Source organism: Chlamydotis macqueenii, chromosome 8, assembly GCF_036417535.1.
Source record: "Chlamydotis macqueenii isolate bChlMac1 chromosome 8, bChlMac1.mat, whole genome shotgun sequence".
Classification (NCBI taxonomy): domain Eukaryota; kingdom Metazoa; phylum Chordata; class Aves; order Otidiformes; family Otididae; genus Chlamydotis; species Chlamydotis macqueenii.
Window position 1 is genome coordinate 23641123 of NC_141563.1, and position 288358 is coordinate 23929480.

Below are 288358 nucleotides of genomic sequence, written 5' to 3' on the forward strand. Positions count from 1 at the left end.
TAGCCTGCAATGTCTCCAATTCACTGGCACACCAATTCTACCCCTCCCCCCTACACCCTCCCAGTTTCATATCTGTCTTGATTTCACATGAGTAGAACAGTTTTTGGAGTTAATTTATGCTGCTTTAAATTTGGCTATATGGGTCACCACTGAATGATGTGGACAATGCGTTTCTGCTTTTTTTAGCACTTCCAGCTCTTTGTGGTCACATATCATGATGAACCCTAAATTAACTTACAGTCTCTCCCACAAAACATTGCGGTAAACTACTCTGTCATAACTCAGAAACCACTTCATGAAAAGGAACAAATTCTGAGGCAGTAAGTTACACTACTTGAACTCAGAATTACAGAGATTACTCATACTGACACTCGTGAGTACAAAATGGGCACATACATTTGTGCAAGTGAGATGGAATAAGGCATAGGAAAGATATAAACAGGATATGATCTGCTTTTAGCATACATCCTGCTAGTAACTGCTTTATTGGTCCTACTCCTCTCAGTAATGTTCAACACCAGTAGGTCAAATTCAATAGCAATGTTTCAATTATATGCTAGTAAATGATCCTGTGATAAATCTTAGGGACTCCTCTGGAAGAAAGTTAAAAATCAAATCAACTAAGAACTCCTTCTAAATGTATTTAGACCCATTCCTGAATTTGATGTCATCTGTTCATATCAATATAGATCACGGTGGATTATTTTACTGCAGAATGCATTACTCTGAAATAAAGTTATCTCATGTTCACTGAGTGGTATCAGAGTGGTCTTTACTCTGCTTTGCTGCAATTAGATGGTGGTGATGGTGTGATGATGGACATCAACACAGTGACAGAAAAAAAAGGGACACCTAAGTCATCCTGAGTGTAATAAATGCTTGAGAAGTTGACAATAACAATTTGAGAGTCAACAGGGAAGCTTGGTACGATGAAGTGCGGTGAATCAGGATGATCAAATGATTTTATTAGTTTGTTTTTATTAGTCAGATCTATTTCCATTTTTTTTTAATATGACCAGGGAAAAAAGAAGTAATTGTAATCAGTTTATCAAACACAACCCTAGGAGAGAGGATGCCACTGGTAACTTGATTTTGTTCTAACTGAACACACTATGTTTTGAGTGATCTTCAGCATCCGAGATCATTCCTCCCAAAATGTCAGGAAGATGAGTCAGAATAATAGTTTGTTTGTTTTGTTTTGGTGTTTTATTTAAAATAATCTTGAAATATGTTTCAGAGCTGGCCTCGTTGTTTCTGACAGACATGGGACAGATGAAGCTCAAAAAACTGAAAAACGTCTCCATTTATCTTCAGACCAAAGACTGAGAATCTACCATGGGCAGTCACAGTAAGCTTTGCCAGTGTCCCTGCCCTCTCCCCCTATGTCGTGAACTTCACCTAAAATAATCATGTACTCAGTGGGAGAGAAGGGATTCTGTAACTGAGATAGCTAATGCCCAAGGCTCCCCCAAGCAAGGATGAACAATTATTATAAACTATTTCAAATTATAGACAGTAGGTACTGTGATGGAGACTTTTGTAGACTGGACTGAGACAATTACCAAATGAAGGAAAATATTATTATTTTAGGAAATGTAACATTTTAATACATTGTGAAAAACGATGAGGGAATAATAAATGGAGGGCATTAAAAGAGCTAATAATAAAAAGAAGCTTGGTGAGAAATCCTGCTGTCATATTTGCATTTACCCTGAAACTAATGCCGTGCACATTTTTGAATGCAAATAATTCACAAGAGGAAGCAAAATGAGGATGTTAATAATCATTTTTCCCTTAATGAGAAGCTGTACTTTGATTGAAAGGAGCTTTAAGGTGGCCTAAACTTGGCCTAACAAAGGAGCTTTTCTTTTGGGGGGAGACTTTAAAGGAATGAGTTAGAATAATATTCTGTCACTTAAAATCCCCAGCATTAACATTGTTATCACAAATCTTATTTCAAATTAAAAAAGATGTGTTAGGAAAATTATTCATTCCATATGGGATTTTCTTTTTCACTTTGGCTATTAACTTAAAATGCTTTTTCTTTTGGGAACAGCTTAAGTTTTTAGGCTTCTTTTTTTTTAAAAAATAATCTCATTCATAAAATAGATTGTTGTATCAGCTTCTTCACAACTTCCACACCAAGGCTCTAGGTCGCCTTCCTCATTCTTTTGTCTAGTGAAGGCTTGTTAGTCCCAGATCGCTTAAATGGAAACTGGCCTCCTGAATTGATTGGAGCATCCATCTTCTTCCTGCTGCTTAGAAATGCTCATGTATTTCATATTAAATACTTTAATGAATTAAAACTAGGTTAATTCAGGTTTGAAAACACCATTTCCAAACACTAAAAATGTGGAAATTACATTGGATTAGACTGGAGACACTTTGGCAGTGTTGGCCAGCACCTTTTTATCTGCTCGAGGCAAATCCTAAGTGGATATAATTCTGTTAAATTGTACACACCTTCTATTAAAAGGAGGTGAACCAGACTGATTTGTCACTGTATGGCCCAAATCCTATCACTCTCCTCAACAGAGGAGTACAGTATAATCCTCTATGAGTCATCAAGACATTGCAGAGCTAATTAAACATCCTTCATTTTCATACCACGTATGCCGGAAGACTGGTCGTTTTCTGTGAGGAATTCCAGCAAATGGGGTTTGACTTGTTTTCATGTATTTTTTTACTGGGTATTTTGAAAACAGGCTATGGGTTATGTACGCTCTGCACTGCCTGTGGTGTGTGGCTGATCACTGATGTGTACGCGATGCACTTTCTCTTTGATTGCACCTGTTTTAAACAGAAAAGTATAAAGTAAACATGATGAAGCAAAAAATATATAGGATTAGTATAAGGACCCTCGTCTTCAAATTGAGATGTGAGAAGTGCCCCGCCTCCTGTAGGCAGTCACATGAGCTGCCTGCCCCAGAAGCCCTGCCCCTTTTCTGGTCACGTGGTATAAGGACTCAGAAGTCCCTCCCCACTGCGTACATGGGGCAGCCATTTTCTTTTGGCCACCATTTTGTGGCAGGGAGCCTTATGCGCTGTTGTCAATCTACACATTTTCAAGTATAAAATTCCTGATGCACCTCTGTGAGCTAAAACAATTAATTTAAATGTTTTGATGGACTCTAAGAGGGTAAATACAATTTGATTGAACAGTGGTTCACAAAATCAGAATAAGTTGCCACTAGTAATAATTTTTTTTTCTGCACTGACCATCGAGCTGTAGTGTATACTCACAGGGCATAATTAATATTGCCTGCATTAAAATGCACCATCTTTCTTATTTTGTCCTTAATAACTTTGGTTTGATGCTCCTCATTACTCATGAGCTGGTAATGGCAAGGCAGAATAGATGCATTTTTAAAAGCAAATGGTGATTTCAAGATTGTTGTTAGGATTCTAGAGAATTTGTTTGTGAACTGAGCAAGGTCTTGGCCTCTGCAAGACTGAAACTAAGCAGGAACAAAGTTCAGTAAATAAGATCCATTTTGTTCTCTATGCCAACTTTACACACTTAAGTAATTTTCTGTTCTGTGTTTATAGGTTTTTAAGACGTTATGACACCTCCAATATTGGCTTGGTTGATTCCCCTAAACAATGCATGAAAATAACTTGATGATAATAATGACTAAAGATTTTAACATTTTTTTTTTAATTAAAAAAACATTCTTTGATTCTTTCCAATGAGGTTTTTTTCAGGCTTCTCATTAATGTTGCAGCATGATTCGACCTTCAGGTTGATCAACCAAAAATTGTCATCTCTAATGGTGCAATGCTACCATTTTTCTCATGTTGCATAGCATTTACTCCACAAGTAATCAATTCAAATGCACTCAGTTGGACTACTCAATTAAATCTTAGCCACACTGAGGATGGCTGAGTATGAGTCTCAGGAACAGCTTCCCAATCATCTGAGCAAGCAGTTACTTAGGATCTGATCCTGTAACAGCTAATCTGTCTTGAACTACATGTGTGAGATTTATCCATGAGATTTTTTGTGTGCATAAACATGTGCATAAATCTTGCTTGATGAAGGCCTTACATAGTGTAACTGATGAAATGAAATCATTTGTCCTCTCTTAGGATCATGGGTATTTATTTCTCTTAACAAGTATGTGTGATTTTTATGGGTTAGTTTCTGATTATGTGTTAGACTTAGAAAAATATTATTTCATGTGGCTCTGAAACTGTGCTCAGTAACTCTTTTCAGTTTTATTTTCTTAATGATGGTATAAGAGCTCTCATATTTGGGGAATGGCTTCCCCAGCATTTGACAAATTTTAGCTCAAGTTTAACAGGTTACAAGTTTAATAGTTTAATTAAATTTTCTAATGTGTGTTCACAGCGCTGCTTATATATATACTGAGATATTAATGCAAAAGTATAAAAGCTATCATTTTACATAACAAAGGATATTCTTTAAGTATATATATAGATCAATTTGGAAATTATTCTGCCTGCAGAGACTATCATATGCAATACCTGGATTTCATTTTGAGGCAAAAATGCATGTAGACACTATTTGCCTTTTCTGAACATAATTAATTGTAGAAGATACACTTCAATAATGACAAGAATAGAATTTTATACATATATTTGCATATTTTCAAATGTATGTATGTTTTATTAATTTAATTGAAATACTGGTGTTATAAAATGTACCACAGGATTCTATATTGGTTAACGTTATTTAAATCAAAGTTTTTTAAAAGAGGCTAAAATAGGCATTGGATTCCTACTAAACAAAAATTGAAATTAATTTGAACCTCGATAAGTTGCAAATAAAAGAATTACAAGAACTTGGCAAGTACTATGTATGTATGTGTTCAATGTTTTGTTATCAGTGATGATTCACTGTCTGTGGCATTGATGTTTACTCTCATATTAATATATTGGCTTGTCTGTTTCTATGCATGCATGTGTGCACTTATTTTCAAAACTTTTTTCAGTGGTAATTTCAATGGAAATATGCCTAGGAATCTATCATACTTGGTACTTGTGTTTAGATTCTACTTTATGCCCTTTTCAACAACTTGTGACCTTTTATCCAGGCTATTTTTCTCTCTCGCACCCCCTGAGCTTTGTCCCCATAAGACTTTTGAAGTTTTATACCTTCAGATCTCCAGCAAAGAATAACAGGGGAGACAGAAACAATTGGATAAAATGTCACAGATAGAATCTAGTTCCACAGAAGAACTCTAATTTGTGTTTACTTAGTCTTTAGTTTTCAAGTATATATATATGACTGTTTACATCTCTTCCTTTACCTTCAGCAAATGCTGAATTGATCTATACCACATTTGCTAATTGCAAATGTTGATGCGGGTTTTGTCATCTGATAACTGGTGGGAGCTTTATATTCTGAGCCAAAAACAAATGGACATAACAACCACAGGCACACGTGGTATTGCTATAAGCTGGTATTTGCAATCACCCTCTGTTATTCCTCCCTTACATTGGCTGAAGAGTAGCTATCCTGTATTCTCTAAGAATACTATGTATTTATTTATGTAGTTGTAGAACATGACAGTATTTTTCTCTGGAAACTGGGATTTAATAAATCGTTCTGTGAACCATGTTGTCTGTCTTATATGTATGTATATAAATACATACGTATACACACACACACAAATCTGGTTTCTGTTCAAATAATATATAGCTATATTTTAAGTAATGTTAGATCTAAAATTCTTTCAGGCTAAAAATACCAAGAATATATTTAAAAACGTAAACTTAATCACCAAGTATTCCTAAGGCAGTCTCCTGGCTCATAATAATTGGTTTTATGGCTGTAAAAGCCAACAAAAACTGTCCTGACATCCCTAAGATTAAAGTTTTTGTCGAGGAAGGAAAACTTTTAATGTATAAAAAAGGCTCATTGTCCTGTTTCAGGCTAGGACAAAATTCATTTTCACCTGGGCTGGTAGAGGAGCTGGAGCTGGTGGCCCCTGTGGCTGGGGACACAGCTGGGATGGGTTACTAATTAGCCAGCAGCTGGGATCATTTACCCAAATGAGCCCAAGGGCTGTTCCACACCATGTGACACCATCCTCAGTGGATAAAGTGGGGCTGGTGCTGAGGGGCAGCTTTTGCTACCTGGGAGGGGCCTGGGTGGGACCTGGGCATCAGGTTCCACTGCGAGCCATGGTACTGTGAATTATGTGCTTCAGTATTTTCTGTTATTGTTTTTGTTTTCCATCTTGTTTTCTCAGCCTCTGCTGTTCTGGTAAACTGTTTTTATCACAACCCAGGAGTTTTGCCTTCTTTTCTTTCCTGATTCTCCTCCCCATCCCACTGGGGGGGACAGTGAGAGGGGGAGTGAGTCACTGTGTAGTATTTTAGCTGCTGAGTGGAGCTAAACCATGACACTGGTGTATTTTATTGTGCTACATAAAGCTACAATGGTTTAGCGTATATTCTACACTGCATTTTAATTCTTGAATAGGATTTCCCATCTAGACAACCTTTTATCAGATGATATTAGGATTTTTGTTTTCCCCTTGATGGCTGTTGTTAGTAGTGAAGTCACTGGTCTCATCAAGCAAGTGACAAAAGAAGAGACCATACAGCTACAGTTTTACTCAAGAACAGGAAATGGTATTACGTGCATTAGTTGTACTAGGAATATTTTTCTTCCAGCATTGGAGGCTGGAGACTGAATTTAGATAGGTAGTGATGCAGCTTCTAGATCTTGATTTCTCCCTGTGAGACATCATGCTGAATACTTTGCACTGGAACCCCGTTGGGAGTGGCAGAAATCATACCTTTCATGCTGCTTATGGCAGCTGCAAGATAATGACTCAGGAAGAGTCCCTGATATGGTATGGGGAGCTTTGGTGATTTTCTTATTGTTCTTTGCACAGCAGGCATTAGGGTAAATGTTTATCAGGAAAAAAAACCTGAGGGTTAAACAGAACTAAAGAGAAATTCAAGCATGTTTAAACAGTTTTCTCCCAGGTGTTGTTCCAATTTTTGATTTGCATGCCTCTACCAAAGCTAAACGGTGTTTTAAACCTAGCAGTCTTTTGTATCTCTTATTTAATCCTTAACTCCTGAGTTGAGAATTATTAATAACATTAGTCTTACAGTGTTAGCTGACTAGCAAATGGAAAAGATGTCTAAGAAGCCTTATTACTACCCTTAACTGGAATCACTTCAGACTGTTAAAAGGTACAAAAGACATGCTAATATTAGAATCCTGCTAGTGGAGCTACCCAATGAAGAATAAGAATATTCAATATAATACAAATTAAAATGAGATGTAAAAAGGGATCTAATACTAATTGGCTTTATCTCTAAATTACTGAATAGTTATAGTCTAGAGAAAGAAGAATCCTATTATTCCTAATTTATTCTGTAACAGATAACTGAATGGTTTAGAGCTAGACAGAGGAATTCAGTTTTAGGATTGGTAAATCCTTGCTGGCATTTTGGATTAGCTAACAGTTAGGAAATTCAGAAATGCAAGTGACTTAACCTAACAGAATTAAAGATGTTTACCTTAAATAATGGGATGAATGTCAGCGGTTTTTGCTTGTTAGACCTCTCTATAAAGTGTGTTTTGGAACAGATAAATTAATATCTGAGATGACAAATTAAAAGAAATTCAATTTATTTGTTCATTCAAGTTTATATTCTTTCCAGACTGCACAACAGACAGTATAATATGTATTTGGAGTGATTTGTTACTGCTTCAAGTTCTAGTATTGTTCTCAAAATCTGATTTGTTGATTATAAAAACTGATAAAATCTAATCTCTTTGCAGATCTTTTGCCAATAGTATCTCACCAATGATAGTGAAACCAAATTGCAGAAACAATGGTGGTTTTTTTCATGACACTATATTGCAGCTTCATTTTTGTCTTTAGTAGTTTACTAGCTTAGGAGGAATAAGGTAAAAATGTATAAATGCAAAATTAACATCTCATTTCAGAGAGGAGTGTATTTAGCACTTGCAGATTTCCTTTATCTCTTTTTCTTTCCTGGCACAGTGACGGACCTTTTTCAGGGATTTGGGAAGTCGATCCTTCATTAATGTTACATAATATATTGGAAACATCTCATTTTATGAGCATGCAGTCTGCTAGCATATGTGCAACAGTGCTGTAGTACTTCAGACCCAGAATGTTTGGGCTTTATTGACAGATTTCTCTGAATCTTATAACTTAATTAAATTTATGAGGTAAAGCTTTTCTTGAATAATGAGTTATACATCTGTTTCAAATTAATCCAAGCCACACCTAATGCCTTTGCCCAAGTCCAAACATAAACGAACATCAATCACCAAGTTGTCTCTTAAGTTTTTCTAAAGCTGATTCTTCACTTTGTTTGTAAAGGAAACTGGAAAAACAGTTCCCTTGTTACTAAATAATATAAATATTTTATATTGAAAGATTAATGTAACAGTAAGCAGGTATTTTATGGTCATTAGATTCTCTGCTCATGGAAAAAATATCTGACTATTTTTATAATAATAATAATGTCAGAGAAGGTTGCAAACCATTTTCAAGAGGCAGCTAATCCACTAGCATTATGAATTCCCAGCCTGCCAGGACAACTCTGTGGTGAGAGCCATGAGCTCTTGGTGCTCTAGTACAGGCATAAACCACAGTGACCACCACGTTTTTTCCTAGATATTTAAAAGTATGCTAGTCAGTCTGTTCTTACAACGAAATGACAAATAGTTCCATAAGTTCCCACACAAATTAACTGTAGTTTTCTATGAATTTGTGTATTCTAGTTGTTTGACAGTCACGTTTACAAAAGTACAAGATTAAGTTGAAGTGTTGCTCGCTGATGAGCTTTCATAAGGCTTTCTTCCATCTGGTGTCATTTGTGACCATGCTGTAACTTTTATAGATGCTCCTTTACTATTTGGCCTGGCTGTTTTCATAAAATTTGAGTGCAGTTAATGATCTTTAACAACTCCGTCCTTCTGTGAAATTTGGTAAAGAAATTAAAAACCTTTTGGTGGACCCATGCAGAAGCAAACAGCATTTATGTGCAAGTTTGTTTGCATAAGAAAGAAATACTCTGGGGAAAATAAAGCTTTACTGACTATTCTTGCCCAAATAGTGGCATTCCTTCCTCATTTTCCCCTTTCCCCTCATGGGAGGAAGCAGGTCTTGTATCTCTTTGGAGGGGGAAAAAAAAAAGGAAGAAAAAAAAAAAAGCCTTCTCTTTAACTGTGCACTAATTGCAGTTTATTGCCCTGTGTCTTTTACAGTTCTGGGTTTCTCTAGAGCAGAAAAACATGGAGAAACACAGTTAACAAATGTGTATTTTCAGCCTTATGTTCCAGCTGGCAACGTACTAGCTTCCGATTTGAAAACCATGAGCTTTGTTCCAGTTCAGTTCTTAATTAATGGCGTGTCCTGAGGTTAGCTGTCTCTAATTTCATTCATATCTTCTTATACAGTGGAAGGACATTTCTGATAGCACTAAATTTGGAGCTAGATCTCTTACAGTTCTATTTCTGAATTCTACCTGAATTTAAAGTAGGATTACTTTTTTTAATGAGAATTATATTTATATAAAGTAAGATTATAATTTTTTTTTTGGTCTTGCCATGAAGAATTTTCTAAGTGCTAAGTGTATATAATTACTCATTAAGAAACTGGAAAGATGCCATTTGTGTTGTGAATTGGAATTCCAGCTGATCTTGGGTTTAGTACAATAGGTATGTTTGATGTCTGTGTATCTGCATGTGTCTTCACCAAAGAAGCCAAGGTTTGCCTTGTGGAAGTCCATTGACAGGAAGTCAGCAGGAGTCTTGGTTATGTCCTTCAGTACCTGGCTGTCCTAAAATGACTCCTTTGTCTTTCATAGATGTAAGCAATTAATTTACAGCTCCACACAACTCTGTTGATATTTTAAAGAAATGTGTATTTTTACCTGATAATTTTAAAATAGTTCCAAATGTAAACATTTAGAGAATATTATCTCAAAAGTCTGCCAAGGCAAAGCAGCCTTGCATTTTCTGCTGTGTAAGGAGGTGACTGCATGAATTAAACTTGCCACAGTGCTCTAATTCGCACAGCTCACGTCTGAGATATTTTCCCAATTTAAAATCAATCTGAAATTATATTTTTTACTTTTTGAGGATTTTATAATGTAGTCATTTATGCTTACTCCAAATGCAATTTTTTTTTTCCTTAAAAATTTGACCTTTTGGAATTAATCTTGGAAGTTTTCCAGGAATGTTTTTAACAGCTATAATTGGTTCAAGATCAAATCACTCTTTATATTGCACCTTGGAGGTTGTTACGAATTTCTGCATTTCTGTTAAATGATCCTATATTTTCTTCAGTAAATGCTATTTAACTATTCCAGTAATTAATAAAACCAAAGAATGGTTCCTACTGTGAGTCTTGCTTACATGCTTTTAAGTCTGTGTATCATAGGTGAGGATATGCTTCTAAAGTCTGACATCTAATTATGTTGTTTTGATCTTTTGTTCTCCTTTTTGCACATATTAATAATTATACCTATGAAGTCTAATTCAATTGTTTGATATGTGTTGATGTTTTCATAATATAACAAGGCTTTGTTTCTTGTATACTAGAGTTATTGTGTAACTGTGATCACAAGATACCCAGAGCTTTGTAACTTAGAAAAAAAATAAGCTCATGACCCAAGTTTACAATACTGATTATTTTCCTTCTAGGGTAAATGTCAGTAATCTGAATGTTTGGATTTATTTCCTTTTTACTGGCTACATTTGATATAATGGTACTAAGTTCAAAGCTTAGAGAAGGAAACACTTTTAAAAGCAAGAAAGGGGTAAGCCCTCCATTCTACTGTATATGATTTTTAACAATGAGTTTGCCCAGGTCATTTCAGCAGGATTCAGTGGAGCTCATACATGAATATGGTCATTTGAAAGATATGTCCATATTCTTCTATAAATAAATCTGCATCTGAAACCTCTTTCCTTAAAAGAAATTTCATATGCTGAGTGCAATTGTAATTTGAATCTCCTGGTAGGTCTCTCTTGTCTTCCCCCCCGGCCCCCACCCCGGCCCCCCTTCCACCACTTCCCTAGGCTAGACCTGATCCCTCCCTACCAGCTGTTAGTGAACCTGTTTGGAATGAATGACAGCAAATAGTATAAAGACCTTATTCTGACAGATGTCTCTGAAAGGGAATACAGAGAGGAAGTCTCTTATGCAATAGGAAATTTTATCCAAATTGCTTGAAGAAAAATACTGCCATATTAAGCAGTGATTACTCTGAATTTAAAAACCAATTCTTACTTCATTGAACCAGCCACTGTTCAAAATCATTGGATGTTTTGCTGAACACTTTGTAAGATGGAACCTTCTTTTGGTTGACTTTTGTTGGCATTTAACAGTCTATACTATGGACTAGCTAGGAAAGTACAGCAACAGGTCATAATTAATCCTGTGGGAGACAAATGAATATGAATTGAATAAATGATTTGAGATTTTTTCTTAAATTTTGATCCATATTAACTCTTTAATACCATGCAGGTTCACAATTATGTGTGTATATTCTCATCTGTATGTGCACAGTTCTGACCTTATTTCCTAAAGCTGAAGGAGAGGACACAGGAAGGTACACAACTGATCTGAAATGCCTGTAAACCTCAAGTCCAAAGTTTAAAGCTCTGTCTAGCCTCCAAGGAGTTTATTCTGTTTCTTTCACAATGTCTGACCTATAAAACCAAAGAATTTGCTTTTGTCATCATCCACTATAGCAGTTAGCTGCTCATATCACTCAGTATGAAACAACATCCTTTTACCTTTGCTTTGTGTGTGTTACTTAGTGAGTGATGCACTGGGAATGAAAGTCATTATATGTACTATTATTTTAGATAAAATAGCTGGTTAAATTCTTCCTGATCCAAAGGCATGTTAGGTGTATTTCAAAGTGACTAAGAGAATATATATTTTTTTTTTCCGAAGTTTTAGTAGGTCCTAGATGGTAGGAGCTTCTCCATTGTTTAGGACATTTATTTATATAATCTGTAGAATGAATGGTTTTGATGAGATAAAATTTTGGTTATACAATTCACTTGCTTTGATATTTAAAAACATTTTTGTAGTCAGACAAAGCAGTCAGTTGTGCTGCTAGGATCCCCTGGTTGTTCTAGTAAATTCCCTGGTTATTCTAGTAAACTACCCTAAGCTTTTTCAAATTTTGCAAGGAATATATTTTCCAGAAAATACCTTTAAAAGTCATCCTTGTGAATTTTTTGCAGACTTCAAAATATTGAGGTTTATAAACTTCGTTAGAGTTATTTTACTTGAAGAGTTCACAATACCCAAAAGATCTCTAGACCTTCATAGGTATCCCAAAAAATTCCCTGAGAAAATAAATCTGAGTGGAAATCTCCATGTTCTTGACAATATATCCTGTGTATATGTAGTGTTGCTGCTGTTAAGTATGGTGCTGATAAGTATGCTTCAGATAAGTGCCATAGAGCAGGCAGGGGATATTTTTCCATTATTTAGGTAAAAATTTCTGCTAAGAAGGATTATTGTCTTGCTAACTTCATTAGAGTTTTAGATAATAGTTTGCTAATGAGTAGGCTTATCCTTTTTTGTTGATGATATTATGCAGGCATGCCTTCAATCAAAACTCTTCTGGAAGGCATTGTACATGCCAGTGTCTTTATATATGATATCTTGCTCCCTTGTATGCATACAGGCAGCAAAAAACCACTGTAAAAGCTCAATGGAAAACCTTTCTGGGAGGCAATAATTGGGAATACAGTTCTACAGAGGCAGATGTCCATTCCTAATACCTTCATCGACTGTGCCTCAGATATAGAATGGATAAAGATATAAAGTCTTTGATTAGAAATATATTTGCCTTTGTTTTTTTCTATTAATGAGGTTTCATATCACTTGCCTGGCAAATAATTATGACACTGTGAGTATTGAGAAAGTAAGTAGTCATCTAGACAAGTGATAATTGTTATTTTTATCGTGGGGAAAAAAAAAGTGAAAGAATAACAAAAGACTTGTCACCAAAAATACAGTCACGAGGTAATTTTTCAGTATTGAAAATATGATCTAATCCAAGTCACAAAAGCTAAATTCCAATGCAATGAGCAATGGTTAGGCAATTTTTCATAATGGAAAAACAAATTTTAAAAACAAAGAAAGGAATGACCTGCAAATTCATCCTGTATGCATGAATCAATCATGAAAATGTTAAACTCAGAATCTTGATTATAAGGTAATAAAGATTAGTTATTCAGCTACATAAAACTAAACTGGAATTCATCTTTGGATATGCAAAGCTACACAGTGACGCTTTATTAATATTTAAAAATCACCATAGACAATGTTCAGATTTTGATATAATCTCTTAAAACCATGTCTCACCTATCTAGAGAGTCCTTGTTAACATAATCCAGTGGATTTTCATGCCACTAAGACTACTTAATTTTTACTTCTCTAATTCCACTTACTATGATATACTTACTGTACAATGATACTACTTACTACATACCCCTATTCATACAATAGCTGTGGGAGAATGATTGAGGAACATTACTGCAAGTTTAAACATGAAACGTGAATAAATGTTATAATTTAATACATTTTGTAACACTTTAAGACAACAAAAAATAACCTTGTATTTTGTATAAAGGCACAATTGTTCTGGAAGGTTTCCAGATGGTCTCCACCTCTCATCTACCAGCACAAGTGAGCATGGCACACACTCCCACATCATCTGAAATGATTGCAATTGCCTGCATTTTTTTCCCCATCCATTTCAATCAGAAATCTGCTTCAGAGTACGAGCCAACCATGGTGTTTCTATGAGATCTGCAGCAGCTGTATCTGACACCCATCACTGTGCTTCTGTAGCTGAGCTCTGTGGTGCTTCTGATAAATCTGTTTCCCTCAGATTGGCTGTAGCTGTTCCATTCGGTGTGCCTGCAGACTCTTTTCATTATAAAGAGTAGGGCTGTGAGGGGGAAGAGAATAAAGAAGAAACAAGTAGATTGATATGAGTGATTTGAGGAGGGAGAAAAAATCTGCACAGCAGAGAATTTTTAAGCTTATGTTATCACAAATTTGTGTTCCCTCTTTGTCAAGAGGGAAGCATCACAATTTAATGACACAACAGGCTTACAGAAAGGGAAGACAGGATTTGTTTGCTTTCTCCTGAGCAGGTGTAAGCAGGCATTTGTCCACGCTGGTCAGTCAGTACCTGAGCAAAGGCCGGGGATGGAAGTGAAACAATGTACCTGTGGCAGAGAATAAATGAAGCAGACCATGGAATTAAGGGAAGATTTGAACGCAACTCAGCATATTAAACAAATTATATCTGTCAAGACTGCCATCAAAACTTCCTAATGATAAGAAAAAGCTGCATATGGTGGTGTCTTAGAAAAAACTCAACAAACATTGAATATGTTCTTTTTGGACAAAGACATAGAGAAGGTAATTGTGAATTAAATCCAGCTGTGCAGAGAAGGTAAATGAGAATCAACTCCAGCTGTGCCTGATTTCCATAAATATCTGAGATTGCAGTTTAGGCTACAGGCCTAGATATAGGATTTACTGGATGCTTCTTATTGCCCATGACAAAAAAAAAATAAAAAGAAAAGACAAAAAAAAAAAAGCCCACAAAAAAAGCCCACAAAACTCAAAAAACCAGCTTCATTTATGCTGATATCACCTCAACAATATGTTATTGGCATGCTTACACAGTGTGGCAGAGCTAAGCTAATCACATGCAAAATATTAAGATAGATGCTAAACAAATGTGTGTGCTGCCCAAAACTTAATGACTGTATGATGTTTTAAGTGGGTCTGATTGTGTTGCTATTAAGGTTGCTTTACATTTTCCAGTATACTGTGTTCTGTTGTCATATCCTTGCCAAACTATAACTCTTTCATTAAGACAAACACAGTCATAGGATACCTAGTCCAACCAAGTAATATTATATAATTTCCATCATAAGGGTGTGTACATAGTTCAGTGCTGTCATAATCATTCCATCAGTGTCTCTAACAGTTAAAATTGCAAATACATATATCTTCTTATTATAGTGTCATTTACATATACCCCCCTACTCATTAATGGTATTTATGTTTTCAATTAATGCATTTCTTCTAACTAAAATGCTATATTATGACTAAAGCTGGAAGGATGGGGAAAAAAAAAAAAAACAACCTATGAGTGGAACAAAATGAGACCTTTTGTGAGTAAAGAGCCTTGGAATGCCAGAGGATCCGAAATGCCTATTGTCTGGGGAAGAAAGTGATTTATAATATATGTTGAATGAATTCAGGGTTTGAAAATGTGCAAGAGTATGAGGTTGATGATTGTTCCAGGACTGCTTTTATTAAGAAATCTAGCATTGTGCTGTACATAAGTTCTCTATTTTCATCTAACTGGCATAGTCCTGCAATGCCAGTGTTTTGATGAAATAGTGGCAGCTGAGGAGTAACAGACAGATATTTGTCATCTAGATCAAATGCTCCACCACAGATTTTTATTTACGTTTAACCAGACATGGAAAAGATATTTTTTGCTAGTGAAATTAGGTGCATAAACTAATGTAATGCAACAATAACACTTTGTTATTATTGTTTTTTTTTTTTTAAAGCTACTTTTGTCATTTCTTTCTTATGGAAAAAAAATACAGTCACACCAACTGTTAAGCTGAAACCATCTGTTGCATGAGGAGGGCTAGATTTAGGTTCTAATAGGTAAGTTAAATATAAACCATAACCATCCAAAAGTGGTTTTGCTCAGGAGCTAAGTTTTAGGTGTCTAATCTCTTCTACATTACCTAACTAGAACATGGTGGAATTATGACCTAGAAAAAGTTATATAAACACCTGTGGGGTAAGTAGAGGCATGTTAAACTTTGTGGTAAGATATGTTTCAAGAAATCTGTTTTAAGGTCTGGCTCTGTCTAAAGCTGAGTTGCCTGGTCTAGGTTTTAAGGTTGCACTCTGCCTGCTTGGGATCTCTGGTCCCAAAACTCCCCAGGTTAAACATCTAGAGTTATTATTTGAAGACCAGAACAACATCAGCAGTTTTCTTTTCAAATGCATCTGTGGAGAAGAAACCTCATGGTTAAGTATGGGGATTTTTTTCTGAGACATGTGTGTGTAAACCCTCTCAGGATGAAGAAGGAATTTATCAAATATCCTATTTGTAGTGAGTGCTCTCCCTTCTAGGCTATTACATCATCCTTTTCTTGCATTTATTATGAAAGTATATTTAGCTATACTTTCACTGAGTGCAAATTCTGTTTGTACATTTTGTGTATTTTCCACTACCCCCTGTGGATCGCACCCTTCAGGATTTAAGGAATCCTCTGCATAATTTTTGGATTCCTATCAGACTTAAGACAAACTAAATGAACTGCTAAAACTGGAAGAGTTTTGAACATGCTCTGAAACAGACTCCTAGATCCTAGAGGAATTAGACTAAGTCAAACAATTAAATGCCTCTGTGGATAGGTAGCAGTGAGGCTCGAGCTTTTTGAATCACAATTTTAGACTTTTCCTCAACTACAGTTGAATTCAGGTGAGAAAGGATTTTTTAATTATTATTATTTATTATTTTTTTTTTTTTTCTTAATCTAATGTTAGTGTTTTTCAACACCCAAAAAGTTGAGACGTGCAACTTGATAGAGAGACAGAACTCTTGACTGTGAAGACATTGGTGTTAGAAAAGATGGATCAAGAACCTGAAGCATATCGTATTTACCCAGAAAGAAAATAAAAACCAGATTGTGTTTTTTCTCTTGGAGACTATCTGCCCCCCTTTCCACTCCTGAAAAATAACCAGTTTTAGCTGTTTCTGTTCTCCTATTTATCTCAAAAGTATTAGAGGGAGAAAGGCAGAATACATCTTCTTTTGTCAAGGAAATTACAGATAACAGTTTCAGTCTTGGAGTAATCTTTCAAAATTGTCCATGGTCAAATTCAACAATGCAGCCCAGCCCAGCCAAGTACTTCAGTATGCACATAATTTTATTCACTTACTTAAATCCTTCTGACTTGAAGAGGATTTAAGCAGTGCTTAAATGCTTTGCTGCAACAGTGCCTTAAATTGGTAAATGGCAAATTTCAGACAGAGAAAGGAAGGCCATGGTTTTTGTAGTCTCTGCTGGTAGGTGCCTAAAAAAAAATGGTTTGACGATTTCTTTTTTAGATCCTGTAATTCCTCCAACTGTATTTTATTCTTTTGGTGCTTTTTTATAGAGCTATTTTGGGATTTGGTTTTTTTGGGGGGCGGTTGTTTTGTTTTGTTTTTTTAGGATTCTCGGTTATGCATCACTCCCAGCCTCATTCCAAAGCTAAAAGAAGAGATGTTCGGGTCTGGGTTGGGCAAGCAACGTTTTGGCAATTGCATACAACAGAATTTCAAGGCACATCAGACATATACTAAATCAAAATGGATGGATCTTGCAGGAACACACTTCCAACACTTAACAAGGTAAATAGGGACAATTTCTAATGGCTTATTTCAAAACCAGTTAGATACTAACCTTAGTAAAAGTAAGTTATAACTTTGAAAGTGTCACATTTTATGTTTGTTTCCTTTTTGTTTGGTTGGGGGTTTTTTGTGGTTTTTTTTTTGTTTTTTTAGTTTGCATAGATTGTATCTTCTTCATGTGATGACTGATCTTTAATATGATCAGTTGTCATTCCACTTTACTGGCAAAAAGATTGCAAAGTGTTATGATGATTAATGTAACTGTCAGGTAAAATATTCATAAATTTAACTGACCTACTTCACGTACAAAGAGATAATACATATATTATGTGCTTCACTCACTTTGCAAAACACAGCCTCTGACTCGCATAGATGTGTGATAAATTCTAAATATGAAGAGAAAAGAGAAAAAAATACACTTTTTAAAAGCTTTTTTTTTTTCCAAATCAATCTTTAGAAAGAGATTCTTTTACCATATGTTCACACAAAACATAGCCCTCACCCTGACTTGTAATTTTGGAGTGCACAGAAGTAATTAATTAAAAAGTTAATAATTAATAGTGGTTTCCATGATGTCGTAGTTCAGCCCCGATTGGGACCAGACTACACAGTCTCTCTCTCACTCCCCCCCCCCCCCCCCCAAGAGAATAGGGAGAGAAAATATAAGAAAAAATGGCTCGAGGTTTGAGATAAGGACAGGGAGAAAATCCTTAAAGTTACCGTTACAGGCAAAACAGACTTGACTTGGGGAAAACTATTCATTTATTACTAAAAACAGCAGGATAATGAGACAGAGAACAAGATAACCTCCCTCCACCCCTCCCTCTTCCCAAGCTTAACAACATTATCTCTACTACCTTCCCCCCCACCCCGAGCGGCACAGAGGGGCAGAGGGAATTGGGGGTTGCGGTTAGTTCATCACACGTTGTTTTATGCTGCTGCTTCATAGTTGGGGGAAGAACTCCTCACATTCCTCCCCTGCTCAATTGTGGGGTCCCACCCATGGGCCACAGTCCTTCATGAAACTGCTCCGGCGTGGGTCATCTCTTCCATGGGGTGCAGTCGCTCCAGAATGGCTGTCCCAGCAGGCCCTCCATGGGCCACAGCCACCTTCAGGCCTCCACCTGCTCTGGTGTGGGGTCCTCCACGGGCTGCAGGTGAATCTCTGCTCCTCCATGGACCTCCATGGGCTGCAGGGGGACAACATGCTCCATCATGGTCACCACCACAGGCTGCAGGGGAATCTTGGCCAGGAGCCACATTACTCCTCCCCCTCCTTCTTCACTGACCTTGGCATCTGCAGCTGTTTCTCTCATAAGAAAAGTTCTTCACAAGAGGCTGGCAGATGCCTCAGAATCTCTTCACATCATCCATCTCATCTCCTCTTCACCTCTTGCAGCTGGGCCAGGCTGAGTTGGGCAAAGCTAGAGGCCAGAGGGTGAGGCCTGCAAGGCCCATGAGGCCAGTGCCTCCCCCTCTGGGCCTCTGCTTCTGCTCAGCTTCTTCACATGTTCTCTTTTTTTTTATTTATTTATTTTTTTCTGTTTTCCCCTTCTTAAATACATTATCGCAGAGGCGTTATCATAGAACATTCTGCTACCAATTGGCTTGGCCTTGGCCAGCAGCGGGTCCGCCCTAGGCCCAGCTGAGTCCACTGAACAAAGGGGAGCAACTTCTAGCAGTTTCCTACAGGAGCTACCACCTTAGGCCCCCCATCACTAAACAAAACCACAATACATGAAGAGAAAACCCATGGATCAGAAGAGAATGAGAGGTCATATGCAATGTCCTGTAAGCAAACCAAAGTTTTGTGCTGTTGCTCTTTTCCCCATTGAACAGATGAACTTTCAGCACAAAACCTGAATCTGTTGCTCCAGTAAGAAATGGAGTGAGTGTAGCAGGCAGTTGGTGTGGGTTCACTGCTGGCCAAACGCTGCCTGTTGGAACCTGTCCTCAGCAATATCTTCTGGGAGAGCAACATTTCTCTTCAAAAGAAACACTTTGGTGTGCATTAAGCAGGTGGAGGACTCACTAGCTATATCAAGAAAATAAACACTGCATTTCATGTGGGACTTGTTTTGCAAAATATTTTTTTCAAGTAAGTTAGGAGCATAAACAGGAAAAAATCAGCTCTTTAAGTACAGTGTCACACGGCATATCTGCACTCAGTGTTGCCTTAAACACTGTGACTTGAGTCTGTGCTGCATACCAGCCTACATATTCACAACCCTCTTTCAGATGATCTACCATGCAAATATGATAGATAAGGGATAATTGTTATTATGAATGGCATCATTTCTGTTTTTCCTGTTTTCCCCCACATACTGCTGACTCATCCACTTATTGCAGCTAGTTAATGAGCAGCAGAGTAACTTTGCGCATTTCATACAATTTTAATTGTTTAGGCAGCCTGCTGTGTGAATGTGTAAAATCTTTCAAGAATGTATCCAAAGAATACTTTGGAAATACTTTTTTCTTTTCTTTATGATGCTTCTTTGAATGTTACTTATAGTGTGGAACAGTTCTAAACACTTGTTTGAGTGGTATGATAGAGCTTTTTGTTTCCAATATAAACTGGTGGAGATAAACACTTTTTTGACACTCCTAGCACCAAGTGCTTATAAAGTGTTTATATCTATAATTGTGTCAAATTATGTTAATTAAGTGCTGAAAGACACTAGTAAGTTGAAGTGCTCAAAAAGTGCATTACTCTGAGTGTCACCCAGGGGCTCTTCACATCAGATACTTGGGGGACAATTTTTTTCCTTCCAAGCACCTTTAGAGCTTTATGTCTTAAAGTGTCTTTCTAGCATTAATTAAATTTAAAAAGCAAGTGCTAGTTAAGTGCACGTGATTTACTTAATCTTTTGAAATGCAAATGTATTTTAGACTAAAATGCCCTTCCCTTTTTTTACAATTCACTATTTTTCTACTCAATTGTCCCCTACACCTTTTTCTTATTGAGTGTTCAACTGCTAAAAACCATTGGAAAGGCTCAGAATTAACTAGTTATGAATGATCAGGCAGAAAATAGAACTGTTCAAAGGATCAAATACCCATATTAGGGTATCTAATACCCTTATGAGTAAAAATCATACTAGCTTAAGAGAAATGTTGTGTAGACCTGGGCCACTCTGAGTTTGTTCTTATGCCTGCCCTTACCCCTCTGGGTTACTAATGAAATTTATGCTGCGGGTTTCTAGAGTGGCTGCAGCAAAGAGCTATGGTTTTCTTCCAGTGAACTTAAATAATTTGCTGGTCATTAGCCATGTGTTAGAGTGGTGTACATGAGCTCCCAAAGACTAAATGGTTTGGCCAAGATGATCTAGTAAAATGGAAGCTTATGCCCCACATTAGATGGTTGATCTTCACTGCTGTTGTAAGATTGAAGACCTTTGTATGGCACTATAGATATTTAGTGTGAGGACAGAAGAAAAAAAAATACAGTTTCTGAAGAACAGTTTGAAGATAGAGACAACAGCACAAGGACACCAAAATTTAATACATGTTTCCCTGAAGAGTAAACAACAAAAAAAAAGACCCAACCCATTCTGAAGTCCGACCAAAAATAAGCAGGCACTTTTAGGAATGTTATTATTGAATATCCTACTTCAAGGGCTATTCTGTTTTGTGACAGAATATTCTTCTTTTAGGTATGAGGATAACAATCCTTTCACTACCTAATTCTGACTGTACTCCATTAAAATGATTTTTCCACTTTTCTGAGAAACTGTATTTAATCTATGTCAATGTGCTGAGAAAGATAGTAAAGATATATCTGAACTTTAAACATCTTTAATCTTTCTCTTCAGCTTTCACTCTTGTTGCACAGCCTCAGCAATCAGATTTGAACACTCCATTCCTCAGAAAAACTTACAGATTTAGAAACCATAGTGAGATAAGATTCTCCTTTGACCTAAAGACACATGCTGCTACATCTTTGGAAGGTCTTTTAAATAGCAACATCTATTGAAAATTTCTAAACAGATAGAATTTCATTTGGTAATAATTAGAAAGTATCAGGCAGGTGGCAGGAGTCCATGGGAGTGTAGAGGTTAGTTGTGCACTCTAGCTAAAGAGACATCCCAGTCAGTCCGCACTGGAAGCATTATCTGAAAGGTCCTTTTTAGCCTAGAGTTTGTAAACTGAGTTGTTCTTAACTTCTTTCCCTGGGGAAAGATATCCATTTCACAAGTGTCACTCTCAATGTAGCAGGAGTGAAGAAGCCAAGAACTGGGTAAACACTGAGCTTGTTTTACCAGTTCAGTGTAAAATATATCGTCAGAGCATTTGAAGCCTTTCTCGACAGTTGCTTACGCTGTGTATGTATTGGAGCGGCTTTCACTGCTGTATAAAGCAGAGGGCTTTACGCTCTGCAGATCCCAATCCAGCTCTTACCTGCAGGCTGATCCAGTTATTGGTGAAATCAATTACCAAGGGACTGATTTAGAGTGAGCTGAATAAAGTCTCTAGAGTATCAATTAAATGTAGAAAAGAAAATTTGAATCGTGATTAGTTTGAACTGTTATTGTCTGCTGTTTGGAAGGAAAGGAATCAGTGCTCTGATTGTCTTCTGTAAGGTTACCTATTATACACCGTATCGCTCTTCTCTGTCCTTCTAGCTACTTGATTGCCTGTTTATTTGCAATAGTCTTTGGAGGTAATGAAGAGATTAAATTTAGATAGAGGGCTCAGATTCACTGTTGGCACAGCTCTGCTGAAATAAGTGGAATTAGCCAGGAGAGTCAAAATACCTTGTGTTCAGCAACCATAAGCTATCTGGCCTGTTGATGACTTTTAAAATCCCTCCAGCGGATGCTAGGGTATGGTTGTACAATGTAATTTTAAAGGGCAATACATACGGGTCTGAAAACCAAAAGGCATTGAAGTATAGAATGTATTACCTAGATGAAATAATTGTCAGAATGAGTAAAACTAAGCATTTGGAGGAGGGACCAGCAAGAGAGTTATTTTTGCTTTTGGTCAATGTTTTATTTGGTTAGGAACTTTTATTATTATTATTTAAATCTTGAGTGAAAGAAAACTGGACTGATTTGGATCCAGGTCTTTTTATTATGAGGTACATACCATCCACCAAATATTGTGAGTAGTTAGACAAATGGTATTTGTTACTGTTATATAAAAATGACTTTGTAATCAAAGCATCAGACTACAGATAGATTCCCGCATTGTTGTTGCATATGCTGCCAGCGTTCACTAATTCTGGGGTGCAACAGGTCTTGACGATCTCATATCACCTGGCAGACCTTAGGACTGCTTGTCTTTTTAGGAGAAGACAGACTGGTGAGTGTACAAAATCAGAGGATCATTAAGGTCCAGATTTAAAGCCACAGCCTTGTAAAGAGCAGGACAGAAAGGGGCACTAACACAGTGAAGTTAAAAGGCTAAGCTTATAGGCAGTGGGAAAAAAAGAAAATCTTGGGAGTAAAAAGAATGAACAGTTAACTGAGAACACATGCCATGATATTCTGGCAGGGCGTGCCACTTTTTACTACTGGCTGTGAGGTTTCTGGGGTATGGCTGTACAAAGCTGTGGTGTACCAGAAGTGCCACTAAGTTTTCAGACCTTCAGCTCAGGAAAGCAGAAAAGTTGAGTCTCTACTTTTTATTTTCCAATGTCCCATTTGCATGAGGGAATGAAAATGTAGCCTTCAATAAAAATGTCTTATTTCATTAATAGCTTACGCTACAAATTTTTTTAATAAAATGTTCATACGTGACATACTTGGCAATTATTTTCCATTGCTCTAAACTTGTGTATATCTTCCTTATGTAGTCACTTAGCACATAACTCCAATGATGTGTTTTTCCCTCTACACCTACAGTAAGTTAGTTTTCATAAAGCTGAGAAAGTGCCTCCTGAGACAACACATTGCTGAGAAGAATTAGAAGACCAAAGGTAATAGATCTTTTAATTTAAAATAGAGCCACTTGCCATTTCTGTTCCTTTAAAAAGCAGTCAATTCTAATTATAGAGATTTATCTTGGATTAAGGAAGAAAAATACTAAAGTAAGCACTGCTTCTTCTACTATAACTCTAGGGTTAAGGCATTTCTAAATGGGAATTATGTGTAGTGGGGATAGTAAAGTGACTGCCATCAAATTCTGAATTAACTCTTTGTATGATGGAAATTTTGTTGCTCTGAAAATATTTTCCTTTTAACTTTACATTTAAAAAGTGGGAAAAAATAGGCATTGCTGGCAATTACCAGTGTTGGGGAAGAAAAAAAAAAGAAGTAAGGGAGATGCTTTTTCAAAGGAGGAAAGCATTTCTAATAGCTCTTGTAAAGTAATATTCAATTTCATTCAGAGAATATCAGAATTCCAATGGAAGTAAAGACTTGTGATCCATCTTAACTAGAATATTTTCAGAGTCCAGTGCAAATAGTGAAGGTGTCAGTAAAAGCTACAGACACCATGGCTGAAAAAGATTAACATGGAAAGAATCACTTTCAGTGCAGTTTCAAAGACAAGCGTTGCATTTCCTCATCTTCTCCTTTTCTCTCAAGTCCCTGAAATGTTTTTGATTTTATATCTTTCTTTTTTTTTTTTTATATAGCATTTGTTTTCCACATGGAAATTCTTTAGTACTCATCAAGATATCTGGTATCCTTCCCTGAGATATCATTTATCACTGCTTATCGCTTTCCTTATCTGGGCCACAGATGTGCTGGCCTATATTAGGAGCTGTCAAAAAATCTATGGAGAGGAATGAGACAACAAAGACCAAACCACTTCCAACAAACAAGGATTCATCATCTTTGGAACATTAAAAATATTCAACTCCTCTTTTGTCCTTGTCACCCTCTTAGTGTAGGAAATGTGATCTGACTTTATTTGGTGCAGTAAAAGATCAACATTGTGCCAAACTTTTTGGTATTTCATTGTTACCCACATGGAGAGAGTGGTAGAAATGCTGTGCTACCTCTCTCAAAAGTCTTGTTATTGATATTGCACAGCCTGTGCTATTTAGCCCTCAGTCTATTTTTGAGGCAGAACTAAGGAACCAGAGTATGTTTTCAGTATGTTTTATTATGGGTATCTGTAATCTTACCCTGAAAACTACAAGCCTCTCTTAAAGCATATATTCATAAAAGATGAAGCTGGAGAAGACTTCTAACATGCTCTGTTATAGGTAACAAACCCCTCTATATACTCCTATCATGAGTATTTTCTGTAAGCAAATTTGGTAGAAGATTAACACGTGGCCAATACAAGAATTTGTAGTTGAAATAAATATCAAGAACTGAACAATATCCATTTTTTTTCATGTTTTATTAACTTAGTGTTCTCAAACTTATGTACTACTGGATGATTAGAAGTTGTGTTCTTCCAACTGCATTATACTTGTTTACTCATCATCCTATTCTTGTATTTCTTAATACAAATATGCCTGGAGTTACATTTTCTTAAGAAAATAGCCAGAAGAGGAGAAGTGAGAGTGAGGAGAACTGTGTCCAGTTCTGGAGCCCCCAGCAAAAGAAGGACATGGACCAGTTGGAGAAGGTCCAGAGGAGGACCACAAAGATGATAAAAGGGCTGGAGCACCTCTCTTATGAGGACAGGCTGAGAGAGTTGGGGCTGTTCAGCCTGGAGAAGAGAAGGCTCCGGGGAGACCTGATAGTGGTCTTCCAGTACCTCAAGGAGGCCTACAAGAAAGATGGGGAAAGGCTGTTTAGTAGGGCCTGTTGCAATAGGACGAGGGGTAATGGTTTTAAAATAGAGGGGGGTAGATTTAGATTAGAAATTAGGAAAAAGTTTTTTACGATGCGAGTTCTAGAACACTGGAACAGGTTGCCCAGAAAGGTGGTGGAGGCCCCATCCCTGGAAACGTTCAAGGCCAGGCTGGATGAGGCTCTGAGCAACCTGACCTAGTCAGGGATGTCCCTGCTCCTTGCAGGGGGGTTGGACTAGATGACCTTTGAAGGTCCCTTCCAACTCTAACCATTCTATGATTCTATGATTCTATAAGTTATCAAGGAGGAACTCTTGAAGGATATTTACATGCACTAAATGAAGTGATAAAATATATATCAAAGATCAGTGTAAAATTATAAGAATTATCACAATACCATCTAAATCAACTTCAGTAGAAAATGTGACTAGGTTTACTTGCAGTGGTTATTTGATGTAGTTTGCTGAGTATAGATGACAGCTGAAAATCTGTTCATATATTGATGAACTGCAAGAAGAGACTGAACAAACAAAACAAATAAGCCCTGTGACAAGTGCAAACATCCATTTGAGTTTTGACTATTGGGCTTTTGGTGCCTTGTTTTTCTGAGTAATGAAGGAAGGCATATGCTCTACTCCAACTTGGCCATGCGTGGCCCGGAGGATGCACTAAGGACATAAACAAGAGCTTAGAGCCTTTGCCTAATTACAGAAATACATGTTCAGTAGACTGGACTCTACTGTTCTATTAAGCCTCCTGTGAAGCATAAGGACAGGGATGAGAAAAGAGACTTGGCAGCATGGTGGGAAGTAGTGAGAAGTCTGCAGGAAACTTCAGGATCTAAATGAGCTGTGCTGAGATCTCCCTTTCTTCAGCACCAACAGATTGGATGAGCGCCTGGATTTATTTTGCAGCTGTAGCAGGGACCGTGTCTCTGTGGACACCCCAGGAGACACCTACCCAGCACCACAAAAACCCCTCACAGTACCTATAGAAGTGCTGAGGCCCTACACAGAGATAACATTTCAGCTAGAGAGATCACCCAGACCGGTGAGAAGTCTGTCCAAACGTGTTTGGGGCACTACCAACAATCAGTTGTTCTAGACCCCACTTGGGGGTATATTTTACTTACTTTTTAAACTGTTTCACACACTATTGCTCTACTTTCCCTAACTAATGCTGTGTTCTACTTCCATTTAATGAAAGTATCTCTTTTGTACACAAAACTTTTAGTTGCAAGTGGGAATCTATTGTTCAGTGAGTGATCCCAGGGAAATATTTGTTTCTCCTGTTTTTGTGTGGGAGTATTGAGCTGTTTTTACTTCCATTTTTTTAAGAACTCTTAATTCTGAACTTGGCATTTGCTGCTATTGAAAACTCCTGACAGAACACTCAAAATACTGTATATGCTAGGAAAAAAAAATATCTCCAGTAAATAGAGTGGTATAACTCAATATTGTAGTCATTAGTAATGTAATTAGTAATCATTAGAAATCCAAAAGAGTAAGTTTTTAGTAAACCTGAAGAAGGCTTCTGGAGTTAATGAATTATTCAATCCATAACTGGCCTGAAAGAAGAGTATTGAATAAATTTGTTTAAGATATGAGTACCAGGCTTTGGCCAGGAGGAAAATCTGATAGATATTCTGTGTTTAACTTTTAAGTGTCGCTAAAACAAGTCTATGTGGAGTATGAAGCTTCTGCTAGCACTTGTGTGATCCCTTTTACCATTTGCAGTTGAATGCTACTTTTACATATGGCTAAACATTTCTGAATTTGGGGGAATTTTTATAATCAGAATGTTTTCCTCACAGCATAATTAACTGGTTTAAGTTTCAGGCTTGAAATTTGGTCATACTTCATCAGAGACAGGTCTGTTAGTTGCTTCTTACATAGTATAAATGAAAAACTTTCACAGTTCTGGTGTAAAAATTAATAAAAACCTGAGCAGATCCATGGGTTTATCCAGTTATTAAAATGAAACTTCAGTAGTGGTGTATTTTCAGCTGGACTTATGACATGCTTCTTTAAAAGAGCTTAAATTTTCTTTGCAAATGAAATAACTGAAGGATCTGTAGCAAGCATCCAATATTCTGTTATTCATCTGTAGCAATGCCAAGAGCAAAATGGGAGGAACTGTTATTTAAAAGTCTGTGGAGACGGCACTTGGTTATTTTCTTTAACTCAGTGATGAATCTGCTTTTAATATATGTGGAGAACAAAGCAGTTCAGACCATTACACTTTCTAAACAGAATGTATGAAGAGAGCAGTTCCTCACGCTTTTGAATGAGGTGCTTGTAGGCAATACTTGTCTAGCACACAAGCTCTTCGACTTGCAATCCCTGCATTGTAAATGGCTCCAAATATCGACCATACTGAACAACTGTTTCATCATCAGTGAGGAGATGACAGGTTATTCAGTTTTTGTTGTTTGGGGTTTTTTTTTTTAAATAAAAGCCTTCATAAATTAAGCAGGTAGTGAGTTAATCACAATGGAAAATAAATGAGATTTAAAAAGAGTCACAAAGGCTTCTCAGAGTGCATAGTTTTCTCTTTTGCCCATTTAAAACCCTAATCTAGCCGTGCTTGAGTGATGTAGTGTGCTGAGGTGAGCATGGGTGGTGCATGATTCCTCCTGCTCTGCATTCTCCTGGTTGGGGCAATGGCATTTTTAAAAATGCTCATCAGAAAGTGAGGGGAGGTAGTCCTTCTACAGCAAATTCACCTGCATGGTTTGATAGCTTCTCTTCCAGCCTGGCATGTCATGATAGCGCTAATCTTCAGGACCCATGGGTAAGTTATGTCTGTGCTCCATGACCAGATTCAGTAGTTTAGATACGACTTCAAATAATATTTTTTGTATGCTTTGGCCTACAATGCTAGGCATTTTTTTCCCTTGTTTTCCCAGAAGTGTCAAAGACATTAGGCAATCCCAGTCTGCACTTCAGGCTGGGTTGCACCCATCTAGAAGGTGCCTGAATTTATCTGATCTCACAGCGGTGCTGAGAGCCCAGTGGGAATGTGGGAGTCCTGCCTTCATTTTCTTTCTGTGCTTGACCATTGAATCCACATTCTCTGGTGGCTAAGAGGTATTAGGATGGAGATATTCCAAATATTAATTGGATGCAGAAACTGGAAGCCGGAATGCCCTTCCCCCAGGTGAATGCTGAATGAAGTTAGGTTCTGGAGTGATATTTGTTCTTATTTTCTGCTTTTTGTCTATGGCTTCGTAGTTAGGATGTAACAGTGAATTATATGCGTGTGATTTGTCCATTTATTCGAGGAAACAAATAGTTTCACTTCAGTGGAAAAATTTTATGCTGATTTTCACTGAATCGACCAATGCTGGGTTTTTTATTGGGCTTTTCACTATCTACAAAAATGTTACCAGCTCCCGTCACAAGAGCGCTGCAGTGTTTCACGTCTTTATGGTTTGACAGAGCACTTTAAGAGAGAAGGGACTCTACCTTGTGTTTTTTTTCTTTTTTTCCTCTTCCACAAAATGCAGTCTGCAAAATACAGCTGTCTTAGGAATCTATGTCTCTTAGGAATATATTCAAAAGAGATTACATCAGTAGCTAAGATGGCATGGTTTAAAAAACATTTAAGCTGAATATTTCTTTTTAGTTTGTTGGTTTTTTTTTTTTTTCTGTAACAAGCAAATTCCTACTTTTGGTCATTGTTTCATAAATGCTGACTAAACATAAGCACGTCTTTACCTTTTTGGAATACTCCAGTATTGCTATTTACTTTGAATTCTTTTACCAGTTTACTGTTCAATATTAGACAGCAATACTGATAGTTTTATATATATATGTGTATTTGCCATTCAGAGCTGGTGAATAAATTATTTCACAAATGTGGTGACGTTTATATTTCCAGAAGTAAGGGATACAAATAAGTAAAAAGTAAGAGGTATATTATGGAATTGAAATTGCGAGAATTTTTTAGGCAGTTATACTGCAATTATTCAAGTTGTAATTTGATATTAGCATCTGTGTTGCGTCTTATGTTCATTTTCAACTTCCTAACAGGAATTTTGCCTTGATTAAATGCAGTACACAGTGCAAATAAACTCTCTACTAGAACTATCAAAGTAAATAGGCATAATCCACAGGCTCAGCATCTCAGGGGCATTCTATAATCTTTGTCTGTTAAACAGAGTTAACGTTCACCCTGTGCATGCTCCCTCACATATAATAAGGACCCATTCTCATCTTTATTGGTAGCATTTTAATGTCAAAATTTTGTATACTATTTGTGTTGCTAGAATAAAATGGATTTATTTCTTATAGCAAATTAGGACAATAGTTTCCAAGCATCTCAGCCTTATAAGTGTGTTGCTCTGTCTCACTTTAGGAAAGCTCCCTTCAGTTCACAGGCTGGGCAGAGAATGGATCGAGAACAGCCCTGAGGAGAAGGACTTGGGAGTGCTGGTGGACAAGAAGGTCAATGTGAGCCAGCCATGTAAATAATCTTTAGATAAACAGGTTAGTTATCTGAAATGTCAGGTTTTCTAATACTTGTTAGGACATTTTAGAGTAGTTCCAATCCAAAATTGACGAGAAGCTCAACATGAGCTGGCAATGCGCCTTTGCGGCCCAGAAGGCCAACCGCATCCTGGGCTGCATCAAGAGGAGCGTGGCCAGCAGGTCGAGGGAGGTGATTCTTGCCCTCTACTCTGCCCTGGTGAGACCCCACCTGGAGTACCATGTCCAGTTCTGGAGTCCCCAACATAAGAAGAACATGGACCAGTTGGAGAAGGTATAGAGGAGGGCCACGAAGATGATAAAAGGGCTGGAGCACCTTTCCTATGAGGACAGGAAAGAGAGAGTTGGGGCTGTTCAGCCTGGAGAAGAGGAGGCTCCAGGGAGACCTGATAGCGGTCTTCCAGTACCTCAAGGGGGCCTACAAGAAAGATGGGGAGAGACTGTTCAGTAGGGCCTGTTGTGATAGGACGAGGGGTAATGGTTTTAAAATAGAGGGAGGCAGATTTAGATTGGATATTAGGAAAAAAATTTTTACAATGCAAGTTGTAGAACAGTGGAGCAGGTTACCCAGAGAGGTGGTAGATGCCCCATCCCTGGAAACGTTCAAGGCCAGGCTGGATGAGGCTCTGAGCAACCTGATAGAGTCGGGGATGTCCCTGCTCCTTGCAGGGGGGTTGGACTAGATGACCTTTGAAGGTCCCTTCCAACTCTAACCATTCTATGATTCTATGATTGGCAGTGAAATCGCAGGGACTCACAGATAGATTTGAATAAACTCATTTTATGAAGACATAAGAAAGAAATGATCAGAAGTTCAAAGGTCAGAGCTCCCTGTTTAATTTTGTAATGATTTGCAATTGTTGCTGAGGTTCACAATATCAACATTCTGCTCAGCTATTTGCCCAGCAGTCATGCTATTCATATTTGATATGGGATAATTAGCAACTGGCCTTGAGAAGTGCAACCCTTTCTACCATGTGCACAATCGATATTAGAAAGTGTTCTCCTTCCTAAGGACAGCCATGTATTTTCTGAACAGCTCTTGATTTATTGAAAGGGATGTAATGATCATGAAAAGTGTTAAACTTACAGCTTTCTATTGACAGTGGTTCTGTTTAGCTTCATTAGATGTGATGCTAACATCTGTCTGGTGAGATGAAAGCCACCTGCTCATTTTACGTAAGGTCTAATTGTCATAAGTTGCTAAAGGGGTCTTTAGCAGTGCCAATGATAAAAATGAAAGTATTTGTAGTTCCTTATCAGACTTCTAATTTGATCTTTTATTGCAATTATTGTGTTACAGCTCTCTATAATCCTTTGAAAGCAGGCAAGAGTAACAGGTCTTTGTCCTCTCAAGCTGGCAATTTAAGTCTCACTGAGATACCAGCCTGAGATGGCGGTGCTAGTTTCACTGGTTGATGTGATGACTAGAGAAGGCACAAGCTGTAAATTATCAGATTGGTAAATGGTTTGTAAACACTGGAGAAATAAGAACATTCTCCAGCGTGGCTTGCCAATAGTAACAGGTGACATTAACTTGAATTTACAATGAATACTTATAATAATAAAGCCATTTTTCGCTGATCAGTGATATATAAAATGATGCCTTATTCCTTCTTTCACTTAAAAATAACCAATAGAGTCTAAACTCCCCTGTTCACAGCAACTTATGTCATATTTTATTAGCCAGTAGTATGGTATTTTTAAAAACATTCTTTCATGTATGTTAAAACCCTTTTCCTTTCTTTTAAGGGAGCTTATTCTATGACAAATAAAAGGAGAGCGATAAATGGTATTAAAGATACGTCAACCACAGCTAAACAAATAACTTTATGAAAAAGATAGACCATTTCTGAAATCTTAAAGGGATACTTTCAAGGCAACTCTAACAAAGTCCTAGAAAACCCTCCTACTATTAAATTAGTATGTGTGTTCAGCATGCATGCATACCAAATGGAAATTTATGCTGTTAGACAATAATGCCCTTATACAATTTTTAGCTTAATAGAAACAATGATCTTAATAAGCATATTAAATTGGAAGACACTATCTGATGATGTACATTTTATTTCACTACTAACAAACTGAATTACATGCTAAAGGTTTGCTGTCAAATTGAAACCTAGTCAGTCCATAAAAATGATTTAATAACAGGTTCCTGTAGTGCGGTATTCCTGCATCTCCCTTTAACTACTGTAGTTTTAAATTCAATTTTTTCTCATCTCATTTATGAAAATGTTTCTCTCTCTTTTGAGCATGATGAAGAGTGAAAGGGAGTACAAGCCTGTAGCAGAGACGGTGAAACCTGCCACGTATGATGTTGTTAAAGCTGGCCATACTAAAGTCAATAGGAAAACATGAGCAAGCAGGAATTCTCACAAACAGTACAGTCACATACAATAAAGACATTGAAAACAGGCAAAAACATTGTTACTACTGTATATCTCCCAAACTGAACGAATTAAGCATTTTCAGAGGGAATGAGATGTCTTTTAAAATAGATGGTTAATCTTTGGTTATTTTTTTTTAAAGTGTTTTATTATCAGTTAAAATTTATTGAAGCAAGGGGGATCGTTTACTATGGGGAAGCTCTGAAAAAGAAAAATGTTACTTTTAAACTTTTTATCCTGCATTGCATGATTTTTCCTTGTATTTAATCATTGTATTGTGTGATTCCTGCTCTACCTTTCCTGCTCTTGGTCCGTGTTGGGCCCGGCCCTGTTCAACATCTTTGTCGGCAACATGGACAGTGGGATAGAGTGCACCCTCAGCAAGTTCGCCGATGACACCAAGCTGTGTGGTGCCGTCGACTCGCTGGAAGGGAGGGATGCCATCCAGAGGGACCTGGACAGGCTGGAGAGGTGGGCCCGTGCCAACCTCATGAAGTTCAACCAGGCCAAGTGCAAGGTCCTGCATCTGGGTCGTGGCAATCCCAAGCACAAATACAGGCTGGGCGGGGATTGGATCAAGAGCAGCCCTGAGGAGAAAGACCTGGGAGTGTTGGTAGACGAGAGGTTCAACATGAGTGGGCAATGCGCCCTTGCGGCCCAGAAGGCCAACCGCATCCTGGGCTGCATCAAGAGGAGCGTGGCCAGCAGGTCGAGGGAGGTGATTCTGCCCCTCTACTCTGCCCTGGTGAGACCCCACCTGGAGTACCATGTCCAGTTCTGGAGTCCCCAACACAAGAAAGACATGGACCAGTTGGAGAAGGTCCAGAGGAGGGCCACAAAGATGATCAGAGGGCTGGAGCACCTCTCCTATGAGGACAGGCTGAGAGAGTTGGGGCTGTTCAGCCTGGAGAAGAGGAGGCTCCGGGGAGACCTGATAGCGGTCTTCCAATACCTCAAGGGGGCCTACAGGAAAGATGGGGAGAAGCTGTTCAGTAGGGCCTGTTGTGATAGAACAAGGGGTAATGGGTTTAAATTAGAAGGAGGTAGGTTTAGATTAGATATGAGAAAAAAATTTTTTACAATGAGAGTTGTAGAGCACTGGAACAGGTTGCCCAGAGAGGTGGTGGATGCCCCATCCCTGGAATCGTTCAAGGCCAGGCTGGATGAGGCTCTGAGCAACCTGATCTAGTCAGGGATGTCCCTGCTTCTTGCAGGGGGGTTGGACTAGATGACCGTTGAAGGTCCCTTCCAACTCTAACTATTCTATGATTCTATGATTCTATGAAATATAATCTTGGAACCCAACTCCATAGTTTCTATATGCATTTAATTTTACGTAGTTGATGAATCCAGTATGCAATGGTAAACAGCAGGGAGGGGCTCAGAGGAAACTCATTTGTTAGTTTTCCCACTTGGAGGCTGTTATTTTTATAAATTACTGATATTGGACACTGTAGGAGTGCCCTTTTTCATATACACTGAAGTACTTCACTGGCCCCAGGAGTCACTAAGGCTAGTGGATTTTAATAGTTATAGATCTTAAATGGAGGGTTAGAAATTGTTTCTTTTCATTACAATTACAACAAGGAATTAACCCCAAGGGTATCCACTTAATTTCATAATATATAGACTGGAACGCTAATAATGTGGCTCTTCTAAAATGTAATAAAGAAGCAACTGCCCCTTGGCTCCCTGGGGTAGGTTTTTGTAAAATGTATTGCAAAAAAAAAAATGTAACACAAAGAAGATTTTATGTTAACAAGGTTTATAATATCACTAGCACCCGTGCTCAACGTGCTCCGAAGCTCATAGACGCCAAGTATTGGCACTGGTTTTACAGCAGGAATTTAGTACCAGCACTTTAGTATCGCTTCACTGGTACAAGGGAAAACTAAAACAGTGATAGAAGGAGTGGAGGGTAATTTACAATTAAGCACATAAAGAAGTGAAAGAGCAGAGGGAGGAAGAGGGAGTACAGTAGTACAAAGTAATTACTTCCTTCAGGGTCCGCTTGGACCTATCCCCCAGCCAAGTTTCCTGTGTTATTTTAATCTTCCATGCCCTATTGCAAAACAAGCCTTGGCCTTGCAGTTGGCAGCAAGTGAGCTCCAGTGCATTTGCTGTTCTGCTTGCACTTGTGAGTAGCAAAGTAGCCTCTGACTTCTCAGTCATTATGGATGGTGACTGTGGAGCAAATTCCTGGCCAAAATCTTAAATAGTGGATCAGGCTGTGGTTTTAAATCTAAGTTAAAGACATTTCTATTTACTGATGATTTTAATGGGGCCTGACTAGATACAGCATTCTGGGAAAGCTTTGTAGTAAAGGCAGCAAGAAAAGTAGTACACTAGCTGTGCCTAGTCTATACTGAAAAAAAAAATGCAGTTAGAAGAAAAATCCATTTTGTTTTGGTTTGATTTTTAATGGTAATACTTCCAAGCATTTCTAACAAAGGTTCTGAGATTGTTGCTTCTTATGGAAAATTCATTAGGGAAGAAACCTTTGACCAATGTTTTTCAATTATACATGATATGCCCAGAATTCTATGCACCTACTTATGTTGCAAATATTCTGTTTGTAGCAGCAAATTTAAATAATTTGCCTGACTAACCACGGGTATGTGCAAATGCTCAGCTGATATGTTTGTACCCATCCCTTAAATCAGATTCCCCCAGAGTTACTTGAGTGAGAATTTTACCTATAATTTGTGGCTTGTACGCATTTATTGGACTCCTACTCTCAAATGCTGGGAATCCAAAATATGATCTCCAAACTAACTTTTCTAGATAAACTGATAGTTTCCATTTAATTTATGCAAAATTTTCTATAAAGATGCATAAGCACCTGTCTTTAACAAAAGTTACTATTGCTAACTGTCAGAGTTATGCCAAGGCAAGAGAGAATAGATGTCTAGAAGGCTGCCAAGAAAAAGAATGGAAACAGAAAGAGTGAGATAGATAGCACTTTGTTCACCAAGACAGTACATGGTAATATATTCAGCAGTATGTTACAAGCAGAGATAGGAATGCTAAGCACCACATTTTCCTAGGATTTCCGCTATACAGATTGAGCAGGGGAAGGCATCACAGGGACTATTTGAAAGGCTGGGAGATCAGATCAGAAAGATTATAGAATCACAGAATGGTGGAGGAGGTCATCTTGTCTAACCCCCGTGCTCAGTTGCCCAGGTCCTTGTCCAGATGGCTTTTGGATATCTCCAAGGAGGGATACTCCACAACCTCCCTGGGCAACCTGTGCTCAGTCACCCTCACAATAAAAAAGTGTTTCCTGATGTTCAGATGGCATGTGTTTCTGTTTGTGCCCATTGCTTCTTGTCCCATCACTGGACACTAGTGAGAGAGAAATGTCTGTGCACCCTCTGTTTAGATATTTACACATATTGATCAGATCTCTCTTGAGTCTTCGCCAGGCTGAGCAGTACCAGCTCTCTCAGCCTTTCCTTGTAGAAGAGAAGCTCTAGTTACTTAATCATCTTCATGGCCCTTCTCTCCAGTATGTCCATCTCTCACTCATACTGGAATGCCCAGAGCTGGACACAGTTCTCCAGGTATGACCTTACAAGTGCTGAGTAGAGGGGAAAAAAAAAAAAAAAAAAAAAAACCAAAAGAGCTGGCCATTTTCAACTCACAGTTGAAATACAGTGGGTGGCTTCCTACTGAGGTGCCTTTGTGCAGTTTCAAGCCTTCTCTCACTTTTTTTTTTTCTTTTCTTTTTCCATTCCTCTTTTCCATGAATAGGCACCTCAAAATTTTGACTGATAAACTCCATCTTAAAAAAAAAAAAAAAAAAAAAATCACTAAGTGAACTGGGAGAAAATCTGAATCCATGATTCCTGCCAGCTGGTTTCAGTTAATTTTATTTTAGTGGTATTAAATTTGGCATTTCTGGACCCCTTTTTTCTTTATTGGCATTAAATTAAAATGGGGGGAAAGATTTACATAAGAGAATTTACATTTTAACAACTTTCATCACCCTCTCCAGGTTGAAATGTTAATATTCTTAAATGTATCCTGAAGCCAGTTTACTCAATAAGAACAACAACAAGAATAAAATTGTCAGGGAGGAACAGAAGAGGCAGACTAGAAGTTCAGCATGTAACTGAGTTAGAAGCCGAAGGCTGAAATAGTCTCTGAAGAGAAAAGTTTCAGGATTAAAGGAAATGCTTGCAGCCATTTCTCCCACTCGTGAGTAATTACTCATGCAATTGAGTAATAATCGCAATTGAAATCATATGAGTGATTTCAGCACTCAGCATTATGATCATGGATCATAATCTGGATTTTAATCAAGGACAAATTAAAAAATAAAATGCTGTGGATCTCTTCAAGTACTATTTTTGTAAATGACAAGTCAGAGTTGTTTCACTAGATGAAGTCAAGTTGAAATGTATGTATGTTAGGAATTAAATTGGAGATCTTAGCATAAGAGCATCCATTTCTTGTCTTCATGTGAAGGCACCCATACTGTGTTTCTTCCATTTCTTCCATCTATTCACAAGTGATACAAGAGCAAGTCCTTTCAAGGGAAATCCGTGTTATAGCAAGATAATAAATGTGATGTACTTTCCAAACCGTGTTATAATCTCCTTCAACCAGATACAAACATAGATACTCTAGGTTAGGTGCCAATTTGTTTCACACAAATGATATGCTGTAAATCACTCCTGCTGTATTGCCATGTATCTAGTCGTATTGTACCCAGCCTCTGCAACACTAGAATAGATTCATTTGTAATGTAAGAGATGTGTGGTAAAACATATGCTGTAAAAAATAGAAGTACCTTACTTGAGAGCTGGAAGCAGAAATCTGAAGCACCAACTATTCCTTTTTCACAGTTATTGTAATTTTTGCCCTTTTTGTACTGCCTCCGTCTAGTGATAGATAAGTATGTACTTTGTTTTCCAGTAAGGGTGATTTCTGTGATAGGCACCACATGTCTTCTGTAGCCTTTATTCTAAAACTCCCATTCTTTTTAAATAAAATGGGGATGCATACCCTTTATTACAGCATGAAAATATGTTACTTGTCCATTTGATAGAATTTTGAAAAGGCATCAAAAAAACCCAAGTCATCATAACTACTAAGGTCAAATTTATGTAAAGAATTGTTTTTGAGAAACTGGCTGTAAAGTGTTTTATTTTTTGAAAGAATAATACTGATTGTGCATAGTCCTAATTGTACTGGATCTCTCTGTGTTGTGGCGAGTATGAGACAGCTATAGACTCCTGCCTGCAGAAAACCAATATACAGATCATGAAAAACAAAACTGATTTGGACTCCTAAGACAGGCAAGGAAGGGAAGAATAGTTAGAATACTAGATCTCTGTGATGCTTTCCAACAGGTTAAGTCTTGAAAATGCCACATCATAAACTCCCATAGGGGGCCCACGTTAAAGTAAGAGAATAAAATCCCACAGCGCTTATAGTCAACTGGGGGGTAAGGCTGAATGTGCAGCTAGAGGTGTGACACACAGGCTGAAGGCATGGGGTTGTAAAAGCATATTTGAGATGCTGAAATGACCTTTCGCTTTGACAGAGGACTGGGCTAGGCAAACTGATTGCAATTAGTAATTTGGCAGTGCTTCACTTATTTAAATTCTAGATCTTTCAAGACCCTATTGCCCCACCTTCTTTCTTTTATTTTATTTTTTTTTGCAATACGTGAAGAGTTCATGCTGGAAACATGGCCTCTCCACCTTCTGTGCATCTAGACAATCACTTCTGGAGGATTAGAAGGAAAACTTTTTTGCATTTTTCAATGTAATAGAGTTGAAAGTAGTTAAGATGCAGCAAGTTTAATATTAGAAAACATGAGCATGTTATTTCATAATAACTTCTGGCTGATATTTGCTGTAGGCAAAGGCTGAAAAGATCAGTTTCAAGGTAGTACATGAGAACACAGATTCTACTAATGGACTTCAAGTTCTCAGGAGAAGAAAAACCTTGGAATCATCTCAGCTGAGGCCTTTGAAAATATCTATTGTCCCTGATCGAAAGTATAGCAGATAAAGGAAGCTTAGAAGTGGATAAAGTCTTAGAGGTAGGCTCTGGAAATTCTACCCTAGGTCACTTTTTTTATGACCTAAAGAGCACTTCAGACTTGCACTGAATTCAGTTAAAAGCCTGGAGTGTGAATATCAGATACATGCCTGGTATGTATATAAATATATATATGTAGAGCAGAGCCTTCCAGTTTTAAGCGAATGAAGTTGTGTGATCTTCTATGTAAACCATTTATCTACCTGCTTATCCAGATCAAAGCTCTATGCAAAGTCATAGGTAATCAAAGAACTGAGCTCCATTTTCATCTCTGTATAATTATTAAAGGAAGTTTCTACCTAGCTTGTTGTTAGGAATATAATCCATGACACTGTAGTTTAAAATCAATAGTTCTTTGGTTAGGACTGAAAAAATGTAACAGGACATTTGAACAGCACTGAAAATTACTGAATCCTTATGCAGTACTTCACCAGTTGAAACTACTGTTCAGCCATGGTGTTTCAACTGTGGTATGTTTATGCCTGAAATCTCAAGAAGATGCCACAGAAGGTAGTAAAGGCCTAACTTTTTAATATCCAGTATCTCAAAGAAATGGACAAAAAAATTATTTTTCCAGAAATAGTATTCTAGGTCTTATTCTAAACATGGATGTACTAGCACAATGCTTATCTGTCCTTGATTTCACAGGATAAGACCAATATCTGAGCATTAAATTAATTTCTGGATAGGAGAAAATTCATGGGACCCTTGATTATTTGTCTGAAAACAAGAATGCCACTTAATCAGCTGTTAGAATAGCGAAAGTTCTCAAGCTGTCATCGGAGAACATAAGCAATCTATTGGCAACTGCCTCAAAAACAATGGAAAGTAATTGGTGAACTAGCCAGACCTCAGAAGCGTATCCAGTAAACACCATTGTCAGAACACTTTTTTTAGCTTCCACGTAAACTGTTGTCTGAACTGACGACTAACGCTGATCTGCTGTCCAAGTCTGCCTGTATCCTACCACTCTAGCAGGGGAAAACCATGTGAGGTTTTGCATGGGGGAAATTCCTCAGTGCCTTTCACCATTAGGTGTTCAGGGAGTCTTGCGTAAAAAGCAACATGGTTTTAATTTCTAAATGTCTAAATGATTTATGACTTTCTGAGTCAGTAGGAAGACTACAGTAATTGGTTTAAGGTACTGTTGGACTGGATCTGGTTGTTTCCAGTGACTAGCAAATAACAGAAGTTGTTTAATTCTCCACCCTTCTGCATTAAGTGTACCTCTGTTGTAACCTGTAGTCTAAAACCCTTTCTGAACATGCCCCATTCACACCTACTGCAAAGCATTATGTGTGTGAGTCCAGAGTGACTGCTGCTTATCTGCAAGACTAGCCAAACAGTGAGGTATGTACTTGTACTCAGGAACAGAGATCTAAAACAGTGGCTGTGGATGATATTGCAAACTGTGGGTCTCAAAATGCTCCCTAGCCTTAAAAAACAAGTGTTTGCAGACATAGTAGAGAAAACGGAAGCCAGCAAAACTGATCTAGCCAGGCTTTCTTTGCTGAATGGGTGTGAGGACTGGCAGGAAGGAGGATCTTAAACTCCTATTTACTTAAGGACAACTTTAAGCAAGTAAATAATTTGTTATCCTTGATGTAGAAGGTTTTATGCAGCATGTGGTTGAGTGGAGACTTAAATCAGACTCTGTTTCGGGAGTTTGTCTGTCAAGATGTAATAACTAATACTCAGCAGGTCTGCTAGAAAGGACTGTCGAAATACTTGAAATGGTCTTTTCATAAAGTTTTTTTTAAAGTTGATTCAATTTATGAATCTGAAAAAATCTTCTGTGTCTAGTGGTTATAAATGTCAAGGCACCAAAAGAATGTTGTGCACTTTGTAACTAATCTTCTAGCTGCACCAAGCTATTATTACTGCGGAGCGGCACGTGTTGAGAATGGGAACAGCTTTTGAGAAGTGAGGGAAGTATTTCTATTTTTAAAATGGAGCATGCTGTCTTATTCATCTATGACTGTTTCAAATGTGTTACATTCTTTTATTAAATCATACTCCTTTTATTAAGAAAATACAAGTGGGTGCTTCTTGCTTTCACAATACCTGTAGAATACACTGAAGTTCATTTGAGGGAAAAAAAAATCATTCTGCTTTCATCCCAAAGTGCACCTTATTGAGAGCTGTAAATAGACTACACTCTCATATTCAAACTTGGAAAGCAAGGTTTGTGCCACTTTTCCTAGTAAAAGGCAATGTGCAGTGCAATTGTAATGTCTTTGGGGAAATATAATTGTCCAGAAGAACAGGTACACTGTGGTCTAGGATGTAAGTAGGTACCACATTCATTCTGATCTAAGCAACTTGATTGTGACTTGATTTTGGTGGAATCAGTAAAGTTTGTGCAGAGCATACTTTTTTATAATTAGGAGAGAAGTAATTTGATTACAGCCAAGACATTTTTCATGGTCTTTTTGACTTGCCTTGAGCAAAGACTGATGAATAGCAGCAGAGACAGATGTGGTTAGAGCCAGAGGTTGTGGCACTCAGCCTCACTTTGTGGCTGTACAAAAGCAGAGCTTACTACTTGAAATTTCCAGCCAAACAGCTTTTCTACACTCTATCTGTTATAAAGCATAATTTTCTGCACCAAATAAACCCTTTTACTTGAAGAAATTCACCACAGGAAGTGGTAATGCCATGTCTGTTTAAACTTGCACGTAATTCATTTCCAGATGTGTATGAAGATACCAGCTAAAAGACTTGCAGAATGCCTGGTGTCCATGTTGTTTGCTTTATTGTTGTTCACTTTATTGTTGTTCAAGACCCTAGAGAAACCATACGTAGGTGTAGCTAAACTAAGGTCAGTAATAACCCTAAGTTTCTGTAGTTATTTGGGAGCAGATGGTGAATCAGGACACTTAAAAGCTGTGCAACTGGTGTGAGTAGTATATGTGAAAGACAGAAAAGTAGCAGCACGGTCCTGCTTATTGGATGGATTTTTCAAGGAACATCCAAATTCAGATGATACAGGAAATTACTGTGCCATTCAGTCATTGAGGCTGTCTGAGATGACACATGTTGTCATGTCTTTGAAGTGTTGTGATCCTAAATCTCTTCTCAGGACAGTGGAATGGAGGCTGACACCATGGTACCCTGTGACATAGTTTTTGTGCAGCCAGAGCAGTCAGCTGGCATGTGGCAAACTGGATACAGTCCTCTCCTCATCTTCTGTGGATTTCAGCCCTTCTCTGAAGTGTGCTAGCCACCATGGGTGGTAGAGATGGGACCGCAATCAGTTTTTAAGAGGCAAAGGTCAGATGTGCTATTGCTATTGTTCATGTAGTTGCTTGCACTCTTCTTTTGTAAAACACTTTAAACAAGACTTAAGTAGCTCTTTTCGTCCACCTCATGACTTTGTAAATAGGAAGGTGGAAGGCTGGACATGTGAGCTTAAGTTCCTCTAAGGTAGATAATTGTGTCCAGGTTTTATGTCATAAATGAGCACTCCTGTTTTGTGAGAAGCCTAGTCTATTTGATTATATTTACTAGACAGACCTAGAAGACGAGAAGATTGGACAATTTTCTAATTTATGGATCCAGACTGGACTTGATGGGGGGGCTTGGCACCTATTTAATTCACAGTTATTTGGATGTGTGATACATGAACAAATTGCTATGTACAAAGAAGTGAAATTAATGCGTCAGCTGCAGTCTCTTATGTGCTGTACATGCAAATGATCTTATCCCATCTTTCACTATTGGAGGAGGTATTGTTGATAAATGTTTTAAAATATTCAAAATCATAAAAGCATGTTCAAAATCATAAAGTAATACAAGAAGTTTATTGTTTTTATGTCCTGGACTTAGAAGCAATAGATAAAGACATTTTCTGGTGGAAAAATTAAATGTGTGTGGCATCCAACTGCTTTTCAAAGCTAGAGAGCTATTGAGTTGGGTAGATGGATTGCAGTTTTTACATGAAAGGGTCTGTGGGACTTCAGCAGTCATTACTGTGCTGTCACAATTGATAATCGGACCTTTTCTGCTAATGAACCTTTTCTGCTTCCAATAATTAAACTATCTAATATCCTCTACTGCAACACATAATGTACATGCACTTGAATATTTTTGTATCTAGTTCTGTATACCTACCTCTTACTAATAACTAGAAAACTCTCTTTGAAGTTTAGACATTTAAATACCTTAAATTACCTGACTATCAATGAATCAAAACCAGATGTAATTGAAGACATTACACAGGAGGCATGTTTATGGTAAACAAGCTAATATTTCCATTGTGTGTGAACAGGGGACCAACATCATAACATGTTGACTGTGGTACTAAATGTGCTCCCCAACCTTTTTGTGTCTGAGTTCAGTAGTCCACAAAATTATGATGATAGTACCTATTATATACAGGTGTTGAAAGAATTAATTCATTAATGTTTGCAAAGAACTTTGAGATCCTCTAGCAGAAAGTGCTACACAATTGCTAAGTGTTAATTTATTATTCTTTATTATCAAATTCAATAGGACATGTAGTATAAATCTTTAAAAAAGCAAACAAAAAAGCTAATCAGGAGTCTCTTATTCACACTGTCAAAGCTGGTAATGACCAAATAGTCTTGTTTGTGGAAGTACAAAAAAAAACCAAAACATGCTACTTGGTATGTTGAAGCAGCAATTAGCACACATTGTAGGGAGAAGAAGTGGAGCTAGACCAGAAATGAGCCTTGATGAGCCTAATTGCCTTTAATTATCCCTAAACATTTTCTTGTTGTCTGTTTTATGAAGGCAGAAGAAACCCTGTAGCTCTAAAAGGAAATAAGGTTTGGTTTTGTTTTTGTCTTTTAAAGAGGGACATAATAGCCACCATGGAAACATGTTCTTAATCAACAACATTAAACTCCTGGCTGCTCTGCTTCTCTTGAAATTGCCTAGCTTCATTATTATTGGGGCAAGGAGGAGGGGAAGGGATTTAATCACTATTTAGCTTTTCTTAGCAAACTAAAATATTAATTACAATACACATTATTTTATCTTTGCTTAAGCTATTTGTAAGTATTGGTGAATGAGAGCTCACTTCATGTTGGAGTAATTTATTCTCAAACTATTCAGACTTACTTTTTCAATTCCTTTTAAAAAATCATTGGAGCATGAAATGTTGTCTTCTGAGAGCCAAGAAAACCTATCTTTTTTTTCTGGTCTTGAAGATAACTGTATAATTAAAGGTACGTTTTCTAAAAACTAAAATGTGATTACTTCAGCACAGTCAAATGCTACGGGAAGCTGAGCAATGAAAGCCCAGACACCCCCAGACTACTGGACGGATGTTTCTCTTTTGTTCGTATTTACATGATGCAATGCAGTAATTAACTTGATTTTTTTTTTTTAGTTCACAGAATAATGAAAAAGAGAGGAGGAGGCTTTTAGTAAAAGGAACTGTCATAAGAAATCCATGGCCTCTGAAAATCTGCCCCTCTCAAAGACTAAGTAATATCAGCGATGTTAGTTTGGTTGACAGAATACAGAAATACAATGGGATTAGAAAACTGATTTATAAAATGAGCAAGATCAGCACTATTATGCATCTTTTGTGAGCATCATACACCTTTTTTGGTGTGTCCATACCACTTTTCGTTTTTCACTGTGTACATTCTGCTGTTATTCTTCACAGGGAAGAAAATTTGCGGAAAGGGAACAAATTAAACAATGTCTCTGCATCAAATTGTAACTCAGTAAACTTTTTTTTTTAGTTAAAGTGTATGCTGACATAAATCAGTATAGTTCTATTAACTGTAATGAAGCTATGTTGATTTATACCAACTGCAGAGATAATTAATTCATCTGTTGAAGTAGTTCATGTAAAATTATATGGAAGGCTGTAGGAAACACAGAGCACTACGTCAGAGACTTAGTCCTACATGCATTGATGGCATTGCTGTAGGTCACCGGACAATAGACAGAGAAAACCAAAAGCATATTACTGTTTTTCACTAAGCAGTAATCTATAACTTCTGCTTTCCTTATTGTTGTCTCTCAAAGTTTGTGGATGTTGCAGGAAAAAGTAGAGCATGACCATAAGTAGCATTTAGCCTCTATCTAGAGAGCCCTACTAGTCACTGGATGTGCATCTGCATTCTGAACATTTGGAGTTGTTTAAGTTTAAGAGGTATGTAGGCTGATTTAATTAAATCAAATTACCAAAATAAATCTATTGATAAACAGAGGGGAAAAGACAATATTAATCCGTCCTTGAAAGTTTTGGGTTTTTTTTCAGACAGTCAAGTTAGCAATTAAGATAAAAAAGTGAAGTGAAATTTGCCAGCGGCGACTGCCATTTTAGTTCAGTTCGGTTCTAGATCTGACCTCTTTTACCATCATGGTCTGTTCCTTTCACCTTAAAGAACAAACACTTTAAAGGCTCAGGATGTGTGTGCAGAGAGGGTCAACCAACCCAAACAATATTTTAATTGTAGCCATGGGATATTCATCTCAGAAGACATGCCATGAGGTCAAAGGATTTTCTTTTCTTAATTATAGAAACCTTACGCAGACTTACTCCTAGATATTCTTGCTGACCTACATTATTGATGTGGTCTGACTCACTGATCCTTATTCATTTTGTATGGCACCTCATTCTCCTGCCCAATTGCCATGTTTTCTGAGTCTTTGCTAGTTGTTCTCTTTATTGTTGCTGTCGTTCTTATGCTACAAGTGAAGCTGAGAAAAATACATTATGAAGCCTGGCTACAGCACCTATTATGACAGTGGAAACAAAGAATATAACCATTTCTCATTCTTTCTCTCCTACATAAGCACAGACAAAGACAGCATTTGATTAATCCTGTAGGCCTCTATATATACTACCTCTCACAAAAAAAAATACAGTTTTGTTTTTTCGTATGTGGTTGCTCTTGGTCTACATGTGACAGGAAGAATTTCTTCCCTGGACCCAGAAGATTGCAATGCCATCCTTTACTTGCAACTTTCTAATAAACTTGTAAACCAGGAGATGAAACTGGGTCTGTAATCCAAGAAAGTGATTATTCAGAGTGGTGGAATGCTAAATATTGCCCATCTTAGAGTCTTTGAGGGTTTGCCCCATTCTGTAGGGCTATTAAGCCACTTCCTGAGTTATTTTCTCTTCCCATGTTCATATTAATTTTCCTTACAGTAAATAAGTAAGAAAATTTCACAAGATTTTTCACTCTGCCAAACGGCTCAGTTTATTTTTCATAGAGCATGTCTACTAACAGCAGTATCATGTAGACTTGGTCTACTCTTCCCTGTACTTGCGTTGCCACTTTAAAGAGTTCATTGTGTTACAGCTGTGCATAGACCAGATGCTCTTTGTCATAGTTGCTTTCCTCTAGCATTTAGTATGTCTAGATTTCTGTGGAGCTCTACAGAAGTGGTTTAAATGCAGGAAACTTCTGCTATTGCCTTTAAAATTCCCTTCTTCTGCTAGGTTTCCTGGAGTAATTCATGTAAAATCCTAGCTGAACTAAGAAATTATATCCTTAATAGTAAAATATCTGTATTATCTGCTTGACGATGATGAATTGGTGGTTTTGTATAGGATTATGTACATCTTGTGTACAGATGTTTGACCTTTCCTTTAGTCATGTGTTACTTAAGTATTTAGTGAGGAATGAGGCTGGCTTTCCAGCAAGAGGTTGGATCAGGCCCTGTGAAGGATTTGTTTATGCTTCTCTGTGGCACAATCAATGCAAGAGGGCAAATGGTTGCTGTTATTTGCCCCTTTACCTGTGTCAGCACAATTCCCTACAAGCTGAGAGGAATCCAGGAATTAGAAGGCTTTTTGGAGGTAGACGGGAGATAATTTAATAGGAACCATATTAATACAGCTGCTAGATGTGTAACGTTTTTTTTTTGCGCTGTGATCTTTGCTTGCTGTATATGAGGCAGCAGATGAAGGGAGCGTTTAGTCCTGAAATCAGGTTTTGTTCAGTTTGTAGTCAAAGACAGAGGCAGCTGTTTTTACAAAGGTGTTGTAGTTGAGCCCCACTTCGGACCAAACTACACAGCCTTTCACTCAGTCTCCCCACCCTACGAGGGAGTGGAGAAGAGATAATACAACAAAAAAGCTCCATGTTTGAGATAAGGACAGGGAGAGATCATTGAAGTTGCCATTACGGGCAAAACAGACTCAACTTGGGGAAAACTATTTCAATAATTTATTAACAATAAGACCAAAGAAGGATAATGAGAGAGAACAAAAACAACTTCCCCCTACCCCTCCCCTCTTCCAAGGTACAACTTTAACTTCCTGAGGATCTTGACTTTGATGGGTGGGAGGGTTGTTGTGATCCCCAAGTCAGGGGAGACTTGGGTCTCCCAGCTCCTTGTAAGCTTAAAGTGAGCCTGACCTAGGATCCAGTAGCCTGTTCTAGAAACGCAGAAATGTGAAGAAAGCAGCAGCTTCTGCTGGGTTCCTGATGATCCTCTTGGTGTAGATTTTGGGGTTTTTTTAAATGACAATGAGGGCTATATTCAAAATTAAAATTACTTGCAATTTACTTTGAGCCTAGATACCCTACAAAAGGATAAAGAGAGACTTAAATAGTCATCTTATACTGCCATCAATACTTTACTACATTCTTCTGTGATAGTTATTTTACTAGTTGCATCTCTGCTGCTTAAAAATTGCCCTTTCTGGTATTACTGTAAGGGGAGGCATGCTGACAATAAAGCAGCCTCATAGACTGACAGTGCAAGGTCAACCACAATGGAGTCTGGCACTGACCTCTAAATTTGATCAAAGAAAAGCCCTTGACTTTTACTTGTGTGTGCTTTTCTCTTTAGTTTTGGAAAAGTTCATGTCCAGCAGCTACTTTAAAATAAAAATCAGGAAATACACTTCTGTCTTGTTCAAGACAAAGAGAAGATAAGGGTCTCATAGCTTCCTACTGACTTTAACTGAATGCAGTGTTACAACATTTAGGGACACCAAAACAATTATTTTATTTGGCATGGCTGTGATAACACAGTCTTCAGACTGACCCTCACAAAGTTTAGAGCATCTAAGGAGTTGGAGGAGTACTTCTGGTGGGCATTTAATTTCTTTTTGTCCTAACAACAAATCTTTCCATGTATAGTAAAGATGAGAAAGACCGAGAATACTTTTTTTGAGTGGATATATTTATTAATATTCCTCATTTATTAATTACTTGCAGTATGTGGATGGACAAAATATATCCCTGTCTACTCTCTTTGTCTGTTAGAAAGCTCAGCGCTATTCTCATATAAAAACATACTTTGTTTCTCCTGTGAGTATTTTCATGGTGAATTGGTAGTTCTGGCAAACAGTTTTAAAAACTGATTTACACTTTATCGCAATAAATTTCAGATAGACATTGTGACGTTTGGAAAGCAATGCTACCCTTTGCCATTCCATAATCACACAAACATAGTTGTGTTGCAGTGTGAGGCGGTAAAAAGATAACTAAGATGGTATAAGAGATAGTACAATGTTTGTGGAGTGGTCCTTTGCCAAAATAAATATGTTGTGTTCCTCATCGGAGTAGCTAAACCCCTCTAAGTGCCCAGTGGTATGACTATACAGCTCCCAGCAAACAACTATTTAATTCAGAGGTAGCAATTATTCACTGAAATACAGTGTGCAAGTTACACTTATTCATTCTCTGCCTCACATGGTAGAGTTATGTTACTCATTTTAGTTCCTTTAGAGTCTGCAACAGTGGAGAACCTGTGATGGTGCCTTTTAAGAATAAGTATGGAGAAAGAATGGAAAATCTTCTAGGATGCAAATAGTTAAATTGAGAGTGTTCAAGGAAGCCCGACTCAAAACAAAGCTGTGGTATATGAGAGTGAATCTTTTCCACTAATATAATTTTTCAAAGTTTTAATTTGCATTTTCAGTGCTACCAACCATAGAAGTTTCTGTTTCAGGCAGGATCAAATTGGAAACTGTAATGCTCAGCCAAACAACAGCTCAGTAGTGAAAGCAGAAGCCTTGACTCTGGAGACTATTGAGCTGATATCTTAAAGTGTAAAATTGTATTTTTGAAACTGCAAATAAACCACCACCCCTGGTCTACAAAGGGCAATTTTGTCTTGTATATTATGTTATATTTTTGCTTATATTAATTAGAACTGACCTCATTTCTGATCTTTGCTGTACTTTCTTCCTTCACCTCTTTCATTACTCAGCAGCAAGCTTGTATTTTATGTGCAGAATAAACGTTAGGCCTGTGTAAACAGTCTACATGCAGCTTATGTGCCACTGAATTTCACTTAATTATATTGAACTGAAGGTGACATGAAAGCTGCCTACGCTTATATCAGCTATCAGCATGGATGGATGTCACCTCTTAGGCAATGCTGTAAGGCCTGTTGTGGCTAAGAATCACAGTGTACCACTGTTATGAAAAGGATTCGCAGACCATAGGATTTTCTGCCATAGCAACTGCTGACAAGCTGACATCACCAAAGTCATTTGGAAACTCATGAACTTTGGAACTGAAAGTTATCTTCTCCTGTTGGATGGACGGACGGACACGCACATGCACAGATACCTCTGATAATTCAGCAGAACTCAGTAAAAGATAAATCAGACATGTTTTGATGTATTTCTTAAAGCATCATATAAAACACAGAAAACACAGTTCCTATCACGGAATGATTGTAGCATGAATGGACACATTCCTTCAAAAGTGGAGTAGCCCTTTTGAAAAATCTTCCTGGAGATTTAAGTCCAGTCTTCTGTTTTCTCATTGGCAATGATTTTTTAGTTCCTATCACTTGTAAAACTGAAGGATCAGCTTTTATCTGGCTGCGCAGTTACCTGGAAAAAAAAAAAAGGAATCTTCAATTACAGTTGAAAGGAGATTTATTTCTAGCATTTGACATAGGTTCAAGAAGTCCAGTGGCAATGCAATGTCAATATAGTCCAACCCATTCTCTTACAGTTATATTTGACATTGCAGAAATTTATTTTATTTTTAATAACCTTAGTAACAATGTTTTCTAGATAGTTTTTCATCTGCCTCACCTATTTGACCCTGTCAGCAATGAATGCCAAGTAATCAATAGTCCTGACATAGGATTTATTTTGCAGCCCAAGATTGGCTTTAAAATTCATCAGGTCATATTTTTCCCAATTTTTTTTTCCCCCCACACTGTAATGGGAAAAATTGTAGGATAGAAAAGGAAGAGGGAGATGAAAACAGAGACTCTCAAGGTATCATCAGAATTAAAGTCCATCTTCTTCCATTTCATTACTAAATATAGCGAAAGGTGGCAATAGCACACCCGGCTAATCTTTCCCAGAGGAACTCCCTGCTTCATGCTGAAGAACCAAGCTTGAGACCAACCCAATACTTCCAGCTTGCTGTCTTAGCAACAGGAGAAGTAGTTGCCATGCCATAGTTTCCAGGTGCTAGAAAGCAGGCACTTAGGTCTTGATATAATCTTCCAAATTCATATTTTTAGAGTGGGAAATTGGAATAGAAAACTGTACCCCCAAATGCTTGTGTGTGATTGAGGACGACTCAGTTGACACTTAAAAGTAACCTAAGTCTGTATGAAAAATCAGGCAAACTTAGGAAGACACAGTTTGCAAGAAGAGGAACAAGTCTATTTTCCTCCCCAGCTGCTCCTGAACTCCAGAAGTAGAGGCAATCACCATCACAGAGGATTAGGTTTCATCTCCAAACTCTGTAAATGAAAAAGTTTATTACCAGACTGGAATGATCTGGGTCTTTTTTTTTTGAGCAGATAAATGATAAGATTTTTGAGTGACTCTAAAACACCCATTTTCCATTTCTACCTGGACTTTAGAAAGTAATCATTCCTTTCGTACCACTTTTTACACCTTTGTAATCACCCTTCAAGTCCCCATTTCTGTGTGTACCAGACCTTTTGCAGATGGCAGTCGTTGAGGATATGGACATTAAAAGAGTCAGAGACATTTTGAGAATAAAGCCTAGGACTTTAAAAGAGATACGAGACATGTATCTATATGTTGTATTTAGTCTTGACACTGGACTGTAATATGTTTTTAACATTGCACAGCACTTGTTTGGTGTGGTATGGCATGGTAACTATTTTATGCCTTTAAGAATACATATGTTGTTGAAACAAAGATAAAGACTCATGATTCAAAATATTTCCAATTTAAACTGCAGAATTAAATACAAACATAAAAGGATTTTTATTCTACCAAGCAAGGAAATAATCATAACAATGAATTTTAATATAAACCAGCAAAGTTTGTAATATCTCACCTTTTTTTCTGCTCAATCTCTCCATAAGATTGTGCGTTTCTAACAGTAAAAATGTCTGAAAGGCAAGAACTTCTAAGATGAGGTTAAATGAATGAAAGTCTTGTGGATTTCCTGAAGATTGTGAGCTTCACAAATACTGTTACTTTTTTTTTTATTAAAACCATCAAATCAGCAGAAGTACAAGTCCTCACCTTTGCATATAATTTTGCTGTGATTACTGTTAAACATTGTGTGATGTTTTAAGAAGGATCATGGCCTCAATAATAAAAATGGAAACATTGTAAACTTCTGTTTTCTGTTTAAAGGAATTAGCTATTTAACAGCAATTGCTCTGTCTCTTAGAATGGTCCCCTAAAGTCCAATCTGGGATGCTCTCTGGGCAGATGTCTTTGCTCAGTGTCTAAAATGACACTAGAGACCATGTAGACACAGAATGATTCTCATTGTTTATTGCTTGGCTACTCCTTGTGTCTTACAGGGGGAGAGAAATCTCAAATGTAATTAGCACTGGAGATTTGCCCTATGAGTGCAGATCTAAGTTGTAGCTTTTCCCAGCTGTTCCTGAAGCCAAAACTTGCAAAGGACCTGGTGGAAAGCAGGTTTTTTTAAAATAATGTTTTAAAAGGAGCCTGCACCAGAGGACTCTTCCTCAGTTTGGTATTGGTGCTTATATTGGTCCATCCTCTTTGTGCAAGAGGACTTTGCCCCATAGCCTTTGATCTAGAACAGGTTGCAAGAGACTTGCTTGTCTGATTCTTCCTTCAGTCAAATTGCGCCAGGGAAGAGAACATGCACAGTTAAACAAAACAAACATTACTAACAGTGTCTGTCTCGTAATTCTGGAAAAGAATTTAAAATAAAAATCTCGAGGGAAATTTTTCTTGTATATGAGCACTGTGTTGTCCCAAGTGTCTTAACTTCTAAATTACACCACCGAGGGCACATGAAATTTATCTGTAGTCTGTGGACTAATACAGCAGAATAATTGTGATTTTTGAACTTACTCACAAGCTTGAAGTAGTATATGAAAAGAGAGTCTGGCTCATATCTCAATAAAGACAGGTAAAAAAAAAAAATAATTCAAAATTGAGTTCAGAAGTGAAAACACAATTGCAGCTCTGCTGTATTCATTCTGTTTTGAACAGGAATGCCAGAATTGAGACATTTTCCAGCAGAGAAAAAGTACACTGCATTAAAGGCACTTGCTTCAGTTATAATTTACTTATTTTTTTATTGAAATAATAATTAAAAAACTCTACAATGCTGATGTTAGATAGTTGTCTGACTATCTTCTTGTATCTGAGCCAAGTTATTATAATTTCTAATTAATACTGCCACAATATTGTAGCAGGACTGTTATGACGACTCAGGCAGGAATTTGGCCAATAGGTTTTCATTGCTCTAAGTATTTTAAAGATATTTAGCTATCTAAACGCACCTTTTACAACTTACTTGCATTTTGGCATTCTACAGAAACTCAGAGAGATGCTTTTGCAGCCTGTCAGAAGGTCACAAATTCAGTTTATTTTAGAATAAAGAACAGTTAGACAAGCTTGGTGTTATTCTTTAGGTATAGAAGGACAATTTACAGGAGACTTTAAAAGTTTTCCAGGGAAGGACATGGTTTGTAGTTAGCATTGTCAGGAGTATAGTTCTAACATACTTTAGAAATCTGTATATTAATTGTGCAACTTCATTTTACAAGTATTAATCTCAGAAGGGTATATGGATATTAGTTTCATACAGCTGCTGTGAAACCTCATCTCAACATCAATAAACAAATGTTTCTACACTGTCTCTTTTCAAATTTGAACTAGAATTCAGATTCACAAAAGTAAAGAGGAGTTTTTGTGATATTGATGCTAATGGACTAATTTTATTAGAATTTTGGCAGGATTGGTTTATTTTAAAATATGCCAAATTAGCTAGAGTAAAGATTTCCACCAGCTCTTTGTTCTTCACATCAGAGAAGGAAGATCTATTTCCAATTCCTCCTTCAGTGCTATTATGACTTCATGCGTAAATCTTTCACTGGAGAAATATTTATGCTTATTTTAGTGCATCATTAAAATTCCTACCCTCCTTAGCCAACACACTCCAATTCTTTTTTGTTTCTTGGTTTGGGGTTGTTTTTCAAATTTTTGTTTCTCTTTCTTCTGCAATTTTTGTTTCCCTGTTGCCATCCTGCTTCCCTTTGGTCAATTTTTATTTTCCAGGAGCTCATATTATGTTTAGTGTGTTCACTTGCCTTTCCTCATGTAATGTTGCAGACACGGTGAGGCAGTTGCAGCACCTTAAAGGACAGGCCTCAGATTCCTGTCCTTTCCTTAGCTTAATTTTAAGCTATTCTGGGAAAAAAAAAATGGCATCTGTTGGTTTTACTTTTTGTTTTCTCCTAAGTACAGGTGACCCATTGTAAGAGAAAGCGATGAGCCATGCTCTGTTACTGAGTGCTGCAGAAGTCAGTGTATGAAAATGAACAAAATTATTCTCTGTCCTTCACTATGATTTGTAGTATCATCTCACTCTTTATTGAATTAAATGTGTTAATAAAGGACTTATGTAGCAGCTAAGAAGGAGTTGGCTGCCATTTATCAATTAATTACCCATGAAAATTGATGTTACATGGTAGTAGTAATCATACCCATGGTGTTAGGCATATGCTACATAAAAATGCAGTCACCTTGAAATAATATGGGAAAATCAGCTTGTAACCTACAGAATAATATTAATAATGTAGTCCTAAATACTGCAGGCCTGAAATTTGTCTCCAAGTTGTCTATGTATTGTTGTGGAATATTTTATTTTGGGTTCGAGTTTTGGGTGATCAAATCTGTTGATCTACCTTTGATTCTGAAATCAGAGATTTCTCTCTTACCAGATCTTACATGCATGGAGTAAATTTAATACTTCTTTGGGGAGGGCAGGGAGGCAAGGGTTTGTGGCAGACGGGTGGTAGAAAACCAAGTTGTAATGGAAGTTAAAGATACATTGGTAGAACTTATATTGACTTCAACGACTAATTCCTACACCAGGAGAAAGATGACACTGATATGATACTGATTCTTATTGCTATCTTCTTTTAAAACCAGGCTAATACAAGGTCAGCTGCAGCCATTTTATTGCTAGGGGAGAGAAGGGTGTATGCAGCTGCTAGGTTACAAGTGGTGTTATGTGCTTCAAGTCATTTGTGCTGCATTAGACACTGCTGCTGCAGGAGCTTAGAGAGAAAATGGTACAAACCAGAAGTACATTTCTGCCTGGTAACACTTACCTGAGTTTACTCTTGGCTCTGGAATGAATGAGATAACTTGGAAAGAAAGCAGTTATGGTATACAAGTACAGCAATCCAGCTTAGAGGTTGTACAAAATACGCTGATATGCCTGCCCTCTTACAGTCCTGATTACTGAAAGTATTCTTGAATCCCCACTACACTAATGTCACTTAGCCTTCTTGCAGTGCTGCAAGACACCAGACCGTTGGCTCTTTTTGGCAAAGTAATTGACTCAATGAACTTTTCCTGTTATGAGGACTGGAGCAGATGGAGTGTCAGACAATGAATCCAAATGATAGGACATCACTTTTTGTGTTTAGGTTGTTAATGTCTATTGTCTTTTCTCTTCTACAGAAAAAGGTGTGGTCATTTCCCAGGAAGCTTACAGTCAACACTTGTAGATGAGGTATAAAGAGTGAGTAGCAAATAAGAACACAAAGTGGTTGAAGTAGTAATAGCAATGTGATGACCTAAAGCCTGTTTGAATCAAAAGCAATATGCTCATTAACTGCAATTGTCTTTGGAGTCTAGAAAGATGATGCAAGAAAAAAAAGCATATGACACTTCTGGGTTTTTTAATATCAACTTAGCTAATCTTTCAATAGGCTTCAAGCAGAAAATACAGTGAGTGACATGGGAAAGCAGTTGACTTCTGTTTTGGTTTAGTTAGATTTCTATGCATCTATTCATCCTGGTGTCTGACATTCGTAAGTAAAAGGTTTTCATTATCGCTCCCTATACACACTCCCAGTAAAAAAAAAAACAACCAAAAAAACCCCAAACAACTTAATCTGAATGTAATAGTATAAGCTACAATATATTTGTAGTTTTAAATGTTCCTCTCTCCAGCTTTAACCTATGGCTTAATAAATGAAAAATAATACACGTCAAATTGCAAAAATTAGGCACAGGCATTCATTTCAGAGTCAGAGCTATTTGGATGCAGCTACAAATGTATCATTTGTGCCAATAACTAAACAATAAATCTACTGTATTGTTGGAGCATTTTACACTTCAAGTATATTATATGCTTCTGATCATATTCTGTGCACTGTGCACTCTTAGTAATTATGGCAATCTGACTCGTTGCCAAGGTTGAAGAAGGTAACTGCCACTAGAAATCTGGAAAAGTGAATTAATTAATACATTTTGTTATGTAAGAGAGCACTGTCAAAGTTCCCATTTTAAGTCGAGTTCAGAGATATGCTAAAATGCTGCCTTTGAAAAAAAATGTTCTTATTTCAGTTACATTGACAAAGATGTAGCTGAAATAATAAGATTTTAACTTCAGATTTTATTTCAAAGTCATATGGGTATCTCACATCAAAATCTAGGCTGTAAATGGTGACACCTCTGTGCAGCAGAACAGATGTTAGTGGCCTCTGGAAGCAAATCAGCATAAGGAGAAATGAGGTTAGGGCAAGGTAAAGATGTTGTCTGGAATGTGAAACAAGACACTGTCATCCTTTTTTTTGACTAAGCTGTAGCAGGTAAGTTCTCAGATAGGATATATGTTGCATAAAACTCCAAAGTTGGGGCACTAGATAAAGGAAACATCTCTGTTGTGAGACCCATTCCCAAATGAGCCATTCTGGTGGTCAGTTTGTGTCAGGGCCCAGCAGCGGGAGCACTGGCAGTATGTACTGGGAACCTAGTGTTGCTGTAATTGGCTTATTCTTCCTTGAGCTGAGGGATCCATTGTTAAATCCTTTCTAGCTGATTCAAAGCAAGGACTTCAACCTCGGGGTTCTACAAGGGTGACTGCCTTAATTTTCCTGTTGTATTTCCATCTCAGTAAGAAGCTTTCAGTTCAACTGGAGGAAGTGAACAACTGCTTTTTTGCTCCAGATACTGCTTTAAGAATACAGGTTTTAAGTCCCTACTGACAGTGAACATGGCTTATCTGTTTTTCAGACAGCCGGACAGAAGCACAAGCTCCTCTAAAGATAAATGGTGTGTCAGTAGTCAACTGCAGGAAAGATAAAGGATTCCAAAAGCTGTGAATATTGCAGTCACCTATCCAGGGCTTATTTAATATCCTTATATTCCAACTTCTTTCATCACTCTAATCTTTGCTAGTCAGAATATAAGTGGTTCAGTTGAATACATTCACAGAAATATGATGCAATAACTTCTGCCTGATTCCAATATAGAATGGATTACCTATATGTCTTACTTGCCCTTCTACTCTTCTTCTGTTTCTAGAAAACAAGTCTCCCAGTCAGTTTTTCCCCTTTCCTATTTTGATCATCTTCTTGTCTCCTTTAAGCTACTGTGAACAGGAACTGAAGATAAAATGTGTGTTTATAGGTAGCATTTTAAAACAGCTGCAATTTCAGTGTTGGACCAACCCTCTGATTAGACAAGTGGAAAAGCTGTGATGTATACTCTATAATAAATGTCAGAGTGAAGAAGAAAAAAAACATCCTATTAGGGGCAAGCAATAGCCAGGAAGTAAAAGAATATCCTGTGTGAAAAAAAAAAATATTCAAAAGCAGAACAGAAGTTCAAGCATGACAAAGAAAAGGATCACAGCCCTTTTGGTGAGTAAATACTTTTAGACAGGCATTGATCTAGTAGGGGAAAAACAGCATACGCTCTCCATTGCGAAATAGCACTTACTGGGGGTGATGCACGCAGGAACAAGGTTACCAGTAGTGAAGAGAAACAAAGCATTTTTCCATCGTTGGAAAGCATTTTGAAATATTTTGGTCTTTTTTTTTTGTCTTTATTTTTAACATCCCGTACCCAAGTCTAAGAATCAACAAACTGAAATATGAAAAGATCCTCTTAATCATTCAGAAGACAAATAATGATCTCAGTGAAGTCAGCAAAAACTTTTGCCATTGATTTAACTAGGGCCAGGGCTTCACTAGAGGCTTTACTGTTATGAACAGTAATCTGGTGCTGATGGCAGAACAAAACATGGCAACAAGAAATATGCTGCAAAAGTTCCTGTCTTCTCTTCACTTTTCTTCCTGTTGAAAATGTTACTGTGGCCCAATGCTGGGCTTGGAGTATGTGGTACCTGTTATTTTCTACCAACTAGAGTAGCTGACCTGGGTTCCTTTACTCAAAGAGTCATTTGGTTAATGGAAGAAGTTGAATATGCATGAATATAAATGGGTGAGTTGTCTTGTTTCCTAATAGAAATAATGCACTAAATCTTGTCATTCCCCACTCCCAACTGTTCAATTATTCCTCACCTGTTGAGAGAAAAGTGATTAAGTACTGAGCATTAAATTTACCAGTGATGCTACAAGAAGGAGAGCATGGATGTGGAACAGCACTGGCTCTGCGATAAGGTAATAAAACAGAGGGGATGAGCAACAGAGAGAAATGGCAGGAAATAGATGGTACCAGACAGCAAACCTCACTCTGTTCCCGTTAACTGGTGCAGGTCTGGAATAATCTCACAGACCTCAATCAAAATGTGCTAATTTCATATTGTCATAAAGTGAGTCTAAATTTATTTGGGCAGATGCTGCATGCTCTGTCCCTCCCTGTTGTAGCAGAACGCCTGCTTGTGTACTGCCTCATAACTACAATTAAATGATTGTGATAATCTTTCAGTAGTTCAGGAAAAATATCCACAGAAAACTGTATGAGGAGGCCACAGTATTTTGCCATAATTCACCACAGCCAACCACATATCCTCATGATCTCTCAAACGGAGGAGTTACAGAATTAAATTTCATTCCTTATCCTGACTTTTTCAACTGGACACTTACAGTAAGTCTTGCTGCCTCTAGCACCCAGGACTCACAAATTTCAGTATACTGAGCAGATTTACAGCTGTTGAGCCATTGTTTGTCTGGAGCTACCACTTTTTTCTCACTGAGACTATAACCTATTGTACTTCATTCTGAGGCACATAGCAGACAGCAGCACACTGATTGACTGCTTCACATGGAGATAATTCAGATCATTCCTTTGTCATGTTTTGAAGGATAACCAAATAATAAATATATAACCCTTCCCCTTGCCTGCTTAAGGGTAATGACCATTGGGAGAAATGCAACTTTTCTGGAAGCAAGTTTGAAGGAATTTGAAGATACATAGATTTGCTAGGCTGAATGCAACTTCGTACTATCCGCGGAGTAAATAAGTCAATGAGAAAAGATCCTTTTCATTTCAGCGTTTGCTAACAGATACCTTCTTAACCCTGTTCCCTGCTGGTGTTGCTGACTCTTACCAAAGGTACACAGGCTGGTATGCTGACCCTTTCAAGAGAAGCCTGTCTGTATCTTTGTAGTGAACAGAGACCTTGAAAGCTATTCTATTCCTGATATATTTAATCAGAAAAATGTGAAACAAATACAATTTTCTGTATCACATGATGAAAAGGGATTTTGTTTTATCGGAAGGAAAAGTTTATCTAAATAATGGGTTGGCAAGCTTTTAGAACCCCACTAATTGCAACTAGTTGCTGGAAGACTCCTTTCAAATTACTGACACTTGTAAATCAGTGTGTAAAGAAGCAAATCAAACAAAGTTACTGTTATTTGAACAATTTTCCAGATCTTAATTCTTCTGCTCCAAAGAAATATATTTTATGTTTCCTTTTCCTGACAAATGCAAATCAAATATTAACTGATTACATTGCAATGTAATCATCATATTCTAGGGAAGGTTTGAGGAGCAGACAGAAAGAAAAAGAGGAGTTGTTGGTTTTTACCAGGGCAACCAAAAGCTTTTCTATGTGTATGTTTAATGAATAAATCAGCCTACTTTAGCACACAATTGCTTAGATTGATAATTATTCAAGAAACAATACTGCCTTGGGAAAATCTATAGTGATAAAAAAGAAACCTGGATGGGCTGAATAACCTTTTCAGGCAGATATTTATCTCCAAATGAAACTGTTTTTTTTAAGTTTCTATTCTTTAGAAAATGCATTATTGGATGGTTAAAAAATAATCAGATTGTTAGAGTTTAGAGTCTGGAGTTCAGGGTGGCAGTGAAACAAAGCATTAATGGATGGTGTTCTCAGATGTATGGCCGGGAAGATTGTTTAAGTTTTAAGTATAAAGTCAAAGTGGCAATATGACCAGAATCTATGCATCTGTACTGTAGTGACAACTGTTACCATTACCAACATGAACAGATAGCAGGTTCTAATTAAAGTCACAAACTAGAGGGAATAGGCATTAAGAAAGAAAAAATAATTCTGTGAATAAATTGCACTTGATTTACTAGTTCACAGAAAAGGTCTAAAAATTAGTACCTGAAATTACTTTAAATACAGCCTCTATCAAACCACAGAACAATAATCCAGTCAACCTTATTAGAACACTTTTATAACTGTAAGCAGCATGTAAAATGTTCTTATCTTGACATGGAGAGACCAAGTAGTCCCGTAAGTGCCAGTTAATCTACAACAAACTTTTGCTGAGACCTAGAGAAGATAGCCCCTGCAGCAGCTACCTGCTTACTTTAGATGTCAGACTACCCAGAACGTAGCTACTTGTACTCTCTGTATCTGCATTAAGAGCAACTTCATGTGTTGTCACGGTTTAGCCCCTCTCAGCAGCTAAAATACCACACAGTCACTCACTCACTCCCCTTCAACTGCCCCCTCAGTGGGATGAGGAGGAGAATAAGGAAAGAAAAGAATGCAAAACTCCTGAGTTGAGATAAAAACAGTTTAAGAGAACAACCAAAGAAAAGAAAACAGAGATAGTAAACCAGAACAATAACCAAATATACTTAAGCATGTAATTAACAGTACAACAGCTCACAGTGGATCCTGATGCCCAGCTCCCTCCCAGGTAGCAAAAGCTGCCCCTCAGCACCATCCCAAATTTATCCACTGAGCATGATGTCACATGGGACAGCCCTTGGGCTAATCTGGGTAAATGATCCCAGGTGTGTCCCCAGCCACACAGGAGCTCCGGCTCCTCTCCCAGCCCAGGTGAAAATGAACTCTGTCCTAGCTAGAACCAGGATGGTGCGCATCATGAGTTGGATCATGAAAGGTCCTCAGCAAATTACACAGCACTTTGTAGGAGCAGTATTGTTCATAAATGTAGGTTAGCCTTCTTTATGTATAGGTGTCACTTTTACTTACACTTTTGCTTACTTACTCCTAGTGTTCATTCAGGCCAGCAATCCTTTAAATATGACACAAGCACTGTCTCTGCAGAAGCATAGCTTTTAAGAGTGGATGTAGCGGTAATACTGTGCCTATTACCAGCATCTCTGGATAGGTCACACTGCCCTGCTGATCCTTACCAGTCCTGTTCTCAGGGAAGGGAGTATTTAGAGCTTTAGAAAACCGGGCTAGATAATTTATGGGAAGCGTGTGCTAAGGCAAGTGTCTAACCAACTTTCTCTTGCTAGGTGTATTGACAATTTCCAGTGTTTTTGTGAGCGGTAGAGTTTTAGTCCATTGAAATAAGTTGTTTTGGTTAAATTCAGTTTTGAAAGTGTGCTTTGAAAAATTCAAGACATGCTTGGAATGACAAATTTCTAGATTGCTTTCTGTATGCATATTGTAATCTGGCAATGCTAGGCCATAAACATGAATTAACAAGTTTGAAGAATTAGAAGTACTTCATTAAACTGAAGTATTTTGTCAAATTACCCAGCCGGATGGACACTAGTAAGATTTTTCTCTCTTGCCTTGAAGGGGCAGCAGCTAGTGCTGCTGGAAAGGAGAGAAATGAGAAAAGGCAAAATTAATTCTGCACCGCATTTGATTCATATTATCCTTTTATTTTCTTCTCCATCTGTCTGTATTCCCTTCCCTGCCCCAGCTTTTAAAAAAAAAAAAAAAAAAAACAAGAGGCTCACCCTCTTCCAGAAGCTTCTAATGGGCTTGGAAACCTTCACTGTTTCATATAAATTTGCATGTGTTTGTGTTTTGTCAGGGAGACAACCCTGTCACCAGCCATTTCAGCCACAGTTGATGCTCTCATCAGGAAGTTTTTAGCAGTAGCTTTACATTGAGCTACTCCTGCCTGAGAGAAAGCAAGCTGAGTGCCCAGGCCAGCATTCACAGTAGCATGGCTGTAACTCAGCACAGCGACTGAAAGAAGTAGGTCACTGGGAGCAGGTCTTCAGTGGCATGCTGAGGGGCTAGCTGCCCTGGCCAGCCCAATTTTGACTCCGAGTTTCTTAGCTAGAAGCTGTGTGTGGGAACCGGAGGGCCCCAAGTGCACCTAGGTGTCATGGTGCTTCTGCCGCAGAGCATCTACCCACTACTCTGCAGGACCCGTGGCATGGCCGGCACCGCAAACGTGGTGCTACGTGGCCTTTTCACAGCTTTACGCAGCCCCTCATGTGTCATGTACGTTACGTCAAAACCCGCAGAGTTTTTGGATCTGTACAGGCAGGATCTGTGACTGTTTCGCAACACAAACAGCAAACCCGGCGTGGTCAGAGCCTTCAGCTGCCATGTGATGAGAATGAAGAGCTGGGAGAAATTGTACAGCCTGTTTTCCATGGCAGAGCTACACATGGGCTCACGGGGATTTGGAAAGATTTGCAAATGGAGCTTTTGCTGCAATGGGACAGCTGAAGTAGGGGCAGCTCAGCGGGTGCTGCAGAGCTTTGATGGTGGCATTTACACCACAAAGTTACAGAGATTCAGAGGGCTTATCTCTAATCTCCAGACAAATTGTAATTGTTTTCAGGAGAGTAGCTTCAGCAGGGGAGGGAAGGCACCCGTTTGTAACCTAATTTCTGGATTATGGCGTTCAGAGGCTGCACTGGCACCATGAGGAGGCAGTGACGCTGCTTGCAGTGCCTGGCTTGCCTTGGCGCCATGTCGCTGTGACGATGTGGCAACACTCACAGTAACCGACCCTGGGATGGCAAAACGTCTTCAGTGACCAAAATGCATGTGTCTATAAGGTTAGAATTAACCCACCCCTGAAGTAATGTCTGTTGTACCTGTGGATGATGTACCTTGGGGATTCAGTGCCCAAATTCCACCTAAGTTTCACTTTGAACAGTTAAGTATTTTTTGGGTCTGACATCTCACAGCTCCACGTATAAACACGTAGTGCAGAGCAAACACTGCTGGAAAAGATATAACTGCTTAGGGCAAGAAAATTGTGCCTCTCTGACATACTAAAGTCAATAGTCCAGATGCTGAGAGTTGATGTAATTTATTTGGATTAAAAATAATAATAAAGAAATCCTTGTAAAAATATCCCTACCAAGAAGCCATTAAAGCAAACTAGTATTGAGGAACTGAGAGCTAAAGTAGTTGTACATTAGAAATTAAGAGGTAGAGCAGGATTAAATGGTCAATTTTTTTATCATGTCAAAAGGCTAATGGTATAGTGCCCCAGCACTCTGTATTCAAACTGGTGCTATGTAAAAAAAAGGGGATGAACCTGCTATCTGAAAGGTGGCAGTGTTTCCTGATACCAGAGAATTATTTTGGTTAATCAGAACTAGGGAAGATTGTGAATGACCTGGGTTAACAAAGTGAATAAATGGGCAGTGGGATGCAGCCGAAATGCAATGCTGACAAATACAAGATTGGGCACATATCAGGGGAATAATTGGGAGTATTTGTAGGCTTTGCAGGGCTCTAAATGAACCATAACTATTTAGGTCATTACCTGCTATGATCAGCTTACTGGAAAAAAATTTGTTGTGAAAGGATACTATGAAACAAAAGATGATGTGAGATCATGGGGGGGGGGGGGAACACAGAATAGAAAATACAATTCCATCCATAAATCAACAATAACAATTTACCCGTAATTATTTTGTTCTTGCCGCATATCTTAAAGCATACTGACAAAAAGTAGTTCTGCAGACTGGCAACTAAATGATTAGAGGAATGGAGGAGGCCAAAACCAAGGATTTGTTTAGAAAGGAGTCAAGTAACAGGAGATGGAGGGGAAGTATTTAAAACAATAAAGAATATAAGCTAAGAAGTTTCTATTTATCCTCCTAATGAAAAAAAAAAAAAAAAGCAGCAGCAAAGTGGTATATTTAAAGTGAATGAAAATGAATTATTTTCATGAAAACCTCGTTAACCTTTGGGACTCATTCTCTTAAGCAATCATGGAGGCTGAAAGTTCAGCAGCATTATGCTATTTTAAAGCAATTCTTGTGCTAGAAGAGGACTGGAGCAGTTATTCCAGGCAGCTATTCAATGCTGTTTATTCAGAGATCCTGCTTCTCCATTAGAAAAGCCCATACAGACACTTCCCTATTTGTGAATCGGATCTCTCAGTGTGCAAAGATGTTTCTGTGCTCAGCTTTGCTGTCTCTAAACCGGTTGGCAGCACAGAATCTACATTGTGCCAGGGCTCCTACTCCAACACGCAGGAGATGTGCACCCAAGGAAGAAATGGTTAATAATTATATAAACTTTGCTGTAGAAGAATTTTCTTGATAAAACTGTCTATTCTGGATGTTATTTCTGCAGCTGTGACTTCCCCCTTCTGGGATCCTGGACTGACAACTTCAGCAGCTGGTGCATTACATGGAACGGTCCTTTAAAAGCTCCTTGCTGCCGAGTTGAGGCTTGCATGATTTTCAGTAGCATTTATAACCACTCAGGCTGCACCATGGTGTGATCCATTTCACGTGCCAGGAACTTTGATGGGGAGCGGTTGAGATTAATGATGACATAATACAGTAAGAAGAGATATTAATGCTCTTAGGCATGAATTAATGAAATACCATTGAGAATTTATCCTGCATGAATAAAAGGATTTGGAAGTTGTCGTTCTAAAAACCACATGAAGGATTTTACTGAAAAAAAACCCCAAACGCTCCATTGAAATAGAAAGGATCCTAATGAACCTTTACTCCAGATTTTTGTCAGAGCTGGATGATTTAGCTCGACCCGTTCATTGAGTTCCTACTAATTTCCAAAGTGTTTATAGGAGAGGCACAGATCTCTTGCTCCCAGGGCTGTGGTGGTGCTGATTTTTGTCCTTAACTCAGTGTAAAGCTGGATTCAACCTGTGGTGCAGTTGTGGAGCAGAGACCCAGCATGCCAGTGACATTCATAAATTTGGAGTCCTTATAGTGCAGCCATACAAGACCTTTGCTTACTGAAATGGTAGCAATGCTCTTCATAAATGTGGAGGGTGACTGTCACCATTTATTAAAAAAAAAAAATAAAATCTAAGGTATGCTTTACTGTGACCTCCCTTATGTGTCTTTGCAGAGCTACAGCTGAGGTGGAGCTGAAGAATTGCTGCTGGGTCTCATCACTTTTCATGCTCCCGTGGTCACCTAGAATTAGTGAGTTAAAACCCCAGATGTTGTATATATATATAATTATCTACCTGTAGCTTCTCTTGATTTAAAAAATAATTTTATTCAGAGATAAAACTTTACACTAGCATACGTTGTCATATAATCAAGTCTAAAAGACAAGTTTTGTTAGTTTTGAGGCAAAGTGGGATAACAGTACACAAGGACTGTTTACTTTTTTGTTGTTCTCTTAATGTCTGAGTAGCTAAAAAAAATATTTCCTTTAAAATTAGGACATAAAATATGACACATATTTTATCGATAACTTACGTCAATTTGAAACACCTTTTATTGCCTACATAAGTGAATATATGTAAACTTTATTAGTAATTTCACTTCAAATTTAAAAGAAGCAAAAGTGTATTGTAGAATTCACAGATAAAGGTTAATTTTAACTATAAAGGTATTACCAGTGTTGCATTTCTTCATGTTATGGTTCACTTATGTAGAATTGAGATGTATTTGATATTAAACAATGCATAGCACCATTATACAACAGTTCACTAAATGCACATCCCATTTAATCTTTTGTAGGAATTAATATAACTGGACTGAAGTTACAAGGAAGAATTGAACTGAGCCAGTAGGGTTAACACTGATACTAACAGGAGATTACTAGCCATAAGAAAATTACAGCTCTTCTGAAAGACAGTGCCTAAAATAGCAGCATATCCTTGGCACCATCATAGGAACTGGTTAACTGATGACCCTGAAGAAACACTTGTTTCCATTAATTCTGCTGTCATTGTTTTGCTATTCTCGAACTCTTCCTCTGAATTCTTCTGTCCTTCTGATCCCAAGACAAGATGGCAGGAACGTGAGAAGAGAACATAAAGAAATTACAATAAGCTGTCGGCTATATAATTATACTGTAACCTACTACACTGAGAAGTTACACCAACAGAAGTTTGGCAAGGTATCGGCTGCTAGCTGCTAGCTAAACACAGGACACTCACTAGCATAACATTAAAAAAACCAGGCTCACTAAAAAGCAACATCTACATTACAAAGAAGCTAACAAAAGAATTCCCTTTATGATACTTAGGTTCAGCTGGTTCATCTTAGGTTCATCAGCTACATTTTCTTGTTTTATGAATACTTGTTACATTTGCAATTGAATATATATTTAAGATCACACTGCTACAAACCTTTTTCCAGCATGTAGTTTTGCCACCTTTAGTTAGACACAAAGGAGTACTCGCTCGAACTAGGGTTGAAGATTCTGCTGAAAGTTGGTGACGTTATTAGGTCATGTGTACTGTAATTACTTGAGCACCACAATTCTTAAATCCCTAAGACATGATTTCCTAGGTAGAAGGCAGTAAGTATGCTTTTAAGTTGCCAGACAGACCAAGGGAATCATTTTTGCTCCAAAGAGTCTGCTGTATATCCTGAATCAGAACTAATTCTTATTTCATAGAGACTTCAGATTTTTAAAGCATCTCTACTAAACATAAGTAAACAGTTTCTGATTAAATTTTAAAATGTTCCAGTGACTCTACTGCAAACATACGAACACTCAAGTGTTAAGGAACACACTGGCAAGCGTTACCAGTAGGGTTGATGGTGAAGATGCCTTTTACTTCAAGAACAATTGCTACAGTGTCACAGTCCTGATTACAGATATATTGAGATTACATGAACCCCATGGTTCCATCTCAACCTAGATTTTATTTTTTTTTAATAGAGTTTAAATTGTCTCAACAGCAGGAAGTCTTGCCCAAAATATTCTTCTGAAATCCAAACTTTTTCAAAATGCATTGATTTATTTTTCAAATTGACTTTATTTATTCCAATGCATTGCAAGGTAGCAGAACTGATACAGCTTTCAGATGGATTTTTGCTGTTATCATACATATAGTCACAGTGACCACACGTGAAGCTGTGCCCTCTGTGATGATGGAGCATTAGTTTTACATTTATTTGGAAGAATACAATTTTGGAAGTGGTGACAAATGAAGTCCTTGGTGTTATCTTTGAGAGGTCCTGGCTGAGAGGGACAAAAGAGGCTTTGGAATCAAGACAACAAAGACTTCAGACTTCCAATTTTGCCATCAATTTGCAGGTAACATCTTGGGCATCAGCTGCCTCCTGCAGTTCTCTAGTCTGATAAAAACAGGGACAGTCATGCTTATTTATCTAACTCAAAACAGTGCCGTGATGGATTCATTATTTAGATAGCACTCTGAGTGCTATCCAAATGCTGCTTATTCATGTTTTCCCCACTGCAACAATATATCTTCATCACTAATAATTAACTGCTAATTACTGTTGCCGAGAACATGATAGTGGTGTTTACCACCTTATTTTTAATTTCAGTACAGATGCCTACTTAAAAGTTATGTAAATATATGAAATTACAGTACATTTTCCTAATGACCCTGCTATGTCTGAGTTTGATCCTACTCAATTGTGACTAGAGCAATGAATAGTGAAGATGACCTCTCTTCTGTAGAGCTATACAGACAGTTTCTATTGTAATTCTCAACACTTAAATCATGAAATGTAAAGAAGCCATTCTAAGCAGGATACAGCTGGGTCGAAGGACTGCTGATGCCAATTATGCTTCGTACATAATAATGCACATTTTACCTATTTGGAAAAAAATTCACATTTATTTACTGTCAAACAGGTGTTAAACTTTACACTGGATATTAGTGATGGGCTCATTATTAACAGGTTTACACAAAAGGATGAAAAAAAGCAGAATTTTGTTGAAACAATTTACATTTCATTAGATTTTTATCATAAAATAAATTAATTACTAAATATAGGCAGAAGGAATATGGAAGAGTAATAGTTACGTTTTATTTATTTTTTTAAAGGACAGGCACCTTTCATTCACGAGCAAGCTTGTGAGAAGTGTCCGGTGTCCCCTTTACCCCTTACCACCCAACCCTGATTAAAGAATGAACAGGGAATTGAGTTACAATCTTTGTTAGCTATACCAAATTTGTGCAAGGCCTGGCATAATTGGCTTCTAAAACAATTTTCTTCCCAAAGTAGTTTTTTTGGCAATAAAAATTCAAAACATAAGAATAAAAACTAACTTGTCAAAGCAGAACACTGTTTACAGTGAAAAAGAAGTGAAAATGGGTAGAACCTCCATTTTAAACATACTACTGTACTATGAACAGAGTGTAAGAAAAACAGCTTATAACGTATGTGCAACCAAGAGCTTGTCACAATATTTTCTTCGAACTCTTTAAAATTATTTTTTAATGACAATTATATTTCAGTTGGACACAAATGTATTTATTTTACCCTAGCAATAGAACAAAATATAATTTCTTTAGCCATTTTTGTCATGAGAACGGTTCATTGTACAGTTGAGGAAATATATGAAATAAGGCCTGTGGCTTGATTGCTAGTGGTTAGACATGTATTCAATCTTTGCCCTAATGGAAAAGATTTGCAGTGAACTGCAAACTGACGCAGAATATCTCTCCTGCTTTTGCAAGTCTTGTCAGGAATAGTAAGGTACAGTAAATTTGTCCCACAGGATTTTAGAGCCTACGCCTTGTATATAATACAATGTAGGCCTAGAAAAAAAAAATGGTGCAGCCATATTTACAAATTTAGTTCACAAACTGCTGCAGTAAAATGGCTGGAAAGTGTTTATTTCTCTTTTTTTTTCCCACAATTTTGTTAAATTCAGCAGCAGAAGATATCTTAAAATACCTTGTTGGTATTTCTTTTCTTTGTAACAAATAATTCATTTTAGTATACTCTGTGTATATACAAAGTTTTTGTTTTATAAAAATTCACAGAACTGCGAGGTCCAGTCATCCCCGTTACTGGAGAACCACAGGGTCAACAGAATTGTCTCTTCAAGCAGATATGAGGAAGCCTGCATGGGGCCAATTAAGTCTTTTTAATACTTGTACATGGCCTTTAATATTTCTTTGCTACACTATTAAAGGCTTGTCACTAGTTGCATTTGTCCTTCTCTAACATCTCCTTCTGGAATACATCCTTCCTTGTTAATGGGAATTATATAGCCATCGCTATTACCCCTGCTGATTTGATAGTACATCTGAAGCTGATGGCCAGCTCCTAGGTTTGGCATGCTCTTGTAGTAAATGTCCTCATTTTCACTCCTCCTGGAGGGAGAGAGATCTTCTTCAACTTCAGGGCTGCTCTCTGGATATGGAGAGTCTCTGAGATTGGGCATGCTCGTGTAAAGAGAGTCTCTGTTGGGGGACTGGAGGTGGTCGTCAGCCTCGGCTGTCAGCTGTGAGACGTAGCTGTCGGTTCCCTCGGTCTTCACTTTCTTCTGGGGCTGGTACAGAAGGGAGTGAGTCCGCTGAGGAATGAGTGGGGCCTCAAGCTCTTTGTGGTGGAGCTCCAGCCCGGGGGTGTCGCTGTGCATCAAAGATGAGGCATCTGCCACGATGGCGTCATCTTCGCTACTGCTCCCGCCGATCACAGCTTTGGCTGGTAGCGTGCGCTCCAGGTTGTGGTTCTTGCTGCTGCCCCGCAGGTTGTTGTGCACTAATTCTGAAATGATCATTTTCTCAAAAGCAGTATCATTCAGGCTTAGTCCACAGTCTACAACTTGCACACTGTCGTTATAGTCTCCATTGCGCAACGAGTAGCTGTTGTTGAAATTACCATTTAGCGGTAGAGTATCCATGGCACTTGTATCCCTGGCATTGTTCAGTGAATGTCCTGAAATGGAAAAGGACAGCTCTGGTTATTGCCCAATGTACTTTTTATCACTTAATTATTTTTTTTTTAAACAAAATTCTTTAATGTAGTTCAGGACAAAGTTGTACTTGGAAGCAAGACTTGAGAAAAGTTAGGTTATTGAACATTCCCAAATGTAGACAGTTGCACACCTTATAGGAAAGATGCATTTTAAAAACAGTAACGTGTATTTCCTGTGGGGAATAGTGGCATTTTAATTTCTTAATTTAGTGTCAATTCTGTGAGTCTTCCACAAGGAACTGTTCACTCCATGCCCTTGCATATATAATGCAAAGCAATTCATTTGGCAACATCTATGTTTTGAAGTACACCACCATGATTTAGAAAAAGAAAATTAACAGAATTTGTCCTAAACGACACTAAATTAAAAAGGAATTAGATCACAGACATAACTGAAGGTAAATGTACAACATAAACCCACATAATTGGCAAGCAACTACTTTAACAACATTTCTAACATTTTTTCCTTTTTTTTTTTTTGAGATGAAGTAAAGAAAAGAATGGAAAAAATGGATAAATACAAAGAATTTATGTTAAACAAAGACAGCCATCTTTCACACTACAGGGACCAGGGCCCACAAGCACCATCCAACAACACGACAGACAGCAGGTGGAATGACTCACTTTGGACAACTCACATCATGTCTGTCTGCTCAGGCTATCTGGCCTAAGAGTAGCTGATATATAAAAGAAAGTAAAATGATTTATTGTAACATGATGAAGAATTACTGAGCTTCTCAGCAACTTAGTCAGAGCAAGGGTTCAGCAAATTAGATTACTAAGCAATACCAGCTTTTCTTTTCCCACTTAATGTAATTTTTTTGCATTAATATTCTGTCTGCCAACAACGGCCCCAGGCTTCTAAAGGTCAAAGTTTGCCTGCAGTCTGCATCAGTCACAGTGACAGCGCTGAATGAACCAGAATAGTTAATTAAGAGTTAGGCCCACAGTTACCATGGGCATGGAAGTCAAATGCAGAAATGTTAGGAATTTCTGTAAGTATGGGTCACAGAAATTAAACCAAAGAATAAATATTAGTGGAAATATTGTGGAATGGGAAGAGGAAATCAGCCATGGCTGATACCTCATAGCTGCTTGAGGAATGACAGATTGGGTAAGTCTGCTGGAAACATGAAAAGAAGTTTAAGGGGGGAAAAATGAAGTCTTATGATGATTAAGGTCTTTATGCTTTTGGGTTTGGCTTTTTTTTTTTCTTTTTTGGTAACACGATAAAGAAAAGGTTTTCCTATAGACACAAACACATGTAAACTATGATAGCACAGTGCTTTCCAAGCAAAGGAAAAAGAAAAACAAACAAACAAACAAACAAACTTTGAAAGAAATTAAACAGTCTGAACCATGGAAAGTCAGATGGTTAGAGCATTCCTAAAAAATCACTTTATCTACAGATATGTCTGGAAGTAAAGAAAGAATGGGGTGACTTTACTGAAATGAGACTGACCACTGTGAGGCTGCTGCATTATATGCAAGGCTTGGAGGAGTATAAGAAAAAAGTTGTTTTGGAAAAGATTTTCCCATTTTGTTTTTTTTTTTCATCATTAAAGCTGCAGCTTATCCTAGAAAATTCAATCTTCTCTGGAAATATTGTTTTCAATTAAAAAGTAATTGCATTTTCTCATGAAAAGACTTTGGTCTTCAACTTTAAAAAATAAGAATAATAATTTCCAAATAAATTCTGAGTAATTTGCAAATCATCTTGTATTTGTGTTATTGTTAACTTCTCTCCATGTGTACTGATTTAAACAGTGATGAGGGTTGTTTGAAAGGTCTCTTTAAAGCTTTGATTAAACAACTTCATAGTTTTGCAATTTCATGTATGTTCCAAGACTTTTCTTGCAATGGAATTAGCTGTGCAGAACATATGGCATTTATAAAAGTAGACAACACATGGACCACATGCTGGCATTCATTTCCCTCATGAAAGTGATTTAATTCTATAATTTTAATTCTCTTTTCTTCTGCTAAACAGATACCAAAATATATCTGATAATCCAAAATGAGTTTTCTATGATATACTGCAGAGTTAAGCATGCTAGAATATATTCAAATTGGTTTGATGAGGCAAATTTTGTTGCCCATGATCAGGTAATTCATTTGAAATCTTTCCATAGCCTGTAGCAAGATTACTGTGGGAATATAAAAATATAAGAAAATTGTTAAGCATTTCGCTTGACACTGTTTTGGTTTTAAACAGCAAATTATTTCAGCATTGCACAATTTCTGTTACCAACAGGGTTTGCTACAGACCTCATGTTCTTTCCCAAAAAGCAGTATGCAAGTACTTTTTGAATGTGGAAACATTTCATTTGCAAATTGTGAACCACTTGCCCGCTGAGTCTACTTCATGACCGCTAGTTATGTTTTAATTGTGCCCATTAAAAATCATGCTGAAAAAATTTACATTTGATAGGCAAAGTTAAGTTTTACTCCCATACTTGTCTCTCTGTAGGTTGCTAGAGGAAAGCATAAGGAAAGTAAGAAAACAAGAGAATGAAAATAGAAACTACAGTTCAGTTAAAAAGGAAACTTGAAATAAAAACTGGAAACTAGGTGTTATGAGCTCTTTATCAAAGATTTATCGTTCCAGTTATACTAAAGTGATTTTATGACTCATCAAACAGTAACTGCTAGGTATTTACTGATGAATTGCACTGTAGTTAAAAAAAGCAACTAGATAATGCAACAACAAAATGTTAGGTAAGTGATGACACCCTTTATTCCTACAGAACTAAACTGTGCTAACTGTTAATCTCAAGATTTTCCTATAGGAAAATAATCTACCATAAAGCTGCACTATACTATAGTTTAGATCTGTTTGATGCTGGATACAATTTTCTACACTGGGGTATCCAAAGGTGTCAAGATGCCTTGCGCTGCTTTAGTATCTAATCCATTCCATAAGCAGGTTTTTCTCAGCAAGCTTTAGAGTCAACCTTATATTGCATAGACATGATACCTCTAAGTGATATATATCTTGAAGATGGGTTCTCGGACCATGTGGTGTCAGTCCTGTAATAGTATATTAAGATTTATGCCACCTGTGTTGAAAACATGGATAATTATTGGTAAATACTGTTATGGCAAAGGCATTACTATAATATAGTGCAGTTTTACACGCTGACATTGGCAATACTGTATTTCTCAAACTGACAGAAATTCAGCATGTATGGCTAGGGTATTGCATCTTGAGTTTCTATCTAGGGAAAAAAGGGATTTGGAGCGAGCCAAGAAAAGCAGTTTTATTCAGGAAGCACACCTGGTGAGTTAAACACAGGAGCTGAAGGGGCATTACATACAACTGTTTCAGCGAGCAATGTGTTATAGGGGTTGTTAGTGCCGTGTGGTCGAAGAAGAGGGTTTGTTAGTAGGTAATTGCCAGTCATTCCTAAAGCAAAAGAAACAGAAAAAAATGTCAGTTCTTTAATTTTAGGCTGACAGTTTCAATAAAGAGTATTTTTTTATTCATCATGAATCATGTAGGACTTGTCAAATGTAATTCAGCTGGAAATTTCTGAATGTATTTGAGCTATGTATTTGAAATGGGAGTAGGAAAATACTGTTAGATTCCAGTAATTCACAGGTGCTGTCCAAATCCCCAAAGTAAACATCTGGTGAGAGTGACATTTACTAATGTATACAAAATCACTGTTACAGAAGAATAGCAATTAAATGTGTAGAGATCAAGGTACTACATAAAGCTATTATAACTTTAAACATGATCGTATGGAACGCTTCTGTCCAGAATTGAGAGAACTGAATTTCTCAGATTGAAAGGTATTGAAAAATCTCTTATGACAGGATCAGAGCTGTTATTCACTTTATTAAAAACACACGGATAGTGGAAGGGAATTGCTGTTTTCAAACAGAGAGTGGATGACAAACTGCAAGAAGTGTATCTTAGTATATGCAAAAGTATGCATGCTGAGGGGAAAGCAAAATATTTGCTCTAAGAAATCAGAGCATTCACATTTTCTCCTGGGACATTCATGCTGCAAATATATCTGCCAGGTTTTAAAAAATAATTCCTCGAATGACAGATTTTCTTTAAACAATGAGTTTACACACAATGTAAGACAAAGCAAAATACTACATTAACAGACTTTTAAAACCCATTTTCATGTTAATGCAACACAATTTAAACAACTCTTGGAATAACTAGGGAAAAAAAAGCGTTTTTTGAGAAATTATTAAAAATTAAATTAATCTCTGATTTCTAGCTACAAGAAGAAAAATTAGTTGGAGTAATAAAAAAAAAAAACAAAACCCTACACAAAATGCTGCTATTTAAAACTTACTTTAAACATTTCTTTAAGGTAAAATTCCATTTCCTTTTCTCTTGCATTGCACAGCAGTATATCAGGATCAGAGTATTACAAACCCAAGGACAACTAAAGAGCCAGCTATATTTTTATAGCATGGATATTTTTATTTGGCAAGGAAAAGATAGCATATTTTCCAAATATTAATGCTTTTATACTACCATAGATACTTGGTAGCAGAAATGAGCAGAAAATTCTAAGATTCAGAGAACTATCACCTGATTATGCTAATCTTGTTTGAAAGTTTGTAGGAGTGAACAACTAAAAAGGTTTTATCATAGCTTTTTTAGTTGTAATGTACTTATTACTAGAAATACTAGCTGAAATATCTTTTGCTTGGGGATTTTTTTCTGTTTATTCTTGGTTAGAATTACCTGTATTTACCTGTAATTTACAGTTAAGAGAATTCTTTTTCAATCCAATTTTTTTTTCCACCTTTAAAAGCTTGATTTTTATTTTAAAGGAAAAATGCCATTAATTACTAAACTACCCTTATATGTATGCATCATTGACATAGTTACAATATTACAATTCAATAAAAATAATAGCAATTTTTCTAAGCATGACAGAACATAGCTAGTAACTTAAGACTGGAGCTCCAAAACACAGAGAAGCTTCCAAGGCCTCAGTTCAAACCTGAATTAACTGAGGGTGCAGAATGCTTAGAGCAAACGTCAGGAGTCAGAGACATCAAATTAGGGTGAAATCTCACACTCTTATGTATGGTGTATTTATGAGATTTTAATAAGACAGTGGAAGGGAATGCACTTCTTTCTTAGGCATGAAAAATAAGCATTTTCTACTCAGGATAAGTTACTTAATTTTGATTTTGCCAGAAGAACATACAAGATTCAGTTGAGGGGAGCGGTGAGACACACAGGTCTTATCCACTTTCTATATGCCAAACAGCAAAAATAGAATAATGCTTTCTGACAGATCTTCTTTTGCAAAATATCACATTTTTTACTTCCAAAATGAATGTGAATTAAGTACATGTCCCTACTACCAAATCTCAAAAAAACTCGAGGGAGGAAAATTTGCTACTTGTGGTTGATGAAGGTTTTACAGCAAGTCTGACAGTGGTGAATTTTCTGTTTGACACTTTCTGAGTTGAACAGGAACTGGTCGCAATGAGATCTGGGCTACATGTTCTCCTAGGGATGTGGGTGGAAGAACAGGCTTTGAACTTGGCTTGCACAGAGCAGTCTTCCCTCCACTGCTAGCTCAAACTGCTTTAAAAAAACACAAGGGGAAGGGAAGAAAGGACAGGACATTCTGTCTTGGTTAACACCCTTGTCTTCTAACTGGACATGAGAATGAGGATACAGATTTCAAAGTCTATTTGAGTTGAGAAATTTGGAGTTTTGGCTTCTCTGTGCCCGAAAATCTGGATTCTATCCCATGTGACAGATATGATGCTCTTTGAAATAGAAAAGATAAATGCTTTACAGACATCTTTTGCATAGAAATGATATCAATTAGATTTCACTGGGAAAATTTCTGCACCTAAAAAGCAGTCAAATATGCATTAAAATGTTACTGCACTCATATTTCTGTTTCAGATTTAACCTATAAAGGTTAGGAAATATTGAAAATTATGGTCTTGCTTTTAGGTTAAACTATTGATGAAACTTTAAATTAAATACATTCCCACGAATGGAAATGCAACTTCTATAGCAGGGGGCCAGCTGAGGGAACATGGTTTTAAAACATGCTGGTGGGTGACTTAAAAACTCTGCTTTTAGAAAATATTTGTTCCAGAATTTTTTTCCAAAACATTCTTTTCAATTCTTCTGTGTTAAATTATATAAAATCTGTATAAAATTTAAGGCTTCTAAAACCGAAATGTTCCCAGTGACTGACCTTGATTAAGTGTTGAAGTGCTGTTGATGTCACCTGAGATAAAAGATGATTCAGACTGTTTTCTCACAGTGTCATTCCACATCCTCCTTATACGACTCTATCAACATAAAACAGAGAGACAGAAGCATAGTAGGTTACCAAAATATTTTTTCCTACTTATGGGCTATTACATAGAATATTTGTGTTTATTTCGGCCTAAAGTAAGCCATTCTTCTAGCATGTAGTAAAACTCCCTCTTTTCTTATTAAAACTAATATATTAAATTTCATTTAGATGAAACATGATGGTATAAGCCTTCCTATAAACCAGACCGTAATTACATGAAAAATAAGGTGTTTGCATTAGACCAAAGTAAAAGGAAATGTTTAGAAAGAAATCCATTCTACTGTGCAGAAGTATGTATTTGCCATCTAAATGCTAATAATGAGAAGACAATTAGTGCTTCTGATTGGAACACATCTCAGCAGGCTTTTTATAAATAAGGTTAATTAAAAGTTGCTATCAAAATCTTTGTTACCTGAGTACCAGAGGAATAGCGAGCACTAGTTCTTGTTGTTGATGCCTTCACCGAACTGTGGGGACTCTCAGTTGGTAGTCCACCACAGCAGTAGGAATGTCGGAAGCATTTGCCATATTCCTTACGTACCTATGGGGGGAAAAAAAGAATTACTTAGCACAAAAAATAGTGTTAAGTATCTCTGCTGGCAAAAACCCATGAACCTTGCATTGAAACTCCCCACACACTTTTCAAGCAAATAGGTAATTCTTGTCTGTTGAATTGTTGGCCTTTAGCAAAATCAGGTATTTTTCCCTACTTAGCTACAGCATTATCAGCTATCCAGGACTTCTGAACAAATTATTTCCAAAGTACACATGCACTTAAGTTAGACATGCCTGAATAATCATTACCGAGTTATTTATGGGATTATTTTTATTTTGTCTCCATATTATAGATCAATATAGTTAAGTTTACATTAATTGAATGCTGGCTGAAAATAGTCCTTTTTATGGGAGCTTTTGGTGCAGAAACCATAGGAAGCCAATCTTCCCATCCTAGCATGCAAGAAGGGCTGAGGTAACTAGCCTTTGCACTGCTCGGTACTCCCCATTATGTTATTCCTTCCAAGAAAGTGTGCAAAAATTGCAATGACTATAAAGGCATTTTCATATAAAGTTACTCTGTGTAACTCAAACAACTGCTAGTTCATATGGTCACACCTGCTCTGGGATGGTACAAAGCTCACAAACGCCACTGCCCCACTGCAGGCGGAGCACCAGCTATGCTGGTGGAGGCACCATCAAGTGCTCTAGAGTCAAATTTTGAACCGTAAAGGCTGGGAAATGAAACATCTTTCACTTTTAGGACCAAAAAATAAAATCCTCATTACTGTCTTTGCTGAATGTAGAAATTTGAATATACCTATGTATACGAGATTTTTGTCTGACAGAGCAACAAAACTAATTAATGATTCTAGATTCGGCCTGCATTTATTCACCTTCTGTCTCCAGTGGCCTACTGGAAATTTTAGTTCTCTAATGTACATGTGTAAACATTTGTCATGAAAGTAATCAGATTAATTTACAGAGCAGTTCATTCTCTCATATTCAACGACTGCTACACTGACTATTTTCAGGTAACAGAAGAGTGCACACACATCTTGGCACCGTCAGTGAAAGCACACAGTGGATAAAATTTGTAAAGATGTGCAAGTCTAAATTCATAAATCTTCCACAAGATACTTGGGAATCTAAGCATCTCTTCTACATCAATGAGACTCTTAAGTTTCCAGGATAAGTGGGATTTCAGCTAATATGGAAATTCTGCTTCACAGCATATAGGACAGAAAGAAAGTTATGTGTCTGTAATAAGGGGGAGAGAGGAAAACACAAAAAGTTAATAGTGTGGATTTACGTATGCCATGTGCTGTTTTCAATATTACAAGAATTTTACTCATGGAATACATACTGTGATGTTTACATAAACCACAAGGTTGAAAAAAATTTGCATAGTTAGTGCCTTAACTTCAAGCTAGGGACAATAACTAATATTTCTATAAAAGTATATGGTACATATTTTAAGTGAACTCCTATCCGTATCAGCACAAAAGACACATTAAAAAATGAAAACAGAAATTCACTGACATAGCAATATAATTTTTAACTCTGTAGTCTGAAAAACGTAAGTCTACATATATATCATCACTAGATGGTATAACACCTAAGAAAATACATTCCAGAACACTAATGGATATTAAATGCTCCAAACCACTACACAGTAGAGACAATAGCAATCAAAACTGTATTTTTACCCAAATACCACCCTCCAGGGCTGGTTTTGCCTAATGCCTATATTGCAGTGAATGTACATTATCTGTCAGTACTGTGCATTCCACTGTCATTATTTCTAAATTATAGCTTGTTGAGAACTGATGGAACAGCACTATCATCTTGTCAGAACTGGAAACATAATAGTTTTCACTTTCACAATTCTATTCCTCTGTTCAATTTAGTGACCAACTAGTAATAACAGAATAAAAAGACTACATTAGCTATGCAGAGGATAGGATGATATCCAGTCAGAGGCACTGAAACTTAAAAATCTTAAATGGCAGCTTTAACATTCTTTCAGGTATAAATCTTATTGCTCTAGGTTATGCTTTTTCACACTTGACTGGTATTTTAATATTGCTTTTTGCTGACTCCACTTAATATAAAAACAATGCACAGCTGTAAAAAGAAATAAAAAAGGAATCTGTTTTTGATTTTCAAGTCCAATACAAGTGGTAGAAAGGGCAACATTGTATGAAATCCTAATGTAGAAATTATTTGCATTTTGAGAATGTTTGCATTTTCTTCCCTCTCTTCTTAGGCTCAATCTCCTCTCTAAGTGTGCTTTTCTTCTCTCAAAATAAGAGGACTGCCATGTTCATCTGGATAAAATTCTTTCTGTCTACCAGATCATTTCCTGAAGCATGGCTGAATGCCATTGTCTACAACAAATTTAGAGAGTCTGATACTGTTAGAGCTGGTACAGTTGAAAACATGCAAGAAAACAATTTTTGTACTTACACAGCAATGCTTTATCCAATGGTATCAAACCATTTAATAAATATCAGTTAATTATGCCTCTGGTGAGCTAATTATAATGGGAGTTAATAATTGCTAGGTCTCCAGCCTAAAACTGGTAAAAATATTTAGAATCTAAATATTGCAAATTGAGTATTTCCAAATGCAGGATGTATTACACTTTACGTGAAGTTTTCTGAGTGGGATTTTTTGACGTTTACCCTTCCTCTCAACTTTCATTACTTTAATTTGCCACACCTTCTAAAACAGGCTATGAGGTTTCTTCTTTTGTTTTTCACTAAAGCAATTTCAAGGCATCCTTGGAAGCAGTCTCCACCCTCCGTCTGGGGAAGAGAAGGGGTGCAGGGAACCCAGTGAGAATCCCATTCAGCTGCACTCTTCACTTCCTTTTCTCCTGTTCGCCCTCTCCCCTGCAAGCTTTCTCTCTGCAGGTCGGCTCCTTCCGGACCCCTCTGGTCCCATCAAGTAAAGGGGAGCAGAACTAATTTAGCACATCCCACTCATGAGGGAAGGCTCTGGCCAGGGGATTGCAGTTTTTCCATTCAAGAGCACAAAACTGTTGCATTGTTGGGGGAGGCACACACTTGTAAAAAAGTAGTCACATTGTCATTTTTGGAAAACTCTCCTCATTGTAGTTGTTCAGCGTTAGTAACAACTTTTTTCCGAGGTGTGTCGAAATTAATAATAAAAATAATTTTTAGATCTCACTTAATTTTGTAATGAATGAGCACTCATAGTACAATCCTTGCCTATCACATGTACCTAGCTTTAATGGGATCTCAGGAGAGGTCCTCTGCCTTGATCTGAGAAAAACAGTGTTCTCAGGCTGAGATGGGCTGATATTGTAAATGATCCTTTGTTTGCAGTGTTGCAGCGGAGACAGAATTTGTTTCACATGCACACAAAGGACTTTTGGCTGTAAGTCCAGACTAACACGTAGCACATTACCAATGATAAACAGTACATTTTCCACAGTAACTTTCTTCCCAAAGCCTCAAAACTTTTCAAGCCCAGGTTGTAAATGCTGCACCCATTTTAAACCCACTTAGGCCACAGAGCAGTTATATGACTCCCATAAGCACACAGAGCAAGAATTGCTTTTGAATACTAGTCCCGTCCTCAAAGTACTTCAAAATACTCCAGTTCTTGACATTGCTATTCTTCAATCTATTTAAAAAAAAAAAAAAAAAAAGTGGTATTTTAAAGAAGTTAGGGAACATCTGTGTTTTCAGGAACTTACTTTCTTTTGAAGGGCACAATGAAAGATGAAAATAAACATTCCTTGGAAAGCATTAAATACTGTGAAGAGATATGTCATCACAACAGTCCCCTCATTGATGAACAGCAGGCCAAATGACCATGTTAGGCCAAGGAGACACAGGAGAGCAAATGCACCCAGGACCCAGGATCTGTAAAAGAAAAATAAATTTAGTAACATTACTTATGAGAACGCATGTCGCCAAATCCAATATTAACATTTCAGTTCCTGCAGTTGACTTTTACTAGGTTCATATTCAAATGTAAAAATTCCTTGGGTTTAACCTTTTATCTATTAAAGAAAGAACAATTCCATTTGGTACTCTTAGTCTCCAGTGAAAACAGCAAGAGTAGATATGACCTTTTTCTTTCTCAAGAACTGCATAGGATGTCAAAACTATTTTGAAATGCAGAAGTATAGCACAAGCCCCAGCTACTCCATTGCTTTATCTGCTTTTACAAAAGAGATTGATAAATCTGGCTTAGCCACTAATCACACCATAGATTTTAAGCAGTGGTGCTGCCATATGACACCAAATAATGTAACACAAATGCACAAAGGTTAAACAGCAGATTAAAAGCCTAAAGCCCAAATCTTTAATGCTCCAATAAACTCAGCTAAACTGAAGCTAGATGATCTAACTTCCGCACAAAGAAACCCTGCTGAAATGTGACAAAAATATGGATATTGCACTACAGAATAGTCTAAAAAAAGATTCCATCATGAATAGGTTAAGGAAAAGGAATTGTAGAGAACGGCACAGAATGAAAGGGAAAGGGAATTTAGTCAGTGAATTCCACATCTAACTAATGATCTTACTTGATAAATGGCTTATTATCTTCATAGCTAGAAAGCATTATAAGCAGAAAAGAGAAACAAAATTATTAGACAGAAGTGAAACAGAAATTAATAAGAGCATTTTTAATTGTCTATAAAAATTAGTCAAAATTAGAAAATTCAAAATGCAGAGGCAAGCAATTTAAAATTATAAAGGCATATAATAGTTAAAAATTCTTTAGTAAATCAGGTATCTCAAAACTAGTTAATTAAAATTAAGGGAAATCCACAATACTGACCGAGTTTGTAAAGTTAAAAATCATGCTAGAAATTTGTTAATGTAGGGTTCTATCTTACCCAGGTAAGTCCGTATTATAGTAGCCATCACAAACACGGTAATTACTGGTGTGGATGAGAAGACAGAAAGAGGAAAAGGAAGAAAAGAGAGAGATGCTAAAGATTAGCTCTCTCTCTCATCATGCAACATGCAATGAAGCTGATACTGACCTATCTAGAACATCCAGTTCACAATGTTAGCCTTACTGAAAATCTCCCTTTGCCATTTTCAACATTCAATGCAAATCTGCAAGACCCTTTCACATCCAACCCTCAGTGTTACAAAGTTGCACCATCCCTTCAGTGTTGGTAACAAAAACCTTCAGTACAACATAAAGCTATACACAATACAGTGAAAGACTACCTAAAGAAGCAAGAGCTGCCAAAGCCTTGTTAATTATATAGCACTTACATTACTCTGCAAAAGGCATACTGAAGTACAGCACCATGCTAAAGTAAACATTTGTTAAATTAGCAAGAAAACAGCAGATAATCTTCAAGTTAACAATAATAATAGAGTCAATTCTCTTGGGAGAACAGGATTATGAGTAGAAACTGCTCAGAATCCCTAAATCAAAAAGTCATTTAACAAAACAAACTTAATATAATCATATCAGCCATGCAAACAGGAACATCATTTTTGAACTGCATTTTAAATGCAAATGAAATTACTACAGTTCTGTGGCATTTCCGTGAAACAGTTTCTTGGCACTAGTTCCAGGCTGAAATTATCTAATTTTGACCGGCGTGTGTGACATTACAGCAACAATGTGACGAAAGCAGGATTGGCTCTGTTTGCTTCTAATTGACATCTGCAGTTGCTGGGAGACAATGGCATGTGCTCCTAATGGAGAGTAGCTTTCAATCAGTTCAGCAATCAGAAAATAATCATAGTTCTCATACTTGAACACAAAGCACTTACTTAATGTTTTCCAACCTGCTAGAATCTGGTTTCAAAGTGTTTGAGTGCTTCACCATTTTGCACAATGTGATCACCAGGAAGATAAGATTCAGCTGTCAAAACAGATAAGAATGAAATTAAACTACTTCAAGTAATAGGGTGAATAATAATGATGTTACAGACTAAACAAAAATCCCGTCGTTTATTTTCAAATATGTAGTGAAACTGCATAACTGTATCAGTCTGTAAAAGGTGACTGCAAATAAGGATGAGGGGAAAAAATGTTAGAAGTCCTCATTTCACTTAATCTTCCAAATTTACCTCATCATGATGAACCACCGCATTTAGCTCATGTCCAATACTTGTCATTGCCAACCTCGCTCTGTCTCCCAGCATGTTGTGCTTGGCCCCTGTTCACTTTTGCCTGTCACCTCTGGCCCTGTTTGCCATCTCACCGACTTTCTCTGAGGACTACGGTTACGGCTTTACTGTACTACACTAGTCATCTTTTTATCACCCCATCCTGCTTCTGCAATGTTTTTTGCCTTTGCTGGTTTCTTCCTTTCCTTTTTTTATTCCCTTTTGTTCTCACAAATCCCACTGGGGTCTTGAAAACAGCTTAAATGTAACTGAAGAAAAAGAAAGAGAAAAAGAAAAAGAAGCACAAAGATGTAGCAAATGCATCAAACTTAACAGTGCCATAGACATGTGCTGGTGGTGCACCCTCCTACTGCCCTCTTTCCCTTTGTAGTCTGGATTCTGTCAAAGCGAGACTGCATGCCACTTGAAGGGAAGGACTATGCTGCCTTATTCTTGTTGTGTCAGTCATATAGGTAACACCAGGGAAGACACTGAAGGTAATTTTTTTTTTTTTTTTAGTTTTCCTATTGTGAAACAGAATCACAGATATCAAAGACACTAGGTGCCTTTCTCCTATCGATTTCAAAGCCAAATACAAGGATGCCTGTAGACCATGAGTTGAAAAGTGGTACACAGTTAATTTGAATAATTAGTATGTGGTGTCCTATATGATGCAGATAATTCAAATAAAATTGTGTGTTTGAAAACAGTAAGAGCTATGTCCTGTCAGGGAGAAAGCATACATCCTTATCTACTCGTACAAGAAGTGGCTGAATCGATAGCTAAGAGAAAATGGGAGAACGTGCTTGGACATCCTTATAACACGTATATTAGACAGATTATAACCCCATTCTTACAATCTTCTTGTAACTGGCTACCGATGGAGAATGATCAAGCCCAGTCTCTCATTTTGGGGACCCTTTGGTTTGAGAAAGCATCAAAATCTTCACAATTTTTGTAACACTGGAGATACCAGTTCATACCAGATGTGTTCCTACAGCTGTGCCACAACGGTCAGAAATACCACTCAAATCCTAATAAAGAGCAAGTCTTAACAATCTAGGAAAGAGGAGTATTTTGAAAGCTCTCATCAGTCTGTTAATAAAGATACGTATTCTAGATAAAATTCCTACTGCTAACAACAATCAAGTTATTGCTGGTGCTGCTGTCTCAAAATCGGGATGGACAGTATGAGCTATAATGCAGTTCTCAATACCAGAACAGTGTTTGGCAGCTTTTGACTTCATCAGTTCTGATTCAAAGTAAAACTTTTTCACAATTGTATCTTGAGATTAATACAAAAAGTGTACCTCATACAAATAACAAAAAAAAAGGTTTTGTAATTTATTTCTGTCTGTGTTTCAAGAACTGAGAGAAAATACTGGACCTTTAAGTGGAAGTATGCACATGGTGTAGGTTAAGCGTGATTTCCATTGCTGCAAAATGTAACGGAAGTGTCAAAATTTCATGACCCTGCCGATTACCTTGTATGATTCTTATAAGTAATGACTAACCAGTTGAGAAACACTTCATTATATCACTGTGATCATTTTGTTCCTCTTATCTAGGTTCCCACTGAACTGCGTAAGTTCCTTGAGTAAGAAAACAAGTTCTTCTCTCCCTGGCCTTTGCACCAGATGCAGGTGCTTTGTGCGTGACCTGACGCCCTCTTTGCAGGCAGACTTTCTTCTTCCATATTTGCAAAAGTTTTTTGTACGTTTTGGTAGCTGACATAACATGAACTTCTCCATCCTGCTTAAAAAACTGTAACTCTGATTTACTTTTTGTGAAAACAAACAGATTAAGAGCTAAGAGAGATGCCTCATGCCAATCCTAACACGTAAATCAACTTTGGCTGCAACCTATGCAACCAGGAGTGCACAATCCAGTTCAGAATAGTACTTACAGCACAGCTGGAAGCTAATCCTTGCCTAAGTAGCTACTCTGGAGTATCCTGTATTGTACTAGCAACATCGTTCTTGGATCAAAAACTCATAGATGTGGCTTAGCCCATAAATAACTGCCTTATGAAACAAGAGGCTTTTATCCTCTGATTCTTTGTATGACTGAAGTGGCTGGTTTGACATATGAAAACCAAAAGCTTGTATTTACATACTGAGGTTCTGTCAGTGACATGTAAGCAGACACAGCCTTACCCCAGAGCCTGAGCCAAGCTCCAGCGTATTAGGCAGGTTTTATGTAGGTACTCAGCTCTGCCTGTATATATGTCCTTGCTGGACCAGGGAATAACTGTACACAGCAGTTTCTTAACAGACACTGTATGTAAATTCTAATCTACACACAGAACTCCCCAAACAGTCCACAGAAATAATAATGCTGTATCACAGTAGCTGGAAAAGTCCCTCCAAGGAAAAAAAGAAAAAAAAAAAAAAAGGCAAAATATTGTATTTGAAAACAAAGTAACTATGACAACAGAGCATATGATACTTGTTTCTCCATCACTGTAAAGCAGTGCAGAGTTTTCAGTTTCAGCAGTCAAAAGAGGATGGTTTGCCACTTGTTCAAACATGTTGGCATCTCTGTTACACGTTGTATCATTACCAAAAGCCCATTTTACCCTCTTATAAATACTGTAACCAAACCTTTCTATAGATTCGCTTTTGGCTCCCTTTCTGCTTTTCATCTAGAAATTGATTGTTTTGGAGGAACTCATGAGTTAAAGACTTTTGGGCACTCTGCCATTTTATTACACAAGACGCTAAGCAGTGAGGGAAGGGAACTTGCTGGAGAATAATTGCTTTTAGAAGGAATGGCTGGATTGCCTTTCTTGGTGAGAAATACGTGGGGGGAAACACACTTAGTGCTTTTACTTTTGTTTGTACCAAGTTGGTATAAAGAAAGCTTTTTCAGCCCTGAGCAACCTGGCCTGAGCTCAGAGCGGAGCCTGTTTTGAGCAGGAGGTTGGATCACAGATCTCCTGAAGTCCCTTCCATCTGAATTGTTTCATGACTGCGTGAGGACTGAACTGTTACTGATCTAAGCAAGTGATTCTGCAGATGTTTTCCAAGCTTGACAGACGGTCTAAATATGACACCTTTCTTTAAGAAGACTCTTCACCACAAATATGCAGTACGCTGGGGTCAGCTAAAGAAAGGCCCACATGAATGGCAAGATGGGCTTTTGAAAACAAAGTTCTACAGGAAAGATGAGCCTCTGACAATGACTTTCTCATCACTTCATATGATGTAAAGGGCTAGGGACTGGCTGGGCCTCACCCTGGCAGCTGGGCTGCATCCACCCCAAATCTGCACCTGAACAGTACAGCTCTCCTTCAGTAATAATAAAAAATATAAATACATCACGTAGACACACGCACAGCCACAGTGTATAGATCTCAAACAGTCGTGAAATTATACCCTTTATAAAGTCAGTAAAATCTCTTTCATGCTGCACTTCTGAAAATCACACCCACACCCTTTCAAAGGCTAAAAATAAGAATTTAAAAGTCTGGTTGGGCATCAGGTTCGAATTTGAAGATTGTGCTGTGGTATTGAGAATGACAAAACACAGATTTACAGAAGTGGAGCTACAATGTGAGATCGCTTAGAACATTAGCTGGTAAGAATAAGCAAAAACTTGGATTGATAGTATTTAATTCATGTTTATACTAGGTTTTTGCTGCAATTTTTAAAATATATTATCCACTGTAAAAGACAGGATCCTGGGTTACATAGAGACCTAGCTTAATCATATTCTGATTTTAGAAATGTATGTAAAAGTGAAAAAAAAAAAAATTAGACTGCCTTTTAAAATACCACTTCCTACTTATCTCTTAATGTAACAAGTGCAATTAGATAGAAGGGAGCGAAAGAAAGACAATTAGATATATATTAAAAAATAAAAAGTAACTACTTTAAAATACAAAATCTGAAGAATTTTTATGGTAATAATAAAATGCAGCACCCTGGAAGATCATGCTGCTTTCACAGCCGACACACAGAGGGCCATTTCTGGTTTGGAAATCAGGAGGCATTGGACACGAAAAATGGTATAAGTAGGAATTTTGTCTTTCTGGCACTGGAAACCTAAGTAATTTTGAGCGAGGGAGTGTCTTCAAGTCAAATTAACTTTTTTTTTAAAATACATGTAATAACCTGCAGAGAAGCTTAATAGATAGGAATTAGTTGCAGGTACAATGAATTAGTAGCCAAATAAAGCTAGATTTTGCAATAATTCTGATAAATTTCCCCCTCTGACCAATATATAAATACCATTTATCAAGTGTCTACTAAAGAAAGATGTAAGAGTATTATTTATTTACATAAGCTTACAAATACAGTCCATTTTCATATGCAGAGGTAGATTATGTGTGCACCTGTATGTATACATCCACTGACTTTGGTTAGGTAAATCTTCACTCAATCTGAGTGAAAAAAGAAACTATGTTAATGAAACAGGACATCCTAGGAATTTTTGCTTAAACAACCTTTGGTAGCCTAGTATATTGGCTCCATCTGTAAGAAGCAAAATCCAGTGGTTTTGCCTGAATTAACGTCAAACCAACATCACTTGTTCCCTGGATATGAATTAATATGGACCTACACAGAAGTCAAAATACTTAGGCTTTTCTGACCACAGATTACAGAAGTGCACTGTTTGTTTTATAGCCATCAACCTGCTCAATTGAATCACGTCCGCCTGAGCTTAGCAGTTTAAAATTCATTCCACACAGCCTGCAGTGCTGACATGGATATGATAAGACAGAAGAACAGAAACACCACTCTGAAGTAACCTAGCTGAACTGCACATGTTCTGACCCTTCTTGAACTCTCTGGAGCTTTTGTTACCTGGCAAATGCAGCTCTAAAACCGCTCCTGTATCTCCAGATCTTTGCTCTTAGCCATGCAGAAGCCTATTTCTCTCCGGGACCGGCAGCGAGAGAGGTGCTCTCTGAAGAAGGCTTCTAAATGAGTGTGCACGCTGAACTCTTACTGAACTGAATTAATTATTAAAGATGCAGATGGAGCTGTCCAAATGATAAGAACAGCTTCTGACGTATCATGATCCAAGCTTTCATTAAACCATTTCAGGCATACTAATGGTTTCCCACTGCTCATTACTTACATGCTCTTTTCTCATAGATATAATAACCCTGGTGCCCAAAGGCATGACAGGCTACGGAAATAGCGTAGCTGAAAATTCCTCAGAAGACGTACTAAGGAACTTCATACTTCCCCCCTATACTTCCCATCCTCATTTTGTGCAAAGCTGTATACAGATACAAGCGCAAATGCTTTTAAAGTCAGAGAAAAATTTGTAAGCAACATTGTCAAAAAAGAGCTTATGTGCATTCACAGTACTATTAAACTGAGAATCACATAAGTTATTTGATTAACATGTTAAAAAGCTTACTAAGGTGAAATTCTCACAGGCTACTGATACTAAGTAAGCTACACTACAAATACGGCTCTTCTTTGGTTACACTGCACATGACATATTATTTTCCAGCCATTACACTTCTCACACTTCTTCCTCCAGTCTCTCTTGCTTTCTCAGTTGGGACAAATAGAGGGCAAAGCAATTGCTAGAGAAGAATTACTCCCAGGAACTGTGCTGTGATTGCTACCTGCTGGTTCATATTTTTGGAGTTGGGAATACTACTCCCAAAGGCCTTTTGCGTCTCAGCCTAAATGATTTGCTGGAGGATAATAATGTCATGGCCAGTAAATAACAGTGAACTATGTCTGTACATGGTCAATATGATTAAATGTCCTTCACCTCTATTCTCACTCTGACCTGGTTATGAGGAAGTGAAAAAGCCGTCAGCAATGCCCAAAGCTTCTCATGTGCAATGTTATTTTAAAGGAAAAGAGAGAAACAGAGGTGACTTAGCAAAATACTCCCAGTAACAATAAAATAAAAAGCTAGATACAAAAAGCAAAATTATCACCACACAATCAGACTTGAGGTAACTGAACTATTGCATCATGAAACTTAGAATAATTTTCTAGTAATGATTTCAACAACTGCAAGAAACAACTTTGTGTAGAAAAATATTGTCTATACTAAATATATCTTTCAATTGTAATTATAGATTTAATTAAAAATCCCTATCATCCTGAGACTTGATTTAATTTAAATGTATTTAGAATAAACTCTGTACAATTATTATGGTTTATACTTAAATCTTACAAGCACTGGAATTTTTCTAATTCAACTTATACACACATGAGTTTTGATATTTATTACTATTTATTTGAAAATATGTTGATGAACTGAAACAACTTCTACACTGCACAACTATCTTTTCTTAAGTGATTACTCAATGACTGAAATAATTTTTGATATAAACAGAGAGTAAAACCAATCTAAATATACATAAGCTTATTTCAATGTTGAAGATATCACGAAGGAATAAAGTGCCTACACAAGACTGGTTAGGTAATTTTTTTATAGAAAGTTCCATAATCTAAGTATCAGTTTACTGTTACGTGGAGAAATGATGTAAACGATAAGGTACAAAAAGTGTTGAAATAGTACATCTAGTGTATAGATCTCTAGAAGTCGGACATTTCAAAATTATGCCTGATGCATGCGCTTCAGGCTGAAAAAATAATAATGACAAAATACAATTTCTGAATTTGGAAATTCAAGGGAACTCAACTGTTAACATTTCATAACTCTAGTACTGTATAAAGGCAGGAGAACAGGTAACTATTCAGACTTCCAAAAGCATGAAAACAAATTCATTAATCCTTCCAAACTATCAGCAGTCATGAGAAAAACTCTTTACGTACAGAGGCTATGTCCCCAGCACCAGCATTCTAGAATATTTCTCAAGCCTAGCCAGGCTTTAAAGATACTAGCACAGAAAAACAAGGTGAGCCAAAATGCACATCTTGCATTCACTTTCATTCCAAATTCCAATGTTCTGCAGTGTTGGTATTACTAGTCTGAAATAACAGGGAGATGGTTTTGCCCTGGGTTGACAGATGACTACGCGCTTTTTACCTGAAAGTGCTCAGAGAATGGATAATTGATGTACGAACACAACATTCAATCTTAAATGGACAATGGGGCACACAGCTGTGGGTGTACAGATGGGTGTGCATGCGTACAATGACTTTACTCAACTGTAAGAATGTGTATATGCTTTCTACTGGTTATATAATATTCTATTATTTATACTAAAACAGATGAACTTACATATGTGATATACATCACATGTAGCATAAATACACACAGAAGTAGTCATGGAAAAATATGCATATGCATATGAAAATACACATACAAATACTGTGTAAGTGTAATGAAATATAAGATGTACTTAATTATCCAATGAATTAGAACACCCTTTTGAGATAATTATGTTGGATAATTAGCAGTTAAATTCTGGAACGTGTACAATAGTGACTCAATTGAAAGCAATAATGGTTCATTTAAAAAAAACCCCTGTGTTTAGTACTTCATTGATTTTTCATATGACTATACATGTCAATATGACCTTCAGAGTTCAAGCCATTAGGAAAAAATGGCTAAGCTGAAGTACCACCACAGCTTTGACAATTAATCATTTGGTCAGCACTCTTTAAAGATTTCCAAAGATTTATATAACCATCAGTCACATTACGATTTGTTTATAAGCCTTTTCATGAAATGTCTTCTGAATAAGGACGGTATTGACTTATGTTATTCAATCTTTTTAACTTTGCTGTGAGGTACCCTAAAAGGAAAGGAAAAAACAAAGTTCTTACCAGAATAATGAAGGTAACAGGTCCAATGAAACTCCAGATAAAATAGTTATCTACATGGAGCCAGCAACTGTCACAGAAAAAAAAGAGAATGAAAACTGAACAACTGCATTGGCACCTCGGTCCAATGAATGATAAGTGCAAAAATACCTCTTAAGTTAACATTTTGCCAGTAAACACCGACAAACATTGCACGGTACCACTTAGTACATGGACAATTATTCTTAACCTGAAACTCTTCTGACGAGTGCTGTTTAATATCACTATTGAACTTGAAAATACATCATCAGGAATAGCTAACATATCAGAAGAAATTAAATCGGTTAAAAGGTTTGGTCACAGGTGCTATCGTCGACTAATGAATGTAACATCAGTAAGTTTTTTCACAGGTTTTCCATATAATCTTGAAAATCTGCTTTTAACTTTATATCGTATGCAAAGTGCTTACTCCTGAGAAATATGAGACAGAAAATGTTCAGATGCCATGTCTTGCTGAAAAACAATACGGTATAAATAAAATGCCCTAACTGGGAGCAGAACATTAGAGAAAGAGTACCTATGATACCAGACTAAACGATGTATAAACCTATTAGGGCTGACTTCACTTAGCAATTCACTTTTCATACAGCCCAGTTTCCTGCTGAATTGCTCTTACTTGTATTTCATCAGTAGCAAAATCAAGCAGCTTTCTTGTAGTCAACAGTATCTTCCCATTCTGTAACTAATTTCATCAAAGGACAAAGAAAACAATATTGGAAGACAAATTCATGCCTCCAGCTACTCAGATCCTCAGAAATGTTTTAAGTCTACCTTCTGTCACTTTCTATATATATCTGTGTTTTTGTAAATAAAAGGCAGTGGCTAACTTTAATCCTGCTCTACCCGCCTGATAAAATATTATCAAAGTAAAACATATGGGTTGGAATATTGTACTGTCATAATTCAGGCCGAGAATTAGCTAGAGGGGCAGTTGGAACAAAGAGATCTAATGAAGCATTAGCTTACAACTGTGTGGTTAGGCTTGTCAGATACTTTAAGTTGAGAATTTTTACTTAATATACATTTGAGGCCAAAAAGTTATTTACTTTTTCAGTTTGTTTCAGGTCAATCTTTTGTGTTAAAAGAAAGACTCTAATTTAGAATCAGTCTCTCTAGAGTACAAATCCTCTGAACCTAGAGAATTACAAAAGACTTGATTGTAATTTGTGCACAGCATTGCCATTCTCTTACCAATAAAGCTTTCAGATGGTATTTCAGTCTGTCAGGGTCCCTCTGACAGCTAACAGGCTTTAAAAAATTATTCACTTGAAAAATATTCAGGTCACTTGCAATTACTTACGCTTTCTCTGTTCCGTAGCTCTTATAGTCAATAGCTGCTGAGACACCAACTACTGTAGCAGGGAAGAGGTAGCCAGCAACATAATAGTACTTCTTCCTAGAATATTCACTTTCAAATACTTCTACTAACATTAGATAAAGCTGCACTCCTTCTAGACACATCCAGGCAAAGGCTGCCAGGAAGAAAAAGTGTAAGAGACCTGCAAATATTGGACATGCAATCTGCAAAGAAAAAGAAAGATGAAAATATAAACCACAAAATCTTTGCATCATTACATGTCTAATTAAATAGTGTGTAATAGAACAGCATATACTTCTATCAGAGATCTTTCACAAATGCAGGAGCATTTTCCCTCCCTGAAAACATACACTGAACATTTTCAAATACTAATATGTTCACTGTAGCTGCAGAAAGTAAATTCAGTTAAACAGTATGAATGAAGATAAGGAAATCGTGCCCTCACTCCCAGTCTTCAATTATCGAGCGGACTTGCCAATTTCATAAGCAACTCTTTAATTTTGAAACCGATATGGCTTACAGTTTAGACAATCTGAGACACGAACAGTTGGTTCTAGATGTATAATGTAATACTACTTATTTTGAATTATGAAGCGGCTATCAAGCCATTTTTATCTGCTGTATTTTGGAAATTTCTGCTGTCCTAACAGAAATCAATCTGAATTCTCTCCCCTTTAGCTGAATTCTGGATGAAACTCTAACAAAATTATTAGATTTTAACCCAATGAATAGCTTCTGAATGATAGAATTAATTTCACCAATACTGACAAAAAACCTGCATGAATGTGCAGTGTAAAAAATGAGTAAATATATAAATAAGGCTCTGTACTAAAATATATATACAAAAAAGTAGTTAATAGCTGTTGAGAAATATTAATATATAGAGAGAATATATGTACATTCTTAGTATGTCAACACTTAATTTCAAAAGTTTAAGCCACCTGCTTCATTAATAGCTGATGTTTCTCAACTGAAAATGAAAAACACTGCTGTAAGTGGAAAATTAAGGCCACAGTGATATTTTTGATGGATGTAAATACTATTTACGAATATGTCTACCTTATTTTCACATTCAGCTTTTATTTCAGCCTTGCTGTGTCAGAATGCTCAAAGCTTGGCAGCATTGTCATGTTTTAATTCAAATCTGTTTCAAACAGTCATTTCAGAGAACAAGATCAGTACACAGACAGAAAACTTACCTTGTACTCTGTCTTATCGATGCCTATTAGGAAAATGAACTCAGCAATGAATAGGTTGATACAAAGGTTCTTGTGAATAGTGTTACGATCACTTTGCAGGCCACGGAAAAAACAGAATGTGAAGATGCAGATGGCCAGGCAAACAAGAGAGATGACAATTCCCACCCAGGTGATGACAGTGAGGAGCAATTCGTGCACTCCATCTTTGTACTAGAAATAACCAAGAATGGAGAAAATTAATATGACTCTTTATGAGTGTAAACAAAAACCTATTTTCACAGGTAGCATTCAGAAAAGTTACTTGTTCATTACATGAGATGAGCAAAATGTAATCAGTAATTTCTCAGTCTCAGGTCAGCCTCCCAGACGAGCAGGATTAGGGTAATTACAAGATGAGCAGGTCTCAGAGAAAAATGCAACTATTTTAGCCAGATCAGATAGCACTTTTACTTGTCTTATGACTCGCTGTAAACTTGTCAAGACAAGAACAAACTTAATATTTTGAAAGTGTCACTAGGCTCTGATGCAAACAAAGAGGAGAGCTTTCCCTGGGACCTCCTATAAGAGTACATGTTCTTTCCTACAGACCTGCAACTCCACAGCAGAGAAAAAAGCAACAATTTACACAGCAATTAGGACAAAATGCACAATATGTTACTTGTGTAACTCCATGTCTAATGTCATTTTTAGCTAAAGAAGGTTCCTTGCTTCAGTTGTGATAGAATCACTTTTGTCAGCTTGGTTATTTTTTCAGCAACCTTTCTAAATAAAACGGGTTTATGGAAAGTCTCATATCCTTGCAAATATTGCATGCTCTGGGCCCTCTGACATCCAGTAAGTGCTTTAACTAGACAACAAAATTTCAAAGTATGAAGATGCATTAAAAAAACCAGTATGGAAGCTCCTTGACCTTCCTGCTGTAAGGAGAGCTGGCACTTGTGCTCCCAGGGAACAGCCTGCACAGCCGCACCTACAGTCTCCGGCTGCACTGAGGGGAAGCCTGGAAAACGGTTGTAAGGTTGGTCAGTAACTTTAAAATATGACTTGAAGAAAACTCTTGTCCTTCCTTGTTTTTCTTCCCTGTTATTTTGCTTGTAACTTCACAGATGAGGAAGAAAAGTGCTACAGAAAGCAAATTGCTTTGGAAAGAGTGGATAGAAGCTATAAATACTTAACAAACTTCAGCAATTTTGGATCTTGCTAAAAATTTAAAGCTAAATCTTTAAACGTTTGTTCCCTGCCAATGACAACAAACATCATTGCCTACCACAATTTCCCGATGAGCCATAAGAATTGCGAAGTTGGTTAGGTGACTGCAAGCACACGTCGTATGAGTCCTGTTTGTGTCAACCAGCTTGCAACCTTGAGTTGACCAGTATCCCATCATAGTCCTCTCTGAGTAGTTCCAGAAGGAACAGTTTGCATTGAAATAATTGTCAGGCTGGGAGATAAAAGGATAACATAAAATGAGGATTTTACACACTAAGATGGCAATAACAATTGTTTAATATGTGTAAAGGGTAATTTAGATTAAACTTTGCATGTTTCGGACAATAAAGTTTTTCATCAGCAAAACTGTGGACTATGTTACACGAGGAAGACATTTAGTTTAAAAGGGACTTTATAGTCCGAAACACTCTAAAGTGTAGTCTCAATTACTGTAGACCCAATTTCAAACAATTACAATTTCCATCTTACGATTTTATGCACTGATAGTACATTATAGCCATTTTTGCTTTCTGCAAAATTAGGACTGCAAATTTATTCTGAGGATACTTTTCCCGTAATTGAGAATTGGAAAATATGATCTTTTTCCTTTGACTCTCACCTTTGGTCAGGCCAAAGTCATGTAAACAGACATCAGGAAAAAGTTCATTCCTCAATGCCCATCTATTTTGATGAAAAACAACCAAAATAGATTTACAAAAAGAGGCAAAATGAGAGGGAAATACAACCATATTTTCTCTGTCATGGTAGTGATTATGTACTTTCCCCATGTGAGACATGAAAACAGAAAAGATCAAACTAACATGCAAAGAAACATATCGAACAAATTACCATGAAGTAAATATACACAAATGTTAAGTATAACAAACTAAGATAGCATACTTTATTCTTCACTGAACAAATGCCTTTAAACAATTGGTACAGGGTTCCAGAACTTGGTCCAAAATGAATGTAAAAAGCTAAAGTGTCATTAAAACTTGCTACATCAGACCATCAAGAATCTTAACAGTTATTTTCTACCCTGCTACTAAGGTAAGAGTTAATTTTCAGTTAGAAACAAATTAGTCATTTACATTTTCATGTTGATTACTGAATTAGCTTTCATTAAGAATACACTTAAGTTCTAATAATCACTGAACCAGGCTCATTTAATTTTATGTTCATAGACTTAACTAAGCTTACGTCTCTGACCTAGTCCAACATTTAAAATTCAAATGGAAAAAAGGTTATTTTTCTGCATTGCTTTCCTCTCTTGCTGATTTTATGACCTTCCCATTAATTCATTAGCATAACTCACATCAATGTGTTCCAGCGTAAAATGCACAGGATCAGTCAGGTACACCCGGCTAGACTCCTTGTTGATGGAGGCTGCAATGACGTGGGAGTTGACTGCAATCGTGCTATTCCGCCCAGCAAAGTCGCTGCCCAGCTTTATGGTTGCATTTTCAGTACTGAGAAAACGCCCCAGACTTTTGTAAATGATGAAAACCAGTTTTGCTAATCCTTCAAAAGAAAAAAATACCATCATCATGCCACAGAGGTCTATAGAAAGACAGCAACCTGTACTCTAATGAACTGACAATAAAGCATCGGTAAACAGAGATTTCAGGAATCAGTAAACGTAGTATTTTCAGGCTACGGATTTGAAGAAAAATGCCAAGGTACCCACTATCTTCGAGAAAAAGCCACAGAGCAGTTTTGTTGTGTTTTGTTTTGACATTTTAACTAGAGGAGGTCATGTAGGTTTCATAGAAGTTAATGGAGTTCCAGTGCTCCGTGCCCAGGACTCACCGTTCCTGCTGTTCTGTTTCACAGTGCTTGCAGAGAGCTGAATCGAGTTGCCTCCTTTACTGCCCTGAGGAAATTTCAAGTCCTGCACCTGGCCCTCAGTAATGAGTACTGCAACATCCAAAACTAAGCAGACCAGAGAAAAAAAAAAAAATGGTAAAAAAGGAGAATGCAGAGAAAGTCCCCCGGCCAGACTGCAATATGCCAGATGACAATTATTACCCCCCACTCTTTAGTTTTCTCACACCACGGTCCTCGTTTGCCACCATAAGACAGATCTGCACTGCATGTTTCAAGCACACAGTGTCAGTTTCTTTAACTAAACCTAGTGCACACTACTAAAATAATAGCACTTTAACAGTGGTAACATGAAATCAAGCCTTGTTTTAATTTCTGCCCCCAAATATCAACTTAAAATACCATACACACATCACAGAGAAACGTTAATTTTGATCGTCCTAACATCTATGCAGTAAACTCTGCTAACAAATTTAGAAATTTAGGTATTGATTTGGATACAAAAACTTTTAAAACAGTGAGCAAATTAATATCTAAGTATACTTACACCATGTATTTAGATAAATCAGTATTTGTATCTAAATAAAATTTACAATTTTTTTCCTAAATCTAATTCTGTATAAAGTTTTATAGGAAATAATTTTATTGGTTCTGATAAAAAATATTTAAATTGAAAACTGAGATGCCACTCAGCCTTACTTAAGTTTTAATTTCATAACACATTGTATATTGGGAAGCTTTCATAGGATTACCATTGAAGGCTGGATTCTCTTGGATATGTAAAATCATGTGGGTCAGAGTGGTCAATTTGTTGACAAATATCTGCATTATATTAAACCAGTTTAACTATAGGTCTAAACTACAAACCGACAAAAGGTATGAAATTAGGGAATGATTTCTCTTTCTCTAAGCCACACATATGAATGTGGGCTGGAAATTCAGTCTAGCATGGCATCAGTAGTGTGTCACTAACTATGACTTGAAGCCAGCTTATCATAAGAAGTGATGTGCGGACAGTCTACCGGGCTCCATGGAACTGCTCATCTACAGCCTGAGAGAGATTTTCTGTGATTCTACCCACATTCCTTCAGAAACAACTGCTGTGGTTACCTTGATAATAGATTGTAACACCTTTCCCCATTCTTCCCCAGTATCTTCCTACTTAAATTAAAAACTAGGCAGATTCATCTTCTACAGTTACAAATAGGTACACACTGAAATGTGAAGTCTCATTTCTACAGTTTATGCCAAGTCTCCATCTCGGTACCCCTCAGATTAGTATACTTTCAGCTTCCTTGAATCTCACTGAGACTAGATTCATCTCTGTAGTAAGATGAAGGAATTTTAATTTTATGCATAGCAATGATTTTTGCTTTAACAGATCCCGCGTACCAATATTTGCACATCTCTGATACCTCCATTTCTCTGTCACCGCTTAAATTCCAAATTATGCTCGAACTATCTTCAGCTATTTTGCAGCCTCTGGAGCATAGCTATTCTGCATTATGGGAGATGTAGTTCACTGAGCACATTTTTACCTGAAGGCAGTCATGTTTAATATAAACATCTGGCCTATGTTCTGAGCGCCTAAAATATTTAACTGGCAGAGTAGTTGCAAAAAAAGTAATTTAAATTCATTAAGAACAGATTATATATAACAGGGAACCATTTCTGCAGCTCTATAGAAAGCAGTTACCTCAAAAAAATCCATACTCTGCCATTTAAGCACTCTTCATATCCATATTTTCTGCTAATGATTTTTCAGTGGTAAATCAACTTCGTAACATCAACTACTTTCTATTTTACACTTTATTAATGACGCTACAGAAGAATGATAATTTTGAAGAATTAAACCAAAAAAGTGTGTCTCCCCTGCTTAGGAGCATGTACGTTACATTTCTACCAAATGTTATGCAGCTCAGCTTTCAAAGAGTATGCGGCTATCTGGAATATTTTTCCTGATTTCGTGTAAAGCAATGCACAGCACTTTAAATTATGCTTGAACACAAATTTACTTACCAATATTTTCTGTGGGCATTGAGACTCTAGTTGGTTCTAAGAGATTATCAGCCAAGACAAAAGCCCCTTCTTCTAATGTATCAAGTAGCATTGTGGCTGCATGGGCTTGTTCTGAAGAATTCATGTCCTTCCAGGACTCCAGAGCTTCAGGCCTGAGCAAGTTGTCCACTGTATCCACAATTGCCTGCATTCATTAGAAAATTGTCATTAGGTCTGATTGCCTTAGGCAGCTGGGGAAAATTTCCAACGTTATCTGGTGACAATTATAATACTTAACTGTCAGAACGATTTACTGTGATTTAATAGTACTAGGAAACTATTTTCAACACAAAAATATCTTCCATCCTCTCGCTGGATTAGCATTATCAGAAGTGTAGTTAGCCACTAGCATTGTGTGGTCTCTAAGTGGTAAACATGCAGATTTGACTCGTCTCATATCAGATATAAAGACAGTCTTATTTTGTGTTGAAAAATGTAAAAACAAATGCCAGAAGTTTTGCCTGAAGCTTTTATCTTAAAGTTAATGTCAAAATGTGTAACTTCTATTTAAAAATACTAATGCCAAAATGGGCATTCTGCAGTTTAGGCTAAAATGACAATACTACTTCTCAGGAAACTTAGCCCAGCTGATGCAGTATAGCACTATAAACTACTTGTCTATGACAAACTGCCTTCTTTATTACAGGAGGCATGAAATGAAGCTGACTCAGTGGATATAAATTAGCCTGGGCCACTGTCGCTCCCCCTCCTGTTCCTGTACCTGTTCACAGATACTTAAAAAGATTACTAACTCCCATTCCTGCACAAAGGTCAGTTAAAAAAGGAAATCAATAGAGCAAACAAGATGTCCACTGACTGTCGCTGTTATCAGTGAAGGCAAAACTGTAAAACTGAATAAAGCTTCCATTTTAAAAAGTCTTTCTTGTAACAACTCTATCATCATGTTTTAAGGTTCATTAAGCTGCATATAAAGTAACAGTAAATAAGGAAGAAGAAGAATTCAGTGACATGATTACATTATTTTTACAAAATAATCCAATCAATCACAGTAATCAGTTAATCAATTGAAGGCAGGCTCTTACATTAATGCATAATGTAGCTGTGCATCAAGTATGCTGTGCATTGAGTACGCCATGCATTGCTGAAACACCCTGTTTACTCCATCCCATTTACCTAGTCATAATGTGTCATTAAGCATATATATAATTTGTTTGATCAATTTAAAAGCACTGGGAATGGAAACAGAACACATAGTACAAACAGAAAGATGTCGGTCTGGAATACTGTCTTGTGCAAATAAACGAAGAGGAAAAGTTGGCCAAGGCTATTGTCAGAGCAAGATTAATTAGCCTAATCCATTTTAATATCCTCTTTCTGTCTGCACTGCGAGCCACCACGACCTTCCTGGCAGGTGGAAGATACTTCGAAGTGGCATTAAAACCTTCTTTCATTCTCTAATGGGAGAGAGAATAGTCAAAATGCTCGCACTGATACTGCTGCAGCCATTAACTAGAGTGGAACAGAAATTGGTCTGCAGAGGCCAGATTCATTAGTCACCAAGAAATACAGATTGGAGCCTCTAATCTGAGGTATAAATGAATCCTCTGTCACAAAGTGGGAACTTGCTTTATTTGCATAGTGTAAGTCAGCTTTTGATTTGTAATTTCAAGAGGTTTATTAGCCTTATCTAAGCAGAGAAGCCCATTTGAGACTTACAGAAAATGACACCAGTCGGAAATTAAGGCTGTGCTACAGTTTCTTGTGTATCTCCATATACCGCTGCTGGTATGCATCCATTAATATGAAACACTTTTTATTTATTATAGGGTAATCTAACTCTGTATTTTTCCGGTGGAAAATGATCACCTGCCCAGTAACAGACAGAGGCAAGCAGGCAGTGGGAAGACCACGCAGCCTCTGTGATGCACCTGACGGAGGAACCCCATGACCACTCTTTTCACGCTCCCGTTTACTATTGAAAATGAAGTATGAAAACTCAGTCTACTCAAACCATATCTGCTGAATTTCCCTCTGCTATTAAAAAATATTTTCTAATACAAAACTATTACAATTATTATTCTTTGAGAAGTGAATTTCTCTCCAGATCTTTGTCTCTTTTTGCCAACTTTTTCCGTAACTGGACATCTCCTATCCCCTTCCTGGTCTGAAGGATAAAAGACAGAAGCGCCCTCTATGGAGAAATGTCTCTTCAGAAAGAGTCTCACTTATTTTATTATGTTGCAAAGTATTTCAAAGTTCTTTTCAAAAATCATTCTTACATTTTATCTCAGAGGGTATAAGTAAAACTCAGTATTTTAAAAGAAACTTTGAAAAAAGTTGCAATAAAATTTTTCAGAGCCAGGCATGATCTGTTCTAGGGCTTTTTTCTCATCTTCGCAGGCGTGAGGTAGCATTACTGGCATTGTATCGCAGAGCAGGAGCTAGCCACAACACACAATTGTTCTACAGCACATGAAAGAAACGAAAATCGAGCAGCAATGTGTTACCTGCCTTCCACATAGCCTGGCTAATGGGACATGTGGCACACATTTTACTAGTAAAGCTGGAGAAATGTTTGTCTTTACATTTTATCCTAAAGTCACTGAATCTGGCCTTTGTAACAACTCTTAAAACTGTAAGAAAGAGTAATTTTACTAGGTATAAGAATACACAAAGAACAAAGCAGGCTATATAATGTACATTTTTTTCATGCAAGCAAATTAAGTCTAAGCAGTCTTTGATATAAAATACTATCAAGCTCAAGTAATTTCTATTAAGTTGCCAGCTTTTTCCTCTACCCAAAGCTGTATCATGAGAGGAATATTACTTCCAATTCAGATAATAACCATTTCTGCTCTTTCGGCTTTGAACAAGTTGAGGTAAAAGAGGTATAAACTTTGATTTTTTTTTTGGAGTGTTATACCTATGCAAAGCCAACATTCGTACAGTTGACATGGGGCACGATACACATTTATCAAAGACTGAAATACATGCAGCAAGATGATAAAGCGTGGCAGGTTGCTGAAGCAGGGAGAAAGCAGGGTGACAGCACAGGAGAGATACCTTAAGGTAAGCCCTGCATGTCTTCTCTCGTTTTTGGAGCTTTTTAGTAAGAAAAAAGAAAATCAGAAGTTAGACACATTCTGGAAAGCTTTAGAAATATAAAAAAAAATTAGTCCGGTGTTTCAAATCCCGAATTTGAACTGTAGCCTGGACATTATTCTATTTTCTGTCCAGCGACGACTACAAAAAAAACATCACACAGGAAATGTTCTTTCCCAACCTTTATACAGGTGCCCAGATATCTTTGCCCAGATGGTGGGATTTGTGTGAAAAGGTCAAAGGAGAAAACCCCTCTGTAGGCACTTGATCTGTCTCTGGGAAAACTCTTTTAAGGGCAGCTAGGGATTGTAAATAAAACTATTGCCAAAATAACAGAGGAGCACATGGAGCTCTCTCTCTAGAGGAGGCTGAAAAAATGTTTAGTTTGTAGCTTGTTGACTAAGCTGCCACAAGAAAGAGGCTGAGAAATACAGCATTTCCTATGAGAAAAAGAGGAATGGTAATAATACTCATGATTTGTATTTAAACCACAAAGACAGACATTTTCTCTGAAATGTTTCTCTGAACATCATTCCAGATAAAATACTTATTTGTGTTTTAGATATGAGTATTAAGGTATTTTTATAAAGATCAATTGTAAGTGGTGCTGGTGTCTTTAAAAGGCTAAGACAATGCTATTATTCTGCAGGAAGTCAGATTAAAATAAAACCCTGCACCTATGCAGAATCCCACTGATTTTATTACATGTTTAGGGTTAAAGGGATCACTGAATAATCATGCTGACTTGTTACAGAATTTCTGAGAGCAAATGCCCATTTCCCTCGGACTAGTCATAACGCATTCCAGATTTTAACAAGGGACACAGCTATGTATTTAGGACCAGTCAGCTCTAAAGAAGGTAATTGCAACTTTCTGCTGTGGATTTACTGCTGTTTTCTCTTACATGTTTATTCCAGAACCATAAGCACGCAGGAACAAAGTATAGATTAATATTTCTGAAAGGAAAAAAAAAATAAGAAAACCAAGGTCAATGGTTATCCCAGCAGAAGAAGGTGATGGGAGGTGTGTACCTTGTTATAACTCCTTCCAGCAGAGTCTTTTTCACTGGGCCGCAGTTCCTGCAGCTGAGCATCCAAAATGTCCACGAGCTGCTCCATCAGCCTCACTGATGAACTAACATCGCCAGCAAAGACCGGTCCTTTGGTGTGTTTAGCCAGTTCATTGGCCAGACTAGCAGCATTTTCTCCACTTCTGATCTGAAATTACAATTTATATTATCTCAGCAGCATCCCTTGTTCTGCTTGCGGCTCCTAATTCCAATTCCCTGAGTACCTTTGTTGTGGTGAAATAACCATTCGCACATACATTGAAATCTGCAACTAATTGAGACCAATAACATTCTCTTTATCTCAGAAGATTAAAGGTTCTTAGATCCATGACACACAAAAGCAGTTCTTAACAGCCATCAAAACCAGAAATCAGACTGGGACTTTTGGGGTAGATCTTCTATTCATCCTCACTTTTATTTTACTGCCATTATCAGACAGTAAGAAATCTATTTGTTCATACTAGTGCTTGAGGTATTTGAAAGTCAAGTAGCCTGGTACTGACAACAAATTATCCAGTTTTCATAAACTTTGTAAATCTCAGTGGGGAGGGAAAACACAGAAAGTGGCTCTGCGCTCTAATCATACTGTTATTAATGCACTCAGACAAAAATCTATTTATCACAGTATAATTTTTCCTGAACCAAAAACCTTGCTCTACATCACAGTTTTTCCTGCATGATTTATAATATTTGATTTAGTAAGCAAATATAGCTTTTGTTTTTTGAACATCAGCAAAATTATATTGCTTTAAACAGCGAGGAAAACTCATAATCACAGGTTCAATAAAAGAACTTAGAGGGAGAGCGTACCAAAACAGACATATTAACCATATTAACCAAAGCCAACGCTTTGCACACAAAGTACACATAAGTCCTACGTTAAATGAACACAGAATAATAAAGATGGCTTTAACAAACTGAATTATTAACGCTCAGAGTTAAAATCCTTAATCACCAGTATATACCAGATTAAAAGTTTTCAACCAACCTTCTGAGCCAGCTGATTTACCCAATGTGAGGTGCAGTTGCTAAGATCAGGGCCTTTGGGGTTCCACGTTCCCGTTAAGACCACGCAGAGATATGAGGCAGTTCCTACAACAGATGCAGAAAACTACGGTGAAATGGAAACCATTTTTACACATATATTCAGGAAATCAGCTACACCGTGCTGCTAAGCAATGTTAAATTCCGAATGCTGCTAATGGCAGTAGTTGAGAATAATTGACAAAAACACAGGGAAATAATGTAGATTACAAACAGCAATAAAAAAGTCGGTGAAAAGTACCAGACGTTTTTCTGCAAACAAACAAAAAGCCCTTGATTCTTCCTGGAGCTCAGCCATAGGGGAGTTCATAATGAGAAAGGCAGCTGTAAGCATATTTCACAACAGTCCTCAAGCAAAGCCCTAAAATTTGACCTGGATTTTCAAAAGCACATGCGCAAGGTAATTCTGTGGCTACACTCAAACGCTGTTTGCAGATTACAACTTGACCATTGCCTGCAGATACTGCATTCTCCAAGTAACAAAAAACCGTGTGACAGACAGCTTAAGACTGAAAAAAAATTAACCATGAGAGAGCAACACACTGGTTTTGAAATGTCTGCTTGAAATCAAGATATTTTTTTAAAGGCAATACCTCGTGTTCCTTTGGGGCAAGGGCGTTCAACCATCATTCCTCTTTGTGTCTGAGGCCAGCTAATCCCCCTGGCCTCAGTCGGTTCACAGAATCTCTCTGGCAAAGGGAAAAAACTTGTCACAGGAGGAATTTTGGTTGTGGAAATGGGTGGCGGTGGCTTGGGTCCTCTGCTTCCTTCCTTTGTTCCTCCAGCTAATGTTGTGCTTATGGGACCTTTCTGGGATGTAGTGCTAGTGGTTGACACTGTGGTTTTGTACAGCTCTGCTGAAGAAGTTATTGTCACTGCTGTGGTAGGCACTGCATAGAGAAAATTAGAGCAATAAGAAAGTAAATGACTTCAGAATTATTAAAAAAAAGTTATTTGAATATCATTTATGTAGTTTTAAAGGATACTCTGCAGTCTCTTTTATCATAATATTACTCTTTTCTTATGGCTATTCTGAGTGCTTAAGATAAAACTTCAACTGCTTTTGTTTTCACTCCTAGCTCATACCAGTATGATGTTTCAGCATATTCTCCAAATAATCTCTTCCACAATAAAAATTGATAGTTACATTTCCAAAGGCTGAAAGGCAGTACTAGTGAGTTATCAGTATATAACAAATATGCTCAAAGCAATTAAAGATTACTTAATCACTTTCACAGAACGAATAACTCAATAGACAGAATCATTTGAATCGGCGTGCCGTAAACAATGCAGTCCAGCTTTAACAGCAAATGCAGTTGGCTGTAACTAACAAGAACATTTTAAAAAAACAAGACCCCAAAACTTGAAGTCACCCACTACACACCTTCCAGGAAAATAATTACGATAACATCTTCCTACCCGGCAGTCATTCTGCTTGAGAGAGCTGCAGCACGCTCGATTAGCTCCAAACAGAAGCAGCGCTTAGCATGTGCACGGTGTTCTCGTGTTTGAACATTTTGGGCTTTAACATCCTTTTTTGATAAAGCAGGTATGAAGACACAACTCATTCAAGCCAGTGGCAAGTACCTAGCTTAATCTTTTATGAAACACTAGGATCGGCTTAGGCCAAAACACTTCTGCCTGGGACTTGCAGCTGCCCACTCCACCGACCCGTGTCGGGTGCGCATTGCTGGAGCTGCCGCGGTGCAGCCCGAGGTATGCCAGGGGCTGAGGCTTTGGAGAGATAATGCTGGTTAACGCTAGTGGAGACAGCAGTCCGTAATTCCTGTTCATCACCTTCAAATTGTATATCGAGCAACGGCTGAAACAATGCAAGTGAGCACAGTAACTGAAAGTTATCATTAATTATTTCCAAATCTTCATTAGTGTTCACAGTCCTTTATAGGCACATAAAAGCACAGATCCTTGTGCTGAGAATAAATAAGCTCATATTAAGCATTTTTTAAATCCTAACTTACACAGAAATAAATGAAGCTAATTTTAGGATTCACTTCAGTGAATGAAGTGGCTTTTCTCTTTCTTTTTTAATTCTTCTGCTAGGCTCCTGAACTCCGACTTACTGGACAATGCATCTTCTCCAAATTAAATCATAAATAAACAAACAAACAAACAAAAAAAAAAACCCCAAAAAAGAGCTGCCTTGCTTTCTTTCAGCAGATCTTTTTTAAAGTAGTGTTTTGAATAAGATTAATTTTCAGCAGTTTGACAGATAACAATTATTTCAAAATCCTTTTTCAATTATATTCCAGTTATAATATATTAGGAGTCTCAAACATGAATGTATATTTTGTTTTCATATGAATTTAGGGTGGAGTTTCTGTACATCACAATCTGTTTTTAAAGACTAAATGTGAAGATGTGCTTTTCATCCCTCTCTTGCTCAGAAATCAGAAACTTCTTCAGAGGCTGGCTTCTCTTCAGTCTCCTTCCTGGCTGCCTGAGTACAGTCTGTGCAATTGTGCTGAACTCGCGGTGTAGCCAGCTACTATGAAACCTACTGAAATCCTCTGATCTGCTCTGCAAGTGCTTGCCTGACATCTTGTGAAACTGCTGTAATTTTCTTTTGATTACAACGCATCTAGCCTTCTAGTGCCTTCCCAATTAACATTTGTCAAAAGCATTTGCATCACTTGCAGAAGCATCAGGCGACGCCTGCTGAATCAGGTCCTGGGGAACGGGGAACTGGTGTGGACAGAGAACAATGCAGGGGACAAACAATTATTACTATCCATCCCCTAACACACTGTGCTAATTAGTACAAATTTAATCACTGAAATGTGTATTAGCATTATTGCAATTACTACTCAAAACCTATAACATTTAGGACAGCTTTGTCTCAGGAGCAAAATATCACTGTAAGAATTCATAACAACTTTCCAAAGTTCAGTAGGGAGGTAATAATTTTAAGAACATATTTTGTGCTGCACCCTGAGCTAAAATATCGCGCTATCATTTCGGAACTTCAGGTAGAACAATCTTAATACTACCCATTAAAATCCATTTCAAAGCATATCACCTATGATTCCAAAATGACCTGCATAGTGCAACAGTAGTACATACTTTAGAAATACAGTTATAATCTCACATGTTAGGAGAAAGACTCCAAACCACCTCTCTCACAAAACTTAAAATAATACAGGCAATTTCTAAGAGATTTTCTCTTGAATTAAATTAAAAAAAAATAAGTCGGTATGTTTAAGAATGTACCAGGAAACTTCAGATAGTGCTGGAAGTCTGGGAAAGAAGTTGTTTGAAAAAATAAGAAACAATCAAACACATCATTTTAAGGAATCCATCTAGCTTTTAGAAGGCAGATCAATTTGTTTTTAATGACCTGCTGGGGAACTTAATCTGCAAGGCCATTCTCCTGAGCTGCAGAAAGACACATGATAGCTGCCACCACCTGATGTGTCTCGTTCTGCAAGCTGAGGGTGATGGCATCTGCGGGCTCCCATGCACTGGCCTGTGGAACGCTTTACCAGTATAAGATAATGGCAGTATGATTAATATGCTGCAACTACGAAGAAGAACAAGCTCTGTGTCAAGGTTATTAACCTATCGTTCCACGCAGCAGGGGTGAGCCTCTACAAGGCTGAAGATATGTAATTTTTTTCCAATGCCAACAGAGCCGCTTTTGCAATGTGAGATTCTATTTCGGACTTTTTGACGAGGCTTGACATGCTGAGGACAAAATCAAAACCTCTTCTGCCTTCTTGCTGCTTTTTAAGAATAGCTGTGTCTCTATCAGCTGAAGACACTCTTTGTAAAATTAAAAAAAAAAAAAAAAAGAAAAAAGGAAAGAGCAATAGGAAGTAAATCCAAAGACTCGAGTTGAGGGTAATTAATTTACATTTGTTTCATGCAGTTCCTAACAGCTGATTTAAACAGTTATGCATACTAGCTCTTTCTAAAAATGAAGACACCACTGGAGTAAAACTTAACACCTGTTTAACAGTGTGATGTCTATAAAAAACCATAACACAATTGCCTAGGACAGCAGGGGAATAGTAACTTTGTTTCCCCAACTGACAGCGAAGAGTAGGTTTAAAGAAGGCACACAAGCTATCTCGTATTCTTTGCCAACAGGTTTCTATTCTAAGCAAGCATAAAATATGCTTAAAAAAAACCAAACCAAGTCAAACAAAAAAAAATTGTTTTGAAATGCCCAGATGACGCGTCACTCCTGAAAATGCTAATGGTTCCATTTTCATCTCCAGAATCTAGGTTATTCTAGAAACCAGCTGCATGGATTTTTCAGTTAAAGGTATGCTCTTACAGGTCAGGTATTTCAATGTATTCGGACACGTAAAAATCTATGTGCCTGCCTTCCTTTCCAGAAGATGTCATATACCGAGCTGCTGTGTAAAGCAATGGAGATCAGAAATCTGTGCAACTTCAGATTTCCCTGCCTTCTGCTTACTGTCGCTGTGTGCCTGTTTTCATGCTTCAGTGAAGAGCAGAGAAGTCACTAAGACTCACCTAATTACCTATAGGTTCCAGCTATTACGCTAGCCAGTTCTCTACTGACCCTGCCAAATCCCGTTTATTTGAAAGCAAAATGTTTACATAGCCATTTCTAAATTTCTACCCTGAAAATAATAACAAATATAACACAAAATTAGCATGAATGATCAAGAAATATGCTATCTGGTACCCATTATGTTGCCTTTACTTTTACAACCACTCTTTAATCCATCTATAGTGTATCAGATTTGATATAATAGTAAAGATCTAATTTACTTAACAATTTGCTGCATGACTTCGCTGTAGATTCTTGGTGTTATACAGATTTAGTTGCACTAGTTTCCTGTTATTTCAAGCCCTTGGTGATAGTACTCTCTGAGTTTCTGTTCCGTCCACACTCACAACATCCATATTTTCCTGCAGTGATCCAATAAAATTTAATGATGGGTATCATGGTACAAAAGGGGAGACAACTTCAGTTGGAACAGTTTGCACAGTAAGCACATATTGGGATGAGTGTAGATGAAATCTCTCCCTAACGCACCAACACCGAACAAAAGGATTTATCTTCTTTTTGTTACCAAGGAAACCTTACAATGTAATGCTTATATTAGCTTTTTAGGGTGAAAATTCCCTTCATTCTTTCTGCTCTTTTCACTTAAAATTCCTTTAAAAATTCCTATTTCAGCGAGGATTAATTTGGTCCCTTGGATACCTCCTTTAGAAATAATGTAACAGGACATACCCACTAAATTTACTAAGGATATAAAAACTCTGGTTTGTTTCAAATTTTTCATAGTGACTTTTGGCAAGGCTTGATATATTTTATTTTATTTCTAAATTAAGGTTTCGATCTTTAAATGTAATTTTTACACTTAACCTTAGAGAATGTGCTCTTCCACAGTCTCTGAGTGGTACTTGTGAGCTGTATCTCTGAAAACCATTTCTACATCCATGTATTATAATTCCCACAAGAAGAGAGAAGAAAAAACAACACATGAAGAATGAGGTTAAGGGGGGCGTTCCAAGGGCAGCAGACCCCATTGCCAGGCTAAAACAGTAGCTGGGCTGCGGCATCTGCTGTTTTAGAAATCTGAAGAGTTCTCCTGAAGATTAAGAAAATAAGGATATGGGAAGCACATAACATGGACAGTTGCAAGAGAAGAAAATGGTGTAGGTTTGCAGCAAGGGCAAGATCAACATTAGGTTAATAATAGTGGTACTTCAGAGGTTTCAACAGACAGATTTAAAATTGAAAGAAAAAACAGAGAGAAAAATGCAGGTCTGCAGTCATGGATGAGTCCAAGATTTCGGTGCTGGGAGCAAATGTAAACCCTTGAGCTCAAAAGTGTGACTCAAATGTGACAAATTCATCTTGCATGTAGGAAGAAAGACTGTTGGTTTTGAAGCTCTCAGTAGCTCGAAGTTATGGTGTAGACAAGACCTGATAGTCAAGACAGATAAGATGGGGAAAAAAAAAGAATGAGTGTGTGTCTATACATCATTATTGCTCCCACGGCAACAGAGAGAACACAGATTGCTGAGTTTCCCACAATGGCCTCAAGTTAACCATTTGAACAGAAAAGGCCACGACTTCCAATTTTGAGGCACTGACCTTGTGACACCATTAAATACTTGATATTAAAGTACCATTGCAGAAGACACTAAAAGAAGGTTCTTGTGGTAGGTGATTTAAAGAATGTTACCCTAACACCTATGTCTGAGTAGATGACTAAGAAATCTGAGTCAACCACAAAAAAATCAAACCAAAGCAGAACAAAAGAAACACAAAGATGCCCTTCATCAAATGTGCTGAAAACCTGATCTAATTCCATATGAGATAAAAAAACCCAAACATGTATTACACATATAGATCCTTTAACTGTGTAAAACTCAATAGAAGGCTGATCTTCAATTTATACAGACTTTATGCTGAAACAAAGAGGAACCAAGAATATAATACAAATAAAATATAGAGTTAGAAACTATACAGATTCTCTTCTTGGTTTTACAGCAGTACATCTCAAGGACAATCATATTAGACAATTTTTCCTTTAATTTAGCGGTCTTTAACTACAGGCAATTGGCTTAGGCAAAAGAGGAAATGAACTGAAACATATTCTTAGATCTGCTATGTACAGATCTATACAAAATTAAAATACTGAGTGTTTGCTTTATATAAGGAAAAATAACATTGATGAATATATGCATCACATATTCAAATAAACCTAGTGTCTTCATATGGTTTCTACATTTTAAAAAGGCCATAATCAAAATATATTTATCGATGTCATAATGCATTTAAAACCTAAACTCATAAATCACTCAAAAAATATTCCTTCTCTGTCTTCACGGGTGAATGGACAAAAAGCTCTGATGAGAGGCAAGCACCCTGCAGGGTGCCCTGGATCCCGTCTCTTCTAGGTGTGGTTGGAACAAACCCTTTTTTCCCCTGCCTTGCATGCCAGCAAGGAACCCAGGAACATGAAGGGGTGCTTGTGGATGCCCAAATCTCTTTTTGATACTAGATGGGACGTGGCTAGCACATGCACTCTGAGTAAGACATTATGAAATGTCTTATTGGATACCTTTGGTGGTTTACTAAAGCACAGGAAGGATTCCACAAAGCCTTTTCTTCTCCCTCTGCTCTTCCTTATCACTCTTCCTTCAATGCAAAGATTAGCTTTTGCCACATTCATGGCAGCTGCCTGAATTGCGAAAGCTACTTAGAGTCTGCACCTCCATTTTTTACTCTTACTATTAAAGCTTTGGAGAATTTAAAATGCGTCTTCATCTCAGTTAAATCGAATGAAAAGTGACATGCATGAGAATGTATGAAAATTAAAGCTTTAATGTTTTTCTAATTACATAGGTGGGTATGTCTCTGCTAAGAGCAGACTCAAAGCCTCCCTGAGGAATGGACTAGCGTGATGCACAGAGAGCAAAGCTTGCCATGGCGGCTGCCCTCGCAGCCAGAGCTCAGTCCCTAAATACTTGGGATCTGCCCGAGCCTGGCCACGTACTGCCAGGGAGGTCTGCGGGAGACAGACTGGAGAGATCGTCAGTTGGCGCTGGAGATCACTCATGTATCGGTTCTGAACTGCCTTGTTCTGCTGTGTCTTATGTACTTCTGCACCTGGAAAAGCCGTATGTATGCTGGTATAACTATGTGCACACTACATAGTTTGCACTGCTGCGCATGAACCAGCCTTGCTGAAGCAGGATAGCATGTGGAGAAGCCATTATTACTATTTTTTTTAAGCAGAAAAAACCAACTGCTAAACACGCATACCAGTTAAATGAGAGAAATGAACTGTTACCTTCATTGCTACAGCAGCTTATCAACATTCTGTTCCTTGCTGCGTGCCATCATCTGCCACAGAGCATTTCTCTTTGTATTTACTCTTCTCTGCAGATACTACTATGCGGCTGTGCCTGTTCCTGTCATTCTCAGGGATTTTTGAGACCTAAAGACCTGTTTTTCTTTCCTCTCTTGGCAGTCAGTGTCTTTCCTTTTAGGTAGTTGTCCTAACTTCAAGTGAGCTGAATTGCAATTGTAATGGACTTACCAAGAAATCTGCTAAAAGATAATGTGGGATAATGTGGTCTAACCTAGCATTAGAAACCGTGAAAATAGGGCTGTAGAAAAATATTTATGCTTGGTATTGCACATTAACCCCATACATCTCCTCTGGGACCTCCCAGCATACATCAGTCTCAACTGCTGGCGCCAAGAAGTTAAAAGGTCTGCATGTACGTTGTAATCAATTCAATAGTCAGGTAACACCAAATGGATGGGAACAGGCTTCTGGCTCAGTGTGAATGAACTCAAACCTAGTTTAGCTACAGAAGTAAAACTGACTGATGGTATAAAATAAACAATTCCCCAACTCATCCTCAAATACAGAAAAGCTAAACATTTGTATTAAAAAAAAAAAAAAAGAAAAAAAGAAAAGCATAAGTCCATAAAGCAAATAAAGCAACTCTATCTCTCTTCACAGGTTCTGCCAATTTGCCTTGCACCACTGTAACGCTGTACTGCTCAGCACAGCATGGACAAACAACCCCTCCTTTCCTTTCTGCCAAGAGCTAAGTCTAAAACCAAAGATATCATAACATAGTTATCTCAATGGAAGTACAGAGAGATTAGAATTGAGAAAAAACAAATTCTTACCTTGGGCAGGATCAGGTGGGCCAAACTCCAAAGAATATCGCAGAATGAAGTTGTTATTCCATACATACAGCTGGTTGTCTCTGGGGTTGTAATCCACTGCGGCGATGTACTGATACTGGTTGGGGAAAGGAATGTCCACGTGCTCGCCCCTGCTTAATCTGGTGTTGTAGATGTAATCGATGGCGTTCTTGCCAGTCTCGCTCTCGTTGTCCTGATACACTGACCGCACTACGTACAGGACACCACATATCATGAAAGCATTGGATGCTGCCCGCTTGTCGTATGTCGTCTCCCAGGTGGCTTCGAAACGCAGAGTGTAAGGGTTCAGCTGGCTAATTACTATCATCCCATTGTTTTGCTCCGTAGCATAAATTACCCATAAGCCATTTTCATCAACTGCCAAGTCAATATCAGTCTTTCCTCCCCATCGGTATGGAGAGGTGTCATGGTAATTAGCATAATTAATTATGGCCTCTCCACTCTTAATTCTAGTCCTCAAGTCGAATTTTACTATGTTCCTAGTTCTTTCCTTGTTAAAAAAGACAGCGCCATCATACACTACAAAGCCAGTACCATCCACTCGATTTGGGAGTTTATACGTCGTCTGCTGGCGTCCATTTTGGAAGTCCTCTAAAGAAGCGTATTCTATCAAAGTATCGGTGCGATATGGAGTCCATGGCATGAAGTATATTTTATCTGCAGCCTGGAGAGGGTCTTTGCACCAAGCACCTGCTTTTTGTTCAGCTTCATATAAATACGGCGAGTCCACAATTGCTTTCAACGTCCCCGGGCAAACAAAAACTAACAGTCACAGAGAGAAGTAAGACAAGAATTACGTCAAATTAAGATTGTCTCATAATAAAAAGAAAAAAAAAAGAAAAAAAAAAGGTAGGTAAATCATAATGACTGTGTCAGGAAGAAAAAAAAATCAATTTAATTGGCACTAGATTATACCTTATGTTATAATTAATGTTATCACCCTTTATCATCCACTTTTCTTAAAGTTACCATGTTCTTGCTGTACCAGTATGGAAAGTGGATGGGAACTGTTTTCACTAGTACAGACCAAGGCTCAATGGCATACACAGACAGCTGAAAATGTAGAGCTACTCTTGCATTTTCGTCTTGGACTTTTAGTCAGTAGGCATTAACGCTCCAGAGCTTTTAACTGGTGTGCAGCAGTGCGCTAGGTCATATCAGTCCAAAAAAAAATCACATTGACTTGTTTAGAACTTTAAGAAGTGGTGAGGCTGAAAAAGGAGGTGCCTCGATTAAAAATAAAGGAACAAAACAAATCATCAGGTATATAGAGAAAGCAATTAGGAGCAGAGAAAACAAAACACAACCAAAGCAATGAATGAAACAGACCAGGAAACCCTGTAACCATGGCATGCTATGGAGAGGGTTCTGGAAGCCAGGCAAGATGACACTTGATTAACAAGAATTTACCCAAGGGTGAGAGAAAGAGAGGGAAAGAAAGACAAAGAGAAAGGGAGAGAAAAAAGCAAGGGAGTCTTCCCTCCAGCCCAAGTATTTCAGACACTATACCCCGCCACCTACTTTAAGCAGCCAAGTCACTTTATTGCAAACAGTCGACTTCTTTATGAGGTGTACTTATGAGATCCTGCTGATTATCATAATATAAGAGTGTTGTGGGGAGGGGAAGGGAAGAGGTTAACATCCATAAGGCACATAACAAGGAGCTGGGGTTTGGACTGTGTACGTTATTTACCTTTTTGCTCCACTTCTATTTTAAGCATCGGAAGAAAAATAAAAAAGTGCAAGGAAAAAAGAAAGAAGATTAACATAAATTTGACTATTAATCTAAAGATAAAATTAGTAACAGATGCTAAATATAGGGAGAATAAGAACTGCACTATATTGGATAAAAAGAAACAGACAACAGGAAAACCTAGCAGGAGAGAGATTCTACGGTTACACAAGTGAACATGGATCAATCATTTTAGTAGATTAAGGAGGCAATACAGATATGTTGGCATGTAGTTTCACTTAGTGAACCTGAATAAATAATTAATGACTTTACTAATGCATGCTACACACACTCTTCTTCTTCTCAAAGTATAATGCTATCAAGTTGGTTTTTAAGTGACACATTAATTTATCATATATGTGTGAGTGCACATATACTATTATATTAATTAGATAATTACAAATCCAAAATGCAGTATATTAATTATATTGGTTTGTATGTGCACTTATTAAAACTTTCCCCATCTTCGCCCCAGACAACCCTCTGCTCTTCCTTCTTGTAAAGAAAGCAGCTTGCATCCTTCAGCTCTCCTTAGGCTTTATTTTATTTGTTCTCCTGAATGTTAACCTTGAGAACTTTTGCCACTTCTTAGTCTATAAATGCAAAACCAGACTAGAAGGAATAAGCAAAAACATCTAGAAAAAAGAAGCAGAAGCACAGTAAGCAAGAGGAAAAGAGAAGAAAAAATTAACATTTAGCTCACTCAGATATTCTCCAGCACCACCGATTAAGCCCGAAACAGCAAGCTAGTATGCAAGGACAGTCACACTAAGTGTTTAAAACAAATCTCCATCCTGCCACCATCCATGGAAAATATAAACCGAACCCGATTAATGAAGTTACATTACGATAGCTAATTTTCCCCAAGGAAGTTTCAAGGAACATATTACAGGAAGGCATATAGCTGAAGTCCAGCTAGTAAATAGCTTTCCAATAATTATTTGCAATAAAATCTATTTCGTATACTCAGTAGCCATTGGAGTATGCTCCCTTAGTTTCATAAAATGATCTGGAAAATGACAGATGTAACAATCTGTGTAACAGCAGCTGCTGATACCAAGGAAGTGTATCAAAACTATTCGCACAGCTATTACATTTTCAGTATTACGGTATTATCCTGAAGAATGTATTTGTGTGTTTCATATAAAGTTTTGGATTTTCAGTTTCATTTAACAAAATTGCATATGATTATATTGAGAGAATGGTATTGGCTGAGCTGATCTAGTGTTTCTTCAGGGAGCAATTCCAAAACTTTATAGGGGAGTGGGAGGGGGTTAATATTCTCAAAATGAGCAGTAGTTTTCCTAGCCTTTGTTCATTTATACATCTTTAGGTAAAATACTTCTGCAATTTGTAATTCCTGAGTTATCCGAGTAAATAGAAGATGTATTCTGAGGTGAATTTCTGGGTTTCACAATCAGTGTTAATGACTTTCAGATGATTCTGTTTGTGAACTTTTATGCATGAGTTTATTTCTCGCCAAAGAGCAATATTGATATTGTACCTGCTTAGAATTAGTAATAGGAGAGGGGGGAAATGATAGGGATAACTAAAATCATTACTGGCATGTCTGCCCTATGCGCACTGGTGTACAGCTGTACATTTTTCAGGGACAGATGGGCTTATTGAAATAAACAAATGCTGCAAAGTCCAATCAATACAGACAGAGAGAGAATAAAACACTTTAAAACGATTTCTATTGAATTCCTGAGTCGAAAAAAGGCTTAAAATAAAAATGCACAGATGCACAAAATGGTACTTTTGATGTTCTTCTTTATAAAAGGGCTGACTTCTGTTATTCAGTCAAAGTGTCAACATGCATTGTGCAGTATAATTGAGAGAAATGTCAAGTATGGTACTCTCAATTTCTTTGTAATTTAATCAATAACACTATTATTTGAGGACAAAGTAATGCCTATCAAATTTGTCTAGAATTTTAGTTTTGTTGGAGATCCAACTGAGTATCTCAATAGATTTTTAAAAAAAAAAACCTGAAGATTAGAAAAACATCAGCAACAGGTCTACACTTTGAGATGCAAAAAAAGGAAGCTTTTCATTAAGTACTTTCTTCTGAGAGTGATGAACACAGAACCCAGATAAAGATCAATCAACATGTATGGTCAGCAAAGCAGCTATGTATTTCTGGAGGCCAGCAAGATACAAAGGAGCTCATAAACCGCATTTTGTACAAGGGTGACACCAACTCCAGTGTGTAAGAACTCCCAACTTTTACCATAAAACCTGACTGCTACTTGTAATCTCTCATAGACTGAAAGATGTCACAGTGAGACATCACAAATTTTGCAGTTTTGCAGTAACTGAAGATTAAGTTCAGAAAAAGTAAAAACCATAACTGAACTTTGGTTACAAGTGCTGTGATCACTAAAAACCAACCACCCTTCTTAGACCCACCAAAGCCTATCCCACCTTCCTAACAAGTCTCTTATGCTGGCACAGCTGCTATTTGCAAACCTAATGATTTCAGTCATTCTATATGTTCAGATATGGAACACTGGAACAAGTAAGGGAGAAAAACAGTTAGACTTAATAATTGGAGTTCATCACACATCAAAAAAAAAAAGAGACTTGGAGAAATACCAGGATAGGCTTTGTGCGACAGGGGAGATGGTGAACAATCAAAACAGCTACTGAAGCACAATGTGGTTTGAAATCGAACTTGATTTTAAGTAACTGGCAACTGTTTTGATGACTGCTGATAATGACCAGTGATGTCTCTTACAGTTCTGGAATTTGGCATAGCGTCATCACTGTACATGCTGCAGTTGACAAACTCCAAAAATTACAGACTTTGAAAGACAAGAAGTATCCAGAATCCTGAGTTATGATAGACACAGAATTATATAATTCAAAGGCTAGGTCAATGCAATTGACATTAAACAAAAATAAACATTTTAAAAGTAGAATAACTACATGTTAAGAGTACAGGATAGGCCGCGCTGTGGCACTATACTTCTGAAAACTGGAAAAGAAAAGATTCCTGTAGATAGCAATACCCAATCAGTAGAACATATCCACACTTCTCTTCCTAAAACAGCATAAAGAAATCATGTTTGAATATTATTTGCATTACACTTTTTCTCTATGAGCTAGCTTACTGGAACTGGAAACATAACCTCAGTCATTTGACTGACCTCACGGTTTGGAATCAGATGCACTGCCCTCTTTCTGAGAATTTGTGAATGAAAACAGTGTTAAAGTAAAAGTTATTTTTGTGAAACAAAACTTTTGTTAGATTGGGGTAAGACATCACTCCTCAAAAGTGGCACGAGAAGAACGGTTACAACAAGCCACCGATATTACACACGGGAGGAATGGTACTAGGGATCACTGTATGCAGTAGGCTTCCAATCCTACAAATGGTACAGAAAAAAAAAAATCAGCAAGCAACCATTTCATAATGACAAAGGAGAAATGAAGAAAAAACAGATGATCTGTGTTTGGCCTTTAACAATAATGAAGGTTCAATGTGGTGAAGCAGTACAGAGTAGTATTTCTGTTTAAGAAGTCTAAATTTTAAAATTGTGCAGGAAACAGTATGGACAGTTTTGACATAGCTTTGCTTACGCCAGAACTAATTTCCTTCCTTTTGGATATATATACTGTCACCGCAGTGTTTTTGCATCTCAGACTTGGCCTGTTTCCTGTACCAACAGAAAATGTGACTTTGGTTAAGGATTACTGCAGATCAAGAAATTCACGTTTAACAATAACTTAAGGGAATGATCAGTGCACTGCTCAAATTCCATTGCAAACACAGCTATTTCTCTGTTGAGTTACGGGACGAGGGAGAAGTCACTGTAAAGAACGACCTTACAAGAAAGCAAAACCAGTTAAAAGTGTTGAATCTGCAGAACTTTTATAAACATGCATACATGCCAATGAAAAAAAGCAGTAATTATTGCGAGGAAGAAATAAGAAGTATGTCTAAAGCTACTGAATTCTGGCATTAGAAAGAGTATTGTACAAAACTGCTGAAGTAGCTGTAGCTTCAGATTTTTCTAACTCAATATGATTTCGGTATTTAGTTTGTTGTCAGTGAAAAAAATATGTTTCGTGATTCAAGGCACAATTAATATTTTCTCTTTATATTAAACGTGACCATTTCTTTCTCACTCTTTTCCCCATTGCTTTTAAGAATCAAGTTTGAGTAACTTACTGATGAATTATTCACTCTGAATCTACATTCACTTATAATGTGCACCTGAAGCACAAAATCCTCTTACAAGGGCCCCTAACTGGGGCATTTGCCTCTGAGTGTCAGTGTTGGGTTCTGCTGTACACCCAAAGTCACCACAACAGCAGGTAGTCTTTCAAGTAGATCATGATTAAAATTGCAGTCAATTCCTGCTTTAGAAGTCTGTGAGCCAAGCCAATTTGTCAGCAACTGGTAGCGGGCAAAAGTACAAATTTCTATCTGGCCTATTGAATAGCTAATTTGAGTTTGTTTCCTGGAAAAACAGTAGCCTTAAAAGCCAAACACTTAAGAACACAGACAGACACTTGGCCAGCATCACACCATGGCTTCCTTCCACACTTCGTGAAGCTAATTGGAGGCCCTAGTCTGCAAGTGCTCTGCATGCATAATGGGTCCGTGGGCCACGAGCATATGCTCCATGTACCAGCACTCCAGCTTTAATTGTGAGGGCCAGAGGAAGTGAGCAAGAATAAAAAGATTATACTTACTGTAAGGAACACATTCATACTGAACTTCTAGGTACTTGTACGTTCCAGGACAAGGATCAGGAAACACATCTGACCCAGTAACTACTATACACTGTGTTCGGTTGTTGCACCTGTAATGGGAAAAGAAAGCAAGATAATGAATTTAAAATTACATCTAATTTGCAAGTTCATACTAAAGTACTACATGTAGTGCTAACTCCCTTCACACTTGGGCAATCCAATCCATAAGACAACAAAGTTAATTAATACTAGATCAGTCAAAGTCCATAAATAAGGCTTCAAGACAATACTTCAGTTCAGGTTTTACACTTTTAAATCTGGAGATCGATATTATCTCAAATGTCAGTTGCTTCCACTGGTAGAGACAGCTGTCCCAAATATATACTGATTTGATACTACTATTCAATAAAATCAAAACAAAATAAAAGACGATGCAAAATGAAAAAAGTGTAATTTTGAATAATGTATAATAACACAAATGAGCAATTTCTTCCATCTTCAGAGATATACGTACTGCTGAACAGTTTTAAATCTCCGAGAGATTTTTTTTTTGTGATTCAAGGAAATTATTTGGTTGGAAGAGTTATTGTAGACAAAGAGCATTAGCATTTCAATTTTAATTATTTTAGGAGTAATTGGTGGACTTCAAGCTTCCTTTGCTAGGTTACAGGAAGAGGTAAAGAATGACCATCTGAGGAAATAAGAAAAACAGTTAAAAAGAACAGCTGCAAGAAAATTAATTAAAATGTATTTTAGAGGAGACAAAATACTGAATTATACAGATTATTTGTTTAATAATGTTTTTGAAGTTTTTTAAAAATAATAATAATCAAGATATTTTAGACTACTATTCCTTCTTCCTGAAGAAAAAAAAAAATAGCTTGAAAGTTAAAAGTGGAAAATAAACCACATAACCCTGAAGAGATGGTCAAAACGTAACACAGAAAAAACAGTCAGAAGGAAGCGGAAGAAAAAAAAGAGGAGATCAAGGAGTTTGGTGACTAAAAGAAAAAGAGCTTGGCTGATCTTCTCAGGGGTTAGTTTTGTTTGTCAGCAAACTGAGTAATAGAAGTCTGAACTTAAGTAACAGTCTAGCCTTTGACTCCAACTGTACATCAACTTCTCTATTGCCCTACTGCTTCCCACACTTCCTGAATACCACATCCCAAGCCGCAATAATCTATCTTGTATCAACAGCTTTCCACAGCTGTACATTGTCAACAGGTATAAGAATAATTCATGCTACATCATAAAAGGTAAAGCAAGCACATTTGAAGAACTCTGATATAAATCATTTTCCCTTTCACATACTAATCAAACTAGCACAGAGCTGGTCAAGACATGTTGTGCCTCTTGCTGAGCAAACTCGGGAACAACTACTCTTCTAACTTCATCAGTTAATTCTTCTTTTCTTTTTCCTTTTTTCTTTTTTTTTAAGCTACTTATTTCTCATAAGGCTCATAACTGCAGAACTAATTGGAAACAGCCGGGATTTCTGTATATATGCACAACCATGGATACAGATAGATGGTGAGGAATTCACCTGTCACCTCTGTGCTGTTTGTGGCAGTGACCTTCCAGAGAGCACAGGCAGGTCCCTGTACACCTATCGCCCAGGTAAGGCCGCGTCCCTCCCAACAGCACTATTATTCACTGCAACAGCTCAGGTGGTCTATTAAGAGACCCTGGAGGAAGTATGATGTATCAAATGGCCTTCAGACCCATCCTGAAGTGATGAAATGTGCACCCAACTTGCAGAGAAAATTACTGTACTGGATTTGTAATACTGGAAATGTGCAATACAGCCACTTTTTTGCACTCACACAATGGTCAAAGAGTTGCTCTTGTGTCTTGTGTAGGAGGAGGCTGTAGAAGCAGGAGAAGGCAATATGACCCAAAACCGCACAGGTGTGTCTGTTCTAACCCCTGTATGGGGTTTTTTATGCCCCACATTTCAGGCTAGACTAATCAGCAGGAGAAAACCTTGGATATAAGATTTTGTAATTAATTTTTGTAAATTTCTTTCTGTTTCTTTAGCGAAAAGTTAATGCTGAAGCAAAAAAAAAAATTCCTACAAAAAGACTGTGTAGTGCATCACTCAGTATAATGGTTTCCACAGCTTTGAGCTGTATGAAAATTTCATTTTACACTTGAATGAGCAGCAATTAAGAGAGAAATACTGATTTGTTAGAAAATAAAATGGATGTATTTTGGGAGAAATTGCTTAAGAATGAAACCGATGAAGGTCAAATTTAGCTGTGGGAAAAAAAACTTCTACTAACAGTATTTGTAAATCTTGGGAAAAAGATGGACTCTTGTTTCCTTACAGAAAGTTGATTTCTTCTCTTTCATATTCCCCCAGTGAAAGACTCATAATGCTGCCATCATTCCGGAAACTGAGAAAAACCTTGTGCCAGCTTGTACCAAAAGGATGTGTAGTAACTCAGAACAAAATGTAGTATTTTCTTCTTTGTACAGTAAATGCCAGTGTCAAACTTTATGGATTGAGTGGTGTTTACAGGAAGCTGCTGACCTCCTTGAAACTTTTGACTATTTCTTCGTGCAAGATTTCACCTGCTGTGCATATGGTCACCTTGTGCTTGCCTTCAGCCAAAATGAAGGCGACTCCAATTCCAAAACAATGAGCTATGCCCACTGCTGTGGTATACAGCGGTGCTACAAAGCACACCACCACCTCCTCAAGAAGTGCAATTACTTGGATAACTGAATGAATAGAAGGATTTGTGCTTTGACTCTAGTCTTTCACATTCAAATCACTGATTTTGCTGCATTGTTGGTTGCATTTTATAAAAACCGAGTAATTTCCATGTAAGGTTCTCATTTTCATGCACTCTTAAGACTTCAAATTAAACACTTGATTAAGATATTCACATTTTAAAGAGTCAACATTCAGGTAACTATTTGTTACACAGTTAGTTGTCATATCTAAATTCCAGATAAAACCTTCAAAAAAATCCCAACAGCATCTACAGAAGTCTCAATCCCAATTCATGGGTTACAGAGAAGAGATGAAGAGTAAGTGGACTTTGTAGAGGTAGTTCTGAGACACATAATTCAGGGAATTTATGCTACTGCAATTTTTCTCTGGATAAATGAGTCTTTTGTCTGCTGCATTGTTTTTCTCCCCTGTAAAACCAGGGATACTAACTTCCCTATTACTTATTGACCTACAGTTCTGCTGCTGCCTGCAAAGACCATTTTACAAACATAAAGGTTTCAGCTGAGCTTCTTTAAGACAAGAAGCACTGAATTCTGTGGTATATTGAACAAAAGGTACTCCACTTTCCACAAAACAGTACTGAACAGCAGATTATCCTGCATGACTGCAGATTATCAAAGCTACCGCATCACTGCCATAGCAGAGCTTCAAAATTTTGAGAAACCTTTACAGTTAGAAACACTATGCCCAAAGAAGAGAATATTGTACTGTTACAGCCTTCAACTCAATCCTGTGACTCATTTTCATTCCTTTTTGTAATGGGCAAGCACTCTCTGAGTACAGCCACTTCATGGGATTCTCCAAAACAAGACTATAGTGGAAATAAAGTTCCTGGTGATCTGCAAAACTGGCCTAGACAGCATCAGGAAAAAAGAAAAAATCCAAACCTCAAAAACTTTAACTAGCGAGTAACTTGAAGTCCCTCATTCATTTTAACCAACATTTCATTTTGTACAGAATATGCTGTTAGTTCAGTCCCTCTATTCAAACTCTTTTACAATTGTTCCAATTAAAGCATGATACAAAACAGCTCAATTTCTGCAAATGTAAGTCAAATCACAAATCCTTTAATGTTTCAGTGTCTGTAATACAGTGATTATGTTTTCTGTAGGTTTTAAGTACCACTTAAATGTTTTGTAATCTACTTGACTGCATACTTTCCTAGCATATGTTAAAATAGCAAATTCTCAGGTTTTTATGTACAATCTTAAAATTCATATGATCTCACACTGAGAAGTGTCTTCGCAGTTAAGATATTCAAAATACTCGCAAAGATTTATGATACAGTGACTTTGTAATTTACAAGGAAATAAAGCAGATCTGCAAAGAACCTATACAAACTCAAGAACAGTTGATTTAGGAAAGGTAATATATGAATTACATTTGGAACCTTAGTTAGGAAAAGACTAACTGTAGCACTGAAGGAATGATAATTCAGGTTCCTGTGCTAGCAGTAGCAAGAGTTTTCAAGGGGAAACGTAGGAAGTACCACTATTCCCCTGAATGCAAGGAGCAATTGTGTACTCTAATGCTCGTTTCTTCAGTATTTTAGTATGAATGAGGAAAGGTTATGCTTTCATAATGCAGACACATCACTTAGAGTAATCTAAAAATCAAATGGAGTGTTTAATCAACAGTTACAGTACAATGTTTGAACTCCTTTCACCTCAGGAAGACGACTGTGCAAATGAGGAATGGCCCTTTCACATTTCAGATGAATACAGAAAAAAAAAAAAAGGAAAGTAAAGCAGCTTCAGTAAGTATCTTCTGCTCACGATGCAGCCATGTTCCTGCTGCATCCATCCCCTTCTGTGCTCAGCTTTATGGACAGCTGTACTTCCCACAAGAATTTGTTTGCATTTCAACGCTAATCTTCACTTGTACAATTCCCAACAATTGCTTTTGCTCTTTTTTTTCATTATCTTATGCTCATTATTGCAGTTTTCCATGTGCAATGTATGGAGATGAGATTCCATGTGCAATCTATTGTGTGAGGTGTTTTAATCAATAATCTTGTTCTGCTGATTAAGCAGGGGCTTCTGTTTTGGCAAGATAATATTAGTTTCTCCTGTCATGCTCCAAAAGCTATTGGGAGTCTTCAGCAGATCATTAGATATGCTACAATAAAGCTTTGGTACATTCTCTTTTCTTTCTTAAATTACTTCTTCACTGTCCTATCATTCCCTGTCACCACTGGCACTGCATTATTATTATAGCTCCCCTGAAACTTGCACTAGAGCTATGTCTCCAGGCCATAGGATGCCATTTTCAATTGAAGCTTCTGCTTGAAAATATAAATTAAGAAAATTTCATTATCTCCTGCCAAGGGCCATTATTCACCACTGTTCTAAGGAAGATTAAAAATGCAAAATCTATGGACTTGAACAAATACTCCAGCATTAAAATGAAAAACAGAGTGTGTCATGACTGGACCAGAAAGTGAAGTACTGGAATCTGAGAAACAGATTCTAGAAAGACGTTAGCATCTCATGGATCAAACTGAGCGACTGAGGGAAGAGGTCATCTTTATGGGTAAGTCACATCAGTCACATAAACATATGTAATACATAAAGATTCCTTTCCACGTGGTTCTTGCAGTTTGCAAAATCAAGGTATGCAGGAAATAATGTCCACATTACAATTTATCCTTCAAACACTTTTGTTTTGCAGACATAACTTTGACAAAGACAGTAATGTAAAAGAAACATTATGTTATTTTGAAAAGGATATGGGTTAATATGTAGCCAGAAATGGGCTATCAAAATAATTTTGGGTATTCCTAATGCTGCATTTCTGTGAACGCAGTGTTTCATTAAGGTAAAACTAGCAAACACATAAATCAGTCATGTGCATTTCACTTTAAAAAGGAAAGAAAAAGATATAGTACAAAGCCATAGTTCATAAATAAAATTAATTTTTAACAAAATTGTCAATACATTACAAAAAAAATCTACCTTGGTATGTTTTGAAACTTTTAAGTCGGATCTGACAATATTTCTCTTTCAGCATATTGATTAAATACTTAAAAGCTAGCATGATGACATGTTCCTGCATATCGCCTGCAGCAACCTGCTTAAACACCACTTGAAGCACATAAACTCTGAGTTGTAGCACCACAAACTCCATATGGTCGTCTTGTTCCTTATTCACCCTGGGTGAGCTGCAGGCTCGGTAAAAAGAGACGGTTATGTGGGATGACTACATTTCATGTATTGACTTTTAACAACAGCATATTTTAAATTGAAAAATTCCTGAATCTCTTTAACCAGAGTAAATGGCTGTCTTTACAGATGTATTCCTAATGGTCTACAACTGCCACGGGAGATGCACTTCTGCTTTTATATTTGTATTCCCTAGACATCCACTCCTATTATTAAACTCAAAGTTACCTATGTATAAAGATGTTAGATATTACTTAAATGCTATGTTTTATTAATTTGGTTTTAGAAAGTATGTACAGAACTTACCTATAACATAGCCAGAGAACAGAGATTTTATTTTAGGGGTGTATAGATACATATATATGCACACCCACATACCATCACAGATTAAATTATTTGAAGGAATGTATTTAAATTCTGAGTTTCAAATTCACCTCACAAGAAATACAATATTACACACTGAAACCTAATGCGTTAGCAAACTGGGCCTAACCAAAGCCTGAAAAAAAGACCTGCTAAAAAACCCCAGCCTCGCTATAAAGCCCTGACTTGAAGCAGCACTGGTCAGCCATCGCTGCAATATCCATGGCGCTCTAGCAAGCGCAGCAGCAGTAGCAGCACCTACCCACGCTGGAAGAGTGAGCGCACACATCCCTACACAGCCATGCTTCCTTGAAGACAGGCATATAATCCCGCAATGGGCTTTTTTAAAAAAAACAGGATGCCACACTGGCAATTCTGCTTACTCATGTACAAGATTTTCTAAAAATTATTTTCAAGTTAGAATTCCTAAAATCCCTATTTCAAGTTAGAATCATTCATGAGGGAATGAGCACATAAAAAGAAAATAGCACCAATTTTACCTAGCTCAAGGGGAAAAAAGATTCAGTGTGCTGTGGTGGTAGTTTTCATAATCTAAGGGAAAAAAAAGGGAGATACATCAGCATGTATGGAAGTGGAATTTGGCCATAAGAATTGTGTCCCGATATTGGAGATCTTCCTGTGACTGCCAAAGCAGTAAGGCATGCTAGCAATTGGTTTGAAAATGCGCAACCCAGCCTTGGGATTTTCTATGCACTGGGCAACGTGACCACTGCAGCAATAAACCTGGTGGCTTGGGATAAAAAATATTTTTGGGGAAAAAAACCTGAGAAAATTGTTTCTATTTTCTTTTTAAATATGATATTGATGACTTGTTGACTCTTCCTAATTACTGAGTAAACATGACATAAGGAAGCTAAATAGTGTATAACTAATATTGTAGAAGGCGCACCATAGTCTTGTTTCCATTTGCCCAATAAATATGCAATAATATTTAATTATGTTTTCTTTATACAATGTAATCTTGTGGGAGTCTAAGGGTACACATTAAGGATGAAAACGTCAAATAGATAATAAAACACAACAGAAAATATGCAATTTCCACAGGCCCTTTCTTAGGATTCACAATCAATGAATGTGTATCAGATTTGTATGGCTAAGTAATTTAACAGATTATTTCTTGCTTTCAATCTCTTCTTACAATTTTAATACATTTAGTTATGACCCATTTGCCTTTTAGCATTCATGTTCTCCAAGTTCAAAGCAGTCACTGTTAAAAAGTCTAATTTTCTCACTTACTCATATCTAAGCTATCAGAGGTATTTTTTTTTCTTGCTACAATTCATCCTTGTTCTAGTACTTTGTTTATTAGTGCAAATGCTAGTATTATGGGTTTATTATTAACCTGAAACTGAAGCATCAGAAAAAATACGGAGGGGAAAAAAAAAAGGAAAAGGAAATGTAGGTTCCAGCAAAACACACAACTCCTGCCTTCTCTCCGTAACTTTTAAAGTGCTTTTATAATCCCATCTTTCTATCCCCACTAGTTTCCACCACGTACATGAAAGGCCTATGAGAACTACCCAGAGCTTGTGGGAAGATGACTGTAACGCAAGGACAAGAAAACCAGATATCAAAAGATGCAATGAGGTGTGCAAAGTAAATGGAACAACCTCCTGGTGAGGTTTGCCTAGGTGCAAACCCAAACCTTGGAACAATATGAAGCAGAAGCAGCCTGCTTTTTAGAGAAAATGTTTCTAATGCAACCCCATCTCAGGAAGAAGAAATGGAAATAAAGTCATATTTGTAATCTTGTCATATTATTTATGTGCATGCATATCTGCAAGCAAAACGCAGCATGGGATTACAGGCAGCATATGTCTTAGCACACCAAATAAGCCAAGCAGATCCGCACTGCTGAAAAGTAATCAGTTCAAAAGATCCAATTAAATGTTTCACCATTTAGACAAAATAAATAGCCTGCAGCTATGCTTATTTACTAATGAAAACTTTAGTAGTGCAGCATCATAATATCTGACCAATTTACACAGATCATTCACACTGAGTGAGTGTAAGTGCAGCACCATGCCTTGTGGGCAAGTTTCAGGGGAGAAAGGTAGGGCTGGGTAATAATACCACAGCTTTGCAAAGGGGCATTTATTTCTGAGGTACAGTGCTAGAGCAGAGTGTATAGAAAATCCAAGTGAAAATCCTGAAGCACAGTGTCTGATCCTTAGGCATAAAGCTGTGACAGACTTGCAGGAGAAGAGACTCCCAGGTAGAGAGCACAGGATAAGAGTAACAACTCTCTTTTGCAGCACTGTCAATCTTTTTTTTATCCATGGCTTGGCATGCAGCATATTCATAATGTAGTTAAAAGTTACGTAACTTAAGACAGCTTCTGAATCATCATTAAATGAGTAACTTGAAGAATTACAATATTGAAAACATGTAGATTTATCCTTCATGTCAATTTGCACAGATCTTAAATACATTTTTAAAAATCACCCACTTTACTTACTAAAATAAGGTATTCCAAATGACAGGTGTGATTCGCTACTGCAACTTCTGAAATGTAGAAGCTGTGGTACACTTCTAATGTTCTCGCTTTGACTGGACCTCCAGGTCAGTTCACTGCAAATTCAGCTTGACTCACTATGGATAGTGTCTCTTAAGTTTAACACAACTCTTCTGTTTGCAGAAATGCATATTCAACATAAACGTTATCTTAGCTCTAACAGGAAAGTAAAACTTACTAATTTACAGAACTGGCCACCGAGGCAACATGATCTCATGGGGTCCTTTGGTTTCCCTCCACAATGGACAGGATGAGGACAATTTCAAATGGGGGGGGGGGGTGGGGGGGTGTGTGTGGGGTGTGGTAGAAGCAACCCTAACTGAGCTTTAACACACTCATTCCCCTTGAATAATTAAAAAAATTATAGTCTGTATCACTTAAGAGCAATTATTTATAAAAATGTTCACCTATTGCAGTTTGCATATAGAAAAATGATCACATTTTTAACAAGGGAAATGGGAAATCGCTATGGGATGCCCTACTTAGATTAAATTAGCAAGAAACTTGTTATCAGACCATATAAAAGATACACCATAATAAGACGTGACCTTGCAGAACCTTGGAGCCAATCTGTGATTTTTTCCCCCTGTAACCCTTCCTAATTATCTGCAAAGTTACAGACCCTTTTGTGGCAGGTTATTTTTCTAAGAATAGTGAAGGGTTTTGGGCTTTTAAATATTTAATTAGTCTTCTGATATGAGAATTGTTGCACATGCCAACTGCTTCGATTTTCAAACTGTGTTCATCCTAATTATGTTCAGATTTAGATTGGTCATCCCAAACCTCTCACTCTTGTAATTATTTACTCCTTAAAGATCATTCAGCGGAGAAATATTTTTCACCCTTATGGCTCTTTCTTTCCACAAATGGCTTTTCTGGTCCGTTAATTACCCACTCAGAGGATTAGAGTTTGTAATAATGCAAGAGATCCTGCATGTAAGATGAGTTTTAGAGGGTGAAAAAGAATAAATTGTTTTTTGTAAACTTGCCTCGGGGAATATCCCCTTTTTGGGTTATTAGTTTAACCAACAGAGGCCATGTGCCCACCACTGCACATCTTACCAATTCCACAGGGCTATGGAGTGACTCATTTCTACAGCTCAACAGAACTCAAAGCAAAATGCTGAGCAAGAGGCAAAAGACAACTTGGTTATTTTACGAGATTTAATCTGCTAGCAAGATGGTACAGTCCTTTTTCTCGTAATTTTTAATGCTGATTTCAGGGCTTTAAAGTTGTATGTATTTAACCAGTAACTAATGATAAAATTACAACTTTTCTTATTTCATCTCCTGATTTTTTCCAGAACTGCTGTCCCTTGGTAGGTCTTTAATCAACTCTAACAGTGGTGTCATTTCCTATTAAAATGTGTCTGAGAGTCCTCAATACAAGTACTTTCTTTTCTTTTGAGAGGAATGTCTGCCACAAAAGCACTGTTATTCATTACCCACAGTGATGTCTGGATCTGATTATCATCTGAAAAGTTTGCAGAGCTTCCAGGTATAGGACTTCAAAAAGTATCCTTCTGCTCTAACTTGGAAAGCACAATCCCACATTCTTCTTTGCGATTTGAAGTTAAGAGATTAAGTTGCTGATTTGAGCTGTGCACTCTCTGATTCCCGGAACTTCCAGTTTTAAGCCCAACAAAGTTTAGGGGGCTGCTTTCATTTGCTTGTTTTTACATCTCAAAAATCTTGTGTATTCTGTGGCTGGTTTTTACACAAGTCAAGTAGATTCACCTCTGTAGAAAACACGTCAGAAAATTCACCAGCTTGACTCCATCAACGCACAGATAATCTCTAATTGTGTCAAAAATATTCATGATCTAATCCTTTTATCAAACTGTCTACCACTGAAGGAGTCTCATGTGCCTGCACAATTAAAAACCCCATGTTAGCCATACATAATACTGTATTACATTTGATGCAAATCCTTTTCTATTGAAATAAGCACTGGGCTGACAGCAGGAAGTGCCTGATAAGAAAGCAACAAGGCATTGCTGATGGCATTCATGATAACTGAGCACTAACTCATATGTGTTCTGTCTACAGCACATTACCCAAAGTGCTCCTGTTTTAAATGCGACTCCAGGAGGTGTTCTTTCACTGTATCTCTGTCACAAAGGCAGCAAAATTATCTAAGAAAGTTAAATATAAAAAGTAAATGATGTTTTTCATACCCACCAGAGATGCTGGCACTAGAATAATACACTGAAGGCAGTATCAGTGCTGCTACATCCCAGATGAGAAAACACCTACAGCTTCACAAGTGTAATCGTACAGTTCAGTTCAATGCTGTTAAGATATTCAGCAAACAGGGAAAGGTTACGGGTTCAGAACTGTCATGTTATTGTTACACTTAGAACTCAGCCTAAATTAGTGTATTAAATAAAGGAAAACAAGCACAAACTCTCAGTTATGGTGAAACAACAATTTTACAGTCCTAGAAAAATGTGTGTATTATATACATCTCAAAATTGCTCCTTCATCACATAGATGTATATCACAAGAAGCAAGGTATCTGAGAAGCAATGAACAGTAAGGTTAAAAATGACAGATTACTACTAAGAAAGGAATATAGATGCCTTTGCACACAAAATGGCAAAATACGTATCTTGCCAGATGAAACGTTACACAGCTCGGTGTCATTACAAAGCAGTCAGACTTCTTCCTCTAAGGTGTTCAACTGTATGACTTTGGTCAGGGCAGCTTGCTCAAGGAAATGATTCTACTACTTAATTTATTTTCTTTTTTTTTTTTCTGTTTTGTGTGTGTATGTGTGTTGGAGGGTAGAAGAAGAAACTGAAATCCAAAGGTTCCAATAGTTACTGTATTGCAGTGAAAACCTGGGGAAAAAAAAAATACAGCTTTCAATAGCAAATTTGTAGTAAAGATTCCGCACTGCAAGTGCATTATAAAGCAGATTTGACAGGGAAAAATTCTACGTGATAAGAACCGTTCCTCCCCATTGATGTGTCTACAGCAGGCTAAAAATATACTGAATACTGAGTAGTCGGTCTGTGTAACACTCTTAAGACTGCATTAACTTCATTGCAGTAACTTGTTTTATACGCTCAGTTCATCATGACCTATAAAATGTTAGGCTGAAGCACTTTAAATATCTGCTAACACCATGTGTAAGCCTGGGACTACAAGGCACTGTGCTATGAAGCGGCAAAGGCAGGACTCCTCTGAGAAAGTAGCACGCACTCTTATGTCACTGATATAAACAGGGTAAGCATGCTAAATAATGTATGAAACAGGCAGTCAATCTTTCTATAAAACAGGAATTCTACTTGAATTCTTTGTTTGATTTTATTTTACCAGTACGACACTAGTTTTTAGGATTGCTTCTTAAAAAACACAGAAGTTGACTATCATACTAAATTAAAGAACACACGCAAACTCCTTTCATTCACAGTTATTATATGAAAGAAAAAAAAATAAAGGTCTCTCATTTGTGGCCTAGCATTTTTGCTAACTGTTACTCTGTAATATGGAGAAAATAAAATGCAAAGAGGGAAATTATCTATGTCCTTCAGTAATCATGGCCCATTTATTAAGCAATTAGATGGCGATTTTATTATTAGAGGGGAAAAAAAGAAATGCGCTAAAGTACTGTTATTGCTTGTATCTTTGATCCTTAAACTTTTCCATTTCAGCAACCTCATTAATGTCAAAATGCCATGAATATGGCCACCCCTTTTTAGACGGTATAGCCTGGGCACAGGCAGAATCTATGGGTTTCAATAAAGAAGCTTTTTCCTGTTGAATTAAACTAAAAAGCTTAATTGAGCCACAAAGGTCAGAAGGTTCTTTTTATTATAAGTAGGAGATTATTCTCTGGCAAAAGGAAATTTCCAGAATATGAGATCCGCTCATTTCTATACTAGTCTGTAGCTACATCTTAATTTTTAAGCCTATGTTACTCTTCTATTCCTTTCCTCTGAATTAGTTTCACTGTAATAATCTTTAAATTCTATTTCCTTTCTGTTACTAATGAAAACTTTTCACTTCAATCACTACTGCTGACTTTGTAACACTAAAAAGTACCCATAATTTACTTACATATATTTAATTCATATTAATCTGTACTAATTTACGATCTATACCCTGCTCTGCCCATCTTCATGTACCTTCTCCACGTCAGTTCTGTTTACTAAGTGATATTCAGTGGATTTCCTATAGTGCAATGAACCTTAACAGCCAGCTTTTAATTGCCTCGCATAGGAAACCACATCACTATTAATTCCACACCAACAGTATAAAATGAAACTATTGCTTCTCAGACTCTAGAGCAATTAGACCTCTCGGCTATTTGGCTAACTCTGCTTCATGATACCCAGTGCAGTTAATTATATTTTTTGATGTTAATAGTCTCTGTCAGTTTCAAGCATAACTCCTCTTTGATGAATATTTAAATTATATTTGAATAAAAAAATAATCTTGGTTACATTTCATATTCAGCAGTCATCACAGCTTAATAAAGGTCTCCTCAGCAAGGGTTGAGATAAATGGCTATATGAACACATGTATGAAGTCCTAAATCAACTTATCAGATAATGTAGCTGTTTGGGCTAAGTATTACAGAGGATATATTGGAGTGGGAGAAATTAACAGGCTTCAATTATTACAGTATTATTCTATACGAACTAAATTTGGCACAGCAGTATGTAAGTAAATCAGAATTTTTTAATAATAAATTTCTGAGTGCAACTGAACCAGGAACTTATCTTGGCTAGACTAGAAAATCGAAACTATATAACACTCATACAAATTAATCTAAGAGAACATTAAATTCAACTGAAAGGAGCTGAAGGCTAAGCAACGTTGTCCCAGTCAAGTTCTCAAAAACATTAGTAAATTACCAAGAGAGGTAATAACATACCAAAACCATACAGTACATTAACTGTAGGTTAAGCAGTATGCATGTCTAGTAGAGTCCATTTCAGAAATCAGAAAATCACAGGCTAAAGCATATATTTTATATAATACTGCAATATACAAAAAAACCAGTGTATAATAGTTCAAAATTTATGTATACGTATGTATAGGTATTTCTATTTATTTTCACCAATCAACAGTAAGGAAGGACTGAGGAATATGTATACACTGTCCTGCCAGATAAGGTACACACTAACTTAAGAAGAATTTGATGGGGTTTTTTTCCAATACAAAGGAAAGAAAACAACTTAGATGTAAGATACAAAAACACTAAATAAAATACCAAACTACATCCTGGCAAAATAACAAATTTAATCTTTTTTGAAGTAAACTAAATCTAAATTTTGAATGTCATTAGTTGTAACAATGATCCTTTTGTTGTTTCCTTTGTAGCTTGTCCAGTGCTGTGTGACTACAGCAAGGCACGTGTACATGTTACATGCTTGCACATGCAGAAAATAATAATAGAACACACTGCAAAAAGATGATCAAGTACCACTGACAGCTATTTCACTATACCTGACTGCTCAGAACCTTGTAATATGAGGATTCGTATTTAATTTACTAATTAATGTCATGATGGAACAACCCCATTAATAAGCCCCCCTATTTTTAAGGAGTAAACTATACCTACTATTTTCATATTAAGAACTAGTGATAGTGAAAATGCAGAATGCCAAATAATGCCTCAGTCACGAGTACTACTGTTTTCTTCCGTAATAAAGCCAAGGACTGTGGTATGCTTCATGAATATTCCAGGCGATGTGATTATGCCTAGTTCATGAAAATAGCCTACATGTATTTCTGCTTTTTTCTTTACATTCGAGTCATAACTAAGTCTTGTGACTAACACATCGAAAACAAAATAAAACAAAGCAAAAATCAATTGGGCCATGGCCCAGCATTGTGAAAAGCTTAGCTTAAAAACAGAGCATTTTAAGCTTCTCCTGTATCAAAATACTCACGAGGGTGACTGCTGTCTGTTTCAGATGAGTAGAAGCCTTCATTTTTAAAGGATGCTTAAAAAACAGTATCTAATGTTGATAATCTTGCATAGTAAATGTTTTGTGAAGCAGCTGTCAGCAAGCTGAAACAGACACCGCTGGCACACCAAAGCAAAAGAAGGACCTCGCACATCAGATCAGCATCAGTACCACAGCAACTCCGATGCACACAAATTCCGAGAACGCACCTTATCCGCATCAGCCTGTGCTACTCTGTCATCAACACCGGTATTTCTCTGACACAAAAAGGACAGATATGCAAGCTCTTAATGGCTAGAAAGCAGAAAAAGGCAAGGTATATCTCTTACACTGAGACACTTTTCACTCCATCATATCTTTAGGAAGGGAAGGCAATCTTCCCCCACAGAAGGAAAAGCGAGGGAAACAGCACGGATAGCAGCAGGGGTCAGCAGAGCCCTTGTCGAAGCCTGGCAGACCCCCGAGGTGCAGTGCGCCATTACCGCAATCACAGCCACTTCTGAATGGCAGAGGATAAAATCCTGCCCATGAAAACTGTTTTAAGTCACGCTACGGAATGTAAATTCGAAGCGTGCTACAGTTTAAACACTGGATCAACTGCGGGCCCTGTCTGAGGAAGCTATTTTTGAGGCACTAAAATGCTGCTTTGTGAAAGCCTTGAAAAGGCTCGAAATCGGCTCCGCAGTGGCCCCACAGTAGGTTCTGCCTTCTGCCAGGGAAGACACCCTGTGCGACGTTGTGTTTGGCTAGACCTTTTCACTCCGATGAGTGAGATTAATCAGTTATAGGAGATTTACCTGCTATCCATCCAAGCCTGGAGTCCAGTGAAAGATTTTCTTTTTTCCCTCACGTTACGGAACAGATCAAACTAGTTTTCACTTGAAAGGACACTAATGCGGTATGACACCGTTTCCTCTGCAGACCTGACAAGCAGGAACAAGGTGGAGGGCTTGAGAGATGTGTCCTCCTCAGAGGAGAACTAATTTTGTTTTCTTTCCAAAAGAAAACATACACTCTCATACACTCAAAACATACACTCCATACACTCTCATTTGTATGTAGGATTTTTCAAAATGACATATTTGTTGGACATGTGAATAGGTGGAAAACAATGAACATCTCCTTTCTCCCACTCTCCCATTGGGAAGGATTAAGAAAAACGTAATCTCAGGAGAAGGAATGGATATGCTGCTTCCTTTAGCTTCCCCTTGATCACTCTGTGGGGCAAGAGGCTTACATTTTGAAGACCCTCCATTTAAGCGCAGCTGTCTTGCAGAGAGATGATGGACGTAACAGGTTAAGCCTATTACCATGTGAGAAAAGTTCATGGTAACAAAACTCCAACCATGAACTCCTCACTGCTGTCAAGATGGATGTGTAATTGAAGGTACATGTGTGCATGTGCTATAGATAGGAAAGGATACGTGCCACAGAAAAAACACGCGCTGCTGCAGAGGTTTTGTTCCTCTTTTAATTTTTTTACTTTTCTGCAGCAATGTTTTAAAAGGGAAAGATATTTCAAAATATTACAGTTCCCTAAGTTCATGTACTATACCTAACATATTTTTATATTTATGCTTACGTATTATGAGGCTTGCTTTGTTTGTGCATATTGAAAGAGCAAAGTGATACTGATTAAGTATGTTTAGTAAAGATGCAAAGATCACATAAAGCTATAATTATAGTATAAATTGTAGATGAAAATAGAATTTGAAGGTCATTTCAGTGCAGGACTGATGTAACCTTCTTTCTCTTGCAGATCAAAAATAAACTGAGTATGCCAACTGTGCGATTGTGGTTTTTAATGTGGATGTTTGTATGGTTTGCAAAATCTGTGGTTTTAAATATTCTGAATTTTTCATCTTTTTAACGATCGCAACTAAGCTCTCAGTATCAATATACAAATCAGAAGTTCCTATACAAAAATTCAATGTATTTTCATCTTTATCAGGAGTGAAACAATGTTTGTTTTTCTGAAGTTAACATTGATTTGGTTGTCAACATTAAATGCTTGAATTCTGCATCTAAGTAAATTATTCCAGAAGTTCAGAGTTAATAGGCTGTATTTTCTTTAAACACAAAATGTTAATATTCTACAAGCCCCACCAATAGCTGTAACTGTAAATTACTCAAAAAATAAGGTGCACAGATTGGAATGGACCTGCCTCCTTTTTTTTTTCTATTGGATTCCTCAAGATTTAAAATCGTATTATTCAAAATTATTATCTGCCACACTAGACAAGTATTTCATAAATACACAAGCAAAAAATGTCATCTAATTGCACTGTACTGGAATCACAAATATAGTCATGGTGTTTAATCTTCAAAATAATCAGAACTTTTCCTAAACAAAAAGTTTAGGACTCTTATTTTAAAAAAAAACCTATTTTTAATTCAGAGGAGAAAGGTCTCAGCATGCAAAAATGCAGCTTAGCAGCTTATTGTTCCACTATAAAATTACATACACAAAATGTCTTTGCATTTGAAATGTATTTTAAACATGAACTTACAAGTACTTTTAAATATCTCTATTATTTTAAGCTAATAAAACAGAAATCCAAACACTATGTGGTATCTACGTAACCCTTAGTGCCTGTCCTAACAAAAACCTATGGTCCTTCCACCTGCAGCTGCAGAAAGTCCTCCTAAACGCACAGGCGGTTTGAATAAAACTCATGCAATCCACTTACAACGGAAGTAGACTTACGACTAGGTCAGAAGTAAATTTTATCGCATTAATTTTCAAACCTCTCTGCTGTGCCTATGAAGAGCAGTACTAGTGAGCCTTATCAGCTTCAAAGTCTCGTGACAGTTTCCCTCCACAGCCACACAAACACACTTTACCAGCAAGAAACTAAAGCAATTTCCTCCGGCTGCTTTGCATCTTCTGCTTTCCTGTTCATTTAATTTCTTTTTAAACAAAGAGGAAACAGAGGAGATTTGTCCCTGCTAAAGGACAGTGGAGCTCCAAGGAGTTTGACTATTTTAAGATCTAACTGCCTGAAACGTGGGTCATCTGCCACTCACGCTACTCCCTCACCAGATATTCTAGAAATAGGCTTATTTCTGTACTCAACCTTTGCGCGTGGTAGGATCTCTCAAACTCGACTGTATGCAAATGCTGGGGTTAATTATCAGAGAAGTGTGAAAGGGGAGAGGGATTTTCTAAAGATCGAGTCTCTTTCTTCAAAGCTTTAATTTTAAGCATGCCAGTCAGAAGTTTACACGGAATCTAAATACATCTGAAAGACTTTATTCTAGAATAATTGGGATGTAATTTTAATCAGGGACTAAAAATTTAATAACTGCTTTAGAAAGGTAAAAGCAAAGCAATGAAGTCATTAGTGTTCTAGTCAGGCTTCCTAGGAAAGCATTAAGTTAAAAATCTTGAGAACTGCAGAAAAGAAAGAAAAGGAAGGCAGAAAAGATTATGTAGCAGCTTGTTCTGAGAAAGAGGAGCTGATGCATCAGTGGCCACTGGCAAAGTTTGTGTGCTAGTATCTCAAATTCTCCGGACGGGGAACAGGACATGTGATTACATGGCTTTCTGTTAAACTGGAAACCTCATCTTATTTTTCAATCTTCAGATTTCACAGTATTGATCTCATTAAGCTAGCATTTTCATGTTGTAACTGCAGTAAATGTAGTTGCTGTGCAAAAGTTGTGGGGTAATGTTGCAAATGAATGATGAGTATTTAATAATTGTCATGGAACTACTTTCAGCTGCAGGTCTAAACTGAATTGAGTGGTCATAAAAACATGTCATTAGTCCTTAAAAGTAAATACTAAGATTTTAAGTAGCAATGTAGAAACTACTGTTGCTTATTTCTAAAGGTATGGAAGAAAAGTTTTCCCTCTGATCAAACGTTCTAACAGACTGGATTTTTCCAGTCAGCTTAGGAAAAAAAAAAAAGAAAATCAATGAATCTTACAGTCCTCCAGGTGAGATTTTTCTATGCAATTGCTGCCATCAAATTACAGCTGATGTGATACTTTTAAGTATCAGATCAAGGACATGTGCTGAGTACTTAACAACAGTTTGCCTTAGACAACAAAAAATTATGATCACAAATGCAGTTATAACTAAATGAGATAGAAGAACTTTTAATATTTCATAAGAAATTTGCAACGATCCTCTATGCTTGCAATATAGCACAAATTGAGTAATTTTGAGAAAAGATTAAACAAGAGACAGCTTTTCTACTTAATGACAGGATCTAAGAAAGAAAACTACTAAAGCAAACTTCCAAATTACTACAAATGTCAGACAAAAATAGAAAGCAAAGTGTCAAATGATCTTTGCCATTTGTTCAGATAAAAAAAAAGAACAAAAATGAAAAACTCTCTGAGCACAGATATTATGAACTAATGTCATACACGTGATTATAACTTCATTTTAATCTGTTGAAAAAAAGGGTAAGAGTGGAAGATTGTGGAAGTTCAAAAATACTCTCCGCTATCATAAACTAACAGTTGATTAATTGAAAGGGGAGGACTGAAATTCCAGCTTTCCAGTAACAGTCTGATGTCACTTTAAGCAAAATTGTGCCTCTATATTTGTTTCTGACTACCTTAATCTGTATATTTGTAGTGAACATAAGGAGGACTTTGATCAAAACACAACATGCATTTTACACAACAAGGAAGTCTACAGAGAGGCACTACATTTACAAAAGCAATTGAAGGTGGTTTCAAAGGGAGTTGACAGATTAGAGGATGATGACACTGCTGGTGCAGTCTCAGTGGAAATCTGGCTTGATCTAATTAACAACAACTAACTAGAACCACAGAAAGATAATTCAAACATGATTTAAAGAAGTTATATTACCTTTTTAATAGCGTAGTGATGGAGCTTTTCCCTTACTGATCATAGAACAAGTCACAGGTTGAAGACAGAACAAGAATAAAAGGCCTGATGTCCTTAATTTACCTCCAGCATTCAAAATTGAAGCCTGAGATTGAGCCCAAACATTTGACTACAAAAGTAGAGAATATTCATGTACTCACAAGAAAATGATGAAAAATTGTAAGTCACACTCATGACAGCTTGAGTGAATTGGGAAATCAAAATGGAAGATTATTTTTGAGTCGTGACTATGTATTCCTGAACACTACCATGTTCAAACAGAAAAGAGTGCACAGCACAGCACGCAGGACAACTTGCGTGTTTCATTTGACACATCTCTGTACATGCACCAGAAAGCTCCCAGGTTATTCCGACCCCCTTTTTGTTCAGATTCCTCACCCTAGGAAAATGCACTGGGAGGAAAACTTCCCCCTAGTCCTGAACTTATTCAGGCTTGTAGTTTAAGCCAGTAACAATGCCAGTGACTGATCTGTGCTGACATTTCCACAACTGTCAGCAGTAGGTGATTGCTGCCCGTACGCAGCTTATAACAGAAGAAGCTCTGTAACTCTTAGTTGTGATGCACCTTTTGTACTCAAACCACTTTTACTGGATCTTCTGACTGACTGCCTTCTCTGAATGACAATCACTGTCACTAAGACATAGTGTAACTTGTGCTTATATGCATATATGCTTCAGTACACACATGTATAAAGACGCATAATCATCCTGGCATTGAATCACTCTGGCATTTTCCACTGGTTGTATTTTACAGGTGGGAACTATGGCAAGGAACTACTGCCTACATAGGAAACGGGTAACTTTGCCAGGGAATGTAGAAATTACTGAAAAATGCAGCAGCCATTTGGAGACATTTTGAGTGGTGTTTGACCACCTAAAAGACAAGGAGACAGGGAATCTCCAAATAAGTGTATTGTTCCATTCTCCCTGCAGTTATCTTCCTGCTTTTTAACTTTTGCTCACGGAATTTTAAAAAAAAAAAACCTCTCTAATTGCAACTAGCAGTTTTTACTGCCTTCTAATATTACTAGATAGAAATAATACTACCTCAATAGCAAACTAGCAACTACAACTCTGCATTTCCTACAGTATATACCTCTTACTGTATTAATTCAGGCTTTTTTCCTCTTTAGTCCTCCAAATGATACTTTTTTTTTTACCTTTGTGTCATAATTTTGTAGGCGTCTGGAAGGAAGCATTCTGTGTTCTCCATCTGGAAAGGGTCAGCATCACAAATCTTATCATCTGTCCGTCCATAGTTAGCACTTTCTATCATAATAACATCGCTTCCTGGACACCGGAGGTCAATGGAGTAGCCTTCGCAGGAGAGCTCCCTCCTAACCAAACCAAATGGTAGTGCTGCTCGGCTGAAACCTAAAAAAAAAAGGAAAAAGAAAAAAAAGAGATTGAGCCTAACGGATGTCTTCCATTGGACTACTCTTCTTCTGTCACAAAGGGACTAACTCTCATCAGTGTGCTAAAGGAAGTGCACCTTTAAACAGTTTGACCTGGTACCATGTCAAGTGAAGCATCTTTCATGAAACTGTCACATCCCCACACCACTGCTGCTGTGTCCTTGATCTGGGAAAGGAGGAAATTCCTCTTCGCTTCTTCTAACCCTTGCCAGGGCAGACAGCAGTGCCTGTTTGCACAGCTACACTGCATGTTTCTCTCTGCTTCTTCCCCCTCTCCTTGGGCACAGTCAGACAGGTGCGTCTGAAATTGGGAAGCAGCAGAGCAGATTTGCAAATGCAAAAAGTGACTTCTAAAAACAAACCCCAAAGCCATAGTTCCAACTTCATTTGTCTTTCTTAATTTGTATCTTCCTTTCTCCAGGAAGAGTTGGTTTCTTTTTCTGTAGCTATTTCATGTCCCCAGCACGGATATGTTTGTGCCACTACATCTAACATACATGCTGATATTTTGCCTAATTGAATTTCAGTGCTCCTTACCTGTACCTTTGACATACATTAAACTCCAGATACGTAAGATTTTGAACAAACATATAAATGAATGATAAGTACCGCAAACTGCAGATGTGTACTGTATAAAATCTCCCTGTCCTTCCCGAAAACAATAGATGTTTCATGCAATTCTCATTTTTAACATGTTTTTCTGCATGCGAGAATTCCTAAAAAAATGTAAATTCTCTACTGAAGCAGTACGAAACACTTTAGAAACAAAACAATGGTTCAGATATACATCCAGACATTTAGTCTTTTGCAGACATTTCTTTATGCAAAAAATACACTGAATCAGAGAAACGTATCCGTATACTACATTTTCTTGTACACAGCTACTGGAGGATTATTATCAAACAGAATATTTCTGTTTCTTACAAAATGTATGCATTAATGTCTTTTGGAAGACAAGTTGGATAACATGGTAGTGTTAAATAACTATTTCTTTAAAACAGGAAATCCTTTCTAAATTTTCAGTAGAATTACAGATATTTCCTATTTTTAAAAAGCATCATCCTAATACAGTTAGCACAAGGCCATTAATATTTCAGTGCAGGCTGCTGGAGACAAGTTGTGACAGTAAAGAGAAATAGCTAGTAAGTATGGAAAGTTGGAGCTCTACGGTGTTTTGAAGGCAAAGAAAATAAACTTTTCTTTAAAAGTATGATACGTTAGAAGAGGCAAGGTAGCAAGGATCTAAAAGGATCAAGAACAACTTGAGATAACCTCTTGATAGTATATTTTCACACGAACCAGAAGCTGTCACTTTTTCTACTGAATTAATGATCTGTGGATTAAAACGCCTACTGTACAAAGAAGATTATCTTCTACGATTGCAAAAAAGAGCTGTTGATAATGATTGCGCTGGTGTGAGGATGTAGCTCCTTGGCAGCCAGAGCCCATCTGCCTGTCCAGCCCTCGGCTACCAGCACGCCCCTGCCTTCCCCTTTGCACCAGCACCAGCTTTTGTCCAACTTGTGCAGTAAACTAATGCAAGGGGCTGGTCTGACCCTAACCCTCCTCGACTGCCAAAGAGCCGATGAGGTCTCAGAGGACCAGCTCTTTGGCTAAGCAGGAATTCACCCCGGCACAAGCGGAAGGCCAGAGCGCAGTAACAGGGTCTGCCCTTACATTTTGTGGAACCATATCCTACATGGAATGGGTACTGTTACTCTGCCAATATGTTTCAGTATTTGTTAATAAGGGAGGGAGCCATATTACTGTGGAAAGCACCACAGTTCCATCTCACATCCACTCCTGGCCGTCAGAGTTTGGCTGCACGTACCACGCACAATAGCAAACACTATTATTAGAGGCTTGCTGAAGTAGCTACAAGCTGAAAGCTGGAAAAAGCTAAAACACAAATCCATCACATTAACACCCTACATATTCCTCCCATGCAGCAAATTAATACAACGAAGACAGAAGCTGCTCACGGCTCAGTGAGGGCGTGAAATGGGCTCAGAGAGGGGTACACGCAAAGCCCCCACCATGCATGCATACAGCAGCTCCTTTGATTAATTACCATCATGACAGCCGCGGTGGGACCAAATATAATGCTGCTAGTGACTGCCATTCCTACATCCTCCCGCTCCTGTCAGATTTAATGCCATCCACATAAAGCTCATCCCTCCAGTTGGCGGCAATGGTGCCCATATCTCCTACACTCGGCAGGGCTTCCTCGGGCGCACGGCACCGCAGCGGCCTGGCCGGAGGAGTCCAGTCGCCCCCTCCCTCCCTCCCTGCCTCCCACGGGAGCCCCACACGTGCTGTCACATGGATGTATGGCCCCACTTTCTGGTTTCAATCAGCAAGGAGAGGAACAGCAGCTGCTGAAAGGGGATTTCTGCTGAAGGGCAGAGCAGGGAGGGATGGGGGTGCATAGTGTACAGTCGCTGAGGTGTCGATGGCCACGCACGCAGCATCTGTGCAGCAGCAGGTCAGATGTATGGATCCTTACGGGGCCAGAGCTGACAAACCCACACTGAGCTGCTTGTAACAAGCCAAACCAAACCCTTACTGCAGATCCTGCAGCACAGCCTCCACTTCTGCTAGGAAATACCTTGAATCCAAATACAAGAACTCTGCAGTTTGTTACAGAGATCAGTTGTCCGCAAATCTTATTTCATCATCTATGGCAACTGCTATAAGTACTATGAATGTGTTTTATCCTACAATTTTCCCCCCTGCAGGCATCCATGAGAAGTTCTGTATTAGGAGAAACATTAAAAATACTGGAGCAACGTTAGATCACTTCACAGGCAACAGAGGACACACCTGAGATTGTAACATAGGTGTTACCGAGCAAAAGCAGCAAGCAATAAAGCAAAACAATGCAGCACGCATTAGGTGGGGAGACTGCTCTAAGTAATCTCCATAGCGCAGAAAGAATTTTAACTAAAAAAAATAAATTTAAAGTCAACTAACAAAGCTGCTGTGATCTTTATTCTGAAGCTTTATTTGTAATCTTTTCCGATCAACAAAGAAAAAATAAGCATATCAACAAGCAAAGTGTAATTCAATCCATTTTGCAACCCTGACAATCGAAGAAAGAACTAGTGGGAGGCCCTGTGAGCAAAAAATCAATATTGCAGCTTTGTGCCGTGCAAATGTGAATACTGCCAAATAGCAGTGCTTAGGGTAAAATGAACTGTTTTGCTCCATTTTCTCCTCTCTGAACAAATGATTTTGAAACGACAGCTTTTTTTTTGAGCTCTAAAATGTCAAGCAATAACTCTCTGTGCTTTAGGCAAGTGATTGGAATAAATACCTCTTGGCAACAGGTGCAATGACTTAGGACTGAAATTCATTTACATTCAGGAGATAATTCCCGATAAACAGATGCACTGCCACAGGATGGAAGTCTGAACGATCGGCATCTGAATGCTACTGCCTGGTTCTGCATCATTCCAGAGCTTTTTAAACGTAAGTATGTGGCTCTGTCAATAATTACTGTTGTCATCCTTAACTTTGTATTTCCAATGCAATTTCTCATGAATATTTTCAATACTGTTTTTTAAAACAACCTATGTTCAACCTACTGCTTGCCTTACTGTACCTCGCATAAACCCGTTTTGTTTGGCTGTCCTCCTGCAGTTGAAATCAACATTCCTCAGTCTTCCTGCTAATTGCTTCAAGGCGAACCCTGCCACGGATGACACCACTCCTGCTGTCTGCCGCCCAAGAACGCAAAACGCTTCCCGATGGCAAAGACCTTTCTGGTGCTGCGGCTGGGACTTCCAGCACAACCTAAACATTAACTCAACCAAACGCAGCATATGCCACCTCAGATTCATTTGCGTTTGTATATATTAATCAGTGTTGTGTGTGGGGTTTGTTGTTTTTTTTTTTTTTTTCAAAAATGGAAGAAGATTAATACCTAATGAGAAAAACAGTGTGGTTTCTGTCCTGCTGACCATTTTGATTATAGAAAAGCTTCCTGGCAAACATATGTTTCCTACACGTTTTAACTGCTCACAAATTAGATGAATGCAGGCTTTTTATTGAAAGAAGAAAATAAACTGCTTTTGCGAAATTGCATTTCTAAGAAAAAAAAAGGTAGAGGGGATTTTTAGTGGCAACATACATTCTTTAATGCTTTATTGATCCATTCATGTAGAAAAACACACTGAGGAAAAAATCTAAGTGAAACATCACAAACAAAAATCTTTCCTCTTACACTTTAGTCTATGAAATGAAAAAAAAGTCCTATGAAAGAAATGTAACTCAGAACCATGTTTCAGAAATATGTTAAATTCACACGTGGCTAAAAATTGTTTTATCTAAGTTTGCAATGTCTTATTTACCATTCTACTGTCTTGGTTCCTTCATAGAAATAATCTGTCTTTAGAAAGATAACCTAAATTTGTCAAAGTGCAAAGAAAAGTTAATAAGGCACAGCATCCTGCCCACTATCATACCATCTTTTTGAGCTGTCAATAATAAGAGAGTGTGCTAAGTTTGGTAGATAAAAGCAAAAAGGCACCACCACATTTGAATGTTCACCCCATACAGAGGAAAAACAGTGGAATATAAACAGGCTAACATCAGTATGCCTCGACATCAGAAGCAAGGAACCTTTGATTAAAACTTAAAGCACAGAGAAAGTCAACATGGAAATACAAAATTATTTCAAAGAACGCAGATACTGGAAGAACTGAGAATCCAAAACAAATCTTTGCAGAAATAAATATATATGTCTCTGTGAGCAAGGAAATACTGCTTCTTGTGTTATTTTGCTCTAACAGAAAGGTCTTTTGAAAAGAGCACATCTTTTCAAACAATGTTTACAGTTGTCTCTTTCACAATCTCTTGTATTTTATCAAATCATGCAACATGATGATTCAAGTTCTACATAAGATGAAGTGATGCGTCTTGGGCAGCATTTCAATAATATCTGTTCAACAAACGCAAAGCCTGACGAAAACTGTGCTGAGAATCCCCTCCCTCTCCCAGCGAAGCGTGTACATGCGTGCACAGAGGGTGCACAGAGACAGCTGAACATACCTCGCCATCTGAAAATCATGCAAATGCTCAACATGGGCTCTGCAAAGCTTTTATAATTCTGCAGAAAAGCCTCAGCATCCTGCAGTTTCTAAAGAATCCCACGAACACTGTCAAGGGAGACTTTTCTCCCTGTCTCTCAGCACTGTATATATTTCACACAGACAAGCATGTTATTTTGTTAAACAGCTTTTAAATTATCCAATCCTGGTCAACAGATCACTACCAACTACTACAAAGATAGAGGCAATTTAAATGACAACTGTTCTTTCTAATTCTCTCTTTGAAGGAAAAAAGTCATCCTGGCAAGCATGTCTATTAAAAGATTACACTGGCACAGTAAGAGCTTCTGATCCTGCACAGAGGTCTGGAGTTCACAGCACTCAGCTCTTCTTTCAGGGAAACCCAGCAGCCAGCGCACAGCCAGCCCGCCCGGCAGACAAAACCCCACTGTTCAGTTGGGATAAATCAGGCAGGAAGCCATCATTTGAAAAATATTCTCCTACAGCTGTGTTCTTTGCCATTTTAGGTATATACTCATTATTTTCATTTAAGATGCTGGAAGGAGGGGACATCTAGCAAAAAAAAAAAAGGATTATTTAGTGAAGGAAATCTATTTTATTGTAAGAGACTTTTTTTTTTTTAACTCATTCACACAATGGGATTAACTCAAAACAAGGTACATGAAAGAATGTTCATTATTAGAACTTTAACAAAGAGGCTCGAAGTCCTTAAGAACAGACTTGACCATTTAAATGTGTACATAAATTACACTGAAGCAAGGCAATTATTTCATTGAATAAATTAGCTGTGAGGGGTGATTTTTAACACTGTTTTCTAGACTTCAGTTTCTCAGACATACCGTTTCATATTTTAATTACTTGCCTAAAATCTGGAAGCCTATCTCGTACAAAATAGAAATATGAATTGCTAGGGAAAAAAAAGCTTTTAGAAATATTAAGTAACTAATGATGGCTTTTTATCAATAATTTTTACATTTTACTAGATCGTGATTTAGTCTTTAAAAATTTGGTATTTCAAAAATATTTGTCAAATGTTAGTGTGAGCAGCAGAATTACAACAGCAAGTAATTTTCAGTAATTATATAATTAATATTCAGTGTGCGTAAACATAAAGCACAGTATGTCTGCTTAATGAAATTCAGGACAGAAGCCTGAGTTATGCCCTCTGATTCACACCAGGATGGGTCCTGCCTTCCAGATTCACTGGAACTAGTTACAATTTTTCTTTTACATTTCCAGTCTCCATGCAATTCTCAAAAAGATCCCTGTGAGGCTCTCTTCAGCAAAAAAAAAGAGCCAGGGCTTACCTCCTTTCTGCACCTTGTTGAATGATTCAGCAAAACCTAAAGCGAGCAGCAGCATCTCAGCCTTTTTAAGTAACAGCGTCGATCCTTCCTTCCAGTGCATGGCTGGCAAGGATCTCATCTGAATTCTCCTAAACAGCTCTCACCTCTCATTCAGAAGGGTGAGAGTATGCCTTTCCAAGGAAGCAGAATTATGGGTTATTTTTTTAATTGTAGTTTTCTTGGGAACTGTGTTTTGTTTTTTTTTAAATAGCAGGAGAGAAAAGAGCGCTACATTGACAGAACTGCAGACTGAAGTCCTTCAATCATCTGGAACAAGAACAGCCCAGACAGCAGCCGTGCACGCATCCCTACATTAGTCCGTCATGTCTCAACCCTATTTTGAAGGAATCACCACTATGGGAAAAGACATCGTTTGGTCTTCATGCCCATTTAATCCTTCACCTCCCTGCTGAGGCTGCCACAAGAGTGCTAATTAATGCTAAACTGTGAAAATGGGCTTCTACACTTTGAATCCAGCCACGCTGAAACTGGATAGAAACCACTAATTCCTTTAATGAAAGTCACCAAACCAGAGCCTGGTTCCTGGCAGCATTTTAGCAATGCCTACATATGGCAGATGGAAACCACGTGATCTAAACATGAAAGTCTAAATATCTAGTGTAAAAATACATGTGGTGTTCAGTTCTCACTTAGAACTAAATTTTATTCTCATACGCATGCACCTTTCCCATCCCTTTCAGTGGGAGCTGTATGCATGAGAACAAAACTTTGCCCTCTTGATCTAAAATTATCCCAGTTTGAAACAGTATTCATCTGTCAGTGATATTTCTTTTCTTTTGCCAGCCAGATGTCTGTTCTCAGGCTGCAGGAATCTCCTTCCTTTTTTTTCTTCACATCATACACACTTGATCCTCTGCCAGCTCCCAGAAAGCACTCTACCCTTTTCTTCCTTGCCATTAAATACACTGCATCTTCAAAATTTCTCAAGGCAAATAAGTCCCACGGTCTCTGTAAATCCCCCTCCTGGAGGTTATCTCCAGTTTACCAACTGTGAACTCTCCGAGCACACCACCTGTCAGGAAGGAGAAGCTTCTGAATCAGAAACAACCTCTGAAACAGGGAGGTAAGACACACAAAGGCTGATGTGTCAGAAATGTTGTGTCAACAGGATTTCCCATTGAATTATTCCCTCTGCACAGGATGCTGGTAGCAGAATAAAAATAAATATTCTTTTATTTTCTATTAAAATATATTTTGACAACAATTTTTATTTCCAGTTATCTCAATCATTTTTTATTGGAAGCCATATGCTGAGGAGGGCAGAGGAAGAAAGGGGGCGTGATTTCCATCAGCAGTATTGAGAGTGAAGAGCTGACAAAAGAAATATGCTTTTGTGCCCATCTTAAAGAAACGCAAAGCCTTGTCACCTCAGAGGCCGATAGAAACCATGCAGAGATGTACCATTTCCTTGGGAATATGTGCATTGATGAAAGTTAAATCATTCCAGCAAGTGACATGTTGGTTGCCAACAATAACCCTTGGTGTGCTGTGTACATTGCCTTCTTAAACGCATTATACCCTAAACTGTTTAAGAAAGCAAAACATTTAATCTCACTAAAATGTAGGAATTGGACTCTGATAATTCTAGCTCATTTTAACAAAATATTATTCTACAAATGTCAGAGCTTAAAATACCAAATATGGGCCTAGTGCTACAAAATTATCACAAATTTAATTTAAAAATATTGTATGATTGCTACCGTACAGTAATATTTGAGATCACAGTTGTGAAACTACAAAGGGAGCACTTCCTTGTTTAAAAACAGAATTATGTATACATCAGAAATTAAATCAAGCAACTGTGTAAGGGTCCATATACTGGTTTTTTTGTTTCAATATAATCATGGGGTGGAGTCATTTGTCACAGTATAATTTACAGTGGAAAAGTTATCTGGTTAATTTTAATGATGGCAAGCCACTTAAAGTGTGCTTAGGATTATGCAAATAGCACAGCAATCCCCCTTTTCATTCAGTATAGCCTTCAAAACATTTCTGAGGATGCTGGAGTAGAAAGAAGAACCCTTGGAAACATAAAGGCTCAAGATCCCGCAGATGAAACTGCTAAACCAAAATACACAGACATACCTTTTGAAAACAAGGAAAAGAGCAATGTGATGAATGTACTTTAAGGTAAATGTGCCGTCACTTCAAATATTCCCACAAACAGATATGAGACAAGAGTAGCAAGCAATCTTGGAAAATGCCTGTCAGAGGGAAAGGCTTTCTTCCTGACCTTACCTTCCATGAAATGCTTGTGGATTTCTAAAAGACTATTATAGAGAGGAGAGGGATATACTATACATAGTTTTTACAATATATTTACGGTTCTGGCACATTCAGGGGAACCATAGAATAATCCTCATAGATACTTGAGAGCATCCTCTGAATAATACGTTACATGAATAAAGGAAAACTATTTAATTGTTTATAAATAAATAGGTGATTTTAAAAGTCCTAAGGAGTATATGCAGTTCTACCATGCTCCATGGGCAGCAGGGAGTAAGAATGGTAACAGAGGTACCACTTCCAGAGTAAATAAAGGAAATAAGCACCTCTGCTACCCTGTCAAACTGCTGTTAATCACCTATAAAGGAACTGCACATCCATATGCCTTATTGCAAACACGAAAGACAAGGGAGATAAAACGACAGGATAGCTAAATTCCACCCAGACTCAAATTCAGGGTTTCTGAATTCGGATTCTGGTTTTTAATCCTGGTGCACCCCCTCCAACTGTCACAATGTGGATGCAAGAATGCTCTTCGCTTTTAGAGAACCAGTTAATGAGTGCTCAGATTAAATAAATAAAAAATCAGGATCCCTGAAATCTCTGAGTACTAAGACAGAAAGTAAACAATTTTCCATAATTATGTGCTAGGAGTTCCGTAATTAATGCTATTTACATTAGAAAGTAACAAAAGGCATGAATACACACTGCAACACAACACAGAAATGAAAACTTTGCATTTGCTAATTACTTTTATTTAGAAGCATACATCTAATAGCTGAAAGACTGTGCTTCCGAAGTTGTTCATTGCTCTTAATACAACCAATAATAAAGGAAAGGACTAGAAAGCTCCACATCAGACCAGGAAAAAATTCATCATTAGGTGCTCAAGTATAAGCTCAATATTCAGCAAGACAGAAGTAGTCCACCAGTACTACAGATGTGGAACGTAAAGTAATTTCTTCACCAATTAATGCATTTTACATAGTGCTTCACATACCAGGACAGTGTTCTTCAAAAAAAAATTTCCTTACATATCTAAAGCAAGTATTTCAGTAGGTGATAGCTGTGAAGTATAGAAAAGATCTGATTGCTCCACTTTTTTCCACACCACCTAAAATGACACTTTCCTACCAAAAGTGCCCTGTTCTCCTGATACATTATTGAGGTGTACAAACAGGCAGATGGCTTCGCCAAGTCAGAGGGGCCAGCTCCCGATCTAACTGCCAGGTCGGGAGGGAGCACCGGGGCTGCCCAGGAGCTGCGGGTCCCGCAGGGCTACCACCTCCTCACCATCCCGGCACAGCGAAGCCAGCCTTGGCCGGCCGACTGCCAGCCTCTGCTCGCATCCACGCGGTCCCTCCGCTCGTCGATCCGTTGGCACTGTTGTTTCTTCTACAGCGGTGAGTTTTATTAATCAAGATAATTTCCAGTGAGCTCAGAGCATGATCAAAGCAGCCGTTATGGCAGTGTAATTGAGGAGGGAGCTGTTAATCTGCTGGGGATGCCAAGGAGGGAAGGGGAAGGTTAGGGGTGTCCAAAGAAGGCAGGAATGAGCAGGTGTTAGGGTAACTATTTAAATTAGGCATCCTGACATAGTCATTTATAACAGAGGCTTTAGACTTCCTGGAAGGCACTGTAGCTGGATATCCTATCTATTCTGCTTAGTAAGGAAGCTTTTAGTACAAACAGCGATTTTAGTACGTCTGCACTACTGCAAAGCAAGCTGTATTTAACCAAACTATTCTCTGCAACTTATACAATGCCATGGTAGTACTGCAGTGCCTTTTCCATCTCTGCCACTGCTGAATTTGAAGTCCAGATCCTTACTGGGTTTTAGCAATGTATGGCACATGTTACCTTTAAATACACAATAAAGACAATATCTGAACTCCAAACCCAAAAAGAACCCTATTTTTCACAATGACAGTTTTCACACACACGAGCCTGAAGAAGATTATAATGGTACTTCGTGAATCAAATGGAAAATACATGCACTGAAATGCTGTCATGTCTGAAGGATGTGTTGAGATCCAACATTCTACAACTCTTCATAGTAGTAGTTTTGTAATATTTTATCTACTTGAAAATAATAGGGGAATTTTAGGTAAGCAGAATCTTAATTACCCCAATTAAGTTCTCATCCTGCATCGCTAATGTCATTAGGAGCTTTGTCATTAACCCCAATGAGTGCAGGATAGATTCCTTCGAATTTAACCTGGACACTCAATATTCTTGTTCTAATGAAAAATGCATTAATGAGCTTCATTATTCTACTCCATTTTAAAGAAGCATCTTCAGCAGTCAGTTTCCCTCAACAGCCTAATGGGGCACTGGTGCATTAGTGAGCTAGGACTTGACACAAGAGTATGTAGGTCACTGTAAGCCTTCTCATTGACTCAATGAGCTTCACGTTCAGCACACCAAGGGAAGAGCAACAGCTCTTGACTCGCTTCAGGAGCTCCTTGTGGTAAAGATGACAAAAACGTGTATAAACTTTTGAAATTAAAACTGGGGTGATGCAGCTGAAAGACTATATGTAGTGGAACAAACAAAATTAAAACTAAAATTCCTCCCCATAATTAAAAAATAACAAATTTTCTATATAGTCTGTATGCAGGATCCTCAACCCATTTCAATCACTACCTTTTTTTTGCAGTTATCTACTAGGACATACCATGGGAAAACTAGTGATCTTCTGCGACCTTCATCTTATTTTATTAAATGCAGCAGACACCGCATGCTGAATATGAAATAAAAAATATGCAACCCAGGAAAGTACTTTAAGAAAAAAATGCCCTTTGGAGGACTCAGTTTCAGTCTTGATATATAATGACACACATTTGCCAATGACATTTGAAGAAAAATCTTTATTATATATATTATTGTGTTCAAAATTCTATTCTGAATTATTAAATTTAGAACAGCCCCTGTAGATCACGATTCAGTCAGTGCTCTATAAATGTGGGAAATACGTATTTAAAATACATGGGAAGCTAGAGCAGACTAACTGGACTTCTTATCTTTAGCCACATTTTAGGAGAGGATTTCGGTTTCAAACAGCTATCCAACTGGTAGTAGTAAAAAATCTCTCAAGTATCAAAATACACTGTTTGTTTACACAACAGTGGCTGATGTATTGCTAATAAAGCCTTCAAGGAGAAAATAATGTGAATTGCCCAAACAAGCCAAACTGGCACTTGCAGATACTATTTTATCTTACCCGTAGCTCTAAGGACAATTGAGAAGTATCAATTGTCCCAGTCCCTTGCCTCTGAAAAACTGAGGGGGAGAGGTTGGGGAGGGTGGAAGGGGAGGTGGTGAGTCCAGATGTCTATTATCCCTGCTAGTAAGCGCAGATTAACAAGTCATCACCCAACATAATATCCATTGAATTTCAGTTAACTGCTGTCTGAGCGACCTGCCTAAAATTCCAAACGCTAAATGCCAAGACTAATTTGTAGCTGGTTTCGAGCCACATCAGCTTGAGATAGGTGTAGCTGGTCACAACAACAGTGCAGGGGTATTCAAATTTGAAAGGGAGGGGACTTATGAAAATCCCTCTCCCTAATTAAATCAGAGAATGAGAGTTTGAAGTGGTAAATAATAAATCACAAAGAATCCTCAATCTGGTTGTCAAGGAAACTAGTATGCCTCTGCCATAATTGCTGTGAGCCCTATCTTGCCCTTTTTGACATCAAGCCTTATCATGCATTCTGGTCAGAGACTGAGAACGTAGCTTTTCAATTCCTCTCAGGCAACCCCGTAACTGGCAGTGAGCTCTTCTGAGCAGGCCGCGCCGCCGCGGCATTCCGCGCCATCCGCCTCCTGTCTGCAGCCGGTAATTAACTGGTGAGCTCCAGTACACCGCCATCAACTCTTAGATTAGAAATGGGACCGATGGGCTTGATCGTGGCATTAGAAGGTCTCAGCAGCTGTGTTTACTGGAAAGGCAGTCCTATTTTCTGTTGCTAAGATCTTGAGCCTGGTTATCTTGGCCTGTCACAAGTCCTGGGAATCACTAGTTCCCCTGTGCTCCTGCTCTCCTGAGCACATCCTACTGGAAGCAGGAATCAGCCGTTCATTTTACTAGTGGACATGTAAGATGCTTATGAAAGAGATGAACAGGGAAAGGGAAGTACAAGACAAAATAAGTGCTTTCAAAGGCAAAACAAAATAGATTAAAAACTGTCTCTACGCCAGGTCAGCTTGCTGCATCATTGTCTTTTTCCTCTGCGATAATAATTACCTTTTATAAACATATCCAAACTTGTTTTTTCCTTCTGTTTTTGGTGGAATCACACATCACCACTGGACACACACTGAAGTCTAAGCATAAGCAGTTCCCAGTACTTCAACACCAGGAAGGCCGGAAGGGGAAAAAATTATATTAGTGTCTCTATCTCATCCTTCAAGAAATCCTGAAGCAGGTTTTAGAGGAAGCATCTTCAAAGTAAGGAAACAGGAGGAACAACGGGCAAGTACATCATGTTCCCAGATGACTTAAAGCAAAAGAAAGAGACAGGGAAGAACTGTGGGAAGGAAAAATGCTAAAATCTCCCTTTAGGAACTACAGAGAGAAAAAGACGACCAGAAGGGTTTCTAAAGGAAGAACTGCAACTGATTGCTGTTTGAAACACTGCAACTAGTTGAGTCTCCTAGCTATTTTACCAATGGATAAATCTTCTTTTAATTTCTAATCCTATTTCAAGCAACAACCACCAAAACCATTTCTTTAATATATTTTTATAAATTTAATGTTAGCAAAATACTTTAAAAGTAACAAGACTGATAAGCCTTGGTGATTTTAATCCTTCGCTGTATGCCACTCCAGTGAATTTTGTTTCTTTCAGTACTTAATGAATGCAAAGGATTTAGCTCAGGATCCAAGTTTCAATGGGAGACTCTGAATATCTGCTGTAAAATTCCTGAACTTTATCGTGACATCACATTTGGGTAAGTGTCACTTACAAATTTACTTTTGCCTGTTACTCAAAGGGGTATAATATGTAACAGCACTTTCTTCTGTCTGTTAGGTACTACTCAAAGCAAGCTATTTATTTAATGTTATTGACTCTAGCAACTGTCAGACCTTTTTTTTTAGTTGGTAGATAAACCAAGCATCTCAAGAAAACATATGGTGCAACATGGCTGTTCTGCTGTAATATTCAACTATTCCAACATAAATTAAGGACGCTGGTAAAAACCTTTGTTCAATAGATCTGTAGACACGCAATGCATAAAAAGTAATAAATGCTTGTTGCAGAGCAGGCTCAATCAAAACAAAACAAACCCTCCTCCAAACCCAACTTAAATTCCATCCATATTGCTCTTCCTAGGAAACACAATGTAGGTATTTCTTAGCTAGAAGAGCTTGGGCAAATTAATCTTTGCCTTTTGTTCCAAAACAGTCCACAGCATCAGAGCATCATAGGATAATTCAGGCTGAAACTGACTCCTGCCTCTTCCTATCCACTCAAAATATTCTTTAATCCAAATACCTCTTCCAGCTATAAAACCTAAATCACGTATAGGAAGAATTACTCCTACATCATTTAAAAACTGAGGCTCCTGTAGTTGTCATCCCAGTTTAAAAGGTGCAATTATGGATTAATTACAACCAATTAGAATAACACATATTAATATCTGTATCGCCGTATATGCCTCGAAAACTCAATCACCTTAAGGAAAAAAAAATGAAAAAGACAAATAAAGGTTTCCATTAGAAAAGGTAATGCAAAATCAAACGAACATGCCATTTGAGCATAAACACGTTCATTTGCAAAATAAACATGCAGCATACATCAGAAGAAAAAAGGCCTTTAGCGATTTACAGATAATTTACTATGGCACACTCTTACCACTATTTTATTCTCATTTGAAAAATGAGTTTGGATTCCTGAGCACAATGACAGCAACCAGTTTATTTTTATGTCTTTTGCTAAATTTCAGTGATCTTGAACCTCCAGGGCTCACACATCTCTGTGACAATCTATTTCTGTCAACCAAGAGTTTCACATTCGTTGAGATTCAAAGAACGGTGTCACTGGCTTTCCCAGTGACACAAAATGCCGGAGAAGAAGTTCAGTATTACCCAGACTCCGCTCCATCATAATCCGCTGTGAAAAAAATAGCTTCATCTCTTCTGTTGGTAGGAAGCCGTAACAACCTGATATTTCTCCTCTGAACGATTTTCCAGGTGGTCAATTTGATTTGTCAATTCTTCAGAATTTTTATGTCCTCTCTTTGAGCAGTCTCTATCAATCATCTTTTGTCTTCATCTTTTTGCTTAGACTCCTGCAATCTTGAACAAAAGCCTTAAAACTTCTTATTCTCTACAATACTAATCCCTCAACTTCAAGAAACTTCACTATTACGTGGTGAGTTTTTGCAAGGTATTATTGGTTCTTTATCTGAAACCAAGTTGTTACTTATATAATATGAACCAAAACGGAGGTAGTTTGTCTTGTAGCAGTGGAAGCCAAGGGTGTCCCAACTCTTTATGTCTGTGCTTGCCTGTGTGGTGCGATGGGCACGCTGCCTCCCGCAATGCTGCGGACTTCAACTCACTGCACTTCAAACTGGCCAAAAGCTGTTCTGCAGGGTAGCACCATGCTGATCATCAGCTGTTGCCAAGATGTTGGTTCATTAGTTTGGGCGTGGTACTAAACTGTAGATAAGCAATTTCCAAACAGTTCTGAGCTCAAACACAATGTCACTATGTCCCTGTACAGTATCACTAAGAAATATCCACAACTCTCTCCTGCAGTAGCTATGAGAAATGGTTATTAATTTTAATTGGTCTAAGCTAGCTTTTAGGGAAATAATGTCTTCAGGCTTCATCACCTATCTGAATAGTCTCTTTCTGCAGTTACCACTGTTAATCATCTACTAAGAAATACAGGTGATGTGTTCCGTATTTCCTCACAGATTATCAACTGTATTAACCAAAGATGACTGGAAGCAAAACAGAAATAAAAAAAAATAAAGGCACTTTTAAACAAACTGGCTGTGATGCTCACTTACAGGCAACTTATCCATAGGTCTCTTTCTGGGAGAGGAACCCAAACACCAAACCACAGCATTCTCCTTTGTGAAAATTACACAAACTTTATGTTGAGGAATGAGCTCTGGGTGCAGGAGAATGATCCAGTGGCTCTTCCCTTTCCCAGCTCTGCTTCCAAGTCCCTGATGGAACTACATGTAGTTCACAATCCTCCATTCAGAACAAAAATGACAATTGTCTTGGTATCAAATTCAATATAAAAACATTGTAGCTGCATGAGTGATAATTTTAAATGTTACCACTGTTAATGGTTTTGAATTACTTTAATTATCTTTTTGAATAATTTTAATGATATCCCATTGTCATGACAATTCTACAGACTTACAAATCAGAAATCCTTTGATTTTTACAGTTCAATTTTAAGCATCTCCTTTTAGTCTTTGGACACTAACCCTTTAACAGCCACATGTGACAGTGTATCAGGAGAAGAAATGAGGGTTATCCCACCCAGATAGCTAGGTGGAAGCTTTATGGGGGCTTTTCTATCACCTTTCTTCACCTGCATAGCAATAAACCAGGCAGTGGGACAGACACAGGAGACAAATTTGTTCAAGTCTTGTTCTTTAGGGCTGCTGGAACTAGGACATTTCAGAACATCATAGTGGAGGCAATTTCAACCACAAAAACAGAATTTGGCACTAGTAAGAAATACCTGACAGTCTGGAGTCTAAAACTTAATCAGTTCTGAAGGTCTGTGCTTTATGAAAAGTAACCACTGAGACAGCAGCAGAATTCAATGAACTGGAATCTGTGGCTTCAATTTTTTTCTGAAAAGATGACATTTTCTCTTACGCTTGCAAACAGTTTGAACAAGTGGCCTTTGCAAGGAGTAATTCAGTAAACAAAAAAAATGTTACCTTGTGAATTAAAACTATTTTAAATAGAATCTATTGTGACCACAGTTCATATTAACATGGCAAGCTCTTACAAAATGCCTTTTCAAGGAAAGAAATATATTCCTTGTGTGTTCAAGTATAGAGCCGTAAACCATATGAGACCCTATTTATTTCAAATTTCCCATGATGCCATTTACTCCAGCTTTTAACCTTTTATGTGACATTGAGCTATTTTACAATCATAAAACAGTAGAAAAAACGACCTGTTAATTTGAAAGGGACACATTACAACATCTCTCCCCGGCACTATAATATTTTAATTTCTTTTTTCAAGGCAAACCAGTTGGAAAGTGACCATCTGCTAGTCTGTTAGTACTATTCAAGCAAAGCAATGCACAAAATGTCCTCCTTTCCCAGCACAAGTAGGACCATTAACTGAAAGGACTGTAGAATATTGTCATGTGAGTTTAACAGATTGGTCCACAACAAAATAAAATTTCAATTTCTTTAATTACTGTTAAAGGTACTGACTATAAGGTTATGATACAAAGCTGCTGCACCTTGTGTGACATCTAGAGCAGTACAAGAAATCAGAACCTTTCAAAGAAATAAATTAGTATTATCAAATTTCCTATGCAAATTGTGGTGTTCTATTTTGAGTGGTAAGCTAAAAGCAAGCACACTTTTACAAGTACGGTTCTATTTCTCACTTCAAAATACACAATGTGCTTTGGACATTGGGTAAGTTTTCAGTATCGTTTAAGGTTTTGAATATTTCAAAACAGTTGATAACGGCAGTTAAAGAGGAAACTCGACAAGCTCTCCAAGCTGATAAATATAGAACTTTTTGGATGAGTAGCTCAATGGAACAGTAATCTTGGCTGGCACCTGTACATGATACTATAACACATACAGCTAGAACTGCAAGTTTGTGAGAATAAATTAAATTAAATTCACATTCATGTTAGCACTTTAGAAGATGTTGTCAGTATAACTTTGTATGCATGCAAGCCACTGCACTTTTGAAAGTTTTACCCTAAAAGGTTTAGAATTCGAGCACGCTGTCTCTAAAGGTTAGGAGAAACACTGCCTGTATCTTAATCGGCCTTTATCCACATTATTCATATCTGTACCTTCTCAACATACCTAACTAAACTGCAGATTAGGCTGAAAATGAAGTAACTGCACTTCAAATTGTTAAATTCTAAAAGAGTTTATCATATCTGGAATTGTGAAATATAGTAGATGTCAAATGCCATTACCAAAATGTATTCCACAGTTGCCTTAAATCTGCAGTATATTTTACTTTAAAAGCATTTTTCTCTTCTTCTTCCTAGCCTCACTCTCACTATCAAAAGATAATCAAGCAATTCAGGAATTTACACGCGTAGCAAAATACTTGCTAAATACAAAAGACTGTTTCTCAGCTCTTTTTTGGAACAAACAGATCTTTTTGACCAGTTATTAATGATGTAGTAGTAATATCCATTTGCCCAATAAATGTGTAAGTCTTATAGCTTCATTCTTATTTATAAATTTCATAATGGCAGTAAGGCACTTTAAACTGTGTATTTCTCAGGGAATACTGCACTTCAGGGACTGTTAAAAGTCACTCTGCCTTCAGCCTTTATCACCCTACGTGAGGTACAATAAACACTGAAAAATGTGCTGCCTATTGTGTGTCTTGTTATAAAGTTCATGCCCAGCAATTCTCCTGTCCTCTCTGTTTGAATTTCCTTTCTTCCCAAGCCTTTCTCAGACATGTTCTCTGCAAGTCTGATTCATAACGATACTGGATGACAGAGTGGTGTTGAGCAGTACAGGCTCAAGTCATGCAACAGCCTCATTCACAGGGCTCAAAACTCACCTACTGTGTACTGTACTAAATCACAATTACGAAGTATTGTTCACTCATACATTGGACCCTGGCCCCTTTTACCTAAAAACTTCCAGTATTCCACAAGAAAGTTCCTGTGCTCTTTATCAGTGTTGAGTTATTCCAATAACTACACATTACTAGGCTTCAACCAAGTCAAGTAGACCTCACTCACGATTTTTCTTGGAATTCAGGGTACACTTTTAATAGAAATTGAAGGGAGGTTTTATGTCATTTATGTAACTTCTTTTCCAAAGGGCCAGATAACTCAGTGCTATTTTGCAAGGCGCAAAGTTCTAAGCAATAAACTACAAAAACTATTCAGGAGACAAAGTGTTCCCCTAAACGTGCTTGCATGCTACGTAGGAATTAAAAAGCGACATTACCTACAATTGCTTTAGTTCTTGGACTGGCTGAATCAGACAAGAAAGGAAGGCCAGACCACACTACAAACTTATCTTGCTGTGAAGACACAATTGTTAATTCTCTGTGTGGCTCTAATTCTCATACAAAAAGCCAGGCACACACATAAATATGTATTTATTTGCTGTTATGCTAATTTTGTTAAAAACCATCAAGAGCTGATCAGGTGAAAAATGTGTGCAATTTTGAAACGCTTTTGAAAACATACATGTCTGACTTGACCTTATGACCATTTTCTCCTTCAGGCAAACCAGTATTATAACCAGAACAACACGAGAGGATGAACATTGTTGGGGAGTTGCTCACTGTGCCTGTCATACCCCGTTAATGCAACTTTGATTTGCCTTTGTTCTGACAGTAGCAAACAGCTGCTTGTAAATGAGCCACAGTCCCTGGGCTGCCTCCCATTATTCCACACTTTTGTTTGACAAGGTCACTTGCTGTGGGGATTTTGGGGAGAAAGAGTGTGCAGCCTATAGAATTAGAGTTAAACCACAGGCAACCCAGCTTGAATGTTCTTATTATTTTTTTTTTCATAGCACCAGCAAAGCAAGAATCACAAAGAGAAAATCTTTTGCTCTGTGAGCAAGTCAAACTTTTCTTTTTCCAGTGTTGATTTCATAATCCTAAAACTATCTTATAAAAAGCAAGTCATGTTTCCATAAATCCCCTTTCATTCAAATCTTAACAGAATTTATATGAAAGATGTATTTAATTATAAAACAGGATTAACAAAAACAGATTAATATTGTTTTGTTCATCTGCTGCTACAATTCATCACAAGACAATACCAGCTACAGCTAACAGCAACGCCAACAAATGCTGCAAAACCACAAAGAATCAATCTGAAAGATTTATGCTGGTTTCCACAGGAAATTGATTTATTTTTGATAGGAACAGAGACAGACTAGTCTTCCATAAAGAAAAGCATCTCATAAGCAAATTAACTGCTATGATAGCTGCCCATTTAAGGACAAGCAGATATTTATTTGACTTGGAAGTTTTATAGTGTTGAATTAAACTGTAAAATCAGTATCCGACGGCATTAGGATAGTATCTGATGCTATCAAATCTTCCTCAAACCTTCAATTTCGACTTTGACCTATGATCTCAAGGACAGTGAAAAGTCTCTTTTAGGATAGCTTGTTTCTTTTTGACTGTTGCTTTTGAAGCCACGCATAAACAAGGAATAGGTGTCAAATATTCAAAGGGATGGCTGATACTATGGGAGGAGACAACCAGTGGCAGTCTGCAACCACAGATGAATCACTGCAGAGTGCTTTCAAAATTTACAAGTGAAGAAAGAAGAGGTGGTAACTTTAAAAACGTCTTTCAGGCTCTTCAAGAAGGATCACTGAAAACAATGAATGAAAATCAGTCCAAAAACCTCCCCCAGCAGCCAACTGCACTATTCCAAAGGGACAGTCCCGATTGTTCAGATTTTTATCTCATGGGCCCAAAAGTGGCTGAGCTCTTCCTGCTCTTAATAGTTTGCTTCCTAGTCTTTTGTTAGGCCACTGGAAGAAATAATGTCTTCATCACAAAGGCCTCTGCATCCGCCTCAAAAGAAAAACTTCCAGATATTTCTGTGATCTTTGATTTAATTTCCGAATCTCATGGTGTTCCCAACAGAAAATCACAGGTGACTGTTAGAGAAGTTTACACATCTTCCCTGGACAGGGGAAAACGCTGACTAAGCTTGGAAGATTACCTTTAGGACCATAGGACAGGGACAAGGCAGCCTTCTACTCTTGTCGCTCTTTCTGCTAATTCAGCTTAAATCACACTTTCCACCACAAATCCTTCAACAGCCACCTACATGCAGGTAAGAGAAATCTTCCCAAGTTTCAACTGAAAGTAGCTTTTCTTATCAATTGTCAGTTACAAAATACATAGTTAGTGACATATCTGAAATATTCTAACTGAATTATACTTGAATTATTGACTGCAGTCACCAACAACAACAACAAAGTCTAATGATAATTTATGATGACAACAGTCACTTTTCAACAAAGCACGCTGAAAACATTCTGGTAGTTGACTGCCAGAGTGCAGGACGGGAGGTTGTTAGCCTCATTTGTATTCAAAGGCAGGCAAATCACTAAAACTCATTTACATCCTTCCATCTTTCTTAGTGCATGTCAACAGCAGGTGGTCTATCGATACTACCTTTGAAATAAGTAGGTGGTTTAAATTGCCTTCAAATTTCAGTAAAAACCCTGAATTATAGAGTAGACCTTGAGTCTTAACTTCCCTGTTTTCTTTGTGTGGGCTGTAATAAAACATGAATAAGTAAGGCACTTACTTTGCTCGTATTTTAATCTACATTAAAAAAATCTACAAAAAAAAATACATTAAGTTTTACACATAAACCCAGGCACCTTAATCTTGAACATTAGCAAAGACAGTCGCAGACACAATCATCTCAGCAAAGTGAGTTATAGAAGTTTATTTGCAAGGGTTTGAGTAAAATCCACAACAGATTATGAAAGATTTCTAAAGTTGTTTTTTTTTTTCTTTCAAGTACACCTTTTTAAGATAAGCAGATGAAGACTGACTCTTGAATTCTTCGATGCATGTGTTTAAGTTTCCCTGCTGCTAGCCCACTGGAAACTATTACTCTTGAATAGATTACGTTCACTACACACTTCTAGGGACATATGTCTCCTGTTTTTGTTTGTGGGACTGTGACTATTCTGAACAGCCAGTTTAAAAACATAAATGTCTGTTGTCAATCAGGACCAATTTCTGATGAAGTGAGAAGAAACACTGCCTGAGACAGGAATCAAGGACATCTCCATGCCCAAAAGAGTACACAGCCACCAGTAAGCAACATCACAAATGTGTTTATACAAAACCAGAATAGATTAAAGTAACTAAAACCAGCATTTGTTTGCTTTTCCTCTGTGATGTTTGCTTTCACATTTTGACAACTCCCTCGGAATTTCTGTGAAATTCAGTGTCCGTCAAAATTAATACTTTGATGTCTGGCTTCAAACTTCTGTAAAGAACAGTGCTTTTTGAAAGCAAACACAGAGGTCAGTAATAACTCCCCAGACTCTGCAGATTATGCTAAATTAGCTCCCATATTTTGGAGAGCAGGTTGAGAAAGCGTAATAACGCTGTTGCAGTACCCCTGAAAGATGAAGCTGGGGTCAGTCCCCACAAATCCATTACAACCTGAGGGGGTTTGTTTACTACCCTGTCTGGCCTCAGCTGAGTGTTAGTAAAAGCTGACACACACGATTTGCATTTAAAGATTTGAGTAAGGTTTGGTTGTTAATAAATACACATATTTGTTTATGTAAAGGGGATTTTTCTAGGTAAAAAGAAATCAGGTTGCTGAAGGTGCCCCCTGTGCTACTAAGCATAAGGGTGCATGTACTTCACAATGAGTTAAACATTGTTTAAAGACCAGGACAGTCATTAAGCTGTATTTACTGTCTAGACAGGAATAACTCCACCTAACCATTCTCAAAGGCTGTTAGCATTTCTAAAAATTAAGCAGCAGTAGGAAAAGGTTAAGATCAACTTACTAATTAAGTTACACTCACAGAAATCTAGAGAGGGGAAGGGAATGTAAATTTGAATGGCATCCCCCAGTCGGAGTACCAGTCCTCAAAAATGGGTCTTCCTCCACGAAGGGAAACCTTAGGACTGAGCATCCGTGTGCAAGGTTGATGCCCAATCACAGGGCTGAACAAAAACCCCATCAGCTGGCAACAGACAAAAGAAACCCCTTGGAGTTCATCTAAATCACTGCTAGACACAGCAGTGCTTTCACATTATTTCTGTACTGTAAATCTACGGTCTGCTGGTAAGTACACTCTCTGGTCCTTTTTAGCTTTTGGTGTTAAAAGGTGAATTCAAGATAACTGCCAAACAATGAGGCATGTTCCACGCCTAAGCTATGATGTTAATTGTATGATAAAGGCAGAAATTCAGGTCACTTCCATGGTGCTTAGCAAATTCCTAAGGGCACTTGACAGGAAAACAGAGCTCCACTGGCAGCAACTGAGATAAAAGAGATCCCTTCTGGTGACAAGCATTACTCAGAAATTCCTTAGCAAGTGGTGAGACAGGATTGTCTGAGAGATCTCTCAGACTCCCAGGGTGGACAGGAGCTCTTCTGCTCTACAGGTTCAGGTAGGTGGAAACCTTGAGTAAAGCTCAGAAAGATCTTTGGTTTGCACTGCCACACAGTGCTCCTACGTATGATATAACAGATCATTTGTGCTTGTTTGCATACTGGAGATGAGAAGAGTCTGTTGATACAATAATAATTAAACACTAAGCAAAGGAATAACTGTATGAGCCAAGAACTGATGGCAGGCAGAGCCACTGCCATCCACACCTCTGGAAACACAATAGATGAATGTAAACCAAGCTTTTTAGAATCACTTAAATTGCTGATTAAATCAAAGCTTAAATATTTAAATTGTCAGAAAGAAACTTGTATTTAGAGAATCCATTTATCCTTACTTACAGCTGTATTTTTATTACTAAAGAAAGGATAACTTAGTGATTGATAATCAAACATTTTGATAAACATAGATTTTAAACTGAATTTCCATTTCCCTTTGCCACTTTGTAGATATACCTACCTCAAAGATATTTCAATCTAGATTTTTATGTTTTTCCTTCTTTTGTTATACTAGGAAGGGTAAATAAGTCTTATTTTTTTAATTAAATGCGTATCAAATCTGAAGTTCTCTTCACATCTCCTCTCTTCACTCTTGGCTGGGCCAAGTTGGGCCCAGTCGGCTGCCTGGTGGGAGGCGAAAGGAAGGGCTGCAAGACTCATGCCTCCCTCTGTCCACGCTTCTGCTTTGCTTTTTTTTTTTTTTTTTTTTTTTTAATTTTCCCCTTCTTAAATACATTACAACAGAAGTGTTATCACAGTTATCAACTGGCTTGGCCCTGGCCAGCAAAGGGTCCGCGCTAGATCTGTCTGAGTCTACTGGACAAAGGGGGTGCTTCTAGCAGCTTCTGGCAGAAGCTGCCACCGTAGCCCCCCCTACCCCCCACCCTCTACACTACACAAAACCAGGACAAGCACCTCCCAGACTTTTGTTCCAGATCAAAATGATGCTTTCACCATTCCTCTTTCTTAGAGAGGGAAGAAACAAAGCTGTAGTGCTTGAATATTGCTTATTAAATGCAAACCAAGAAGTGCCTGCAAGGGAACCACAGCACGGGCAAGCAGCCCAGCAGCGTGCCTGCCCACCCCTCGCTGGCCTCCCCCTGCCTGCCTTCCTCCCTTCCCAGGCACCAGGGAATTAATAAACCCAGCTCTGACTCCTGACATCACTGCTACTAAGCAGACACTAATGACTTTTTTTTTTCTTCCCTTTCTCTTACTTCCCTGTGGGCAGAAGTTGATAATAAACTCTGTATATGGTACTGGCACTCTACTGGGGAGAAATAATAAACTGCAATTTCACCTCCTCTCTGCCCATCTCTCTGGGAGGGTAGATTAATGGTGAGGCCTACATTTTTCTCTCCACCTCCCTCAGACAAAAGGTTAATAAACCACCCAGCATTTGCTTTTCGTAGAAATGATATGTGTAGATTAATTAGCATTTCCTAGGTAACACATTAACACCATTTTGAGTTCTCAATACCGGTTGTTCCAGAGACCTATTATAAAATTGTAACCCAAAGGCAGTTGAGGATTCCTTCATTTTAGGATGGAAGAAATAATTCTGGCTATGACTACAGCTGTAACTTGGCCTAGAACTGAGCATTACTGCATCGGCTCAGGAGCACGACCAGGAGCTGAGTGACCTAGTTAGATGCTTTTAGTCTCTTCTGAGATCACTGGCAGCAGGCCTTGATGCTTTAAGACAATTTATATTTGATCGAGGTCAGAGGATACATACCTAACATCAGCACCAGGCTACTCTAGAACAGCATCTTGCAGAGTTTCGTGTACCTTTCCCAAGCAAATTATTGACAGAAGGGGCAGAATGGACCCCTTCAGCCTGGAGCTGTTCATCCCCTGCCAAGCACTGAAGATATCTCCAAGTTTCCAGCTCCTTGCATGAATGCGCCTGCAAAGGAGTATTTCTATGTAAAAGATGGGAGAAAAGTACAACTCCTGGCAGGTTCACCTTTGAAAGATGTTAAACGCAGGAACAAGAGTTGACTTCCAGATCTCAGGTGGAAGGAGATGCCTGCAAGCAGTCTTCAGTGCTAACTCAGAACTAAGTCCCAGAAAACAAAAGCATTTCCTACTGGCTAGCAGTAGACTACTGCAGGTTAGACCACCAGCGACTTCAGATCCCACATGGGGGTACCACTGAATGTACAAGGAGCACAGTGACCTTAAGAGTATGGGGTCACATATCTAACGTTAAGCAAGACCAAGACTGAATGTCTGATCTCCAAAGCTTCCATGCCAATACTGCAAATGTCTAAAGATTACTGCTTCCAGAATTAGCAATTACTTGCTGATAAAAACTGATACTGAAAAGAAAAAATGCAAAGATCAGCTATATACATATATATGCCAAAGAAAAGAGGCCAAAACTAAAAATACACTGAATACAGTATCTCAAACGATCTGTACAGTCATTTTTATATGACTCGATTATATTTCCAGGAAGGCATCACATGGTTTCAGAGCAAGGCATCTGCCAAACTAATGAGAGCCCAAGAGTCAAAACAAAAGCACAAATAAGTGCTAAAAAGTCAAAAATCCCCAAACTGTAAGTAGATTCTACTGTCTAAAACTGCAGGTGCTTAGGAAGAAATTATTTCTTAACTGTAACATAAACATTTACAAAAGATGACTTTTACTTCATCTGGTGTTCATCAGAAACTTTTGCTCAAGTCTCAAAGCAGCAGCCCACAATTTTTGCATCTTCCAGCACAAAAAAAAAAAAAAAACACCAAAAAACAAAGGGGGGGTCACTGGGGATGGGAAAAAGAAAAGCTTGAAGAGCTGGCTCAGAGTAACTAAATACTTCAAATCTAAATTTCAGTCACTTCAACATGTTTGGAAGTGATGCAGGTTGGCCGAGAGCCATCCTCAACCCAACAAGTGTACCTCACCAGCTGGCACGACACAGACAAGAGCCCCCGACACCTCAGGAGGGAACAGTCGGGAACAGATCGGGTTAATTAATGCAGCACTCCAGGTTGTGTGCCTGGGCAAAAATTGCTCTTTGGCTCTGGTTTCAAAATCAGTCAGTATTTAAACTGCTTGTTCTTCAGCTCAGATTTCAAAATTGGTGTTTATGTTTTATTGTTTTACAGTTTGACAAGATGAAGCACAATCAGCTTATAAGATACTATACTGCCTTTCTTCAATGTTGAGGGAGGGTGAGGAAGCATAACGTAATGTTGAGTAGTTATACACTTGGGCAGCTCTGGGCACACTCAGGTTTTATGCCATAGTATACTCCGGCAGCTGTTGAAGTTACTGTGTAAACCAAGACAAATAAAACCGTGCAGTCAACGGCAAAGTAAACCTTGTCTGCATTTGCAAAACCAGGCCAGGTCCTCTGAAATGCCTCATTTCTGCTGCACTGTGGAGAGCAGGATTCGGGGGACGCAGGCACGCAGCAGGGGCTGGGGCAATTTACTTATTGTAATTATTATTTTTATAAATAAAATTTTTCAAGACATTTTCTTGGATCCATGCTGAAGTTTCTGATCAGAGGAGGCTGAACATACCATGCCAGGAGTCAGGATTTTGAACGAGGGAGAACAGAGCCTCGGAACTGTCCTCTGCCACAGGCCCGGAGGGTTTTGAGGCCGCTGCGCTTCGCGCCAGAGCTCACAGGCTGCTACGGGTCGCCGGGGAGGGTCTGGAGGCAGAGGGGCTCAGCATGCAAAGCCTGCAGCTCCTCTGAAGTGAAACGTCTATTACAACATTACAGAAGTGGCTCAAACTGTATTAACTTCCATTACATGGGGTACAAAATCAATCCAACAGAGAGTTAAGGGGTGATTTGATGTGTAAGTGCCTCCAGGAGAGAGTGGCTCACTCCTAACTGTCCTCTTAAACACAGCAAGGGAAGGCAGAGGCACAGGCAAGCAGAACACAAGACAAAACCCCAAGGAGCTGTGCTGGAAATAAGTGGCATGTTTTCAAGCAGTGAGGAACACTGACTGTCTTTTGAAGACAAAAACCTGTTCCTTCTGACAAGTTCTGAAATTCAAAGTCCATCCAGGCTATGTGCTGTGACATATGCATGTCTAACATGACTCCCTGAACTTCTGTACAGGGCAAACAATCCAAATAGTCAGCTTTATCCAGAATTTGGGAAGGTTATTTCCTGGGGAGTGAGCGTCAGGCAGCCTTAGAGCTTTTTTGTTAAATTATCAGATTAAGGATCTTTCAGTTGAAGGGCAGAGCCCACCATTCTCAATGACAAATTTAAAAAAAAAAAAAAAAAAAAGACAAAATAAAATAACAAAGAACATCACAATTACCCCCCTTCTTAGTTATTTAACATAAGAAACACTTTGGTATCATTTGTAGCTACAGCTAATTCAAACACTATTATTATTTTAAGAGGTACCAATCAGTGGTTCATAAATACTTTTTGATACACTCTAGTGTTGTTTGTTTTTAAAAATGTATGCATGGGCATTTCAATTATACCCAAAATAGAGAAAAATATTAATAAGAAAATTATAGTTATTCTACATCATTTTCCACAAGAAATGTGAATTTATAAAGTCTATCAATCTTAAGAGAGAACTACTTTTAGAAAGCTTAGTTACAAGTTTTATTTTATATTTTATTCTATTTTCTCAGTAGAAACAGACTTCTACAAACAGGATTACCTCAACTCCTGGCTCCAGACGTGCAGTAAAAATCCACAAGGAAATCCATGCAGTTGTTTTATAAGATCCCAGTTTATTTTCTAGCAATTACGATTCACTACTTACAAATACGTGCTACCAGATTACCCATTCCAATGGCTTATTAAAGCACGAACAGGGTATTTTAAGTCTGTCATAGACATAATCCTAGGAGTGCCTCTTCTGGTCTCTGGACAATGCCACACACATCCCAAATCATCAGTGCTACATTACCCTCTCAGTTGCATGAGGTACCTTTCTAGCTAATAGCCCAATTAATCATGAGGATGTACTTAAAAAGGAAGTTGAAATCTTGTTTGTATAATGAAGCAGAGATTACAGGATGCCTAAGACAAAATTGTGCCATACAAGCACAAATTGAACATGTTCATTATAGTAGTACAATACTCTTATTAGAACTTTAAAAGAATTAATTGACAAAATCTTAATTATCATTTTATAAATTAACAATCTCAGGTTAAAATGGATGTAGATAGATGAAGGGGTTTGACAAAACTCAGAGTCAAATTGTATGCTGTTAAGAGTTCACACAAATTAGTTTTTTATTTATAGTTATTAGCTCCACAACAAATGCTCAAAAAATGACATTGTCTTTTGCACATGAATTGAATTGAAGAGGCTGACAATTAAGAGGAAAGTGTCTTTCTAATTGAAGAGAGAACACATTTTAATATGATTGGCTTACAATTTTTGAGCCTAAAAATGCATTTTGTAGTCTCTCTTCAGAGTTTCATTGTATGTTAAAGAATATTTGAGCCCAATCATGTGAGGCATTGGACTCTGGTGACGTTGGAGAGGGGACACGTCCACAAGCTCACCCTGATGTTGCTCTCTCACAAAAGAGGTTACATCTGGATTACTTCTTCCACAGAGGTAAGGAATTCACAAACATAGCGTGAGAAATAATCTTATCTGCATTAACATCCAGACAAGTGACAATTAATTGCTTATTCTTACTACTACCTTTTCAAAGTATTTTTTTTAACTGTTCATTGGATTCAAAATAGTCAAACCTCGTTATCTAGTTTCTCTGAATTTAATTTCAAATACAAAAGTATCTGTATTTCAGTAACTTGAGTTACTGCAGTTATAATTGTCTGTATTCTAGTATTCCAGTTATTCCATGAAAATGGTAATATAATCATTAAAACGGGAGAATATGGAGGACCTGAATTTTCTTCCTGCTGTACAGCTGTTTGCTTTGCAACCTGTGTTAGGCAGTGAGCAGTCCTGATCCTACAGAAGTCCTGTTTTGTTATAAACAACACCCATCCCTCATTACTACCATACAAATAACTGGGTTTACACACCTGAATCAAACTTTCAAAACTGCTACAAGAATGGTGAATATTAAATACCTTTTCCGTATGACCAGATGCAAACCTACTGTAACTCAGTAACTCAACCTTTTCCGTGCTGTTATCCAATTCACAAACAAAGAGCATTAAAAGAGATTACAGGAAAGCCTTAAAGTACCCAGCATTATATCTGTTTATGTTTCTGTTAGCTCTGAACATATAAACAGAGGTAGGAATTAGTGGAAGCACTAAATGCCTGTCAATTCTAGCATTTATATGTATATTTTCAGACTCTTAGGAAAATAAGAGATATTTAGACAAAGTCATAAAAACAAATCTTAATAAGAGAAAGCTAGCACTGAATTCATGGCTAGTGAAGTCATCGCAATTAAACTTGTTCTCATTTAATGAGGTCTGAAATCTCTCACCTGCAGGAATAAAACAACTACCATAATGTTTTAATTTTATTATTTTACCTTAGGTTTGCTTTTTTTTTTTAAGGAAACAAAAACCTTACAAAATCAGATCTGTTAAGCTACCTAACGAAAAGGACACTGGACTACTTAAATGGGCACTAAATTCTGCGCTCACATATAGTCTCACAGAGGCTGGTAGGCTCTACTTTCATGGATAAGCACATCCTAAAGAGATTACAACATCTTAGGCAAAAGGCTATTGAGTTACAGTGTGGATTAAATTACAGAATTTGGTAAGTGTGTAGTATCATATATCAGCACATCCACCAGTTTAGTTCAGGAGATAAATTACTAAAACTATGCAAGAAAATGAATAGCCTCTTATGACAGTTTGATGCATTATTGATTTTTTTTCCATTTTTATTTCCAAAACAAATTTCATTTAATTTTCATTACCTAATTCCCATAAATTCGGGCAATTCACAGACTTTTTTTGGCTGTTGAATGCCTTTGTTCAGAACATATTTAAGTAACTGAGTGGAGAATTCTGTCATAACCATGCTTTTTCCTTCTAACTATTGGCAATTATTCTCCCAACCCACTGACAAGGTTACAACCAACTTAATTTTTATATATGAAGACTGAAGAAGAAAACTTTTACAGAAACACAGACAATTATCAGCACTCCAGCATTCTAGGTTACTACTCATCCAAAGCAGTAATTATCCCTTGATTCAGCTTACCAGGAAGTCACCTATTTAATTTTTGCCCTTCTGTTTTAACAAAGGTTTCACAATACACTTTTTGCCTTTTCATTTCAGTAGCTCACACAGGATACTTTAATGCTAAAATAAAATTACCTATATTAGATCAGCCAAAAAGCTCATTATTCATACTTTAGGCAAGCTAAGCAAAGAAGGTAACTCTTAAGCATTTGGTCCTGTTAAACTTTAATAACAAAAATAATATTTCCAGGATATTTGTACACTACAGGGTAATATGAAGCAAGCCAAACTATAATCATGAAGAATAACCAATTTAAGTATTTACAAAAATATGTCTCTTTATGGGAACTGTTCAAACATAACCCAAGAAAGAAACAACTATATTCAGCCTCTGGGAACTTTTGCTAGACACATTGTTTTACATTTATATTAGATCATAAAATGTAATTGATATTTTCAGAAAACCTGTTTAAATTAGATGCGGAAAAGCTGCTTCAGCAGTAACTTCATACTGGTCAACCAGAATGCAATACTGTCACCTACGTATACATTTTGTATTTGGAAAAAGCAGAGTATTTCATAGAATCAAAACCGAACTACTAGAAACAAGGAAAACTAGCACAATTAGCACAGTCACAGTGATTCCTTACTTGTAAGAGTATAAAGTTACAAATATGTTTTAAGACTGACAAGAAAATCTGGCAAAACCATTATTTTTGCCTGCTAAAAGAACATATTGCAAAATACATTTTACCAGTCCATGTGGCCTGAGGGGCTACAGATTGTACAATGATCAGGCCTGATTGTATAACAGCACAGAAGAATTTGGGATCCCAAGATTTCCTTTTACCTGTAATAAACTATTGTTTGGTTCATTCAAAAATGGAATATTCTACTTGGGTCAATGATGGCAGCTCAGGCAAATAAAAGAAGCCTTTATGCTCCATCTAGATGTTGCAAGGTGCTTATTCAATTTCTTCTGCATCAGAGGCACTGTTCCTTACCTAATATGTATACATTTACTGAAGTGTTATTCAGCCTTTGTTGCTTCTGACCCTCACTTGGCATTTAATTCCCAGTCCACCAGGGTATTCATGCTTGATGGCACTGATGCACACACTGAATGCTTTATTTACTTAATGGTACAGAGAATGAAGCTATAAACTGTATTAGACAATATCCCGTTTAAGGATGCCAATGGTTGGTGTCACAGCATTACTGACAAACATCTACAGCGGTGAATATGGCATTGGAATTTAGAGGACAGTATCTAATGACTACAGATCAAGACTGCAATAAGGAAAGAATAAGGTTTCCATTCAAAATCCCATTTAACATTTTTCAGGAATATCATTATAGTATTAAAAATGTTTTTATGTTCTCTATTTTTCAAAGATGCACATTAATCTTCACTGTTAGTGGCAAAGAAATTTTCCTCCAAATACTGCAGTCCCTAGTAAAAACTCCTGGTACTACAAGGAAATTTAAGATATATCCCTGTGTAGCCTACGCAAAATTATTTTAAAGCATGGTGCTCTGTCGCTAAAGGAGTAGAGAGCTGACTGTAAACAATTCATGTACAATTTGGTAACTAGTGAAGAAAAATACTGACCTTTAGTCAGTTGAACAACTTTGTCATTTGTAACAATCAAGTAACTTCCCTTACACCAGTACAGTGTGGTCTTTCTCCTAGTTACAGTAATGTTTTCAAAACAGCAAAACTCATGAATGTTATTCAAATATTCTCTCAAAAGGTCTATTATCTAAAACGAAACAAGCAATATTTGACCAAAATGTTATGAAAGTGATCAACCCAGTTGCGACCCACTGAAATCTCCCCATTTGAATAAACCAGCTGAGGGGAAAGATCGCACAAATGCTAACAGGCAACAACAGCTAGAGGTACTTTAGAGGAACTTAAATTATTCTGGAAGCCTGGGACCTAAGATCCATAACAGCCTATATCATCCGTTGTTTTTAATTATGTCTTTTAAAAAAGCTCCCCTGCTGTGTTTCTGAAATACTAAATGGCCTCCACAGCTACTTGGCATAAGTCATTCTAATTCATGATTACAAGATGATATTTTCAGACTATTCCCTCTTTCCCAGCAACTACTTAAATGGGGGGGGGGAAGAAAGAAAGAAAATTTTTCCTTAATTCCTATTTAAGCCATTCATTTGAGGCATAAAATCTGAAATGCAATAAATGTCAAGTCACAGAACATAACATTTAAATTATGTTTCTGCAGAATTCCTATGTAAAAGAAATTTTTAAAAGTTAAGCCTGCTGATTTTTAATATTTAAAAAAAAAAAAAATTGGATAATTTAAGTTTCACTTTCAAGCAGGATAGTGTGAATAGTGTGAACTGAGTAAGAGTTCGTTCCAATTTTATTCTTCAGTGCAGGATACAAAATCTTAAGATTTAAACCACGTATGTTAAAAGCAAAGTGTTCTGTGCAATGTAGTGGACATCGCATTTCCTAACTGCACTTCTACCTTCAAATGCTCAAAGTTGATGCGTACATTTATCCTATAAGCTGTGACTTCAGCTATTACTTCTAAGAAGGTTGTGTCCTTAAGGTTCAAACAAAACACATTGGAAGACACACTTAAAGGGTAAGATTCAGCCACCCTGTATGACCTGTCTTCTGCAGGATTATGCCCATAAACACCAAAAGCCTTTTTCTTTCTTTGTTCTCTTCTTATTCCTAAAATACCACCGATTCTTTTAAAAATAATGTTGCCATTAAGAACTGTATCATTTGCATAGAATTACCATTGTTATCTCCCTGAGAAAAGAAGAGCGAGGTAATGGAAAGGGAAGGGAATAACAGAACACTTGGGGTCATAAGGCCTAAGCCTTAAACAAAGACAGAATACAGAGTATGCAGGAATTCCCAACCAGTCAAAACCTGCCAAGTACTGCGCTTCCTCTCTATAAGCTCTTTTGTGCCGCGTGTAAGCAGAAGTCAAGCTAACCCCAAAAGAAGCAGTATCTGATTTTCTGGGCAGTTTCTCTGATAGGATGTAGCTTGGGCTCTGTTTATCTGGAATAATGCTTGACAGCTGCATCCCCCAAGCACATGCTCTGATACAACGTCCCAAGATGGGTGAAGCATGTATAACAAAATGAAACTTTAAGCAAGACAGCCGAGTCAGACTAAATCCCTGTTTCATCGAGTTCTTTCTTGACTGAAAGACATGGGGACTGTCTCTTGGTAACTTACAGAGAAACCACCAGGTCTAGGGGGGAATACAGTGTCATTCTTCGCCTTTTTTTTAAAAAAAAAAAAAAAAAAAAACATTGATTTTGAACAGCACATTAGAAAGAAGGGTAACAGAATCAATAAAATTTAAAATGCTCTTGTAGTCTGGGTTTAACATCACAGTAACACCTCTAATCAAGGACGGGAAACCCTTTCTGGCATTTTGACATCTACATCTATCACGTGGGTACGGCTTTTATTGAGCTGAATTAACAACTTTAGTCAAATAATTAAAATCTAGCTGCCAAAAATGTCAGAGTAGTTTAACACTTTATCATTCTTGTAAAAGTGTAATTTTAATCTGTGTATTATGCCAGCTGTTTTGTGAGTTTACAATAAAAGTAATCAAGCAGTAGAACGGAAAAAGAAATTATAAAACAGCAAAAGAAATAACATTACAGTAGCCTGCCACATGTTGAAATTAGCACCGATTTTACTCCATGGAAATTAAATCCACCTATAAAAACTGATAATACCTCAAAACTATAAGCAAGGGAATACTTATAACATCAAATCCAACCTGGGTTGTATTTTTCTCCTTAAATAAAAGGGGTCATAAAAATCTCTCATTTCCTCCCAAAAGTGGGAGTAAAAAAATATCATGGGTTCTATCCTTCAGTTCGTCTTCTCATATCCTGTTGCACTGGGAAAATCTGATTCTCCAATTACAAAGTGACTTTAAAAAGACCAAGGCTGTCTTTTCAAACGACATAAACGAGCCATAAACCACCACATAAACCACCACAAAAAAAAAAAAAAAAAAAAAAAAAAAAAAAAAAAAAAGGGTGAGGGAGAGGGAGAAATACTCAACTCAGGCTTTCATCTTTGCTGCTCCTCCCTTGTTTTGGCTAGGTGTTTTGTGGTGCGGTTTGGTTTTTGGTTTTTTTTGTTTTTTTTTTTTTTAACAGTGCAAGTGGATCACCCATGTTGCATAAGTAACCAGGGTTCAGACCAGATTTCTGTAGGGAGAGGCAAACTGAAGCTGGAAACAAGTCCCAGGGGTGGGGGAGAAGGGTAGGATGCTTTTTAAAGTGGTCACGCTGGTTTATTTTAATCGCAAATAAGTATAATCTCAGTTTTCTATTACTCTCAGCCGTTGAAGGATTTGTTAATTTAATTAATAATGATTGAAATATAGACAAGGTAACAAATATTGGTAATTCTCCATAGTAAGAGATTCCCTTGCCTTTCCTTTCTATTATTATTATTGGTACTGGTGTACATGACCATTTACACTAACAGGTATGACCTTTTCAAAAAGAAAGAGTAAGTGTGAGACAGTGCAGGGAAAGGAGATGAAAGATGATGCTGGTGCCGCAGTCATTTTATGTTAAAGGCTCTGCTTATATGCGTAATTCATACCGCTGAAGTCGGAATAATTTGAGAGCTGGGTTTTCAACAGCCTCTATAAATGGCATGTTTTGTTTCAGGAAATGTTGTCTTCACTGAAATTCTGGTAACATGTATGTAATTATGTCAAAATAAAAATCATAATTTTAAAAAATTCGATGCTTTAATTTTAAAAACACACTGTAACTCAGTGACTATTTTCTTTTACTACCTTGATGCCAATTACTTTGAGTTTTAGTGATACATGTCTGTTTCAACCAGATTCTTGTCTTACTAACTGCGTTAACAATGTTAACAAGAGAACCACCCTTTCCGTACAGATGAAAAAAAATTTCATGTCTTCAATTTGTTTTTTCTTTTTTCACTTGTCTTATGGTTTAAAATGCAGGGCAGGTATTTCAAATTATAAGACTTGTACAACAGCAGCAGAGACCCTACAGCAAAACACTTCCACAGGGCCAAGCCCTGTCCCCAGATGCACAGCACAGCCTCTTCATTTCAGTGGGAGTCTTAAACAGGCAGAGGCGGCAAAAAAATAATAAGCATCTGGGGAAGAGATTAAGTTTAAGTAATAAGAAAAAAAATATACCTAATCTTAAATACTTCTACTCATTGTGGGAAGGTGCTGACACACTTCTCACCTCTGCGAAGTGAAGAGTAATGAGACAACTTAATTCTTTCATATTTCGACAATGCTAGCTATGCCTAGAGACTGCAGTTAAAATTTCTGGCAAGAAATTTTCATTCCTGTGACTCGGATCCAAGTCCCAACAAGCACCTAGGCTGATAGATCCGAGATAACTCACAGATCGAGTTTCTAGGTTAAATTAATACATCCTTCTACTACTCACTTTAGGCCGAGTCAGGTGAACTGAATTTCATTAAGAAAATGTGGAAAGTGCTGTTTGAACTGGCAAGGAAATAGGGAAGGATGGTGGGAGGCAGAGACTACCAGCTGAACACATCTGCAGCCTCAACTCCAAACCTTTCTAGAAATCCACAATTCTACTGGATGAAAGGCCCGGGGGGGGGGGGGGGGTGTGGTGTGCGGGGGGAGAATACAAGAACATGAGCTAAAAATGCTCTCTTATGCGTACTGGCCACTAAATGCCTTGATGCTTCTGAGAGATTAAGAATTGCCCCAAAGGGAAATACTGCAGAAGAAAAGAATTAACAAGAAGTGAGTTCTAAAAACTTTTTCTTTTGTTTCAGTTGTAGACAAGCCAGAAATAGAGAACAAGAGCTGAAGGGGAAATTAGAAAGAAAATGAAACTCCTGTAAATGATAAGGAATTGAGAGGGTTCAGATCTCTCATGAGATTATTATGGCTAAGAATGCAATTCAGAGAGATGCAAGATACATGTTACCGTTTCCAACCGCTTATAGCATCCATAATCTGACTAACTACAATGTAGAAAATAAACATCACAGGCAAATATTTTAATTTTAGTGCTACTTCAGTTGGTTTGTTTAAAAGTACAATGTGTTCATCTGGCTAAATGTTTTTGTTTGGGTTTGGTTTTGTCGTTTGGCTTTGGGGTTTTTTCGTTTTGGTTCCCCCCCCCCATCAATCCCACTCAAGCACATCACTGTGGAGAAAGCTGGAGTGGGTGACTACAGGCTTTTCTTCCTCAAACACCTTCTGAAAATTCTCAACCTCACAAAAAAAAATTAACTACAGAATCTGCACAATATTTGTTTTTCATTATTTAATGTTCCGTGTGACAAACTGCATATTACTCATTACAAATGTCTCTCGGACGCAATTCATTGGACTGGGAGATTGCAGTTTTTCCTGCTTAAGAAATATTTTCTTCCTCCCACCCTGCAAGAACATCTTGCCTTGCTGCTATCAGCCTCTCTCCAAACCAGACAACTGTGCTACCTGCGAGGCATCAGCCAGGGGAGCATCTTCCTCCTGCCAGGCACTCACACCACAACTCACCAGCCTGACACCAGCAACTTAGCAGGAAATGCATCCATCCCGCTGTTGCTGGTCCGATGTCCTAGGCTCTACCCCTACATGTTAGGTAAATGCTTTTAAAAATTTGAGAATTGTAAAAGGGTCACAGTCTTGATTTCAAAATTGGGAAGCGTTAAGAAAGAAATGTAAAATACGAAAGCGAAATTGTAGCACTTGCTCCCCAAGGAAACCCTTCTAGCTCGTGCACTGTCTTGGTTCACTTGGCAGGTTTTCGAGCTCCTCCTCTACCCACAGCTAACTTGCTTCAGAGAGTTACTCGCAGCTACATTTCCTCTGTTCCTGTGTTAAAGATGGAGTCCCCCCCAGGGCTGCTCACAGCACTTGCTCAGGGCTACCTTCCTCTCCCTTCCATCAAAGTCGAATATCTTAGTCTCCTATCAGGCATCTCTGCCTTCCACAATTTCCACCAGTAGGCATATCAGATGTGGCTGTGAAAATTTGTATTTTTTTCTTCTGCTTTCTGGAGTAAAAAATCATTTTTAAAAAATGCAATTAAGTAGGACACTAGTCTCCTTGCACTACGGAATCAAGTTTCGTTCAAAAGAGATTCAAGATTTACTATAATGTAAAACCCCAGATTATAAATCTTAAATATTCAGAAGTATTCAGCATACGCATAGCTTATTTATTACCTAATGCCTCTTTTTAGGGTTTTATGGAGGTCACATGCAACATATGACTAACATGGCTAGCATCTAGAATGCCTTTTCCAGATTACTGTCCATTACTGTTTTGTGTACCAGTTTGGGAGTCTTGTCACTACAAAATGCAGTTCCTTCAGCTGAGTATTAGCAAAAACATCAAACGTAACAAATCTGTATTTCTGGTACTGTTGTAACATCCAATGTCTTTGTTCAGATCCGTATCCATTAAGCTCCAATAACAGAAAATATGCTGTATTAAGAGCTGAAAGAAAAAAAAGATCATGTTTCTTAAAATAACAGCAAGATTTCCTTTTTGAATCGTTTTAAGTGTTTCCTACATATCCCAAAGGAATCTATTGCCTCCTGCAGGAATCTAGCCTCTTCCACGTGGTACAGAACAACCTGTACATAAAGAATGCCATGCCTTGGCACCAAGAGCTTGCCATATGAATAATCAAATCATGAGAAGATACTTGAGAATAGTGACAAATATATTTAGAATTTGAAGTAGAACTGAACTGTTCAATAGTGTGTTTAAATACTTTTTGGTTACTGACATAACAAAGGAGATTATATGTTGACCACAAGAAATATGAATATGATGAAACCAATGGAGGAATTTGTTTCTATAGCTCAACCTCTGTCTCCCTGTAGAGATATAGATGTGTTTTCTACAAAAATAGTGTGTGAATGTAATCTTAACGTTCTAAAGCTGATCCAAAAGAAACATGCATTCCAGCAAAAAAGCTGGTAAATAAACAAAACTATCCTTCAAATAATCATTATACTGCAGTTCTACAACATAACACAGTATAGTACTAAAGACCAACTGTAAATCTGAACTACAGGATACAGAAATTGAATTTGCTTAACATGATAGATTGAAATTTTATTTAAACAACTTTTTCAGTTTTTTAAGAATTAGTGTTTAACATACGATGTCATAAACGTTGCTCTTGAATCACTCAATTTTTTTCCAAGAGAAAATATTTCACTATGATTATTTCCCATTTGCTTCATTCTTCTATTAAGAGCTTTGCAAAGGAGCAAAAAAAAAAAAAAAAAAAACCAACACATTGCGTTTTTGTGAAAGTGTTCCGTTTTCTCTGAATCCAGTTTGTTCCTACATGATCAATCTCGGTTGAGCTTATAAATCTCATAGTAAAACTTATGAAACAGCTACAACAAATACCAGAAAGACAAGAAATGGCTGATCTGACTTTCCACTCAGGCTATTGCAGGATGAACAGATCAGTTTCCCAGATGTCTGTTCATGCCTGGGCTGGGGAAGCCATTATAATGAAAATCAGAGTTAAAAGGTCTGGGGCCATACCTGGCCTGGAGGTATTCTCTGACAAATCCTGTTTTTCCTGGTCTAGGAGTCACCTAAAGAAGTGACCCCTTGGAATAAGGCAGGCAAGTTATTCAGACGCCTGACATAAATTCCTAGGTCTGAGATGTTATTTGGTCTTTGCTATTTACCGTTTTTCCTCGGGTTAATACAAATAAGCAGAAACACGAGCTTAAAAATGCTACTGTCTTCTGTGACTGTCTTCACTCTTCTGTGACTAGATTTTAGGCATCTAAAATGCAGATTCAGTGCCTAATGGCATCCATAAACATGCTTTTCATAACACGTAAGAACCTACAGCGTGCACCTACAGTGAAGCGGTGGCCTCCATCTCTAAGTACATCAACACTTTTACAAATACCTGGCTCTTGGGACAGAAAACGGAAGTTTTGTAGAAACTAGGACATCAATAGACACTTTAGGAAATAGTTTCAAAGTTAATTTGATCCATCATAAAACTGCACTGCCACAGAAAGGGGTAGCGCTATGTTCTCCTCCATGTCCCCCATCAACACCCAACCCCTCATGCCACCGCGGGGCTGGGAATCCATCAGGCCAGCACCCTGATGGGGGCCAACCTACGGGTCCTGTCAGCACTGGCTGCAGGGGTGGCCATGCCCACCGGTGAGAGAGGGGCAACCAGCAGTCGGGGCTGGGGTGGAGGAGGAGCCCCCCTCATTCAGTGGCAGGGCAGACCACTGCTGGGACTGCATTAATTGAGAAACTGGGACACCCATTTTAAGCCCCCAAAGCCCACGAAGCAAACTGACCACTGCTGCTGTTTCATTTCAAGTAAGCTCCAGTCTTCACAAATTAGCCAGACAATTCTACCTCCAGAATCAGATTAAGATTTAAATTAGAGTTAATTGATTGAAAAAAATTCTTTGAGACGTTAATTGTTCTCTGAGCTTGCTGAATTGCTGCCTACAAACTCAGAGACAGAAAACAATACGGATTAAGCACATGGAGAAAGTTTAAATTAATTTTAGGGAGCTGGATCCAATTATCATGAATATTTATTTTACTTTAGATTGGCACTAACAGAAACATGCATTGCCAATACTTTAGATATGCAAAGAGAAGAGAAAGATCTAACTCATTACATCAAAACCCACACACTGATTTTTAAGGCAGTCTGATTTGCATAGAGTAACTGCACGCTCAGGTGTTATTCCAGACTCATTCCTTTTAGGACTACAGATTCAGGATAGTTTCCCACCTGCAAGATACAAAAAGATAGAGAGATATATACATGTATATATAACTATCTTTTTTGGTATCTGCTGAGTTTTTAGTCAAAATGTTCATCTGTGAATGTATATTTTATGCAACAGATGCCAGAGGAAATTACTTGACTGTAAGTGAATTAATTTATTTTTCAAATAATGTTTCCTTTAGCATCCTTAGTTTGAGAGGAAAGGACCTCCCAATGCTTATCAAGGTTCCAGTGTTTACTCCCTCTGTATTTTAGGGCAAGTAACTTGACCTTTTGTTCCATGATTTATTCATTTATAAAATGAAGAAATGTTAACACAACAGTACTAGAAGTTAACAGTTCATAAAATGTTCTGAGGACACCATGCAGTGGAGAGCTGTGCTATGCTCTACTGCACACCTTCCCAAGCTTTCAAAAGACTGTTTTTTTTTTTTTTCTTTTAAAAATCTTCTGTTAGGAGGGATGAGATAAAACTCAATGGATGCACATAGCTGTTCTCTTCTACTATCAAAATTATGTTTTCTTCTCCAGAAATTAAGTTGGAAGATGGAGAAGCAAGGAAGGGGAACGTACCAGCTAGTGGGTTGGTGGTAGTTCAAGGTGAGAACGCACGGGAAGGTTTCTGAGCTCCAAGTTTCCATGCTAGTTCCCCTGTACAGCTAACCTGATCCCGCAGCAAGCTGCCTCTGCTGAGCACCCCCAAACCCCTCCAAGCTAAGCACCAGGACCAGCACAAGAGTAGCAGGGGATGAACACAGCCAAGGCAGGAGTGAAAGGAAATGATGATTAATTCAGTGTAATCTGTGCATGACATAAATGTGACCTAAGTTTGATTAGTCTTCCTAATCTAAACAAAGGCAGAGAGACTCATCCACTTATGAGGAAGCATTTCTCAGTTAAGTAAGAATTCTTACCAAGTGCTGTATTTTAAGGTTTTTAAAGCACCTAATTCTCCCTAATTGAAAAGGAAGTTAGGCACCTAACACATTCAGAAATACACCCATAATTGTCAGCCTTGCCTCATGTATTAACTAGAGTTATTACCTTGATCAGTTTTACTCCTACTCAAAGTGATAATGAGATGGCATTTTTTTCTAGTTGTTGAAACAAACCTCCCTGTTTTCTTGCAGTAACATTACAAACCAAATAGGTTACAGAAGAAATGAAAGAAAGGAAGACAGAGATATGCATAGATTTGTTTCACAGAACCCTATGAGAATTAACCTTGGAAACAACCTGAGATCCTTTAAAATAGGCTTTGGGATTGATAACTGTATTAAAAAAAATACCAGTAAGACGACTATTTTTTAACACAAATTATCATATAGAACCATGAGCTCAACATGAGTACATCAAGAGATAGTAGGAGTAATTTTCAAGCTAGTTAAAAAAACCCTGTTGATTTGCTAGATTCTGTAATTATGGATTAATTATGTACATATATAACTGAGATGCTCAGGTGAACATCATTAATTTTAGACTGTACAGAATGCCTGAGAATGAAAACTGTAACTCTTACAAGAAGTGTGGAAAAAATGCAAGGAGAAATTGTAAAGGAACAGATGTTGCACATACTATACAGAAAAGAATGTATGTATTCTATAAACAACATTAAAGAAACCTTAAAGGGCAACTGGATGACATCAACACTTCTGAAGTTTGTTTGGATTCATTTTAATAAATATCAGATAAAGGGAGGCATAATTTAGCTGTCTGAATTACTGGATTATGAATTAAAAGGCTCCTTTTACTGTTCCCTACTCAAACCGCAGCCATATTAAGCATAAGACTCTAATATGAATTCTTAGAGAATGAGAAAATATTATCAGTTCTGCAAGTGATTAAGTCTAACCCAAAAAGAACATGTAAGGCAAATGCTTTGGAAAGCCTGCCTTTTTGTGTAAATGACAGATCAAAGCAGTATTAGTAAAATTATATAATCCTGTTAAACTGGATTCTGGAAAAGGAGTACCGAAAGGTAATTTAGACTCCACCACTTCCTTAAACCACCACATTCTATTTATTTTAACTTGCAGGTCCTTGCAAAAGTCTTACTGGCTTGTATGTACGTTCCCTTCTGCTGAAATCACAAGCCAGGACAATCAGGTTTGTTATCAAAAAACCTCAAACATAAACACATGCATACATTTTTCTTGGGCTAAGGAACAGCAGTTTTCTTTTCACACTGATAAATTTTATAAAGACAGAAAAATTCTCTCAAATTTGTCTTCTGTTCTTCATTAAAGACTTAAAAAAACCCAACAACATACACAGATGGATGGAGATTTCTTACATGTTCTGCACACTGTACTGTCACCACAGGACCACCTGCAATCCTGCACTGTCCAGATAGGTGTTCTCAAAAACACCTGGGTAAGCTGTTTGCCCAAGGACTATGTACTGGAGATAAGAGGTAATTAGCAAATAAAACTATTCCTAGCACTCCTCCTTCAACATTAAGTGCAGAGCTGCAGCAGCAAGCTGGCACCTGGCAGAGGGAAATGCTAGATGCGATCATTTCAATTTACACATTCAGCACTACATCCCATATGCTTGTCAATGTGAAAGTGTCAGTGATAACAGAGATACCCTAAGAAAATGCTCTGTTGAAATGCTGACATGAAGTTTTTATATATGAAGCAGACCCTCTCCTCTGGACCATCTGTAACTTCTTCCTTTTCTCATGGGGCATGTGTTGGCCATAAAATCATTCCATTAAAAAAATTAAAAATTAAGTTTGACTTTAAAGAGAAAATTATAAGCCCTTAAGCATCCATAAACCAAGTTCATGTACCCAAATATCATTCATATAAACACACTACTTGCTCAGCAAGAAGAAAAATCTGCTGACGAGGAAAAGTTTACTGCAATTAGACAGAGCAGAATTTATAACTGTGCTACAAAATTAAAGAAGAGTATCTGGCACTATGACTTATATCACTACACAAAGTTAACCAAACGTGCAAAATATGACTGTCTCCTGGCTCTGTGGTACATTTTTCCATGCCTATGTTCTGTGCACATCTTAAACTCACAGGTGTTTTTCCAAAACATTTTCCAATTATTTCATAACCAGAAATTATTTAAGTACAACAAAAGTAGGAAGCCTACTTGTGTGAGAAGTGATGAATTTGCTGAATGAGGTGACCAGGTAAGGCTAAGGAAGACAATGCAGAGAAGCTGAATTATTTCCTCTGCACAGCTGAGGTTTGCGAGATGGCGCAGATCATCAGAAAAGGATGATGGAGAGGATGGAGGGAGAGAAACAGGATGACTAAATTTAGAAGGACATTACTCAGTATACTCCTTAAATGATCTGGAAATGGGGTGAGAAGAGAGCAATAGAGAAATCTGCTCCATGTCTTTAAAAAGTCAAGTCCACTAAAGACAAGGGGATTCCTGACCACAGTAATGCACTCCAAAACCTAAAGAAATAACTTATGATATTTAAAAAGTATTTCATTAAGCAATAAATCTGCTGTGACTCAGTAACAACGGATAATTAAGAAATGTCCACTGTAAGCAGGCTACTTTGTGTATGTTAGTATTTGGGCACCTTCCTCTGAAGCTTAAAACACTGACTACCAGTGAAAGAAAAAAAAAAGAAAAAACAGAAATCTCAGCAAGAAGGACCAAGACACAATGAGGCAATTTACAGTTCCTGTTAAAGCATACACAGCCTTAAAATCCCTAAAGCACCCCTGAGAGGACTAGCCCATCTGGGAAATGAGTCCTTTGGAAAAAATCTTGTTTCCCTCTTCAGAGTAAAAATCAGATACAATTCTGACATCTACCTAACCACACCCTTACAAAACCACAAAGATAGTCTTCATATTTGCACTTTTAAACACTGCAGACAATTCACCATCTTCATAACTAAACCAGGGAGATACAAGCTCTAGATACTCTGACTTTAGATCACTTGCTAAAAGTCAAACTGATACTAGTTTTTAGGAAAGAAGGACACACTTTAGATCCATTTCTCTCCTTAAAATAAAATGCCCATTCACCTAGCACTGTGGTTTCCCAAGCTCCAAATGGACACAGACCTCACTTTTTTTTTTTTTTCATCTGCTGCACTCTGACAGCTTTACCGTGACCTACTCCTCTCCCGCTTGTTCAATGCCTGGCTGGCATGGTTCAGAAGTGACTCAGGAAAACACCTTCCTAAAAGAAAGACCAGTTATCCCCTGCCAGTCCTGCTCCCTGTTTCAGCCCACCACAGAGCCACCACATGCGTGCCAGAGCCAGCACAACGGAGGGTGATGGGATGAGTGAGCAGGACTCAATGCTCCCCACCACTCTCAGATGAAAATCCTGGAGCAATGCGTTATCTGGTTCACCCCACTGATGTGCACGCACCCAGAAGCACAGCCATGCCCGACCTCCATGATGTTGGCTCCGGGGTTGGCGCACATGTCCTCCTGCCCAGGTGCGGGGAGGGCACCTGCAGCTGTGTCCTTGACTGTCTTCCAAAGGCACACTGCCTACTGCAAACATCTTCTGGTAATTAAATCTTAATACTTTCACTTTGGAAAGCAAACACCTGACACAGAGAAGCTGTGCACATCTCCACATGCTCCAGAGACTTTCCTAAATAACTTGTCAGCAGTACTAATTGAAAGTGTGTAGTGTTAATATGTTCACAGCAGACATACGTATTTTTTATCATATTTTCCAGAGAAAATTGGAATTTTTCAGGGGGGAGGGAACAGATGCATGTGGATCTATTATTGTGTAAATTTTTTAAAGTACTTATTTGTGATTTAATTTAGAAATTACTGTTACAGATTCTAACCATAGGCTTTGTAAGTGTTTGTTTTTTTTTTTTTCTCCCTTTAAACAGCATCAAATCCTTATGTTGGCCTCATTAGAGCTACTTCAAGTTCTGATCTCCTAAACGCAACATACACAGAAAACTGTAGTGCCTCTCGTAAAGACTCTGACAATAAGGTCTAGGTGTATATTCAAATGACACGGGTAAATCTGACAGCTCTAAAAACAGACTTATCAGTTGAAATTGCAGACATGCTATTGTGTTGTCTGTTCTCCTGAGTCAGCAGAATAAGCATTCTTGTAACCTTCAAATACTCTGGATCAGGAAACCAAAAAAGGCGAGCATGAAAAACCCAGAGAAAAACATAACCAAGCATTTTGAGCCCAGGGATGTCAGTCTGCCAGCATGAAGGAGACACCTACCTATGCTGCAGATGTCATTTACAAGGCATGACTTTAAAAATGCTCAAAAAATAAAAATGAAATTTTAGCTGAGCATATATGTACACACTGTTAAATACACGTATGTGTATATAAATATATTTAAATTTTAAGCTCAAACTATGCAGGTAATTTGTTCAAAAATTAATTCCCAATGAAGGGTATACATTTGTGGGGGTAATACAAGTGGAAATTGATTCCAGGGTCTTTTATTCCAGTACCTCCTTCACCTCCAATTCCCCTGGGTTATCTAAGGATGTAGCGTAATTGAGAACTATTTTCACGGAACAGCAATTTTAGATAAATGGGATATTGGAGATGAGAGTTGTGTGTCTAAAAATGTATTCATGTCTAAAACATGAAATATGCAGTAAGCATGACGTGTTTTGACTACTTAAATGGTTAACTAGCATTAGTAAATAAATAAACTTTAGATACCAAGCTTCTAAGAAAAGTCACCTCATGAAGACCAAACTGAGGTACCACAAAACTGTGAATTGCCTTTTTTTTTTGATAGATCCATTGTTAATACTCATGAAAATCACCTGCTCGTGAGCGGTTAACTAATGACACATTATCAGGATATAAAATACATCGCATAAAAATTCTCAAAATCTTCAATAATGAGCTTTCCTCATGTTATTTCTTCATAGTGTCACTGGAAACAATTCATTGGGTCTTATCAGACGAGAGTTCCCATTTTCTCCCATTTTCTATCATTCCATTTTAACCTGCCTAATCAGTTGAACAAAAGTACTTTATGTAAAATGATTCCTTTAGTTGCCTTAGCTACAAGTCCCTGTAGTATTGTATAACTGAAATCTACTCACGTAAGTTAGGAATAATTAGGACCCCAAATTAAGCTAAACATAAAGTTAATTCAAATAGTCAGCTGCTGTCATTTAAATAGTTACAGAGTTTTATTGTTGCTTAACATCTTTGAATGCTTTTAAATGCACCTTTTTTTTCCTTCCCCCCTCCATTATGATCTGATTCCTTACTCCAAAAGGAAACAGGATCAAGAGAATAAATTTTGGTCAAGTCAATCATTCATACCTTGACCAAAGATTTTCTTCAGTGAAGTTTTTATCCATTATTGTCCCTAGACTTTTTTTTTTTTTAAATTAGCCAAATAAAAAAAAAAAAAAAAGGAATTTAAAAGAATGTAAACAGATGAGGCTTTGAGGTAAATAAAGTTAGAATCATTGAGTTTGTTACAAATGGCATTACCACAATGACAAACTTTTAATAGCAAATATTCAGAAAGTCTCTCCTCATACTTTAAAAACAAACAAACAAAAAAACTTTTGTAAAAATAAGGAAACATAGAAATGTTGTTAAAATGGATCCCAAACAAATCCAAGAGCTAGAAAATAACCAAAAAGGTAGGTTTACATATTATAACTGGAGTTGTTGCCAGGACTGAATTAGGACTCTGCTGATTTAACAGAGTAAAATTCAAAAGAATGTGTACAGCAAATTAATTGTTATACTGTTTTATATAACAAAATAATTGTTATCTTACTAGATTACAGTGCAACTGGTATGGTGGTTAGATGCATTTCTTGACCATTTTTCTGTTGGCACTTAGTTTATACTGCAGAACAAAACACTGTACATTATAAATCCTTCAAGACAGTTTAAATATGGATGACTTCCAGACTTTTGTATTCTGAATTTTTAAAAATGTATTTGCACAGCATGCTTTTTATAAACATGAAGAGACAGATATATATATATCTACACTAGTATAAAGATATAGAAGATTTAAAGTTTTTTATTACTGAGCAGGATTTGAATTGAAGGCCTAAACCAAACAGTTTATGCATGATATGCTATGCTGATATATTTAATTTTTTTCCAGCTGGTACACTAAATCATGAAGTGATGTTTTGTGGACTCTATCCATCTTTATCGGTAATAATCCACATCACAAACCACCCGTTTGCCCTCTAGTACTTTCCATGCTTCACTCTTCACGCATGCCAGCTTCATCTGTTGCAAATTAAATGATGCAAAAGCATAAGCAGCAAACTGTTCATTTTTGTTTACTAAAAGCATATTTATCTTAAGCCACTAAAAAGCATGATCCATTCTAAGCCACAAACCCACATTTCTCCAACAAACTTTCAAGGGTAAATGTTAACAATGGCACAGAATAAATCAGAACTTTGAAGTAATATTTTATTATTTTTTTTAATAATGAGAAAATATTAAAGGCAATCCACAAGCCTAAGTTAGAGGAAAGAAGTGGGGCAGCTCAATGGGAAGAAATAAGGGAAATAAATGAGAAACACCGTGGAAGTCACGTGCATAGGCAAACAGGATCAGTGGTGAAGAGGCAAATCTGTCTGAAGCTTCCCAGAAGATGGTTAAAACAGAAGTGATATGAAATAGTGCTGAAGTCTTTAAAAGGCAAACATTTCTCCTTGCTTTTCCAACTGAAAATGTAGCAGACAGGAGAATCTGGTTTCAACATCAACTTCCTCTCAGGTTTCCTAAATGAATTACTGAACTCAAATTTAACAGGAAAATTGCTCAAACAGCACCTTGCATTAATTGCACTTTCTGCTGGAACAGAACAAAACTACCTAACTCCTGAGAGAGACATCAAAATCCCTGACAAGGGAGAACACAAAAGCCAGCTCTCCTTCCATCGTCAAGATCCCTCATAAAACTCACTGAGTGCTGTATCCAACAACTGAAAGTTATGTGTCCCCCTGGGTTTCTCACATGTATGTGTTGCTCAGGCAACAGATAAAAAAAAAAAACAAAAAAAAAACCAACCAAACCTCATTTTGCTTCCCAGCTAGTCTCCCACACACACATTTTACACACCAAGAAAACATCAGTGATTATTAGACTACTATAAATTGAGAAAACAAAAAGAAGGAAACATTCCCAACCACCTGGACTGGTCCAAGCTCAGGAGGAACAACCAGGGAAACTCCCCCACCACCCCCAACACCCTCGCGCACATTTACACCGGTTGCCTTAATGTCACCGGGACATGGATGAATCGTCTCCCTGACTGAAAGAAGGACCCACTAACCAAGCTAACATTCATATAACTCTATTTCTTTACACTTCAAAAGCAAGCCAGGAGACAGAGATTGCAGAAACACAAAGAGCTTTAGCACAATTGTGTTTTGAAAGCCAGTGGAGTAGTTCAAGACTTTTTTTGAAAGGGCAGGAATTTGGGACACCTTCAAGCAAAAGGATTTTTTCAGTTCCCATCTATCAGAAAGAACTGCATATTCAATTTAACATATGATGTCTTTGGATTTGAGGTATGGCTCATTTACAGAATCATGCATACAAAGTTTATCCTGTGTTAAAAATGTAAAAAAATTTAGTGGAAAAAAGGTGAACAATGATTGGAAAAATATCCAGTGTTCATGTATCTCATTCGAAATGTCAATCCAAACAAACCATCAATGGATAAACTAGTACTGTCTACAGACATGAGCAAAACTGGAGCCAATCCAGCTTTGACAGAATTAAATTTTATCAAATTTGAAGTGATTAGAAATAAAAAACCTGCAGCATGATTCTATCAACACAGACACATAATAAGTACCACATACAACTGAAAGCACAACAAAATTACCCATGGACCTTTACTATATACGTATGCATTGTATTTCCTTATCTTCCTTTCTTCTAATTTTGTACTTGTACAGAATATAATATAACAAAGTGCTGCTTTAGAGCCATACTATCCAAGTAAAAAGGCATATAATAAACACAAAAAAAATCAGAAGAAGCAACTATAAATATTATTTTAACTAACCAATGTTGATGAGTAAATATGACACTAATTAACCACTGTAAAAAGCAAGACAATTTTTAAGTGTCTCTTCCACGAAGGTTACTGGATAAATATATATAACTACATAAGAACATGTTGGGAGCTCCCGTACTTTTTAAGTGCATTTATGATGAGAGTACAGATTAACAACAAGCCAAAAACTTCTCCCTGTGAATAGTTTTATCTCCTCTTCCTCATGTAACACAACCTGGGACACAATCACGAACACAGAAGCAGGCACATACATGAAACATGTATTAGAGCCTTTTGCATAAGTCCTTTTTTCTGTAATGCTTTCGTCCTGCATACACTTGCCTCTATTAAGACATCTTTACATCAATTAGCACAAAATGTATTACTTCTCTGTACCATTTACTCACAGAGGTAGACCATGAACATCAATGGATCTACTTGTAGTATAAAACCAATTATGTGCTTGTAGAACTTGGCAACAAATATTAAATCTAATATCATTATACTTTACAATAATTTTTATAATCTGATTATAAGGATACTAAATGTAATAAGAAAGCCAGTGCTGAGGCATTCACTAATATCAGATGCTTCAGGCAGTTATACTTCGATTTTAGACTATGACCTAAAAGTATAATACAAAGACAGTGTTGTTAAAGCTATATAAAATGTTTTGTTACCAAGACAAACAGTATTCTTCCACTTGACAGAAAACAGAAATGAAAATAATTAAATACCTTTTAAATACAACTGTTAATAGAGGTAATTTTTTTTGGCTCGCCTCACCCACCGAGGTTACGGCAACGAAAGATGGTATATGGAAGTAACAGCTTAAAGGGCTCTGAAAATACAACATCTGCCCTCACAGCACAACACACCGCGCTTCTACAGCCTTACAAGTTAGAGTTCTTTTCTTCTTCTGAACACAGACCTCGAGCAAATGCAAAATCTCCCCTCATAAAGGAGAACGTTTTTAAGCAACTGAGGAAGAAGACAGCATTGCAAAATAGTAATACTACTATTCATCTCATAGTAACTACTCACTTATAATTTAAGCAAAGAAAAAAGTATAAGACCCTTACATTAACATTTCCTAGCAAATTCTCGTATAAGTGTTAGTACAGTATTTAAAATGGTTCTTCATGCATTCTTCTACATGGTTACATTTTAAAATAGTGGTTTTGCTTTGGTTTCAAAAATGTAATCTTACAGCATACGATCCTGCAGATCTCACTGTTCAGGGAATATATGAAATAATATTCACTGCCAGCACATTAAAGAATCTCTGGCTTTTCCAGGCAGTCTGTCAGTCTCTATTACCTGGAAACGCACTTGAAAAGTTTAGCAGACATTTTTCTTTAAGAAAAAGTTCAGTCTCACTGTTTAGAGCAATTTCCTTTTTAGAAGATACGTTGGGCCTACACCTCCCTCAGAAAAGGAAAAAGAGGCGTCCCAGAAAAGTGCACCAGAATATCCCAGTGAAAAATGGCATGCTCTTCCTGGAAAGAAAACACAACTCAATACAACAGTTGCTTTCTCCAGAAACCCTTCACACTGCTCCCTTCATACAGATGTTTTCTTCTGCATAATCTGCATTAACCAATTAAGATAAAACATTTGCTAAAGAATCATGAAAGACATTAGGTATATCTGATAAAAATGAAGATAGTATTGGAAGGCTTATCAGAGTGACTCTCCAAAGGGCAGGTGATAACTGCCTGGCCGTAGTACGCTGGGTATGCTTACAGATGCTTCGCAACCTCTGTTAAGCCATGTAGTTACCTACCAACAGTGTGCTTCACAGAGCTCTCTCACTGCGATAAATTCCCTGGCTAGAAGTTAAATTAGTGCTCCTATTTGCTCCTGCGTGACTCCAGAATGGGTTTCACACCTTGTAGAACTTAAATCCACTAATTACAGAAGCTGATTTCTTCTCAAGGCCAGGGCATCACATTTTTTGAATTTTTATCCTGGGCAAAATCCTACTAATACTTCCCAGTACACGTGCAGGAAAACCAATGTACTTCTACAGTTTGTTGAGTACCTTGTGCCATATGCCTTAGACACTCTAAGTCTGAGCAGCTTGACAGGAGGCTGAAGATCTGAAGCAATACAGTAAAATAGCAAAAACCTTTGTAGTGGCCCAATGTGTGTTACCTGTATTCAGTATGTCTCTTCTTTAGTAAATGCACTAATGTTGGATGCACACTTAAAACTGCTTCCAGTTTAACACTCAGCTTCTTGGCTGGCATAAGTGGAATTTACAGGAATTTATATTTCTTATGGTAACACTAATAAAAATGTACATTCAGAGGCAAAGACAGGTTGGATTTTTTTAAGAAACACTAATGCCATTTAGGAAGAGATAATTAAATAAACAATGAAAGCATGATGTTTCTTAGTTTGGACAAAGCATCAATAATAATTCATAATAAAACGAATTAAAATTGTATTCAACCTTGATTAAAATAAAACATAAGCAAAGAAAATTATTTCAGTGCTTTCCAACCACTTCTGCTTCTTAAGGAGCAGAAGAGAACAAAAATAAAAGGCATCTAAAGCTAGCCAAAAAGGTAGACTTTGTAAGCAAGATAAAAGCTCAAAATATCAAAAAATTGTACAGTCCAAAGACCAGTCATAATCAGAATATTTAGCTCTGACATCTTTTTTTTCATATGCATATTAGTGTATCTGTCTTAACTTGCTTGAAGAGAAACCAATAATATGTATAATAAGCTTTTTACTCTGCTTTGCTATGGAAACAAGGCACGTGTGATCTCACTCTCTGACTTTCTGTATTTTCTCAGAAAATTTTTAACTTGTTGGATGATTTCACCCAATTAGGAAGGGAAAAAAAGAAAAAGAAAAAAGAAATGGTGTCAGCAATTCATTTTCTACAGTTGGTATGAAACAGGCAGGTAAAGGTGTAGGACTCAACTGCGTGGGACCGACAGGAGCATGAACACAAACACTCTCCTTTTGCAAGGGCAGAGAGCCAGGGCAGCGCGGGACAGGGATGGACTCTGGCACAAAGAAAAAGGGACAGAAAAAATACCTTTGGAAATTACATTAATATTCAAGCTCATTACTTCGAATTTTCATTCCTTTTTCCCGCCTCTCATTTTTTCCTTATTTAAGGCTGCAATGCTTGTTGTTGATGGAAATAACAATGCTTTTCAAGCCTCTACACACCAATATTGACCTGCTGTGTATAATACACAGCAGTGTATAATAACTCCGTGCGGTTTTCCCCTCCAGCTGCCAGCACTTGTCCATTTCAGGTTCATTTTACCTGAAGGAATAGACTGCTTCAAAAGCAACCCCACCTGGACTGCACTAGCCAGGAAAAACAAAGCAAAACCAAGATGGAAGATACGATTTCTATTTGGATAGGCGACACTAAAAGAAATTTGCTGCCTTCCTATAACTGTGCCTGCTTGCTAATTCCCTGCTGAGTTGAAGTTAAGGCACTGAGAGAGTAATGAAGTCTTTATCTTGATTGGAAAATGTTTCATTATATGAACAAATGAATCACTTGTCCACACCCAGGTTCTTTTTTCCTCTCTCTCTCTGTTTAACTGCACAGAAACATTAAAATATAACAGCAGGGAATTCAGCCAAGTTTCATCTCCCCCACCAACTGCAACAACCTGCATACACACATAAGATTTCTATAAAAACCCCTAAGTTCAAGCAAGAGAATTAAAGATTTTCTTATTTCTAGCAAAAGTTAGATGCTCTTATTTTAACCTTTGTTCATGTTCGTACTTCTAGGCATGAAGTGCTACTAAAGCACGTTACACTTGGCATCTCTTATTACTGAAGCAGAAGGCAATGTAATCTTGTGAGAAAGTGTAATAATGTGGTATTCATTTTGCTTCTGTGGCTGGAAGCCAACTCTATATTAATATTCATTTCCAGTATACAGAGCCACAATATTTCATTTATTTTAAGAATTTACAATTAATTTGGTATGATTCTGTTATCTGCTCCCAATTTCCTTCCCTGTTTCTTTGAGCTGAAAAAGCAGCTCTTAAAAAAGTAAATTCACAACTGAAGCATCAAAAGATTGCTACTGGCTACTAAAAACAAGAAAAACAAGGACAGAACAAAATGAACTTGAAATATTACAGATGACAATGAAAATTAACTTTCTGCAAATAGCAAAAATTCAATCTGCAGAAGTTCTCAGTTGACTTTTTCCTTTCCAAACTCAGCAGATAAAACACTGCAGCATGCTGTTTGCTACTGAAACTGAACCAGAGTTGTTTGTTTGCTTTTCGTTTCCATTTACAAATGTTTTCAGCCACCACATAGCATTAAACTGGGAATAAATGAATCTTTGTAAAATGTAGTAGATATAGGGATTTGAAACAATTACAATAACAAATAAAACTTATTTTAAAACATCAGAAAAAAAAACATAAATAGATGCCTCTATATCCTACACCTTTGGCTTCAACTAGTACAACCATTTTCCCAATGTAAGTGCATTTATAATTAACACAAGTTATTACCTAACCAGCCAGTCCTAAGATTTATTAATTCCATTCTCTTAACAAGCATTTACCTTCCTTACCTGTGAAAGAGGCTGAAAAGCATTTTACCTCCCAGCTGTTGGCACTTACTTTCCTATAAAAATGAGGTTATACCCAAGACCAAACAGACACCAAGAGAGCAGTCACTACAACAGCTACCAAATCAGACATCCCATCAACAATGAAATCATCCAAGATCTGCAGTGTGCCGAAGGAAATGCCAGTTTTCTAATATATCCTGGCGATATTTAAGAAAAGAGGAGAGGGAGGAGAAACTGACTGTGAAAGCTATTTAAGTGAAGTAAGAGTTCCCCATGTTTAGAAACCTTTATGAAGACTCCTAGGACGCGCTCCCCGATACACATGTATGTTCACACGGCATACGAACAACCTATTTCAGCAAATCTTGTCTGTCAGTACAGCACAAGACCCAAGTTGTGTTAGCCTAGAATAAATGGTTAGGAAATTATGCAGAGAACACGGAAGATTGTGTACAATATTTAAATTTATAACCTTGAGTTTTGCCATTTTTGGGAATTAGATCCTTTTTGTTTGTATAGGTTTGGGAAAGAAGAGAAGGGGATGCAGAGCAGCTTTCCTGAAATATCTCTGAAAATTTAGCCTTAAAGTTCAAAGAATTTTGACAGAGTAAGAGATGTATCTGCTTTAAAAGATGGTAAGGTCATGCCACAGATGCACCAGAGAAGCCCATCTATTATATACTGATTATTTAACAACGTAACAAGGCATGGAGGTGCTATTTTATTACTAAACCAGTCTTTTCATCTGGAATCTAGTCAATCAAAATGATTACACCCAGAAATAGCCTCATGTTCTATACAAATATTTGTAATTAAAGATTCATAAACCATGTTTCCTGATCATTCGTGTTTCTCTGTCTATTAAAAGGGCCACAAGAACAGCTGGGGAAACAGACTAACAGGATAAAATAGAGTTTATGAAGAAAAACAGATAAAGAAGAGATGCTACCACTTTTTTAAAAAAGCTTTTTCCTTCCTCATCTCTTTAATTTAAGAGCTATTTTAAACACCACATTTGATAGCAGTGATGTATTTTCCCCTTTTTTAAAAAAAACAAAAATATTTTTATGTAGGTGCTATTTCTGTATGCGCTTTTCTTTCCTGAAATTTAACTTGCATAGTTCTCATCTTAATAAAGTGTTTGCCGTTTTATTTTCAGCCAGTCAAATTAGAAAAGTAAAATGAGTATTTCATTTGCACTGTTTAGTTATTTTATATCACATTTAACACATCTATACATTGCTTCTAAATGGTTATGCAACATGAACATAAAAAAGAACAGGAAGAGTCCAAAAATAAGACACCTACCAAAGATATTAATAGTGTCACTTCAGCTGCCTGAACACCGCAATACAGTTTCAACATACCACACTGTATCAAAACCAAAAAAAAAAAAAAATCTATTTTCTTTTTTTCATTAAAAACGGACAGTTTGAGTTTTATAAATTAAATCTAGAACATGCTACAGATACTTTTTGTTTGACATCCTAAAACTTCAGGTCATCTAACAAAAATTAATTGTACAGACCATTCATCTAATCTGCAAACTCAAGTAAAAAAAATAAACTAAAGCTTACCTTCAGTACACTGCAGGAAGCTGATAATGAGCAGAAACCAAAAACTTCGCATTCTGCAGCCAGAAGACACCATTATTGATCTCTGTAAGAATTTTCTTTGTATTCCTTAATGAATCCAGTTATAAAAGCCCAGCATCATCGAAACCAGTGGTCTGCATTATTCATCTTCATACCTGGAGAAGCAGAGGATTTGCAAGAAAAGAGAAAAAAAAAAAAATCCATCAATAGCTGAACACCAATGATCTGGAATACCAAATTTTACTTGACATGAAGACAGAAATTTTTAATAAAAACTGACTGTACACCTGCACTGTAGCTGGGAATGTGGCAGGTTTTTGGGATGTAATCTCTCATTAAACAGAATGATCACTGACAATACATGTTAAAGCTGAAAGTACCAATGTTATTCATGTACTTGCACTAAGACATGTTAAAAAAAAAAAAAGCCATAATGTTTTCTCTATATATAAGAAGTTGGATTTGCAGATGACTAGGTTAAGCTTTTCCCACTCCCCAAATCCAACACAACCTGTATTACTCTACCTCAAAGAAATAATAAAATTAAATCTAGGGCACTGCAGTATTTCTTAGGGATTTGAAACATGGAGTGGCTGAGAACAACAGAGCAACATTGCTCAACAGTAAGGCTCTACAGGTCTCCTCCCTGCCACGGCTCCAGCGTTCCCTTCATGCTACATGTAGGCCACTTCCCTCGGATGAGAAGCAGTAACAGCAACTTCGCTGACAAAATATTCTGTTTGGTGAGGAAGCCTCTTCATATAACTACAATTTGCTTTATTTCTACCCAATAAACACCTTCAGAGAAAAGGGAATAAACATAATGGATGAGACTCTCCTGTCCTTAGCCTCTGACAAGATTTGTCTCCGACTGAGAAACATGAACCGAATTGCTCCTGTAAGTGATATACCAAAGGAAGAATTCTTTAAGCTATCATTTGCATATGAAAAATATAATTACAGTGATAGAGTGCAATAGCTGCAATAAAAGATCTGACAGCAGACTGCTCCCTTTTGCTAATGACTTCATTCTCTCACCAGCCAACTGAGTAACTACGTACATCCTCTTCATATCTCACTGTATGAAGCTAGATCATGCTTCAGCCCCAACTATTAGAGTTTGGCAAACTAGAGAAAAATTAATATCCATATAAAACCAAATTATTTTTAATTACAAATCTGGCTCTATATATTACAGATACGTTAAACAACTCTAGAAGAATGACTCTCTGAACATTACAGCAATTACAGATCCAAAGAGTTGAGTCTGGTGCCACAGTGACTTGGTCTCTCCAAGACCAATGGACAGGACTGGATGAATATATTTCTGAGATACCTGAAATTAATGTTAGTTTAAAAACATGTAACTAACTATGTAAAAATTTAAGTGTCAGGATCCAAGGGCCACTTAGAATTCTCACGAATACTGGAGCATGTTGAGGGCTTTAAAAAATACATTTACCTTTTTGGCAAGCAGAATTGGAAAGGATGAGGAGCACAAAATACCAGACAAATAAATTCTATGAACTGTACATCATTTTCAGAAGTAAAAAGTGTAATTTCTTTTATATTAGTCAATGTTAATACTAATCAAAGATAAGTTTGTTCCCTGAGCACACAAACAGCAACAAGACTGGCACTCACTTTTTTCCCCAGAGAGAAAGACAGGAATTAACAGAAAACATTATGGAAAAATTTCTCTGTCTCCAAATGGAGTCAGTGTGACTGTGACAGAACAGGAGATTATTAAACAGCCAAATAGGCTTCTTTACTTGGCTTCTCTTTAGCAGTGATGCCACTTCAGTGTACGCATCCCTCTCACGAAACACAAGCGTGCTTGTGATTTCTCACATCGGGAAATGAAAGAGAACCGACATCTAAGGACAACTGATTTTATGTTTATTTATACATAAAAACAAATCCTTTTTCCAATTTCCAACTACAGACAGGTGCTCTTCAATCACAAACGCTTTTATCCACACATATTTCAACAAAGAGCATGCAATGGCAAACGAAGGGCTTCAGCACAGGACAGCCAGAGCCTGGCTCTCCCTGGCACAGACCCATGTGCCCAGAGGTAAAATATGTGCCCTCAATTTAGATGGTGAAACACCAGCTGCTACAGGACAACCCAGAAGCAGTTATGAAGAGACACTCATATTGTATCTCCAGATCTTTCACACTGACCTGAGAGTGTTTTGTAACTAAAAAAAAAAAAAGAAAAGAAAAAATCAAATCTAAAAACCCACAAAGGATGCACAGCATTCAGCAGAAATTACAATTGCAAAGGAGCTCCTGCTGAGTAAAGAAGAAAAAATTGCCACCATGATACATCCAAAAAAAAAAAAAAAAAAACCAAAACAAAAAAACAAACCAAAAAGCCCTGGAGATAGTTCAGCTAAAAGCTTGGGAAGAGCTTGGATTAGTTTTTTACCTGTAGCACCCAAAGGAAAAATCATAAAACTATTTCAAAGATACTACAGACTAATCAGCATAATTTCAGCAAGCAATCAGAATAATCCAAGAGAATAGATGAGGAACAATAATGGCTAAAAGTGAAATTAAGTCAGCCATCTGATTGTTCCCAGTCCGTCCAGAAGATTTTGACTTCCTGAGACTCAAGTTTTATCGTTATTTTCCTAGCATAGCACTGCACTCCCCAATTCTGAGACATCTTCCTTCACCTTCAAGTGGACAGTGACAAACCTGTGCTTCATCATCCTTAGGGTCATCACTTCCTTCTGGGCTTTTTTTTAAATTGGAGGGAGAGAAAGGGTTGTATGAAAAACAAAAACAATAATCAAAGCACCATTTGTGGTACCCAGCATCCCTCTAGGAACTAGCTGCAAAATTTATAGCAGAGATGACTTTTTTTTTTTTTAAATAGAGTAAGAGTTCCTGACCTTGTCAGCTGACTTATTTTAATCATTTTAATAAGAAATCAGTTTCTGAAGGGACACTGATATTTTTGTGATACCAAAACCAGCAGAGTTTCATTTATTCAGCTAAGAATAAATGTAAAATATTTAAGGACAAATTTAAATGTTTTGTGCAATATACTGTTCTCTCTAGATTGCTGTAGCCTACAGACGTAGAATTTAACTCAGTGTGCTGCTGCAAAAAGAATTTGAAATAAACTAAGCAGTTCCTACCAGATCATTAGCAACACATGTTTTTCTTAAAAAGCAAGAAAAAATTAAGCAGTGTTTGAAAACTGATGTAGTAGGGTTTGATTTTACTTCTTTCTTTTCTTTTGAATAAAAATTAACAGTTTCACAGCGAACAATTTTTAATGCAACCTATATATTTGAGAAAGTCTTTGTGGCTCCAAGTAAAAGAACGGTGCAGTTCTGAACCAGCTATTCATCAACATAACAAAAGCTAATCTTGAAAAAGGTACCCAGACATGAGCTGGAGCCAGAGAGCACTCCAGCCATAGACACTGCTGTCACCATCCATCCATCAGTGACGGAGACTGTCAGTGGCATCTCACAACAACAACAACAAATCCCAAACCAAACAAGTAGGACCAGGAAAAAACGTATTCAGTTACTTCTTTGTAAACAGATAAAGGAGACTACAGCGAGTTGCTGTCCTGTGCAAATACCTTATTTCCCCTCAGAGCTTAATAAACCTTTTCTCTGGATCACTAACTGCCTGGGCTTGTGGGTGGGGCAGAGAAAAACTCCCTAAAGCAAAAGGTTGCTTGAATTTCAGAGTGCTGAAAAAAAAACTGCCTAGAAAATTCCAGTTGTAACTTAAATCCCTACCTCTGGGCCATACTGCAGTCTCCCATAGGGAAAAAAACCCAACCCTCGGCTGGAAACAGAGCGGTTCACCTTGTTAAGTTTCTTCACGTACGTGCTGTTAAAGAAGACGAGATCAGTAATGGAAATGTTAATGGTCAAACCTGTACAGTGCAAAGGTGTTGGGCATCTCTTCATACCATATTCATAAGCCGTGCTCCAAGTCCTGAGTATCTTAGTGCCCCTGCCTCGCTTCCTTGTTCTTCTGAAGCTTCTTACAGACAGAACACGACCACAGCAGAATACGCGCCACTGCTGGCCATCCCTCTCCCTGCAACATTGCTCAAGAGCACCCCAGAGATAAGAGAAAGCAGCTCCAAGCACGTTCCTTGAAATACTTTCATCTTTGAAGAGAAAGACCTCTAAAGGACTGCCATGTCCCAACTCTACTCTGTTTAACCTTCCCAAGGTTTTATTTTCAAAAGCCAAAAAAGGGTCTTTTAAGACCTTCCGGACAACTGACACAGCATGCTCAAGAGTTGCCTTTTCCTTCCTGTTCCATCCAGCTTTTCAGGTAATTAAGACAGAGGGGAATGCAGAGATCTTTCCAGCTAAGCAAGGATGTTTTTCTTTAGCTGAAAGTCTTTCAGACTAATGCTGATGTATTTTGCAATATAGTGCTTAGTTTTCCAAATCATCTTCGAAACACCACCAAGCACTTGCAACCTCAGTCAAGCTTTTAACATCTCTATTACAGAAATAAAATTTACACTGGTTTCACAGATGATGAGGCACAGAGAGGTAAGGAGCATCAGCTATAGCTGCACAGCTCATACGTGCTGAGGAACTAGCAGGACCCAGGCAGTCCTTCTTACAAATCCTATATGACCTATCTTGCCACACATGGAGCACCCCCACCGCCTTTCATAACCCAGTTTATGAAACTAAGTAATTCTGTAATATATCTCTGCAGAGGAAAGGAGGGGGAAGAGGAAGGAAGGGTGAGTAGATACATATTCATACAATATAATAGAATACTTAGTCTCCTGAGAAATCATGTGTCCACATGCTTTCCCATCATGAGGCCTTCCCAATTTAAAAGAAAAAAAAAAAAGTTAAACTTCCTATAATCTGTAACATAAGAATTTAATTAGTGCAGTGTGATTAGTAAAACTGTCTAAGCCACATTAGTAAAAAATTAGAATGAGACTAATACTGTTTATGATCTGAGAGCTACAGTTTTATATGTATCTGCAATGAGACCCAGCTCTGTTTTTCAACACCGAACATATCTGCAGACGCATTTGAGTTATTCCTAAGTCTTCAAAAGGGTTATTTAAAAATTGACTTATATTAGTAACTTTGCATTAGTGCTACAGTATCACATCGTAGAAAATCTTCAAAGTTACAAGATCTTACAAAAAAAAAAACCTGAAAACAAGACCACCGTGCTGGCTTAGTTAGCATCCTCCTACCAGCTACGGTAAACAATCAATGCCTGATCTGTTCTAATTAAACAAGATGCATATTGCAAGAAGAAAGGAAAGGCTAACTCTGCTCTGTCTAAAATTGGTTAACAAAGACTTCGTTTCCACTAAAAGCAATTCAATGCTTAAAACATACCAGAGAGTCTCATCTTCAATTCTGTATTCAACACTCTCTATTAACTGTCACCTTGAACACTGGATTTCTAACCCAAAACATCTCTGTAGCAATACAGTATCAGGGAAGGGAATAATACAGTGAGAACAAGACTTGACCAAGGTCATTCAGTCTTTGCAACAACAACAAAAAAAACCAAAACTTCAATGCATTCAGCTGCGTTGTGCTCTGAAGTGACATACCTGTGCCTGAGGAGCGCCTGCACGCCCTGAGCGTGCACCCAAGATTTAGAACAACCATAGAAACGCCAACCCCACACCAGCCTGGGTTCCCACCTCATCAGGGCAGCAGATAATTCAAAATACCAAATCTGCCTATGCAAGACATGACACTAAAGAGTGCGCTGACTCTATTTTAACAGTGCAATATCACAATGTAGTCCATCAGTCCACAGCAGCTCAGTGGTCTACCGCAATCATTCACTGAGAAAATAAATAGAATTTAAGAGGAAAAGGCGAAGATTTTCCTTTCTCATCAGCACTCCAGTTCAGCTCGGCCTCATTCTTGTGTTTTACAGACAGGTTACACGGTGCTCCACTCCTGACAAGCCAGCTTTGCCCCTTCTTGTTAACACAGTAAAGCCTGGACACTCTGGGGAGTTTTCATTCAATAAGCCAGCAAAGTAAACCTTTGCTAGCGCTAATAAGAATGGCTTTTTTTGGCTCCAGGCACTCTCCTTTTGCCAGGTTTGAATTTCTTTTTGCCTTTGCTAAATGCTCAGAACCGGGAGAGGTGGGGGGCAGGGGTGTCACTCAATCCTCATTGCAAATTCCTTCTATTTCACGTGAATCGACACCGTGCCGCTACATCAGACCACCTCCGCTCAAATACTGCAGGTAAAACCTTCTTAACACTTCTGCCCTCTGTGTCACTGCATCTTCCCAGGGGTCTCAAAGATAAATCTCTAGTATCCAAAGAATGGGGGAGGGAAAGGGATGCTGCAAGTCAATTACAACCGTTATCGGCTATAATATCTTGGTGTCACACTGAGTATGTTAAATATGCTGATCACTTTGGACATCAGAGGCACGGTCTGAGGCTGTTTGCCATTCTCTTCATTAAACTGCAAAACAAATAGCACTCGTTTTCAAACCTGTGTAGGACAGATTTTATGAACATCAAAAATAAACAAGAAAATAATGAATAGCTATAAAAATCACCAAAAACCACACAACGAATCAAAACAAGCAATCATTACAGCTGAAGAAAATTCAAAGGGTTTTCAAACTTCTCACAGAAATCCTCGAAAGAATCTATTTATATTAGAAGATATCGTTCCTTTCCCTTGGAAAAAAAATAAAAAATAAGAAAAAAAAAATCACCAGACTAACATCAACCAAAGACACAGCAGTCTCATAAGACAGTAAATCTGCAAAGCCTTGACAAGGCTTTGCAAAGGCCCATATTTCTCAAAGCTGTTGTGCCACTTAGCTGATCTCTTTTTTTAACTCCCATCCAGTGTTTTTCACAGCTGAGAACTTGTTTGAAGTGGAAGTAGACTGAAAAACAAAACAAACAGAAGAGTCCTAGGACTGTGGTCAGACATGCCTGTACCTGTGCAGCGACGCGGTGTTTCTCTAGCTGACTGCGAGGATTTCAACACTCCTGATCTGCTTTATGACCACTCACCACCAGGCTTAAGCAGGGAAATGAGTTCAGATACGCCTTTCACAGCTGACACACTGAAGTAAGACAACCTCATTAGACCATCATAGAGCCACCAGCGAAACACCCACAAGCTACTAACTTCCAAAATAAAATCAAGTTATAGGCAAGAGCAGACAAGAACACATTTTCACCCACGCGCTTCCAGTATTTTTGCCCTTGCTGTAACTGGGTTCATGGGGGCTGTATAGCCGCAATGCACTGAACTGCAACTGAACCACGGTCGGGGACGGCTGTGCTGCAGCCTCAGCATCTGGTATTCACACACAAACCTCAGCCTGGAAGTACCAATCCCCTGGCAACTACTGCACTGAAGACTTTTTCTTGAGGTATGTGCCAAGGAATATTATCCAAAAGATTCATGAAGGTACTATGATAGCATCCATTTAAAGCATCTAATTTTCCATCGGCTGTATTTAAGATCAGTGTATGTGGTCTGTATTCAATATAAATGATAAGCTCGTGTGGGCAACAAAGTCACTTCTGATTGTTTTTAAAAATTCTAACAAAAACCTTTGTTGTTACCAGAAAAACACTAACTCTCCAAAAAATAACTGAAAAATATTTATCATTTTTTTAAAAAACTAGAAGCAGGAGGCATATACACATACACACACAATGCACTCAGTGTAATTTGTGCCATGTTTTTTTGCTTAAAGAGGAATATAGTTCTAATGTTAACATCTGTGAGACCATAGCCTAATCATTGTGCAGTGAAATATGAAACAAAATCAATGGTGGCACATAAGATGTAATCTCTACTGTGTTTGGCTTACTGCATTGAATTCTTGACTCATAAATCATTGTTACTAGCCATTCAGTGAGTCAATATTCAGATTCCCTCTTGGTCTATACATATGACCACTAAATGAAATAATAATGACCAAAATCTGTCAAATATTAGGTTATCAATATTACCAAAAGGGATTTCTTGGGAGCAATGAGGTAATCTAGGATAAAATACATCAGATGAGCATGCAAAGAAATGTGGAAAACCTGTGACTAAATATAGAGACAGTAGGAGAAAGGTATTTTTAAATGTATCTTCTTCCATCCTATCCTCAGGTATTAAAGTTTACTGTAGCATCACAATAACACATTTTATGAAAGACCATTTCAATAATGCCTGCTTTTAATTATTTTCTAAAACATGCTGCACTTCAGCATTTTTCTTTTTCTTCTTTCACGTGACCCCTTCTCAAGTTATTACTAGTTTTCTTTATTTTCTCTAAAGCACAAATAATATTACAGTAATCGGAGAGTACAGTTTTCTTACCAGCAGCCTGACAGTCAGGAGCTTCAGAAGACTGCATTTTAGTTCCACTTAAAACCACCACCACCAAACAAACTTCTAAGCGTAATTCCATAAAGCTGTATTTTCCAAACCATTCACAAACCACGTAGTTAGCAAAAGGTGGCAGATCACCTCTTACAGAAAAACCTGAGAAGTGCTGTGTGCCACCATCCCATAATCGGCCACAAGCCACAGCAAAATTTGTAATTTTGACAACAGAAGAAGGGAAGAAATGATGGAGACCTCAAATACATCACCTTTGAAATAATAATCAACTAAGAACAGTCTTTCTAAGTACACAAGAGATTCTCCAGGCAAGTATGACTTACAAGTAGAAACTTCACTGAATTTACATAACTCTTGGAGTACCATAGTGTGCGTATCAAGTACAAAAAAAAGAAGCATACATTGACAGAAGACATCTTTCAGGTTCACCGATTTCACACACCAATAGCACTTAAAGTAGAAGGCTGAAAACTCAAAAATAATAAAATAAAAATCAACAAACTCAGTTTTTCTTCCTCATAACTCCTTTTTCACACACACAGATTGACGGTGAAAACAAGAACTCAAGGGTGAGAAGCCATGTGTGACAGTACTGCACAGACAGCACTAACTCTTCCTTACATCTGCAATGAAACACTTCTGCTACTGGATGATGGGCTCTGAAGATGTATGAGTTGCCTAGGCATCTAATGGTGCAACTCTAGTTAAGAGTATTTTCTTGTACAATTTAATAAGCAATGAACATTCAGGTGACTGTTCTTAACTGTGTACGGCAGCTGAATGACTACCAGTCATTCACCACTCCTTTAATTGGGGTGGGGTTTTTTACTTATTCAAACTATAACAGAAAAAAGGAAAACTACTTCAATTCATTTTTATTCCTTTTGTAGAAAAGATAAGTTGAAACTTATAATGATTACATTTGAAGAAGTTACAAGCAAAAAGAGTTCTAAATCATAATTCAACAGAAAGGCTCCTTCTACTTGCATGTACCACTGTTTAAAACTCTTCTCCCTAGCATCTTACATAGTATTTTCCCTGCCTTCAGGGGGAAAAGAGCAACGGCGGGGGGGAAAAAAAAAACAAAACAACAACAACAACAAAAAAAAACCAAAACACACACCACCAAAACAGAGACATATTTTGGAAACAGCAAAGGCCTTTCCCATGCACTGTGAAAAGGAAAGTGTGAAGTGATACCTCTTAACTATTAAATAAAATGAAATACGGGTTATCTGCAGCACTGGTGCGCCAGCCACAGTGAACGCTTGAGGACAAAATATCCCTAAATCACTTTCACTCAGAGAATTTAAAAAATAATTAATAGTTTTTAAAGTATTCAAAATAATGAACTCTCTTTGTTGGAATAACTGAAAACAGGAGGCTGAAGAACCGTCCACTGTACTCAAAGAGCAGGTTCAGGAACATCCGAGGAACTTAAAGGTGCACAAGTCCATGGGACCCAATGAGATCCATCCGCGGGTCCTGAGGGAACTGGCGGATGAAGTTGCCAAGCAACTGGCCATTGTATTTGAGAAGTCGTAGCGGTCTGGTGAGGTCCCCAATGACTGAAAGAGAGGGAACATAACCCCATTTTTCAAAAAGGGGAACAAGGAGGACCCGGGCAACTACAGGTTGGTCAGCTTCACCTCTGTGCCTGGCAAGGACATGGAGCAGATTCTCCTGGAAACCATGCTAAGGCACATGGAGAGCAAGGAGGCTTCACCAAGGGCAGATCGTGCCTGACCAATCTGGTGGCCTTCTATGAGGGGTGACAGCATCAGTGGACAAGGGACGAGCAATGGATATCATCTACCTGGACTTGTGCAAGGCTTTTGACACTGTCCCACACAATATCCTTCTCTCTAGAGAGGCATGGGTTTGAAGGACAAACCACTCGGTAGATAAGGAGTTGGCTAGATGGCTGAACTTAGAGAGTGGTGGTCAACAGCTCGATGTCCATGTGGAGACCAGTCACGAGTGGCGTCCCTCAGGGGTCCGTGTTGGGCCCAGCCCTCTTCAACATCTTTCTCAGTGACATGGACAGTGGGATAGAGTGCACCCTTAGCAAGTTCGCTGATGACACCAAGCTGTGTGGTGCCATCGACACGCTGGAAGGGAGGGATGCCATCCAGAGGGACCTTGACAGGCTGGAGAGATGGGCCCATGCCAACCTCATGAAGTTCAACCAGGCCAAGTGCAAGGTCCTGCACCTGGGTCATGGCAATCCCAGGCACAAATACAGGCTGGGAGGAGAATGGATTGAGAGCAGCTCTGAGGAGAAGGACTTGGGACTGCTGGTGGACGAGAAGCTCAGCATGAGCAGGCAATGTGCTCTTGTGGCCCAGAAGGCCAACTGCATCCTGGGCTGCATCAAAAGGAGCGTGGCCAGCAGGTCGAAGGAGGTGATTCTCCCCTTCTACTCTGCCCTGGTGAGACCCCACCTGGAGTACTGTGTCCAGTTCTTGAGCCCCCAACACAAGAAGGACATGGACCAGTTGGAGAAGGTCCAGAGGAGGGCCACAAAGATGATAAAAGGGCTGGAGCACCTCTCTTATGAGGACAGGCTGAGTTGGGGCTGTTCAGCCTGGAGAAGAGGAGGCTCTGGGGAGACCTGATAGCGGTCTTCCGGTACCTCAAGGGGGCCTACAAGAAAGATGGGGAGAGGCTGTTCAGTAGGGCCTGTTGTGATAGGACGAGGGGTAAATGGCTTTAATATAGAGGGAGGTAGATTTAGATTAGATGTTATGAAAAAATTTTTTACACTGAGGGTGGTTGAGCACTGGAACAGGTTTCCCAGAGAGGTGGTGGATGCCCCCTCCCTGGAAACATTCAAGGCCAGGCTGGATGAGGCTCTGAGCAACCTGATGTAGTCGGGGATGTCCCTGCTCCTTGCAGGGGGGTTGGACTAGATGACCTTTCAACGTCCTTTCCAACTCTAACCATTCTATGATTCTATGATTGTATTTCCTATGCATTTTTAAGTCATCCATGTAGCACAGATACAATTTAATATACACTTTTAACACATTTTAGCAGCAACATGACCTCTGATGTTCTGTGGTTTCATCAAGCAGACCAAGAACTCCATGTAACACATTTACAATTTCTTTTAAATAATATAGGTCTTGGTAGCTGTATGTGACAATGACACTGCTACTTTGGAAAAAATAATATTTTTCTTTAATTAGGTTATGTTATTGTTTTAAATGATAATTCATTTATCCTTTCACGATTACAAATACCTGTCTTTATTTTGTATTCTTTTACTAGAAATTAAAGAGAATTTTTTTTACAAACATCTGCTTTTCGTATGTTCTGCTGCAGTTCATGAACTGGATGTGCAACTAAAAAGAAAAGACATAAATCTACATTTGTCTATCAACAATATTTATAAGTGAACCAAGTGGAGAGATTACAAAATTTTAATAAGAACATTATATTATAGTAGCAATAATCTAGGTGTTTTACTGGGAAGTGAAGTGGATTACCATAAATGAAATTTTAAATGTCCTTTCCATTTTTTAGATAAGACAAAATGACTCTTTTCATGTCTCCAGCGATAAGGATACATGTGCCACACATTTAAATAGTGCCTTCACCCTATCCAACCCTGCTCATGAATTAATAATTCACTGACATTAATACAAGAAGATAAATGATAAAGAGGTTACAGCATAAGGGCCAACGGTACACATATACTTCTTTTAGAACAGCTAATACCTCTCTGCCAATTACAGTTAGAACTTTTTAACAGTTTTCAATGGCATTTTTACAATCTAAATAGCAGCTTATGCACACACAATTTCACACAACTCAAGCTTAATAAATCTCCTGCTGCTACCAAACAATCATTCTGAGGGATTAAAGTGCAACATCTGCTAACATTAATAAGCATTTTACATAGCAATATGTATAAAAGCAGTTGCTATCAGTCTTCTGAAAAAGCTTCTAGACTGGTTTGGCATAAATTAGACCTTTATCGTTCAACTGGTAACTTCAGCTTACAGCAACAATAAGGTAGCTATATCGCTCTATAGTAGGGAAAAAACAACCGAATTATAGAACGACTGCAATTACCACTTGTAGCGGAACAATTTTAAAGATATTTGAAAAATAAAAAATAAAAAGTACATATGCAAAGAATTCCAGGTAGGAACCTGGTAAGGTCCCACAATTCCAATACTTACAAAAATCCAAAGCTATCAATCTGTTTGTGAGAGACAATTTCTCTCCTAATACCAGTTACAGCTCTTCAATCCACCTTGGGCTTTTTTACTTTTTTTTTTGTATTTTTACCAAAGCAAAACCTACTGTGAAAGAACGCACGCCTTTCCAAGGCATAAAATAAATATCAAGGGTTTTATTTAATTAGGAATTCCAGCATACATTTTTAGGTAGAATTTGGCAAACGAGCGTGCTTTGGAGTCGAGAGACATGTAACATCAGCCTGAGCCAAGAACACAGTTGGCAAACACGGCACAAACTTTTACGCACAGCCCTGCCAACACAACTCAAGCCCTGCAGTTCAACGCGGACAGGCGAATGCCAGAGCCTGCCAATCACCCCTTCCCTGCAGTGAACAAACCCAGCAAAGCCGTATTCTAGCTGGTGTTACCATTTTATTGCAAAGCAAGTTTTCACTATCTTTAAAAACACAGAGAGGTAAAGTACTTCAGGCTCTTACTTCATCAGCCCTACAATCTCAGTATTTTTTAGGAACTCAAAAGAATCAATAGTAGATATTATAACACTAATAACACCTTTGCACAGTGCTCCAAGATAATTCATTTGTGCGGACACACGTGGGCCACTATCTGCCAGCTCATTTCTTTCTTCTATGCAAAAAGAAATTTGTATGAAAAACATCCACAAAGATGACAGAACAGCAAACTGGATCAATAAGTATGTCAAAAATGTTTCACCTACTTCTTTTTTAATTAGCAATTAATTTTCCATTATGAATTGCTTAAACATGATTGTTTTAATATTATTTTTAAAGTCAAAACACTGCTTTAAAAATTACTATTATTATATTTTCCTGACATCATCTACATTTTAATCTGACATGTTACAAGAGAGAGATGAAGAAAATCAAAGCAGTAAAAGATTCCAGCAATGCCAGTGCTTGACAGCTAACACTCAGGACCTTTTGACGCTATCACGCTTTAAAGTACCCAGAACTAGGGCTGAGGCCAGGCTGAGAAAAGATAGTCATTTAAGGACAGAAGGAAAAAAGCATTTAGCATCTACTCTTTCCTCAGACTGATGGTTCCTTTAGGTTGAAGGCTGCACCTGCAATTCCCATACATATTTCAAAGAGCGGAATCACTGTCGCTGGAGGAAGCACATGGGGATTAAGAACCCAGATGCCTCAGTGCCACAAACAGCCTTTCTTAAATACAGCTTGAATTTTAGATTATCGTTTTAAAATAAAATTTTTGAAGTTACTGTGTGCTGTCTGTAAAAATACAACTTTACATATACGTGACAAATTCTTACTTTTTTTTTCTTTTAGAACAGAAAAACATTATATTGGCACATTACACTGTTTTAAAGCTATTCCTCCACCCACACTCTTAATTCTCACATCAGACATATCCTCTGCCATGTGCTAGCCCTACATGTTCCTGAAGATTTACTGCTGCTGTAGTAGTCTCATGGCCATTTCAAATCCAGGTCACAACTTTCCACAGTTACTCAGATTAACATTTGCAATTTAGTCTATTTAACCCAAGAATTCAACAGCACTGAGATGAAGACAAGGTGAGTTTTCTGTTCAGAAATGACTGAATAGCAAATATGAAATTTAACAGGTTTTAATCATAATAGTTTATAAACAGTGTAATATATATGTCTGCCCTAATTTAGTAAGATGGAATTCTCACATAACACTCAAAATGAGCACAAAAAAAAATTTTTCTGGCATTTCACTAAATTAAAGTCTTCGGTCCCCACAGCAAGAATGCACAAATTTAGAATTTATTAATACCTTAAATCAAACTCACTTTTATGAAAGGCAATTTACGAGTCATCTTCTCTTGTGATAACAAAGAACAGAACGGAGTCTTAAACAGATTTTTACAGACACTTTGATGATCGTCTAACCTTTTGGTCTGATTGCTATTTTTAACAAAACAGCATTTTCTTTGAAATCCAGCAAACTCTTGTTGTCATGAATATAGTTGTAAGCCCCCAGTGACAGAGTGGCTGACAGCTCAACAGACAGAAGATGTATCTGAGACAAGTTGCCCCTGTTTAGAAAATGCATGCCGTTTTACCAGCTTCTCGTTCAGCAATCTGAAAAACCCCAAATTTAATCTAGACCACTGTATCTCACTGCTTGCCCAAAGATACGTCATTGTGCAAAATCTTCACGCTCACAAAACCATGTAAGCTATACACCTGCTCAATAAGCCACCTTGATTTAAGTAGCGCTCTATGTACTTTAATATTTTAAATTTCTAAAGCTAAAGAACACTATCAAGCCTTCTGCATTGCAGGCACTTCTGCAATAGATTACAAATCAGATGCACAATGAAATCATCATCATCAGGTACACTCCCCCATACTGTTACTCACCAGAAATCAGCAAGAGTCACACTGAGGGGCCAGAAAAAAGGGAGGAGGGGGAAAAAAAAGTAAAAAAGGAAGGGAGGCAGGGGGGAGCAAAAGAGCAGGCAGAGCTGGAAGATGGCACCCCCCCAAGCAGTTTTAAGTGCAGTGGAAGTGGGGAAGCCCCTGGGCAGGGCACAGGAGGAAAAAGCAGACGGCCAGGGGAGGCCTAGGGACAGGTGCAGTAGCACGGGCAGGCCCGGCCCTGGCCTGTCACGGGTGGATGCGTCGGGGAGGCCGGGCAAAATAAAGTGACAATTAAGGGAGCAGAGGAAGGCCGACAGTGAAGGAATGCAAGGCAACAGGGAACAGAAAATACGCAGAATAGCACAGAAAAGGGAAGGACTTGCTCGTATGAAATATCTGAGCGTAATTTAGTTTCTTCAAGCAGACTGCCAGTATTGAGAATGTGGCCACACACCCATAACCCAAAGGTACAAGACTGACTTTCTGTGTGGAACACAAATGCAAGCTACACTAACTGCAACTATCTGCTTTTTAAGCTATATGAAAAGCCCACCAATCCACACCAGAAGCCATGAATCTGTTTGAAGAACGAGTCAAAGCAGTAATAAACCTGGAGAGAGAGAAAGATAAGGCCGGCACTACATGTTACGAGAGGGGCCAGCACACACACAAGATGCCGTCTGCCCGTGTCCCTGCGTACCGTTATTAAGAAACATTTGCTGTTCTGCAAGTAGTCACATTCTATAAATGACTGATGATTTTACAGGGCTAGAATAGTAATAATAATAATATTTAAAAGCTGACCATGATTTCAACACAACTATTGCATGTTCTGGGCAATTTTTTTTGTTTAAAAATCAAGTCTAGAAGAGGTTGTGACAGTAATAAATGTACAGTTTATTTATGGGTCACTATTGGACTGAGCTGAGATTTTATTTCTGGAAGAAGAGAAAGACCGGAGGATGAATAACATGGACAAAAATGGAAAGGAAAAAAAATAAACCAACCTAAAGGCCCTTCTTCTCAGATACATAAGAAGTGACAGACCGAGGCATGACAGAACACTTCACCTGACACTGCCTAGTTATCAACACTCTTCAGAAGTTACCCGGTTTTATTTTAATACCTCTTCAGTCAAAACGCAATTTGACGTTTTTGACCTAAAAATAGCAGCTTTATAGATCTTCTAAAAATAAAAATATCTATACTAAGATTAATATGGTGTACGATACAAGTACACCTCGCAGCAAGCACAGCTTAAGAGTTCGACAGCCAGACATTTCACCCCAATGATTTCTAGTCACCAAAATAAAAACCAAATTCACTGCCACAGTATTATTTTAGGACAGTTAAGCAAATACTACTTTTTAGCTTTGCAACAGTGTTGTTATTCACTAACTAGACCATACAGACATGCAGTCCAGCTTGACTGAGAGCAAAATGAAGGAAACCATGCTCTTCCTGGCAGGCAGCGACCTTCATTGTGACTCTGGACAAGCGTCTCTTCTCCTGATCTGCCTCACAGTTTTAACACATGATGAACTGGATTCTATGTTTTTGAATTAAAAAACACCAGATTAATAAATACTCACACATACATGTACTTAAGCACACACACATTAATGAGCTGAGATACTAATTTACTATTGTTCAACATTTTTATTATTTCATTAACTTTCAAAAATATTTACAAAAAACACAGTCCCTAAGAATAACTTAAGATAGGTAAGAATTAAAATACATTCAGGTAGATTCTTTCAAATATTTAAATATACATTTATATATTTAAATATAATTTAAAAGTTGCATTCCTTTCTAGGAAGTTATTTATCTTGCAAGGACCAGTAACAGCTCTAACTTCCAAACAGCAGGTACCGATTGCTTCAACATTCATAAAGCACCAATTTCTTAAAGCCTGAACTTACACAAAAGTCCATTTTCCACTTTTCATTTCAAGCCCCTTTCAATAAGCCATAATTATGATTTCTTTTTCATGTTGTTATTCTGTTACAGGTATGGGGGTATAACTCATTAAACCGGGGTTGAATAGTCTGTGGTATGGGAGGAAAAGTACCGCTGCCCTTCTACTAAGGACCAAAACATCAATAATGCAAGCTGACTGGGAAACACTATTGAATAAGATGATTAATTTTTAAGAATGTGGTGGTGATAGAAACAAACATCGCAGAACAATTTTAAATTTTACAAGAATCACAACAAAGCTTACAGAAATGAAGCCTTTGAAATAAATGAATCTACATCTCTCATTGTTCTAGCTTAAAAATTCTAGACTGTAGGAGCCGCAACTCTGGAATCCAGCCAGCACAGCTACAAGCGTCGCCAGCAACCCAGGCTGCTGCGCAGGGGTACTCCGCTGCTCCAAGTATGCACTGGAGTACTTTGTGCCATAGACTGTGCTGGCACTGCTTGATAATGTTTGTCAACACAACTCTGAGGGTTTTTTGATCTTAAAGCTATTCTGTTTTAGGTCCTCCATCCAGAAGTAAGCATTCGGTGAAAATGACTGCCAATGAGCAGGCAGATTTACCAACAACAAAAAAAAAAAAAAAAAAAAAAAAAAAAAAACAAACCCAAACAAAAAAAAAAAAAACAAAAAACCAAACCCAAAAAAAAAAAAAGTAAAACCACACCAACAAAACCAACAACAACCAAACCAAGCTACCACGCAAAAATTAAAAATGCAAAATACAGTTATCCTGTAAAGTGGATCCATTTCCTACACATTAGTAAAACCACACGGACTCTGGCCACGCCATTACCCGAGACAGTCCCGCGAGCTTCCCATGGCCCCTGCGCTGTTCACCTGCAGCCCTGGATGGGGAGCACAGCCGAAGCCTCCCCCAGCCCCCAGCGTATGTGTGTGCCCTTTCTGGGAAGAAAGATAAACAAATTGGTGTTTCCCATGGAGCACAGGATGAATCTTTTTGCTCATAAGTGCTCTTATGGTTTCCATAGTGAATGTCATTTACATGAAGGCATTATAAAGGTTCCCACATGAAAATGCATCTCTGGCATAATTACATTCTTTCAAGTTACTTTTCCTCCCACTTGCTATAGTTCTTAGGTGAAAGGAAAATATTGACAAAAAGAGGACATGAGGGGGACATAAGATAACCACAGACTGAAAAACACGAAACCACCAAGTCATTTGCAACTCTTTTTTAAAAAACTTTAACTCTTCGTTGCTACTGGGCAGCCCAAGATCAACTACACAGGGTAAAATACTCTAATTTATAGCCTAGGGGTTCTTCCATGCTTAAAAGGAAGGAGCATGTAAAGAAATACAGTATCTTTCTCAACCCATCTGTTCTTTGAAATGTCTTCATTAAAATGGAGATTTTGACTTTTTGACTGTGAATAACAGAAAAAGGACAAACCTGGTTTCTGAGCCTCTTCATCTGCAGACAGCGCACACAACACTCCCCCCTTTCGTCTCACGACGATTGCACTTTTATATCACAGGCAATTTTTGAGGCAGAAGGGCAGATGGGACTCCCTCTGGTTCTGACAATCAGTTAAATGACACCTTTGTTTGATTACAAAGCAACTGAAAGAATTTGGTCCCAGATTTGGATCTGCAACACAGAAGGACCCATACTTTCTCAGACCCGAGTGGCAGCCATGACAGGGACCACCACCGTGCACAGGATGACAGTTACGCAACCGACCACATCGCTAGAGAGCTCCAAATCACAAGCCTACAGTAAAAAAGGTGCTCCTTTTTTTTTTTATGGAAACATCCTGTACACATCAGCATTCACAGTTTTTCACTAGCACTGCAGTAAAAACATAACTTGTTCAAAGGTCAGATGGACTTGAGTGAATTTTAGAGCACAATACCGGCAGCTACCTCTTTATATCATTTGTGAGCCATAATAAAATTCCACCAAGTGTACTTGCTCAGTTGGTTTAGCAGCAGCTAATATTTCCTATATGTACAAGACCTGAACAGTTGTTCTTTTAGATAACTTAAATAATGGCTGTAATTAAGTGACTGAGGAGATACTAATCGTGTATCTCAACTGTGCAGAAGTCATGAACACAGTTGTGCAAGCTGCTTAACCACAGCAAAGAAATAGCAACAAATTTTCCCACTGCCCCACATATTTTTTTAATAAATCCTTACCAATTAGGTTTAATAATTTGTTAATGCTGCAGCTCTATTTGGTGTATTGGTTATTATGTATCTGTTTAAAATAAAAATTTAAATATTTTACCAGCTATCTTCCAGCAGATCTACTACAAAATTTTCACTTATTTGACTTTCCTTCAGTTAACATATAGGACTTCAGTAACTTTTTTTTAATATATAAAACTATATTGAACAAAAAGGATTGTTTTAAATAATTGTTTCATATATCGAGTGATTTTCCGTGAAAAAATACATAAGAACTGAGAAATATATTGTTTACAGAATCTTAGCTATCGTGTGCAAAGATGAGTCAAAGCTGAACAAAAAACAAAAGCTAAATATAATAAAAATAAACCAAACTTATATTGGCCATTAATTAGATATGTAATACAAAGATGCTGTAAGTCACTATATCATTATCTTTAGATAAAACTACGGGATTATAGGTTCAGAAGCAGGCTGAAAACAGTACTTTCTAATCATGCCAGTGTCTAAACACTGCTGTAAATATCACTATAATCAGAATATAATTAGAAGTGAAGATGTAGTAAAGATACATGAATTCTGTAAAGGTGACAGAAGTATAAGGAAGAATTTCATTCACAGGTATACCTCAAAGGTTATACTGGTTTCATGCACTCTGTTCAGCAGATTTTGCAGTCGTGAGCCAATTACTGCTGATTACTTGCATCATATTTGTCAAATATAAAAGCTTTATTAGTCATAACAGCACTGCTGTTCCAAACAAAGAGATACAAATAATAATAAAAAAGACAGGGGGGAAAAAAAAAAAACACAAACAAAAAGACAGACTTATCCCTTCTTCAGGGTTAGTTGTTTGTGGGCAGTTAAATATGACTTAACATGGCTTCACTTTCAATGCATACTACAAGTAAAATGACTCAGCATTGATTTATGCTTTGATTTATCGTCTTGCAAGCAAAATACTACTAATTTTAAGAAGCCATTCATTACAGCACTTGTACAAAAAGAAAAATGGTTAATCTTTATCTGACATACATACATATTCAAAAAATGTTCCAGGGGAGCACGTAAGGCTGACAAGTTGATAAAAATATTTCTGCCTATATTTTCCTCTTTCAAACACAGAAATTGTCTTCTAAAACATTAGAAAACTTAAAATCAAAAATGTGTAGAGCGAATCCACTGTAATCTTTATTAATTAATACTTTAAAAACATACATAATTGTAATATTTAAAGCATTGATAAAAAATGCTTTACCTCTTATTGAATTTTTATGCATTATTCTCCCTTTTATTCTAAGTACTGGCTTCTTCTTAGTTAGGGTATACAAGCCGAGCACTGCCCTCAACAATGCAGTCACAGTTCAGGCTCTTAAATCGGTTGGAACTCCACATTCATCAGGGGGTAACATTCATCCTTTTGTGTTTTCCTTTTACTTACAGACAAAAGATACAATCGTTTTCCACAGTTCAAAAAGAATGAAAAGTGAAGCCATTCTAAGAACCTACAGGAGTTTTTCTAAAATAGAAAATGTCATCCTTCGCGTCATAATTTTTGTTCTGAACACAAGACTAAAGACAAAGCTCCAGAATTTTGCTCTAGTTACACGTATGTTCTACGAGTTGCTGATGACAGATGAAGTCACACATTCCTATCATGATTACAAAAATAATGAAGTTTTGAATATTCATTTTTGGATACAGTTATGAGGCCACAGTTATTTTCCAGTAATCCACCAGAAAACATTTAAACCTGTGCGCAACATTACCTTCTATCAGCACATTTTCAAAAGCAGAATATTTCACGTCAAAAGAAACAGGTGCATCCTTCCTCTGCCTTCTCGTAATCAATAACAATTTAAAACAGATGGGTACAGGATCTTTCTACATGAAGTCTTATACATAGAACTAATCCAAAACATCCAGGAAATGTTGTGTCTTACAAATTCAACTAATACTATCCACGCATGTGTACAATACATGGAACATGTATTAGAAAGTTCTTCTACAATAAGAATTACTATCCATACATTTTCTTCATTTGAAACGACCTAATTACCACTTTGTTAGAGTAAATCAGGGAAAGAAAGGTATTTTGTTTGTTTAAACACTAATTTTTCCAGTATTTATTGAATTATATCTCGAGATATCTTAAAATGTGTGGCTAACTTTGCCATTCAGACCACTGTTCTATTCTATGCATTTATTTAAAAATTACTAAATAGCTGAATGTATTTTGTTCAATTAGTCCCTATAAGCATTTTTTTATTGAGAAAACATAATTAGTTTTATTAAATGTGACTGGTATGTTGCTTCTGCCAAGTAAGTATTAATGTCTCACTTCTTTGTTTTTAAAAAAAAAACAGATGGAAAATTTTAAGAATTAAGGAACAGCTTGAATGTCACTTACATGAAAACTGTACAAGTATGACATGATTGTCACTTTTGTTACTTGTAGTAATTTTTAAAAGTATCTACGTTGCTTATCACCATAAAAATTTGGTGCTAATGAAACAGAAAACGTGTGTTACGCTACAGCAAAAACAAAGTAACATGATTGTATTCAAATAGGCTCTTCCAACGTAACAAGTAAATTACCATTGTTATACCTTTCAAATACAAGGGTCTTTAAAAAAATACATCTTAATCCCAGCTGTATTATCCTCACAACAGAATTAAAGTTACATACACATCTGGATTTTCATATTGGACGGCAATCTCCACTGAATGTAATTTCTGAAACATTCTTACCTTAACGGGAACAAAAAAGACACATTGTGTAAAGAAAGATTACGTCCACTGCCTCCCCGTAATTCCTCAACAAGTTTAAATAGAGAAACCTCTCTTCATCATGACTAACACATTGGTATTTTCCCACGCAAAAAGGGATGATACAACTTTTCAACTCCTAGCACCTATCAAAATCTCTATGAAAGACATCATTCATATATTTTCTGTAAATCTTACCATTATAATCCTATTGGAGTGTAATTGCTGTGCCTAATATTCTTATCCTGTTATGAAAATGCTCAACATAAATGTGGCACTGAGTTTTTAAGATAATACATGATCATGCTGTGAGAGGGTAATACCTATACAATAGCCCTTGCCAATACCATAAATCTCTTTATTAGACAACAACCTATTACAGGAGATCTACGTAACTGTTTCCCTACTTAGAGGGCCATTTGGTGTTACAATAACAAGCTGACTTTTCACATCAGCAAGGATTAGTCAGTATAAATAATAAATCGACACGAGTTGCTGCTCTTTTAGATATGGTAAATCTTTCCTGGTGTTGAAAAGGAGAATCCAAAGTAAAACCCTAAGACCATGTTAGGCTGAACATATGTTAAATTTAAAGTTCTGTTAGTTTATACTAACAAAAAAGAAAAGAAAAAAAAATCAACTCTCAAACCAATTTATGTGGCAGATTTATTTCAGGAGAACATGTTATGGAGAGCTGTTTCTGTTTTATGGAATATGCACGCATACTGCTTTATTTCCTAACAGCATCACAGCAAATCATCTTTAAATTTACTGAAATATTTTAAAATAAAATGATTCCCATAACTTTTCCAGAGATAAATAATGCAGAATTCATCTAAGTAATATTTATTATGCTTCTTGCTCAGCAAGCAAAACTGTATTATAAGTGAATTATTTTCTTCTCTGAAGTCTTAACTTTTTGAAGGATCACACACTGTCACCATCCAGATAACTACAATACGAACTATAAAACCTGCAATACACCAGATTTTTTCTTTCATTGTGCTAGATTAAGGAAAATCACTACTTGAAATAAGTCTGATTCTTCAAGCTGGTTTTTAAACTACAATTTACAAAAAAATAAACCTTATGTTATTATATTCCTGGCTCTTCGTTGTCAATACTTTTCTAATGCTTAAGACAGCAATCCTTACCACTGTTCGCCTGCTTTAGTTCAACTGTATGAATTCATCAACTACATCTGGATGCAACTCATTCACTTTTTAGTATTTTATAATAGAGAAAAAGCAAAATTAAGAGTTAGCCTTGCATCTGCAATCACCTTGACTATGACTCATAACAATGCTTGCGTAAATAGAAAACACTTACCTATTGCTTTTTGGCTAGCACACTACACTGCCCGAGATGTACCGAAGACCTGGAAGTACTGTGTTGTCTCGCTCATCCTGACATGACATTTTTAGAATGAGAGAAGACAATTTATGTAGCAAAAAATCTGCTTCCCATCATACAGCACCAAAACTCTCCTCTTGCACCTTGACATGCAAGAACTGTTTTCCTCAGTTCCTTTTAAAATTTTCAGTAAAAAGGCACTTCTTTGAAATACGAGGTATTTCTAAAGTCAGCTTTTACTTACTGATGTTTTAAATTTTTTGCCCATTGTTATTTACTCTTACTGACAGACAGCCTTTTTAAAAGCCATCTCATACAGCCTTTCCGCTCTGCACAACAGCGAAGGCACTGTGAAATGAAATTGTACTTACTGGAAACGATTCAGCCCTGAATGCCTTCATTACTCTGATTATCTCATATACAAGCTCCCTCTGCAGGTAATCAGAAGAATGAACAAAAATATGTGAAAAACGTGGGTAACACCGAGTATAGGAACCCAAATAATCAGTTACAATTTTAAAGAAACTCCCCCAGAAATCCTTCTCCAATGTTATCTTACATAAAGATTTAACATTGAATATATATATATTTTTTATTTTTTTTAAATTCCTATGTCTCTTCCTGTTCCTTCAGAAAAGTTAAACACTCAGCTTCAGTCTTTCCTATATCAAAATACACACTTATTTAAAAAAAAAAAAAAAAAGAAGACAGAGGGGAAAGAAAAAAAAAGAAAAGTGTGCTCTGCTTTCACAGAACCAAACAGAAATGAATGACCGCTCCAAACAAGAAAATAAATTAATCCTATCTGATGCATCTCCCTAACCCAAAACCAAACAGCAGCATCTCTCATTCTATTTACTACTGGAAGATAAAACCCAATGCCACTTTTGGATACAACTACACACACACTCCACCAAAGTCTAAAAAGCAATTGAACTGAATGGTAAGTTATCCTGAAAACTTTAAAAGTCTCTATCAATTTTTATCAAATTATGAAGTGACAATGTAGTTTTCATCCAACGGGAGGTGAAGTGCTTTTCTTCCAAAAGACGTTACCCTTGCCTTAAGATGTCTTAAGTTTGTTTGCCATAATAGCATGAGCTTTCTAGACAAAAATCCCTTAAACGCGAAAGGGAAAAAGCTTCCATGAATGAAGCTATAAATATTAAGCAGATCAAAATTAAGCCTTCATCCTATCTAACCTTTAGCACGCACATTGAAAAAACTAGGAAGCCATCAGGCAACATTAATTTCTCTTCTCGCATGGAAAGAACGAAAAGTACTCCAGTGGTTTTGTTTCTCTTACAGAGCCAAATCCCACTTCCTTTACTTCTGGAAGTAGTGTCATTAGACTCATGAAGAATACTCATAAAATAAATGCATATGCATAGAGCATAAAGTCACATATGTTCTGTGTGACTTCAATTTTCACGGAAAAATAAACTCCAAAATATAATGTTTCAAAGTTTCAATGTCAGCTTAAAAAAAATACATAGGGAAAAAGACTCACAATATTCCAGTATGGCTAGAGCCATTGCATGGGACAAATTTAGGGTGCTCAAGATGATGAGACTGCTGCATACAGAGCTCGTCTTTGCTCCTGGAGTATCTTTAATAGTCGGACCAACAACCAGTTATTATCAGATACTATTATATATCTCCTCAAATGAGAGAAAGAATAAGGAAGTAAAGCAAGTAGGAAAAAAAAAATTCTAGCATTTTGGAGAGATGATGCTCTATTCAAGCACCAGGTAAGATTATTGCCTGAAGGGTAAAAGGATTTCTTCTCACTTTCAAATTATGTCAGCCTGCAACTCCCCTCCCTCTCTAACACAACTCCCAGCCTCAGCCCATTTTCCTGGCACCTCAACTGTGGAGGCACCTTCGCTCCTTTAAGCACTTTACACAAGAATCGGCCTCACCTATTGACAGTCTGCATTTAAGAAATACCTATTAGACTGAAGTAAATTAAAGCCGCAGGAGACACTGCCCTTCAATATTTAAATGACAAATTTACCAACGCAGTAGTTATAAATTGGTCTTCAGGAGAACACTCACTTTGTTCAAACCGAAGATGAAATCATTATTCATTCAGGGAAAGCAAAATTTTCCAAATCAGTTCCTCTGCGTAGAAAAAGTCTAAATTAAGCTTAGAAGAATGAATAAAAGGATGTTTGGATCAGATGAAAAGAATTCTGCCTACCATCAACACACGCATCAAGAATTTGCCAGAGAAATGCAGAGTCAACAGCAGAACTTGTTCTCAGGAATCTTTTCTTAAAATGTCACTTTATTTAGAAGCGAAGCTGCCTATTGCGAGGGCACAGTTTCTGAACACTGTTCACACCCATGTGGACTGCTACGCTGTAAAAAAATGACAGATACGACACTGTAAAAGAATATATAGAAAGGTGATGTAAAGTCTGCCTCTGGCATGCAATCTCTCTCCACCACTGCAGCACTCCTTGCAGAGTAAGGCTCTCAATTTACACCAGATCCCATCAACAGCAAAACAAGCACGATAGTCAGAAACAAGGTCGGTCATCCCCTCCCCAGCTGCCAGGAACAATTTTTAACAGTAATCGGTGTTAGATTATTCTGTCATCTAGATTCAGAGCAATAATCGGTTTGAGGTGTTGACTGATAGGAGGGCACAAAGGAAAGCAGCAGCCTACCCAAATGAAAGATTTGGGATTTTGTCATGTTCAGAGGCAACTAAATAAACAGAAGAAGCCTAATTTTTAAAGCACAGTTCTCCAGTGATAAATTGTTTTGCTGCTACTTTGTTGTTACTATCTATTTTTTCAGCAGTTGCCCACACAAATCTCACTGTACGTTAACTGCACATACAGCCCTGCAGCAGCAGCACACGTTGAGGGCTCAGCTGCTCCCGACACTGTCCCCACTACAGAAAGCAGCAAAGAAGCCCAAGAAATCCAAAAATTCCCTTCTTTACTGATTGTCTTTACCATAAAAGGTATGAACACTCCCTACACCTGATCTATGCATCAAGGCATCCCTAATTTAAGAATTAACATATTAAACACACTTTTATTTGTACAGTATCAGAATTAAGGATCTCAAATATCAGTCTTCATTTCTGTTATTTCATTCCAGTTTTTGTAGCTGACTGTGGCCAAGCAACACATCATTAAAACATAACCACAATATAAAAAGACTCATACACATTTATCAGTGTCAAGTCAATATGCATTTTGAAAACTGGTCTACTTTTTCCCTATAGTGCCACTTGGGCAAAAGGAAGTTTCTTGGGTGGTACACACATAGTAAAACACTGTTAAAGCAAAAAGACAGTCATCTCAAAGGTATTTAGTACACCAAGGGACAAAACAGGCAGACCTAGACTACCATATTTGTATGAGGAAATGGCATAAGATAAATCTCCTACGACAAAAATCTGCATCACGTTAAAAGGAAAATGTTCTTAACGTTGGATCAACACAAGAAACTTAAGTAGCTGCTTATTGTCTCTAACTAGATTTTCTCTGAAGCTACTTTCACTAGTGAAATACAGACACTGATACTTAAATATTTCTGTGTAAATGTTAGTGTTTATAATGTGCTCCTCAGAGATTAAGATTAGAAAAAAAGAAAAAAATAACCACACAACCAAGACAGGCCCTATTTTTCTCAGCCCATGATCACTTGTCAAGCCATGATTAATGCTGTGCTCTGTAGAGGGAGACATTACATCTAGGCTACAACAGACCTAAATTTTACCCTAAGGCAGAAGTCTGATTTAAACATCTCTATTCAAAGTGACATTTGTCCTCTCTTTTCAACCAGTTTCCTCTGAAATTCCAGTAAACTGACTTTGTGACCTACAAATGGTCCATTGATTCTAACTTGTCATGTTGCCTGTCCTTGTAGCAAAGTTAGTTTTGGTGACTGAATGAAGCAAGATGCTATGCATTCAAGAAAAATACAGGAGCAGAGTCCATTAGGTGCTCTATTAAATGCTTGGTTGTATAACAGCAACTAGAATTTACGGCCATAAGGATTCCAGCTTACAAGGAAGAGCTAAAGATAAATACTGAGGTCAACATTAAAAATCAGAAAATGTTTTTATATTCAGAAGTAACAATGGCCTTCATATTCTGAGGTGATGAGCAAAGATATTTCTTTTTCTTGTATTACAGACAAGAACTCGGGCATCGTCAGGGCCACCGTGAAAAGTAATTACATTTTATCTCTTGCCTTTCACTCCGAAATGTCTGCTAAGGTATTTACATTTGTCTGTTACAAGAACAACAAGCTAGACAGGAGAAAAAACTAGCTGTGATCACTTATCTCAAGTAAATACTATTTCTCCAGTGAATGGTATTATTCCATCTATTTTATGAAGTTATTGTTAGATCTTCTGATTTATCTGTAACTGCTCTTGTAGGAATAAAAATACGACATGCTTATACTTTACAAAGAAATAGTCAAATAGCAGACCTGGACATGTAGAATAGTCAATATCCTTCCTACTAAACATGAAAAATGTTAACATTTGATAATGTTAAGCAATTTAGACAGTGCTAGCAAGTTCCTACTAGCCCAGGTAATCTTATTCCTGGTGCTTTTCATGGTGAATTGATTTTTTTTTCCCCTTCTCTTAGTTGCTCTGATAATTGAACAAATTTATGTAAGAACGGTGGGATTTTACTTAGCATACAACTCACAAAACATTCCCCCAACATGAAGTACCTTACTCATAAAAGCAAATTTTTGTAGTAATTAAGCAAACTGTATTTAAGCTTGCTTTGTGCCACAAGAACAATCAATAGCATTTTTTTGGAGACTGCACTCTACCTGCAGGTGTTGAGCACTGTGCTTGCTTCAGTCAGGCTGCAATATTTTTTATTATGTCTTTCTAAATATTTTGGGTAAATAGCAGGCTAGAGTAACTTGAATCATTACAGTACCTTACGAAAATAAAACAGAAATAAATCATGACATATGCAGATCGCTTATTCTTTAAACTCGATAAAAAAAAACAAACTGCATTTAATGTAACGACTCATAACCTGGAGATGCTACCATTCCAAATGTGAAGGGATTTTTTATTTTCCCTAGGGAATCAATTTCTGGTTAACTATCAGTTTGTATCTAGAGAATGCTGTAAGACCCTACCATTCATTAAGCAAGTGTATTTCTATAGCTAAACTGCTTATAGTGAGCGACACAAACTTCACAGCCTATGCTGCAGAAACACATCTGGTATATTACAGGTTGAAAAGAGCAAGAAATCCAAGAAAATCGTCTATTGAAAAGGGCTTTAAGTCCATCACTTTTCACCTTTTCAATAATGAATGTTATAAATAATTATATTTGTTAAATAAAGACTGGAAGCATTTTCTAAACCATGTATATATTTACCTTAAATCACAAATTATCGATATTCCAACAGAGCCACCTACTACTTTTATTTTAAGAACTGTTGGAAACAAAATGCAGCTATCTTTGAAAACTATTTAAATATTAAACATGATTGTTAAGAGTACTGAGAATGGCCTTAAAATAGCTTCTTATTTTTCCAGTTTTCTTGACATCCAATTACAACTGTGATGGTTTAAATCTTTTCCTTGTTTCAAACTGAGGGTTTTAGAAAAATAACAGACAGCTTTTAAGTTTAAAAGCTGCACATAAATACTTTAAAAGGTCAATTCCTTGCAATTTCAAATCGCTTTTGTACATCACAAACATCAATCCCCAAAAATGCTTCGAAAGAGTGTTTAACATGACATCTCCAAGTAACACGTCTGACTATAAATTCCACCAGCCTGCGCTCTGAAGTATATTGCTTTATAACTGACTGCTTGTCTACCTATGCATGAATATTATTTCAATTATACACCAGACGTAGTTTAACTTCTGCTCTTGCAGTTCACCAGGTAAAATCATTAATCATTACTTCCAGTTCTTGTATTATCAGTCATCCACAGATATTCCTCAGTGGAAATGCAGAGGAGACAGAGTATTTTTTGATGAAAAATATCTCCAAGCGGTTATTGGTAGGTTTTTCTTCATTACTACTATTAGGTATGGGGCCACAGTCAGCAAGAGCCATACTAGAAGTTGACAGTATTTTCTTATATGTATGTCAACATCTTGGGTGGACACAGGATGAGCAAGGGCTTGGAAATACACCAACTTTTTAGGCCAAATTTCAGTTAAAACTTACTATTTTGCCTCTACCCTCTCTAAAGATGAAACAATTATTTATATTGAATGGATATTATTATTTGTATGAACTTATGACAGACTGCATAGAAATGTACTGCAAATATAACTTTGGTAAATATTTTGCCTAACTAGAGACTTCCCTTTCCAACATCCTTAGTTGAAAATTATGGATCTTTCTAAAAAGCTGTCATTGAACACTGCAGCATTTTTTTCTTCATCAACAGTACTTAAATTTTGAAAATATATATTAACCAAAATGTCACATCTACGTTATTGCATTTTCAGAAATAAAAATAATCATGTTATTACTTATTATTAACCATAAAAACTATAGACTCCTAGAACAATAATGTCTTGCTTATTTGAATTTTAATAAGGTGCTTCCTTACTAGAGATTGGAATTCCCAAGTAACCCCTTTCCCAACTTTACACATTAAAAACAATAAGAGATAAATAAAACATTGAGAAAGGTTCTGAAGTGATCAAATAGGAACTAACTAAGCAAACTTTGTTGTTTGGTTTTTTTTTTTAAGCTCTCCTCTTGCTCATTTTAAGAAGGGAAACACCCAGAAGCCTGGTGTTAATGTCTCTGCTGATTGTGAAAATTACAGCAATAAAAACTCCAACTGCTTGTCTTAAATTAAGGCTTGCAAGACTACATGTGAGATTTGTATCTTTACATTAGTTTTTATAACATTTGGAAGTTTGGTTGCCGGCTTTGATGTTGGTCTATTAATGAGCGGGGAGCCAAAAGCCAGGAAAAAAAAAAAAAAGTTTACTGGAAATTCTCAAGTCAAAACCTGAAGTAATTGGTTTGTTCTACCCCACATGATTCAATATCCTGATTCCCCCAACTACCAGCTCCCTGAGCTATCTGAACGTCTACGCTTTTTTGCTGTTGCCAACACAAAGTAACCCACGGTGATTGAAAATGGCAGCTGAAGTGCTGCTGCAGCACATTAATTTTTCTCTAAGTAGTCCAATTTTGTCATCTGAATGTGGAAAATCTTCTTTCCACTACATTTTTTTTTTTACCTTCAGAGATTTGTCGAATTTGGGGTTGCCATCATATAAACCAAGTGCAACACTTTCAAGACAATTTTTAGATTATCCCTAATAGCTGAAAGGATAATGCGCTTTCTTTGTAGTGCTCCGCATTCAAAGCAGACTAGTTAACAGCAACTTAAGTGTGATAGTGGCAATTACATCAATATGTTCCTTTTATACCACCAAAAGGTACTACTTCAGACAGCTGAAGACATTAGGTAAATAAACTGCTGAAAATTACCTGGAAGTAATGACATGCAATTTTAGGACCCCTAAACACATCTATTTGCAAAATGGTCGTGTCCATTCAAAACCAACAGAAATCTACATAAATTATTTAATTAACTGCAGGGTTTTTCACCAAGATATACCCTATATACTCAGTTGCTTCACTAAATGAAAGGAAATTGAAGCCTGAGTGAAGACATCCTACTCTAAAAGCACATCGTTTTCATGGCTTAAAAAGAGAGACCCCACCCCCCACCAAAACATCAAATGGAGAACCAGAAGGGGAAAAAAAAAACAAAACCCAACCACAAAACAAACAAAAAAACCCCACTAAAATCGAGTCCAAATGCTACCTAGCGAGCACTTAAACCAACTTTTTAAAAACACAAAATGTATGTTTTAATATCTGTATCATTCAAGATTGGAAGGAAGGAATAGGAAGTTCCTTTTTTGCCAGAAATATAAACAGTCCCCAAAGAAACATCTGGTCCCTGGGAAAGGTCCCAACTTACTGCCAGGTAACTGGATTTTGTTTGGCTTTTGGGTGGCTAGATTATGAGTATTGATTTGCAAAGGCCATAATAGAGTAGGGTGGGCCACATCCGTTTCAGACTCAAAGCAACAGTAACAAAAGAATAAAAAATTGCAAATATGTAGCCATGTAAAGCAACTTCAATGCAATAAGTGTTCTACACTGACACCGAAACAGCCCTCTCGCCATACTTGGTTTCAAGTTATTTATTATAGGGTAATACTAACCACAAATTAGGTTATCTGAGTAAACACAGTATCATTGATTAAATAAGATTACAAGAATTACTCATTTTCACTTTTTCCAGAATGAAAAGGAAATGGAAGCATATGGCCGGTGGTGATCAAAACTTCTTTTAAAACTCTCCATAAAAATATCTGTTATTCCAGCCTACCCACCCATTAAGGAGAGAAGCATATTTCCTTCAAACGTCTGGAACCGAGAGGTCTTTTATTACGAGATTTCATCTGTTTTCTGAACTCATTAGAAGGTCGTCCCCACCCAGTCCCGCACGCAGTACCGCGCAGGCCGTACCCGCAGTGGGAGCGCGGCAGAAGGGGCTTTCTGGACCCCTGACAGAGAACAGGCAGCAGAAACCACGCAACAGTGCCTCTCATAAAAGGTCACTTTTTCCCCCCCCTCGGAACAAACCATTAATCAATAGGGTGTAATTGTCCGAGCGCTCGCGAGGGCTCCGCAGCGAAGGGACCTTGTTTGTCACTAGCATAATTGCCAAGCGGCAAAAGTTCAGAAACATCACCCAAATCCACCTCCCCATTTTACCCCTTTACAATTCCCGCTGCCCTTTGGGCCTCTGCTTGGAAGCAAATGGAAGGCAAGCTGAAGTTTCCTCAATTGAGCCGGAGCTGAGAAACCTTTGATATGCTAATACCCCCCTTCAAACGGTAAGAATTCACACTTGCATTAATTCAAACAATTTGCGCAGAATGATGCGAAATGGCACCTCTTTTCGTGGCAAGCAACAAAAGGAGGGAGCCGGAGCGCCCGGGGAAACCAAACAGCAGAACATTTGTCCTGCAGGACTCCTTCCTCCACGCACAGGCGCATTTCTGCGCGAAGAAAAACACCTGAGCACCCGCAGGTCCCCGCACTTTCTGACACGCCACGCTCAAACCCCAGCAGGGCTGGCGCAGACTAACAACAAGATGTTATTTTTAGAGCCAGACACAGCAACAGTGCCTCATGACACACTCTGTTTTCTGTCTCCAGATGGCCCCAGATTTCTACATGTGAAAATAAATAGAGAAGGAAGGAGGGGGAAAAAAAAAGAAAAAAAAAAGTTGTTCTCGCTCCACAGCCGACAAAGAGCAATTTATTCCCCTTCCCAAAGCTCCCCTCCCTGCCCCGGGCTGGTGGACGGACGCTCAGTTGAGTTACAAAAATAAACCCGCAACAGGTAATTATTTACTGAATGGATGCAACTTTCCGCGATGCGCGCCCAGCCGCGGCCGGGCCTGCTCCGCGGGCCGACCTCCGGGCCCCGCGGGGGAGCGGACACCGGGCGGGGGCTCCCGGGCCCCGCCGTGGTTGCCGCAGGCCCCTCCACAGGGCAGGCGGGAGGGCCGAGGGGGCGGCGCGGCCCGCTGCGGGCAGAGAGCGGCCGTGCGGGTCGGCGGCGGCGCCGCGCCGCTCGCACCCAACGGCCGCGGCCTCATTGAGGGGCACAGCCCTCCTCCGGCGGCGGGGGGGGTGGGGGGAGCAGGCGGGGGGGCGGCCCCCGCGGGGTTTGGGGAGGGGGGGGGCAGCGGCCTCGGGCACCGGCAGGCGAGGCGGACCCTGAAGCGTGTGCCTCCCCGCCGGCGGCTCGGTGGGGACCTCCAAAAATGGGGAGCCAGCGCCGGAAGAAAGGAGCGGCGAGGCTGCAGCGCGGGGCTGCGCTTACCTCTGTCTGGGAGCCGAAGGCGGGCCGGGATCTCTGGCCCTGGCGGGACCCGCGAGCCGGGTCACCCCGCCGAGCGCGGGGGCTGCGGGCGAGCACGGCGGAATCAGTCCCGGGGCTGCGGCGGAGCGGAGCGCGGGCGGGCGGCAGCGGGCTCTGCGGCTCGGCGGGCTGGGGCAGCGCAGAGCAGGCGGCGGCGTCTCCTCCACGCAGCCAGCCGGGAGGCTTTTCTGGGGCTAAGTCAACATTTTCCTGCAGTTTCCGACGCTCCGCTCCGCACAAAACGTACGATGCAGCCAGGCTCCCGCACGCACGCACAAAAAAAAAAAAAAAATTAAATTAAAAAAAAAAAAAACAACGAAATGGAGAGGCCGACGAACGCAGCGCGCAGCGTGTGTGCCCAGCCGCCAGAGTCCTCGCTGTGCAAAGATCAGGAGCTGGGAAGCCGAGGCGATGGGAGTAGGGGGGAACAACTCGAAAACGTTACAATGGACCCCCCTCCTCTGTGTCTCTGGCGCTCGCCCCGACCGGATTTACATCCCCCGGGATGACATTCTGGTCTCCGGCGGGGTGCGGGTCCGGCCCTCCGCGGGTTTTCTCCTCTTCCTCCCGGTGCTGCTGCCCCGCCGGCGACTGGAGACCGGGCACCGGGCGCTGAGCTAGTAACGCGCGCAGCAATGGGAAAAACGCAATACATACACACCAAAGAAAAAAAAAAATCCCAATGAATTGTATCGCAGCCTCCTTTTTGCTCATGCACCTCTCCGTGTGTGACGGGGGATAGCGAAGTCCTGACACAGACTCTCCGCCGGCTCTGAACTGGAGTCACCTCCAGCCTCCTCCCCCTCCAATCTCCACCCCCTCTCCCTGCGCTCCCCACCCCTGGGCTCGGCTAATCATATAAACATATTATCACGTAGAGCAGCACCGGCGAAGGAGAAAAAATCTCTCCCAGCCTTGTTTTCTCCCCCCTCCCCGCCCCCGCCTTTCCTCCAGCTGGGGGGTGAAGGCTAATAACGAGCGCCCGGCCGCTCGGCACCAAAGGCCGAACCGATCGGCTGTGCGCCAGCGCTGCCCCTTCCCCGCCCCATCGCCGCGGCTGCCGAGGGGCGCGTACGGCCGCGGAGTCGCCGGCCGCCCCTGCCCGGCGCCTCGGGCCCCGGCGTTGCCTGGGCCTGGGGCCTGGGGCCCAGGGCCCAGCCGCTGCCCCCCCTCCCTCTCCCTTACCCGGCGGCTGCTGGCGCGCTGCAGACCGGCAGGCGTCTCCGCGGCACTTTCTCCTTGGCCGTCTCCTCCGGCGCGACCGCGCACCGGCCACCGCGCACCCAAATTCCCGCGGCGGGCCCTGCTCAGGTGCTGCCCGGTCCGGGCCACGCCGCCGTGTTCCCCCCTCCCACACCCCGTCCCCGTCTGCCCCCCCAAAATAATTCACCAAGCTGGGTGACTGGCGAAGGAGAGCCGGCAGAGGCGGGGAGGAAGGGGGATCTCGGCTCCGCGGGGCTCTCCGGGCTCGTCTGGCCCGCTGCCTTCGAATCCCCGCTCTGATGTTGCGCGGTTCCCGCCCGCCCGGCGCGGTTCCTTGCGCCTCCGCGCCCGCCGTCAGGGCCGGCGCTCCCCAGCACGGCCATGCGTGAGGGAAAACGTGTCAGGACAGGGAAAAGAGCACTTGAAAGCGATTTAAAGGCTACTAAGTTGACTCATTCCTGTGCTCAAATACAAAACGCAGTCTAGTAGCGCTGTTGCTTTCCTTCCAAAAATCCGCTCTCGCAAACCAGGGCTTGGGGTGGTTGGTAGGGGTTGGTTTCTTCCCCTCTGTATTGGCGCGAAACACCGAGGGTCCACCCTGGCCTTTCAGGACGTGCAAGCACGAACCTTTCCCATCTCTCAAGGTCAGGGCGAAGCAGCCGGGCGCTGCCAAAGGCCCTGCCTGCCCGGGCCGGGGGCGCTGCCCGCCGGCTGGCGGGGGGGCCGCAGGGAGAAGCCAGTGTAGGGGCGCGGGGCGAAGCGGGCCGACCCGGCCTGGTGGCTGCCCCCTCCCCGTTGTTTGGGTCTTTTTTTTTTAGCCAAGCCCTCCCTTTCCGAGCTGCAGCACTGAAGTGAAATCCTCGGAGCTGAATCTGCGCGCAGAACCGCCTGCAGAAGGCAGGACCACTCAGGGCTTGATCAGCTCTTCGAGGTCCAAAACCCATTGCCAGTGCAGCTTCCAACACCCACACACCGGGAAATCAGGATCTTTACCTTTGTTAATGGCAATTATTTATTTTTTTAACTTAATTATTTTTACTTCTGTGCATACCTGTTCCTGTTTAGAAAACTGTAACGTGTACTAAGAGAAACATGACGTGTTGAAAAGGAAACGATCTTTAAGACCTTGCAACATGGGGCAGTAAGAATGATAGAGCCGATCCAGGGCTCTTCAAAACCACATTAAACTTTCAACAGTGCTAGCAATAATCCCAGGGATTAGTATCTAAAAATCACTGAAATATGGGCATCCCATAGCAACGCTGACCTCCCTCAACCCACAGTACCTCTCGAGGGGAATGGGACATGGAGGAGCAGTCTCAGGCCTTTAGGACCAAAGGAGGAGCCCTGCCATCCTGCGCCATGCATTTTCTTGAGGCCGGTTTCAGCTGGGTTAAATCTGCAAACTGCCTCAAAACCAAACCCGGCATGGGAGGACATGAGGTTGTGTCTGTGTGATAGTTTTGCATGTACTGTATATACTTAAAAGTATGGGTTACTGTGAAAGCAAAATGTAGCAAAAGAGTGCGTTCTCTATTTTTTTTCCAGTTTTTCAGGTCCTTTGGGTGTCCCTAGTATAGCTGACTGTTCTTTCTTGCTGAAAATACTCTTATAAAATACCTGTATAAGCCCTAAATAACCCCTTATGCATTTCTACTGGAATTAAATCATACAGGCATTTTAATGTATTTTATTAGAAACTGATTTTCATTGTAAGGGTTGGATGCGTCTGTAAGGGACACATGCTTAAAAAGAGGGTCATAGAAATATAAAGATGTACCTACTGATTTGGTATCGTTTTACCAGAGTTTTAAAATACATCATTAACAAATCCTACTCTTTTTTTTTTGTCAAATAAATGTAATTGCAGTTCAGCAGTGATAGCCCTGAGCTAACAGCCTTTTGCTTAATTGATGAGAGCAGGATTTAGCTAGAGAACAGTCGAGAATACAAGAATTACATGGGGTTGGCAGTTTTTCTTTGAGAGGATGTGAGAGAGAGGAATTCTTCTATTTGGAGCAAAAAGTCTATTGGTTTCTATAATTTTTTTTTAACCCACAAAAAGATTGAAAAGAACTGCAGAACTGGGCCTTGTGTTAATATTTGCTGAAGTCGAAGTGAATTCATCTACATGGATTCAGCTGCAGGACTGAAGTTTATTTTCCCCTTTTTCATCAAAAACTTCTGGAATCATATTTCTTTCTACACGCAGAAGTGGAGTTTTACAACTCTCAGTTTTACAACTCTCAGTTGTAAAACCTAGTTTTAAACAATTGGTAAAAATGCAGACAGAGACCTTTCGGCATTTGTTTTGAAAACACCTACTTGCATTAATTCTCATTAAATTTGGGTTAAGATATAAGAATACCTGGCAGAGGTGTATATTGTTTTGGCAAGTAAAATATTATTATTCAAGTGATTAATTTTACTTCTCATGAATCAGCATCTGTTCCTTTAAAACAGGAAAATTGTACACACAGGTACCCATGGCATACTTGAATCTGATCCTTTAGTTTTTACTCAGCCACAATTATGGTCAGATTTGAATATTAATACACAAGAAGGAATTATAACAAATCAAGTTTCTTTTCACTGTTCTAATTCCCTACTATTTGCTTTTTGCCATATCCCTATAATATGTATTGGTTCTGTACAGACTTCACAAGTAAGTACAGACAAGTAGATTTTCCTTAAAATTTTGATTTGCTGCAACAGTGAAAAAGATCTAGCTTGAAATAACCACAAGACTGTTATAATCTTAGCAAAATTTTATTTGCCCCTTCTACTCAAGTGAAATTTTGTAATGTTTTATGGTAGGCTGTACATTCTGTGTGTATTATTCTCAAGTTGCTTTGGTGAACCTGCTGGATCATGTCCTCGAAAAAATAAAAGCAAATTCATAGTAATTTTTGAAATAATCACGAGATCTGTGTATCGATTTTCATTTCTAGGGACAGTAGGACAGTAACAACTGAAAAAGATCTAACTGCCAGCTGTGTACTTGAAGGAGATGCATCTGAGAAAGATGATTTAACTTGCGGCAGAAATTAGCCAAATTACGATGTCTGTAATATCATCTCCTAGACTCCACTAGAGGGTTTTTTGCATGGAATTGCAGCTTACATCTGCCTATTCCTAAAAAGGTTAATTTAACCTTTGTTAAATTTTTTTTAATATCTTTTGTTTTAATATTTTTAATATCTTGATAAATAATATTTTGTATTGCCCTAAGTGTCAGTTCCCCCATGAGAAATGGTTTACACAGATTTTATGCAACCTATTTTTTTATTACTGGAGTTTTATGACTGCACTTTAAATACTAGCGACTGACATTTCCTCCTATCTGTATGTACTCCTGTGAATAATGTATCAATGAACTTATAATTAGATGTAATGTTAGCAAAGAATGACAGAAGAGGTTGTATATATGTAGTGCAGTAGCATCAGCTAAAAATGCTGTTATATAAAGACACAGCTTAATTGGTATGATGTAAAGACATGGGGTTTTTTCCATGGTACATGGAAAAGTAACAAACCATTAGTTGATTTTGGCATTTCAACACAAAACTGAAAAGGCAAAATTTTTCTTGTTTCATTTAGGAAAATCCCCAATTAATTTTGCAGACAAATTTATATAAATGAAGTGTGAATGATACAACCCATAAGAGGAAATATCCAGTGTATTGTCTTAAAAGTTTGGAAATATATCTTGACAATTACCAGTCTTTTAAACTAAGCAATTGATTTTAGTGTCACTTGGGAAAAAATGAAACCCATCAACAAAATAAGAGAATTCTACAGCTGTTCCTAACAAATAAATGTAATATGAATTTGCATTTTACATAGTTTACTTCAGTAATCAATTTTAATGACTCATAATCTATATCATTATTTAAGAAATTACAAAATCATTGACTTACTCACAACACTTGCTAATTGTTTTTTTTTTAAAAATTCTACACATGACTAAGGAAACACCCATTTCCATTTGCTTTATGTTAAATCAGCATCTAACCACTCATGGTGATTTCATTCAAAGAAAACAGAAGGAACACATTAGCTGTGTGGTTAAAGAGATTGATGGGCTTCAAACATTTTAACCATGGATTTTTTTTTTCCAACTGTAGAAACTCATGTTTTTAATTTAAGTAGCTTCAAGAAAATGAAGATCATTTTATTCAACAAAGCTGTTGTTTCTTGTTTCTTAGACAGAAATTAATTTAATTTTGTTTAATTAAGTAATATCAGAAACAACCTTGTTCAGAAAAAAATGCAGCTATGAAACAAAAGCATGTGTATGCCATATTAACTAGGTATTCTGAAACAGAATTTTTGTATCACATTAATAAATTATAAGAGATCGATATGATTTTTACCAGTGAATTTAGATGCAGTTTTTTATGTTCCTGCTAAGACATGGCAGTTGCCTCTCCACTCTCTGAAAAGTGAATCTGGGGGAGCGATGGAGCTCGGTGTTACTGAAGAAGTACATTCCTTACTTGGGGCTCTGGGTATTTATGAGTGTATGTCGGTGGAGAAAATTTTACAGTTTAATGCTGCAGGCATTTATAAAGGCCAAAGAGTTTTCAAGATTGAGCTGTTAGGAGTCAGGTAGCAGGACACATTTAAAAAGAGACGAGTACAATTCCCTGTTTTCATATGAAAAGCTCAGCACAGAAGCTGAAACAATCATACCAGGAAAGGAACTGCAGTGCTGAGCTTTTGGGGAAAGATCTGTCATGAGATCCCAATTCTCCAAATAGTTTTGCACATTTCTAGGTTCCCTTTTCTCCAACTGCTATGCCTGCATCGGCATTACTTCTGCATTTGGGCAGCAAATAATGTTTTTTAAGGAATGAAGCAGGGCCCAAGAGAATAGTAAGAAATTAAATAGATTTTTCTATTTAAAATAAATGTAATTTTGCCTGGCAGGTAGGGAGCTCCTTCTCCTCTTTTGCCTTACACAACTATATTATCCAACTTGCTAGGACTTCGCTAAATCTCTGCATCTCTTTGACTCGATAATTTGCAGCCAGAGAAGGACCCCATATTTCAGGGGTGCACGCATGTGTGGAGGTCACTGCATATTCTCTCCACCTCTCCTCACCTCTTGCTACCCTACTGCTTGATGAATGGGAAGTTTAGAAACTGAATGGGAGGACTGGATGTCTATGCTAAACCCCTATGCCTCTTATAATTTGCTTTGTCAAACTCCAATTGCAGATCTAGAACTCACATTCATCAGAGTGCTTTTAACTGTAATATTACCTAGGTTGCTGACCACTCCTCTATTGCTTGTGTGTCACAAACTGAAAGGTGATGCAAAAAAAAAGATGAATAAAGAATGGAGAATTCAAAAGCAAACCATTGTATTTGCAAGTATGAATCCATGAAGGCCTTTCTCTTATTAATCAAGCACCTAACATAATCATCCTAGGCACTATTAAAATCCATGATGCCAGAAGCCAAGATTTGAAGAGATATTAATCTTTATCTGCAGAGCTCTACAAACCCATAAAGATTTAGATGCCTACATTGGGACAATTTAAAAATCTGGATAAATTTACTTTCTTGAGAAGTTATGGGATAAAACACATCAAATTCTTGGACCACCAACCAGAACTCAGGCCTCCCTGTTCCAACTGACCATTAAGGTACAGAGTCAAGTTCCCTCTGGTGCTCTCACTTTCTAGCCCAATGAATCCTGAATAATTTTCTGTCTGGTGCACAACTTCAACAGGAGAACTGGAGACTATCTCCATCTCCATTTGGGCTATGGCTTAGAGAACTGTTTAGCTGGGGAGAGATATGCATTTGAATCCCTTCAAGCAGAGAACAGAACTGATCCTGTTTCACACACTTTGGTCAAGTCTCTAACTGCTGCTTGTAGAGTAAAGCTTCACCTTTAAAAGAAAGGGGTGATTATGCTGGGTTTAGTGACAGGCTGTGTTGGTGGGTATGACCGTCACCTTTTAACTGCTCAGCTTTGGTTTACAGCCAGCCTTAGCAATGATGTAGGCACAGAGCTTCTTAGTCTGGTTTATCTTGACTGAAGCAATATTTGGCATGATGAGCATTAGAGCCGCAGGAAAATTTAATATAAAAACATGGAAGTGCCTGTTAAACAGAGACGTCTTCCCCAGGTAGGCAGCATTGAAGCAGAGAGGTTTTTAAACTTGGGGGCTTAAATTCCTTTCACATTTCCCCTTAGGAGTCTAGTTGTTGGAATTCTATACTATGCCTACGTGAAAATCTGGTCTATAGTCACAGTAATCAAGTTCAGAGATATGGTAATAGGTTACGAACAGGAAAGAACAGGCTGTACACAATCAATCATGAACAGAAAAGAACTTCCCACTGTGACTTCCTCACCTCATGATTGCAACTTTCAAATTCCCTTATGGAAAGGCGGGGCATGAGAGCCATATTTGCTTCCAAACTTGCACATTTCCGTTCACCTTACTGTTTTCCCAGTATGCCACCACGTCTTATTCTGTAAGACCATGTGAGGTTTCTTGTTGTTTTCTTTTTTAATTTAGAATTTTCAATTGGTGGCTTTAATCAAGACGATGTATAAGTCATGCTTCACATACATTTCATCTGGTTCTGCTTCTCAATTTCCCACGCCACTCTGGAAGTGCTCATAACCTCAGCTGATTGGTTATACTTGCTTTGATTTGGTTTTGCGGTTTAAAGCAAGGACTTGGTCCCTTATAGTTTTTTATAAGAATGTATTTTTTCCTCTTGGTACTGATTGCCATTGAAATGCTGACAGTTATGTGATTGGCTCCCTCTAGAGCGGATACCAGAGATGCATCATGGATCACTGGTCAGAGAGCCTTGAAACAGCAGCAAATTCAGTCTCTCCCCCTTCCCCATCAACTTTGTACATCAGCACTGCTTTGCAATCCCTCTCAGCTGGCATGGGCAGAGCATGGAGAGGGAGATCCAGATTTGTTTCCCAGCTTACATCTTACAGTTCACATTTTGTCATGCTTGTGTTTCATTGCCAGGTGTAACTGGCAGCTGTAAGAACAGTCATTTAGCTTCACCGAAACTGCCTATAAAAGCCTCTGTTTCAGTAATGATTTGTTATACATTACAAACACCTGCAGCACATGGGAATTAGTATCACTAAAGTATAGGGATCAAAGATATTCCACCTTTTTTTCTTTAATTAAATGATCATTTACTTCTGACAGACCTCAATGTTTTTGACAAACAGTATTTGAATCTGATTGAAGGTATGGTTCCGCCTTTCTAAAAACACTGCAGTCAAAGAACAATGTCACTACCATGCTCCTGTTGTGAGGAACATCGATTGACTGCTTAGTACCACTTCTAATTATAAATATTAAAATATATTCAATAATTAATTAAGATGCTATTCCCCACCTCACTATGAGCAGTGGCCGCTGTTTGTTGGATAATCAGCACCAAAATATGATCTTTTCATGTCATATCTGGTAAGTCATAGTACTACATAAAACAGATCGTTAAGACAATACACTTAAACTTTTATTGCATGCATGGAAAGCGAAGTGAGAACTCTGTAAGCATTACACAGAGAAGGGAGTATTTCCTGCATATGCAACTGCTGAATCTTACTGAAGAACAAACCTCAAATTTGCATTGTATCATTCAGATGACCAGTTTTGCCTTTCCATTTTCTCTTCCTGTCGCCTCTCTATATGGCTGCATTAGTCTAATTTGCTTTCTTTAGAATTTTTGTTGATAGTAAAATTAATGTGCAAATTCCCTATCAGTTGTATATATTAATATAATTCCCTCTCAAATACAGCTCATTGAAATTAGCACTGGTAAAAGGTGAGATACATATTCATACAGTTATTTACATAAATCCCATTCAGCTTTATGCACCCTAAGCTTTAATGTGAAGCATCTACTACCGCAGGTAATTTTAGCACAAGCAAAACAGCACCTAAGTGACATCTGACTTCCCAAAGACTGGATGTCTTTTAATAAATAGATTATTTGAAGAGAAAAAGCTCTATAAGAAATTACGTTTTTGACATTGTAGTTTTTATGAATAAAGATTTAAGGTAATATTTGCATATTTTAACTTTGCCACTTAGTGCAACCCAATTTTGAGTTTCCAAGGAATTTATTGGTCAAAATTTATCACCTTACAATCCATTATCATAGTAAACCTTACAAATTAGATCTTTTATTACAGTGCAAAAGTTGGCAGACCAGCTCTGTTCTGCTTTGCAACTGAATTCAACTACATTTTCAAAAAGGTTAGTACATTTGTTTCCTTTGGGGAAACTAGTGCCTTTACAAACAAAAGCTGAAAACAGGGATGGATTTCACCAATGAATCACACATGACTGATTCTTTGCAAATTATAGACATTGTGCATAATGCCTAATTTGTGATACAGTATAAGACAGTGTATTAATCTGTTAATAAACTAAACTTGTCAGTAAAAACTGTAGTATGAAGCAACTTATTAAGATACTGTACACACCAGACCACGAGGTAAGTTCTATAAAAATAAGTATATACTGGGAATTGATCTATGCAGCACAACATTTTTATCAGCTCTAGTGACAAAAATATCTTTAAAATTAGTTGCAATATGCATATTGATCTGCAGATTATTTACTTGGATTATAGAATGCTAATTATAAGAAAAGTCCTTAGGTCATTGTCTATAAAGGTTTAGGGAATTAAGACATCATCTATTCCTTGTCCTGAAAGACATTTGCTACTAAAAATATAAATTGAAATCTGCTAGGTGCAGGTGCAGAGTCTACTTAGCAATGCAGCTCTGCTTGTCTACGTGATGTTTTCCCAGTAAACAGAGGAGCTGCAAGGTCATGAAATAGACAATGGCACATAGCTCTCAGAAAATTATGCCTTACCGTATAGACTAGCAATTTTTATATTTCCCTTAGCATAATGCAGCAACACATTGTGACTTATAGCAGTCTCTATTTTTCACAATTTTCCAGTTAATGAAAGTAATGTTTAAATACTCTGAAGTTAGATTATTAACTTCTACAAAATAGAAACAGATGTGTGTCTTAGTATGCCATTAAATTTATGATTTACATGGTATTCCTGAATACAGCTGAGCAGAGGCCAATGATTCTAATTTGCTCTAGATTTACAATAACCTGATCTGTTTTTTGTAAGTACTGAAACACTTTAAACAAAATTAGAAAGCCGTTGTGCTTTGTGTGATTAAAGATGCAATTCCCTTTGGCGTAATGAGAAGAGTTAGAACATGTTTCTTTCTTTATGGATGTTTATATTATAAACACAAGTACCCTATATTATGTATTTTTGTTAGTATTTCCTTGTTTTTAGTTGTAAAATAAACTGATTGAGTTGTACTGGAACAATGCCAAAATTTGGCTAAAGAATGCACAGAGGTTCATTAAAATCCTTAAAATTCTTCCGAGGGTCTTACAGTCTTGTTAGAAAAATACTAGTTCCTTATAGTTTGCATCTTTGATTTAAAACTACACAATTGAAAGATTTCTTTAAAAAGCTAACACATTTCTCAGCTTATAAAATGATGCTAATGCACAAAATTTTACAGGACAAAAGTTCGGTGGATTCATATCACTTTACATCTGGAGATTTTCTGTATCTAATGGCAGAAATGACAACTGGAATGAACTTGATCAAGTTGTGTTGTTGCTTCACTAAATACTGGGGTTTTTTTTTTTAAAAAAAAAAGAGGCAAAATGAGATTAGATATGTCAGATAACAGGAAGTGGCATGTGAGAGGAATACCTTGTGGATCAGTATTTAAGGCCTGACTTAGATTCTGAAAATCAGCAGTTAGGCCTATAAAGATGTATGGATTCAGGGTTAGCTAGAAATGAGGTATTTCCAAATTGTAGTCTATGACTCTAAAAAAAGGATTTATTTTGTGGCCTAAATGTACATTATTTAGCATTGTAATTCATTTTTTACGTGGAAAGGTGATGTAGCAATAAAGTGTAAGCATCTGTTTCATAGGGACTTTTTATAATAGTTTTTAAGGCTACCTCAACTACTCTTTGCATATTGCCCCTAAAAAATCAAGTAGACTTTATGAACGTAGAAGTACTGAACCAGGCCTTTAATTTACATAGTACCCAGAATATAATATTATTTCATATATTATGTTATTCATTTGCTATTTTACATAATGCATTGGAGATAATATATGCTCAATATTATATATTCATATGTAACCATACTACAATATATGTATTTATCTTTACCTCTGATGAAATGTTTAATATTATTAATCCTTTCATTTTAATTATATATAATTAACTATCATTAAAACAGGAGCATTACCTTTTAATAAAAATTTAATCATACATGTACTCAAGCACAGGATCAAAATGCTGCACATGGATGAGATGTCTTAAAAGTGATTGAATGCATTTAATTTATTTGGTCACTCACTCTTCCAGTGCACTTACAGATTGCCATTTGTGCTTCACTCCAGAGATCTCCGAGGGTAAACTCCCGCACTCCTACCACAGTCTTTGACTTGGGATTACAGTGTCAGACAGTCGTACAGACTAAGCCACAAGCACAGCTCCCAGCCTGTATCTTGTCCCAATTCAGCTTTCAGTTTTACCAGCTCACCCCATGATAGCTATAGCATATGGTCTGCCGCAGGTATTTTTGGGCTGGCATAATGCGGCACTGGTAGAAGTTTTGACCCAGGCAGACCCATGTGCACATAATTCATTTTAAAAAAAGGATGAGGATCCCTATGGATTTTTGCTGGGGGATCTGACAATGACAACTGGAATGAAAAAGTGGTAAGAGCAAAAATTTCCGTGATACACTGAGGCTGAAGTTCATATAACTGGAAAAGTTTCATGGTTTCATCTGAACATTCTGGGAAATATTTCTATGAAGCACATAATAGGCATTAGGCTGACAAGAGACTGGCAGACATAGTAACTAATTCAAGTTTAAGCTATGTCTAGGGAAGAGTTAATGTAAGAGAATTGTTTGTTTCCTTCTTGAAAAAAATGAATATGGATATGGAATAAGTTATTGGTAGGAATGAATGGCATCAGGACATTGGAACCTCATACTTTTCACCTGTAACTTAACATAAGCTGTGGCCCCACTTCTGCAAATGCACAGCTTTAGGTGAGCAAACCTTTGCTGAACCAAGACCAAGACCAATCCCCAGTCCTAAAAATACTTATGCCTGTTAAATCTCATCAACAATATTAACTTAGAAATCACAGATATAGGGAAAGGTGTCATCTTATGTCTTGTGTTAAAATTGATGGTGAGTTTTGGAGGAGGACATTTTAATTGTTGTGGTAAATTCATACTAACTCACGGAGTCCCAGAGTATAGAACTGTGTGTGCAGCAAACTGTGGAACAGGAGCTCTGTGTGATTAACTTGGAGACTGGAGGTAAAAACTGCAGATGAGAATTCCATATGTCTGAGGCAAAGCACCTGAAAGGAAAGCTCACATTTTAATGACAGAGCATGGGATGGCCATTATAGGAATATGTTGTATTGACAAAAAGGGAAAAACACCTGGTCAACAAAGGTTTTGTAATATTTTCTCATACTAGTTATTTTAAAGTCATATTAAGCTGTCGGAAGACTTTGGTTGATTATGAACACTCTGTTTCCTAAAGATGCTTGGTGAGTCTGGATGCATTTAGCATAATTTATTTTCCAACTGACTCTGAGTTGCCCAGACCTACTTCTGTTGAAGGCAACATTTTTTTTTTCCAAAGAAAATTAAATCAAGTTTAATTTTTCTTCAAAAAGAGACTTAGTTAGATTTCTTAATTGTCAATTTTCTTCAAACAATTACTGCATGACAACATGTTTTAATAAATGAAAATCCAATACATTTTGTGATTCTTTATATTAAAGCCCACTGTAAAAACATTTGTCTGATGCAATTGCTCAGCAACGCAGAATAAGTAGGAAGTTCAAATCTCTATATTAGTTTTGAACTTTCCTAATGTGATTTAAAATTACCTTATCCCAAAATACATTTAAACCTCAAAGGGGACTGTATTTTAAATGTTTCTGTGGCTGGAAGGCTTCATACATTAGAAAAATATTAACTAAAAATACAATGGACCCTTTTCTACTCTTTTCTTTGTATTTCCTGGAGCTATTTCATATTAATATTGACATGGGTAAGACAATTCAACAAACTTCAGAGTGATAACGAGGCCGTTTTGCAATGGCTCTTTTGTTGAGCAATGAAGCTGTGCAGAGAAGAGCAGATTTTGACTATTCACTTCCTGCCATTCTGATCACTCTCTATTGCATAAGACTCAGGTCAGAAAGATTAAGTGTCTAAAATCCATAGACTGCTTGTTTTCAGAAAATATCAAAATAGAGATTCTAGTAAAAATCTGTAGGAGAGCTTTCCATCTTCTAACAAGACATTTTTTACTTATGCAGAACTGGTCTTTGTTGAAGAGCTTCTGTCTTCATTATTTAATTTCTTTGTGGAGCTTACAGTCAACACGATCCCGTTGAGTTCTTTATTTAATATGTTTCAGAGCACAGGACACCTGCCGACTTCTTTAATAACGAGTTGTCCTCAGTTGGCATATATGTGAAAACTGTGCAGCAGAGGCAAGTAAAGAATAACCTTAGACATTAAAACTGATTCCATTAAAAAATAAAATAAAACTATGTCCAGGCTCCACACCCAAAGTCCCTAAAATAAATTTGCAAGGGCTTTTCACAGCATGGAATCCAGGCAGATTTTTTTTTAATTGAATTCTGTTCTGCGTAAGTGCAGCTCAGTGGAATTCAATTTCCATGTAGGCTCCCAGGAAAGAAATACATGCTAAGTATTTTTATTGCTAATGTTTTGGATTTAGTTTCTTAAGTATTATTTAGATTTGACTGTGGACAGAGTTGCTAGTGTTTACCGTAACACAGTGCTCTGTGCCTTTCTTTGGAGAAGGGATTCTTTAAAAAAGGATTGGCTGAAGCACAGAAATTTAACCATGAATAAATTCAAGGGCTTTGTATCGTATTAATAAGGCTCAAACTCTACTTTTTTGTACAAACGCTATGAATTTGATGGAAAATCTCCATATTCCCAATTCAACCTTTATTTTTTGTCCCACTTTAATATATTTTTTCTGTTTTGTTGGAAACCTCTTTCACACCGTGTTAGGAGAAGTGTAGGGAAATAATTGTTAGACAATTCAGGGAAGCCCCACAGTCTCAGCCCTGCAGTTCACAAGTAAGGGAAGAAATCCTACAAAGATCAATGAGTCCTTCTTTTGGCCTGAGTGCATGGTAACTAAAACAGAGAAATCAGACTTTGACCAATTAGTTTATCTTAATTGGCTTTCTGCACTCATTCACATAATTTCTCCCATAATTCTTTCACTTCTGCTGAAGCAGATTATTTTACTACAACCCACAAAACTAAGGTGATGAATAAAAAGTATCTCACAAATGAAAACTTCACTCAGCCACTGTCAGCTCACACTCAGATTGTTTTTCTTGGTCAACAGGATCTTAAAAAATGCTTTTTGCTTTACAACTCCAAAGAAAAATGTTGACTGATAAGGCAAATTTGAAATAAATAACTTTTATTTTAGTTTTTTAATGTTAATCCTTGATTTCAGGCAAATAAATACTCTGAAACAGAGGTTCAGCCTTGTTGATGATTTGTTGATGTTGCAATCAGTAAATTAAGCAGCCTTTATCCACCCTTGGTGTCATGTGAAGGATGCTCGCCTGGTGAAGGAACATGTGCTCCCACCTCGGATTCTGTCACAAAGTTTGGACCTAATCCAAAGTATGCCCAAATCTGGATTAGAAAACAGACTGTGCACTGTTCATATTTAAATCTACTTCCCTTTTCTCTAAGTAGAAATGACTCAATTTACTATATTATCTACTATATATTGTCTGTAATATATTATCATTATACCCATCTCTCTCTATTACATATTATCTATTGCCTATTTGTGTTATATTGTTAAGGAATCTTTAAGTGTTGGGTTAATAGAATTATTATTTTTAATTATGTATCCTTTATAGATAAGCTTGTTGATACATGTGTGTAAAGTTTATTAATACTAATACTTTAGTGAAATTTGTCAGGAAATTAGGGTATGGTAGAGGTGTATGTCTTTTTAAAATCTGACTTTTGACATCTTGTGTACACAACCTCTTTTCAAATTCTGCTTAGGAGTAATCATTTTATATGTGTTTAAATCACATTTTGATTTTCTGTAGGCACAGTTCTTACTACATAACATATACCTTTGCTAGTTTTGTAAGGATGTTTTCACTGTTACTTTGAAGAACTGAGACAAATGAACAGCTTAGCTGTGGGATGATAGCGACCAGGGCAGCCTACACATATGATCATCAAAGGGTTCAAATCAGGACTGATACTGGACAACACACAGAGCAAATGGCAAACCCAACCCAAGGAACTTCTGTAGCACTACTTCCTTTTGAAGTTGCACAACGTTTACCTTTCAGTCTCAGTGTTGCTCAAATGTCATGGGAATGGAGGTGGGAGAGGGACAAACCAGTGTTGAACCCAACAGAAATCGCGCAAGCTGAAGCCTGGCAAACCACCACAGTTTCAGCATGTGGTGCAAGAACGGGTCTGCAGGGCCTTTGCACCCTGTATCTGCCTGCAGCTGCAATCCACCAACAAGATGCTGAATGGATTTATGTCTGGGAAATAACACAGGCATAAATATTTGTGAATGCATACTGGCTAGGCATTCAGCTGGCATTCGGGTCTGATTTCACACCAACTGGGAGCAGTTGGTGTGTCGTGCAGGCAACGTGGAGCTGCCCAGGCTGCTTTGGGCATTTGGGCTTTGCCTTTCTCTCCAGCTCCCTGCAGCCAGCTTCTTCAGGAGGCTCGTCAGGAGGAAGACTGCGCTCTCCAAAGATATTTGTCCTCCTTCACCTTCCTTTATTGTAATTCTGTATGGTGCACTAAGCTGTTCACAAACAGATAAACTGTTATGTATTTTTTCACTTCAACTCATGTCTCTTTTTCCTGGGCTCCATACAATTATTTTGCAGCACATGAGGAAAAATGTTTATGTTCTGTCTAATTCAGTCTAAATAAAATGTTAAAAGGTGACAATCTCTTCAAACATTACTGATCACTACTTACAAAACTATATTTTAAAATTGTGAAAACAAATGCTTTGACCTTGTGAGCTATGGAAATATTTAAAAAACAAATCTGCTATGCTTTTTTGGCTAATAGTTGTGATTTGCATAGTTGAACCTTGCATGCAGTCGTAAATAGCTACAGAATCCAGCTTGGCATAATGCCCAGCAATGTTAGGGTGCCAGACAAAAAATCAGGTCAACCACTTACCAAGTAAGTCATTCTGTCTCAACAAGGTGATGTCTAACAAAGAAGCTACAAGGCTGAAGACAGATAACATATTCAGCTGCTGTTCAGAAAGACAAGAACTTTTCATTTATCAGGATAATCTACTACTCGTAATCAGTACACCGAGTGAACTCCCTCTTGTAAAAAAGAGAAAAGCCCATCAATTGTTTTTGCTAATTAAGATTAATATTATTCCTGTGAAATGAACCAAAAAGTTCTGTGTAACCAGAATCCCGAAAGAGATCTATAATCTACAAGAATAATTGCACAGTGTTTTAATTGAGAGGAAAGTGAGAACTATTTTTTCGTATTCAGTTTTTAGCTGTGATGGTCTTCCACGTATGTTAGTGGGTCTTTTATGTTCTCAGTTTATCTAAAACATTATTTTTGCTATATTAAAAACAGTTGTGGAATTAAAAATTCATTACAAAATGGTTATATATTTATTTTATATATTTAGGAATAATTTGAGGTAACAGATCATTTACTAACATATATAGAAAAATCCATTTTTAGATTAAAATCTAAATGTTGTGGCTGTTCATAGTAATGTGCATTTAATCTTTATTCATTAAGCACAGCTAGAGTTAGAAATGAGATGGAAAGTGTATTTTCTTAAAGTTACATGAATTATATTCAACCATTTATTTTCTTCTGTGATATTTATCTTGGGGTTTTTTTGTATTAAAAAAAAAAAGCCTTGCAATGTTGAAAGGGAGTAATATGAGGAAGCTCAGTTTCCCATTCCTTAAACATATGACAACCAACTTGAAAATATATTTATATTTGAATTAATATTTACATAAAGGAAATCCACAATCAGCTGAGTAACCCTGTATTCCTGAGCAAGCCAGGGAAAATTCACTGAGGTGTACATGGTTATACATACAAAAATTAATTCTTCCCAAAATAATCTATTACTGTCTTTGTTGTAGTAACCCTTGAGGTCCAAGCCTTTATCCTACCTTCTTCGCTTATAGTGTAAATCATACAGTTGGCCTCAAAATACAAATTATTTCACTTAACATGCAAATTTAGAGTTATAAATTACCTCAAATCAGGATACTAGCTGAATACATTTGTTTTCATGAAAAATGAAATGTTGTGTCTCTCTTCTACCCTTCCCCCAAGCCTTCTTCACAAGATCAGCCTCAGGCTAAAATGGTTTTAAGTAGACTAAAGCTGCTGGTAAACACTTACCTTTGACAATATTATTGCCTAATGAACATTGCAGAAAAGGGTGGATGCAGTGCAAGTGTCTGGCTGTGGCTGCAGCCTACATGGGAGCCTTGTGCCAAGTACCTGCTGCTAATAGGCAAATATACACAAAAGCGACAGGCCCTTTGATGCTTTAATCCCAAACATACTTAACTGTCACATAGTTAATCTTTTTTGATTAAAACTGACTCTTGAGTTCTTCTTGAACATTTTTATGTTTGTGGTTGAAGGAGGTTAAATGTAGTTCTCATGCCTGTTTGGATTGTTCTTTTTTTTTTTTTCCCCCACCACTTCCCACCCCGCCCCACCCCCCCCCCCGCCCTTGGTTCAACATGAGTTTTCCCTCTCTTTAATCATAGTTACGCCCCTAAAGGATCCTCAACTCGGATACTGCTGAAATATGCCCTGTTAGCAGGCAGGTCAAAATACATTACAGACTTCCCCAAAGTAGACCTCATTGTTATTATCACCGGACTAGATCTACAGGTCAAAACCAAGTGTTTCAAAACAGCTTCACCTGAAGGTTTTACTTTCCTAGGAAAAAAGTTTCAAAGAACAACTAACCGTCCATGTTCATCAGAAATCGAGCCATCATTCTTAGTTCATTATAAAACTTGTGTTTTGCTATGGTTTTCTTGAACATTGGCAACTTTGATACTAGTTCTATCAGAAACAACAATAAATCAGTCCTGCATATTTTAAATCTATCATTGTTTTAAACTCTTATGCATTAAAGTTTGTGAATAATCTCCATTTTTAAAGGGTCTTGAGTTCCTTTTGGGATTAGAGGGAAGATCTTTCAAGTGTTAAAACTAAGAAGCAGTCACATTTCAAGTCAGAATTTGTGCTCCAACGGGATATTTTTTGAGTAATACTTCTTTCCACTTTAAGAGTAGTTTCACTTTATGATGGTTTTCTGTTGATTCAGACTACATTTTTATGTAGTGGGAAAGAATTTTTTTTGTAAAGTGAATGCCCAAGACCTGTTGGAAAACATTTCTCCTTAGCAACACACTCATAGGATTCAGTATCGTTTGCTCAGAAGTGTTATTTTAGGATATTTAGGATGACCTTTACACATACAGTGTGATGAATTTTTCTTTTTATTTGATTGTAAAGATGTTATGATCAAGGGGCAAAATAAATATTATCTTTTTCAGCCATAAAAAAAAAAAGAACGATGAATGAAATAATCTTTTTTAAACAACATGATAGCATGCAGAAGTGATGTCTGCATTTGGAAACTACGTATTTTTACATTCACAGATACAACAAAGCCCTAGTGAAACATAAATAAAGATCAATTTTATACAATTCAAATAGTAATGCATGCTATAGAACTCACCCTTTCTCAGCCTAAAGAAGAGAGATATTTATGTTCCTTGCTGATAGAACAATGTATTTATGTTTATGGGAATTTATACATTATAATAAATTGTTAAGAAAAATAAAAAAGTTGAGCATTCTGGGGTCAGCAGCATTTCTAACAAGGATGTTAAGTCCTAACTTATTTTCTTTTGAATAATTAGCATAATGTTCTGCAAATCTTTTCTAGGTAGCTTACGGGACTTGAATATTAAAATATTTTCAGTTGTAGAAGCCATATAATTATGAAATTGTACAGTACAGTTATTTCTCAAGCAATTTGGCAATCTTTTCTTACAAGAATTTACCTTATGTTCTTTGTTTTCAGAAACAGAAATAGCTTTCTGCTTACCATTCTGGAAAAGATGGAATTCATCATTCTGCCATAAAGACCCTAGAAAGCAAAGAAAATGTTATTAGTTATTATACTCTTATCTGCAGGGATTCTAGCTGCCAAACAATGCATCAGCATCAAAACAAAAAATGAAAATATGTGTTCACATCATAGATCAATAGTTTAATGCAGTTCTGAATATATATTACATGTACTTAGCAGGTATCAGATTAGAAAAAAAACACAGACTATTGTGCATTTAGAACTACATGCTAGCTGGAATTTATCTGCACAGCATTCATAAAATACAGACATTGGATCTTGGCATCCAACTTGTGATTGTGCTTTTCAGAATAAAACCATCGGCTTGCTGTCATTCTGCTATGGAGTGGGAGAAAACAGAGTAAAAAATGCGCATAAAGGGTTAAGGTGAGAAGAGACAATTACCAATGAAATGTTAAAGATTTTCTTCTTAAGTCCTTAAGAAATTTGTGGTTTGATTTTTTAAAAACATCTTTTCACAGGTATTAAAATAATTAATCAGTCTTTACATTTTGCTTTAGAAAAGATTGCTCATGGGGTGTAAGTGTGCAGTGGTTAGACGGAGGGACTGAGAACATACCGAGTACACCACACAGCTCATCAGCATGCTTTAACTGGGAGGAGGAAAGGCAAGAATGGATACTAGTTAACTCTCTTTTCTTCCTTCTTTTCTATTATCCCTTTCAGTCTGTTTTATACCTGACATCGGAGCTATTCTATTTTCTTTAGAAAGAAGTGAATCACTGCTAGCAGTTCGTTTAACTAAAGGCTGAACAGAGAGTGATCACTTTCACTCACTATCTACACAGAGAGGATTTTAACTTTTCTCTTCCATCTTGTGATATATGTCCCAATTGTGCAGTTCAGGAATAAAAAGTTTTCAGGACAATAGGCTAAATTCTGCGATCATTTCTCACACAGAATACAACTTTACTCCTGCTGAAGTGGCCAGGGTTAGGTACAGAATCTGCCTATCTGCCTCATACCTAGTTTTTAGAAGTAAAACAGTTTTATGCCAAAGAACAGAGAACATTTGAAACCCACTTGTTATTCTTAACTATTTTCATTCTTTGAGAAGATTAAATCCTAAAGTAAACATGCAGGGGAAAGAATTAAGGAATTCAATTAAAAATTACATTCAGAAAATGTCACTATAACCGAGAGATACAGTCACAAATCACTTAGAAAAAACAGGTTGATGTCTAGGTAGGGCTATTACCTTTAAAGGGGAAAAATAAAAAAAAAACATAAATGATAGATTGATTCCAGGTTCTCACCATGACTGCGTATACCACTGGATGAAATACAGGTATTTACAGGTAAGGGAGTGTCCAGATAAAGAAGAATTCCCCAGTACGGTACAGGAGTTATTTCCGTTTAAGGAGTTTACCTTGGGCAAAAAAGGGAGTTTCCAGGGTGTTCAATGCTGCAGAAATTCAGACTTAATCTAGGTTGCAGCACAGCACAAGATATAAGGAGCCTGGATAAAGCTAATGTAAATTAGAACAGTCCCTGAGGGCTGCTCTAATTTACGTGGAGATTCATTGGCCTGTATCCAGCCTTGAATCTGAACATCTACAGAGATGGCTTAAAGCCACTTCTGCTCCATTCTTTGTGGGCTACATCTTCTGTATGGTGCTCCATGGGAGATGTAGCACAGAGTATCTCTTTTGCTTCCCTTATGAAGTGCAGGAAAAAGAAGGTCCCCTTCAGCCAAAGGAACAGCATTTCACATAAGCTTAAAATGAACCCTTTGAACATCCATCTCAGTTGAGCTAAGTTCCCACACAGCACTGGCTTCTGCATCCTTCCCAGAGATCTTTGCTCCTCAGCCCTCACTGTTTGCAAACCCTGCTGTTTGGGTGAGGTAATCATTAATCACTACTGTTCAGGGCTGTTACATAAAAAATCCATTCATTTCAGCAAAGTAGCAGTTGCCTTTCTGCCACACAGCTTTTGAGCCACCCTGCCACAAAGCCATAATATTTTTTTTTTCCAAAGCTGTTTGTAAACCAATAAAATGTCACCGTTTCATAAATGAACAAAAGTTCTCATTGACTTCAAAATTAATTATATTCACAAAAGCGTAGGTTTTGCCTCTGGTTCTTAACTGCTTAATTATGAAGATTGTAACATGAGTTACAATGATGTGAGATATGAACTGAAAATTGTGGGCCTGTCCCCTACCTATCAGTTGTGTATGCAAGCCTCCCGCCCGATACACAACTTGTTCAGTACTTGCACACCAGTGTCCCTCTGAAGTCATTGCAGCAATGTTTGTGCTTAAAGTTAAGTGTATGTTTTAATGTTCTGCTAAATCATGGCTTAAATCCTTACACGGAGTTCTTTTTGGACATAAATAATTTTTAATAACAGGTTATTTGCTGGTATATAGATTAAGGAATTATTATTTCAGAAGAAAGGAGTCAAGGCATCTGCTAGCTTTTCCTTTTGCTGGCTGAAATAAATAATCTGAGTGGATGTGAGTATGACCACTCAGTTCTCAAATTTTGTTTAAGAAACACTAAGAATTTTTTTATTTCCTTTTGAAAAATCATATTTGTCGGTGTTAATGTTTCAAGCACTTTCAGTGTCTCTGCCACTGACATTACAAATGTCAAAAAACCCACCTTATTCAGTTCTGTAGTTCCCATTTGCTCACTAGAGTTTCTGAATCAATAAACAAAATCACCTATTTTTAATCGCTAGCTCCTGAAGAGGGCAGTACGTTCTAGATATTATTGAACTGTAAGCTTTGAGATGACAGCCCGGGCTTTACTGTACTGCATGCAGAAGAAGGCGGAATAAAAACATTCTGGATATTTTGTGTAGACAGTTCCCATGATACAGTAAGTCAGCAAAAGTTCTAGGGTGTTACAGACCAAGGTCAAAACTGTATTTGATTATTAAAGAGAACATTCAAATTAGCTACCTGAAGCAATGCATTTAGAAAGAGAGCAACAAAATAGCAGCAAGGAGTACTTCCACGAGGAATATGTTTTATCTTTAACACTGTAGATAACTTTTCCTATTGGCAGTGCATTGACTCTCAAAACTACTAAAGGGGTTAGATTTAATTATCTCACTTCTTTGCACATTTCATCTCAATTGCTATGGCAACATTCAGTTGCCTCAGCAGCAATGTACACTTTAATCAGATATTTCCTCACTCATTTCTCTGTGCACCACAGCAATGTAGTCAAATTTACAGCCAAACCATGATGCATCTGATAACACCTCTTGGGAATTAATGGCTAAGTTTCCCCTGCCCCTCACCCATAGCCACAAATATTTCTAGAGAGTTTTGCACCCTGATGACAAAGGCTTTAGGAGATGAAAAGTGTATATACTTTAAATCTTCCCTACTTGACTGATTTTATGTTGTTTTCTGCCACCACTCCCTTTTTAGATGGCTCCTACTTACTCAGGAACTCTTCCCATGGAGTTATGGGCAGCTCTTCTGGTCCCTGCAGAAACTCTTCCAGGGCTGAGAACAGGAAACGCGATAATTGGGCAGACAATATGGTTCCTCCCATATTCCACCCTGCCCTGAAAAGCTTTTTGTTTGATTACTCAGCCCCGATTAAATGCTTCGTCAGAGTACATCATAGTTCTTTAAACTTCTTGGCCCAGAAATCAGGAACATAGGCTAAAATAAAAGTAATTAGGAGCGATAAGCAGATACCGGGGACTCCATACTGACGTGCAGACAGTAAGAAGAGTCAAGCTGAAAGTACACAGGGGTTACTAAATTCAGGTTACGGGAATTCTTGATATTTCTGACATAGAGTGTCATCTGGTTTGAAAACATGTCACCACCAAGGTGAAGTGGGAACAAAGATAAGTTCCTAATGGTGCCTTGCTTCTACGGTGAAAAACACATTAGAAATGCATTAGATAGATTGAATTAGATTGGGTTGTAGTCAGAAATATAGGAAAGAATGATAGACATAAGACATTAAAACATAATTCTACATATTCTGAAGATTATCTTTAAATAGTTAATTAGTTGATTTTGTTTTTTGCTTTAAAGAAAAAAGCTTTTTGCTTCTACGTGTATTTTTCGTAGCTGTTGATCTGCTCACGTGTAATAAACTATCACAGCTCATTTTCAAATAAGGTCTTGGATTACTGGTGTCTTAAAGATTTTTGAAAGCTCTGGGTAAGTACAGAGTTAGCTTGGGCCACTGTTGTCCCAGAGAGGTATAATGGAGTCCCAGTCAGAGCCAGTCTACATCTTATCAACGATAACAAAGTCTGATCAGTTCCCCTGACTCTGCAATAAAGTCCCTCACTACAGTTTATCTCCATGTGAGCCATAGCAGCTTTTCTAGAGGCTTCATAACTCAAGATACTAAAAAGCTGTGAAAGCATCAACTTATGAGGAAAATACAGGAAAAAAAAATGTGTCCAGTATGCTTTTCATACAGACAAGGGATCTGATCATATGTACCATGAAATTCCATGTCACATGGGATGCTTGTTGAGGATCTGGGGAGACTTTTCCAGATCAGGTGCTGAAGCCCAACATTTGTGGGCCTATGACACATGACAGCACTGTCTCCTAATCCATCAGTGAAGTTGCTATATTTTTAGAATTCTGAAGGAGAAGCTACAAGTTACAGAATCTACAATGCTTTCTCACATCAGTACTTCTGAAGATGTACACATATACCCTTTGAAATCAATGGGTCTAATCTTATAAATGAAAACTATTTATGTTTGCAAGGCTGGTCCCAGTAGTTTAAAATAGGTATTTCCCTGCAGCTTTGTATATATAATATAAGCTTGATATATTGATACACTCTAAGTTTTAATAATGTGCCCGAACAACATTCGTGCCATAGAGGATGCAAAGATCATTTAAAGTTCAGAGTTTGTAATTCTGTACTAAAATTAAAATTTAAAAAACTCCAAAACATTATACCTAAAAATTCCAATATCCATGCATAGCTAAAGATTACAAAATATTTGTAGTTTAACTTGTTCCACTTAAAGAATTAATTTAAAAGTTGATTCATGTAACATGGGAATAGCTGTGTGGATTTCCACCAGCTGAGAATCTGGTGTGTAGTTTTTATAATAATAAATTTATAGTGCTGAAATTATCTATGCCATATACAACTAGAAATCTATGCCAAACAATATATTCCTTGTTTGAATAGTTTATAAACTGGAGACTTTCATAAAAGATATTGCAAAAGCCCTCACAGAACAGTGCCTTGTCATTAGAGGATGCTTTTTGGACCTTGTGGGATTTTACTGTGGTACAGAAGAGAGGAAATTTGACTTTATTCTTTATGGGCCCAAAGACCATATGAGGAAAGATGCATGGAACAGAAATGATCAGAAAATATGGAAACAGACGGTGTTATTATATGTTCATCTGCGCACATTCCTGTTTAATTTGTTAATTTTATGAATTTATAAAATATTACTGAGTTAAAGGCTGATGTGGGATTATTAATCTACATTTCCAGTATAAATATTACAGTTCTGGAAGATATTTTACTATCGTTTTGATTCTTGTCTAGGATTGTATGAAAGACCCACCCAACAAATATTAGGAATAAGTTACCTATGCAAAAAGCAGACTTGTTAGAGAGAAACTATTTTAAACTTTGCAAAGCACTTAACCTGTTTGTGTTCATTTGTAATAATTGAAAGTTAAAAACTTTCAAATCAGTTTTTTGGTGAAGGTGTGCTTCCTGCAGGGTACAATAGAGTATAATACAATGTAATCTCTAAACTAAGGCATGCCATGCAGTTCCACAGGGGACACACGTTTCTGTTTAGGTTTCTCATCAGCAACTTACAAATCTTTGCCATGGGTTGCTTTTAATTTTCAATAATAGTTTGTCTCCTCCTCTGCTTTCATTCTTTCTCCAACTATCTTTTTCCTTAGTCTCTCTTTTAACCTAACCCCACCCCTTCCCTCATTTTGAGTATAATAAACTAAATTTTTTATAACTTCCAAAAACTCACTGTAGCGATCTGGCAGGGTTCCCTTTTCCTCTGGCACCAGTAGAGCTCCTGGCATCCTCCCACTGCCCAGTACCACCCTGTTCTCTGCTGGTGCCTTCTCCAAGAGTTGCTGCACTCCAGGTATCCATCACAGAGTCTCTTCCTGATCCACCAAAACAGACGTTTTCCTGGGAGAACTGCCCATTTCCCCTGACCCCTCTGCAGCCTGAATGTCTTGCCTCAAGAAAAGGACGTGGAGTCTGGCACTGGTAGCTGCTGCAGCTCTGCTTTTCACATGGTTGACAAAGAAAAGAGAAAATTGTGTGACAGAGGGACAGAGTAGCATGACAGGAAAATTCAAAAGCCAAGCAAAATTCTCCAGAGTTTCATTTTTTTGATTCCCACTTCCAGGTGCTCAACACATTCTACTTCTCCCTTTCCCTGGGGTGAAGACTCACTGCTTAGTATATTGCTTGGAGCAATTTCTGCTCGGTTCTCTAGTTGCTTAGTTTCAACTCTATGCAAGTTTAAAGAATGTTTCTATAGAACCTATAAATACAGAGTCCATTTTCCTTTTTTCCTTGTTTATGCAAGTGACCTTTTTTTTTTTTTTACAGTTTAACCAAGCTGGAGAATGGAACTACTACAGAGGAGGCACTGCTCAGTTTTTATGTATGTTATACACATACATATATGTATATACAGAATTTATGTATGCTCTTTCTGTAGCACTAATACTCCCTAAATATATTATTATGTTGTTAGACAAGTTAAAATTAAACAAGAGGTAAAAGTGCACTTTAACTGAAAACTGTTAAAAAATGCCTACAGGCAAATCAAAGGTGAACACAGCAGGAGTTTATCCAGCTGTGTGTGTCTGGGAGTTCCTCTGGGCCAACGGACTGTGCTCCCATTTCTGCTGCAGGAAATGCAATTTCAAAAAAAAAGTCATGTAGGTGTTATGACTTTCAAGCAAAATGGCATGCATTTTTTTTTTTTTTTGTCTGGCTTTAAGATAAAAATGGAGGGAATTTCTGTCAAACTCACCAAGCTACGGGACAAAATGGAGAGGGATGGTGGGAATACATAACAGAAGATTCCAGAAACACTAAAACAGAGATCTACTCAGATCAGAAATGCAATGGCAAGTAGTTTTGCTGCCAAGCACATCTAATAACATCTGGAGTCGGTGGAGTACGTGAGACCAAATTTGAAAACTTTTCTAAAGAAATCTGTCCTGACACAGTAGTTCTAAAGCTAAATCCAAATGAGGCCTTTTTTATACTGGAGGACTCAATCGAATCCCATAAAGAATATTTGAGATGTCCAGAACTGGCAACGCCAAAGGTCTGCATATTGTGATCAAAGATGCAATCATAAAAAACAGTAGTAGTAGTAATATGTGTTAAATATATGCTAAATTTGGATCTACAAATCACATTTTATGCAGGTGCAAATGGATGTATTCATTAGAGGTGAAGGTGAACAAATTGAATAGATCATTTATCTTTGTAGGTAAAATTGTTCGGTTTACTACTTCCCTTCATTCAAACCTCAAAACAATGTATGCCACAGTGAAGGAATTTGCTGTGTAAATTATTATATATTTTGCACTGAGAAAGAAAAATGAGACAGCTCGATATCCTAGTCACACAGTGAAATAAGGAACTGTACGCTAACCAGTTAATTCAGTTATTTTCATGACAGTGTTATCCAACAGTTATCACCATGACAATGCATCTTTGTTGACTTAGAAGTGCTCAAAAATCAAAGAACATGTGGACCTGGAGATGAGGATATGAAGATATGGTAGGAAGGAAGATTAAAAATGCAATTCTGTCTCATTTTCACAATATTGTAATCCAAATGGTACCACTGGAAGTACTCCCAATTTGCATCAGGACAAAAGAAAGTGTCTTTTCCTCTGATTCTATGTACTTGGAAACTATGTCTTACTAACGGCAATACTTACAGTCCAACTGCTATGTAATGAAAGGAAATATGTGAAAATGAAAACAAAAGAAATATTAATGCATGCATCAGAATAATACAACAAATAGGGATGTGGCTTTCTCCTGGTGAAAACGGAAATTAATCTTTTCTTCAGCTTTGAGCACTTTGGCTCTAAGCTCAAGTCTTATAATCTAATTGGTGCATGATGAATACTAAATGCAAGTAGCCGAGATTCATATAATTTTTTGTTATGTGAAACTAAACAATTTGTATATGTAAGACTATTTTTCCTTCAGAATAGAGTTCTGTGAAACAAATCTAACCTTAAATTAAACAAAGACATTTGCCTTTATAGGGCACTTCCGTGCTCAAAAGCACCGATGTAAAATGTACTGGTTTTGTTCAACAGATCTGTTCTTTGGACTAAATCCAGATTCCAAGTTATTGGGAGAGACTTTTACTTCTAGATCAGGCCCCTTGTGTATATTCACATTCATGTATGATTACTTTAGTGGAAAAAGTGTTTTTATTCCCACTTCTGATGGAGTGAACTGAATTCACTTTTGGCATTACTTACTGTATCAACAATGAGATTTATGCAGTCTCAGTGCATTTAAATTCTGTGCTATACTAAAACTGAACTATCCCAATGAAGGGTAGCAGAAAAACTGCTAATGTTTAACTGGGAGCATCTTTAGTAATAACAGGATGCACAAGATAGAAGGAACCCAGCTTGGCCTTTTGCAGCTCATTGGAGTTTTCCAAGTTTTGTAGTTAAAAGCTGTAAAAGATATTTTTATTAGTGAACTGAGAAAATTAGATAAATCCTCTGAGATGTAAAGCATGTGGAAACCTGTTCTGCCATTCTAACAAAGTAATTTTTCATGATGTAACTGCACTAAAATAGTTCCTTTTCTGAAACAATTCAATTGTTAAATTATTTTTGCGTATGAGCAGAACACATTTAATAAAGCTCACTTATACCCTTTTTACACGTTCACATAATAAACACTCTGCTTGCACTATATCCTTGTTGCTTTCTTTGGCAAAATTTGGCATATACTGTGGGCTGATATTTTGTTTATCACATGCAATGTTTTAAAGAGCTTTTGTGGAAAGGATATAAAAAATAAGGTTCATGTGCATGTGCACATGCATATTGGAGCTGAGACAGCCAAAGGAGCATGGAGAACCTAGACCCCTAACCCTGATTGAAATTCCATGGAAGGCAGGCTCCCGTGGCAATCCCAGAGTATTTATAGAACAGAATTTCTCAGCATTTATTCAGGTATGCATCTTAAAGCAAAATTTCAGTGTGATCAAGTACCGCACATGTAGTAATGAGCTTTGCAATTTCCTGAACGGCTTTTATGAGGAGGGCTTGTGCCTGTCTTTCTCCTCCCTTTGCTGTTTGTGTCCTGCTTTACGTTTTCCACTCTCTCCTTCTTAAAGCCTCCATAGCAACCTGATGGACTTAGCAGGAACTGGGGTCATCATGGTGATCAATGACTTGGGCTGTTCAGCATCCAGCCATTGATCACACTGAACAGATTCATATATCTTAGGCATGCCATCATGAGCAGCTGCTTCTACTTAGCTTGCCAGCTTTCTGTCACCTCGAGGATTCAATGAAGTTCAGAGGCAGTGTGAGAAGGTTATATAATTCTGTCAAGAGATCATGTCTTTGATTTTTTTTTCATCTCTTAGACCTACATGTCTACCCTTTGGGGGTCTATCACAGACTGAGAACTTCCAATATATTACATACCATAACACAGCAGTATAAAGAGTGCTATATAAAATACATAAATGTCCTTCCTTTGAACAGACTAGCAGGAGTTTTCACTCCTTTCTTTAATGAAAGAACATTACCTAACGCTGAAGAGAAACCACAGCTGTATTCATGTGTGCACGCACATGCTTTGCTTGTAATTTGAAACACATTCCCATAAACTGTCAGATATTATCGTATCTAGTGTTCCTTCTGTCTCTTACATTTAAATATTCTGTGCCCAATTTGTAGAAGTAAAAAGTAACTTTAATTGCTTGGATAAAACAGTCGCAGTTTAACAACTTTACTGGGAAAATAAAATATATTTCGCCAAGTCATTAAAAGGACAGTGGGAATTTGAATGCCACTTTCTCATCTAAAAACTTTTCATGCAGTGTAGCTGAGAAAGATTAAAGACCTTTTTTTTCCTCTATTTTTGTCCTGTTTACTTAGCGCAGGTATTTTGAGCTCTGGTTTACATACACTGAAATCCAAAGCTGTCACAATTTTGGATGTTACCACTTCACAGCTTTATGCCCTGCCCCTCTGCTGGAAGATCGTAATCCCATCGACAGACCAGAAGATTAGGGCAAAGGCTCTTTCACTGGCAGTTTAAATTAACAGGCGATGTGAATGTAGGCGGCTCAAGTACAGGCATATGCTTCTCTCTCTTGTCCCTGTAGGTTGACAGTAATTTCCAGCAGAATTGCAAGATGGACAGCTGTGAGCATGAATATCCGAAATCATGGCAGCTACATCTGGCAGAGCTTGTCTGTCAAAGACCCATGACTGAAAGGTTGGTTGGCAGTGTGGTCTCCGCAGGCAGGGGTGGGCTGGAGAGGCACGCTGGAAAGCTCAGGCCTAAAAACCTCACCAAACAACAGGCAGCAGTCAAAGAATGAAAATAATCACAAAGCAGTGCTGTAGTAAAGTCCTGTTTTTAAATAATGCTAAAATGATTCACAGGCTGGCTGTATGCACTGGGCTGCGTTCCTGTTAGAGAAAGGGATGTGAGGAGGGGGAATATGAAAGTGTTCATGATTAATAATGATGGCTCTGATAGTAATATTCTCTGTTCTTCTAAATGATGCTTCCAAACAGAGGGAAAAAAAAAAAAGTACACGTTTTCTAGGAATTAGAAAAAACCCTCCAACATTCAAAAGATCTGTTTTTACATTGGTCATCTTGAAAAAATTCAAATTGACAGTGTCCCTTTTAATGATACACTTCAAAGCTTTATGAAATCTCCCTGTCAAATGAGGCTACTACTTTAACACGTATTCAAAGAGGTGTATGCAGCTTGAAAATGGATTAAACAGCCAGGAAAAGAGGTCATATTCTGTTATACAAATGCAGTTCCAGGGCTTTAATGAATCTGGAGAATTTAACAATAAAAATGGTACATAAATTAAGTTGATTTACTGTGCAATCTGCTACTTAAAAAACCAATGAAATAAAGACTTAAAGGTTCCTATTCCTCCACCTTGTGATTTTCATACTTTATCACAACAAAAAAAAAAAAAGTAAAGGAAGTTATGTCAGTCAGTATTGCAGGATTCATATTAGTTTTTCAATAAACCAGGTGCAAGCTATTACACATATGCTTCCTCTATTTTTTAAAACCTCTTTTCCTGTGTTGTTTATAGCCATCCAGTTAAAAAGGGAAGAAATGTCCAAAGCTAATCTATACAGTCTGGGATTTCTGGTGTCTGTCTTGGCTATCTGGATGCGTCAGCTCTGTTCCTGAGTACTTGGTATCTTGTAAGGCCCAATTGAGTTCACATTAGAAGATATAAAATTTTAAGAGAAAGTTATGGGAGTACTGCTTTTAACCAGCGTAATTTTAATTGAAATTAAAACAAGTGCAAACACATCTCTCCATGTTAGGTTTGGTATTACCCATTTCAAAGCAAAATCCATCACTTGGACTAAAACTAAGGTGACATTGTCACTTTAAATCACAACTCTGCATTTCAGCAATTGGCATCTTGTGAAGTGGTTGTGCCACTTGCAAAATATTCAAGGACAATATTAAACAACATCTACAACCTTCCTAATGCTATTTAAAAGAGAAATCGGGTTTTTCTTCTCTCTAATTTCTTTACCTCTTCAAATAATGTTATTAGTATTCTTTTTCACACATCCTCCTTCCTTATTTTCTTTCGATTTTAATTATTTATTTTCTTCCTAAATTAATCCTTTGTTTGAACTGTTACTTTTGAGAGAGAAGAAAAGTTATACAATGAACAGCTGAATGTTCGTGAGTTTGCTTTGGGTCCTTTCATACTCCTTCTCTGAGGCCAGATCCTACAAGGTGCTGAGCATCAGGCAACTCACTAAAAGCCAAGGGTGCTGAGAATATCTAGGAAGAGCCTAGCATATTGCAGGATCATGCCTTGCATAGCAAGTTCTCAAAGTGATGACTATTTATGTTTCACTGAATCAACTTAGCATAAATTTTAACATCTCTGATGTGACTGGGGTTTTTTATGGGCAAAGAGGAGGCCTTTTTCAGGACCGTATCACTCAGCACTTTGAGAATGAAGCATATAGCAATGCCACCCAAAAAGTCTGGCAAAGAACCAGATGTCATAGTTACAAACACACACAAAAATTGGAATACATTAGAGGCAATTACAAGGTATGCAAGCTCTTCAGTGCTGAGAAAGCATCCAGATCATTGTAAGTCTTGTCTTAATCAAATAATAATTCAAAACAAACTTACACACAGTCACCAAGAAATCACTGAATCAAAGCATGAATGACCCCCAAAGAACTATATGCTGTGTAGGTTCACCTGAGCTTTTTTTTTTCATGTTACAGGTGCAGCATTAAGGAATATTCTAAGTGTACGTACTAAAATAGAAATTTCTGTCTTTTTAAAGGATCTTTTGAATTAAAACCTGTAACATTAACCTAAATACACCCGTACCATTCACATCCGACCTGCGCCAGACATAGTGCTGGGGACCCACACCGCCACCCTTGCTGCTGGCTGCCGCGCTCAGGCAGGGCTGCAGCAGCTCTGTGGGGCTGCTCTCACACAGTGCTGTCACACGATAAGTCCCTGCAGGATAGAAACTCATACAGCTCACAGTTATCTTCAGTTAACTTTAGCAAAGGCATATTGAAATCTTTGTGGTTAAAAGCTGTATAAATTTTCCCAGGCTTTTCCTTGATATAAGAAAATTATGTTTATGGCTGTGTATTTGCAGTTATATCTATCCCAATGACAACATAACCCACAGATATATTCTTACTTCTTCACTTAAATGTGGACACTCAGACTATACCCAATATACCTATACATGTCAATATAATACAGTGATTTATGTTTAAGCATAATGCTCTAGCTATACAGCGACTTCTTATAATACAGAACCTTTCATTACGAAGGATCCCCAAACATTTAACAATGAAACTCTCACCTTCTTTTTGAAACCTGAATCAAACAGCCCCTCCTGATCACAAAAGTATCAATACAGACAAAGACATGTTGCAGAAAAAATGTGCATATGGGCATGATGAAAAGCTGAAAATTTTGTATATGAAATGTGGTTTGAGATGTGGTTTGTCTGATACATAAAAGGCTCTGCCAATTATTTGCTAACAGGAAAAAAATATTGTGGAAAGTTCTTGCTCCTAAAAAACTCTTGTTCCTTTTGAACTATTTTACTCAGCTTATATAAAAAATATCAACAAAAATATGTAACCCTTCAAAATTTATTCTATTTTAGCAATTAAGAACAGCTTTTCCTAATCATATTATTTTTGTTTCTGTTTTATTGTTTTCTATCTGGCTTTCCAAACATAAACATACATGTATATAATTTCCTTGAGTTTCATATCTTCTTTCATCACATCTCTTACTTCCATCTTTTTTTTTTGGACATAATTTCTACTGCTGGTGCTTTGCATACTTTGAGCTTTCAGCAGCTTAGACCTGAGGGTTATATTTCCCCTTTATCATTTACACACACAAAGAAGAATATTGTATTTCTAAATATAAAACTTCTTCATGTCTTACTGTGTCCACAAACTTCTCTTTCCATACTTACATTGGGCTGCCATAATCAGTCTCTCAGACTTTCCTATCATTAACGTCTTTACTGCCCTGTACTTTGCCTTCCTTCTTTATGCTTCATCTTCATCAACCGCCTCAACAGATTAAAAAAAAAGTTAACTGCTTTGATTAAGGTACAAACAAGTTTAAAGACTGTTCTCTTTTAGTTTCGCTTCTTAACTTGTTCTTAATCAATTTAAGCAAAATTGAAAACAGTCACTTGGAGATCAATGCAAGAACATTAAAAAAGAGATTTGAAAATATTTTTGTACAACAATATAAACTCATGTTTTTAATGAAAATATTTAGACATATGCTTAATAATAAATAATGTCTGTCTTTCCTAGTGTATTCCACATGTAGATCACAAAGCACAATTAACTGAAGAAATCAGTTAACTGAAATTTCATAGAAATGGCACCACAGAAAGGTAAAATGGTGCTCAGCCATCAAGTCAGGTACAAAACCTGAAACTGCATCACCCTGCTGCTCTGTCCGCCTACCAACGCTGTCTCCTTCCTGGTTTTGTTTTCTTTAGGTAAATTGCTGAGGATACTGAGTGAGGTAGGAGATAAAAGGAGATCTAGACCATATTCTAAAATGAATATCAAAGTGGCGCATTGAAGGTCTTCTCAAGTACGCAGGCAAACTGGTTGAATATGGGAGCTCAATGTGAAACTCAACTGGATGAATATGGGAGCTGAATGGAACAAATCCCTTAATTGCATCTGATTTCTACAATTTCATGCTTATCTAAACATCATTTGGACTATTCCATAGAGCCAGACAATCTAGAAACTTTGCAGATAAAGCTAAATTAAGATGCTTGGCTGAGCTCTTAGAACAGAAGTTTACTCAAAAGGCTGTTACAAAACATATCTGCTTAAAGTCATGCAGTCACTGGCAAGACTGAGCTCATACTGTGTGACATCAGATTAGGGCAAATTCACTGATAATTTCAATGCTGTAATGACTTTCTGAAGTTTGGTGGAAATTTTAATATTTGCCGTATTTTTCTGGGTTGTTACTTACTATCTTGTGTATTTCAGTTGTTATGCATATCATGCACACTGTGGTTTTATGATCTTTCCTGCTGCCCTACATCCCCTTTCATTCCCCAAAACTGACGTAACACATGTCCTATTTTTTATTAGCAAGAAAAGCTTCTGGTGAATTTTTTGATCCTTTCTGTCTTTTAATAGTCATTCAGCATCAGCATGTATCTATACCTCAGCAAAAATTTTCTTTTATCTTGTGAATTTCAGACACTAGATGGTCACCTCTCCTGGAAAGACACCAGATTAGTTTATTCTATAGACAATTCACAGGGGAGTTCTCTTTTTTAATAACTTCCTAATAAGTAAATGAATGTACTGGTTTCCGCTGATTGAAAGTGCCTCCATGAGGGTACAAAGGCAGACTAAGAACCCTTTTCATATTTCATCTGATCTTAGGTCATTGAATTGATTCTTTATACAATGCTGAATAGACTTCAGGATTCTGTAATTAACATTCAGCATACTGCTAGTACATGATCTTAGCACTCTCTATATTGTGGAAGTGATTACTTCTTTTTTCTTGTGGCACTGCTTTTGCTAGCTGTTCTAAATGTTTACCAAAAACTGGGTGGTTTTGCCCTCTGTGCTCTAAAATTGCTGTATCAATGGAATTATTTTCCTTTAGACATCAGAGTCTATGAAAACATTTACTTTTAAATAGAAAACTAAAATGTTATTTTTTAATTGGCTTACAATTAGCCTAGATGTTATTTTAATTTATTGTCTTATTGCTTTTCTAAGGAACTCCAGCATTCTTAAGAAGTTGCTAGGTTTGCATGGGGATGTCTTTTTAAATAATTCTAGTTATCATTATGTGTCATTAAAATGAAAATATCTGAAGTGCTTCAAAATAACGTTCATAAGAATTTGTGAGTAAATGACACTAATGATGAGAGCACCTCAAAGGGTGTAATGTAACAATACGCAAAATAAGGAAAGCACAACACGAATTTCCCATATCAACTCAAGTTCTAAAAACCAGGAAATCAATTTTCAAACACTTTAAAATGTGAAAGATGGAGGATCTAGCTACTGAAATCCTTCTTTAGGGGCTCGAAGCTGAGTTTTAGGGCACTGACTTAGCATTTTTGATAGGGATGTCACATTACATTGACCTTTCCTGGTAAAAAGATGCATTACCTGTAACCAGCTGCCTTGACCTGCCCCATGTCCCAAGGCCATGGATGTGTGGTATACTGTTTTCTTTCTCGTCTGCAGCTGTTTTCCCAGCCAACGTAATTCAGATGCATATTGTCAGTGGTGAGGGAGGCTGTGTGATTAAGTGGGGAGAAGGAAGGAGTAAGAGCACCCTGAGTTTAATCCTGACTGAGCCACTGGAGGAATGTGTGTCTTCGAGCAACTGCTTGGCTTATTTAAAGCATCATCCACTTTACCAGGCCAGGTAAGAAGCCCTGCTCTGAAAACCATGACCACACCGTCCAAGTTAAGCATTATGTGTAAATAAATGAAGAGGAAACAAATCTTTTTTTTTTTGTAAAATGTTTCTAGAGAATATTGTTAATGAGGCAGCCGGGGCTCAGGAAACGCCGCTAATTGCGCTCTGCAGATATAAAAGCAGTGACAGATCCCTTCTTTCTGAGCGTAGGTCTATCGTACAGCTAATGTGCTCATACTCCTGCAGGAGAAGGTAAAACCTGGCAATTGTTTACAGGAGCCAGACAGGAAAGGTTGCCTATCCACCAGTGATTGAACCCCAGCAGCACTGGCCTTTCAAACAGAAAGAGGCTGAGAAGATATTTCTAAACTAAGCAGCTTTCTGTTCCTGGAGGGAAGCACACCCTTAAGCTGAAACATGGGTAGGATGCTGCTAAACCCCTCGCCTCGTAAGAGCCTCTTCTGGGGGTAAAGTGGTGGAGAGTAAACAAAATAGCATATAAATGTAACACAGTTCTATAAAATGCGATAAAACATATTGTGATACTGATACAGGTATGATCAAAGGTTCGGATAAACTTACTGCATCAATTATACTGTACTTGTGTACTGAAGGATATATATAAATAATGGTTTGTTTCAGAAAATACTTCGCAGACAGCAGAGAACTATATGGTTTTGTTAATTCTTGATCGTCACAAGGTGTAGTTATTTTTGGAAAGACATTTGTTAAAAATATTAATGTTATTGGATGGAGCAACACAGTTTGCAGGAATTGCTACTGGAGTCTGCCTGGTGATTGTCTGTCAATATTTTCATGAGACTCCTTGCAAAAAAGAAGTGCTTTTAGCCTGTACTAAACCAAAAAAATACAGAGAATTTGGGTGAGGAACTGGAAAGTAACATTGTTCCATTTACAGTGAAAACCGCTGCAGTCACAGAGCAAGCACACTGGCTGTGTGTCCCTGTATGCTCTGAAAATAGAGTTCACTTTGGACTGAAGTCCTCCAGTAATAAAAAAATTCTCTCTCACCAGCCGTACAGAGAGGGGAAGTGACATCACTCTGAAAATAAATATAGAAATGGGTTTTCTGGAAATATTTATACTTTGTTCATGGATAGAGTGCTGAATGTACAGCCAAGGAGAGCCCGCTGCTCAGCTTGCACCACTTGAAAAGGGAAAAGTTTTTAAACTTGCAAAGATTCTCACTCCAGGGACTTTTTTTTTTTCTTTTAAAATAACTGACTCTTGACACAACCTTGTCTATTTTAAAGGCCAAACATTTTCCTTACTCCCAAGTGCTTTGTGAGCCTTAGGGATATATTGTCCCTGGCAAAACTGAGATAGCAATATCCAGGGAATGGGCGATTTCCATCAGGGACAAGGAAATCGCTCCAAACCACATTTCATTCTGGTTACGGCATTTTAATGTGATTTGCAAGCCCTTCTGAGATAGTCGCAAGAAACATTCAACACCAAACCCTCAACCAGAGTCCTGAAAGTTATGTGGATGGATCCTAGGACTCCAGCTTTGCTGTGATAATTCTTACATTATAATTAACATTGACTAATTAAGGGATGGGTAAGTATTGACCTCCCAATTAATTCTGAAAGAAGCCAGATGACTGGAAATACCAACATTTGAGAAGGAGCTTCTCCTTAATTGTTTCCTGGAAAACAGCTTTCAAAAATCTTTTTCGATAACTTCCAAACCCCTTCACGATATGGATTTCAACTTAATCAAGAGAGCCACTCTTATTCTAATGAACACATAACATCCTATGAGAACACAAGCAAGTATTTATATGGGAAATAATAAAATTGTAGCTAGCAATATAACTCTTAATGTGCAATAAGAGTGTATATATGTGAATGCAAATGAACACACCATCATCTGTCTCTCTATGATCACGCCTCAATCACTAATAGTTTGTTTGCAGACAGTGTTGCATGGATCCAGATACTGCATTACCTTGACTTAGAGTGAAAAAGCAGCTCATTGAGAACAGGTTCTGTGACACCACAAGAATAAAATAATAAAGGGTCTAAAATGACTGTCAAAAGAAATAGATTATTAAGAAGCGAATCTTTAGGGGAGAAGGTGAATTTCATTTCATCAGAAATGAACTGTGATTCAGATTGTGCTGGTTTTTTTTCAGTTTACACATTTTGAATTAATGTAGCATGAACTATGTTTCATGAAACAATGACAATACATGAATTCTACTCATGGAAATTACTCATCCATCAGCCAGTGTCAGGTACATTCAGAAGCACATGCATTCAGTTCTGCACTGTAAGTTCAATTTGTTTGTATGTGAATAACACTAGTTGCAAAAATGAAAAAAGAAGAGAGAGGAAACTTTGGGATCCTTCTGCACTGACTTTTCTTTGACCCAGGAAAGAACAATGAGTGTTTGCTTTCCCTTGGAAGGGGTGCCGACAAGGCTACACAAACAAAGAAGCAGAAGCTCAGCTGGTGCAAATTAGGACAGTTGCACTGACTTAATGGAACTGCATCCTTTCCACCAGCTAAAGCTGTGGACACAAATATTTAAGGTTCCCGTGTTATATTTTTTTCAGTACAAGGATCAATCATGAATCCGTCCACAAATCTTCAAACAAAGCTTTTCTCAAGTGATAATTTTGCAGATCTGAGTCTGATTTTCTGTAGAGGTTTTCTGAATGTCCCCAAAATATTTGATTCCTCTCAACAGTGCTTTTCTACATTCAGCTTCCGCATTATATTGTTGATTCTCTAGCACTGCAGCAAAAAAAAATTGGCAGTCCTTTCAGTTCCTTCTCAGTTCACTAGCACTGTGCACTCATCAGTAATGTTCAAGGGGGCCTGGCCATGCACGACCATATGTTTCATTCATTCCTTCTCCCAAAAACTAACTAAAATGTCAGCAAATGAACAGACAAAGGTCAAGTCTGTGTTTACCTCAATAAAAAGGCTGTATTCTATTTTTAAGAATTCCTTTCAGATGGAGAAACAAATTCTATCTACATAAAAGCATATTAAAAAATTAAGGTAGATCATAAAAAGGAAAACATTTACCAAATTTTACTGCCACCCAAAGATACATCTTCAATATAGGTCTGAAGTAAAGTGAGATCACATTTGCCTGGAAATAGAACTTTTTTTAAAATGGTAAAAGAATGCTTGTAAGAGCTTGTCATTCTCATCAGTGCTATTAGTGTCGCGTAAACCCTGCCCTTGTAAATCCACTGATATCAGAGGTTTCTGTGGATCTCTTTCTACGTGAGTGTAGAGTTTGGCACAGTGGACAAATGGGCAGACTCAAAAAATCCTGGTGCACAGTTCTTGGACGCTGCTATTGTCTTCTCTATTAGAAAATCCATGAGTTTTCTAATGCTATTATTTGGCAAATGCATTTTGGAAGAGAGCCAAAGGACTGCTCTTCTACTGCTCTTGGGAAGACTCATACTCCAGTAGAAATCAATAGAGCCTAGTGAAAACAAAGGAAACCAAATGAAGATGAAGTCTATTAGTGACTGTATGACTTCTAAGCTTACACATGTGCTGCCATAGGAGCCTGGTTTTACTGTTCAATGATACTTAAATTGAACATCACTGTTAGAGGGATTATAACAAAGAAAAGCTTATGAAAATAAATGTTAAAGAGAATATAAAAAACTAATATGGAGACTGCAACAAGAAGGAAAAAAAAGCAGATCTGGGAGAGTAAACTGACCAGGAAAGTGAGAAGTGCCTCATGACCAGACATGGTCCCTGGGAGTGGATCCTTCAGAATAAAAAAGGAGACTAACTGTTATAAAGCTTTATTTTCAGGAGAATAAAAGAGCATAGGTTCTTTAATGTTAATTTGAAAAAAAAAGTATTTTTCCTGAGGCAAGGGCAGCTGGATGCTTTTTGTTAATAAAGCAAGAGCTGATCCAGGTAGAATTCCCTAGCAGTACGTGTATTTTTATCTGTATCCCTTTTGCAAGGGTCACGTGAAATCACTATTAAATTATTTCTTGCCATTCTGATTTTGATGTTTTGCTGAAGTTCAGAAAATGGTTACCAGCCTAAACTGTGAACTGCTTTAAATCACTTCTATCCAGGTGATGATGAATGCTCTCTAGATTTTATCTGCAAAGTGGAAAAAATAAACAAGAATACATTACTCAACCCCTAAGATTTTTAGAAGCTGAAATTCATCTAAAGGAACACTTGAGTCCTGTCTACCACCCACTGAAGTGATTAGGAATTTCAGCTAAATAAAGAATGAAGGTGAGACTGAAATGCCCATGTAATCAACCTTCACAAAAATCTAATACAAAGTTAAAACTCTTTTGAGATAAGTGCAAACATGAGAGCACTGAAATAACACTGAAAGAAATGAAGGAGACTTTTTAAAATTCCGAACTTGTGCTTTCCTCAAAGTGTAATTCAAACCTGATTAAAAGTATTAAATCCTTTTTATGCAAAGGGTTAATAACAAAATTCAAATAGTGGTGTGGTGTCCCATGGATACTCAATAATGAAAATTCAAATGTTCATTTCTTTAAGCCTTTTGTGTCCCTTTTCTAGATAATTGGTTTTTTGCCTAATTTTTGAGGCTATTTAATAACACCTCCTGCTAGACATCTCATGTAAACTCAGCAAGGGGAGGCATCCTGAGTAATAGAAAAGACTTCTGCTCATTTTAAAGCTCAAATTCATACTTTTCTTAACAAAGGAGATCCCCACTGTTAGAGTTTGGCAACCACCAGGCCAACTGCATTGGGGAAGATTGGATTAGGAGGGGCAGCTGACTGTGCAGTAAAGTCTCCCCTCTCCAGCAGGATTTTTATGTAAATTCCATTACAATTCATGCTTTTTGGAGATAATGAAATGGATACAAAACACTCCAAGGTTTCCAAGTCAGCAAAATAATGAACAGGGGCATTCAGAAAGCTGATTTAATACATTTTTAACATTTGGACCCCTGTATGAATAGCATTGGCATTTGTGCAATATATCACATGGAATTTGCTTTTAATACCACTGTCTAAAACCCACAGCTTTTCAGGTTATTAGTGATGTGTGAACATCAGCTATCAAGAGTTTTTCTCAGTTTAAGCTCTAATAAGCTGTATCATTTTCCATGTGTTTGCCTGAAGGCAACTTTTACCAAAGAATCAGCCAGATATTTTTGGAAAAACAAGTATTTTCAACTCAACAGCTTCAAACAACCGTCTGTGAATATGTCATAGCACCTGTTATCAATGAGCTTCAAATAAGAAGAGTCTGGGGTCAAGAGGCGCCATTACCATGATCTTCTACTCTGTTCTCCTACATAATATATAGAATTTAACTTGTCAGTATTTGCTCTGATCATAGTATGTTTGAACTGGCACCTAGGTGAATGCTTTTCTATTTCTTCAAATTTGTATATTTACTGATTAAAAAATTAAAATGTGTATATATTTGTAAAAGTGTACATAGATAAAAACCTAATGTGTAAACACACTCTAAGCATTCCCTATTTGTATACATTCATCTCTTAGGGTAAAGGGGAAAACATGGACTTTTAGCAGCTGAAAGAAGGAAATTGTTAGCAATTATCTAAACTACACATGTAGAAAGGTTAGCAAAATTCAGAAATTATAAAATACCGGGGCCATTTGTGGCTAAAATAGTAAGCTTCCCATGACCTTTTGCTTTAAGAAAGATTTCTTTCAAACAAGCATCTATTTATTTAAATAAAACAAATCTCAAGGAATATTCACAGTAAAGTTTCTCTTCAACACATGTAAGCAAAATAGAAATCAACTAGTGTTCCAAAAATCTTTCAAAAAAGGAATCGACCAATGTCTATTAAGGTTCATTATGATGATTGATGAGGTTAAAAGGTGAATTTATGAATTAAAGTTTACAGGTTCTGTTGTTTAATGAAAAACATTGGGAAGCTGCAGAAAGTAAAATCTGAGAAACAGTTATTCTTGTTGTTTAGACCACAAAATCACACTGGTCATATTGCATCATTTAAGAGTAAATATAATAAGCTTTTCTGCAACAAACAAAAGCAGTAACAAGTTATAAACAAACGTGATTTACTTTTTTTTTTTTTGTGGTTCCAATGTGCTCATTTGGCTATAATCACACACCTTGCTTTTTCTAGGGAAACATTTTGGCAAATACACCAACTTAAGGAATAAAAACAAAGAATGTGAGAAGGAACACAGAGAGAAAACACACTAGGAGCCAGCTCTGCCTCCGTAATGCTAAGCAGTAATTACTCTGGAAAGTGCTATTAAGCTAACTACTCAGTGAACCGGATTCGGCTACCTATATTCATGCAGACTAACACACTAGCCATCAGTTAGTCCTCCTGGGCCATGCTCTGAACAACATTACACAGTGAGCAGTTACTAATATGAATAGTGCCACTGATTTCAATACAATTATTGAGAAGAAAGAAACAAATCAGGTTGGGTAAAGTCAGTATCAAAATCAATCTCCACAGGAATAAGGATGGCAGAATCAAGTCTTCTGGGAGCAGCCAGTTCACTTAAAGCTATAGTCAAACACAGTGAAGAGCATTCATGTCTGATAGACTGAAAACTGGGATGGAAAAAAGCGTCTAATTAAGAATGACAGAAGAGGAGTGGAAAATTTTATTTCTTCTTGCTAGAATAAATACGAATATACCCAAGGTACAGCAGAATTGAAAGAACAATTAAAAAGCCACTCTTTTTTTCTGTGTTTAGCACAATATCAGAGTTGAGTTGTGCTTTGTTACAGAGATATAATACTGTTTTCAGGTGGTCATTGTTTCCATGTCACCTCTGAACCACACAAAACCCTCGCCAATATGCTCCTCAAATATTCTGTTGTTTTCCTTCAATGAGTGATTTATAGTATTTCATAGCAAGGAATGTGCCACATCCATTAAACATTAATACTGAGTTATAGTTTTCTAAATCATAGCTATCCACTTTGTAGTCATGTGCCTGACTTGTGTTTCAGGAAAAGAAAAATATATTTTTCTGTACTGTCAATTATTTGTTCAGCACGGGGCTCTACTGAAATCGCCTGAAAACAATGGGAAAATGTCTTTTTGTTTTTAAAAATACCTGAGTTTGTTTGACATACACAGTGAGGGACAGTATAAATATGATAAAACATTTGATGAGACTTGAACTGAGACCACAGCACCATATATCCTCATAGCTAGGACAGCTCATTGACAGCTGCTGGAAGCATTCCCTCTGAAGGAAAAATCCTACAATGGCTTTAAATAAGAGGATGTGAGAAATCTTGAGAAACTGGGATTTTTCTTTAAACTGGAGAAGAATAGGCCTAGTGGTTTTGACACAGAAGAGAGATGTTTCCACTGGACAGTTGCTCTCCAGCTGGCCCATCACGTTCATTGTTACTGCTGCCTCTAATGCCTTCTGTGAACACAATTTAGTACATCACTCGAGCACATATTTAAAATTATGTACAAGAATAATCCAAGTAAAGTGAATTGAACTATTTATGTGTTTAAAATTAGACACATGCTTAAATGTAAGGCAGGATGAAGCACATAATCCTCTCAATGTGAGATTTTCAAGTTGTACTTGAAGCTTGGTGAGTGAAAACAGATACAGTCACAGAGTAAATCACAACACCTTAGCAATCTTGTCTCTGTGACACTCATTTCAAGCTATTAGACCCGGGATCCACAGAGAAGATGACTTTGCAGCATGCTGGAGGTGTAGACCTCTTTGAGCAATTTTTGCTGGCTCTGTGGCAGAATCTGCTGTGCTCAGAAAAATGTGTGTATTAGGTGAAGGATTTGGAACTAATGCTTTCTAGAGCATTCTTAAACTCATGAAATTAAGTAATCAAATATTTTTTTCAGAGCATCAGTATTTTTTCTCACTGTGATCTAAGCAAAACCTTCCAGCTACCATCTAGTTTTATTGGACTCCTCCCTTAACCACCCAGCACCCTAAGCACAGTAGAAAGCCCTGGTGCCTAACAGAGCTCTCTGGAATTCATTTGGGGGCCCTGGGAAGCCCCAAATCATAACTGCGTGTAGTATATACTGTTTATGGTCAATTTTGTAATCTATGGTAGTTATTACTACATTTCAAATATAAATAAGTCTGCACTAAATAATGTGAAAGAGAAGACAAAGGAAGCCCATCTCAACATGTGCAGTAGACAATAAAAGCATTCCTGCACATGCACATGAGGAAATTAAGAGCATTCCCCACATATTCATTCAAAGCAGTGATCATGCTGTGCTGGATGCACATATGCATTAGAGAAACAAAATTGCTTTAAATAAGCAAAATACACAAAGGAACATTTTTCTGTGTGGCTGGAAATAACCCTGACAAATGTTAATGTTTTGCAAATGAAAAACATTCTTTAAGAAACAATAGAAAAAACCAGCAAATTTTCAGACACGTACAAAGTAAGCTCCTATATTAACCTCTGTTATACTACCTAGATGTATATAAAAATCATTGTGTAATGAGCAAATACATTAAAACTTCTTTTTTTTTCTGAATTATGAATATATTTTGACAAGACCCAGAGAAGGTCAACAGCATGATTAAAGATATGAAGACACTTCCATATGGTGCAATACTAAAAAAGAGTGGACTATGTGAGTTTAGAAAGGCAAAAGGTAGAAGCAGATGTTGCTGATGTATAAATTAATGAATGACAAGAGAAGACCTCTGGATTTTTCCCTGTACATATCAACAGACAAAAGAGTTTCATCAAAATTAAGGAACAGTGTTTTTAGTGTTTCCGCTATTTTGTTGTTCAGCATATAATTAATCAGTGAAACTCATTGCAGCAGTAAAATACTGAGATAAATTGATTGCAAACAGGATTAGTCACACATGGCTAAGACCAATGTACTGATTAAAAACTGGACAGCACTATCTGTATACAACTTCCATTTCTTGGGCTACCAGTTTGTTGCCTCAGAACATAAGGCTGAGTCCAGAAAAAAGGCCTTGTGCTGGTAATTTTTGGGTAGAGGAGAAAAAGCTACATATGGTCTTTTGTCATTGTCTCTGAAAGGTACAAAACATCACACAAGAGGGCTAATTTTGCTATCAAAATTTCTAGATTACATTTGCCCGCAAGCCATTTTTTCTAATTGAGAAAAGCGACAATGTATAATAAGTAAATAAAAAATGAATTGAAAAGCAATATTGAGTTGTAGCTAGTGTCTACAATAAATGAAGCTCAAACCCTGCTGTTATGTTTCTGACAACTTTAATAATAATAGATCATCTTCTTTTAGTTACGCACTGAGAGTGGGCTACAAGGTATGTCACCTGCAGGAATGAGGAGTACGTTATGCTTATCACTTAAGAAGCAGAACTATCTGAATTCTGCTTGCTAACTATAGGGCAGGGCAAATTACCCTAACAGCACTGTGTGTTCTCACTATACCTTGCTTACAGGCCAGGATTGCTTAGTCCCAATGTATTAATAAGTAAGTGCAAGTATTTCAACAATCAGCATTTTAGAATTTGCATGCAAACTCTCATGCTGTGTAATTATACACAGTGCTGGCACTCAAATTAATTAAAGCTGATTTCTCTGTGACTGCAAACTGGTCATATCCCCAGACTTGCTGTAGTATGAAGTCATCACCCTATATTCAACATGACACTTTGTGTCCCTAGCATTCTTAGCAATGCTAATATGCAACAACTGAAATTAGGCAGTATTTTAGAGAGCAGCTGACAACCGCTGGTTAGTTGTTGAGTTCCACCACCCCCCCGACACTTTCCACATAAAAGTAAGAAACCAGTTATTTCCATTGTGCTTGCTTTGTAATTATCTCAACTAACAATGTAAACAAATTACATATATTGTTTCAACAGATACTCACCCATGTTTGATTAGGGGTTACAGAAAACTTAAAAAACACAAAACCCAACAACACCAACAGCGTTTGTTTGATGCTAACATACAATTAGTCTCTGACAATTTCAATGCTAATTTGAGAACTCCTTCTCTTTCTTTCTTGCCCTGAAATGCCTTTTTATTTTTAAAAGACGTACTCTTGCTGATCAAGAATGGGGAATTGGGGAGGCAGAGCAGAAGAGCTGACAGTTAGATCTGATTAAGTTTTCAGGAATCCTCATCAAATAGAGTGGAACTGTAGCAGAGTTCTTCACAGCACAGATCCATAAATGCTGACGTCTGGGGCAGTGCTGAGTTCCAGCCTCTTTCACAATAAAGTTGTCTGCTCTGGTTTTATAATTCAGCTGAAAGAAGTCCTTTCTTAACACAATTTTTCAGCAGAGATCTCCTCTGAGAAACTAAAATATTATAGTGAACTTTTATCTCACAAATATGTCTGCAGTAGGACTATTCTCCTAGAGCCATCAGAAATAGAAAATAATATAATAAAGCCCCTGAGTATTTTGCATTTTCAAAAATGAATGCTTCTTCAACTACAGAATTGAAGTACTCTGAGAGAGTTTATGATTTTTTTCCTTGGAGCCATACACCACTCTTGGTGCAGGGACACTCCCTGAGAGCTTCTCCTGTTTGTACCAGTAGATTTACCATAGCAAGGGACACCAACAGTTTAAAAAAATGATCTAACTCTCCCACTAAACTAGAAAGCATACTCCCAAGTAGGATCAGGTCTTTTTTCTCTACATAACCCAGCCCTAGGAAAAGGCACAGTCAATTTGTTAAAAATATGACGAAAGAGAAATGCACAAGTGAATAACCTGATGAAGTAGCTGATGTTGTCCAAAGAAGGACAATGAAAAAGAATATTCCCCTCACTAGTGCTACAGTGATCACTTAGCTCTCTGCAGCACTACATTTACTGATTATTTTTGTCCTTGTCAACAATTTAAAGGAAGGATATGGTCCTTTAAAATAATTTTTAATGTGAGGCCCTGGGAAAAAGCCTATGACACACCACCACTATTTTTGTAAAGCACAAGGTCTAACTTCCCCAGACAGTTCTTGTTTGCCAAATACAGTTAACTGTGGCAGTAATGATAAAAGGCTTGCTTCAATATCATGCTGGTGCATCACTTGAAAAGTGTTACCCTGATTTACACTGGCAAACACTGTTTCAGAAGGAGGACTTCTGTATGCTAAGAATATTAATCAATATAGGAACTTGTCTTCCCTCAGTTGACACAGGAAGTGCCGAAACACCATGAGGAGAGCAAAACTCACTTTCTTTAGCTTGAATTGAAACATCATTGTAGCTGTTATGCTCATCCCTTCAGTGTTGACCATGTTCAGCTTCTGCTGGACTTGAGGTCCATTTCCATCACTTATAAAAAATATAAATCAGAACAAGACGTGTCAGCTCAAGTAAAAACACGAAAATGCTAGAAAGACTTATTTTGGGTAAACAGAAACTGAAAACATCAGAAGTATGGGGGATAAATATAAACTTGGCAAATATTTGCAAGATCAATTGAGCTTAAGTAACAAGAATATTTAGAATGCTTTTGATAATGTTTTAAAACTTAGCAAAGGCCTTGTATTCTGTGAGTCCCCATTAAATTCAAGGAATAGTGAAACTAGGCAAAGGAAAAACTATTCCAAGGTCATATCTTTCTAAATGTTGACTTATTTTCAAATGCTACAGTATATTCACATCTGTTCTCTACTTGGACATGCCATGCCCAAGGACTTGTCTCTATTGCCAATCTGAATATCATCCTTACCAGCATTGCTGCAGTTCAGATGCTACTAGAAACAAATACGATTTTGTGGAGCTTCTTGTTTATTATAGTACAGCAATAACATTATTTGAGCCATGTCTACAGTGCTAATCTATGCAGGCTTAAGTGCCAGCATTGCTTGTACTCCAACTGAGAGAGTAAACCTTTGTACACATGTAGCTGGAGTTTGCTCCCAGGGATGGCATAAATCAATACCAAAAAATGATAGACTAAGGGGAACTATTGTGCAACCTTCCTTCTTCAACACTTGGGATATCATTCTTGGTGGTTTCGAAAGCTCAGTTTTATGGTACTGGCTATAAATGCTATAATCTCAATTAAATATTTCAGAAGATGACATTCAGCATCAGTGATAAATTTGCCCTAAAACTGGGGCAGCACACTGTCAGTGGAAAAGTAAGACCAGGATTGTGACCACAAAATCCTTCTGGGGGTATTATTGCTTTCTCAAAAATGCCAGTGAACTCATATCCTTAGTCTGCCAATTCTAGCTAGGTCTTCCTTCATAAACCTCCATAAATTGGATTACTTCAGGGTGGATCCTCGGATTAGCACACACCTCATTCTTAGCCAAGTGCAATTGCCTGAGTTGGAACAGACAGGAATGAGACCAGAGTTCAGTCACCGATGCCCAGACCTCTTTGCTGACCCATCACACAGGCAGTGTACAAACAGAAGAAGGAGATGACAGATGCAACTCAACAAAACATGTCTTCAGTATAAGGAGCTCTTCTAACGTCTGGAAGATCTCTTGTAAGTGCTAAGATGCGGTGAGATAGAAGATAAGATGAGCTCTGTTCACCATCTCTGAGCTTCACAGGCATGTCACTACCAATCAATTTCATACTAGAATTACTTGGAGAGAAGTCAACAGTCTGGGCCATTATGTTCCAGAGTGTACTGCGTTTCTGAGGAGGCTAAGCCATTTGAAAAAAAAAATTATAAGCACTGTGAGACCATTGGATAAAAAGTATTATGTTACTATCACTGTTATAAAGAAACAAACAGATGATCACTGAATTGATTAAGTAAACTGTTGCCCTTCTTAGGAATTATTTAGATATGCCATGTCTTTCTGGAACAAAAGAAAAGAACTCTGAATATAGACTGTTAATGAGCCCATCTAATTGTTAATGCAGGAGTAGTTTATTCTTCTTGAGAAATTACCAAAAAAATTTAGAAACAAATTTTCATCTCTTTTTGTTCATTAAAAGAGATGTTTGGAAGGCAAGATCTATATAGTCAAGGGTAATAATCATAGAAGTGTATAAACTCCCCAAACGGATGCTTGGAAATAACAACACATGAAACAATAGTTCCTTGTTGGATCCAGTTCCTGTCCACTCAGTTCATTTTAAAAGAATTATTAGAAATCAAGAGTCAGAGAGCTGCGGATTTTCTAATCCAGTAGCCACGATTTCCTTACAGGTGATATGTGACCTAGAGCACAACTGTTTTTCCTGTGGTAGACCTGAAAAACCTTACATTGGAGTAACTTTACGGTGAATAAGTTTAAATAAGTGACATGCAAAAAGTTAACCCAAGGTGTAAATATCATAGCTAATGCCAACTGAAAAGAACAACCAAGAACAGACAGATAAAGCATGTGTGTGACCAACAACTCCACGATGTACCACATAAAAAAAATGCGGAACATAGGCCTGGAAAGGACCCTTAGGTTTTCAATAAATCAAATGGAAATTGAAACTCTCAATATATCTTGTACATTTATCCAAAATGTGGAAGCCTAGAAAAGAAGTATGTATAGCAAAATAGCCTTTCTAGCCAAATAATGTACTGTTTACTCCATGGACACTATTGAATTAGTCTACCATGACATGTACAAACTGACAAGTTTCATAACAACTGATGAAAAAGTCACCAATTATTGATTATTCAGTTAATAAGGATTTTTGGTGACCTTAAAATATGAACTGATCAAAAATAAATGAATGAAATTTATTTTACTAAGTTTATTTTACCAATTTGACTAAGAGCAGCAACTTGCTGCTTAGCTTTGATCTCCTGGTTCATTTCCATGTTTTGCAGCTCAAGAATCTCAAAGCTCTACAAAAAGTTAACTTCTGAGTCCTAATAAGAGACTGCTGAAGCTGCCAGAGAAATTGTTGAGACTGATTCTACAGCTCACTCTTTGTGACTGAGCAGATGTATTTCTAAATTTTTCCTTCCCATCATTTACCAGCTCCTTCTCCACTATATTTAGGATTGAATGCTCATTTTCTGAACATTTTCCATTCTATTGGGTTTGTTCCACATTTGCGAATCAGTAGGTCAAATGTGCTCCAGACTATTTTGTTAGACTTGTTAAAAATCAAGTCGAAACTGTATGATTAACGATATGAATCATCTGTGTTGGTTTTTTTTTTTAAACAGGAAAGTAAACAACTACTTGTCTAAAGCTCCACCTGCTTTGCTGCTGTTATGGTACTGTGCATATCAGAGAAAACAATTCCCTCTTCTCAAGGCTGAACTAAAATTAGGTTCCACCTGCAAGATGTTAGTGAAATCTTACACAGCTGCATTCCAGAGACAAGTTCCACAGATTGCTTTTGGAAAGCACTGCACATTTCTAGCAAAATCAAAATCAAACTTGTTAGCTTTTTTTGCCTAACTTTTCAAAAATGTATTATTAATGATAAATGTAATTATTATCACGCTAATCATGCTGATAAGTAATCTCAAAAATAGACCCATTTAAAATGTAATTTTACACCCACATCCCACTGTATTTAACCACTTCTTTGCAAATGCAGGCAGTAATCATAATAATACTTAGCACTTAGACAGCACTTTATTCATTTATAGACTCTTCTGTGGCACTCATCACCAGAGTAACTTTATTTTCTTTATTGTGTCTTCAAAGTGCTGCACTGACATTAACAAATTAATCCTCACAGCACTTCAGTGAGAAAGGAGTAAGTCTGATCATGCACTATTTACTAAGCAAAACTCTACTTTTATCCACGCTCAATAGCCTTTTACGCACTAACAGAGTGAGTAGGAACATTAGAACACAGATCACAAGGACTACAGAGCTATTAAAAAATATTCCAATTCCAGCACTAAAGTGACAGACAATATTGCTATTGACTCAATACCAGAAGGGTCTAAATATATATTCCTTTTTCACAATCCTTCTTTCTAAGAAGTGAATGCTAAATATTCCAACATATGGAATTGTTGGAAGTGTCTGCACAACTATAAACACAACAAACCCAAAACAAATCAGTATTTCATTTAGCAAATCGGAGTGAGCTATATCGATTTTGTTTTTCAAGAAGTGATGGGTTCTTAAGACCTTCATTCAAAAATAGAGCTTGTGCATGTTGACGACTGAAGTGAAATTTGTGTCAGTTTTCATTCGCTGTGTTTACAGAAAGGCAATTCCTTATATGAGACTTAGTAACAATTTAACTGTAAAGTGGAGTAACTAGATGTAAGTCAGTTAATATAGTAAACAAGGGATGAAAACAAATACAGTATTGATAGGTATTTGACAGCTCCTCTGCAGATAAAATTTAATAAATGAGAAAATATACTCTCAAAATAATGCTCTGGGATGTACAGTGCCATTAACCAGTTGCAACACAACATAATTGATACCTGTAACTCAGGACAGACCCACAATGGATAATTAATGTCACAATTAATTTTACATGCTAAGATATTATAACATAAATATAATTGACTCAAAATAGGTTACCAACCACAGTACGTGAGTAAACATTTTGTTTACAGTGCTTCCCAATTGTTCCTGTCAAAGAAAAGATATAAAAGGAGGTTTAACTGTCAGGTCCCAGATAGTGAACTCCTCTCTCTTTCCACACTACAAGCCATTAAAGACTTGACGGCCCCCTGAGACAAAGTAATTCTAGTGCTGGATGTAACAGAGGAGTCCGTAGGCTGCCGGTGTGGGAGTGGACGAGGGCACTTATCTAAGTTTCATTCATTGCGGTAGCCCAAGGGAACAGTGCATCAAGCCAGCTGCACTGGCTCAGTTCATCCCGTAACTTTACACTGTTTTCCCTCTAAGTCACTACTAATCCCTTGGGTTTACATGTTTTTTTGGGCGGCATCAGAGAAAAGCAGTGTGAAATTGCTTGAAAGCCTCTTTATAAATAAGACTTATGATATAGACCAGTTCTGTGTTGAAAGACTGAAAGAAATGCCCTTGAGGATCGCAAGAAGCATTTTACAAGTATCCCACTGTGATTTTTTTTGTCTCTCTCTAATGACTGATTACTTTTAAAAAAATGCCAACAACCAACCAACCATCCTCAGCTTCCTCTTTTAACTTAAGTCTCATTTGGTTTTTTTCAGCTAACAACAATATATCCAATACAAAATATCCTTGGTTACTTACAAATTGCCTCTTTTTAAAGATTTATCTTACTCCTTGCAAAGTTTTAATGTCCTGGGACAAATTCCCACCTGGCTATGCGAGTGTGGCCGCAGAGAAGGTAAGAGGAGATTAATTCACTTATACTAGGTAGGATGCATGGATGTGTAAGGCATCACATGCATGGATGTGTAAGGCAGATGCTACCAATCTTGCATGCTGCCTAATACTCTGTGCATCAAACTGAGACACAGTGAGGGTCACTAATCCAAGGAGAGGTTTCAGACTGACCCTGCATATCATTTAAACCCAACCTCAGTTCTCCCTGTGAGCTTGAAAAGCCATTTCATATGGGAGAATGTCTAGGACTGGCAGAATGTGGTAGTTCAGGGATAAATGTTGGTTTAACCATGCAAGAAACTACTACAGCATGCTGGCAAAGATGGATTCTGCTCAATTTGGAACTTAGAGGACTAGCAAACTGTGTCTCATTTATTAGAAACAAATATAATCTGTAGTAAGATTTTTTTTTTTTTAATGTTAAAGCCTGGTAATTTCAAGATTCTCACCAAGGCTCAGAGTGTTTCAAATCACACCAAGTGCATAATCCCCTGAGCTCATACCTGACTCTTTATCTAAAATCAGCCTCTAAAATCAACAGTCTCAGAAAAGCCATCTTACACAGTACCATCTCATTGACTCTTCTAGCAGCTATGGTGCCTGGTTGCTAATAGTGACAGTTCTCAACAGCATACCATATGAGATACATCTGTAATGCCCACCAAACATGCTGAGGACTGTTGTTTTACCTTTGTGGGATTGTGTTTGGAAATTTTGCTTTCTCAAGCTTCACTTTTTGGGAAAGTTTATATAGTGCAGCAGCTGATCATACCATAGCCTTCAGTACTCCTATAGTAACATTTGGAATCAGTCATTAGACAATGTAATGCTCTCTGCTTACAAAATAATTAACAATATAATCCCTGTTTCTGAATTCACAGTTTCTATTTCTTTAGTATTCATTTTGTTTTGGGAAGGGAAAAAAGATGTTGCAGAGATAATTATAACTTTTGTTAATCTACTTCAAGTACAAAGCTTTATTCTTGTGCTTGCTAACATTGGTTATGGCATTTGAACCACACTGAAACAATTGTAAATTGGCTTACTGGCTTTCCACTAAGTGAAATTTAAAACAATCTTTGAGTGACAACTTTTTTCTTCAGTTCTGGTCACAGATCTTGACCAACATATTTGCCTTTTAACTATAGCAAATGAATTATTAGTTTCAAGACACTTCCATTTGTTAGTGGAAAAAAAAAATATATATCCATAACTACACCTATATCTATACCTTTCTATTTGGTACCAGAATCCTTGAGTGGAAATTAAGTGATGCTTAGGACAGATTTATTCTTTAGACAGAAATATGGATGAAACAGATACAAAACTACATCTGCGTTGATAGTTCATTGATCAATTTGCTATTGATTCTTTCATTACAGCATCAACTCACTTAAATTGAAACCTACAAGCTCCTTAGCAGACAAGTTGAAAAGCCATTGCTTTTTGGTGATAACTTTCTTGTTAAAGCCAGTGACAAAGATCCTATCTAATGGAGTCAGTTCAAAGCCCTGAAAAGCAGAAAGAGAAGCAGAACTGATAAGTGAAAAATTAAGAGTTTCGTCCCAAATAAATTACCTAAGAGTACTTTCTTTGGAATTACTCTGTATTCTCTCACAAATTTCAATCTATATGACACAGTATGAAATGGAAAAGAACTACTTAGTGTGAGTGAATATAACTGGAAGGCAGAATGACAAAAATCAGTATGTTTCTAAATTTCCTGCAGAACGGATCCTCTCATCATAACAACTGGGATGTATATTTATTTAATGGATGAACATATCTCCAAAAGATATGTAGTTTTCTGTATGTCAGGAAGTGCTCAAAAAGCACTCATCATGTGTAGTAAATGTTTGGACAATTCAAGCAACAGAACATTTTTCCATGGATGTCTGTTTACTAGCATCTTTCATCCTTGCTACACAAAAAATACCTGTTAACTTATGTAAGCTGTTGTTTAGGGAAGGTGTTCTCCTGCTTCAACTCAAATTCTTTTTAGTTTACCTGGAGAATTCTGTGAAACTGAAGGTAACTTGAAAAATCATATCTAGTTTTATGGGAGTTAGCAGTTAAAAATCGTGGTGGTACATTAGCGAGCCTTACTCCTGCTTCTGGTAGAATAAATCATTACAAAACGACCATTACTGTTTACTTTCATTATCTCTTTTGTGTATGGGATTTTCTGAAAGACATGCTATTTCATGCCATATACCTGTCCTGAAAACAGTGGAGGAAGAGAACAATGGCATGGCCTGGAGTGCTTTGTTTATCAGAGCTTTTCCCCAAGCAGCAGTATGTTTCTGTATAGCAGAAGTTGCTTTTGACATGCAGATCAAGCAAGATGGTCAATACAGAGTCTTCCCTTTCGGGGCATTCCTGTCATTCCACAGTGGGACACCTCTCCTTTCAGTGTCTTTGGCCCTTGGTTTCCTTTTGTAACTCAGTGTCTTACCATTGCCCCTTCGGGACAAATTCCTTAGCAGAGACGTTTTCTGAATTTGATCTCTCAAGCAGAGTTTCGTCCTTTCCTTTCCTTTCTGAAAGATTCCATGGCCAAGTCTTTACTCTGACTTTCTCTTCCTGACAAGTAGTTGTTCTCAGATGCTCTGCTAATCTGCAATTTGGTGCAAGGTTTTTTTTTAGCTGAGAGTGAATGGGGAGAATAGTAAATCGGGATTGTACTGCCTTGACAATATGCCATGGTCTTTTCTCAGGGGAGAAGAATAGGGAGGGAAACTTGGGGTCTATTCATTAGTCTGACTGATATTTTTTTCTTAGTTGACAGCTAGCACTGAGAGTACTTCAAAGGTATTAGATAAAGAAGAAGGAACAGAGGGCCAGCACATCCATTAAATCCATTTATTTAATAAACCATAAAAAGCTTCAGAGCATGAGTGAGAAGATGTCTACAAGTGCACTGAGCCAGCTTTCTCTCCAACCTTTTACTACCACTGTTAGGGATCAGCAAGAACTGGAAAACATACTCTGTTTGAGAATGACCACACTTTGACCTGAATAAACAACAGTGTTTATTTGTAGCAATCTATATAGCAAGACAAGAAGGCCCAGGTTTAATACAAACCAGGTATATTTTCTTGAGCCAGCAATAAGCAGACTTTCAGGGAGTCCAACAAGTTTGACATCGGTATCTAACATGTATGTAACATCTGCCATAGCAACAGTCATAAGCAGGCTTGGCACAGAGCTCTCACAATGTAGCTGTGCTAGATCAAAACTAGATTAACTTAGCTTTCGTCTTTTATTTCTTGAGACAGTCACCTCTGGCACCTACATCAGCATTCACATTCCCTTCAGTTTCTTGGTATTTACAAATTCCTTGAGGCTAAATGGATATTGGAAGCATATGTAAACCCACTTGAAGATCTAGGTCAATAAGCCTTTGATGAATTGATGGGAACCAAATTGGTGCCAAATCCAAACTTTCTAACTTTCTAGAGAACCTTCAGGTGATGAATTTGTGGCCTGAAAATATTTACTTTAGATAAGTTATCACAATCTGTATATAAGTTTTCTTGGTATCTTGTCTAGTATGCTACTGTGGCAAATGATATTACAGGTCACTTTAGAGTCAAGAAGAATGGCTCTAGTTTTCTTTTGAAGCTCACCTTGAACATTTACTACTGAGTACATCATAAATCCAAGACTTGGTCATACATGCTTCATGTAATCAGAAAGCCTGCCTGTCATTTGCTAGCTGTTACCAACTCTTCTGCCACAAGTGTAGGTCAGTAGGGTCACCCACTCCACAGAAGAATAGCCATGGCTTTAATGCCGAACTGATGTTGACCAATAACTGGCAAAAAGGGATTGTTTGGTGCTGCTGTCCTAGTTATCATTTATTTTCTTATCTTTTATATATTTTCTTTTGAGACTATCTGGGTGCTTTCATCTTGGCTGAGGTATGCCAGTTGGTTATGTTTCATACTGCAACTTTAAAAATTTGTTTTAATTTGACTGCTTTAAAATTCTTTGCTTGTGTTGGCAATATCCTCCAGGTGTGTGCTGACACTTTTCTGAAAGGTCTTTTGTTGTAATGTATCAGCTGGCTTTGAACTTGTCACTCTTAGACAAAGAGGTGAAGAGCATACTTGAAATTAGGATGCACAATCTACACCTCACATATGACTCAGGAGTTCTGTTTGGCTTTTTAGAGGAGAACAAATCTGTGGCTTTAATTTTGCAAGGTTCTGTGCACTCTCCAGAGTGCTGGTAGCAGCTGTTAACTGCCAAATGCTATTTCCAGGGTTATACCTCCATTAATCATTGTGCAGGTGCATGAACAAAAAAATGGTTTTCTGGCATGATAAGGTGTTCACTTCAAGCAGTTGAAGTTAGACAAAACAGCTATATTGATGTCAAGTTTATTCAAGATGGAGGGGCAAAAAAATCAGTGCTTTCCTCATGAAAAGAACAAAATCATTTGTGACAGAATTATTTCAAGTTTTAGGATTTTCATAAACAGTTCTAGTTTCTATAAAGGAGACCACAGAAATAAATCTACTGTACTTTTAAAATAAAATATTCTCAGGTGTTCATAGTACTCACTACGGTTGTAGTCTCAGATTTATATTGTGCAGGTGTTACTTTCCCAGCCAGGTCTAAAGACTGAATATTACTTTTTTTTTTTTGCAGAGTAACTATGAAAAAATGAATAGTTGTTGTCAACATTGGAAAAATAGGCAAAAATCCAATTGTATGGATCACATAACATGGATGGTTTATATAAGGTAACAGCAATCTTCCATAAAGGTTTGTATAGACAACTCATCCAGGTGACTCTGAAATAAACAGCCCATTAATGTCCACACAGCTGTGTGCCTGTAAAAAAGTACTTAACTTAATACACAGCTTTGGGGCATCAGCCACTGCATGCATGTAGGTAGAACCCAAATAATCTTGACATGCTAGCAAGTCTTCTTGCCTTTTAGGCGTGGATCGCGTAAGTTCACCATAGAGTAACAGTAATCGTAAAGCTTCCAGTAAGGTCTCTACTGGTGTTTAATATTTGATATTATAGTGAGAAATAAATGTTAATGTCCTGTAAATTGAATGTGTAACACTGAAAATTGTACTCAATGGGACACACAAAATTGGAAAAGAGCTGGAAAGAGCTGAGACATGACTTCAGACAAAACCTTCTCCTGAGTACACAATAAGCACAAAGAGATCTCTTGTGCCTGGTCCCTATTTTTTGCACTAGGCAGTGGAGCTGGCCTGGCTGCTCATGTAATGCCCTGTAAAGAGGCTTCCCTGATCAAAACCTTCTCTGGAGGAGCTGTGCTTTCCTTTGGCGTATGTCACCAGTACATTTCCTGTCACTATTGGACACTTTGAATCTGACGCTATAGAGTGTATCTGAAGGACAAGACTCTAGTCCTAAATTAATATTCTCTAATTTATATCTAATGTTTTCACTCAATACTGTTTTCTTAGATTTCAATTGAATTCTCTTCAATTTTCAAAACCTCATTTGCTTGCTGTAAAAAAATATGCTCATTAAATAATTTTGTTAAGTGGCAGTTCCCTGTACCAGTTCCCGCCTAACATTGGTAGTTAGATGTGTGGCACCAGCATCGTTCAGCCTGTGTAAGGCATATTCGGAGCTGAAAGTGATTTGGAGAGGGAAATTTCAGAGGTGACAGCTGTTCATATCTCATCAAAAACCCCACTGCTCTTCTGTTCCATGAAATTTTTACTCCTGCTTTGACTCTAATATATAGTCTGGAAATCTGCTGTGTCTCAAAATATCACTGATGCACCTCATGAGAGTCCTCACAAAAATATTCTGCTACATCATGGATGCTATATTAATAGGTAGAAGAGAAAGACACAGAAGACAGTTGTCAGATACTATAAACTCCAAGCGAGCTGAATGATTTCTTCTAAGAGTTATGATAAATGTGAAATCTACTTTTTTTTTCCCTTCACTTACATTTTTTAAAAACATTAGTTACGAAGATTTACGGCCATGATGTTAAGAAAATTCACAAACAAGGAAATAATCTGGACCCCATTAACTATCCACGGCAGGGAAACTCCTTTTAAATCTACCTGCAAATGCCACGTGATTGCTGTGAAGTGGAATGTCTCATTCTTAATCCAGCCTACAACATTATTTGCATTGGATTAGACTAATGGAAACAATTTCTCTATCTTCCATTTTCTTTTTTTTTTTTCTTTTTTTTCACCTTACTGCTGCTGACAGCAAACAAAATGGTATCTGTTTTCTGCAGGGTCACATTCCAACTCTGCTGGCTTATAAAAGTAGCTTTCGCTGATGGTGGATCTAAGGTCTCCTACCTTTGAGATTGAGTTCTATCTCAGAATGAAAATGAAAGCAATGTATTTCCATGTAGCTGTATGTGTCACTTATATTGAGATTAGAAAAATAAGATTTAAAGATAGCGTTGAGAAGGACCTTTACAACTCATCTAGACCAACCATCTGCCCAAAGTGGGATCCGCTGTGCTTTCTGTAATTGTCAAAAGATGTTTGTCCAATCTGTTTTTAAAGAATTCCTATAATGGAGATTTCACAGGTAATATAATATAATATAATATAATATAATATAATATAATATCATATCATATCATATCATATCATATCATATCATATCATATCATATCATATCATATCATCAGCATTTCCATAGCTCTCGCTTAGACAATTTTTCCCAGTAACTAACCTGACCCTTTCTTAGTGAAATGCATTACACACACTTGAAAAAGTGCTCTTTGTCATACCTTCCCCTCAGTTGTTTGTATCAGAGCATGGCTATCTTATAATAAATATTTAGAATTAATTTTCAAGGGCTGAAAAGCTACTTCTGAAACAAAATAGTACAAAACTAATATAGCTTTGAATGCATTTATCCTATCACACCTTTTCTTCTCACAGGTGAAGTGCTTAGCAGATATTGTACTTAACTATAATAATGCATCATTTTTTGACACCTGTAATTGACATCTTGGGACAATGTTTGGGCAACAAATTTACAAGCACATAATGAAGAGACTAAACTGGGAGTACCATTATGATAACCCTTAACAGTTCTGGTTTTATAATGAAATAATTGAAAAATTCTATATGGGAGTATTCTGAAGGAAACAAAGAAAGATTAAGAACAACTTTTTTTTTCAAGGAAAATTATGAGCAGACACGTACGGCACTGAGGGAGTTATTGCCCTTCTCTTGATGCGTGAGTCAAAGTGAAGATTTTGGCTGAAATTGAGAAGCAGAGGGACTTAAGTTACAAAGATGACAAACAGTGATTTTCCTGAGTTGAAGGAGATGAGACAGACTTCCATTAAAAAAAAGCCTAAAGAAGTCCCTGATTGCTGGAAACTGTCAAACAAGACTAAGAAACTTATTTTCTCTTCTCTTCAAGACTCCAAAGCACATTTAAGACAGTCTACATTTTCTGAGCAAATAAATACACCTGGTAGAAGAAAACAAAGAGACAGTAAGAGCTATGGAAAACCTGGACAGGTAAAACCCACTAGCTCTCAAACACTTAACAAGTGTTGATTCTCTGTTGATTTAAATCCTTATAGCTCCTTTGATGTCAAAATATATTAGCTGTGGATTGCCCTGAGGATCAAATCCTGGTAGCATTGAAATCAATGACATACTCAGAGCTGAGGGGAAATATTTTTTACTTATTCATAATTGAAGTGTATTTTCCATTGATTTCAAAATTCCCTATGAAAATAATCAGCCATATATTCACGTAAAATATGAACAATGATCACAAAAACGGACACTGCAAGATACTAGAAAAAACATAATAAATATGGAATGAACATTCTAACCATCCATGATCCAAATTAAGATGGAATAAAAAAAAAACCATACAGGTGAATCAATCACTTCCATGTCATTTTCATTTATATTTTTATTAAAAATAATTACCTTTGCAAGCTTTAGAGTTAGAGCTTTTCTATATTAATGTGTGTTCCTAAAATCAAAATCTAGAATAAAAGGTTTTACATCTAAAATACTAATTGGAGAGTTTTAACATCAGAAATATCTCATATAATAAATTAGACTCATCAGGAAGGTGATCAACCCCAAATTTAGTTAGGCATTAATTTTATTTATTTTAAACTAGACATTTCCTTGACATTCATTTACTGTGTTGCTCTGATTATTCAAATAACTTTTCACTTGCACAGCTTGATGGTCTGAATTTACTAAAAACACCCCAAGCTCCTCATCTGTTTAACTCATTTATTCTTACTTGGGTTTTATGCAGACATTACTACTATGAAGGAGTAAGTGGTATTCGATAACAACTAACAAGAAATAAGGAAGCTACAGGGTAAAAAGTGCTCTGCACAGTGTACTGTTTGCTGCTGAAAAGAGAACTGTTGATGGACAAGAGACAGTCCCTGGAAAGTTGTTTGGCCAATAGCACCTATTAGGCAGTAGTATAAAACAGCCTTTATGTAAAATGTGCATTTTATGGTTCCGAGTACAGAAAATCAAAAATTAAATATATGCAGGAACATAATTAAAGGATTAATGGCCAAAGCTTCTACATAAAGGGAGAGATTTCCAGGAAAAAAAAAAAAAGTGTGTTATAAGCATTTTTTAATGAGTAGGCTTTAAAAACAAACTTGAAAATAGAAAAACAACAGTTCTCTTGTGCTTGAAAGGTCACATTAAACAATTACACACTGGCATTATCCTCCTTAAGAACTAGGAACAGGTTTTGCCTCTTTAACTTGCCAAGATGCGATTCTCAGCTTTGTGGGTAGAATCATGAATCAGAATTCTTTGGTTTCAACAGGTAATGAAAGGAAAAGGTTCACTTATGTAAAGTAGTTCACAAATGCAATGCATCTGAGCAAAACATTTTGTGAGTTGTTTGAAAAAAAACCCTTCCATACTTTTTCTTGTATTCTACAAGTAAGCTCAAGTGGCTATTTTAATACTTGAGTATACAAAATTTCAGATCTTTCCTAAAGAAAAAAAATTTTTTTTTCTTTCTTTCCTTCTTTCTTTGTTTTTTTGTTTTTTTTTTTTTTTTTTTTGGTTGAGTTTCTCCCAAGAAACACTACTTTGGCTTGAAGAAAATCCTTTCTCTCTCATCATGGACAGATATGCAATTGAAATCCCCGATCTTGCGTTAGTTCCTTTTTAACAAGCCATTAGAAAAACAGATGTTGGATGGAAAAAATAGTTAACTACACCTTTTGTGAGTAGTCTGAGTGGGTTAGCCAGAGTAAAAAGTAGACAACCTTTGGGATTCAGAATGGCCGAGCCATCAGGGAGCTTCCAAACATTCTCTTTGGTAACAGATAGTAAGCTCTTCAGCTCAAACTGTGTTGTCATATGTTTTATTCATAGGCCATCATAAGGGCCGCCAAACAGATTATCATGTTTACATCAGGCCTCCTCAGAGAGATAAATTCTTTAATAGTTGAACTGGCGGGGTCAGTCAGTACAGAGATGCCTGCCGGGCAACCAAATAATAAACAAGAAAAAGGAAAGAAGGAAACAAGAAATGAAATCAAACATTGAACTGCTTAATGATGTCCTTCAGCAGTCACCAATCAATATATTCTATCTCTTGCTGAAAAGGTTATATTAAGGTTTCATCATTTTAGCAGCATCATCCTTTTTCTGTGAAGTGAGTAATTGTGGAGGTGCATGGAAAAAACAGAGTCTAGAAAAGTATAACTTCATTGGAGCTGACAAACCTTTACAAATACTTATTTGTGATGTTGCATCTCTTCAGTGATTTGGGTTCCTTGCATAATCAAAGTGCCACATGGAGTTTTCCTATTGTTTGTTGCTGGAGGTAAATGTATTTTAGCAGGCACAATGGCACAGAACATTACTACTTGTGCTGGATGCTCTGATGTTAAAGCTGGATATAAGATAAAACGGGTCCAGGGGCCATTACTTACCTACAGATGCATAAACATGCAGTCACTGTATTTTCATTTTAAGGAGGTAATATATGTAGGAGCAGCAAATGTGGGGTAATTC

The 288358-nt window shown here is 37.5% G+C and overlaps 1 protein-coding gene across 7 annotated transcripts; it reads right to left on the reverse strand.

Moving 5' to 3' along the window:
• Positions 1 to 64093: 64093 nt before the first annotated feature.
• On the reverse strand, positions 64094 to 227146 carry ADGRL2 (adhesion G protein-coupled receptor L2). Of its 7 annotated transcripts, none has more exons than XM_086752969.1 (22): positions 226378 to 227138; positions 193243 to 193415; positions 137875 to 138088; positions 117124 to 117233; positions 110649 to 111449; positions 102583 to 102879; positions 101934 to 102037; positions 100908 to 101093; positions 99838 to 99876; positions 96775 to 96958; positions 94741 to 94863; positions 94247 to 94452; positions 92990 to 93163; positions 91723 to 91932; positions 90506 to 90726; positions 89170 to 89236; positions 81116 to 81207; positions 79063 to 79231; positions 75253 to 75381; positions 74736 to 74832; positions 71810 to 71938; positions 64094 to 68493 (listed from the first exon to the last, which is right to left on the reverse strand). In XM_086752969.1, the coding sequence occupies exons 2-22, from the start codon at positions 193313 to 193315 to the stop codon at positions 67739 to 67741; spliced, it is 4380 nt and encodes a 1459-aa protein (XP_086609095.1). In that variant the 5' UTR covers positions 193316 to 193415; positions 226378 to 227138; the 3' UTR covers positions 64094 to 67738. The 7 variants fall into 7 exon arrangements, with proteins under 7 accessions (XP_086609095.1, XP_086609097.1, XP_086609096.1 ...); XM_086752975.1 differs by lacking the exon at positions 71810 to 71938 and adding an exon at positions 71510 to 71562 and having other exon boundaries at positions 68351 to 68493; positions 74769 to 74832; positions 226378 to 227146; XM_086752974.1 differs by lacking the exon at positions 71810 to 71938 and adding an exon at positions 71510 to 71591 and having other exon boundaries at positions 68409 to 68493; positions 226378 to 227145.
• Between the last annotated feature and the right edge of the window lie 61212 nt (positions 227147 to 288358).

Coding starts and splice junctions, on each gene's coding strand:
- ADGRL2 (XM_086752969.1), bottom strand. CDS start 193,315: ATGGTGTCTTCTGGCTGCAGAATGCGAAGTTTTTGGTTTCTGCTCATT. Junction 138,089..193,242: donor CTTCCTGCAGTGTACTGAAG/GTAAGCTTTAGT, acceptor TTTTTTTTTTAG/GTTTCAGCCGAGCAGCACTA. Junction 94,453..94,740: donor GAAACAGAACAGCAGGAACG/GTGAGTCCTGGG, acceptor TTTCTTTTGAAG/GATTAGCAAAACTGGTTTTC.